General features: G+C 38.6%; 12 protein-coding genes and 3 non-coding genes across 25 annotated transcripts; 10 read left to right on the forward strand and 5 right to left on the reverse strand.

Moving 5' to 3' along the window:
* Positions 1-1,366: 1,366 nt before the first annotated feature.
* Positions 1,367-5,188, reverse strand: nudt7 (nudix (nucleoside diphosphate linked moiety X)-type motif 7). Of its 3 annotated transcripts, XM_034040279.3 has the most exons (5): positions 5,054-5,103; positions 4,863-4,912; positions 4,023-4,179; positions 3,593-3,751; positions 1,367-3,027 (listed from the first exon to the last, which is right to left on the reverse strand). In XM_034040279.3, the coding sequence occupies exons 3-5, from the start codon at positions 4,176-4,178 to the stop codon at positions 2,671-2,673; spliced, it is 672 nt and encodes a 223-aa protein (XP_033896170.3). In that variant the 5' UTR covers position 4,179; positions 4,863-4,912; positions 5,054-5,103; the 3' UTR covers positions 1,367-2,670. The 3 variants fall into 3 exon arrangements, with proteins under 3 accessions (XP_033896170.3, XP_033896168.3, XP_033896169.3); XM_034040277.3 differs by lacking the exon at positions 4,863-4,912 and having other exon boundaries at positions 5,054-5,188; XM_034040278.3 differs by having other exon boundaries at positions 4,863-5,188.
* Positions 5,189-5,295: 107 nt separating this feature from the next.
* LOC117424160 (bolA-like protein 3) lies at positions 5,296-7,305 on the reverse strand. The gene is made up of 4 exons (XM_034040281.3): positions 7,129-7,305; positions 6,672-6,798; positions 6,178-6,266; positions 5,296-6,020 (listed from the first exon to the last, which is right to left on the reverse strand). The coding sequence occupies exons 1-4, from the start codon at positions 7,186-7,188 to the stop codon at positions 5,955-5,957; spliced, it is 342 nt and encodes a 113-aa protein (XP_033896172.1). The 5' UTR covers positions 7,189-7,305; the 3' UTR covers positions 5,296-5,954.
* A 2,463-nt stretch (positions 7,306-9,768) lies between these two features.
* Positions 9,769-16,826, reverse strand: LOC117424265 (hypoxanthine-guanine phosphoribosyltransferase-like). Of its 3 annotated transcripts, XM_034040470.3 has the most exons (9): positions 16,640-16,821; positions 15,639-15,745; positions 15,008-15,191; positions 14,105-14,170; positions 13,573-13,590; positions 11,962-12,044; positions 10,843-10,889; positions 10,523-10,599; positions 9,769-10,034 (listed from the first exon to the last, which is right to left on the reverse strand). In XM_034040470.3, the coding sequence occupies exons 1-9, from the start codon at positions 16,655-16,657 to the stop codon at positions 9,987-9,989; spliced, it is 648 nt and encodes a 215-aa protein (XP_033896361.1). In that variant the 5' UTR covers positions 16,658-16,821; the 3' UTR covers positions 9,769-9,986. The 3 variants fall into 3 exon arrangements, with proteins under 3 accessions (XP_033896361.1, XP_058848643.1, XP_058848644.1); XM_058992660.1 differs by lacking the exon at positions 13,573-13,590 and having other exon boundaries at positions 16,640-16,826; XM_058992661.1 differs by lacking the exon at positions 10,523-10,599 and having other exon boundaries at positions 16,640-16,825.
* A 3,916-nt stretch (positions 16,827-20,742) lies between these two features.
* On the reverse strand, positions 20,743-28,852 carry bco1l (beta-carotene oxygenase 1, like). The gene is made up of 11 exons (XM_034040596.3): positions 28,040-28,852; positions 27,484-27,612; positions 27,035-27,164; positions 26,311-26,458; positions 25,773-25,920; positions 25,052-25,269; positions 23,256-23,522; positions 22,742-22,847; positions 22,223-22,317; positions 21,604-21,715; positions 20,743-21,260 (listed from the first exon to the last, which is right to left on the reverse strand). The coding sequence occupies exons 1-11, from the start codon at positions 28,101-28,103 to the stop codon at positions 21,070-21,072; spliced, it is 1,608 nt and encodes a 535-aa protein (XP_033896487.1). The 5' UTR covers positions 28,104-28,852; the 3' UTR covers positions 20,743-21,069.
* An 8,284-nt stretch (positions 28,853-37,136) lies between these two features.
* Positions 37,137-74,967, forward strand: LOC117974080 (polycystin-1-like protein 2). 2 transcript variants are annotated; one of them, XM_058992663.1, is made up of 40 exons: positions 37,137-37,717; positions 40,462-40,620; positions 41,045-41,233; positions 44,468-44,726; positions 45,094-45,323; positions 45,765-46,169; positions 47,164-47,298; positions 48,406-48,464; positions 51,014-51,111; positions 51,779-51,887; positions 52,315-52,429; positions 54,204-54,247; positions 54,686-54,841; positions 55,472-55,609; positions 56,268-56,426; positions 56,882-57,006; positions 57,339-57,456; positions 57,979-58,110; positions 59,624-59,849; positions 60,023-60,213; positions 62,179-62,409; positions 62,919-63,020; positions 63,437-63,615; positions 63,843-63,989; positions 65,986-66,185; positions 66,517-66,761; positions 67,062-67,278; positions 67,921-68,143; positions 68,569-68,803; positions 68,966-69,062; positions 69,395-69,535; positions 69,881-70,066; positions 70,263-70,590; positions 70,777-70,910; positions 71,360-71,487; positions 71,878-72,038; positions 72,414-72,624; positions 72,792-72,893; positions 73,243-73,374; positions 74,151-74,967. In XM_058992663.1, exons 1-40 carry the CDS (start codon positions 37,375-37,377, stop codon positions 74,259-74,261), a joined length of 6,900 nt encoding a protein of 2,299 aa, XP_058848646.1. In that variant the 5' UTR covers positions 37,137-37,374; the 3' UTR covers positions 74,262-74,967. The 2 variants fall into 2 exon arrangements, with proteins under 2 accessions (XP_058848646.1, XP_058848647.1); XM_058992664.1 differs by having other exon boundaries at positions 48,409-48,464.
* Positions 74,968-76,823: 1,856 nt separating this feature from the next.
* LOC117424475 (polycystin-1-like protein 2) lies at positions 76,824-113,674 on the forward strand. Its single transcript, XM_058992665.1, has 40 exons — positions 76,824-77,366; positions 79,386-79,544; positions 79,969-80,157; positions 80,807-81,065; positions 81,433-81,662; positions 82,092-82,496; positions 83,472-83,606; positions 84,714-84,772; positions 88,423-88,523; positions 89,227-89,335; positions 89,763-89,877; positions 92,205-92,248; positions 92,686-92,841; positions 93,469-93,606; positions 94,266-94,424; positions 94,879-95,003; positions 95,336-95,453; positions 96,087-96,218; positions 97,884-98,109; positions 98,455-98,645; positions 100,809-101,039; positions 101,327-101,428; positions 101,845-102,023; positions 102,251-102,397; positions 104,376-104,575; positions 104,907-105,151; positions 105,452-105,668; positions 106,359-106,581; positions 106,995-107,229; positions 107,392-107,488; positions 107,821-107,961; positions 108,307-108,492; positions 108,689-109,016; positions 109,203-109,336; positions 109,789-109,916; positions 110,307-110,467; positions 110,843-111,053; positions 111,221-111,322; positions 111,687-111,818; positions 112,463-113,674. Exons 1-40 carry the CDS (start codon positions 77,024-77,026, stop codon positions 112,571-112,573), a joined length of 6,903 nt encoding a protein of 2,300 aa, XP_058848648.1. The 5' UTR covers positions 76,824-77,023; the 3' UTR covers positions 112,574-113,674.
* A 3,441-nt stretch (positions 113,675-117,115) lies between these two features.
* LOC131698773 (26S proteasome non-ATPase regulatory subunit 7-like) lies at positions 117,116-126,352 on the reverse strand. Its single transcript, XM_058992666.1, has 7 exons — positions 126,125-126,352; positions 121,456-121,547; positions 120,702-120,794; positions 120,110-120,207; positions 119,709-119,789; positions 118,016-118,107; positions 117,116-117,787 (listed from the first exon to the last, which is right to left on the reverse strand). The coding sequence occupies exons 1-7, from the start codon at positions 126,196-126,198 to the stop codon at positions 117,343-117,345; spliced, it is 975 nt and encodes a 324-aa protein (XP_058848649.1). The 5' UTR covers positions 126,199-126,352; the 3' UTR covers positions 117,116-117,342.
* Positions 126,353-135,390: 9,038 nt separating this feature from the next.
* On the forward strand, positions 135,391-183,862 carry LOC117424492 (nuclear factor of activated T-cells 5). 5 transcript variants are annotated; one of them, XM_058992668.1, is made up of 14 exons: positions 135,391-135,718; positions 157,710-157,835; positions 164,814-165,408; positions 166,330-166,519; positions 166,880-167,070; positions 167,500-167,672; positions 170,501-170,635; positions 176,983-177,035; positions 177,872-178,004; positions 178,506-178,583; positions 178,905-179,029; positions 179,544-182,133; positions 182,450-182,697; positions 182,973-183,862. In XM_058992668.1, exons 1-13 carry the CDS (start codon positions 135,646-135,648, stop codon positions 182,683-182,685), a joined length of 4,698 nt encoding a protein of 1,565 aa, XP_058848651.1. In that variant the 5' UTR covers positions 135,391-135,645; the 3' UTR covers positions 182,686-182,697; positions 182,973-183,862. The 5 variants fall into 5 exon arrangements, with proteins under 5 accessions (XP_058848651.1, XP_058848650.1, XP_058848653.1 ...); XM_058992667.1 differs by having other exon boundaries at positions 182,447-182,697; positions 182,973-183,861; XM_058992670.1 differs by lacking the exon at positions 135,391-135,718 and adding an exon at positions 159,437-159,559 and having other exon boundaries at positions 157,708-157,835; positions 182,447-182,697; positions 182,973-183,861.
* A 4,344-nt stretch (positions 183,863-188,206) lies between these two features.
* Positions 188,207-196,624, forward strand: LOC117424200 (lysine--tRNA ligase-like). 2 transcript variants are annotated; one of them, XM_034040351.3, is made up of 14 exons: positions 188,207-188,325; positions 190,475-190,619; positions 191,029-191,194; positions 191,489-191,582; positions 191,685-191,871; positions 192,001-192,126; positions 192,659-192,778; positions 192,997-193,159; positions 193,664-193,837; positions 194,344-194,429; positions 194,554-194,639; positions 194,907-195,033; positions 195,243-195,386; positions 196,355-196,624. In XM_034040351.3, exons 1-14 carry the CDS (start codon positions 188,279-188,281, stop codon positions 196,427-196,429), a joined length of 1,740 nt encoding a protein of 579 aa, XP_033896242.2. In that variant the 5' UTR covers positions 188,207-188,278; the 3' UTR covers positions 196,430-196,624. The 2 variants fall into 2 exon arrangements, with proteins under 2 accessions (XP_033896242.2, XP_058848655.1); XM_058992672.1 differs by lacking the exon at positions 188,207-188,325 and adding an exon at positions 189,517-189,635.
* Positions 196,625-198,786: 2,162 nt separating this feature from the next.
* On the forward strand, positions 198,787-205,997 carry LOC117424729 (glycine cleavage system H protein, mitochondrial-like). Its single transcript, XM_034041399.3, has 5 exons — positions 198,787-199,068; positions 201,830-201,909; positions 202,534-202,597; positions 203,171-203,302; positions 205,745-205,997. Exons 1-5 carry the CDS (start codon positions 198,918-198,920, stop codon positions 205,840-205,842), a joined length of 525 nt encoding a protein of 174 aa, XP_033897290.2. The 5' UTR covers positions 198,787-198,917; the 3' UTR covers positions 205,843-205,997.
* A 3,194-nt stretch (positions 205,998-209,191) lies between these two features.
* On the forward strand, positions 209,192-213,762 carry LOC117424232 (large ribosomal subunit protein eL13). The gene is made up of 6 exons (XM_034040408.2): positions 209,192-209,336; positions 210,281-210,398; positions 210,927-211,068; positions 212,196-212,369; positions 212,640-212,696; positions 213,557-213,762. Exons 2-6 carry the CDS (start codon positions 210,295-210,297, stop codon positions 213,713-213,715), a joined length of 636 nt encoding a protein of 211 aa, XP_033896299.1. The 5' UTR covers positions 209,192-209,336; positions 210,281-210,294; the 3' UTR covers positions 213,716-213,762.
* LOC117424860 (small nucleolar RNA MBII-202) lies at positions 210,070-210,153 on the forward strand. Its single transcript, XR_004547942.1, has one exon. It is a non-coding gene; the product is annotated as a small nucleolar RNA MBII-202 (small nucleolar RNA).
* Positions 210,647-210,729, forward strand: LOC117424851 (small nucleolar RNA MBII-202). The gene has a single exon (XR_004547933.1). It is a non-coding gene; the product is annotated as a small nucleolar RNA MBII-202 (small nucleolar RNA).
* On the forward strand, positions 213,296-213,378 carry LOC117424861 (small nucleolar RNA MBII-202). The gene has a single exon (XR_004547943.1). It is a non-coding gene; the product is annotated as a small nucleolar RNA MBII-202 (small nucleolar RNA).
* A 14,170-nt stretch (positions 213,763-227,932) lies between the features above and the next one.
* LOC117424243 (copine-7-like) lies at positions 227,933-256,945 on the forward strand. The gene is made up of 16 exons (XM_034040420.2): positions 227,933-228,155; positions 231,030-231,694; positions 239,394-239,576; positions 241,676-241,750; positions 243,308-243,382; positions 245,487-245,570; positions 245,686-245,775; positions 246,197-246,295; positions 246,536-246,622; positions 246,981-247,040; positions 247,682-247,815; positions 253,602-253,656; positions 254,243-254,294; positions 254,586-254,719; positions 255,194-255,430; positions 256,312-256,945. Exons 2-16 carry the CDS (start codon positions 231,518-231,520, stop codon positions 256,447-256,449), a joined length of 1,680 nt encoding a protein of 559 aa, XP_033896311.1. The 5' UTR covers positions 227,933-228,155; positions 231,030-231,517; the 3' UTR covers positions 256,450-256,945.
* Positions 256,946-288,358: the final 31,413 nt, after the last annotated feature.

A 288,358-nucleotide genomic window follows, 5' to 3' on the forward strand; every position in this document is an offset into this window, starting at 1 on the left:
TGGTATTTTTAAAGATACAAGTACAAAAGGCTCTCCACAAGATCACCAGGGACCCTGTTTTTTCTTGGTAGCTCTATGCTACTATAAAGTTAAAGACATATGTAATATTATTTATATTTTTATTTAAAAAAATAAATGCATATAGATAAATGCATTATAGAGGTTTTTAGTTTTGTAAACAATATCTTGATGGGGTAAAATAATGTCTGAAAAACAAATAATAACAATAAAAACATCTATTTGTGCATTGTCTGCCAATTTTCTTCAGCTCAACACCAACAAATCTGAACTTCTAGTAGGAGCAAAAACTCAACTCAAGAATCTCAATATTGCTGCCTTGAACCTTGGAAACTGCCTTGTATTTAATGTATTATGCCCTGTATTTATTGCATTTGCATTGTTTTTTACTGTTTGTATTTAATGTATTATGCCCTGTATTTCACTTTATTTAATGTATTATGCATGGTTCCTCACTATCTTGTAAAGCGCTTTGTGATGGTGGTCCACTATGAAAGGCGCTATATAAAATATAAGATTGATTGATATTGATTGATATGTGCAATACTGTCTTGATTATGATTTTGCTATAAAGTGCTCAGGTCTCGGATGTACCTCTGTTCATCACTGCCAGACGTGCTGAGGCAGTTTCCATGGTAATGTCATTAACTAAATAAACAGGCCTTTGCATCACTACCTCAGGCCAATGAGCTCTGAATAGCGGTGCACACCAAAGTCCTTGTGCTAGATATGACTCAGTGCAATGACAATGCACAAAAGTCAGCAGACACTTACGTTCAAAGAAGCATGAGAAGGGATGATGAAATCACATACTCTCATTTTACAAATTAGGTATGTCAAGACCGAGTAACAATAGCTCCTTTTGCTACAGAGCAATTGATAGTATATAATTGATTTTAAAAAGGGGACTTGAACTCAACCCTGATCGTCACACAGAAATCACATTACCATGGTGATAATGTTGCCGTTCAGGTTAGCCTTGTGTTTTTGCTGTCTCGGTGGTAGCGAATACAGCTGTGATTTTTTTGCTACTCTTCAGTGTGATTCCAACAGCATAGCAAACAGAAAACATTAAATTAAAGTCGTTTTATTTACTTCTAAATAAAGGGTTTTACAGGAAAGCATGCAGGGGGAGCAATGGAAAGATCAAGGGCAGATCTTATTACCTGTCTGGCAATAGACTGCATCATAAACTGTCCTTGAGATTGGTGTTGTGCACTAGCGTAAGTATAAAATAATAACAAAGCAGAATTGGATTCTGCATTACAGCTTCAAGTCGTTACAGTATTAACCCTTACAAAAACACAGGTCCAATAAGATAGACCTTATAAATTAGGGGGGCATTCAATTATTATTATTTATTTATTAGCAGATGCCTTTATCCAGGGCGACTTACAATTGTTACAAGATTTCACATTTTTACATACAATTACATTATTTTTTACACATTATTTTTACATACAATTACCCATTTATACAGTTGGGTTTTTACTGGAGCAATCTAGGTAAAGTACCTTGCTCAAGGGTACAGCAACAGTGTCCCCCACCTGGGATTGAACCCACGACCCTCCGGTCAGGAGTCCAGAGCCCTAACCACTACTCCACACTATCAGGTTTTACTAAAACTGACAAACACATTGGCCATTGTATATTATACTGACTGAAATACGAGCTATGGAGAGTTTTAGAGAATGTTGATTGCACTGAATTGACAGTGAATATCAATTTGAATCCTTTATCGGTATTCCTTAATCAAATTCTTGTATTGTTATTGGGTCATATCTGTTTACATGTCTGATTATCAATGTACAGTACAATGGTTCATGTACAGTAAATGAACACCACAAGCACAGCAATAATCCAGTTTCACTTTAGCACTGATGGTAATGTCTTCTTGTTCATTCAAACATTCTAAATATAAATAAGGGTAATGTCATGAAAAATGTTATAGTAGAAAATAATATCATTTTTTTCTAATCATAACAATATCCCTTGGCAAGATTATAAATAATTCCCATTACTGGAATACATGTTGGTCACAATGTTGTAATAGAATTTCATAACAAATTCCCATGCACCAGTTCATCAAAATCGCACAAATAGTTGCCAAGATAATGTCTTCCTATTCAATTCAATACAATACAATTCAATATATTACCCAGAACAAAAAATAAAATTACATTCAATTATTACACAAAATGTTGATATCTTTGTAGAGGATGTTGGTAAACACACATACAGCTCTTTCAAATCAATGAATTGCATAAGTCTTATACAATGGGATCTACCTGAACAGGCTAGACAGCATAGACACTTTTTATTTTATTTTATTTTTAGTTATTTTTGAGCCACTCATTTTGAGATTAATAAAGTACACCTCCATACTAATGCATTTGTAGAAACATTTATTCTAAAAGGAATCAATAACTATCCTTAGAATTTGGAAAGAAAGCTAAATGCCCAACATCTGATTTGGGTAGCATCAGCAGTGATAGATGCAGTTGAAAGGAAGGTATCATGTTATTTAGAGGTATTGGGAAATTATTTTAACCTTCATCTTTTGTCAAGGGGTGCCATGGCTTAATCTGCTATGCAATTGGAGTCTTATCTGTCCCCATTACTGGCAGTATGTTATAAGGCGCTTATCACAGGTCATAGCTTGCCTCGGAGGTATCTCTTAGTAAGACTGCTCTCAAAGAAAGGTAGCGGATCTTCAACATCAAAGACTACATCAAACCTTGGCTTCTTCCCCAAAGCCAAAACAGCAACAAGTAAAGCCAAAGTTGCAGTAAGCCCCCATATCAGATAGGATTTGCCAGTTTTGGGCTCCTCATATGTGAAGAAATGCAAACGTCCTGGCAGCCCTGGAATGGCTTGGGCAGTGTGGCGTGCTGGGTTAATGAAATAGTGCAATGGAACCGTGAATACATCACTCACTTCATCTGGACTGGGTTGGGCTTGGAAGGTTTCCTCAATGAAAGCCATCACTGGTGTTACTAACATGCCAGCCTTGGGGAGGAAAAAAAAAAAAAAACATATTTCAATCTAGGACATTTCTAAGTCTACAAGACAAATGTTTGGAACATCACCATTAACTTGTCCCTCTGTAACACTCTGCCCCTACTGGATGTATGAATACCTCAGTCAGATGTGTCACTTAGAAAATGTAAGGTACAGTAATCCGTCACGTATCCGACTGCGTTGGGACCAGAGTAAGGGCGGATATGTAAGAAGTTGGATGAATCAATCCTGTTTTAAATCCCATTATACACAACTGTAACAATTACTACAGTTACATAATTATTGTTTTGAGACTCAGCTTTTATTAGGGAGCTCCCCTGAATCCCTTGTTTAGAAAGACACAGATCTACAATCTCTGAACTAATCTTCTCCGTTCAATAATAAACTAACGTTGCTGAAGAGCTTCAACATGGATATGTGACGGGCAGATACGCAATGGATTACTGTATTTATAATATCCAAAAGGGCAACTGCACTCTTGGGTCAGACAACTCTTAATCAAAACTTACAGCTTTTTTAAGGAGATCTATAGAAGGACAGGACACAGATTTACCTTGCTAATAACTGGAACAAGTCTGCCAATGACCTCCACCTTGTCTGGTGGAAGACCTATTTCCTCCCTGGCTTCTCTGAGTGCTGTGTCGATTTCATCGTGGTCCTTTGGCTCACACTTACCTCCAGGAAAGCACACCTGCCCCCCACTGTTTTTTAGCTAAAAACAGAATTATTAGTGGGTATAACTCAAAAACATATACTGTAAAGGTTGAATAGTCTGTAGGTCACTTTGTACTGATGTGAAAAATCATTCACTGCAGAGCAAGGAGATGTGGCAGTTGGGGATACTAAACAAAGGGCAACAGTTTTCTTTTTTTCAAACCACCTCTTCCATTTAAGTTATATAATTATGCCACGTGGGTTGAAATGCTTCTGAAGGATGTGCTGTGCGTACAGTAAAATAAGGGATAATCAGCAAAAACACTAACCTCTATTGACCTAACTGTCATCAGCACATGAAGTTCTCCATTTCTCACAAACAAAGGGATAAGGACAGATGCTTTAGGTAAAGATGACAAATGAGAAAATTTCCTTCCAATGTCATAACGTTTTAGAATAGTCTTAGCCTTTTCTTTCATGTTCATCCTAAAAGAAGAAATAAAAATGTAACGCTACATCAGATTCTGTGTTTTACACGTTTTCCCCTAGCCAGTGTGCCTCTTGGAACACAGAATGATCTCATTAAGGTGCATGGTAACACAGACACCACATTACCTTGATGAGACTGTTGGTGCTCAACTAAGCATTGTGTTGCTGTCTACGCAGTTGTGGATACCTCTGTAATTCCTGTAGACTAGGTTTTTGACCTCGTTTCAGTGTGATTCCAACAGCATGCAGTTGCATTTTGAAAACATTACCATAAAGTCGTATTATTTAACTATGAAAAAAACAGTCTTACAGCAACCCATGCAGGGGGGGGGGGGGGGGGGGGGGGGGGGCGATGGACAATTATATTACCTGTCTGGCTAAAGACTTTGCAGGTAGTTGGCAGAATTACCTACGGTGTGTTAAGAATACTCGTACAGTACGTTCTTAATTATGTGGCACATGGGTATGGGATGACATTATCAACAGTACTAACAAAGTACACTGACTTATACTCGTGCAAGTCATTTTTAATAAATTATACAAGTCGAAAAGTTAACTTTGGTATTTGAAAGGAGAATACATGAAAAATAAATACTGTCAAAAGACAGACGATGCATTTCGGTAGCACATGATGCACATACCGGTATCATAATGTTACCTGCCAACTTAAAACCACTTACCGTACGTATAAAGACAACGATCAGAGGTCAAAATGAAGAGGACTATTATTCTAAACACAAACGAAGTTCAAAATTAAGACAGGCAGTGTAAATTACCGTTTTTACCACGTTCGTTAAAATAATTGTCAGTTAAAATGGTAGAAACACAAAGCATTATTTCACGTTTTAGTATTACAATACAGTTAATTTACCTGCAGTACGCACTTCTGCAGTAAGTATGCTGCAAACCAGGAAACAAGTACAACACAGATTTGGCAAAAGAAAACTGACTCCGCATTGGCAAAATGTATAGGAACTAAAACATGTCTCCACCTGTTGGCGAGGAAGAGAAGTATGCCCATACAGCACTGCACCGGATTCTGAACACAACTTCTCCACATTAAACGAAAATAATATACAATATTTACAGGTAACAAAAACACAAAATTGTATCTTTTGTTTTTAATTTCATGTATTTTCTTTATTAAGTCACATGATGTATTTATTTATTTATTATTTTGCTCAATGTTCCATTATATTTTTAGTCTCAAGATGAACTGGGTAATCACAAGATGAGGATGACAGCTGAACTGTTTCAACCAAAGCCATTATCTATCCACATATTATCAGTATTTTGTAGCCTATGTCATACCTCAATCAATGTTGTATGACACCCAGACCAAACCCTATGCAGTAAGAGTATCGGCCACTAACAGCGTGCACTCATAATACTGTATGTGGTGTTGTTCACAAAGCTACAGTAATAACAGGAGGAGTGGACTGAATTAGCATTAAAGTAGACATTTCCCTAAAAACGGTGCACTTTGAAGTAAAGACCTTTAGCATTTTCTCCAGGATTTCTTTCAATACCAGTAAAGAAAACAAGTCTATAAACTCAGAATCCCATTTGAGTGAATAAAATATTGTATTTAACATCGTTTTGTCATTGTCATGCTACATTCTTTCTCGGTCGTCTTCCCCACCCCCCCGATGAAAGTGGATTTAAGGGGCATTTGTTTCAACTGTTATCCTGTCTTCAATTGCTTTCGACCTCCTCTGGCATATCCATTGTCCAGCCAGGACATTCTCGATCTCACAAGTCCGTATTTCATCCTATTGTTTAGGAACAGCAGTAAATATTCTGAGTCCATGCATGGCTTTAATTTCATCTTTCAATGCCTGGAGGAAGAGATTAAAAAAAAAAAAAACATAGTAAATAGAAACCCTGACAGTTTTGTGCTTTGTTAGGTTTATAATCTCATGTGTTTTATTGTTTTTTTACACTCAATACCCACAGTAACTGACTTTCCAAACAAAAATAAATGAAACACAAGACCTGGTTGACCAGTTGGTGTTGATGTACTGTTCTTTTTCCCTTAAATTCTTCAGATTCTATATGGATTTCATACATGGATCCACAGCCACCTAGAAAACAGAGATGTGCATTAAACACATTCTTTATTCTCCCGCTGTTATTTGCTGTGCAGCCAAAAAAACTGAAAACTATATTATTTTCTTGAACTTGAAACGGTAGGTCGTTTTCACATTTATGCAACATTCAATAAAGCGGTGGAAAATATCCTCATCAGGTCATAAAATATATACGGTATTATACAACAATAAAAAAAATATGCACAACACAATTGTCCATAGGGTACTTATTTCTTTCTATTACATATATTCTTTTAATTTTATGATTTAACCAAAAACAGTATTATAGGAAACACGAAGGATGTCTTAAAATTCATCCCCACTGGTTTACTGTACTTAATTATGTATTCTCAATAGGTGCAAGATTAACAAGAACGGATACTTTGAAATATGACTTGCCTGAAATATCTACTACTTTAAGAGATGTAGCCTGGGGGAACTTCTCTTTCAATAGCTGAGAGATTCTTACTTCTCCATCAGTCCCCGAAGTCAACGATCTTTGAATAAGGCTTGTAGTTAAGAGAGTCTGTGGAAGAGGAATACATTGTTTGAAACAGGTCATCAATAACAGAAACTAACGTACGGTAAAAAAAAAAAAAAAAAGTATATGCAAATCATTTTACAATATGCGTGTTATCAAACTCAAACGAGCACTCTGTATTTAAGAACAATCGTTCTACAAAGAAGAAAACAGCTGAACAGAACTTCTGTAGTCAGGGTCTGATGCCTTTCTCGTACATGAACAATATTTCCAAACCGCTAGATTGTGTTAGATAACATATACCTACCGGTACTACAACAACAAATGTAATCTTCACGGGTTTACATTTATTGTAAACTGACATTGCGTACTTACTCTAGTCTTGTGAAGGAGCCTGTTAATTGAATTCATTGTGAAAATACAGTGAAAACTCATTTGTATATTGTACTACATACACTGACTTGATAAAACAGAATAATTTATTTCAAAACAACCATGTCCCACAATGTCACGTTCTTTTAGTCGCAGAAATATAACGTCAGTAACTGTTTTTTTTTTTTCGCCCCTGTATCTGGCACCCTCTGTTGATTGAGAAGGAAATCGCACGCTCCTTATTTAAAGAAAAGCATTCGCCATAATTTTATTGTATTTCTTCTCAAAAGCACAGATACAGTATGTGCCCAAACATTTTACAAAAAATTATCCTGTCAATGAATTCAAAATGATTTCTTATTTCTGTATTTACGTCATAGGCTCATTGATGTTAATAATATAGATATGGACAGTGACCTTGACTAAGTTTTAACATAATTAAGTAGGGACAGCCATCAGGAACATTCATCATACTGTTGCAATGAGCCTTGGGGTTGTGGTGGTAGAGCCTTCTACATGTCAGTGCTGTGTGGTTTAAGTGTTTCTACAGCAGCATGTTAAAGTGACATAATGCTGTCTGTATTGTACACTGGAGAAGCTAACGAAATCTGCTCAAAACAGTAACTCTATTCAAATACTGCATATCAAAGACTGCAACGTGGTGTATTTGGAAAATATATTTAAAAAATGCCCCCTCCTAAATTCAATCCATTTACAATACCACATAGTCGTTATGTTCTTTCAATTGCAGCAGACAAGTTGGGGCATTAGTATTGAAGTTGATGGGGGGTCATATGGAAGATGCTTAAGGTGAAAAAACCAAAACATTTTCTTTTCCCTCCAATAACCAAAATATTCTTTGTTGATATTTTTGTTTCCCAGACTATATTTCCTGCCACAGTACAGTAAGTTAACTGAATTTGACCCCACCCAAGTTTTACATTCAAATTCTTCACTGCATATTCTTCTGACACTGGGACTGAAGGCTATTGAAAATGAGATTTGTTCATTTTCATCCTTAGCATACGGAGATGAAATCAAGTTCAGTTGACAGACTCTGGTAGCACTAGTTAGGAATGCAGGCTTACAGCACTCGATCTCTCCAACTACCACTAATGATGACCTAATGAGGGTCACATGCACAGAACACAACCTGACTAAGAAATCATATAGGAAAACAGGAGGGCTGTGAATAAACTATAGCATCAGGGAAATATTGGAGGTTGGTGAATTAATTTTATAAACAGCACGTACACAAACAACACCATACATACAGTTGACTTTTGTGTAACGTTGCAGATTGGACTGTAGACTGCAAATGGAACGGATGGCAGCCCTAGTTTAAATTTGGAACCAGATGAGACTGAGTTTTACAGATTGATTTCATGGTGCATGTGGAAATGTGGAATAAGTGAGGTCAGGTGGGGTCATTTTACCAGGAAGTGAATACGTATAAAATCTAAAAAATGTGCTTGCAAAACAAAATGACAGTGTTGTGGCAACATGAGGGTTTTTTTGTTTTTTAATGCTTTAGTTAAGGAAGCAATAGTATCATCATCAGCAGCATAGTGAGTTTTTTCATGCACATACTAATATGCAAATCTAAAAAGACAATGGTTTGGATTTTCACTTTGTTGAAAATGTCCCTATGATGATTCAAGTTGGGGGTCCCCGTCTGGCTGCAGTTAAAGCACTGCTGCAGGGAGTGCAGGATGAGTCACACAGCTTGGACAGCGCCAGGTTAGCGTCCAGGCTGTGCAAAGAGGCCAAACTTTGCTGGGGACGGCACGTTGGCTCTGATGCTACCAGGGGTGGGAATGGGAAACCGGCAGGGACTTATTCTCCTCATTGCGCAACAGCAAACCCTACTGGCCAGACACCGAGCATATTCAGAGTGGATAAGAAGCAGAGCTGAGCTCTGTCTTCCAGGATCGGCAGCCCGCCCACCTCTGCTCTGGATTGCTCGTGGAAAAGCGATTCTGGCTTTAGGTTTGTGAGTTTGTAGGATGCTCATATGCCCTCAGAACGTCCATGCTGTGTGTGGACTCGGTGCGATGAGGAGAAAAAACATAATTGGACATTTCAAATTGGTGGAAAAATAAATAAAAATAATAATTGATCAATCTAAATATTAAAAAAAAAAAAAAATTATTCAAGTGAAATATTCCAGTTGAATGGACATGCACTACAGTATGAAGATACATGCAAGTTAAGAGTAAAATGAAAATATGAAACAAGTGCAATTATACAAAGTGAGATTACTAAATAACAGTGTTGTCATTACAACACAATGGCAAATACAGTGGTACCCAATATCCTTGAAAAGTATTAATAAATAAATACAAATTCAGCTGCTTTGGAGTGGGGGGGGGGGCGACATATGCATTGAATTCAGTATTACAATACACTGTTTGCAAACAATTTTTTTCAGGTATGCAGAGTATTACATTTCTCATGTCAAACAGACTTAAAAATGTGTTCTAATTAATTAGTCCAATATGCATAATTTTGTTTCTTGTTCATGAGTTGTAATTTTATAAAATGTAGTTTTTCCTACTTCAGTAATTTACTAACCAGCTAAACATCTGCCCCAATGTATAAATAAAACAAATATATAAAAATAAAATCTTTGTACCAGCCTGATATGGGAAACCTTTAATCCCATATATTGTAAATATAAAATAATACATTGACACTCATTTCTTTGGGGGGCTTGTAGAAAAAAATAAAACGTTACAGAAAACAAAAACATACAACAGATGTAATTCAAGCAAAATCAAGTATTTTTTTAGGGGTAGTTCCATCAGCAGATATGTCTCGCTCTCACTCTCACTGTGGTTGACTCCTTGTGCCAGTCCCTTTTAAACCTTGTACTTCTGTTTGCCTTGTTCACTCATCACACAGATATGCTTAAGAGAAGAACAAAGGAAATCAGTTGTTGCATCAAACACATTCATGCATAACTAAGCAATCCTAAAATATACAAATATGCATACATAAAATTGGCTTATTGTGCAATAAGCAAACATTTACCCATGTGCAGTATATGAAACATAATATTTTGGGACATACTTAGATATATATACTATATTACCCACCAGCAAAGGAAGACTAATAATAAAACAATTTAATTTAAATCAAGTTTTCTAATTACTTTAAGTGTTTGCAGTCCAACTATCAGAATAGGTTTGTGTGCCAAAAAGTGATATTGAAAGGGTGTAGTTTATAAATCAGAATTATTATTTTTTTTTTTCTGTGCTGAAATTCAAGCCTACTTGTTATTGTTTGTGTAGTGGTATCAATAAAATGTTAATATCATGCTATCATTATCAATTCATTTTTTAGCTTAAGGATAACTTGCTGTCCTAACATTTCAAAACATTTTGTATGCACTTACACTTAGGTCCCTGAAATATTCATTGTAATCCAGGGCATATCCCACTACAAATTTATCAGGAATTTCAAACCCTATATCTGTAAATATAACAATGGAAATAATTGGCAAGTGTTAAACGTACAAGATCCAGTTTGTTAGCAACATATTAAATTATGAGCTTTAATTACAAGTTTATAATATATATTAGCTTCATTTGTTTAATAAAGAATTTATAAATTAGATGCTGTTGTTCTGGTGAAATTAGCGATTTTTAACTATACCTAGTAAAATTACTACTAGCGTTGTTTCAGATGTAAACAGCGTAAAAGAACAATGCTTACAGTCTGGTCTGTAGCCTGAGCTTCTTGGAGTTCTTTTGACCAGAAGGCTGTAACAACAAATACTTATTAAAATAAAGTCCAGAGTTGAGAGGCTTTAAAAGAGGTTCTATAGAAGTAGAATTTATGAACACTACATAGTCTAAGATTAGTACTAAATTGGGTTCTGTGAAACCATTTGGTAAAACTCATTTCCCTGAACTTTAACAGCTGGCACGATAGTTTTGCCTGGCACAGTGGAAGCCTCTTTATGTGATAATATTTGATTACATAAAGCAAGAGTTTTAATAAAGATGTCTTATTGCTTTATTAGCAAAGGGGCTGCAATACACATTTACAATATGCAGTTGATTCAATTTAAATATGATTCTATCAGGCTATTTTCACTGACCAGTAATTGTGCGGTTTACCATGTACTGTATATACAAAGCACAGTTACGCCCATGCATAACTGTAATTTGGTATGGTTTATCACACGGCATACAAAAAGACCTCACAGTCATGTTGTAACACACGATTTAAAACCAAAATACATCTCCTGGTTTTGGATAACCATTACGGGATAACTCATGGCCTCAAAAGTCATTATGCAAGATTAAGGGTTTAAGAGCACCCAATATAAAATAGACTTAGTGGGTAAAGACTACGATAGACATAATCAGACGTAAACCATTTAACAAGAATTATAATAAAATAAGCAAAGACGGTTTTACTTTTCTGCTGCAGCACTAATCAGATTTCTAGAGCATGAAGCTCACGTTTGCCAAACAGATTATGTGAAGTATAATACCGCTTCACAAGTTATTTACCTCATGAACATAAAACCTACATAACCTATGTATGTACCACACAATGTAAAAGCCCATGAATACATGGCACCTAAGATATAGGGCCTGGTTCTCCACTGTGGGTAAATAGTGCATTTTGTTTCTCATTAGCTCAGTAAATCAGAGGTCATTACAGTGAGCTACATTTACAGGAGATGGAATAACCTACTGTAAATAACGGACGTGCACATTTTAACCTATATTCTGATACAGTACCCTCACCTCAAGAGATGTACAGTGCAGGATCTAAAAGACATGTTGTTGATTTAAACAATGAATATAAATATAATATCACCTTACTACTTTGACCATCTTTGGGTTGTAACCATTTAAAATAGATAGTAGTGTCTGCATGGTTTTGCCAGTCTCCACAATGTCCTGAAAGAAAAAAGAAAAAGAAAAAAATCAGAGTCCAAACAAAGATATCCTTTTATCTTGCAGGTTTTGAGATCGCGGTAAAGAAGCATCACTAAGCAATTACGATGGAAGTTAGATCCAGTTACCTTACCTTACAGTATTACACTGTTGCTAAACTGTTTCATAAGCATGGCTAAACATGCACAAAGGCTTACTTCACTTTAAATGCACGCACATGAGGAGGGATCTCACAGTTGCGTAAATATTTGTAAAGATTTATACAAAATCTGCAGTTTATTGGATTATAACCAATTGCCATCTGAAAGATCTATTGGAGGCTAGGGGTCAGATTTTCCACTGTGAGCAAATTGCCCATGTATCATTTACTAGGAAGTGGGGAACTTGCATTCAGTTGAAAATATATGTCCAGAATTGAATAAGTTTTGTATTGTTGACTATATAAAGCAGGTTTCATGGTCACTATGTTGTAGGCATGTGAAAGACAGAAACACCCCCACAGTAAACTGTACATTAGCATGTTTAAGATTAGATCCACGAGGTAGGATTATAGTGTTAAAGAAACCTTGCCATATAAGGGTGAATTTTGTTAACGTCTCTAGAGCAAAAATGCTTCTCTATGTATTATGCAAGGAATAATGTACATCTAACTGTGCATAATCAGGCTGTAATTCTATCAAGGGTTTCTGATGACAGACCACAAGAGCAATAGCTCAAGTGATTTATCAGTGTCACCAGAAATCCGAGATAGAATTAAAACCTTAAACAGTGTATGTACAGTTTTGGTGTATATTACTTGTTATAATACATGGCGATGTAACAGAAATTGTATAACGAGCAGTGTTTATATTTAACAACTGAAAAATAAGTGTTAAGAATAACATTGTAAATCAGAATATAAAAAATTGTAAAACAAGTTTATCATCTGTCTACAATCCCACAGAGCGCAAGTGGCTGAAGTCATTTCTTATTCAATTTATGTTGTCATTGTTTTTCTAAGAGTATTTGCTTTATTCTACTCTTCCACAAATGTCTCCCTGTCTTATGTGGATAAAACTTAAAATCTGCAGGCCATTGTTGTTTGTTTTGGTATTGACAGTGTTTTATTGTGTTCATGTACTGGTGGTGGAGTTTGTTTTAAAAAATTCAGGATAGCAGTTTCATCATCAATCTTATTATACTCAGGTCTTGCACCACCACCATGTAGAATATGGCTGTAAAGGTTTACCAGAAAATGATCATTCACTGTGTATTACAGAAGGAATAAAAGTACAGTGTTGATAACATTTCAGCCTTATATGTAGGTTGTACTTTATTATTACTTGTAAACGATTTGATTAATTTATCTAAGTGCATAGTACATTTCTACATCGTCTGTTGAATTATCCCCCCCCCCCCAACCCCCCCCTCCCTTTTCAGTCATCAAGTAAAGTGCAAATAAAGCTGTAAAATCCTGCAGTTTTGACACGTATCAAATCTATTATATAAATTATATTGTATAATGCTTATTATATAAATATAAAACACTTACCTCAACTATTAAGACATTCTGTTGGCAAAATAAAGAAAATGAAAACAAACATGTCTGAATAAATTATATAGAAGTTTAGAACATAAGAAAGTTTACAAACGAGAGGAGGCCATTCGGCCCATTTTGCTCATTTGGTTGTTAGTAGCTTATTGATCCCAGAATCTCATCAAACAGCGTCTTGAAGGATCCCAGGGTGTCAGTTTCAACAACATTACAAATAAGAACATGCATTGAACAATTCGGTGCACAGTCCCATGCCCAAAACACAAAACCATATACATTTTTTTCCTACTGCCTATAACCACCAGCCAGCACACCACACAATCCAGGTGTGCCAATGGTACAATTTAGATATGAAACACTCTCATATACAACCTTAAAAAACGGTCAATAAAATGACTGATGGATACAGAATTACATAGCGACCATTAACCCAAATCTGTAACTTCATGTTGCAGCAAACTGATCATCTAAATATCCAGCCAAAAAAATAAATAAAATGAGTCTACACAGTTTCAATGTTCATACACACTTTACCACTCAGTGCAGACAGTTCATCTCCTCCGATAACTTTAACACTGTTTGTGCACTCATCATTCTAGAAAAAAAAAGAAAAAACATTACTTTAGTTTTATTATCAATATACTGTACACCGAGTATAAGGGCTTGCTACAGCTTTAAAATATGAGTCAGCATGCAAGAACTGCAATAGCATTCCATGCACGTACAAATGTAATCTTGCAAATGGGATTTATGAGGCTGTTGAAAGATACAAAATATATATATTTTTTATTAGGCACATGCTTGCATCAAGGCAATTACAAAAAGTCCTGTGTGCCTGATAAATGGAAGGTTGAAGTCTTGCAAATGTACAGCAATGCCTTACTAATACAGCCCTGTCCTGTATTTGAATACATTAATTTGCAATATTTGTTTAAAAACAAAAAACAGGTAAAGTTGTACTAACAAACCAAAAAAAAAAAATGCCAAGTATGCACAAGAAACTTCTGCGTATATGGGATGTTCATCCTAAAACTGTATGCAAATTGTACACATACTTTAGTCTATCCTGTTTCCAAACAAATCTGTGACTGGTTTATTAGTCTGCTGTTTGAGTGAGTTAACATTAGAAGACCTCTATGGCAGCCTGCAATTCTGAAAGGGTTAACAGGATAATACAGCTGTGGGGATACGTGGTAGACCTGGCTAATTTGCTGGCCTTTCATATCTCGGTTCAGATTAGGTGACATTAATTTGGTGGTCTCAATTTAGCTTCAAGTGCAGAACAGTCCATATCATAAAACCAGTACAGCTTTATAGAAGAAACAATAATTAAGATGTGTATGATTTGTATACTGTATATGGGAGATGAACACAAACAAACAAATTCAGTTATTGCATGCTAAAAGAAAGAAATTTAAAATTAAACACTCACGCTGTAGCTTTTTAGTCTAATGAAATCCACGGTCAATGGCACAGATTTATCGCTGTTTCGATTTAACGCCTTGATGTAATCTAGCAGGTCTGCAAAGAATTTATATCCTCCTTTCAGCACACACAGAGCCACAATATGATGTTCCCCCAAGTCACGCATGATATCTCTGGCCAAACGCTCAGTCCTGCAGAACAAAACAGATGAAAAAGATTTCACTAAAACAATGGGTGACAAAACATATTGTGCCGGTTGGTCTGTGTTCTCTGAATGTCTAAATGGATGATTTGTACCCATTGTTTCATCCAACTGAGGTGAGCGGCTTCTGATATAGCCTTCCACAACTGAGACAATCAGGTGTCAGCATAATGCAAATGTATTCAATTGAGACCCTCGTGTTAAGGAGTGCCAGTACCAAGTTTCACCACAATTGGAGAAATGTTTCTCAAGATATAGTGTGACATTCTGTATGGATAATTAAAGCAGCGTTGACTACGTACCCCCTTACCCATAGAGGTAATTTACACTGGGTAACACCTTCATTAACGATAGAATAAGCCAGCCAAAGCAACCATCCTTCTACTTTTTAAAACTGAAGTAAAACCAATGCTCTTACCACCATGTGTCTGCTTACCTGTCCATGATAAGCCCATGAGGAATAAAGACTCGTTCTAAATCATTTTCATAGTGTTTAGGTATACAGAACAGATCCAAGTCATAGCCCTTCTCATCATCAGGTATCTGTAACAGAAACATTTGTGTTTTTTTTTTCAGTAACATGGATAAAGAACACATGAAAGGCTTGCTAATTGTAATTGGGAAATATAACACATACTTTTGTATACACTCCAATTTGAACACAATGCTCTCTGATAGGCTAAATCGTATTGTTATTTTAAACAAATTCTGCATGACCTCTGTGTGGTATCTGAAGCTCTGTTAACACTGCATTTCCATGTGATGGTGTCATTAAAGGTTTTATAACACTAATCTGGAAAGATTAGTTTTAGCATAGATGTACCTCAGAAAGCCAGACTAATGCTGGATGTTAGGCACTGGGTACTGTTTTACAACATTTACTATTATTATTATTATTATTATTATTATTATTATTATTATTATTATTATTAATAGGGTTAGGTAGAGGCTTAGTTCAAAATGCAAAATCTTTTTACTATTACTTTAAGTCGCTATATGCAAGCAAGGATATTAATCCATTTTTAGAAAGTTAAAGAATGGCCATTTGCTCATCTGTGCAAAATACGTGTATTTAGACACCTGTGTCTCTATTATACGTTGCCTTAGCAACCATGAAGAGGCAAACGCCTGTTATTTTTTTTTAAGACTGTTGTAGAGGTGCTGTAAAAAAAACGTCTGTATCAAACTACAGATAATATAACATATTCAAACATTTCACAGTATATAACGTACATCCAATCACGTTATTTAATTGCATGAAATTTAATTAAATAGCAACACAAGTAAGCACTCATTTCGACAACACCGAGTCCAATAAGGATTATGATTCTGTCTACAACCTCTATACATGTGACCATGCTGCAATAGGTATACAGCTCAAGAAGAAAACACACACCCCTCAATTTAGTAGTAGAACCGCTATAAACCATAGTTTACCTCCAAACTTGAAGACATTGTTGTGTTGTTCTGTACACGTAGGCTAGGTTAACCAAATTTGTTTTCCGGATTACAATATTCAGTCAGCTGCATGCCCTTCCCGACACGAAAAGGTCACCATCTGCCGGTCTTCGTTTACAGCTTGCTGCAACCACCAGCAGGCAGCGCTAACTCGATTTAAACACTTGACGTCACAATCCTTTTGCCTAATCAGCTGATTTCTCCTCAGCCGCCTGCTTTACTCAGTGTCCATCGTGTCGGTATTTGGGGAGCGATGTAGAGGGAGGTTCAAAAACAGAAATGGACATCTCGAAAGAGGCAACTTCCCTACGTTTCAGAATGTTTAACATACAGTTTAACAGTGACGGTACTTACAGGCTTTTGATGCCATGGTAACTACACACGCACATATTTATATTTATGGTAAATCTACTAATGTGTTTGCGATGTAATTTGCTACATAGTTAATGATGTAACGATTTGCTATTTTGTTCTATTCAAAACTCCAGGCATCATGGTATTGAGCCTAGTTTATTTATCCATTTACTTTCCTGTGTTCTTCTGTATTGTACATGATCTAATTATAGGTAATGCAAAACTTTTGGACATAGCTGTAGATTCAATTGTATATTTGTTGAAAACACACACACACACACACACACACACACACACACACACACACACACATTCTTAAACGTTGGTTTAAATTTTAATTTGTTAGATGTTATTAATCATTAAAAAAAAAAAAAAAGACGATTTTTTCCCAACATTTCTGATACACTAGTATCTGTCTTGTACTGATATGGTGTATTGCACTGCAATGGATCACCTGTGTGTTATCATTGTTATGGCAATAAAAAACGTTATTGTGGTAGAATTACAATACTATCTCCCACTATTGAGCTGCTTGGTAAGAGTAAGCCTGTCTACACAGCAATGTTATGTGCAGTTGCAGAACTTAATTTCAGCTCTTTGCTGGACCATACCAACTCAAGCTCTGCTCTTTGGTTTTAATAGAAGATAGTCATGTGGGTAGTGGGGTCTCATTCTTGTGGGCACGGGGGGATGAAGTAGCCATGCATGTCAATGTGCATGTCTACGTCGACAGATGCTCGGGCAATCTCTTTGAAAGACTTGGCATCCAAGACCAGTAAAAAGGCAGTTTTGTTAGGATCCGGGCAGACAACCACTGACAAAACAACACCTGCAAGAAACAACATAATCAATTATACTAGCAGGTGCTGGTCATCTTTTTTTTTTCACAGCTTCAAATACATTATTTTAAAAAGCAATCAATACAGATACGACTGGACGGAACATTTCATTTTACTACACATGCCAGATCCCCAGAAGTTCTGCATTTATTCATCTGTCCCAGTATTGTTGGAGGGTGGTATAAGCATGGACGAGCTTTGTAAATGCACCAGTGAAGATGATCTAATTGTCGATCATCCCAAAGCTGGGGCAGCAGTGTGGAGTAGTGGTTAGGGCTTTGGACTCTTGACCGGAGGGTCGTGGGTTCAATCCCAGGTGGGGACACTGCTGCTGTACCCTTGAGCAAGGTACTTTACCTAGATTGCTCCAGTAAAAAAAAAAAAAACCTGTATAAATGGGTAATTGTATGTACAAATAATGTGATATCTTGTAACAATTGTAAGTCGCCCTGGATAAGGGTGTCTGCTAAGAAATTAATAATAGTAACGGGCTGAGGAGGGAGTGGCAGATGATGGAACACATCACCTCCAGGTTATACCTACAAGTATATTAAAACAGTAGATTGTTAGATGTAAAAATGTATGTGCGACATGTATGTACAGACAGACAGAGACAAGCTCCTCCATACTTATCCAGATTTTGATTGTCACAATAACATGTAGTATGCAATATCAAACACTGGATAAGCAGTTCTCTAGATCAAATTGTGTTGCATATACATGTGAAGACATATAGACAGGCATATCCTTACAGCCCCAGATTCGGATACACAATACATTACTCTAAAGAGTGTCCTAACCAAGTTTCATCACAATTTGCAAGTGGTTCTCGGGATATATGATCAGGTTATTGCTCCAACAAGGTACCATAGTCCATAATTACTCTAAGGGGTTGACACATGGAACTTTAGTTTTACTGTTACATGTTGAAGACACTTTATCTGACAGATTTTGCACTTAGGACATTTCAAATGTAACCATTTAATTATTTGTGAATAGTAAAACATATTACAAATGACTGGAAAATGCAAAATAATGCAATATTAGAGTCCACCGCTGTATTCATATGTTTCTTCATGCACTCTGTCTATGGCTTACCCTCTTTAAAAGTGAAGCTGTGCAGGAGGGCCATTCCGTCAAGCCAGTGGTTGTAGCTGGTCTCCCCCACAAAGAACAGACCCGGTCCACTGCGCAGGAGTGTGCCCTGTAACCATGCTGGGAGACAGCCAGAAAACACACACAAACACACAGCTTTTCCAATTTTTTTTTTTTTTTTTTAAATATGCAGCGATATTTTTTACCCATTCAGTTGCAACCCATGTTATATAAGTGGATACTATTTAAAATAACAGTTACATCCCAGACAAAGCGATTCAGTACACTTTTTTCCAAAACCTGACAAGATACATTTTAAATACTACATAGCACATTGTTAAAATGTTAAGGAGTATTGCATTCAAAACATAGAGCATTTTCACAGGAAGTCAATTTGAGATATTTCAAACTAGACAGGAAGTCAATTTGAGATATCTCATATTCCATTTGAGATCTCAAACAGGAGAGAAAGTCAATCTGAGATATCTCAAACAGGACAGAGAGTCCAACTGAATTTGAGATATCTCGAAACGAGTTTGGGATCTCTTGAAATTGAGTTAGTTTGAGATATCTGCAATTCAATTTAAGAAGGATATAGCAAGGAATGTTCTGCATTCCTTGCTATATATATATTGTGAGCGAGCTTGCAACTCACTCAAGTTCGTTGTCCCTTTAAGAACTGCGACCCAGCACACAGAAATGGATATTCAAAGCGCGGTTGCCCCATTTTTTAATAATACACAAATCAAAACACACAAAACCAAATAAACACCTAGCTCTTATCGAGCACTAACTACACACGCAGGAACCTAACTAACACAGGACGGCTAAGCCGTTTACCTGCCCCAAAACTTAATTAAACCACACAGGTTTGCGCTATACCTTTTCCCCTGACTGCTCAGAAGCAGAGCACCTATCATGCTTCCTTCTACTCAGCAGCCTTGAGCACACTGGCTTCACTCCTTAAATACCCTGCACCTGGTCCTAATTTAATAACAACCACCAGGTGCAGGGGATAATTAAACAATAAAACAATTAACCAATTTAAATTAAACAATAAACAAATACAATTAAACTAAAACCAGTGTGCATTTTCACATGTTTTCTGTGCAGGGAGGTTTTAACCCCCTCCCTGCTGTCTCATAATATATATATATATATATATATATATATATATATATATATATATATATATATATATATATATATATATATATATATATATATATATTAATTATGAGTTATGAGGCCCGGCATCAAACTGGAGTAATGTAGTAAGTAGGCTACACAGGGATTAGTATTGGGACCATTGTTATTCTTAATCCATATACAGTAAATGACCTGGATCTAATCATATATATATATATATATATATTCTGCAGTGTCACACTTCAGTATTACCACCCCATAGCCATACCTGTGGCTATTGTTGTATGTCCTATATTCCTGTTACATTTTACACTAATTGGTGACTATTTACGAAATGATTTCATACTTCCCATCAGCATAACAAGAGATCATAAATATGCTTATCCAAAAGGGACTTTGAACCTTCCTTGACCATTTATGTTTGTATAGACTTCTAGAATTTTAAATGGTAAATTCAATAAAGATGACAGCTGGACCAATTATGTGACATCAGGTGGGATTCTAGTCTCTGTAAAACAACAGCATTAGTTGTCATACCTTGATGGCATTTTTTGATCGAAATATACAATTTTACACCAATTGGCTATAATTTAATAGTGGGGAAACAGCTAACCTGTCCTTACAAAATTTAGAGACATTACTGGCCTTTTTAGTAAAGGAATTTTATTATCGTATATGTTTCTCTTTTATATCACAATAATTAAAAAAACAAAATTTTCACGTAAACAAAAAAAATGGATCGTAAAACAAACATGTAAAATACACTTTAATACTGCAGTTCACATAAGGACCCACTGATTTACTCCTTACATAAGATGGTGGCTGTTAAACATAGTCAAAAAAGATAATCTGTTGATGGTTTCTTAACATAGTCATAGCTTCTTGCAAACCTTTTTTTAATCCATTAAAACATTCTTTAGTATGAGTTAAAAATCGTAAAAAGGCCCAGATTCTTATATGTTTTAGGGCTGTCTATCTTGCAACGCTGGTGTCTTCCTGAGGAGGATGCTGTCCCTGCTGGGGGATGAAGTAGCCATGCAGGTCCAGGTGTATATCTGCATCGATCGTGGCACGAGCGACTTCTTTGAAAGTTTTGGCATCCAGGATCAGCATGAATGGAGATTTATTTGGGTTGGTGGAAACAATCGAGGACAAAATAACCCCTGGAATCAAATTGAAGAATCATTAATGCTTCTAGCTTGATGAAGTAAAGCCTTGGAGTGTGTTCATGAAAGGTGAGCTACAATAGTAGCTATTGTTAGGCACCATGAAAGCATCCACATAGTCAGTCCTAATAGTGCCCCTGAACCCTGACCTGACCATGTATCATTCAGCCCTGAGCTCTTCCCAAACAGAAATGTACCTTTCTGGGACTTCTCACCTTGTATTTTATGGGTAAATCCTTTCTACACATAATCTTTTTAAAACTAGATGAATTAAGATTTATTTGTGAAAAATAGTTAAAAATATTGGTCCCGTGTCTTATATACACCTCCTTCCACTCACCATCATCTTCTTCTACTGCATTTGGTGCCGGCACAAAGACTGGCTCGGCTGGCCAGCAGTCATCCTCCTGCCACTCCAGCATCTGCTTCGTGGTGACATCCAATTTCCCAATCTGTAGCGAGATTCAAAAAAAAAAAAAATCATTAAATTACACAATGTGAATAAGACACTTTTAAAATAAGTTCTCTTTATTAAGATGGGCAAACAGAGAGTTAATGGATGCCATCTTGGTGAAGGACAACCGGAGCTGGTTTCCAATGCTCTACTAGCTTCAGTCAGCCATCTTTGTTGAGGGCTCTTAAAGGTACAGAGATTGGTTCTCAACTGTCTGGTTTGTGGAGTAGCCTTTAGTTAGACTCTGAACAGCAGCAAGAGCACTTTGACTGCACTTTGAAGAACTGTATTGCTGATAATTTGTCCTGACTTCTTCATACAAGGTAAACACTTGAATTTTCTTCTTGCACATTGCATATATTCTGCCTTGCATCAGCTGTATTGCCCAAACTGAACCAGGGGGTTAACAAACCTGAAAATCTTCATAAAAGCTAGCAACCAAAGATGAAAGCTGTTACTGTAGATTTATTTTGCACAAGTTCAGCAATATCATTTATCAACATACCTTTGTAGGAAATGGTCTCCATTCCACCCTACATGCATAGACATATCGGTACTTTTTGCCATTGTAGTTGTAATTAATCCTTGGCAGCTCCATTCCTATTTTATTACAAACACACGTTAGTGCCATTTCTGAACTGAGTTTGTATTGTTTATGTATCTATAATTGCTTTCCTCTAAGCATGTTTAGCAATGGACAACAGTGAGAATTTTCATTACTAGAACGCGCCACCCTATATAAAGCAGTTGTTTGTACATTTCATGCAATCTAGTTTGGGTCCACTTAACTAACAGTAAACTAAAAAAAAAGAAGGAATCACCTGAATTTCCTGTATTTTCTTGCCACAGTTATGTCAGTAAAACTATTGATTTGTGGCAGAAATACCAAGTTAACATTGGATCACAAACTGTTATTAGACATTTACAAATGTAAGATCTTGTGTTAATGGAATTTACTCTTTTAATCTGTATAATTAAGTATTCAATAATAATAATAATAATAATAATAATAATGATAATCTACCTTCACAGTGTATTTCAGGCTGGCAGCACAGGCTGCCTTCTTTATTTTTCACTGCTGTAGCTGTAGTAGACTCCAGTTTTACCATGTTCTTGCCAATCTCTGCATCCTGCATTTATAGTAAATCAAGACATACATTTGTGCCAGGGCTAATTTAACAAACAAGCGCAGAAATGTAAAATCTTTTGGCAGAATGACTCAAAACTGTCCATCGCTTATCATCATGTTATGTGTATCTTATTCTACATTTTGAACCTACTGTCAATTCATGCTATGTTTTTTCAACCTATTTCTATTTGAACAAAAAGCTGTATGGTAAAAAAAAAAAAAAAAAAAAAAAAAAAAAAATAATAATAATAATAATAATAATAATAATAATACATTTCAGTCACTCTTAAAACGAAGTACAATGTACTGTACTTAATACAATCGTTAAAGGTATGTTTCCCAGCATAAGATTTCGGTTGAGAGTAGCGATTGTAAATAAAACGAAATTAACTGATTTAGTTTGTTCTACCTTTGCAGAGTGCAGTGGGAGGACATATCTCTTGCAGACAGGTGCAGAGGAGAGGCAGTTCTCTGCCTCGAAGCGCTCCGGTGACTGCTCCAGGTTAGCCAGGTAGAACATGTCGTACAGACTGCTGTCCTTGTATGCGATGATGTCAAACACAACGTGGCCATCCTCTTCATAGGCGTTGACATGGTGGTAGACCACCAGTGCATCCGTGTAGAACTTCGTGGCCACAGGCCTCTGTGTCCTTTTGTCAATCAGGTGGATTAATGTCTGAAGTGGACAAAAGTATCCGATTTAATCTGCCACATTGCCTCAATAATCCAGGTTTTTGTTGCTACTTTTTTTTTCATTGCAGTCTGTTAATGAACATGGACTCAAGAGCAATCACTGTAGCTACAGCATTTCAAGTCACAGAGGCTGTCTTTACGTTATGTGCATTGGAAAGTGATGCATGTTTAAAATCAATATTTAGTCCTTGGTTGTAACAAAAGCCTGGACCACTGGGAGTTGAAAAGAATTGGTCTGCAGGAATCTTAGTAAAGTGCCTTATCCTATTACTATTACCTGTTGTGGTGAAGTGGTCCAGAATAGGTATGTCAGTTTAAAATGAGAAGCTTTGTTTCCTGCAGTGTAATTATTCAACCACTAGATGTCACTAGTTCTCGTATGTATGCACGCATCTGGAAACCAATAGTTGCTGGTTTCCTTAATGAGTTTAAGGATAATAGTCAATTTGTTAACTGCTTGTTAAAGTTAATGACACCTCTATAAAAAGTTCTTAGCCAGTAGCTTCAGTGTTGGGTGTTGAGGAGTAAGGAAGTGGAAGTGTGTGTGCATTGTAAAATAATGTGATATCTGTATAATGTGATATAATGTATAATGTGCTATCTTGTAACAATTGTAAGTCGCCCTGGATAAGGGCGTCTGCTAAGAAATAAATAATAATAATAAAATAATAAATTGCAGAAGCCGAATTAGAGAAATCAAAACAAAGCAACAAGCAAGTAAAGATCTCTGTTTGTAATAGTACTATACTGTCTAAATAATTATCGTGGTCACTGTGTGTGCCACGATAACAGTCTCTTTGTATATCGTTCCTCTGTGGAATTTATCAACTGTTTGTTTGTTTTGTTGGGTAAATGGCTTATCTGTCCTGATGTCAGACTGGGACCAGAACAAATACTGTTTATTTAGTACTCTAACTGAGAGCTAGATTTACTTTGTTTGTTTTGGTTCATTAGCATTTGTTTCCCAAACGCAGTGTGAGAACAATAAAACAAAAACCTGTTTAAAAACTGCAATTCAAGACTCCAGCCTGATCAATTACACTTTACCCCAGCCACACTGTGTACTGCAATTATCAACATCTAAGAAAAGGGGTTATATATAGTGTCCTGCAAACGGTTTTTGACCATCCTTGCTGGTTTGTGGGAAAATTGTTGCCTGTTTTACCCGACTCAGGCCGATAACTTACCAAAAATCTTTTCCCTTTTTTTGAATAGGGGTTAACTAACTCGTTAATTTATAAACAAGGGATTTGAGTGTGGTTAACAGACAATCAATCCAAACCTCCAGCCATTTGTCATTGCTACAAAATAAATACCAATTTGGAGTACTGCTCTTGTAAGTTCGTTCAGATAAATAATCTGCATATATTGGACGGGTTATTTAGTAAGCAAGCACTCAGAATGGTGTAAAATGAGTAACCGTATGTGCTTTTTTCCAGGAGGCAGTATGTTGGATTGATCAGTGAAGCAGCTCACCATACAATAACTGGAAACCATGCGCTAGGTTCTTACATTATCATCTGCATCAAACTTCAGGCAGCTCGCCCAGTTGACCCCTCTGTAGTAAGCTGTGGCCAGTTTCAGTATGTCCAGCTTGAAGGGCTGCTCGATGAAGATGATGTAATTCTCGGTCATCCCAAAGCTGTGGTAGTAACTGGGGGCGAGGCGGGAGCGGCAGGGAATGGAACACACCACCTCCAGGTTCTTCAAGCATGGCTTCTTGGCACTGTCTGGGGAAGAACAAACAGGGCTGTGTTAAAGAACAGCAATCTGTCACAAAGAGGTGATCAAATCAAGACCCATTTTCATTTAAAAAAAAATATTGGCAATATGGAGCAATTACTGCTGTAATTCTAGAGCAAAGCCGTTCCAAAAATGAGTTACTGGTATATCATCCATCCTTAGCAGCAATGCAATCAATTTGGTGAAGTTATAAGTTTAGCAATCTTAGGAAAGAAAACGTTTTTTTGACTCCCTAAATGCAAAGCAAGTGGGATAAAATGAAATAAATAAACAAGCAATATGCCAGTGATTATTTTGATGTTATTTGTTGGTGCATTTTGGCATTGAATGTGCTTTTGAAATCTACATGTAAATTCCTCCTTTCTCTAATTTGGCTTTTCGTGTCACATATGTTTGCAAAATATCACCTCTTTCTAACTTCTCATAGGTGCCGTCAGAATGGAGTAGAGCGATCTGTTTAATTTACTGAGATAAGGCAACTCTCCCTTACCTTCTGCAGCCGACGGGACTTTGAAAATGGTGTATTTGGGTTTTCCCATTTCAATAATAGAGGTGCCCATGTTGTAAGTGTTTCCCTCTTGGTCATAATGTGGGTGGGATGTGGCAAGATTTACTGCAATGTACTTCCTGTAATCCACCTGGGTAAAGCGAATGACTTCCAATGACTTCTCTTGTTACAAAGTGCAAGTTAACATTAACAAAACCCCAACATGGAATACATCAATCAAATGGGGACTGTGAATAGGTAGGAACACAGCCTTTAAATCTATTAAACTGGACTTAAGGGGATAACACACTGCATCTCATTTCATTCAGTCCAGTTACTTAACAAAACTTGATCCACTAGGGGGCACTGCCAGATCTTATAAGAGCAATGCCTGGTTAGTTCATATTGCAGTGAAAAGTTGTAGCACTTTTTAGCATTCCAGGCTGTTTACAACAGTTTACTTTGCAAAGTGGAACTAAGTCTGCACTGTCTGAAGCTGAAGTCTAATAAGCCTAATGAAGCTGCTTATTAGTGCACTCACCTTTTGTAACGTTTCCAGAGTATTAGGATCAATTTTGTGGAAGTAGTTTGTTTCTGTTGATGTGTAATAATCCTTCCCATACTTTATAATGTTAATGAGACAGTTATCAGTAAAGTCTGGGATGGTGTGGGACATATAGGAGAACACTCTGGAATGAAAAGTAAAATCTATAATCAAGTAAAACCTCGCTTTAAATCCAATTCTGTGAAAAGACAACTTCACAATAAAAGCCACTTTTTAATAAACTCCTATTTATGCAATGTAAAGTGACCATCAATATTAACCATCTGCAGTCCTAAATGTACCAAACTTGCATAAAGAATGAAAAACATTGATGATGTTTCTCTGTACTTGTTGATTATGCTTCGGATACCACACCTTGAAAATCGAGTGATGCAAGCTATTTCACGCAATGTGTTTCCTTCATGGAAATCAAGGTTGTTATAATAGTAGAAAACACTAGTGGAGGCTTTGAGTAAATTGTTGATGCTCATAATGCATCAGAGTAGAAAAATGCAACATGTCTAAGACTTTTGCACAGCAGTATATATATATATATATATATATATATATATATATATATATATATATATATATATATATATAATATGTCTTATGATTTTGGTGTAGAAGAAACGTAAGGGGCAGTGCAAAGTTCTGACACAGTAATAATTTGTAATCCACATGTGCAGAGAAAATGGGGTGGGTGTAGAATTAATCTTACTTGGTGAAGATACTCTGGCAGGGATCAGGGTAAGCCATAGTTCCAAATTCTGACACCACTATCCTGTTGGCTCTGGTGTTCTTGTTATAGGTATCACTGCGTAGGTATTTACTCCGATAATAAACATCGCCTGCAGAACACAGTGTCGTTCATTAGCATGTTACTTGGTGAAATAAACTGAGCATTACCCCAGTAGCCGTTCACAGATAACAAGCGACAACAGAGGTTTTTGTGCAATCAGGTGATGAATGCAAAACACTAGAGCAATCACTGTAGTTACATACTGGTAAAAGGCTGTCTTTGAGTGTTGTCTAATGTGAATTGGACAACTGTATGTTAAAAGAAAACCTGGATGGTTGGGGGTATTTGAGGACCTGGGTTGAAACCACTGAGCAGTTTTACTGTTCTATACAGATTCTGTAACATAGTTCACTGAAGTGTTTTCTCACCCTCTTTAAAAGTGAAGCTGTGCAGTAGGGCCATTCCATCGAACCAGTGGTTGTAGCTGGTCTCGCCCACAGAAAACAGACCTGGTCCATTGCGCAGGAGTGTGCCCTGTAACCATGCTGGGAGAGAGCCTGCAAGCAGAGACCTCAGCCAGTCACACAATATGTGGGAAACGTCTTCTATGAAAATCTATTTTTATAAATCCCCAAATATCTTATGTTCCAATGAATCAGCATGTTTTTAATGAATCGTTGACATAGAACTTGCATTGTTCTTGCTAAAATATAATAATTTTTAATGTGCCAATAAAATGTATCCTCAATCCATTCTCATTTGGTTCAGAGAAGATTCTTACATTTTGTAAAAAAAAAAAAAAAAAAAAGAAAAAAAGAAAAGAAAATTATTATTTGTATTAGTATTATTATTATTTCAGTTTTTAGCTATGCTTTTACTACACTTTACTGCGGGAGTATTTTACTTTTTTTTAACATTAAGAAATACGGCTATCGTAATGAAAATGAAAATGTATAATATTAGAAATACATTAGTGTGCCTTACCTTTTACTCGTGCTTTAACTGGCTCCGACGTCTCTGTTATTTTTTTTTTGAACAAGGTGTGCATTTTTTTTTTCCAAGATTATTTTCCTCCTCGAATTGTTCGATATACAGTATCGCCCTCTCGGCACCGCACGTATTATATATAACCTCTGTGCCGCTCCATCCGTGATAGTAACATCGTGCAGACCTTGTACATGTAATTGCTTCCTCAACTATTTAACCAGGCAGTTCAAGTCCAAAGGTGCACAGAGTTGCATGGTGACACCCGAGGTATGACTGAATACATACATAGACCCAGCTTTAATGAGTTGCTTTGCCAAAAAAAGTAAACTAATTATACTGTACATACAAAAAAATCTAAATGTATAAAACTCATTTTTTTAAAGAAATGTTGCTTGTACGGACCACGTTTAGAAATAACACTTGTGTTTTTCCTTTCACAAAACATGTGCAAATTGCACCTTGGGATAAATACATGGACAAAGCTACACTGTAAACCCTGATAAGTCAAGCTTGGTAAAAAAAAAAATGGAGTAAACTAATTGCCTTAATATATTAAGTTTCGCTACTCATTTAGTATTTGTTACGACAACTTTCTCTGGGGCTGACTAAACACGTAACAGGTATACTCATGTAACGTAATCCATTTGAGTTAGATTTACTTTTTAATAGTCAAGTTAGTTCAAACATTTTTATTTCTTTTAAACAATAAAAAGTTACCTGAAGCAACAGAACGCACAATCAACAATCTATTTTTTTAGCTGCCAGTGGAGCACTTCCGCTTATGCGCTTATGACAGAATGTACAAGTGCTGGAACTCGCCAGATGCATAGTAATATAAACAACGGTAGAAGGGAAGGAGGTCACATCCGCAGACAGACCACTGAGCGGGGGTGGACACACACCACACAAGAAGAACACAACAAGTTGGGGCACAAGAGACAAGCAAGCACAACACACTTGTGGAACCGCACAAACACAAAACAACACCACAATAAACAATTCCAAAAATAAATTGTACAAGTCCCGCAGGTGCTGATGGGAATCTAGTCCCCTGATTCTACTTAAACCATTTACGTTTGAACAACTGAAGTAAATTTGAATGTTCAACTAACTTAAAACGGATGAGTGTTATGAATAAAATTTGAATTTTTAAGTTAATGTAACTTGATTTAATTTATTTAGAATGACTTTGGGGTTTACAGTAGCATGCTGATGGTCTTAAGCTTAACAAGGTCTTTACCAATATACAGATATATTAGTAATCTAACCGATGGTTGTGTAGTCGCAATGCAGGTAACTGTTCAAATACCAAATTACGTTCTTTTTTGCAGTTATCTTTTTAGTAAAACTGAATGTGGCTCTATTTCACAACACAGGATTATGGTCAATTAATAAAACAGTATAGGCCATTGCACTAAATCTGGCAAACATTTTATCAATATTGCTAAATCAAATAGCAAATAGAAGCAAACTTTTTGCATTCATGTGGGACTGGTTTTAAAAAAAAAACTACAAAGTTACCTACAATGTTAGTGCTGTAAATGTATAAAATAACTCATCCATAACTTGTGAATAAAATGCTCAATGGTATATAGTAATACTAAACAACTTAGTTCAAAACTAAGAAATAAATATGATGACAACGATAAAGGTGATCTTTAGAAGTAAATTAGGTCTTCATTATCCTGAGAGATGAAAAATTTTGTTTTACAAAGTCTCTATTCATATTATTCAATGATGTTGGTCATTGCATTGACTGGCAACTTTTCTTCTAGAAGCAAAACACATATTTATAGTACATAGTTGAATTTTTGTATGTTGTGTACCCATATAGTGGTAATACACTGGGCGTCCCATGTCCTTTAAAGCCTGTTCTGGGTCTCATAATTTCACATAGAGTGTGAGCAGTTTTAATATTTTGGAGTCACCCAATATAGTGACACTATTGGATACCATTAATGTTACTTCTTGCACTTCTAAATGTCAGGATAACACAGAAAACAATAGACCCTACCTAACATAGAAACAATAGAACCTACAAGAGTGTGGTTTGAAATACAGCGATTGACACAGTTATATACTTTTCAATATCTAGCATGAAATCATGCGATATTGTGATTGCTTGCCACTATGCTGTGCGACCAATTAGATAATCTGAGTGCGAGAAGAGTTTATGTTGCCCAAAGTTAAAATTCAAATTCGTGTGAAGGCTGTAACTAAGCATTCATTTAATAGTTAATTTGGTATGTATCAATACAGAAATTTTAACCAGTCTTTAACAACAGCAAAAACAATTCTCTATAAGGTGCTGAATGGCAAAGTCTGAAGTCATCTCTGAACATCTTTTATTACTTCTAACCTTTGATAAAGGGTCTATTTATAACCCTGCAGAAATTATCATGAAAACAAGACTAACAAAAGGGATCAGATCGTTGACTCAGCATCCAATTAAGATAAGAACTGAATTACCCTGATATGACTTGTTTCCTTCAAACAATCTAGTCGTTGTTTTCTGTTCATTCGCAATGAAATACAACCTTATGTATTTCCTACAAACTTCAAAATACAGGACCGTTAACTAAATCTAGTTACGCTGTAGTTAATATGTATTAATATTTGCTATATGGCTTGTGTTTTTGTATCCAAAAATGGTAACAGTAGCTAAAGTGTAATTGATTACATCCCTACAGCGAAAGCTACCTTTATAACTGATCTGTCTCCAAGGTCTAATTACTGATAAAGTATAGTGCATGCTAAACGATGCAAGACTGTTATGAAACACACACCAATATATTTTATTGTATAATTTAGAGTGATTGCAGGATAGTAACTGTAGCGTTAACAAGATAGTGCCAACCCCACTGAAGGGTGTTATTTTAAGGAGACATTGTTTGTGTGACATGTCGGTGTTTTATGATGAAAACCTTATCTTATCGCAGTTTGAAAGTACTATGTAGGCATTTATGTCGTTTAGTAATACTGCCCAAGTTGCCAACTAAAAAATCTGGGCTTATTTCCCAATTGATCATCTTTGAAAATCTAGAACAAGTTATACTGTAGATAATTAGTTTTAAAATTAAGCAATGCTTAGTACACACTTACCATAATATTAGCTCACTACATACACCCTATAGTAATTAAAATTAACCTATAATGTAAATGTAACTAACACAATAATTCTGTAAATCTAAACTGTTTTGCACATGCATTTTTAACACAGGTCTCAAATGTGGTTTTAAAAGATGTTCCAGTAAAAAGTGGTTCACTGGGTTAAAGAAATCTGTTTACAACCCATGCTTTTTAAATAGGGTTGCACTTCCTTGGTCACCCCCACACCCCACAGTATGTTACTGTATCAGGACAAACTGTGTCACTGTTCCACATCCATTGTTTTTACTTCACAAGAATCTAAATGTGTGGGATTATGGGTGTTTAATACCCAGTGAAGATAATTAATTAATGTGTGTAATGGTTTAATTCAGTTAGCACAATTAGTTACACATTTCTCCCAAACGAGTTCAAGATCGCAAGGAAGCATTTGCACAATAAAGCACACAACACTGTTATATCTTTTGTAAGTGTTATCAAAAGTTTGTGAATAAAATGCAGTACAAAAGCAGAAAAGAAGGTTAATATCAAAATATTATTAATCAGCACATTAATCTCAGTAAGCAATAACGGTTAGGCAAGATCTCAGTGTAAATGTCAATTACAAGCAAAAGCAACACATGAATTGTCTATAATGTGCCTATTCTGTAAGAAATAATTATATTATTAAGTCAGTAAATATAATAATATGAATATTGTTAAATATATATCCTTTAATTAGAAGCACGGCACAAAAGCATTTTAACACCCACTCATCTGCTCTTTAAGGAAAATAAGATTCCGCACCCCATATTCAAGTTCTTAGATCACCTTTCAATTATTCTAGCTTTTAGCTGTAATTCACTTTCATGGAAGATTAAAACTAGCCTTTCTTTTTCTTATAATAATAATAATAATAATCTTTATTTTTATATAGCGCCTTTCATAGTCGACCACCGTCACAAAGCACTTTACAAGATACATGACTAGGGTATGTGAACTATGCATCAGCTGCAGAGTCACTTACAACAACATCTCACCCAAAAGAGGGTTACAGGGACTTGGTCACTTGATCAGGGTCACACAATGAGTCAGTGGCTGAGCAAAATACAACACACACCCTTTTTACATTACACCACTGTCAACTTTTCTGCAAATATACATTTATTTAATTCCACAAGTATAGTTTCTGTACATTTTTCTATTCTTTAGTTTAATTGGGAATACTCAATTTGTTTCACAGAGTTGATGCAGTGTTGACCATGCATGACGTCTTGTAGAGCAGTGTCCCCTTTGCGTCTTTCTTTAACAAAACATACATTCTTCCAGTAAAATTGTTATTTGTATTTTAATATCCTTTAAACAATCTTTGAGTCTTCTTCAAGTTTATTAATCATTGGGTGTTTTCTAGATTTATTCAAAACTTGCAGTTTAAAATGTTGCATGCTGCTTTATTCTGACATATTGTTTATGTGGGTATTTGCTTGGTGGTATGAACAGTGTTGCAGTTCAGTTATTAAAAGCAAGCTCCTTTTTCTCTGACTTATTAGTTCATGTTTGGAGCTGTTGGTTAAAGATGTTATACAGTGGCTCTCAAAAGTATTCACCCCCCTTGGACTTTTCCACATTTTATTGTGTTACAACATGGAATCAAAATGGATTTAATTAGGAGTTTTTGCCACTGATCAACACAAAAAAAGTCCATAATGTCAAAGTGAAAAATAAAATCTACAAATTGTTCTAAATTAATTACAAATATAAAACAGAAAATAATTGATTGCATAAGTATTCACTCCCTTTGCTATTACACATCTAAATAAGCTCTGGTGCAACCAATTGTCTTTAGAAGTCACATAATTAGTTGATGGAGTCCACACCTGTGTGCAATTAAGGTGTTTCACATGATTTCAGGTTAAATACACCTGTCTCTGGGAGGTCCCACAGTTGGTTAGTACATTTCCTAACAAAAACTACATCATGAAGATGAAGGAACATTCAAAGCAAATCCAGAATAAGGGGTGGGATATAAGAACATTTCCAAGGCATTGAATATCCCCCTGAGCACAATAAAGTCCATTATTAAGAAATGGAGAGAATATGTCTAGAACAGGCCGTCCTCAAAAACAGAGTATCCGGGCGAGAAGGGCACTAGTCAGGGAGACCACCAAGAGGCCTATGGCAACTCTAAAGGAGTTACAGTCTTCCACAGCTGAGCTGGGAGACACTGTGCATGCAGCAACAATAACCTGGGTGCTTCACAAAACTGGCCTTTGTGGGTGAGTGGCAAAAAGAAAGCCATTGTTGAAAAAAACTCACATCAAATCTCAGCTAGAGTTTGCCAGAAAGCATGTGGGAGACTCTGAGACCAAGTGGAAGAAGATTCTATGGTCCGATGAGACCAAAATAAAGCTTTTTGGCCTCAACGCTAAGCGCTATGTTTGGCGCAAGCCTGACACTGCACATCATCCTGAGAACACCATCCCTACCGTGAAGCATGGTGGTGGCAGCATCATGCTATGAGGATGCTTCTCTGCATCAGGGCCTGGAAAGCTCATGAAGATAGAGGGCAAAATGGATGCAGCAAAGTACAGAGAAATCCTGGAGGAAAACCTGCTGAAGTCTGTAAGAGACCTGGGACAGGAAAAGATTCATCTTCCAGCAGGACAATGACCCCAAACATACAGCCAAAGCCACACTGGCTTAAAAACAAAAAGGTCAATGTCCTGGAGTGGCCCAGTCAAAGCCCGGACCTCAATCCAATTGAGAATATGTGGAAAGAGTTGAAAATTGCTGTTCACCAAAGGTCCCCATCCATCTTGACGGAGCTTGAGAAATTTTGCAAAGAAGAATGGGCAAAAATTGCACTGTCCAGATGTGCAAAGCTGGTAGAGACTTATCCAAATAGACTCATGGCTGTAACTGCTGCCAGAGGTGCCTCTACCAAATATTGACTCAAGGGGGTGAATACTTATGCAATCAATTATTTTCTGTTTTATATTTGGTAAAACAGAACAACTTGTAGATTTTATTTTTCACTTTGACATTATGGAATTTTTTGTGTTGATCAGTGGCAAAAACTCCTAATTAAATCCATTTTGATTCCATGTTGTAACACAATAAAATGTGGAAAAGTCCAAGGGGGGTGAATACTTTTGAGAGCCACTATATATATATATATATATATATATATATATATATATATATATATATATATATATATATATATATACTGAGTGTACAAAACATTAGGAACACCTGGTGTTTCCATGAAATAGACTGACTGAGGTGAATCCAGGTGAAAGCTATGATCCCTTATTGATGTAACCTGTTAAATGCACTTCAATCACTATAGATGAAGGGGAGACAGGTTAAAGAAGGATTTTTAAGCCTTGACACAATTGAGACATGGATTGTATACTGGTCGGTTTGAGTGTGTCAAGAACTGCAACGCTGCTGGGTTTTTCACGCTCAACAGTTTCCCGTGTGTATCAAGGATGGTCCACCACCCAAAGGACATCCAGCCAACGGCAGGCAGGCCAGTGGTCGAAAACGGCTCATTGATGAAAGAGGCCAAAGGAGGCTGACACGAATTGTGCAGAGCAACAGACGGGCTACAGTTAGTCAACCTACAGTCCAGTACAACATTGGTGCCGAAAGACCCATAAAAGAATGCACAACTCGTCGTACCTTGACACGAATGGGGTATGGCAGCCGACGACCTAACAGAGTTCCACTTCTTTCAGCAAAACACAAGAAACTGCGGTTACAGTGGGCTAAGGAACGAAAACACTGGACACTGGAGGATTGGAAAAACATTGCCTGGTCTGATGAATCCCGATTCCTGCTGTTTCACGCTAATGGGAGGACTAGGATATGGAGAAAACCACATGAGTACATGCATCCATCATGCCGCATATCAACATTGCAGGCTGGTGTTGGTGGTGTGATGGTGTGGGGTGTGTTTTCATGGCACACATTGGGCCCCGTGATAAAAGTGGAGCAACGTTTGAATACCACAGGATATCTGAACATCATTGCCAATCAGATGCATCCCTTCATGGCAGCAGTGTATCCATCTGCTAGTGGATTTTTTCAGCAGGATAATGCCCCATGCCACAAGGCTAGGATTGTCCAGGAATGGTTCCACGAACATGACAGTGAATTCAGCTTATTGCAGTGGCCTCCCCAGTCACCAGATCTCAATTCAATTGAGCATCTGTGGGATGAGATGGAATGAGCTATTCAGAGTAGAGATCCACTACCAGCCAACTTGACACAACTGTGGAAAGTATTGGAGTCAGCATGGGCCAGCAGCCCTGTGGAGCGCTTTCGAGTCCATGCCACGGCGAATTGAGGCTGTTCTGAGGGCAAAAGGGGGTGCAACTCAATATTAGGAAGGTGTTCCTAATGTTTTGTACACTCAGTGTATATATATATATATATATATATATATATATATATATATATATATATATATATATATATATATATATATATATATATATACCATAAAATTGCTACTGTGCTGCATTTAAAATTAATAAGAAACATCTGCTACAAATCAAGGATTACTGTATTTTAGGCCTGCTTTTCAGTCACAAAGGTGCCTTAAACCGCAAATTCGAAAATTCGAACAGGTTGCAGACCTAAATATGTGGCAGCCCTGGGCCAGCTCAGTAGTGTGAACAGGGTCATAGAGACTAGGCCAGCTGCCTCCAGACCTGTTATTTTCCTACATTAATCTCCTTCAAAACTGATCTGAGCCAAGCATTTGTACTAGAAAGATTTAGCTTTAATAAGACCCCATTGACTTTCACTAATAGGATTGCTAGGTATTACAGAACCAAATGAATAATGTAAGTTTATTACCACCATTCCCCCTTCATTATCCGATCTACAGAAATCCAGTGTGGCTGAATTGAATAGGGGTTCATGTCAATATGGCATAGATATTCTCTAATTAAAGATGGACTAAAGACAGACCATTTAGCTCTCCTAAACTGTTTGTAGCCAACAAAATAATGACAGATTTTCCTGTTCAGCTATTCAGCTCTAACATTTAGCACATGTTATAGAAATCATGGTTTCTATAACAAAATAATACAAATATGTTAATATACTAGATTGAAAGAAAGTTATGTTTACAAAGCTTACTTTGGTCATTTCACCTGGAGAGTGAAATTGTCCCTTACTCCTTCAACGCCTTATAACAACACCCTTACATGTTTTCACACTATCACTTCTCAATAGTTTTTTTATGTTGTTTTTTTTCCAACATTTAAAAATATTTTGTTTTCCTGTAAGAGCTTTCTTGCTAATTGGTCATGACTTGTTTATGTATTTTAACAATTATAATCCTACACAATTGAGATATAACAAAGTATTGTTACAGGATTTTCAATCAAAGGCATAGCGTGCAATTCAGCAATTCAGCAAAGCTGCGTGAGGAAATCCTTAACCCATGACTGATATTAATGTAGTTACCCAAAATCTCTGGTTTGTTGGAACTGACATTAACTGGTTTCTTCTTGTATTGACAACTGCTTTAACGTTACGTTATATTATTATCACACAGATGTACTGCATTAACCTGAACCCTAACAGAACCTTTAGCAAACCACAGCTTTTCAGTCAATAACCAAAATATTCAGCGCAATCTGTAGAGACCAGGATTTGATCCTCAGTCACTACCTTTACTAAATTAGGAAACTGACATACCTTCCCATCAGTTTTAAACAAGTTTAATTTCCTCTCCTCTAAGCAGAATAGATTGCTCTATAATTCAAATGCTCTGGAGACTTAAAAGCCAACATTTTGTTAAATGATTACATTCGGTTGTAAATGTTCTTTATTCTGTACGTGCACAGAAAAGGAAAGCATTATCTCAGCGCAACAGCATAGCGTGACTGGAAGATAACACACTGGGATCAAGCTTATCTTTCCTCCACAAGTGGCAAGGTGATACTTTAATGGCAGTCAGTTGCTAGGCTGAAAAGGCTGAAGAATATTTACACAGCGGCCCTAATGGGCTCATCTTAATGGAACTGGTCCATCATCACTGAGCCTTAGAAATTTTGTTGTGAGTTACAATGCACCCATTTCTAGCACATAATGCTGTGCAAGCTGTGACACCCATTGTGTGCAGTTTAGGTCTAATAATAAATGTGGAGGAGATGCAATGACATCACTGCCTTTTCTAGTTCAAATACAGAGGGTCCGGTGGAGTGAGCTTTAGTTTGGGTGCTATGTCAGTCTGGTTTGGGACGACAATGAGTCCCGCTTTGCTCCGGTTGTTGTCGGCTCTACTGGCCCTGATCTTCCAGGCTTGGGGACAGGGTAGCAGTGCTGCCCCTCTCTGCTCAGAATACCAGGAAGGTTTTGAGGACTCTTGTTATGAGTTTGTAGGTTTTCAACGTAGTTTTCACAGTGCCCAGGGCTGGTGTGAGAGGGGAGGGGGGCACCTGGCCTTCATCCTGAATGACGAGACCCAGCAGTTCCTGCAGAAGCATCTGCAGCCGGATAGGGACTGGTGGATTGGACTTGCACCAGCCACTGAGAACCTGACCCGGGAGTCTGCTGCTGCAGAAGGTAGGAGCTCTGAGTTTGGGTGGGGTATTTTTCTGCACTGCATAACCATGTGTAAAGATACAGAAGGAAGAGTGTGATCTTTTTCACTTATTTTTCATTTCTTGAGTTTGATTTTCTATGTAATATGAGCCCTGTACCTGTAAGTTAAAGTAGACTAAGATCATTGTTTGCTGTATTATTTTCTTTATTCACCATAAATTAACTGAAGAAGTGTCAAACAAATGTACAGTTAACATGGTGGATACACCACCAATTTTATTTTAGTATCTCAAAAAAACACAATCTTTGGACATTTCTGTAGGACAAAAAATTGTATATTTTTATTGATAAATAAGGTTATGTTTAAGTGAATTCAGGTTTAAATTGCATTTTAAATAATTGCATTTCTCTCAGCCAAGCAAAAACGTCAGATTCCAGTACATTTCATTGTGCCAGAAAAAATCAACACAGAATGTTTTTTTTTACATTTTACCCATGCTTTTACTAGACATATACAGTGCAATAAAAGTTTGATAAAATTAAATTAATATTTAGGACATGCTGACTGTATATTGTACATGTGCTGTTTAAATACCCTTCATTAATTCACTGCTCTCAATATTGCAGGATTAGGTTCATCACATTGCAAAATTATTATTATTATTATTTATTTCTTAGCAGACGCCCTTATCCAGGGCGACTTACAATTGTTACAAGATGTCACATTATACATTATTTCACATTATACAGATATCACATTATTTTTACATACAATTACCCATTTATACAGTAGGGTTTTTACTGGAGCAATCTAGGTAAAGTACCTTGCTCAAGGGTACAACAGCAGTGTCCCCCACTGGGGATTGAACCCACAACCCTCCGGTCAAGAGTCCAAAGCCCTAACCACTACTCCACACTGCTGCCCTTACCAGTAATACATTATGTAAGAAAGATACGACTAACATAAAGTGTATTGGACTATATTCACTCACTCACATATATTCACTCACATATAGCACTAAGGTGCATATTTATGTGCACAATCACTCTTTTACCATGGTATATGTGAGTGAATATAGTCCAATACACTTTATGTTAGTCGTATCTTTCTTACATAATGTATTACTGGTAAAATCCTGTAAAAATGTACTGAAACAAATGCAAGGCACAAAAGAACAAAACCAGCCTTGACAGAGTGTATAAACAAACCTGCTGTTTAAACTCTATTAAACTGAAATACGTGGGATTCTACTCGTTGAAAGTGTACTGAAGTTCAAGCTGTGTTTTTCTGTATGTTACTGCCTTAGAGAACTGTCCTGATGGCAGACTGCCGCTGTAGAGCACGTCTCTTATCACAGCTGTCATTACATTGTGAAATTGTACTAAGGTGTATATTTATGTGCACTATCATACTTGGTATGGTTTTAATATGGTATACCAAATAACTTTATATTTGTAATATTTTCATGAACTGTCTTAATGGCAGACTGCCGCTATACAGCACGTCTCTTATGACAGCTGTCAGGTGACTGTGATCAACCCAGTGCCAATCTGGAGTCTGAGATAGGAGCAATCTTTACAGGCAGAATCAGCTTTGCCTTTCTCTGGAAACCTGTTACTATAGTTATTTAAATAAACGGTCTAGCCCTGAAGATGGTTAGTGTGTCATCCTTGTGAGTGAAATAAACACAGCACTTCATCCACATTCATAGGTAACAAGTGCAATGTATGATAATAAAGGTATGTTTCAAACTAATTTAAATGACTAAATTCAAAATGGCTTTCCTTAGGTCAAGTTCCGCATCTGTTCAGCAATGCAGTGTAATTTGGAACAGTTTCACAGTGAAGGATAGATTCCAGAATGAGATCAACGCCAATTTTCAACGCTAGATGTCTCAACACTTGCTGTATAATTTTGTATATTCTTTATATGAAACGTCTATTCTTTATATAAAATATTGTCTCATCAACAGATTTTTGCAGATTTCTATAATATTTAGATTTCTGTTATATAGTTCTATAGAATTCAATTGTCTCCATGTTTATGTTTATATAATTGTTGAGAGATCTCGTGTTGAATAACGTTTTCATATTAAATGCTGCTGAGTGAATTTTTACTGGATCTCATTTTGGAATTTCTCTTGCAAAGCAATCAGAATGACCAGCGAATCACAACATTCCAGATTATGCAGCATTGCTTTAAGGAAAGTCTTTCTCAGAATTCAGCCATTTAATTTAGGTTTAAACACATTTTTGTTTCTATAAATTCTTCTTATTATATAAACAAACTACTCCATGAGTTTTCATAAAGTGTTGTGTTTTTTTCACTCATGAAACAAGTTACTCCACCCTCATTCATGGTATAGGTACAGTTTTCCATTAATGTATAACAAACAGATTTCTGTAGAATTCTATTGTCCACATATTTCAATATAGATCTATTGTGTTCTAGGTTTCTATTGTCTGTACAACATATGTTGTATACATTTCTAAGGAGTCAACATATTTCTTTAGATTTTGATAGAATCATTTTTATAGGCATTGAATTTCTACAATGAATTTGCATCTCTTTAGTTTTCTATACACAGTATAGTTGTAATAACCAAGTAACTATAAAGTTCAATATTTAATAGATATATATGGGTTCTTATCATGGTTGTGCACAAAATAATTGATTTTAGTATGGGATTATGATGTGAGCATAGTGTGTGAGTGTGTGTGTGAAATCTTGGGTGGGGCGTGTATTGAACCCTTAGCATTCACAGGACCCCTGTCCTGGCTCGATGGCTCTGATGTGAGTTATGCGAATTGGAAGACAGCCGCCCCAGCCGCTGTGCAGTGCGGCCACATCCTGAAGGATTCTGGGTACCAATGGGAAGCTACCAGCAACTGCAGCCAGGAGCTGTACTTCGTCTGTGAGTTTGGTGAGTTACATGGGAGTGTGGGAAGAGACTAATGCCATGCTTCCTTAAAACAGGCACAAAATCAATCTTTTCTCTTATTACGAATATAAAACTGGTTCCTCAATACAATCTGAAACTGGCTGTTACATGAAAGTAAAAAAATGCACCAAAAACCCTTTACATTTTATTGGCTCCTCTTAGCATGAAAACCTAAAATATTTTAATGTTGGGATTTGTTAATTCAGACATTAGGACCCAATTTCAAATTAGATTACATTTGTTTATTGTTTAGTACCAGGAAATGTAATGGCTTTACTTGGTTGCATGTGTCTACTTCTGGTTTTACTGGCTTGTATCGCTGCATTTACCGTTTTTGCAACTTTGATGACTTTATTACTATTTTTACTGGTTTTGTTGTGTCTCTATCACTCTGTTTACCCCCCAGAGTCAGGCCGGTCTCTGGCCTGTGTGGAGTACAATGCTACACTGCAGTGTGGCTCAGGTCAGGTGATCCAAATAGATGACAGCTTCTACGGCAGAAAGACACTTCACTACTGCCGGCAACCCATCTCTCCTCCCTCCCCTGCACCAGAGGAGGAGTGTAGCTGGGTGGATGTGGCTGATCTTGTGGCAGGTACGGCAAATAGACACTCAGGCTTTTTCCTACTGAGGCCCCTTTACTAGCAATGCAGAATGACGGTGTTGGACAATTGTTCTTCATTCTACCCCCAAAACATTTTTCTGCAATGGTGACTGCCATGCCAAGTACTAAATTCATTGTGATATCCTTCTTGGCAATCACCATTGCATAATCATATGTTGGAACAATGGTCTGAAACAGTCATTCTGCATTGGTAATGCATTGATAATATTTGGGGTACCATTGCACCTGTGGAATGTTTATTTATTTATTTATTTTTTAATATTTTGCATTTATTTAAAGAGGAGTTGATTAGCGAATCAGGAACACTAAGATGTTCAGTAAGTAAGGGGTCTGAGTATGATGAAATGAGGCAATAAAAGTTCCACCCTCAGTCATTCTGTTTGAAGGCTGATGACAGCATCATTTTGACCGCTAGTGTGTGCTTACCTATAAAAACAAATCCAATCAATATTTTACAGGATCCTCTTTCCTAAAGTGGTCATTTGTAGATAATACCTTGATGTACTTTTCCCGTCATCGCCAAACAATATAGTACATGCTGAACAAGGTTCAAATAAAGATGATAAATACAAAACACAAACAGCACACACAATGGAAGGCACTTTAAAAGGTACTGAAAACTGATACATAGCCCAGAACAGTAGGAAATAGAAATAAAAGGCCCATTACTGTACAAATACAAATATAAAAACAAAAGCGCTTTTATTGTACTAAAAAACCTAGACTACAATAACCAAACCAAACAATAGGCCAAATGCAAATATCAACAAATAATTATGTTGCTCTCATCACAAAAAAACAAACAGAGTATACATACGCACATTCCACCCTTTCTAGGAAGTACGCGTCTAAAAATTGTACAACTTTAAGGGTGGGTAAATCGCTTTCTCACGCAAAACAGACGTTTTTTTTTTGTCAGACTAGACTGAAAAACTGCGCTACCCCTCAGAATGACCTACCGTGATTGAAAAAGTATAGCAGAAGTTCATTCAAACTATACCGTGAGAATCTTACAGACTATAGTGTCTATAGATTTTTTTGAACAAAATATGTTTTTTTAAAGGATTGTTAATACTATAAATCAGGTGATGCTTTGCGACGCGTCTGCGAGTTAAAGACCGTGGATCAGAGAGGATGTACTATCTCATGGGGTGCACTTTTTCATGCTAAACTGGTTTTGGATAGCCCATACATTCTTTCCTATCTATAGATAATAGCAATATTGACCGCATTTGATACCTGTACAAAGTTATAAGCTAATACAGTATATTATAATAATTTACCGAACATGGTAGCTCAGATTTATGGGCGTGTATCGAAGAGGGAGAAAGTATATATATATATATATATATATATATATATATATATATATATATATATATATATATATATATATATATATATATATATATAGTAATACAAAAGTACAGATTTAGACTACATTTAAACTGTGTAGTTAGCACAATAGCTCCATTGGACACAATATTTGCACTTTGGTTTAGAATTGGACTATAGAGATTAAGTCGTGTGACTAGTGTGATATGATTTTAAAGAGCTTGGTTTTGTATTTACTTTATTATGAATTGGGATACAGTGTTGGATTACTTAACAGCATTTAATTTTTACCTGGGCTATATAACTAGTGCCATGTTTACCATTCGGTTCTTTCCTAAAAAAAATAAAAATAAAAAAATAAAAAATCAGTTAGTTGGACCACTTTAACCGTGTAACAGTATTTTGGGGGTGGGGGGGAGTAATTTTATATTTTTAAATGGAAATAGATAGTTAGCAACTGAAGATAATGTTGGCCTTTCATTTTATACATGTATCAAATATAAAATGATATATGCTACAATTTTTAATTTTAACTTTAAAAGGTAAACTGTTTAATGTTGGTAAACATCAGACACCTAAATACGTATTTGCTGTTTATTGTTTAATCTCTTTATTTGGCATGACTGCGCTATGTTCCCGTGCACCAAAAGAGCGGGTGAGCGCGACATATAGGTAGAGGCGGGAGGTAGAAACAGATGCGTCAGTAACATTTTCTAATGACAAAAGCTACCGGTATGGTAAAAAAAATTAAAACATGTATATATTGAATGTTAATTCATGGTTTCCGATGGACGGAAGGGGGCAGAGCCTGGGAGAGGAGCGTACAAGCGAAAACAAATACATAATCAAAATTATGGGAGAGCCGCATCATTAGCGGGCCTGAGAAGAGGCCTATTTGTTGGTTTTGATCCGAAACTGGGAAAGGTATCTGTGACTGTTAAGAATTAAGACTTAACCATTATCGTTTGGTTAATCTCCATATTCAAATCCACTGCTTCGTTATTTTGTTTACAGAATTGTACATTTTTTCTTCATATCTAGAGAGAGAACTCACACATTCCCGTATGAACTGTAGTGTAACGTATGCATCCAAATAAGAAGTTACTGCAAATTACTGTAATTTAATTTGTTTTAATATGTTGCATACTGGTACACATTGGCTGTCATCAGTGTTGAATATGTTATTAATTACCGTACTTAGTTATTTTGGACAGCTTGATTTTAGCAATTTAGTAAAAATTCAGATTTACAACATCCCATCTCTGACAAAAAGTTCTTACTGTGTTCTTACAAGTATCTGCTAAATGACTAATTAATACTACTACTACGACTACGACTACTACTAATAATACTGATGCAGGGCTAAGGTCGTGTGCTCTTCAAGAACGTCATGTTGCAAGTTCAAACCACTACGACTACGACTACTAATAATAACGTATATAATATGTTTATAATAAATATATATGGAGTCAAAAACGTTTCTCAAATAATACAGGGAACGCTTTCTTATGGAATGTTTTTTTTTTTTTTTTTTTGTGGCCAAATTAGTGCAGTGCTTTAACTCTTCCAAAAAAAAGTTATGGAAACCCAGTTTAAGAAACCTGTACGATATTAATCGTCGCTCAAGGTCAAATAGGAAGTCAGACAAAAACATTTAAATATACCCTCCCGTATTTTAATATGAATTAGGTATTTGCATTTGGAACGAGAATTTATCTGGCTAAAAGAAGACTAACTGGAACTCACAACCCAAAACTACTACCAAAATAGCGTGAGAAAAAGGTGAGACTTATTTTTCTTTTTCTGAGAGCAATTTGCCTAGTCCAGTGCTCAAAGCGGCTTGTTCCATAATTCTCTTTGTGTTCACAGGGCACTGCCACGGACTGCAGGTGTGCCAAGCTGTCGCTGATGTAGCCTCTTTCGGGGAGCCTTGTCCTGGGCTGGGGAGTTACCTGTCGGTTGAGTATCACTGCAAAGAGGGTCTGCAGTTGCTGGTGGGGGAGCTGGTGCCTGTCTTTGAGAACGTCACCATCACCCTTAGGTGGCTCCTCTTCCCTTTCACTGGAAACCTCACCTGCAGCCTGAGTGCTGGGGATGGCCGCATCATCGACCCCTACAGCCCAGCACAGTGAGTAACCAACCGCCTGCCATGCAACACCCTGCAGTAACACTGACCCCAAACACTGTACACCAAACACACACACCCCCTCTAGTGACCAACACAGTGAGTAATACCCAACCTTACTCACCCTACAGCCCTGGGTGCTCGCAATAACCTAAAAAGATTTATATAATTTACATTTTCCTTTTAAATTTTCTTAGGATTCTCTCTATATGTGTTTCTGCAATATGGTTCCTCTCCTCATAATAATAAGTCTTTTCAGAAGCAATTTGTGCTGGAAGTTCAATAGTGTGGCAAATAATTATCTAAACGGAAACTTGTGTCAGGTACTTGGTAGTGTTGGAGTATTACAGAGTTTTTGTCTCTTGTGCAGGTCAAACAGCAGCGTGGTTCACAGGTACACTCGTGCCGGCGTTTTCACTGTAAGCGTGGAGTGCACCACCAGTGAGTGGCACGTGGCCGCACAGAAAACCATCTCAGTCCAGGAGCCAATCAGTGAGTTTGGCACCATCAGGTGCTACAGCAAGAACCAATGGAGAGACAGCCTTAATTGCAGTGTGCTATATGGGAGCACATTGCAGATTCAGGTGGAGCTGGAAGCAGGTAATTCAGTCTGCACTGATGTATGGTCAAATATACATTTTAAATACAAAATATGTACATTTATATTTCAACTTTATTCCATGTCAAGTGTCCATATCAAGCAGCGAGCTTGGGACTGTATAAGCCGATTACAACTTCTGCCTTTTTTGTTTCCTAACAAAGGCACTTTAATATAAGAAATGTATAATCAATTTTTAAAAATATATTTCCATTTCCCCACTACACACCAACAGCGCAACTTCTAGAACAGGGTTGAAAAGAAGCTAAACCTTTTACTTTTTAGTCTAAACCTGCATTGCCATTGTAGTGCCATAACATTACCACTGAAGATTAGTAAGAAGTAATTGCAGATCTGTAATCTCCTCTGTGCCAGGTAGTATTGCTTTAGTTACTCTGTGTTTCTCCTCCTGTGTTGAACTCAGATCTTGCTGTCTCTCACAGGCACTAACGTCACCTACACAGTGCTGTCCGGCAATGCTCTACTGGCTAAATCAACTGCACTGAGAGGAATCATGCCCCACAATCTCACCATAGACACAACCACTCAGCAACAGATGGGCCCAGGCAGCCACCTACTGACCATTCTAGCCTCCAACAATGTGACAGCCCCCGATGTTACCGTGGAACTGGAGGTCCTTTTTGTGGAGCCGGTTCAGGGTCTGCAGGCCATGCTGACCTCCAGGGATGATATCGTTTTGGGAAATGACCTCCAAATCTCTGTGTCCATATCCCACGGTGCACCGGTGGAGTTGGTGTTCCAGTTTGTTGGTCTCAGCAATTACTCTAGAAAAAAAGAGTTGAAAGACAGCCAAGCCAAAGTGTTCAGTTTTAGAACAAATTTTGAAGGTAACTGTCAGCTCTGGTCTGGAAATATAAGGTGGATATCAATTCACTGGTATCAATGGTTTTGATAAACACTGAAATTGAGTCGAGAAAAGTTTCTAGACGGTAGACTCTTTAAGCTTCGACTACCTAAAACACCTTTGTGTAAAATATTATTAATGATTGAAATTGTGAAGAATATTTTGAAATACTCTGCACATACATCTGCTTTTGAAACAAACATTCTCTTATCAAAGTTGATGTCACACAACTAACACGAGAGTTAATTTAACCAGAAATCTGTTTTATAGAGATACATGTTGAAATGGTAATGTTAAAATAATTATACATTATAAAAGGGGTTTTAAAATGCTGCATGCTGATTGCTCTATCAGTGTTCCAAGCCGTTGCAATATCCAGGACACGATTAGGAACTACTGAGGAACAAAGGCAAATCACTGCACCTGTGCTAACCACGTATCACTGCACCACCAAAATCAAAGAAAACACCTGTCAAAATACCAGCTGTCATGGAAGATACTGAAGACATCAAGGTGTCTTGTCATATCTTTCAGTTTATATTAATTTGCACTACGAACCAGTTTGCTATTTTAAACAAGATGCTGTTTTGGTATTTTATTTGTAGTACATACCAGTCATTTTCTGTAACTTTTAACCTGAAACGGACTCTTCATTCATTTTTAAGTGGATATTTTAATATTTTTTTCGACAGTATTTAGATTACTCCATGCAATGTCTTAACCATCTGACTCCCACCTTTCTTCACTCTCTTCTGCGTCTTGTGCCTAACAACGTACCAAGAAGTGACAATATCCAGCACAACCCATGCCCTCTCATGCCTTATTGCTTAAGTAACACATTTTTTATAAAATGGCAGTCTCTAAAATGGAAAGAAATGTGAAACCTGTAACAGTATTTTTCCTACTGAGTGTGTTATAGTATTTCAAGGCACAGTTTTTTGATAATAAACATACCTTGTTCTGTTTTACCTCCTCAGGTACCTTTCATGTAACTGTCTCTGCTTCAAATGGCTTTTCCGAGATGAGTCTGGCGATTGGAAGCCAAACAGTCATCCCAAATCCAAGCAGTGCCTCCAATGTAACTGAAGAGCCAGTCAGTGATACTGAGAGTGGTAAATACTGTGCATCTGATTGGGTTATGGAGCAGTGAGCAGGAAAGGTTGGGGTTATGTTTATCGTTGGTGTTGGGGAAACCTGTGTCAGAGCCAGGCACTGCTGATGAGAACATACGTACACTAACTACTGCAAACTACAGCTACCGAACAGGGTTACAACAAAACATTATACATACTGTTGATTCCTCCTGTATTTCACCTACTGTTTAAATATCTTTTTTCAACCTAATCATGATTGATGGGGGTTCTGTCCGAACATATTGCAGCATCCGCTGTTTGTGTCCAAATAACAGCTCCAGGAATGCCAGTGCTGTTCACAGTACCTTGGTAGGGTGCTTTATTTGTATACAAACTGTGGATGTCATGGTCGCAAAATGTATTCAGCTATATTCTATGCTTCCATGCAAATAGAATGCTATATTGAAAAAAAGATATCCTTGTAATCCTAATGTACCTATGTAGGTAACTGCAAAAAATATATTCCTATAATAATCTTGTTCCTAAGTCATGACTCTCCATGACTTAGGAATGGCAAGAACTGTGAAACAATGAGGTTCAGACCAGAATCATTGAAGAAAGTGAAAATACAGGGGGAAATAAATACTTGCTGATATAAACCTCAAAAAGATATTGTTGTGTTCAATGGAGAAATGAGAAACAAAATAAAATAACACAATTCAAAATATCTTAGAGTTGTAATATAATCCCCCTTTTGTTTTACCATCATTAATGTCCTGTAGGATCATTTCACTCTGCGTGGTTTTGTCTGCAATATCGCACATAGTAACTCTGTGTGGTCCACGCATGGCGAGTCTGTCCAGTAACCCGTCCCTCTGCATACTAGAAGTCTGTACAATGTTGGGTCCAAACCAAATCCCTTTTGAAATTAATATTGTGGTACCCTCTACAATCCAGAACCTGTCTGTACTGGAATCCTCCATGATTTGTAAGTCTTGTCTGTCTAAAATCAGTCCAAGTCCAAGTTTCTATCAAGTTTGTCATTTATACAATTGTCTGGTCCCATAGCAATGCTGGATTAGGCAGGTTGTAATTATTTGATAGGATATTTTTTGTGCTACTTATAAAAATGTATTTTTTGCTCAGAAGAAGAAGAGGCAGAGGTGAAGCGGAGTGCTGGCCCTTCCTCTGGCATTAATTCAAAGGTAACAGTTTACAGTAAAGGGATTTTTACTATTTTAGTCACATGATTTGAATGGAATGATGAAGGCTGTACTAAAGATACTTCAGACAAACTCACAGAACCAGATAAAGGCAGCTTTACAGGAACATTGTAAAAACTCAGTGTAGGAGAAACATAACCCAGAACCGCGTAATTGCAAGCGCCATAAAATAGTATGAGAAATATAAACAAAGCAATTAAAAAACCTTGATAGATTTATTTGACATAACCTAGTTTAATAAGCACAAGGAGTCCATTAAGAATGGTTTAGATATATTCCATCTAAAATGTATTTTTATGTGAGGAATTAAAATGAGGTACTTTATTTTACCCAGAGTACCTAATAGGTTCTCAAATATATTGTGGGGACCTGTCAGGAGGTGCGTGGTGAAGTGCAGGAAGTGAATGTCCACAATCTTCAAGAAAACCCATGCTTTATTATTTTAAAAAACGATGGTCAAAATAATACAGTCACCCCTGCTACCAATGATGGTATCAGAGGGAAGAAAAAGACAACAGCCTTGAAACAAAACAACACAATAATTAATCCAGCACAGCAGTGCCACTCTGATCCCTCTGTGCACAAAACTGTGCTTTCAGTGTCAGGGTTGTGGTGCGGTGCTCTGGGTCCTCATGCAGTCAGTATAGCTGCAGCTCCCATTTCAATCCTCTGCAACGAAACAAAAACAAAACACAGAGCGCTCCGGCACGCCAGCAACGTAAGGTCAATGCTTACGCACCTGCACCCCTTTTGTGCTGCCAAACTCAACCCCTTAATCAACTCGGCGCCAAGCCTTATCTAATCACTGTGCGGCCCCCAGCTGATCACAATAAATTTGTTTAGTAGAACTGCAGCCACGTACCCGCCTCAAAATGTCGGAGACGGCGCAACACTAACCTTACCAAACATCCTTCCTAGTTGGGAGACAGACTTACAGCTCGGATTCCTTCTCTCTCCGTCACATGTCCCACCCCTAAGAGTGGAGCCGAAGGAACACTCAGCTAACCCTAACTCCCCCGATGGTCCCCCCTCCCGGGAAAAATAATCCACATTTTGATACTCTTTCCCTGCACGATGCTTCATGGTGTAAGAGAAGGGTTGCAGCACCAGATACCACTGAGTTATCCAGGCATTTGTGTCCCTCATTGTGTCTAACCACTTAAGGGGGACGAGGTAATTAGGGCTGGGGCCTGGCAAAACGTCCTCTTAATCATGTCAAAGGCTCCCTAACACCCCCCTGTCCACTTAATTAAATTTGGTGCTTTCTTCTTGGTGAGGTCAACTGTGGTAGAATACTCGGGGATAAAACGGTGGTAATAGCCGGCGAACCCCAGTAGTGACCTCATCTGAGACTTGATCTTTGGGATCATTGCCTCTACCACAGCCTGGACTTTGGAAGCGACTGCCTTTATCTGGCCATTACCCATAATGTAGCCAAGATATAATATGCGTGTACACAGAGTCAGACTGGCTGAAAGGGCCCACTATGTTCACAGCAATATGTTCAATGGGAATTCCAATTAGGGGCAGTGGGATCAATGGAGCCAGCGAACCTGCCCTGGCGCTACCTGTTGACACTCTGGACAACAGCCTTAAAACTAAAGTTAATCCTGCACAGCGGTGCCACCCTGATCACTGCTCTTTCAATATCGGGGTTGTGGTGCGTTGCTATGCAGTGCTGTGCTCTGGTTCCTCTTGCAGTCGGTATAGCTGCAGCTCCCGTTTCAGTCTTCTGCAACGAAACAAAAACAAAACACAGTGCACTTCGGAGCGTCAGCAGTCAGCAAATTAAGGTCAATGCTTACGCAGCTAGACAAACTCCACCCCGTAATCAGCCCGGCGCCACGCCTTATCCAATTGCTGTGCGGCCCCCAGCTTATCACATGGATTTGTTTAGCAGCACTGCAGCCACGTACCCTCCCCAAGATGTCCGACTTCCGGTTTTGCCACAACACAGAGTTCGAGCCATCTCGGAGACACCGCAACACTAACCTTACCAAATGTCCTTCCTGGTTGGGAGGCAGACTACAGCTCGGATTCCTTCTCTCTCCATCTCCATCACAGGACCCAATTACAGAAATTCAGGCTCTATCTTGGGAACCTCTGGCGGATGTTAATCAAGCAAAAATATGTGTTTGAACATGCATACTTTTGCTAATTTCTTAGTTATATCCTTTACAAAGGGACGTGTATGTTACTACAGGCAAGTTCTGGTTTAGTCACCACGTCACACAAACATGGTATAAGAAATTGTGTTGAGTTTACTGTTTTATTTTAGTCGCCAAGTTTTTATAGATTTTATCCCAGTAGAGATTACTATGTTCACGTCTAGTAACTATTATGTATTTATTTATTCATTATATTCCAGTGTGTGACCTACTTTACCTCTTTAGCATTTCTTATTGTTAAGCGCTTCATTACCGTCTTGACTGTGAAAAGATATATATATATATATATATATATATATATATATATATATATATATATATATATATATATATAGGTTTAATGCTGTTGTTGTTATTATTTAGAGGCACAAAGATGAGCATGACAGACTCAGACGTGGTGGTGATTACACCAGGTGCAATAGTCTCTATGGTGAAAATAAGGATGTGAAGGTTCACATAAGGTAGGAGCACTCTGTGTGGCTACTGTTAAGAACAATAAAATATCCCTCCCTAACACTCCAGTGGAGGCTTTTTTATCCTGTGTACTATACACCTGCATGGCGGTTGGGGTTACACCTTGTCTTGGAGCAGATCTTTCTCCTATTTTCTTTTGTTAATTGCAGTCCAGCTTACACATACACATAGCTTACACACCTTTAATTCTTCAAGACCCTCACCACTCCCACATGGACCCTGGCTGTGTAGAGGCATTGAAGCTGTAATGATTTTTGTCAAGCAGGTGACCATTTCTAATTTGGAATGCACGTTTAATGTGCTAAATGCCTTGAAACATTGTCAAATGCCTTGAAACAAGTCAGTAGGAATGGTAAAGAGAAGTGATGTATGTGTGTTTCTGTGTATGTCTGTCTGTCTTATCCCATATCTATAAAGGGTTGTATTCTGTAAAGAACAGACCTGTTTTGTGCTGTTTCACACCTAATCTACTCTTCAATCAAACATTAAAACAAAACAGGACAGGCCCTCTACTTGTAGTAGAAAAGGTCAAAAAAACTCACTTAAAAGTCACAAAGTGCTTTATAGAACACCATTTTTTACATGTGATTGAATGCCACAGTAGATCTTGTACAGAAGATTGAATCTGCCACTAATTGAGTCTGTTTCTTCCAGTTGTCTAAATTGTAGTTATTATAACCGGTATAAGCCGGTCAGTTTAAAGGCCTACTGTGATGGCAGCTGTAGCAAGATTGACTGGTATTACGTCGACTATGATAATGAGGTATGTGGAAGCCTTCTTCTTTCTAAGTACTGTCATATGGTTTAATCAAGGCAGTGAACTGGTGAAGACTTGAAAGAGTTGGCTTCACACGATGAGCCAGCGTCCCTGTTTTGTCAAGGCTTTGCATAGAACCAATATTAAAACCTGGTTGCTTTTCCACGCTTCAAGTATAGTGGTACTGAAAAGAGCTATAGGCAGACGTCACATTATTGTATACAGAATATGAATCTCAGCAGAAGTTAGTGCAGCTGGCCCAGGTTCCCGTTTTCATGAAATGTTCAATAGGTATTATTTAATAAGTGCCTGTGTGACTGTGTGGCTTTTGTATCTAGACTACACTTCTGTTGCCTGTACAGTTTACTGCACTTTCCCTGCTGGTAAACAATATTCACGACTACTTCTAAAACAATGTCTTTTATTTCCTCAGGGTGACTCAAATGATTGTCAAGCAAGTATGGTGGCCAGCAATGGGTCAAATTATTTCCTTGCAGGAAGAACATGTATAAAACCACATGACTGGGAATGTAAAGTGAGGGCAATCGGTGGGATACATTTTTTTTTTTATAATGATGTCTTTATTTATCTTTTTATCTAGGATTTTGCAGCATGTTTAGTTAAGTAGTCATCACTGCTAAAGGGACCATTTAAAAAGTACAACAGACTTACTAAGCAATCACAATGTTTTTCAATTCAATTTAATAACAGGTATGTTAAGTCCCTTCCCATCCCGTTTTATAATTGTGATGAAGCTTGGTTAAGATTATATATTAATGAAATGCTAATTTTAAGATCTAAACACCACAGCCCTGTAACTTCATATTATTCTGCTGGTGGTTCCCCTGGGTGATTTATTGAACCCCAATAAGTTCAATGAAAAACATTATTCTAAAACAAAATGTAGGATCAAGGTGGACACAAAGCAAAATGTAATTTAACTATTATTTAACTAGTCCTTAGATGGCTTTTGGGATCCTAATGTACAGTCATCTTGCTAATATTAGGATTACAGCTTCATGTAATTCAAGGTAAACTCACAAAAGCTTTCCTTCAGTGTTAATTCTTAATATCCCAAAATACCAATATTATTAAAAAAAAAAAAAAAACAATTGGCACATAAGCGTTGCTAGCTACCTTATGCATGCTGAAAAAGTCTATATGTATGTAAAGTAAAATATTCGGTAGCAATATAGAACCTCTATAGGCAACATATGCTTATTTTTTAAAATCTTTATCTTTTTATTGTAGTATCCTGGTATTTTGTATACATTTCTATGACTGAATTTCTGTAGAATTCTGTGCTGAACATATTTCTATAGAATTCTGTAAATATCTGTAGGAGTTTTTGACAAGAAATGGATTTCTCCAAATTACTATAAATGTACATTTATAAGGGCTGATATACAATAACATGGGAATTATACTGTATGAATATGTAACACAGTTCCCTGACCTACCAGGGAAAAAGTATGTGCTGCATAGCAATGAAACTGGGCTGGTAGCAACAGTAGATCATGGGTAAGTGGAAGGTATGGTCAACACACTGCTGTGCGTTAAGTGTTAATTTGCCATGAAGCAATTTCTGAGAATTTGCTGCATACCTCTGTAATGACAACCCAAGGATGCACGCCATTGTGTAAACAAACGGTGGTCAACTTGAACACCTGTAGACATGCCTGGACGCAGGGAGACAAACATAGCACCTCTTCCCCATGGTCTGCCATTGCTGCCTGTGAAGAGCTCTACAGCACTTATCCATAAACTGTCAGTTGACTTTTAAACCGTTCATCAGCATACCCACTATAGACAAGAGGTCCATTAGAGGCTTTCTGAGGGTTTGACCTTATTATATTGTATTGACACGCTCTTTAAATTTCAATATTATTCCCCTGAGTAGCATACAACTTATTTGGGTAAGGCTCCCCTTGTCAAACTTTGGCGGATTACTATACTTCACTATACTTACCATGATATACCAAAGTAGACTTAGAAGGTTAGCTTTCCTGGATTGAGTTGTAGAGGTCTCCATTTACTCAACAGTTCAAACTAATCTGTTGTGAACGAGTTGGAATCACCCAGTCATGTGCAGAATGATAAAAAGCTTGTACATGCTTTAACAAGTCATCTAGACCCAGTGTGGTCATACATTTTTTTTTAATAAACACACACTTTATGGGTGTCAAGTTCGAGTGGGGCATTAGAACAGTAACAGTATATTTAGACAGCTTGATAATTGATTGAAGATCTGAAACCACATGAGCCACTGTATTAAACCTTTTGCCCAGAGTGTGATGATGTCTGTTCTCCTTCTCTTCACAGGTGTGTCAGGCTTGAAATATGGATATGTGGATTACACCTTTAAGGTACAAGAGGGGAAATGTAATCTAACGGATAGCATACATTGAATTGGAGATTTATGAGAGTAAATTGTATAATGTATTCAAATAAATTGGCATACTTTAATGTATATTGTTCTCATGCTTGTTCCAATCACTTGTCATATATATTTAAATACATTGCAATACTGTATATTATGTTTATGTAAGCAAGGTCATTATTTTAATTTCATTTTTTAAATTTCTAAAGTTGAGTTTGTGGACTCGACTACTGACCTTCTTCTGTTTTAAAGTGTAATTATTTCTCCACATTACTAGAAATATTTAAAACCCACTTGATACCACTGAACTGTAGTATTGGGCCCATATTCACAAAGCTTAACTTATAAAAAATGTTTGACTCACAAAGAAAACTCATGATTTTCTGAACCACAGTTAAAGGTTTTTTTTTTTTTTTGTGGTTAGATGACACAAGCCGTCAGTTCCTATAACCAACAGAACAGCTTTGAGATCTTGCAGCAGGGAATGCAGTCAGGTCCTGCCACAGTTCACCTATACCAGAATATAACCTCCACCTTAAACCAGGATGGAGACATTGAGGGGATGACTGCCAGGGCAGAGGTACCAGGGGAGGGGACTGCATGTGTGTGTGTGTGTGTGTGTGTGTGTGTGTGTTTTTGTTATTTGTCAGGCTCTTCTAAAGTAAAAAAAAAAAAAAGCTACACATAATTGTAGCATTTTTCATTTTTCCAAAAAGATGGTGGTGCTTTTAATAGCATTGCTGCAACCAGAATTATATATTAAATAAATAAAAGGGCAAAAATCAAGTTTAATTTCAGTCAAATTGATTTTACTGCAACTTGCTGCCTTAAAGCATTTGTTGAACCACACCTATTTCAGGAGCTCCAGAGAACTATTGGGTTGAATATGCTGTAAGATGAGGCTCTGAAAATTAACAATAGGGACCATTCATAATTTCACAATGCTCAATCAGAATTCTAAAGAGGCTCTATAAGAAATAAAGTCATGCGCACAAATGTTTCAGCCAATGCCTTCCCTGATGTGCTCTGAATAAGACACTAGCCAAACTTTTTGTCTACTTACTTTCTTATAGTTTTGCCTTAGAATAATAGCCACCCTATCCAGGAGAGGCAAGAGTACAGTATGTAGCTGTTATGTTTTATGTGGTAGAGTCTGAATTCAGACATAGACTCAATGAGCGTGACCAACATGGCGTAACTGTCTGCCCAGATGCGAGAGCAGCTGCTGCTCACGATGTCAGCTACTTTCAATGAGAGCTATGTGGACACGATGCAGGCTGCAGTGCAGGCAGCCAACGTCCTGAAAAGCCTGGTCCAGAGGAGCGACGAGGTGACACCTTCCGCACAGGTACTGGGAGAGCTTGAGGGACTGGGAAAGAGTGGTGGAAAGCTGGGATGACAAGGAATCTCAACATCTTTTAACAGAAAAACAGAAATTCATCCAAAACTGAAACACGCTCAATATTTGGAAATACTGAAATAAACTGATATTTTAGAGAATATGTCTTTCCTATTATTTCTTGGAGCAGTTAAAAATCCATTTCTAATCAGACAATAAACTTTGGATACATCATTTTGTTATCATGTGTCTAATACATTTGTTAAATTCTCAAAACAAAAAGATATCCTGAAAGAATCTTATTACATTACATTCAATGACAAATGTTTAGACTAAAAGTATTTTTCTGTTTTCAATGTTGAAGAAAGTTTGTCTTGAATTTACTAAGCCTCTTTTAGTGTTTCAAAAAGACAAAAATGCACAAGAACCTTTTTACCAGCAAAATGTCATTTTGCAGCTAAATTCCTGTCAATAAACTTCAATATGCTTCCATACCTACATGTTTCAAGTGAATTGCTTTGAATAATAGGGTTAAGATTGTATTCCATGCAAAAATCTGGTTATAAAAACAACTTTAATACAGTATCAGATGTGTAGCTTTGCCTACTGGAAGCACAGGGATGTGCATGTTTAGCATTGTCACATTCTCACATTTGGTTCCTTCAAGCTGCACACTAGCTCCTTCCTGTACAATCTCACCAAATCACTGCTCTCCCTGAAACTGATGGACAGCGGAAAGGCTGGGGAGATGACTGATTTTGCCATGAGTGTTGTCACGGCAGCTGGCAGTATCCTAGAGGCGTCTGGGGAAAGTTTGGTCACTCAGGTAAGTGAAGACCAGTGTAGGAACTCACAGCTGACAAAGATGAGAGACAGGGTGAGATCTGATCCACTGAGGCACCATACCAGTTAACTATCCCAGGGAAAGATCACAGACCATAGCAAGGGAACACGTTCTAATAAAGAAGCACACTGGTAATGATATGGTGCCCTGGTACTACAATGGATTACCAGTGTGTGATAATTCATCCCATTCTGATGCCATTGGTATGTCAAAATATGAAGATATGACCACTTAGAAAACATTCTACCAGTGTCAGTTTCATTCCATTGTAGCATCACTTTTGCTACCAAGACCCCTCAGTAAAGAACCATTGCCATTGTAATTTAATATCACTAGAATTGCATTTGGACGTGGATGGAGGGGAAATAGTTTGCAATGTTGATCTTACAGTAAGGCAGTGAGCAGTGAGTCCTGATTCTGTGTCTCTTTTCTCACAGACCCAGACATCATATCTCTTGATCAGCACTCTGGGTAACGTGAAAAACGCCCTGCTGTCTAGAAAGCCACCTGACCAGGAGCCCTTCATCGTGACCTCAGAAAAGATCAGCCTTTATGCCAATAGGTAAAGATAGAGCCTCAGTACCAGTAGATGTTATAAATGGCTTTATTTAGAACATTAGCCACAAATCATATGTTCTTTTATTTGTATGTTAAGTGAACTCTTTCTTTACCTTATAAATATATATAAAAAAAATATCCTAATGCACTGTTAATTTTAATAACCCTGTCACACAAATAGCCCTATGACCAATTCATGGAAACCCTGGTTTCTCAATTTTAGATTTAATCCAAAAATTGTTTACTGCAGTTTCCCCTCTTTTGTATTAGTTCTGTCTGTTTTCTATGCACCTAATGGGGCTATAATATCCTGGGCTGTTTCTTTTTGCATTGTAGGCTGTCTCTGAGTAGTTTGAGTGGAACGACTATCACCACCAGCAATACCAGCAAAGCTAGCTTCACCTTGCCGGCAATTGCCTCCAGCTTCTCAGAAGATAAGACTGTTGACGTGCAGGTGCGTGATGAGGGGTCCAGGGTTCAAACACTATTTACACGCAGGGCTTCTGCCCTGCCATAGAGCAACATAATAATGAATAACCTGTCTAGCTATTTTAGGTGTGTCAGTATTAGCAAATGGACAGATAAAATATACATCAGAAACCTTATCAGTAACATAAGTAGAACACAGAATATAATACAATGGATTTGTAACAAATATTGCACAGTGTTCTAGTTGCAGCATACTGTATAGTAGTGGTGGGTATATAATGATACAGAATGGATTACCAGTGTATGTTGGCATAGTATGTAAAAATAAGGAAATGGTATCAATGTGTTATCATTCTACCAATGGCGGCCTCATACCCTTAACTGTCCTTGTTAATAGTGCCCTTTAGTACAGAACCCCTGCAATGCCATTGAAAAGCATTTGGTAAGTGAGCTACTAAGATTGTGAAGTTTGGAGTGAGTTATGTGTTTGTGTGTGTATTTCTAAAGAGCAGGTTACATTATTTGCTCTTCTCTGTTTGGTCCCTAGATGATAAGTTTTAGTCAAAACCCATTTTCATGGGGCAGAGGGGAGGCTGTAGTGAAGACAGTGGGGGAACTTTCACTCTCCAGAGAGAATGGATCTACCATACTGGTCAGCAACCTCACTGAGGATATTGAGGTGGGTCACTGATTACTCACTGTCATGGTCTGTGTAGGGAATAGCTATCCCCACTGCTGTATTCTATAACTGGCCAGTCTCTGTAAGGGATAGCTAACCTTATTGCAGTACCACATCCCTGGCCACTCTGTAAGGGATAGCTAACCCTGTTGCAGTACCACATTGCTGGTCACTCTGTAAGGGATAGCTAACCCTGTTGCAGTACCACATTGCTGGCCACTGTAAGGGATAGCTAACCCTGTTGCAGTACCACATCGCTGGTCAGCCTCTGTAAGGGATAGCTAACCCTATTGCAGTACCACATCGCTGGCCACTCTGTAAGGGATAGCTAATCCTGTTGCCGTACCACATAGCTGGCCACTGTAAGGGATAGCTAACCCTGTTGCAGTACCACATCGCTGGCCACTCTGTAAAGGATAGCTAACCCTGTTGCAGTACCACATCGCTGGTCAGCCTCTGTAAGGGATAGCTAACCCTGTTGCAGTACCACATCGCTGGCCACTGTAAGGGATAGCTAACCCTATTGCAGTACCACATCGCTGGCCACTCTGTAAGGAATAACTAACCCTGTTGCAGTACCACATCGCTGGTCAGCCTCTGTAAGGGATAGCTAACCCTATTGCAGTACCACATCGCTGGCCACTCTGTAAGGGATAACTAACCCTGTTGCAGTACCACATCGCTGGCCACTCTGTAAGGGATAGTGAACCCTGTTGCAGTACCACATCTCTGGCCAATCTGTAAGGGATAACTAACCCTGTTGCAGTACCACATCGCTGGCCACTGTAAGGGATAACTAACCCTGCTGCAGTACCACATCGCTGGCCACTGTAAGGGATAACTAACCCTGTTGCAGTACCACATCGCTGGCCACTCTGTAAGGGATAACTAACCCTGTTGCAGTACCACATCGCTGGCCACTCTGTAAGGGATGACTAACCCTGTTGCAGTACCACATCGCTGGTCAGCCTCTGTAAGGGATAGCTCACCCTATTGCAGTACCACATCTCTGGCCACTCTCTGTATGGATTAGCTAACCCTAGCGTAGTAAATCATCACTGCTAAGGCTTTGTTTTAAGCCTACACTGGTTCTTCACTAAAACATCATGAAACTTAAGTTGGATGTCAATCATATGGTACAACCAGCCTTAACAGCACAATTCTCCAGGATATAAAGTTGGCGGTTCATGTCTTGCTTATAGCAAATCACAAAAAAATCTTTGCTTTGCTCTGATTTGCTTTTAAATATGAGCCCCCCTTGGTCCTTTTTGGATAATTGTTTCTGATAAAGACGGTTCATAACACTACTACACTGTTACAGTGCTTCCTCCCACTGATCAGAAAGGAACAGTAGGTGTCTGCACAATTAGATTCAACTCCAAATAGATAACTCTAAAAGGTGGGTGATTTATTAAAGTATTTTTTTATAAAAAATATATACCAGAAAATTCAAACTTGGGAATAGTTAACCTCAGTACAGTTTCTTATCATGGTTTCTCTATTTTGTATTCAGATCTTCCTTCCGAGACCATACGCTGACCCAGTGAAAAGTACAGTTCTGGTTTTGGGGAATTTCAGCACTGTGATGGTGAATGTGACAGCTGGGAACCCCTCCTTAGTGCTGAAGCTTGACCTGGCTCGAGAGGTCCCACTGCAGCTCTACCTGGGCTTCCAGTACCACCCCAATGAGACCAGCTTTGATGCAGAAACACAGCTACCTGATGAACGCTACTCTGGAGGTAAGAATCTTGATCTTTGACAAATCAGTCACCACCTAGCCCCTTCTATTTCTAAAGTCGTTTTTGCAGCCATGTATAGAGAATCACCTGTGTAAACTGTGTAATAGAAAAAGGCATTGTTTGTTTTGTGTATTACACTGGAATGACGGTTCGTTCCTCTGGTGTGTGTGTAGGAGATCGGTACACCTGGGTTCTGAACCCTGACAATCTGAGCTCAGGGGTCGGTGTTTATTACATCCTGCTGAGGCCTTCCTGGAACACAGGACCTATCTCCACCAACACAACCGTGTCCGTCACCTCCTTCGCAGTCAGCTGTATGTACTGGGACGAGCTGAGCAGCAACTGGAACATGCAGGGCTGCCGGGTAAGCAGAAGGGCATCTTGTTCTTTTATCTCAAGTCTCTAAACACAAGGTCAACTTACGAATGAAGGCAAAGCGTAAGATGATGTAAATCTGAAAAACCAAATGAAAATGTCTTGTAAGATAACACATTAGTCTGCTCTTTCTTTGTGTCTTCCCTTCCTCAAAAGTTCCTATCTTTAAAATGTATGAACTGATCACTAAAATAATTGTGTCTGACAAGAGGAAATGCAGATATTTAAAGTAGTGGTAACCAAGGCTTGATGCATTTATTAAAATGTATTCTAATGTATTAAAATAAGTTAGTGCTGGGACGAACGTGGAAATTACATGTTCAGATATTTGTTCATTTTCAAGACATTATAAAGCCATTATACACTATTGAAAAATATCCCAGAAGTAAGAAAGGCCTTACTTTACCCTTGTAAATTAACTACAAAACAAATAATTTTAAATCTTATTTGTATTTCAAGTAAAACGTGGCCAAGTTTTCATTAAGTAATAACATTAGTTTTTAACTTGAATAAACACTTCAAATAAAATAAATGTGAAAAAAGGTGCGTTGTACAGTGAAAAAAAGTACTCACTGTTTTGCATCCCACTTAATAAAAACTAGGATTACATCATAAAAGAAAATTAAAATGTTGATTTAATATACGAGTCATTTCTTTTGTAAGTATGACCTGTATAATCAACAAGTACAGAGAAACATCATCTGTAATTGACAAACCCAGGACTGGAAGACCCCAAAAGCTGTCTAACAAGGATGAGCTATACTTCAAGATAATATCCTTAAGGAATAGAAAGAAGACAAGCGTTGAATTGACAGCAGAACTGGCAGAAGGCACAGGTGTCATTATCCATCCATCAACAGTCTAGCACCTTTGACCATTTTTCCATAGTCCAATTTCTGTGTTCTTGTGCATATTTTAACCTTATAGGCTTCTTCCCCTTTCTTAACAGAGGTATTCTTACTGCAACACATCCTTTAAGTCCTGATTTCAAGAGTGACCTTCGTACTGTTGATTCGATGGACAATGACATCTGTGCAAATAATTAACATACACAAAAATAGTAATAACATATATCTGATATGATATAGCTTTTAAATTTCCCGTTAACCGCTTCCGAAAGCTGTCAATAGATAATATCATCAATGACATGTTCAACTAGCAGTAACTGTATTTACTGCGCATGCGCCGCAGAACAGGACAGTGCTCGGAAAATAGCATTTTCATAATAATTACGTATTGTCATAATTTGCTAATGTTGCTGTTTTCTCCAAAAGACCTTGGGCAAATGCGAAATCTACTTCAAAAGTTTGATGCATTTTGTTACATGGCGAAAACCAGCAACATTTCTTACAACTCCATTGACTCTCCATAGAATTTTTTTTGCCAAGCTCTCTGTATATACCACAATGCTTTGCGTGCAGTGAGACAGTGAGAAGTCTCCATTGAAAATCAGTATCTTGCAATATTATTGGCTGAAGCAGTTTTGAATGAGGCTGGATTTTCATTGGTGCTCCCATTGGCTAGAAAGGTTACAGTGTCCCTCAAGACACTTTCGCAATGACAAGTCGCTTTTTTACAAAACAGTACTGTATCCGTTATGAACGAATTGCTAGCGGTGCCAAGAAGGTGTTCTTTTAAGCGAAGTTCCTGTTCCTTTAGCCGGAGCATTTACAATGGGAAAAATCTGTTTCACCACAAGGGTGTTCCCTTAGGTGAAGTGTTCCCTAAGGAGGTGTTCCTATACACGGAGACTATTGTACATCCTGCAGTGATAAAGTACACATTGTATTCTTGATTGATTTTTTGGGGAATCACACACAAACCATCCTGCCCCTTCAGTGTGAAAGGAACAAAACAATGAAGCATGTCAAAATTAGAGGCTGGTTTGTCCCAGGCAAATCCCCAAATAACCTATTATTTCCCTTAATCCCTCTTTCTCCCCTCCCCCTCTCAGGTCGGTCCCCTCACAACTTACAACGTGACGCAGTGTCTGTGCAATCACTTGACTAGTTTTGGGAGCTCGTTCTTCGTCATGCCCAATGCGGTCGATGTCTCGCGCTCCGCAGAGCTCTTTGCCAGCTTCTCCAGCAACCCTGTGGTGGTGTGCACTGTGGCCTCCCTCATTGGCGTGTACATCCTGGTCATAATCTGGGCACGAAGGAAGGACATTAAGGACGCTGACAAGGTATCATAGTCTGCATCTTGAGCTACCTCGAGTGAGTCCTTAGAAATAGAGTTATAGTTATATTAACATGTTTTTAATACATGTTTGTATCAATGTTAGTAATACATGTTTGACACTAAATATATTTGGTCATAGTCCCAACCGACACAGATAAATTGTGAGTCACCACTGAAATTATGGGACAGATTGCTCATTATGGGATTGTTCATGGAAACTACTGAGCAAGGTATGTGAGTGGGGAGAAATGGACCATAAATGTACTAGCCCCCCCCCCCCCCCCCCCCACACACACACACTTCTTACTCCCATGTGTTCTGTATTTAACCATCAGTCAATCATATTTCATGGAGATTAGTGTACATTTCTTGAGATCCTGAAGAGGACCAGGAGAGAAGCACTTGAAATAGAAATACAAACAACAGAGATACATGTATGTCTTATTTCCCTGGTGGTCTAGAGGGCTTGATTCCCAGTCTTAATCCTCTCCCTCTCTTCCTCTCTCTTCCCAGGTGAAGATCACAGTTCTGGAGGACAATGACCCGCTGGCCCAGTACCGCTACATGTTGACTGTCAGCACTGGCCAACGGCGTGGGGCTTCTACCTCCGCACAGGTCAGCACAGAGAGATGTGTCTGTAGGGAAAAAAAATAGAGAGAGACGTGGGAGTGTTGAGGGGGATGTGGTGCAGCTGTCCTTCATATCAGAGAGGATAACAGGCTTGATCCAAATGGGAACCAAATGTCAGTGGTCCTGTGTGAATCAGGATGAAAAGAAAATAACTTACACTGGGTCCCATTGTGGCTCACCTGGTAAGCCACAAATACATTGTGTGAAGGGTGAGTCATACAGTCAGTGGACTGCAAATTCCTGTCTGTGCTAAGTTGCCGATCTTCACTAGGCTCCCTCGGTAAGCGTCATATTGGCTCTGGCACTCCCGTAGGTACTGTAAGGGTGACTTCAAGTTCGATGACAACATTTAAAACTTAACTTATGGTCTGATAATGAGATGTTATCTCACCATGTTGTAGGTGACGGTGACTCTGAATGGATCAGAGGGGGAAAGTGACCCCCACCACTTGACTGACCCTGAGAAGCCGGTCTTTGAGAGAGGGGAGACAGACATGTTCCTGCTGACAACGCCCTTCTCACTGGGGGAGCTGCAGAGCCTGCGGCTGTGGCATGACAACACAGGGAGCCACCCTGCCTGGTGAGAGAGGGGAGGTGGGGCAATAGAGAGAAAAAATATCCTTGATGTCTTCAAGGGAAATACTTTAGAATGGGACCCCAATACTGTCATTTTTTACTTTTCTGTATCTGCAGAACACTTTTACTGTTATTTTAAACGCTTTATAAGGTCTGTCACTATCTAAATGCCCCCCTAGGATACATTTTATTTGGCATGCCTCAATAATAGCTTCTGTCTTGAACCTCCAGGTACGTAAACAGAGTTTTGGTGCACGACCTGGAGACAGATCAGACGTGGCAATTCCTGTGTAACTCCTGGCTCGCTATTGACGTTGGTGAATGCGTTTTGGATAAAGTGTTCCCTGTTGCCACTGAGGCGGATCTGAAGCAGTTCAGGTATGAGATTGATGGGGGTTTTTTTCCACTGCTGGGTGGTCTAGCAAACTTCTGGTCCTGTATCATGTACCAAACCACATGTCACACTTCACAGATTTCTCCATATATAAGGAAAACCACTTTTCCAGTTGTCATTAACATTATCCCCAGATCCTTATATTATCAATAACTTATACTAAATAAAGGAGGGTGTTTGTCAGGCTGTACATCTTTCCATATATATGTCACACTTACATTTATCGGGAGAACCGCTTATACAATTGTCATGAAACTTGGTATTAACATTACAGTGGAACTCTGTTTATCTGCGCGCTTAGGGGGACATAGGTCCACAGATGTGTGAAATCCGTGGATAAATGAGGTGGCATTGCATGTGACTAGAATGCATGAATAAAATACAGAAACTAGTAATGTAAACCAAATTAGCATTTACTAGAGATCTATGCAGTGCAATATATTACAAAGACAGAAGAATTTTTAAAATGAGTTTACTTTTCAAAATGTGATACACCTCCAACCCTGTTTCCCTAGCTTTTTCTGTTATACCAAAAAAAATACTAATAAAAATATTATATACTACAAAAAAATAGTACAAAGCTACAAGATAAAACATTTTATTATTGTAATAAGCTCTTCAGCTCATCAGAGCTCACAATGTCCCTGTATACTAAGTAAGGGTTCTCCCTGGGAATTCTGTACAGCCGGGCGGCAGAACATTATAGCCGGGAGCACTTTTAGTGGAAAAATAAACGTGCCTTACCATAAATATAAATAATTTGAATAATGTGTTGTCTTTCGTTGACTATATCTGGTTGCGCTTTATTATGTTCTACATTTTCTTTTTCATTTCTGTTTTTTATTATGGTAAATTACCGTGCTTATTTAGGCACTCTACGATTTGACTGGGGAAAGGTAACGTAGGTTTATTGGAATTCACAAAAAAACACAAAAAACCGGCAACCTTTGCACTTCTTTTTTTAGCTTAATTATTGAGCTTATTGCTTCATTTAAATTGTTTTCTTTGTTAAGTTTTCAGGGCATTTTGTCTATTTTTGTTTTTCACTGTTCTACATTTTTTGAATGCAACTGTTCATTTTAGCCGTTTTTTTTTTTTTTTTGCACAACAGTAATCACACATGTTTGGTAACCATCATAACTGTTGCATGAAACCAGAGTGTAATAATCCAGCACCGCTGCACTTAAGAATTTGTATGTCAGCTGACAATGTTCAGCTGATATCCCATCACAACTTTCGTCTTCTTAGAGGCGTACAGCCTCTATATATGAACCCCCAATATCTCTCTAGCACCTGGATACATATTGTTACGATATCACAACAAAAGGAATACGCTTTTTTTGTTGTTTTTTGGTGCATATGTATAGCTGTTATGTACTATATATCACCTTACAGTACAATAATACGACAAAAAATGGACTGAATGATAATACCTGAAAATAATCTTAATATTTTTTTAATAAAGTAGCCGATACAAATATAGTATTAGGCAGTGGATTGTGCCGATTGCCGGCTTATTTTGACCCCGTGCATTCATTGTTACTATTTTTGCTGTGAAAATAATTGGTTATTTTTTTTAGCTGTCATTTTTAACGTTTTTGCCTCTCAAAGTGCTTAACACAGAAAACCCGCCCCTTCAGCTCTCTGATTGGTTAAATGTTGTGTCAAGACGTAATACAGCTGTCATGTGGTTCCAAGATTTTTTTTTTCACGCCGCAACATTCTGCTAGAAGCAAAATCAACCCTTATTGTTAAAGGCACCGTAGCATCTGCAAGACGGGCAGATCGGGTTTTTTCAGCTGGGTGGCGACAGACACTTTGCCGGGCGGCCCGGCCTGGGGAATCCTGAGCGTACTGCCAAGACTTGTAAATAATTGCATAAAAACACAAATTGCATATACTCTTATATTATGTTTACAGTATTACCTAGCCTGGAAGAATAATTCTAATAATTTTTTTTTGTATTTGTAATTTTTGCAGCAATCTCTTCTTCATGAAGACAACGAAGGATTTCCGTGACGGACACCTCTGGTTCTCTGTGCTGAGCCGCCCGCCAAGCAGCAACTTCACTTGTGTGCAGCGCGTGTCCTGCTGCTTCTCACTGCTGCTCTGCACCATGCTGACCAGCATCATATTCTATGGTGTTCCCACGGACCCTTCTGAACAGAAGATGGACCTGGGTACAACAGATTGTTTCTATATATGTTTCTTAACGTAATAAAGCAATGTGGCCATCTGGACAGGGCAAAAAATTCTGGAGCTTTTAAGCTGTCGGTTACATTTCTTACTTCTATTCTCTGGTTCTGTCTGCTTTCTGGCACTTAAGCAATCCAGGTGTTGTAGTTCAGACTTGCTTTAGCTGCAATCGGCCTGTGAGAAATTATAGCCAATACAAGGGTGGCCAGTGACAATATTAATAAAGCTAATAAGACACATTGGATAAAGCGACATTCAAAATAATCAACCCAGTCTGCGTGTGTGGCTATTAAGTAACCACTCTCCCCTCCGCAGGTGGGTTCACGATCACCTGGCACCAGGTGATGATCGGGTTTGAGAGCTCCATTCTTGTGTTTCCAATCAATCTCCTCATCGTCACCATTTTCCGAAAAGTCCGTCCGCGGGAGAAGAAGGACCAGAAGAAAGAAGACAAGCAGCAGGACAAAACAGAGCATGGAAAGACTGTCAGAGTGTCTCCTTCCCAGCCACCTTCCCCACAGAGTGTCCCCAGGGAGCTGACACCGGAGTCTGTCATCAAGGTGACCTCATCGCCACAGTAATGGTTCTTGTGATGATGTTACTTTCAGCTGTAACTTCAAGGGGTGGTTTCACAGACCCTTTCTTTCTGAACCTTAGGACAAGAGTGATTTTTATAAAAAGGAGAAAAATATATATTTTTTTGGTTAATGGATTTTCAAAGATAACAGGTGAATTACAGACTGGAGTAAATACTTTTACTTGAGAATTTATGGATGAAATATGTATTTTTTTCTGACTCTTCCTAACCTTGCTTCATGTTGTTCATGGTCCCCCCCTAACCCTCTGCTGTGTACCTGCAGGATATTAAGCGACTCGCTCAGTCGCTGTCAAAGGCCATGAAGAGCCCTGTCCCGCTGCTTGACAAAGACTTTGGCAAGACAACAGATATCAACCAGCTGCTGTCGATGGTGGAGGAGATCATCCATCAGCAGAACCGTGCTGGCGAGGAGTTCTACAATGAGAGCCACAAGAAGGACAGCTCCCATGTCCTCACACTTGGGGCTGTCGACTTGCAAGGTAACCTCCAATACACCAGAGGACGCTGTCTCCTTGTGTTTATATATATATACACAGAAACACACAAACAATAAATACACACATTGAGGCAGGTGTGAAGTGGAGTGCTTTCCTGATATTTGATACATAGTGGTATTGAACGAACTTGATAATATTACCACATAGGAAATGTGGATGTATATGTACTATATATTCAGTTTGGTTACACTTTCAAACAATTCATATGCATTCAAATTAATATGTTATTCCTGTGGTTTTCCACTTCAAGTATCACAACTAGAAAAATAACCTACAAAACTGCAGTTATTCAGATGGTATGTCTTTGAAATACTGTGATATTCTATTAAAATCCAGATGAATGTGCAGTCATAATTTTAAAGTGATAAAACTATTTTCAATTTCAATCCAACTAGTGTGTAAATCATCTGAATTTGAAATTATGAAGTGAAATATTAATGTGCAGACTTATAATTTTTTTTTATAGAAAAGATTTTATGCTGTAGTTCTAAACAAAATGGAAAAGGAATATGAAAAGACATTTTTTCCTAAATGGTTTTGATAGCAATGTGAATTATATAATTTTGCATTCTTTTGTGCATCACTGTATGTATGTGTGTGTGTGTTGGTGTGGTTCTCTCTCAGAGTCCAGCCGTGCTGAGAACCAAGCGAAAACCCCAGTGGAGGCTCAGCGCCGCAATGATTACAACCAGTACTTGTACAGACAGCTGGAGCATGTGGAGAGGGAGCTGGAGCTGCTCGGACCCAAGAGGTTCTCCACCCCCCAGAGCTACAGCCAGGCAGTGCAGCAGGTGCAGGGCATGAAGGGACTGCTCAAGAGACAGCTGTCCTCCTCAGCAACCGATCGGTAGGTACCCAAGGAGCAAGGGAATGGTTGTTTGAAACCCTGTTTCCAAGTACTTTGTAGCAGTCAGCAGTCTTAATTTAAAATACATGCCTTAAAGGAGTGCCAACCATTATTTAAAAATACCTGTTGTCAGCACGAGCAACTTGATTACTGTTATAATTAGTTTTTTATGCTATAATTTGCTTTTTTTTAAATACAGGAACAGTACTGTCTCCTGTCTGCTATATATATATATATATATATATATATATATATATATATATATATATATATAGATAGATAGATATATATTTGATAAACATTTTACTGCTTTCATCAGTGCTATAGTTTAATTATAAATGAAATGGCTGCATTTCACTGGTCTGACCTTTGGCAAGTCTCTGTGAGGTCTCTTTGGTTGGTCAGTGTTTGTTCTGTACCTTCAGGCTCTCTCAGTGCCCCGGCCCCACAGACGCTGACGTGCAGAAGAAGGGTTGCCAGAAGGGGCTGCCCTGGTGGTTCGTCTTCCTTGGCTGGCTCCTGGTGCTGGCTTCAAGCAGTGTCTCTGCCTACTTCACTATGTTGTATGGGCTGCACTATGGCAAACAGGGCTCAATTAACTGGTTGATCTCCATGTCTGTGTCCTTCTTTGAGAGCCTCTTCCTCACACAGCCGCTCAAGGTAATGGGTTCCTTAGCAATGTTAGAGGGTACAGAGCTCCTAACTGAATCCTTTTTCATGATGTTTCAATGAAGAACTTGGGTCAAACTCTCTCTGTAGCCACTCCCTCTGCCCCCAAGTGCTCAAGGTTTGTGTAATCCCTTGCTCCCTCTCTCACCGCAGGTTCTAGGGTTAGCTTTGTTCTTTGCTTTGGTGCTGAAGCGAGTAGACCCAGAGGAGGAGAGTGAGGGGCCCATCGACAGGATGCTGACAAGCTCAGGTACCAGAACAAAATAACCAACCCACTGTCATAGCCTCTCAATACACCCAAGCGTTCTGAACATACAGTCTAACGTTAAACCATCTGGTATGGGTGGAAGTGATTCTGTCTATCACACCTCTTTATAACCTGCCTGCTTCTTTATTGATCCAGATAACAATCAATATTATGTGTAGAATTCCCTGAGCCATTTAAACACCACCTGTAGAGAGTAGGAATGGTTAGGCTTTGGAAATGAGTATTTCAGCCTAGATTTGAAAATTACATACCTTTTAGGTTATTTGAATATTTCAGTAATCAAATAGATGATGTCTTGACTGTGTTCATCGCAGGAGATCCAGGTATAGTGCTGAGCACTCGGAGAGACAGCAGCTGCAGCCTCTACCATCCCCCCCCTCCCACCGACATCGAGAAGATGAAGAACAACATGCTCAAGGAGCAGAAGGTGTTTGCACTGATCAGAGAGATTGTGGGTAAGAAATGCTAGCTGCTACGCAAGAGTGGCCTCAAGTGGTTCTGATAGGAATTACATTAAACTGTTATCATTTTTTTATCATTCCACACACAGAAAAACACAAAATAACAGTCTTGTCCTGCACTCAAAATGTATTCTTAAAATACTGCATGATTTAGTAATTTCTGGAATTGTTAGTCAAAATCAATGTTTTTTTTGCTTTTGGGATCTATTTCATATATATAGATAAAAGAAAGTTGCCTTGAATGAAGGCTTTTTGAATCTAACGATTCTTGACTCAGCCAATATGGGTTACCAATGGCCTCTTTCTGTCTCCCTCACACTTTCCCTCTCTCTCTATCAGCCTATATCGGTTTCCTGTGGATGTTGCTCCTGGTGGCCTATGGGCAGCGTGACCCCAACGGCTACTTCCTGACATCGCACATCAGGCAGAGCTTCACCAGTGATCTGTCTGACTCCATGAAGCACGGAGACTTCTTTAACTGGGCCAACAGCACCCTGCTGAGCAACCTGTATGGACCTTACCCAGGTACCACACTGCCAAACCTGTACAGACTCTACCAGGCAATACCACCCTGCCCAATAAGAGGTCATACCCAGGAAATACCACCCTGCCAAAGCCAACTCATAGCAGCCATATTCTCTTTACCTATATCAGTCCTAAAAAGGTAATTACAGTATGTTGTGTTAGTTGGTTTGTTATTAAGGGTGATTGCTGGTTGCAGGCTTCATCACAGACGGGAACTCCAAGCTGGTGGGCAGTGCCCGGATGCGTCAGGTCCGAGTCCAGAAAGACTCCTGTCCTGTGACCCGGTCGATGCGCAGCACAGTGCGGGACTGCCACGCTCCCTACTCGTGGGATCTGGAGGATATGGACTCATATGGACCAGGGTGGAACATCTCAGCCCCCAGAAACACCTCCCAGTTCTCCAGCGTGTGGAAATACCAGAGCCAGGGCAGCCTGAGAGCACACCCCCTCTGGGGCAATATTGCTCTCTATAGAGGAGGAGGCTACGTGGCAGTGCTGGGCACCGACATAGATAATGCTACAAGGTAACTAGTCGATGTAGTAATTTAAAAAAAGAAAAATAAATAATGAATTCTGAGGTACAACTAAAAGAAAGTAAGATTCTGTTTTCCCCAAAACATTTTAAGAAAATCATCTAAGCTGAAGTTATGAGAAAGCGCATCCTACCCTTGCCAATGTATCAGTAATGGTCTGGCTTGTTCTCTGCACAGTGTTCTTCAGTACCTGATTGACAATACCTGGCTGGATGAATACACACGGGCAATCTTTGTGGAGTTCACTGTCTACAATGCCAACCTCAATCTGTTCTGCATCGTGAATGTCATGCTGGAGACCAGCGCTGTGGGTAAGGACTCGCTTCCTCTGTCCTCAGGTCTGGGCCTGGTAAGGTACTGTACCAGTTAGCTGCACAGTCAGGGTCCTTCTAAACATGCTATGAACTTCTTGGACTAATTACAGGTGTTATCCAGTTAGCAACCACCAAAAGCTTTATGGAACACATGCCTGTGAATCATATAAGTAACACTGAACACTTTTATATTTTGTCCATGCAATACTTAACTTGAAGATGGTTACATAATTACGTTATTTACAGTGGAAGGGAAAAGAGTTTGCCAGTTTCAAAGCAGGTTTAGCATGCACCTAATTGCAAAACAGTTTAATTGACACATTTTTTTTCAATGTGGTTCTACAAAAATCCACCCTGCAAGCCCTGGTCCCATAATACCAAAGTAAAATATGGTCCTGTCCTGTCATTTCATCTTTATTCTACTTCCAATACATCTCTCTCCCCAGGAGCATTCCAGCCCCGCGCAGAACTGCACAACGTCCGTCTGTATCAAGGCACTGGCGGCCTGCAGTATTTTGTCATGGGTTCTGAGATCATCTACTTTCTCTTTATCATCTACTACATGGTTCTACAGGTAGGGCTCCCTCGCCTGCCAGGCCTGTGGTACTGCACTGGGATAGGCTTTCCTTTACAGAGACTAGACAGCTGGGTTCCTGGTACCGTATTAGTTTTTAGTTTTTTATTATTATTACTATAATGTGGCTGTCAATGTTTCATTTTAAAACCTGTTTAAAAATTGCAAAGCAATGAATAGCTTTCATTCATGTAAAATAGAAACAGGAGAATCACAATCTTTATAAAACAAAAAGAAAAACAAAAAAAGGTTATATGAGGGTATCATTGTAACAGCATACTAAAGTATAGGAAACAAAGGAGAAATTGCAAATGTAACCTGTGCTAGGGTATGGCAGTAACAGTATAGAACGCCACAGCACTACACTGACCCCCCCCTGGCTCCCCACAGGGCAGGCTGATGAAGGAGCAGAGGTGGGCGTATTTCAAAAGCAAGTGTAATCTGCTGGATCTGGCCATCATTGTCCTGAGCTGGAGCGCACTGTGTATGTTCATCAATAGAACCATACTGGGAAACCGCGACGTGGAGTACTACCAGAACCACCGAGACCAGTGAGTGGAACTCAGGGCTTCATATTTAATGAAGTAAAAGTAACAAAGTAAAAAAGCTCTTGATGAGCTGAACATACACTATGGCCTAGAAGAGATACTGTGTATTACAAATTTAATACAAAGTTGAATTAACTGTAACATCAAACACAAAATATTGTAAAATATGAATACAGCATGGTAGTTGCTCATGAGTTTTATTTATTTGGCAGAGGCCTTTATCCAAGGTTATAGCTTTGTGAATGGGGTCCCATGTGGCAACTACCAAGTTTTAGTGACTAATGCCTTTTCTCCACTGGCTGTTTAACCCCATCTCTGTCTGGGTGTATAAAGCAGCTCTGATTGGTTGATGTGATTCACTGGCTGTGTTTTCGGCAGATTCGCCAGTTTCTATGAGACGGCCACTGCAGACTCAGCCCTGGGGTACATCATCGCCTTCCTGGTTCTTCTGGCCACGGTCAAGATGTGGCATCTCATGAGGCTGAACCCCAAACTGAACATGATCACCGCCACTTTGCGGCGAGCCTGGACGGACATCTCAGGGTTCATCAATGTCATTGTCATCATGTTACTGTCCTACTCCATTGCTGTGAGTAACACCAGCACTGGCCTGCACACTCCAAAAATGAATTAGAGGTAGGGAAAGGTCAGGTACCTTTCCAGTGCCAGGGACAAAAGCTCTGTCTCCTAGTGCCACAACTGAGACATCAGCAGTATGGTGCTCTATTGTTTTCTAATTGTTTCTTTGTGTTCTAGACTAATCTGATGTTTGGCTGGAAGCTGTACTCCTACAGATCACTGCAGGAGGCGGCTCTGACCATGGTCAGCCTGCAGCTGGGATTCTTTAACTATCAGGAGGTGAGCTGACCAGGGTAGAGGCTGGGACGGGGGGGGGGGACACACACTGCTGAGTGTGTGTCCTTTTGGGTTAGTTGCTTTACTCTTAGAGGGCTATCCATAACAATTTAGTACTCATGAAAAATGAGGGACAGCCATCCCAGCTGCAGTCATGCACAGTGCTCAAGCGTCACAAGACCGTTCCCAAGTATTTTGAATTTTGTGGTGGTTTGTGAGAGCTGTTGAGAGCACCAAATGTAACACTCCAAACCCAGGAGGTGAAAGGTTTTAAAGGCCTGGTGAATTAGCCCCTGTACTCCTTGATATCTCTTTCTTGAGGACTCATGTGTGGTACCTCCACCTTCCACAGGTCCTGGACTACAACCCTGTCCTGGGAGCATTCATGATTGGCTCCTGCATCATCTTCATGTCCTTCGTGGTTCTCAACCTCTTCATCTCCGTCATCCTGGTGGCCTTCAGTGAGGAGCAGCAGCAGCACCAGGTCAGACTCGCTAGGTCTCTTAGCAACAGAACTATTCAAAAAGAACACTAAGACAAAAAGATATGTTTGAAAACATTACTGAATTTAAAACTGCACAAAGCTAGACAAACATTATTGCTAATTAAATTAGTACTTTTAGAAACCAAATTAGATGGGATTATTTTTTGGGCCTGACTGCAAATCCCTAGGAGCATTAGGCTGCCCTCATCCAGATCCTCAGGCTCTCAAACCTGGGTCCAAGGGGCAAGAAGGTGGGGGAGGGGGGAGGATGCAGCAACCTCCAAGAACAGGACAGCTAGCTGGTAAGTTTCATAAGAATTAAAAAATAAAAAATGAACTAGAAATGTGGGGGTTATGTCAAACCGGCCTTCAACAAGAAGCCTTCATTCCAGAGGAATAACACAGGTAAAAAATAAAATTAATAATATTAATTTTATTGATTTGACAGTCTAAATCACTTTTCACATTATTAGAGGTAGCCACCAAACAATTTAAAACCTATATTAAATCATAAAAAGCTGATATACTAATTTGAATAATTTATTACACTTGATTAAAATTTAAGAACAAAACGGTTCAGCCACAAAGCAGTGCAGATTCTTGGTGAGGCCGTTTATATTTAGCACCCGTAATGTATGTATAAAGAAAATCTTAGAGTTGTGGTTTGTTAATGTCATTCAGAGTCCCAAGACACCACTCCTTCTTTATTAAAATTGTAAGTGTAGTGGATTTAGGATATAGTCGGGTCTGGGCTTGTAATTGATTTCACTCTGCAGCCTTCAGAAGAGGAGGAGATTGTGGACATGATGATAGAAAAGCTCTGCAGTCTCTTCGGGATCAAGCTCAAGAAACGGGAGAGCAACACAGAGGACTCCCTTAAAAAGTAGACCTCGCACCCCAACGAGACACTTCATACTGCAGAGACATCACCTACTCTTTAGTTACATTGTACTGTAGCTACCATTTTCCAATTTTACCTAGAACGTAGAGTTTGTGCTGGGAAGAAATTGTAGAAATACTTTTATTGTGATGGGATGTTTCTGCATGTGCCCCCTCACAATATTTAGTGCTTCTCTCACTTATATTCACAAGTTGTTTTGTTTTGTTTTTAAGATGAAAGTCACACTTTCTGTAACTGCTTTGTTTCGACTGCTGCAAGAAGCAAGTCATTTGTTTCCTGGTGATATTTATAATTGGATGGAGCTAATGTACCATGTATGGCCTTGAGATATCAATGCCATTAAAGCATGTGAATGTAACCTTTGCAGATGAACAACCTCTGTAGTCCCACAAATTACTGGCAGATTTTCATTTGTACAGTAGCAGCTTACTATTTTGAAAACAAACAATTGTGACCTACCTTGGGATCATTCATGATGAATTGCTCTATATAAGTTATTTTTATTGTATTTATTTATTTATTTTAAAAGCTTTTACTGATGCAGAATAGCTTCTCTGGTAAAAAAAAAAAGAAAATCTTATTGTGATTTTGGCATTGTCTTATTCAGATTTTTGCTTTTTAATACACATATTGTAGTATTAGTTCAAATTAATTATTAAATCATAAATTATGTAGGTTTTCTTTTTGATAAGGCACAACACACATTGTTGAAATATAGAAACAAAATTTGTGGTTATAAATGACATAAGACAAAACTAGGCTCATATAGTTTTTCCACACTGCTTACCACAAAGAGAAGCAACTGAATTTCATGGTCATCTAACCAATGCAAAAACAGGAAATAAAAAAATACAGAATATTTGAATAGGAAACAAAGGAAGAATTTCAAACATCTAAAAAAAAAGTTGGCACCACTGTGCAAAAGAAAAAAAAAACAATCCTATCATCTTTATCAATTGCATGCCCCATATTTCCTTCTTGTGTTGTTTTGACTTATTGTACTAGCACATATGAATCTGTATTGTAAACATCATGCTGTTAAACTGTACCTGTGAACCTGTATGGATTGAAGTCATGTGTAATCTAATCTTCACAGCTGTACTACCAAACTAATGATTGTTTGTAAATCTCACATAAATCTTTAAATATACTTCATGGAAGCATCATATACATTCTGTTTTGTTTTAGAGCTTGAAAATTTCTTCATAACTACACCAAAATGAAGTTTAACGAGATTGTGGGGCGATACAGCTTTAATAGCATAGGGCGCTGTGGCGAAGTGGTTTGCAGTGTGTAGGTGCAGGAGTGATGCCATTTGTAAACTCGTCTTCTGGGCGGGATTTAGCCAGTTTATCATGTGGTCACACAACTTCTGTGCGACCACCCTGGGGCATGTATCCGGGGATCTCTGGCACTCCCAGAACACGATGTGTTTCCCTCGTGATGTTCAGGCGGCTCAAAATGACTTGATTTACCAGGTCGTACTGGGAGACATCTCTGTCTGTCATGGCCTGGTAGGCTGCATTAGCCTCCACAATCAGACATCCAGTCCAGGGCACACTGTTCCCTTTACATAGCACCTCACAGGTTTTCTTGTACCTGTTTTCTGTTTCCTATGCTGTATGTCAATTTCTGTCCAGTGATCGAACTGCAATCTGACCATGTGACCTAAATCTTAGTAACTGATTAGGATCACTGCATACAGTATTTAGAAAATGTAGAGTCTTATCTAAACATGCCAGTAGGTCAAAGATTGTCTTTAGTTATACAAATGTAATAATTGTCTTGTCAGCTTCTTCATCAAAGGAACATGCTTGTCTATCTGTATGCTTAATGGAACAGGTAATCCTCTAAGAGAGCTTTCTTGCTAATCATGCCTTGTTTGTGTATTTTAACAATTATAATCCTACACAATTGAGATATAACAAGGGATACTTACAGGATTTTTAATTAAAGGCATAGCAACAATTCAGCAAAGCTGGGTGAGGAAACCCTTAACCCATGACTGATATTAATGTAGTTACCCAAAATCTCTGGTTTGTTGGAAATGACATTTACTGGTTTCTTCTTGTATTGACAACTGCCTTAATGTTACGTTATATTATTATCACACAGGTGTACTGCATTAACCTGAACCCTAACAGAACCTTTAGCAAACCACAGCTTTTCAGTCAATAACCAAAATATTCTGTAGAGACCAGGATTTGATCCTCAGTCACTACCTTTACTAAATTAGGACACTGACATATCTTCCCATCAGCTTTAAACAAGTTTAATTTCCTCTCCTCTAAGCTCTGGAGACTTAAAAGCCAACATTTTGTTAAATGATTACATTCGGTTGTAAATGTTCTTTATTCTGTACATGCACAGAAAAGGAAAGCATTATCTCAGCGCAACAGCATAGCGTGACTGGAATGTAACACACTGGGATCAAGCTTATCTTTCCCCCACAAATGGCAAGGTGATACTTTAATGGCAGCCAGTTGTTAGGCTGAAAAGGCTGAAGAATATTTACACAGCGGCCCTAATGGGCTCTTCTTAATGGAACTGGTCCATCATTATTGAGCCTCAGAATGTTTGTTGCGAGTTACAATGCACCCATTTCTAGCACACAATGCTGTGGAAGCTGTGACACCCATTGTGTGCAGTGCAGGTTATTTAATAAGTGTGGAGGAGATGCAATGACATCACTGCCTTTTCTAGTTCAAATACAGAGGGTCCGGTGGAGTGAGCTTTAGTTTGGGTGCTATGTCAGTCTGGTTTGGGATGACAATGAGTCCCGCTTTGCCCCAGTTGCTATCTGCTCTAATGGCCCTGATCTTCCAGGCTTGGGGACAGGGTAGCAGTGCTGCCCCTCTCTGCTCAAAATACCAGGAGTGTTTTGAGGACTCTTGTTATGAGTTTGTAGGTTTTCAACGTAGTTTTCACAGTGCCCAGGGCTGGTGTGAGAGGGGAGGGGGGCACCTGGCCTTCATCCTGAATGACGAGACCCAGCAGTTCCTGCAGAAGCATCTGCAGCCGGATAGGGACTGGTGGATTGGACTTGCACCAGCCACTGAGAACCTGACCCGGGAGTCTGCTGCTGCAGAAGGTAGGAGATTTTCTATGTAATATGAGCCCTGTACCTGTAAGTTAAAGTAGCCCAAGATAATAGTTTGCTGTATTATTTTCTTTATTCACCATAAATGAATTGAAGAAGTGTCAAACAAATGTACAGTTAACATGGCGGATACACCACCAATTTTATTTTGGTAACTCAAAAATGGATACATAAGTTGTTTAAGTGAATGTTTAAGTTCTGTTTTAAATTGCATTTTAAATAATTGCACTAAGTCCAATACACTTTATGTTAGTCGTATCTTTCTTACATAATGTATTACTGGTATAATCCTGTAAAAATGTACTGAAACAAATGCAAGGCACAAAAGAACAAAACCAGCCTTGACAGAGTGTATAAACAAACCTGCTGTTTAAACTCTATTAAACTGAAATACGTGGGATTCTACTCGTTGAAAGTGTACTGAAGTTCAAGCTGTGTTTTTCTGTATGTTACTGCCTTAGTGAACTGTCCTGATGGCAGACTGCCGCTGTAGAGCACGTCTCTTATCACAGCTGTCATTACATTGTGAAATTGTACTAAGGTGTATATTTATGTGCACTATCAAACTTGTTATGGTTTTAATATGGTATACCAAATAACTTTATATTTGTAATATTTTCATGAACTGTGCTAATGGCAGACTGCAATCTTCTTGTCTTAAACCGCAACGTCAATCGACACCTAAATTGACACGCATGTTCATGACCAGGTCCTCTCTACCGTTTGTAAAATCCACACTTTATCGTTAGAAAACATGGCCGCAGCACGCAAATAACCGTTTCACGACAGCTCTATTTTCATACATTTGTTTATAAATCCAAGGTGCAATACACTACAGTCATGAAACTTTTTATGACCATAGAGACTAACGTGAAGTACTGGTGATATGAAAATGACACATTTTGGTCACATGGTTTGGCGGCCATATTGATAATTGTAAAAAAAACTTTTGCAACCCATAACAAGAACACCATTGCACTTATGCTCTTCAATGTCAACACAATTGCACAGACCATTGGAAAGTAATAACTGCTGAAGATTGAAACAGATTGCTCACACGGTGCGGCGGCCATATTGGAATTTACGTTGAAATTTTAACTCCTAGGGCGTGCCGACAGGGTCATAGTTATAATGGAACACGTATAGGAAGTCATATGTGCTCTATGAAAAAATGTCATCACCCGTGACCTTTGACCTCTCCTAAAGGTCAAACGTGATGCATGACATCATAAACATACGCAACTGGCTGTAAAACTGCCTATAACTTCTTATTGGCTGCACAAAAATGCACGAAATTTGACACGGATGTAGAGGACTATGGAATGTTGTGCGATGGTCAATATGGCGTCCTTTGGTCACATGGTGTGGCAGCCATCTTACATTTAATGAAAATTTTGGGCAATTTTCAAAAGTCTTCTCATATTTGTGCCAAAATTGACACAATTAGCACAGTTAAGAACATAATGTTCTGATGATTACGATTCATCTAGAATAACGAATGCGCTTAAATTTCATGATAACTGCTTGGAAGCCTTCATAGTTGCTAGCAACTCAAGTTTTTTTTTTTTTTAAATCATTAAACAATTTAAAAACAACAGTTATTCCAGCCTCATTCATGGAATATGTAGTTTTCCGTTAACGTAACAAACATGTTTCTGTAGAATTATATTGTCTACTTATTTCTATAGTTTTCTATAGTTTATAGGTTTCTATGGTCAACATATTTCAACATTTCTACATTTTCAACATTTCTAGATTCCTGTAAACATCTATAGATTTAGATTTTGTATAGGAATTGGATTTCTACAAATTACTTTGCATCTCTTTAGTTTTCTATATACAATATTGTTGTAATAATGAAGTAACTATAAAGTTAAATTATGTGGGTTCTTATCATGGTTGCGCACAAAATAATTGATTTTAGCATGGGATTATGATGTGAGCATAGTGTGTGAGTGTGTGTGTGTGAAATCTTGGGTGGGGCGTGTATTGAACCCTTAGCATTCACAGGACCCCTGTCCTGGCTCGATGGCTCTGATGTGAGTTATGCGAATTGGAAGACAGACGCCCCAGCCGCTGTGCAGTGCGGCCACATCCTGAAGGATTCTGGGTACCAATGGGAAGCTACCAGCAACTGCAGCCAGGAGCTGTATTTCGTCTGTGAGTTTGGTGAGTTACATGAGAGTGTGGGAAGAGACTAATGCCATGCTTCCTTAAAACAGGCACAAAATCAATCTTTTCTCTTATTACGAATATAAAACTGGTTCCTCAATACAATCTGAAACTGGCTGTTACATGAAAGTAAAAAAATGCACCAAAAACCCTTTACATTTTATTGGATCCTCTTAGCATGAAAACCTAAAATATTTTAATGTTGGGATTTGTTAATTCAGACATTAGGACCCAATTTCAAATTAGATTACATTTGTTTATTGTTTAGTACCAGGAAATGTAATGGCTTTACTTGGTTGCATGTGTCTACTTCTGGTTTTACTGGCTTGTATCGCTGCATTTACCGTTTTTGCAATTTTGATGACTTTATTACTATTTTTACTGGTTTTGTTGTGTCTCTATCACTCTGTTTACCCCCCAGAGTCAGGCCGGTCTCTGGCCTGTGTGGAGTACAATGCTACACTGCAGTGTGGCTCAGGTCAGGTGATCCAAATAGATGACAGCTTCTATGGCAGAAAGACACTTCACTACTGCCGGCAACCCATCTCTCCTCCCTCCCCTGGACCAGAGGAGGAGTGTAGCTGGGTGGATGTGGCTGATATTGTTGCAGGTATGGCAAATAGACACTCAGGCTTTTTCCTACTAAGGCCCCTTTACTAGCAATAAAATAAAAGTTCCACCCACAGTCATTCTATTTGAAGGCTGATCACAGCATAATTTTGACCGCTAATGTGTGCTTACCTATAAAAACAAATCCAATCAATATTTTACAGGATCCTCTTTCCTAAAGTGGTCATTTGTAGATAATCCCTTGATGTACTTTTGCCGCCATCGCCAACAATATAGTACATGCTGAACAAACAGCACACAATGTTAAGCAGTTTAAAACAGCACACACAATGTTAAGCAGTTTAAAAGCTTCTGAAAATTGATACTTAGCCCTGAACAGTAGGGATTAGAATAGAAATGAAAGACCCATTACTGTACAAATACAAATATAAAAACAAAAGCACTTTTATTGTACTAAAAAAACTTAGACTACAATAACCAAACCAAACCAAACGACAGGACAAATATCAACATATAATTCTGTTGCCTTCATCACAAAAAACAAACAGAGTATACATTACTCGGGATGTCCAAAGAAACAGAATACAGTATAATGACTTCATTCACAATGCTTACCTACAATTCTGAGAGCAATTTGCCTAGTCCAGTGCTCAAAGCGGCTTGTTCCATAATTCTCTTTGTGTTCACAGGGCACTGCCACGGACTGCAGGTGTGCCAAGCTGTCGCTGATGTAGCCTCTTTCGGGGAGCCTTGTCCTGGGCTGGGGAGTTACCTGTCGGTTGAGTATCACTGCAAAGAGGGTCTGCAGTTGCTGGTGGGGGAGCTGGTGCCTGTCTTTGAGAACGTCACCATCACCCTTAGGTGGCTCCTCTTCCCTTTCACTGGAAACCTCACCTGCAGCCTGAGTGCTGGGGATGGCCGCATCATCGACCCCTACAGCCCAGCACAGTGAGTAACCAACCGCCTGCCATGCAACACCCTGCAGTAACACTGACCCCAAACACTGTACACCAAACACACACACCCCCTCTAGTGACCAACACAGTGAGTAATACCCAACCTTACTCACCCTACAGCCCTGGGTGCTCGCAATAACCTAAAAAGATTTATATAATTTACATTTTCCTTTTAAATTTTCTTAGGATTCTCTCTATATGTGTTTCTGCAATATGGTTCCTCTCCTCATAATAATAAGTCTTTTCAGAAGCAATTTGTGCTGGAAGTTCAATAGTGTGGCAAATAATTATCTAAACGGAAACTTGTGTCAGGTACTTGGTAGTGTTGGAGTATTACAGTGTTTTTGTCTCTTGTGCAGGTCAAACAGCAGCGTGGTTCACAGGTACACTCGTGCCGGCGTTTTCACAGTAAGCGTGGAGTGCACCACCAGTGAGTGGCACGTGGCCGCACAGAAAACCATCTCAGTCCAGGAGCCAATCAGTGAGTTTGGCACCATCAGGTGCTACAGCAAGAACCAATGGAGAGACAGCCTTAATTGCAGTGTGCTATATGGGAGCACATTGCAGATTCAGGTGGAGCTGGAAGCAGGTAATTCAGTCTGCACTGATGTATGGTCAAATATACATTTTAAATACAAAATATTTCAACTTTATTCCATGTCAAGTGTCCATATCAAGCAGCGAGCTTGGGACTGTATAAGCCGTTTACAACTTCTGCCTTTTTTGTTTCCTAACAAAGGCACTTTAATATAAGAAATGTATAATCAATTTTTAAAAATATATTTCCATTTCCCCACTACACACCAACAGCGCAACTTCTAGAACAGGGTTGAAAAGAAGCTAAACCTTTTACTTTTTAGTCTAAACCTGCATTGCCATTGTAGTGCCATAACATTACCACTGAAGATTAGTAAGAAGTAATTGCAGATCTGTAATCTCCTCTGTGCCAGGTAGTATTGCTTTAGTTACTCTGTGTTTCTCCTCCTGTGTTGAACTCAGATCTTGCTGTCTCTCACAGGCACTAACGTCACCTACACAGTGCTGTCCGGCAATGCTCTACTGGCTAAATCAACTGCACTGAGAGGAATCATGCCCCACAATCTCACCATAGACACAACCACTCAGCAACAGATGGGCCCAGGCAGCCACCTACTGACCATTCTAGCCTCCAACAATGTGACAGCCCCCGATGTTACCGTGGAACTGGAGGTCCTTTTTGTGGAGCCGGTTCAGGGTCTGCAGGCCATGCTGACCTCCAGGGATGATATCGTTTTGGGAAATGACCTCCAAATCTCTGTGTCCATATCCCACGGTGCACCGGTGGAGTTGGTGTTCCAGTTTGTTGGCCTCAGCAATTACTCTAGAAAAAAAGAGTTGAAAGACAGCCAAGCCAAAGTGTTCAGTTTTAGAACAAATTTTGAAGGTAACTGTCAGCTCTGGTCTGGAAATATAAGGTGGATATCAATTCACTGGTATCAATGGTTTTGATAAACACTGAAATTGAGTCGAGAAAAGTTGCTAGACGGTAGACTCTTTAAGCTTCGACTACCTAAAACACCTTTGTGTAAAATATTATTAATGATTGAAATTGTGAAGAATATTTTGAAATACTCTGCACATACATCTGCTTTTGAAACAAACATTCTCTTATCAAAGTTGATGTCACACAACTAACACTAGAGTTAATTTAACCAGAAATCTGTTTGGTAATGTTAAAATAATTTCCATTATTAAAGGGGTTTTAAAATGCTGCATGCTGATTGGTCTATCAGTGTTCCAAGCCGTTGCAATATCCAGGATACGATTAGGAACTACTGAGGAACAAAGGCAAATCACTGCACCTGTGCTAACCACGTATCACTGCACCACCAAAATCAAAGAAAACACCTGTCAAAATACCAGCTGTCATGGAAGATACTGAAGACATCAAGGTGTCTTGTCATATCTTTCAGTTTATATTAATTTGCACTACGAACCAGTTTGCTATTTTAAACAAGATGCTGTTTTGGTATTTTATTTGTAGTACATACCAGTCATTTTCTGTAACTTTTAACCTGAAACGGACTCTTCATTCATTTTTAAGTGGATATTTTAATATTTTTTTCGACAGTATTTACATTACTCCATGCAATGTCTTAACCATCTGACTCCCACCTTTCTTCACTCTCTTCTGCGTCTTGTGCCTAACAACGTACCAAGAAGTGACAATATCCAGCACAACCCATGCCCTCTCATGCCTTATTGCTTAAGTAACACATTTTTTATAAAATGGCAGTCTCTAAAATGGAAAGAAATGTTGTGAAACCTGTAACAGTATTTTTCCTACTGAGTGTGTTATAGTATTTCAAGGCACAGTTTTTTGATAATAAACATACCTTGTTCTGTTTTACCTCCTCAGGTACCTTTCATGTAACTGTCTCTGCTTCAAATGGCTTTTCCGAGATGAGTCTGGCGATTGGAAGCCAAACAGTCATCCCAAATCCAAGCAGTGCCTCCAATGTAACTGAAGAGCCAGACAGTGATACTGAGAGTGGTAAATACTGTGCATCTGATTGGGTTATGGAGCAGTGAGCAGGAAAGGTTGGGGTTATGTTTATCGTTGGTGTTGGGGAAACCTGTGTCAGAGCCAGGCACTGCTGATGAGAACATACGTACACTAACTACTGCAAACTACAGCTACCGAACAGGGTTACAACAAAACATTATACATACTGTTGATTCCTCCTGTATTTCACCTACTGTTTAAATATCTTTTTTCAACCTAATCATGATTGATGGGGGTTCTGTCCGAACATATTGCAGCATCCGCTGTTTGTGTCCAAATAACAGCTCCAGGAATGCCAGTGCTGTTCACAGTACCTTGGTAGGGTGCTTTATTTGTATACAAACTGTGGATGTCATGGTCGCAAAATGTATTCAGCTATATTCTATGCTTCCATGCAAATAGAATGCTATATTGAAAAAAAGATATCCTTGTAATCCTAATGTACCTATGTAGGTAACTGCAAAAAATATATTCCTATAATAATCTTGTTCCTAAGTCATGACTCTCCATGACTTAGGAATGGCAAGAACTGTGAAACAATGAGGTTCAGACCAGAATCATTGAAGAAAGTGAAAATACAGGGGGAAATAAATACTTGCTGATATAAACCTCAAAAAGATATTGTTGTGTTCAATGGAGAAATGAGAAACAAAATAAAATAACACAATTCAAAATATCTTAGAGTTGTAATATAATCCCCCTTTTGTTTTACCATCATTAATGTCCTGTAGGATCATTTCACTCTGCGTGGTTTTGTCTGCAATATCGCACATAGTAACTCTGTGTGGTCCACGCATGGCGAGTCTGTCCAGTAACCCGTCCCTCTGCATACTAGAAGTCTGTACAATGTTGGGTCCAAACCAAATCCCTTTTGAAATTAATATTGTGGTACCCTCTACAATCCAGAACCTGTCTGTACTGGAATCCTCCATGATTTGTAAGTCTTGTCTGTCTAAAATCAGTCCAAGTCCAAGTTTCTATCAAGTTTGTCATTTATACAATTGTCTGGTCCCATAGCAATGCTGGATTAGGCAGGTTGTAATTATTTGATAGGATATTTTTTGTGCTACTTATAAAAATGTATTTTTTGCTCAGAAGAAGAAGAGGCAGAGGTGAAGCGGAGTGCTGGCCCTTCCTCTGGCATTAATTCAAAGGTAACAGTTTACAGTAAAGGGATTTTTACTATTTTAGTCACATGATTTGAATGGAATGATGAAGGCTGTACTAAAGATACTTCAGACAAACTCACAGAACCAGATAAAGGCAGCTTTACAGGAACATTGTAAAAACTCAGTGTAGGAGAAACATAACCCAGAACCGCGTAATTGCAAGCGCCATAAAATAGTATGAGAAATATAAACAAAGCAATTAAAAAACCTTGATAGATTTATTTGACATAACCTAGTTTAATAAGCACAAGGAGTCCATTAAGAATGGTTTAGATATATTCCATCTAAAATGTATTTTTATGTGAGGAATTAAAATGAGGTACTTTATTTTACCCAGAGTACCTAATAGGTTCTCAAATATATTGTGGGGACCTGTCAGGAGGTGCGTGGTGAAGTGCAGGAAGTGAATGTCCACAATCTTCAAGAAAACCCATGCTTTATTATTTTAAAAAACGATGGTCAAAATAATACAGTCACCCCTGCTACCAATGATGGTATCAGAGGGAAGAAAAAGACAACAGCCTTGAAACAAAACAACACAATAATTAATCCAGCACAGCAGTGCCACTCTGATCCCTCTGTGCACAAAACTGTGCTTTCAGTGTCAGGGTTGTGGTGCGGTGCTCTGGGTCCTCATGCAGTCAGTATAGCTGCAGCTCCCATTTCAATCCTCTGCAACGAAACAAAAACAAAACACAGAGCGCTCCGGCACGCCAGCAACGTAAGGTCAATGCTTACGCACCTGCACCCCTTTTGTGCTGCCAAACTCAACCCCTTAATCAACTCGGCGCCAAGCCTTATCTAATCACTGTGCGGCCCCCAGCTGATCACAATAAATTTGTTTAGTAGAACTGCAGCCACGTACCCGCCTCAAAATGTCGGAGACGGCGCAACACTAACCTTACCAAACATCCTTCCTAGTTGGGAGACAGACTTACAGCTCGGATTCCTTCTCTCTCCGTCACATGTCCCACCCCTAAGAGTGGAGCCGAAGGAACACTCAGCTAACCCTAACTCCCCCGATGGTCCCCCCTCCCGGGAAAAATAATCCACATTTTGATACTCTTTCCCTGCACGATGCTTCATGGTGTAAGAGAAGGGTTGCAGCACCAGATACCACTGAGTTATCCAGGCATTTGTGTCCCTCATTGTGTCTAACCACTTAAGGGGGACGAGGTCTGTGACAAGAGTGAAGGAATGCCCCAAGAGATAATAGCGAAGGGAGTGAGTAGCCCATTTAATGACCAAACACTCCTTCTCAATGAAGTAGTAATTTCTCTCCCTGGGAACCATTTTCTTGCTCAAATAAGTAATGGGGTGTTCTACTCTGTCACTCTCCTGGGACAGGACAGCTCCCAGATCAATGTTGGAGGCAAGTCTGGTGTAATTAGGGCTGGGGCCTGGCAAAACGTCCTCTTAATCATGTCAAAGGCTCCCTAACACCCCCCTGTCCACTTAATTAAATTTGGTGCTTTCTTCTTGGTGAGGTCAACCAGGGGGTTAACTGTGGTGGAATACTCGGGGATAAAACGGTGGTAATAGCCGGCGAACCCCAGTAGTGACCTCATCTGAGACTTGATCTTGGGATCATTGCCTCTACCACAGCCTGGACTTTGGAAGCGACTGCCTTTATCTGGCCATTACCCATAATGTAGCCAAGATATTGTGTTTTACGTTTGCCAAATGCACATTTCCCCAGATTAGCTGTCAGACCTGCTTCCCTCAGAGACTGCAGGACATCTGATAATCTAACAGTAGTTTTTCTAGGATCTCGTCCACCCGAGGCATGGGATATGTATCGAACTTGGAGATCGCATTCAACTTACGAAAATCCACACAGAAACAAGTGGAGCCATCCTTCTTGGGTACTATTACAATAGGGCTGCACCACTCACTCTGGGAACCCTACCCACGGCTCGTATCACCCTTGCCACTTAGCATACAGTTTAGACTCTGATATTGGGAGTAACAATAATACCTTATCTCCAGGTCGAATACTTATTGTATTTTTGTTCTTGGCGATGCTGAGCCTGTTTTAGATTTTCTTCTTAAGAGTACTACATATTTAACTATGTTTTTAGATTTATTTGTCTGCTCCTCCCACCCCTCTCGTACAAGGTCCAGGATGCCTCGGGGTTGTCTCCTGTACAGCAGCTCAAAGGGGGAGGACCCAGTCAAGCTCTGTGGCACCTCCCTTACTGCGAACATAAGAAAAGGGAGGAGCTTAGCCCAATGTTTCTGTTCTTGGTTGACAGACCACCTCAGCATCTGTTTTAGTGTCTGATTAAAACACTCCACCAGTCTGTCCGTCTGCGGGTGGTAAACTGAGGTCCTGATGAGCTTTATTTTCAATAATTCATATACTTCTTTTAAATAATCTGACATGAAGTTGGTTCCTTGATCAGTCAGTATCTCTTTGGGAATCCCTACTCTCATCATAATCTTTACTAGCTCTGATGCAACGGCTGCGGCACTAGTGGACCACAATGGTACTGCCTCTGGATACCTGGTCGTGTAGTCCACCACTATCAAAATATGCGTGTACACAGAGTCAGACTGGCTGAAAGGGCCCACTATGTTCACAGCAATATGTTCAATGGGAATTCCAATTAGGGGCAGTGGGATCAATGGAGCCAGCGAACCTGCCCTGGCGCTACCTGTTGACACTCTGGACAACAGCCTTAAAACTAAAGTTAATCCTGCACAGCGGTGCCACCCTGATCACTGCTCTTTCAATATCGGGGTTGTGGTGCGTTGCTATGCAGTGCTGTGCTCTGGTTCCTCTTGCAGTCGGTATAGCTGCAGCTCCCGTTTCAGTCTTCTGCAACGAAACAAAAACAAAACACAGTGCACTTCGGAGCGTCAGCAGTCAGCAAATTAAGGTCAATGCTTACGCAGCTAGACAAACTCCACCCCGTAATCAGCCCGGCGCCACGCCTTATCCAATTGCTGTGCGGCCCCCAGCTTATCACATGGATTTGTTTAGCAGCACTGCAGCCACGTACCCTCCCCAAGATGTCCGACTTCCGGTTTTGCCACAACACAGAGTTCGAGCCATCTCGGAGACACCGCAACACTAACCTTACCAAACGTCCTTTCTGGTTGGGAGGCAGACTACAGCTCGGATTCCTTCTCTCTCCATCTCCATCACAGGACCCAATTACAGAAATTCAGGCTCTATCTTGGGAACCTCTGGCGGATGTTAATCAAGCAAAAATATGTGTTTGAACATGCATACTTTTGCTAATTTCTTAGTTATATCCTTTACAAAGGGACGTGTATGTTACTACAGGCAAGTTCTGGTTTGGTCACCACGTCACACAAACATGGTATAAGAAATTGTGTTGAGTTTACTGTTTTATTTTAGTCGCCAAGTTTTTATAGATTTTATCCCAGTAGAGATTACTATGTTCACGTCTAGTAACTATTATGTATTTATTTATTCATTATATTCCAGTGTGTGACCTACGTTACCTCTTTAGCATTTCTTATTGTTTAGCGCTTTATTACCGTCTTGACTGTGAAAAGATATATAACCTATATATATATATATATATATATATATATATACATATATATATATATATATATATATATATATATATAGGTTTAATGCTGTTGTTGTTATTATTTAGAGGCGCAAAGATGAGCATGACAGACTCAGACGTGGTGGTGGTGATTACACCAGGTGCAAAAGTCTCTATGGTGAAAATAAGGATGTGAAGGTTCACATAAGGTAGGAGCACTCTGTGTGGCTACTGTTAAGAACAATAAAATATCCCTCCCTAACACTCCAGTGGAGGCTTTTTTATCCTCTGTACTATACACCTGCATGCGCGGTTGGGGTTACACCTTGTCTTGGAGCAGATCTTTCTCCTATTTTTTTTTGTTAATTGCAGTCCAGCTTACACATAGAGTTGTATGCTGGCTGTAACGGCCACTACAACAAATAATTAAGGGTTCACCTTTAATTCTTCAAGACCCTCACCACTCCCACATGGACCCTGGCTGTGTAGAGGCATTGAAGCTGTAATGATTTTTGTCAAGCAGGTGACCATTTCTAATTTGGAATGCACGTTTTATGTGCTAAATGCCTTGAAACATTGTCAAATGTCTTGAAACAAGTCAGTAGGAATGGTAAAGAGAAGTGATGTATGTGTGTTTCTGTGTATGTCTGTCTGTCTTATCCCATATCTATAAAGGGTTGTATTCTGTAAAGAACAGACCTGTTTTGTGCTGTTTCACACCTAATCTACTCTTCAATCAAACATTAAAACAAAACAGGACAGGCCCTGTACTTGTAGTAGAAAAGGTCAAAAAAACTCACTTAAAAGTCACAAAGTGCTTTATAGAACACCATTTTTTACATGTGATTGAATGCCACTGTAGAACTTGTACAGAAGATTGAATCTGCCACTAATTGAGTCTGTTTCTTCCAGTTGTCTAAATTGTAGTTCTGATAACCGGTATAAGCCGGTCAGTTTAAAGGCCACCTGTGATGGCAGCTGTAGCAAGATTGACTGGTATTACGTCGACTATGATAATGAGGTATGTGGAAGCCTTCTTCTTTCTAAGTACTGTCATATGGTTTAATCAAGGCAGTGAACTGGTGAAGACTTGAAAGAGTTGGCTTCACACGATGAGCCAGCGTCCCTGTTTTGTCAAGGCTTTGCATAGAACCAATATTAAAACCTGGTTGCTTTTCCACGCTTCAAGTATAGTGGTACTGAAAAGAGCTATAGGCAGACGTCACATTATTGTATACAGAATATGAATCTCAGCAGAAGTTAGTGCAGCTGGCCCAGGTTCCCGTTTTCATGAAATGTTCAATAGGTATTATTTAATAAGTGCCTGTGTGACTGTGTGGCTTCTGTATCTAGACTACACTTCTGTTGCCTGTACAATTTACTGCACTTTCCCTGCTGGTAAACAATGTTCACGACTACATCTAAAACAATGTCTTTTATTTCCTCAGGGTGACTCAAATGATTGTCAAGCAAGTATGGTGGCCAGCAATGGGTCAAATTATTTCCTTGCAGGAAGAACATGTATAAAACCACATGACTGGGAATGTAAAGTGAGGGCAATCGGTGGGATACATTTTTTTTTATAATGATGTCTTTATTTATCTTTTTATCTAGGATTTTGCAGCATGTTTAGTTAAGTAGTCATCACTGCTAAAGGGACCATTTAAAAAGTACAACAGACTTACTAAGCAATCACAATGTTTTTCAATTCATTTTAATAACAGGTATGTTAAGTCCCTTCCCATCCCGTTTTATAATTGTGATGAAGCTTGGTTAAGATTATATATTAATGAAATGCTAATTTTAAGGTCTAAACACCACAGTCCTGTAACTTCATATTATTCTGCTGGTGGTTCCCCTGGGTGATTTATTGAACCCCAATAAGTTCAATGAAAAACATTATTCTAAAACAAAATGTAGGATCCAGGTGGACACAAAGCAAAATGTAATTTAACTATTATTTAACTAGTCCTTAGATGGCTTTTGGGATCTGTGGCAATGTGCCCCGCCCCTGTGTGCATATTATGTGTTGTATGTTGCGTGCGTGTGTTAATGTTGGTGTATAGTCATTGGTACACGGGATATAAACGGGTCTGTGTTTCACGTGTATTTAAAAATGTAGATTTATATTTAGGCACGAGGAGGGCACAAATCACTTCACATGCTGGTTAAATGTAATATGTGAGCACGGGGTTGCACGTAATTAATTCACGTGCTGGGATTCAAGTGAATAATTAATTAGTAATTGAATCCCAACACAACAGTATATATAGATGCACATTTCATTCAGTCGGGGTTGGGTGTTCGGTGAGTGGAGAACGGGATTGGAGACGGAGGTAAAAGTGAAAGAAAGAGTAAATAATAGTTAGATCTGCTCACCGTTTTGTTCGTCTGTCTGTGCACTGTTTAGTTCGTTTTGTTTGTCTTTTAATTTTGGCGTATAGTGCCGTGTCCTGTGTTTTCTGTTTGTTCAACCCTTTTCTTTTCTGTGCTGTTTATTAAATGCTGAGCGAAACCATTCGCTCAGCTTCACCAAACCACACCTCTCTGTCGTTTGTGTTCCTGTTTCTGGTCTGACGCCACCCACTCCGGCCGTCTTTGTGACAGGATCCTAATGTACAGTCATCTTGCTAATATTAGGATTACAGCTTCATGTAATTCAAGGTAAACTCACAATAGCTTTCCTTCAGTGTTAATTCTTAATGTCCCAAAATACCAATATTACTTAAAAAAAAAAAAAAAAACAATTGGCACATAAGCGTTGCTAGCTACCTTATGCATGCTGAAAAAGTCTATATGTATGTAAAGTAAAATATATAGTATTCTGGTATTTTGTATACATTTCTATGACTGAATTTCTGTAGAATTCTGTGCTGAACATATTTCTATAGAATTCTGTAAATATCTGTAGGATTTTTTGACAAGAAATGGATTTCTCCAAATTACTATAAATGTACATTTATAAGGGCTGATATACAATAACATGGGAATTATACTGTATGAATATGTAACACAGTTCCCTGACCTACCAGGGAAAAAGTATGTGCTGCATAGCAATGAAACTGGGCTGGTAGCAACAGTAGACCATGGGTAAGTGGAAGGTATGGTCAACACACTGCTGTGCGTTAAGTGTTAATTTGCCATGAAGCAATTTCTGAGAATTTGCTGCATACCTCTGTAATGACAACCCAAGGATGCACGCCATTGTGTAAACAAACGGTGGTCAACTTGAACACCTGTAGACATGCCTGGACGCAGGTAGACAAACATAGCACCTCTTCCCCATGGTCTGCCATTGCTGCCTGTGAAGAGCTCTACAGCACTTATCCATAAACTGTCAGTTGACTTTTAAACCGTTCATCAGCATACCCACTATAGACAAGAGGTCCATTAGAGGCTTTCTGAGGGTTTGACTGTATTATATTGTATTGACACGCTCTTTAAATTTCAATATTATTCCCCTGAGTAGCATACAACTTATTTGGGTAAGGCTCCCCTTGTCAAACTTTGGCGGATTACTATACTTCACTATACTTACCAAGATATACCAAAGTAGACTGAGAAGGTTAGCTTTCCTGGATTGAGTTGTAGAGGTCTCCATTTACTCAACAATTCAAACTAATCTGTTGTGAACGGGTTGGAATCACCCAGTCATGTGTAGAATGATAAAAAGCTTGTACATGCTTTAACAAGTCATCTAGACCCAGTGTGGTCATACATTTCTTTTAATAAACACACACTTTATGGGTGTCAAGTTCGAGTGGGGCATTAGAACAGTAACAGTATATTTAGACAGCTTGATAATTGATTGAAGATCTGAAACCACATGAGCCACTGTATTAAACCTTCTGCCCAGAGTGTGACGATGTCTGCTCTCCTTCTCTTCACAGGTGTGTCAGGCTTGAAATATGGATATGTGGATTACACCTTTAAGGTACAAGAGGGGAAATGTAATCTAACGGATAGCATACATTGAATTGGAGATTTATGAGAGTAAATTGTATAATGTATTCAAATATATTGGCATACTTTAATGTATATTGTTCTCATGCTTGTTCCAATCACTTGTCATATATATTTAAATACATTGCAATACTGTATATTATGTTTATGTAAGCAAGGTCATTATTTTAATTTCATTTTTTAAATTTCTGAAGTTGAGTTTGTGGACTCGACTACTGACCTTCTTCTGTTTTAAAGTGTAATTATTTCTCCACATTACTAGAAATATTTAAAACCCACTTGATACCACTGAACTGTAGTATTGGGCCCATATTCACAAAGCTTAACTTATAAAAAATGTTTGACTCACAAAGAAAACTCATGATTTTCTGAACCACAGTTAAAGGTTTTTTTTTTTTTTGTGGTTAGATGACACAAGCCGTCAGTTCCCATAACCAACAGAACAGCTTTGAGATCTTGCAGCAGGGAATGCAGTCAGGTCCTGCCATAGTTCAACTATACCAGAATATAACCTCCACCTTAAACCAGGATGGAGACATTGAGGGGATGACTGCCAGGGCAGAGGTACCAGGGGAGGGGACTGCATGTGTGTGTGTGTGTGTGTGTGTGTGTGTGTGTTTTTGTTATTTGTCAGGCTCTTCTAAAGTAAAAAAAAAAAAAGCTACACATAATTAGCATTTTTCATTTTTCCAAAAAGATGGTGGTGCTTTTAATAGCATTGCTGCAACCAGAATTATATATTAAATAAATAAAAGGGCAAAAATCAAGTTTAATTTCAGTCAAATTGATTTTACTGCAACTTGCTGCCTTAAAGCATTTGTTGAACCACACCTATTTCAGGAGCTCCAGAGAACTATTGGGTTGAATATACTGTAAGATGAGGCTCTGAAAATTAACAATAGGGACCATTCATAATTTCACAATGCTCAATCAGAATTCTAAAGTGGCTCTATAAGAAATAAAGTCATGCGCACAAATGTTTCAGCCAATGCCTTCCCTGATGTGCTCTGAATAAGACACTAGCCAAACTTTTTGTCTACTTACTTTCTTATAGTTTTGCCTTAGAATAATATCCACCCTATCCAGGAGAGGCAAGAGTACAGTATGTAGCTGTTATGTTTTATGTGGTAGAGTCTGAATTCAGACATAGACTCAATGAGCGTGACCAACATGGCGTAACTGTCTGCCCAGATGCGAGAGCAGCTGCTGCTCACGATGTCAGCTACTTTCAATGAGAGCTATGTGGACACGATGCAGGCTGCAGTGCAGGCAGCCAACGTCCTGAAAAGCCTGGTCCAGAGGAGCGACGAGGTGACACCTTCCGCACAGGTACTGGGAGAGCTTGAGGGACTGGGAAAGAGTGGTGGAAAGCTGGGATGACAAGGAATCTCAACATCTTTTAACAGAAAAACAGAAATTCATCCAAAACTGAAACACGCTCAATATTTGGGAATACTGAAATAAACTGATATTTTAGAGAATATGTCTTTCCTATTATTTCTTGGAGCAGTTAAAAATCCATTTCTAATCAGACAATAAACTTTGGATACATCATTTTGTTATCATGTGTCTAATACATTTGTTAAATTCTCAAAACAAAAAGATATCCTGAAAGAATCTTATTACATTACATTCAATGACAAATGTTTAGACTAAAAGTATTTTTCTGTTTTCAATGTTGAAGAAAGTTTGTCTTGAATTTACTAAGCCTCTTTTAGTGTTTCAAAAAGACAAAAATGCACAAGAACCTTTTTACCAGCAAAATGTCATTTTGCAGCTAAATTCCTGTCAATAAACTTCAATATGCTTCCATACCTACATGTTTCAAGTGAATTGCTTTGAATAATAGGGTTAAGATTGTATTCCATGCAAAAAATCTGGTTATAAAAACAACTTTACTACAGTATCAGATGTGTAGCTTTGTCTACTGGAAGCACAGGGATGTGCATGTTTAGCATTGTCACATTCTCACATTTGGTTCCTTCAAGCTGCACGCTAGCTCCTTCCTGTACAATCTCACCAAATCACTGCTCTCCCTGAAACTGATGGACAGCGGAAAGGCTGGGGGGATGACTGATCTTGCCATGAGTGTTGTCACGGCAGCTGGCAGTATCCTAGAGGCGTCTGGGGAAAGTTTGGTCACTCAGGTAAGTGAAGACCAGTGTAGGAACTCACAGCTGACAAAGATGAGAGACAGGGTGAGGACTGATCCACTGAGGCACCATACCAGTTAACTATCCCAGGGAAACATCACAGACCATAGCAAGGGAACACGTTCTAATAAAGAAGCACACTGGTAATGATATGGTGCCCTGGTACTACAATGGATTACCAGTGTGTGATAATTCATCCCATTCTGATGCCATTGGTATGTCAAAATATGAAGATATGACCACTTAGAAAACATTCTACCAGTGTCAGTTTCATTCCATTGTAGCATCACTTTTGCTACCAAGACCCCTCAGTAAAGAACCATTGCCATTGTAATTTATATCACTGTAATTGCATTTGGACGTGGATGGAGGGGAAATAGTTTGCAATGTTGATCTTACAGTAAGGCAGTGAGCAGTGAGTCCTGATTCTGTGTCTCTTTTCTCACAGACCCAGACATCATATCTCTTGATCAGCACTCTGGGTAACGTGAAAAACGCCCTGCTGTCTAGAAAGCCACCTGACCAGGAGCCCTTCATCGTGACCTCAGAAAAGATCAGCCTTTATGCCAATAGGTAAAGATAGAGCCTCAGTACCAGTAGATGTTATAAATGGCTTTATTTAGAACAATAGCCACGAATCATATGTTCTTTTATTTGTATGTTAAGTGAACTCTTTCTTTACCTTATAAATATATATATAAAAAATATCCTAATGCACTGTTAATTTTAATAACCCTGTCACACAAATAGCCCTATGACCAATTCATGGAAACCCTGGTTTCTTAATTTTAGATTTAATCCAAAAATTGTTTACTGCAGTTTCCCCTCTTTTGTATTAGTTCTGTCTGTTTTCTATGCACCTGATGGGGCTATAATATCCTGGGGTGTTTCTTTTTGCATTGTAGGCTGTCTCTGAGCAGTTTGAGTGGAACGACTATCACCACCAGCAATACCAGCAAAGCTAGCTTCACCTTGCCGGCAATTGCCTCCAGCTTCTCAGACGATAAGACTGTTGACGTGCAGGTGCGTGATGAGGGGTCCAGGGTTCAGGCTGATTTTGTCTGTGTTTATTCAAACACTATTTACACGCAGGGCTTCTGCCCTGCCATAGAGCAACATAACCAAGAACCACGTGGAATACAAAAACATAAAATAGTAAGGAAATTAAAAATAATTATAACTTTAAAATGACATTCCGAAGTTATTTAATGAATAACCTGTCTAGCTATTTTAGGTGTGTCAGTATTAGCAAATGGACAGAAAAAATATACATCAGAAACCTTATCAGTAACATAAGTAGAACACAGAATATAATACAATGGATTTGTAACAAATATTGCACAGTGTTCCAGTTGCAGCATACTGTATAGTAGTGTTGGGTATATAGTGATACAGCAATGGATTACCAGTGTATGTTGGCATTGTATGTAAAAATAAGGAAATGGTATCAATGTGGTATCATTCTACCAATGGCGGCCTCATACCCTTAACTGTCCTTGTTAATAGTGCCCTTTAGTACAGAACCCCTGCAATGCCATTGAAAAGCATTTGGTAAGTGAGCTACTAAGATTGTGAAGTTTGGAGTGAGTTATGTGTTTGTGTGTGTATTTCTAAAGAGCAGGTTACATTATTTGCTCTTCTCTGTTTTGTCCCTAGATGATAAGTTTTAGTCAAAACCCATTTTCATGGGGCAGAGGGGAGGCTGTAGAGAAGACAGTGGGGGAACTTTCACTCTCCAGAGAGAATGGATCTACCATACTGGTCAGCAACCTCACTGAGGATATTGAGGTGGGTCACTGATTACTCACTGTCATGGTCTGTGTAGGGAATAGCTATCCCCACTGCTGTATTCTATAACTGGCTAGTCTCTGTAAGTGATAGCTAACCTTATTGCAGTACCACATCCCTGGCCACTCTGTAAGGGACAGCTAACCCTGTTGCAGTACCACATTGCTGGTCACTCTGTAAGGGATAGCTAACCCTGTTGCAGTACCACATCGCTGGTCAGCCTCTGTAAGGGATAGCTAACCCTATTGCAGTACCACATCCCTGGCCACTCTGTAAGGGACAGCTAACCCTGTTGCAGTACCACATTGCTGGTCACTCTGTAAGGGATAGCTAACCCTGTTGCAGTACCACATCGCTGGTCAGCCTCTGTAAGGGATAGCTAACCCTGTTGCAGTACCACATCGCTGGTCAGCCTCTGTAAGGGATAGCTAACCCTATTGCAGTACCACATCGCTGGCCACTCTGTAAGGGATAGCTAACCCTGTTGCAGTACCACATTGCTGGCCACTGTAAGGGATAGCTAACCCTGATGCAGTACCACATCGCTGGTCAGCCTCTGTAAGGGATAGCTAACCCTATTGCAGTACCACATCCCTGGCCACTCTGTAAGGGACAGCTAACCCTGTTGTAGTACCACATTGCTGGCCACTCTGTAAGGGATAGCTAACCCTGTTGCAGTACCACATTGCTGGTCACTCTGTAAGGGATAGCTAACCCTGTTGCAGTACCACATCGCTGGTCACTCTGTAAGGGATAGCTAACCCTGTTGCAGTACCACATCGCTGGTCAGCCTCTGTAAGGGATAGCTAACCCTATTGCAGTACCACATCGCTGGCCACTCTGTAAGGGATAGCTAACCCTGTTGCAGTACCACATTGCTGGCCACTGTAAGGGATAGCTAACCCTGATGCAGTACCACATCGCTGGCCACTCTGTAAGGAATAACTAACCCTGTTGCAGTACCACATCGCTGGCCACTCTGTAAGGGATAGCTAACCCTGTTGCAGTACCACATCGCTGGCCACTCTGTAAGGGATAGCTAACCATGTTGCAGTACCACATCGCTGGCCACTCTGTAAGGGATAACTAACCCTGTTGCAGTACCACATCGCTGGTCAGCCTCTGTAAGGGATAGCTAACCCTATTGCAGTACCACATCTCTGGCCACTCTCTGTATGGAATAGCTAACCCTAGCGTAGTAAATCATCACTGCTAAGGCTTTGTTTTAAGCCTACTCTGGTTCTTCACTGAAACATCATGAAACTTAAGTTGAATGTCAATCATATGGTACAACCAGCCTTAACAGCACAATTCTCCAGGATATAAAGTTGGCGGTTCATGTCTTGCTTATAGCAAATCACAAAAAAATCTTTGCTTTGCTCTGATTTGCTTTTAAATGTGAGCCCCCCTTGGTCCTTTTTGGATAATTCTTTCTGATAAAGACGGTTCATAACACTACTAAACTGTTACAGTACTTCCTCCCACTGATCAGAAAGGAACAGTAAGTGTCTGCACAATTAGATTCAACTCCAAATAGGTACCTCTAAAAGGTGGGTGATTTATTAAAGTGTTTTTTTTATAAAAAATATATACCAGAAAATTCAAACTTGGGAATAGTTAACCTCAGTACAGTTTCTTATCATGGTTTCTCTATTTTGTATTCAGATCTTCCTTCCCAGACCGTACGCTGACCCAGTGAATAGTACAGTTCTGGTTTTGGGGAATTTCAGCACTGTGATGGTGAATGTGACAGCTGGGAACCCCTCCTTAGTGCTGAAGCTTGACCTGGCTCGAGAGGTCCCACTGCAGCTCTACCTGGGCTTCCAGTACCACCCCAATGAGACCAGCTTTGATGCAGAAACACAGCTACCTGATGAACGCTACTCTGGAGGTAAGAATCTTGATCTTTGATAAGTCAGTCAAGTACATTTCTACTCAACAAAGCTTTTTGCAATATAAGATTCCACTAAAACCAATGTGCATTGTTATAATGTCTACTGGGAAAGTAAAGAAACTAATTTTATTCGTGACCTGTTCTTTTAACCAAGGACTTCCAAGGAGAATGGCATGAAACACTAGTGAACCAATGTTTCACCACCTAGCCCCTTCTATTTCTAAAGTCGTTTTTGCAGCCGTGGATAGAGAATCACCTCTGTAAACTGTGTAATAGAAAAAGGCATTGTTTGTTTTGTGTATTACACTGGAATGACGGTTCGTTCCTCTGGTGTGTGTGTAGGAGATCGGTACACCTGGGTTCTGAACCCTGACAATCTGAGCTCAGGGGTCGGTGTTTATTACATCCTGCTGAGACCTTCCAGGAACACAGGACCTATCTTCACCAACACAACTGTGTCCGTCACTTCCTTCGCAGCCAGCTGTGTGTACTGGGACGAGCTGAGCAGCAACTGGAACACGCAGGGCTGCCGGGTAAGCAGAAAGGCATCTTGTTCTTTTATCTCAAGTCTCCAAACGCAAGGTCAACTTACGAATGAAGGCAAAGCATAAGCGTGATGTAAATTTGAAAAACTAAATGAAAAGGTCTTGTAAAGATAACACATTATTTTGCTCTTTCTTTGTGTCTTCCCTTCCTTTTGCCTCAAAAGTTCCTATCTTTAAAATGTATGAACTGATCACTAAAATAATTGTCTGACAAGAGGAAATGCAGACATTTAAAGGAGTGGTAACCAAGGCTTTATGCATTTATTAAAATGTCTTCTAATCTATTAAAATAAGTTACATGTTCAGATATTTGTTCATTTTCAAAACATTATCAAAGCCATTATACGCTGTATTAAAGTTGAAAAATATCCCAGAAGTAAGAAATGCCTTACTTTACCCTTGTAAATTAACTACAAAACAAATAATTTAAAATCGTGTGTGTATTTCAAGTAAAACGTGGCCAAGTTTTCATTAACTAATAACATTAGTTTTTAACTTGAATAAACACTTCAAATAAAATAAACGTGAAAAAAGGGGCGTTGTACAGTGAAAAAAAAGTACTCACTGTTTTATTTGTCTTTTTTTGCATCCCACTTAATAAAAACTAGGATTACATCATAAAAGAAAATTAAAATGTTGATTACTATACAAGTCATTTCTTTTGTAAGTATGACCTATATCATATTGCAGACAGAAACGGATCCCAATTGACTTGCTTCTTATATATATATATATATATATATATACACTGCTGTGCAAAAGTCTTAGATATGTTGCATTTTTCTACTCTGATTCATTATGAGCATCAATAATCTACTTAAAGCCTCCACTAGTGTTTTCTGCTATTATAACAACTTTGACTTGCATAAAGAAGGAAAAACATGGAGTGAAATACCTCTCATCGCTTGATTTTCAAGGTGTGGTATTCGAAGCATAATCAACAAGTACAGAGAAACATCATCTGTAATTGACAAACCCAGGACTGGAAGACCCAAAAAGCTGTCTAACAAAGATGAGCAATACTTCAAGATAATATCCTTAAGGAATAGAAAGAAGACATGCGTTTAATTGAAAACAGAACTGGCAGAAGGCACAGGTGTTGTTCTCCATCCATCAACAGCTAGCACCTTTGACCATTGTTCCATAGTCCAATTTCTGTGTTCTTGTGCATATTTTAACCTTTTAGTCTTGTTCCCCTTTATTAACGAGGTATTCTTACTGCAACACATCCTTTAAGTCCTGATTTCAAGAGTGACCTTCGTATTGTTGAGTCGATGGACAATGACATCTGTGCAAATAATTAACATACACAAAAATAGTAAAAACATACTGTACATCTGATATGATATAGCTTTTAAATGTCCCGTTAACCGCTTCCGAAAGCTGTCAATAGATATTATCATCAATGACATGTGCGACTAGCAGTAACTGTATTTACTGCGCATGCGCCACAGAACAGGACAGTGCTCAGAAAATAGCATTTTCATAATAATTACGTATTGTCATAATTTGCTAATGTTGCTGTTTTCTTCAAAAGACCTTGGGCAAATGTGAAATCTGCTTCAAAAGTTTGATGCATTTTTTTTACAATGCGAAAACCAGCAACATTTCTTATGACTCCATTGACTCTCCATAGAATTTTTTTTGCCAGGCTCTCTGTATATACCTCAATGCTTTGCACGCAGTGAGACGGAAGTCTCCATTGAAAATCAGTATCTTGTTAGAAAGGTTGCAGTGTCCCTCAAGACACTCTCGCAATGACAAGTCACTTTTTTACAAAACAGTGCTGTATCCGTTATGAACGAATTGCTAGCGGTGCCAAGAAGTTATTTTGAGCAAAGTTCCTGTTCCTTTAGCCGGAGCATTTACAATGGGAAAAATCTGTTTCACCACAAGGGTGTTCCCTTAGGTGAAGTGTTCCCTTAAGAGGTGTTCCTATACGCGGAGACTACTGTACATCCTGCAGTGATAAAGTACACATTATATTCTTGATTGATTTTTTGGGGAATCACACACAAACCATCCTGCCCCTTCAGTGTGAAAGGAACAAAACAATGAAGCATGTCAAAATTAGAGGCTGATTTGTCCCAGGCGAATCCCCAAATAACCTATTATTTCCCTTAATCCCTCTTTCTCCCCTCACCCTCTCAGGTCGGTCCCCTCACAACTTACAACGTGACACAGTGTCTGTGCAATCACTTGACTAGTTTTGGGAGCTCGTTCTTCGTCATGCCCAATGCGGTCGATGTCTCGCGCTCCGCAGAGCTCTTTGCCAGCTTCTCCAGCAACCCTGTGGTGGTGTGCACTGTGGCCTCCCTCATTGGCGTGTACATCCTGGTCATAATCTGGGCACGAAGGAAGGACATTAAGGACGCTGACAAGGTATCACAGTCTGCAGCTTGAGCTACCTCGAGTGAATCCTTAGAAATAGAGTTATAGTTATATTAACATGTCTTTAATACATGTTTGTATCAATGTTAGTAATACATGTTTGACTGTAAATATATTTGGTCATAGTCCCAACCGACACAGATAAATTGTGAGTCACCACTGAAATTATGGGACAGATTGCTTATTATGGGATTGTTCATGGAAACTAGTGAGCAACTATTTCCCTGGTGGTCTAGAGGGCTTGATTCCCAGTTTTAATCCTCTCCCTCTCTTCCCAGGTGAAGATCACAGTTCTGGAGGACAATGACCCGCTGGCCCAGTACCGCTACATGTTGACTGTCAGCACTGGCCAACGCCGTGGGGCTTCTACCTCCGCACAGGTCAGCACAGAGAGATGTGTCTGTAGGGAAAAAAAATAGAGAGAGACGTGGGAGTGTTGAGGGGGATGTGGTGCAGCTGTCCTTCATATCAGAGAGGATAACAGGCTTGATCCAAATGGGAACCAAATGTCAGTGGTCCTGTGTGAATCAGGATGAAAAGAAAATAACTTACACTGGGTCCCATTGTGGCTCACCTGGTAAGCCACAAAAACATTGTGTGAAGGGTGAGTCATACAGTCAGTGGACTGCAAATTCCTGTCTGTGCTAAGTTGCCGATCTTCACTAGGCTCCCTCGGGAAGCGTCATATTGGCTCTGGCACTCCCGTAGGTACTGTAAGGGTGACTTCAAGTTCGATGACAACATTTAAAGTTTAACTTATGGTCTGATAATAAGATGTTATCTCACCATGTTGTAGGTGACGGTGACTCTGAATGGATCAGAGGGGGAAAGTGACCCCCACCACTTGACTGACCCTGAGAAGCCGGTCTTTGAGAGAGGGGAGACAGACATGTTCCTGCTGACAACGCCCTTCTCACTGGGGGAGCTGCAGAGCCTGCGGCTGTGGCATGACAACACAGGGAGCCACCCTGCCTGGTGAGAGAGGGGAGGTGGGGCAATAGAGAGAAAAAATATCCTTGATGTCTTCAAGGGAAATACTTTAGAATGGGACCCCAATACTGTCATTTTTTACTTTTCTGTATCTGCAGAACACTTTTACTGTTATTTTAAACGCTTTATAAGGTCTGTCACTATCTAAATGCCCCCCTAGGATACATTTTATTTGGCATGCCTCAATAATAGCTTCTGTCTTGAACCTCCAGGTACGTAAACAGAGTTTTGGTGCACGACCTGGAGACAGATCAGACGTGGCAATTCCTGTGTAACTCCTGGCTCGCTATTGACGTTGGTGAATGCGTTTTGGATAAAGTGTTCCCTGTTGCCACTGAGGTGGATCTGAAGCAGTTCAGGTATGAGATTGATGGGTTTTTTTTTCCACTGCTGGGTGGTCTAGCAAACTTCTGGTCCTGTGTCATGTACCAAACCACATGTCACACTTCACAGATTTCTCCATATATAAGGAAAACCACTTTTCCAGTTGTCATTAACATTATCCCCAGATCCTTATATTATCAATAACTTATACTAAATAAAGGAGGGTGTTTGTCAGGCTGTACATCTTTCCATATATATGTCACACTTACATTTATCGGGAGAACCGCTTATACAATTGTCATGAAACTTGGTATTAACATTACAGTGGAACTCTGTTTATCTGCGCGCTTAGGGGGACATAGGTCCACAGATGTGTGAAATCCGTGGATAAATGAGGTGGCATTGCATGTGACTAGAATGCATGAATAAAATACAGAAACTAGTAATGTAAACCAAATTAGCATTTACTAGAGATCTATGCAGTGCAATATATTACAAAGACAGAAGAATTTTTAAAATTAGTTTACTTTTCAAAATGTGATACACCTCCAACCCCGTTTCCCTAGCTTTTTCTGTTATACCAAAAAAAATAATAATAAAAATATTATATACTACAAAAAAATAGTTCAAAGCTACAAGATAAAACATTTTATTACTGTAATAAGCTCTTCAGCCCATCAGAGCTCACAATTTCCCTGTATACTAAGTAAGGGTTCTCCCTGGGAATTCTGTACAGCCGGGCGGCAGAACATTATAGCCGGGAGCACTTTTAGTGGAAAAATAAACGTGCCTTACCATAAATATAAATAATTTGAATAATGTGTTGTCTTTCGTTGACTATATCTGGTTGCGCTTTTTTATGTTCTACATTTTCTTTTTCATTTCTGTTTTTTATTCTGGTAAATTACCGTGCTTATTCAGGCACTCTACGATTTGACTGGGGAAAGGTAACGTAGGTTTATTGGAATTCACAAAAAAACACAAAAAACCGGCAACCTTTGCACTTCTTTTTTTAGCTTAATTATTGAGCTTATTGCTTCATTTAAATTGTTTTCTTTGTTAAGTTTTCAGGGCATTTTGTCTATTTTTGTTTTTCGCTGTTCTACATTTTTTTAATGCAACTGTTCATTTTAGCCGTTTTTTTTTTTTTTTGCACAACAGTAATCACACATGTTTGGTAACCATCATAACTGTTGCAAGAAACCAGAGTGTAATAATCCAGCACCGCTGCACTTAAGAATTTGTATGTCAGCTGACAATGTTCAGCTGATATCCCATCACAACTTTCTTCTTCTTAGAGGCGTACAGCCTCTATATATGAACCCCCAATATCTCTCTAGCACCTGGATACATATTGTTACGATATCACAACAAAAGGAATACGCTTTTTTTTGTTGTTTTTTGGTGCATATGTATAGCTGTTATGTACTATATATCACCTTACAGTACAATAATACGACAAAAAATGGACTGAATGATAATACCTGAAAATAATCTTAATATTTTTTTAATAAAGTAGCCGATACAAATATAGTATTAGGCAGTGGATTGTGCCGATTGCTGGCTTAGTTTGACCCCGTGCATTCATTGTTACTATTTTTGCTGTGAAAATAATTGGTTATTTTTTTTAGCTGTCATTTTTAACGTTTTAGGCTCTCAAAGTGCTTAACACAGAAAATCCGCCCCTTCAGCTCTCTGATTGGTTAAATGTTGTGTCAAGACGTAATACAGCTGTCATGTGGTTCCAAGATTTTTTTTTTCACGCCGCAACGTTCTGCTAGAAGCAAAATCAACCCTTATTGTTAAAGGCACCGTAGCATCTGCAAGACGGGCGGATCAGGTTTTTTCAGCTGGGTGGCGACAGCCACTTTGCCGGGCGGCCCGGCCTGGGGAATCCTTGTAAATAATTGCATAAAAACACAAATTGCATATACTCTTATATTATGTTTACAGTATTACCTAGCCTGGAAGAATAATTCTAATAATTTTTTTTTGTATTTGTAATTTTTGCAGCAATCTCTTCTTCATGAAGACAACGAAGGATTTCCGTGACGGACACCTCTGGTTCTCTGTGCTGAACCGCCCGCCAAGCAGCAACTTCACTTGTGTGCAGCGCGTGTCCTGCTGCTTCTCACTGCTGCTCTGCACCATGCTGACCAGCATCATATTCTATGGTGTTCCCACGGACCCTTCTGAACAGAAGATGGACCTGGGTACAACAGATTGTTTCTATATATGTTTCTTAACGTAATAAAGCAATGTGGCCATCTGGACAGGGCAAAAAATTCTGGAGCTTTTAAGCTGTCGGTTACATTTCTTACTTCTATTCTCTGGTTCTGTCTGCTTTCTGGCACTTAAGCAATCCAGGTGTTGTAGTTCAGACTTGCTTTAGCTGCAATCGGCCTGTGAGAAATTATAGCCAATACAAGGGTGGCCAGTGACAATATTAATAAAGCTAATAAGACACATTGGATAAAGCGACATTCAAAATAATCAACCCAGTCTGCGTGTGTGGCTATTAAGTAACCACTCTCCCCTCCGCAGGTGGGTTCACGATCACCTGGCACCAGGTGATGATCGGGTTTGAGAGCTCCATTCTTGTGTTTCCAATCAATCTCCTCATCGTCACCATTTTCCGAAAAGTCCGTCCGCGGGAGAAGAAGGACCAGAAGAAAGAAGACAAGCAGCAGGACAAAACAGAGCATGGAAAGACTGTCAGAGTGTCTCCTTCCCAGCCACCTTCCCCACAGAGTGTCCCCAGGGAGCTGACACCGGAGTCTGTCATCAAGGTGACCTCATCGCCACAGTAATGGTTCTTGTGATGATGTTACTTTCAGCTGTAACTTCAAGGGGTGGTTTCACAGACTCTTTCTTACTGAACCTTAGGACAAGAGTGATTTTTATAAAAAGGAGAAAAATATATATTTTTTTGGTTAATGGATTTTCAAAGATAACAGGTGAATTACAGACTGGAGTAAATACTTTTACTTGAGAATTTATGGATGAAATATGTATTTTTTTCTGACTCTTCCTAACCTTGCTTCATGTTGTTCATGGTCCCCCCCTAACCCTCTGCTGTGTACCTGCAGGATATTAAGCGACTCGCTCAGTCGCTGTCAAAGGCCATGAAGAGCCCTGTCCCGCTGCTTGACAAAGACTTTGGCAAGACAACAGATATCAACCAGCTGCTGTCGATGGTGGAGGAGATCATCCATCAGCAGAACCGTGCTGGCGAGGAGTTCTACAATGAGAGCCACAATAAGGACAGCTCCCATGTCCTCACACTTGGGGCTGTCGACTTGCAAGGTAACCTCCAATACACCAGAGGACGCTGTCTCCTTGTGTTATATATATATATATATATATATATATATATATATATATATATATATATATATATATATACACAGAAACACACAAACAATAAATACACACATTGAGGCAGGTGTGAAGTGGAGTGCTTTCCTGATATTTGATACATAGTGGTATTGAACGAACTTGATAATATTACCACATAGGAAATGTGGATGTATATGTACTATATATTCAGTTTGGTTACACTTTCAAACAATTCATATGCATTCAAATTAATATGTTATTCCTGTGGTTTTCCACTTCAAGTATCACAACTAGAAAAATAACCTACAAAACTGCAGTTATTCAGATGGTATGTCTTTGAAATACCGTGATATTCTATTAAAATCCAGATGAATGTGCAGTCATAATTTTAAAGTGATAAAACTATTTTCAATTTCAATCCAACTAGTGTGTAAATCATCTGAATTTGAAATTATGAAGTGAAATATTAATGTGCAGACTTATAATTTTTTTTTTATAGAAAAGATTTTATGCTGTAGTTCTAAACAAAATGGAAAAGGAATATGAAAAGACATTTTTTCCTAAATGGTTTTGATAGCAATGTGAATTACATAATTTTGCATCCTTTTGTGCATCACTGTATGTATGTGTATGTGTGTTGGTTTGGTTCTCTCTCAGAGTCCAGCCGTGCTGAGAACCAAGCGAAAACCCCAGTGGAGGCTCAGCGCCGCAATGATTACAACCAGTACTTGTACAGACAGCTGGAGCATGTGGAGAGGGAGCTGGAGCTGCTCGGACCCAAGAGGTTCTCCACCCCCCAGAGCTACAGCCAGGCAGTGCAGCAGGTGCAGGGCATGAAGGGACTGCTCGAGAGACAGCTGTCCTCCTCAGCAACCGATCGGTAGGTACCCAAGGAGCAAGGGAATGGTTGTTTGAAACCCTGTTTCCAAGTACTTTGTAGCAGTCAGCAGTCTTAATTTAAAATACATGCCTTAAAGGAGTGCCAACCATTATTTTAAAATACCTGTTGTCAGCACGAGCAACTTGATTACTGTTATAATTAGTTTTTTATGCTATAATTTGCTTTTTTTTAAATACAGGAACAGTACTGTCTCCTGTCTGCTATATATATATATATATATATATATATATATATATATATATATATATAGATATATATTTGATAAACATTTTACTGCCTTCATCAGTGCTATAGTTTAATTATAAATGAAATGGCTGCATTTCACTGGTCTGACCTTTGGCAAGTCTCTGTGAGGTCTCTTTGGTTGGTCAGTGTTTGTTCTGTACCTTCAGGCTCTCTCAGTGCCCCGGCCCCACAGACGCTGACGTGCAGAAGAAGGGTTGCCAGAAGGGGCTGCCCTGGTGGTTCGTCTTCCTTGGCTGGCTCCTGGTGCTGGCTTCAAGCAGTGTCTCGGCCTACTTCACTATGTTGTATGGGCTGCACTATGGCAAACAGGGCTCAATTAACTGGTTGATCTCCATGTCTGTGTCCTTCTTTGAGAGCCTCTTCCTCACACAGCCGCTCAAGGTAATGGGTTCCTTAGCAATGTTAGAGGGTACAGAGCTCCTAACTGAATCCTTTTTCATGATGTTTCAATGAAGAACTTGGGTCAAACTCTCTCTGTAGCCACTCCCTCTGCCCCCAAGTGCTCAAGGTTTGTGTAATCCCTTGCTCCCTCTCTCACCGCAGGTTCTAGGGTTAGCTTTGTTCTTTGCTTTGGTGCTGAAGCGAGTAGACCCAGAGGAGGAGAGTGAGGGGCCCATCGACAGGATGCTGACAAGCTCAGGTACCAGAACAAAATAACCAACCCACTGTCATAGCCTCTCAATACACCCAAGCGTTCTGAACATACAGTCTAACGTTAAACCATCTGGTATGGGTGGAAGTGATTCTGTCTATCACACCTCTTTATAACCTGCCTGCTTCTTTATTGATCCAGATAACAATCAATATTATGTGTAGAATTCCCTGAGCCATTTAAACACCACCTGTAGAGAGTAGGAATGGTTAGGCTTTGGAAATGAGTATTTCAGCCTAGATTTGAAAATTACATACCTTTTAGGTTATTTGAATATTTCAGTAATCAAATAGATGATGTCTTGACTGTGTTCATCGCAGGAGATCCAGGTATAGTGCTGAGCACTCGGAGAGACAGCAGCTGCAGCCTCTACCATCCCCCCCCTCCCACCGACATCGAGAAGATGAAGAACAACATGCTCAAGGAGCAGAAGGTGTTTGCACTGATCAGAGAGATTGTGGGTAAGAAATGCTAGCTGCTACGCAAGAGTGGCCTCAAGTGGTTCTGATAGGAATTACATTAAACTGTTATCATTTTTTTATCATTCCACACACAGAAAAACACAAAATAACAGTCTTGTCCTGCACTCAAAATGTATTCTTAAAATACTGCATGATTTAGTAATTTCTGGAATTGTTAGTCAAAATCAATGTTTTTTTTGCTTTTGGGATCTATTTCATATATATAGATAAAAGAAAGTTGCCTTGAATGAAGGCTTTTTGAATCTAACGATTCTTGACTCAGCCAATATGGGTTACCAATGGCCTCTTTCTGTCTCCCTCACACTTTCCCTCTCTCTCTATCAGCCTATATCGGTTTCCTGTGGATGTTGCTCCTGGTGGCCTATGGGCAGCGTGACCCCAACGGCTACTTCCTGACATCGCACATCAGGCAGAGCTTCACCAGTGATCTGTCTGACTCCATGAAGCACGGAGACTTCTTTAACTGGGCCAACAGCACCCTGCTGAGCAACCTGTATGGACCTTACCCAGGTACCACACTGCCAAACCTGTACAGACTCTACCAGGCAATACCACCCTGCCCAATAAGAGGTCATACCCAGGAAATACCACCCTGCCAAAGCCAACTCATAGCAGCCATATTCTCTTTACCTATATCAGTCCTAAAAAGGTAATTACAGTATGTTGTGTTAGTTGGTTTGTTATTAAGGGTGATTGCTGGTTGCAGGCTTCATCACAGACGGGAACTCCAAGCTGGTGGGCAGTGCCCGGATGCGTCAGGTCCGAGTCCAGAAAGACTCCTGTCCTGTGACCCGGTCGATGCGCAGCACAGTGCGGGACTGCCACGCTCCCTACTCGTGGGATCTGGAGGATATGGACTCATATGGACCAGGGTGGAACATCTCAGCCCCCAGAAACACCTCCCAGTTCTCCAGCGTGTGGAAATACCAGAGCCAGGGCAGCCTGAGAGCACACCCCCTCTGGGGCAATATTGCTCTCTATAGAGGAGGAGGCTACGTGGCAGTGCTGGGCACCGACATAGAGAATGCTACAAGGTAACTAGTCGATGTAGTAATTTAAAAAAATAAAAATAAATAATGAATTCTGAGGTACAACTAAAAGAAAGTAAGATTCTATTTTCCCCAAAACATTTTAAGAAAATCATCTAAGCTGAAGTTATGAGAAAGCGCATCCTACCCTTGCCAATGTATCAGTAATGGTCTGGCTTGTTCTCTGCACAGTGTTCTTCAGTACCTGATTGACAATACCTGGCTGGATGAATACACACGGGCAATCTTTGTGGAGTTCACTGTCTACAATGCCAACCTCAATCTGTTCTGCATCGTGAATGTCATGCTGGAGACCAGCGCTGTGGGTAAGGACTCGCTTCCTCTGTCCTCAGGTCTGGGCCTGGTAAGGTACTGTACCAGTTAGCTGCACAGTCAGGGTCCTTCTAAACATGCTATGAACTTCTTGGACTAATTACAGGTGTTATCCAGTTAGCAACCACCAAAAGCTTTATGGAACACGTGCCTGTGAATCATATAAGTAACACTGAACACTTTTATATTTTGTCCATGCAATACTTAACTTGAAGATGGTTACATAATTACGTTATTTACAGTGGAAGGGAAAAGAGTTATAAAAGAGTTTTAAAGCAGGTTTAGCATGCACCTAATTGCAAAACAGTTTAATTGACACATTTTTTTTCAATGTGGTTCTACAAAAATCCACCCTGCAAGCCCTGGTCTCATAATACTAAAGTAAAATATGGTCCTGTCCTGTCATTTCATCTTTATTCTACTTCCAATACATCTCTCTCCCCAGGAGCATTCCAGCCCCGCGCAGAACTGCACAACGTCCGTCTGTATCAAGGCACTGGCGGCCTGCAGTATTTTGTCATGGGTTCTGAGATCATCTACTTTCTCTTTATCATCTACTACATGGTTCTACAGGTAGGGCTCCCTCGCCTGCCAGGCCTGTGGTACTGCACTGGGATAGGCTTTCCTTTACAGAGACTAGACAGCTGGGTTCCTGGTACCGTATTAGTTTTTAGTTTTTTATTATTATTACTATAATGTGACTGTCAATGTTTCATTTTAAAACCTGTTTAAAAATTGCAAAGCAATGAATAGCTTTCATTCATGTAAAATAGAAACAGGAGAATCACAATCTTTATAAAACAAAAAGAAAAACAAAAAAAGGTTATATGAGGGTATCATTGTAACAGCATACTAAAGTATAGGAAACAAAGGAGAAATTGCAAATGTAACCTGTGCTAGGGTATGGCAGTAACAGTATAGAACGCCACAGCACTACACTGACCCCCCCCTGGCTCCCCACAGGGCAGGCTGATGAAGGAGCAGAGGTGGGCGTATTTCAAAAGCAAGTGTAATCTGCTGGATCTGGCCATCATTGTCCTGAGCTGGAGCGCACTGTGTATGTTCATCAATAGAACCATACTGGGAAACCGCGACGTGGAGTACTACCAGAACCACCGAGACCAGTGAGTGGAACTCAGGGCTTCATATTTAATGAAGTAAAAGTAACAAAGTAAAAAAGCTCTTGATGAGCTGAACATACACTATGGCCTAGAAGAGATACTGTGTATTACAAATTTAATACAAAGTTGAATTAACTGTAACATCAAACACAAAATATTGTAAAATATGAATACAGCATGGTAGTTGCTCATGAGTTTTATTTATTTGGCAGAGGCCTTTATCCAAGGTTATAGCTTTGTGAATGGGGTCCCATGTGGCAACTACCAAGTTTTAGTGACTAATGCCTTTTCTCCAATGGCTGTTTAGCCCCATCTCTGTCTGGGTGTATAAAGCAGCTCTGATTGGTTGATGTGATTCACTGGCTGTGTTTTCGGCAGATTCGCCAGTTTCTATGAGACGGCCACTGCAGACTCAGCCCTGGGGTACATCATCGCCTTCCTGGTTCTTCTGGCCACGGTCAAGATGTGGCATCTCATGAGGCTGAACCCCAAACTGAACATGATCACCGCCACTTTGCGGCGAGCCTGGACGGACATCTCGGGGTTCATCAATGTCATTGTCATCATGTTACTGTCCTACTCCATTGCTGTGAGTAACACCAGCACTGGCCTGTACACTCCAAAAATGAATTAGAGGTAGGGAAAGGTCAGGTACCTTTCCAGTGCCAGGGACAAAAGCTCTGTCTCCTAGTGCCACAACTGAGACATCAGCAGCATGGTGCTCTATTGTTTTCTAATTGTTTCTTTGTGTTCTAGACTAATCTGATGTTTGGCTGGAAGCTGTACTCCTACAGATCACTGCAGGAGGCGGCTCTGACCATGGTCAGCCTGCAGCTGGGATTCTTTAACTATCAGGAGGTGAGCTGACCAGGGTAGGGGCTGGGACGGGGGGGGGGGGGGGGGGGGGGGACGACACACACTGCTGAGTGTGTGTCCTTTTGGGTTAGTTGCTTTACTCTTAGAGGGCTATCCATAACAATTTAGTACTCATGAAAAATGAGGGACAGCCATCCCAGCTGCAGTCATGCACAGTGCTCAAGCGTCACAAGACCGTTCCCAAGTATTTTGAATTTTGTGGTGGTTTGTGAGAGCTGTTGAGAGCACCAAATGTAACACTCCAAACCCAGGAGGTGAAAGGTTTTAAAGGCCTGGTGAATTAGCCCCTGTACTCCTTGATATCTCTTTCTTGAGGACTCATGTGTGGTACCTCCACCTTCCACAGGTCCTGGACTACAACCCTGTCCTGGGAGCATTCATGATTGGCTCCTGCATCATCTTCATGTCCTTCGTGGTTCTCAACCTCTTCATCTCCGTCATCCTGGTGGCCTTCAGTGAGGAGCAGCAGCAGCACCAGGTCAGACTCGCTAGGTCTCTTAGCAACAGAACTATTCAAAAAGAACACTAAGACAAAAAGATATGTTTGAAAACATTACTGAATTTAAAACTGCACAAAGCTAGACAAACATTATTGCTAATTAAATTAGTACTTTTAGAAACCAAATTAGATGGGATTATTTTTTGGGCCTGACTGCAAATCCCTGGGAACATTAGGCTGCCCTCATCCAGATCCTCAGGCTCTCAAACCTAGGTCCAAGGGGCAAGAAACTACAAATTTGGGGGTTGTGTCCAACCAGCCTTTAACAAGGAGTCTTGATTCAAGAGGAATAATAGTAATAATAATGTTATTGATTTGACAGTCTAAATCCCTTTTAACATTATAGCGGTAGCCATCAAACAATTATAACTCAAAAAAACAATGTGGAATATGAATAATTTGATTTTAATTTAAGAACAAAACTCATCCTGTTTTGTTAAAATGGTTCAGCCACAAGGCAGTGCAGATTCTTGGTGAGGCAATTTAATTCAGCATCCATAATGTATGTATAAAGAAAATCTTAGAATTGTGGTTTGAGTCCGAGACATAACTTAGCAAAATTGTAAGTGTAGTGGATTTAGGATATAGTCGGGTCTGGGCTTGTAATTGATTTCACTCTGCAGCCTTCAGAAGAGGAGGAGATTGTGGACATGATGATAGAAAAGCTCTGCAGTCTCTTCGGGATCAAGCTCAAGAAACGGGAGAGCAACACAGAGGACTCCCCTAAAAAGTAGACCTCGCACCCCAACGAGACACTTCATACTGCAGAGACATCACCTACCCTTTAGTTACGTTGTACTGTAGCTACCATTTTCCAGTTTTACGTAGAACGTAGAGTTTGCGCTGGGAAGAAAATGTAGAAATACCTTTATTGCGATGGGATGTTTCTGCATGTGCCCCCTCACAATATTTAATGCTTCTCTCACTTCTATTCACAAGTTGTTTTGTTTTGTTTTGTTTTTAAGATGAAAGTCACACTTTCTGTAACTGCTTTGTTTCAGCTGCTGCAAGAAGCAAGTCATTTGTTTCCTGGTGATATTTATTATTGGATGGAGTTAATGCATCATTTACAGCCTTGAGATATCAATGATGTTAAAGCACGTGAATGTAATCTTTGCAGATGAACAACCTCTGTAGTCCCACAAATTACTGGCAGATTTTCATTTGTACAGTAGCAGCTTACTGTTTTGAAAACAAACTACTGTGACCTACCTTGGGATCATTCATAATGAATTGCGCTATATAAGTTATTTTTATTGTAATTATTTATTTTAAAAGATTTTAAATGATGCAGAATACCTTTTCTGGTAAAATGAAACAAAAAGAAATCTTTTCATTTTATTTATCTTATTTATCTTACCTTTGCATTTAAATAAAAATATTGTAATATTTGATCAAATGGTGCAAAGGTGCAACAAGCACTATTAAAATAGAGGAAACTAGGCTAATGTGGTTATAAAATGACAATAAAAAGCTGTAACGAGGTTCATATAGTTTTTCTATTGTAATAAGAAAAGCAATTTAATTTCAGGGTCATCTAACCAATGCAAGAATAACAGGAAGTAAAAGAATACTACAGAATATTTGAATAGGAAACAAAGGAAGAATTTCAAACATCTAAAAAAAACTGGCACCACTGTACAAACAATCCTATCATCTTTATCACTTGCATGCCCCATATTTCCTTCTTGTGTTGTTTTGACCTATTGTACTAGAACATATGAACCTGTATTGTAAACATCATGCTGTTAAACTGTACCTGTGAACCTGTATGGATTGAAGTCATGTGTAATCTAATCTTCACAGCTGTACTACCAAACTAATGATTGTTTGTAACTCTCACATAAAATCTTTAAAATATACTTAATGGAAGCTTTTGTTGTAGAGCTTGAAAATTATATTTATAACCTACTTTTTAAAAGTTGTAGCAAGAGCATGCTTATTTTGAACAGAGACAAGTCGTGGGGGAAGATTGTGTCTTTACAGTTCAAACTACCTTTAGGGAATGTAAACAAACTGAACATACTGGTCCACAAAGGCTTACTTTCCGTTACAGTAGAGTACACGAAAACTATAGCAAACACAGGTGCCAAGGGGGAGCGATACAGCTTTAACAGCAGAGGACACTCACGACACACATACTGCATCTCTGTAAGGTTTGATCTCTACTCACTGTATTGCTGCGAATTAACGCCTCACTCAGATATCAGCTTTTTAATACCCGTCACCCTTGAATAAACGCCGATCTCAATAAAGAAACAAAGGTATTTTTTTTCTACCCCTGCTCAAAAAATTAACGCGCAACGCTGGCTATGTAGAGTCCCAACAGACAACCCAAGATGAACTACTTACAGTACAGCAGTCCCTCACGTACCTTTCCCCCCCGGCAGAGTTAAGTGCCAACACAGCAGGGGATAAAACAAGGACTGTATGTTTACCTCATCCTCAGCTTGGAGCTTGGATGGTGAAAACTTAAACTCGGAGGAACTTAGAGCTTTGCTGGTCACTCTAAGCGCTATCCGAAAGCTGGCCGAAGATATCTTCTTGTAGGAGGTTTAGTTTTGTTTTTTATTCAATTGAAATTTTACTCCTGGCTGTATATTATAATTATAATTATAATTATATATATATATATATATATATATATATATAAAATTCCTTACTATCTATGAGAAGGTTTAGTTTCTGTTCGACAAACAAGCAGGTAAGTTACTGTGAGGAAAAAGAAAAAAAAAAAAAAAAAAGAGTAGGATATATTTGTTTTAACAGAAGTCAAACCGATATTTAGAGGTAATGTTTTTTGTTAAGAAAAACAACTGCATCACACTCAACTACCGTTCTCTCTCCTCTTCTTGTCCCGCCCCATAGCAACCAATACACACTCCTGATTCGCTGGTATAGTACTCCCCTGATCTCCCAACTCCAACCTAATAGGCTCTTGTTAACTGTCAGTAAATATACTGTACGCAGATCGGAGCCTCTCACAGCGCAGCTTCTAAAATGCCTTAAATCATGTAATAAAATATTTGTTTGTAAAAGCATAGTATTATTAATAATCGCTGCCCACCTTTAAGGGCCGCTGTCATTTTGATCAATTTAAAATAAACGCAGTGACGCCAAATTGAAGTAATAGGGTAATTTGTTTCGTTACCCTTTCAGTTTCAATGTACTGCAGCCACAGGATCTCAAAACATAAATCAGACAGCCTTATGCAATCAGATGGATCGACATAAAAAATACACCATGAACTTCACTGTATGTGGTAAAACTTAAAGTAATCATTGGAAACAGGCAGCTTCAAAAACAAAGGAAGATGTAGAGAATAAAAAACTGAACATAGAGAACTAGTTAATCAGATAATTGTAAACTGATTCTATGTTTTTATAACAGAAGGGAAAGTCTTTTTTCAGAGGTTCAAGCTTGAGGAATTACAAACCTCGATGACAAACTCCATTGTTAAGATAGAATGAAGGACACAAATTATTTATTTCTTAGCAGACGCCCTTATCAAGGGCGACTTACAATTTGTTACAAGATATCACATTATTTCACAAACCGGTGAAAGGAGAAGGAGCACGTGCAACATTGCAAGAGGTGGATCGATATACAGCCACCTTTTCCATTATTAAAACGGCCCTCTATGCAGTTAGAGATGTTGATTTCAATAGCTGTGGTAAATCGGTCAGTGTTTCCATGCAATATAAACGTCTCATAACAGCTTGGAAGTTTATCACCAGTAAAGTGAGGACTAAAGGACACATGCTACCATATGAAACTGCAAAATGCCCTACTTGATATTCTACATTACAGCGATATTCAGTCAACACCATATACATCTCAAAACCCAATTTTAATATATATTACCTCACATTCCAAGCGCGATATGTGATTCACTCATAGCACAGGTAAAGGCATTCATTGAAACATGTATCAACATGATAAAAAGGTTGACTCATGCTCAAAATGATATAAACCTATTCATATATCGGTAACATCAGAACAGAATTGTCAAAAATAAAAACAAAGCATTAGGTCCTTATAATATGCCAGATTAGGTGCTACATGACATATTACATCGAATTCCAAGTGGAGGAATGCCACAGATAACAACAGACATGAAGCCTTTTCCTACAGTGGGGTCTGATAAAAGTGACACTGGATTAGCATCATGCACAATATTAGTATTGCAACTGAAATGGGATGGCAGCCTTTAAACCACAATGTGATTAAATGTGGCATGGAAGTTGTTTTGAGAATAAAAAAAAAAGTACGAGAAGTCAGTCAACTAAATTAGAGGGGACATTTTCACCTGTTTTTGCAAGTGCTTGTTTTTGCTGACCTTGCTTTCATTTTTTGCAAACCCCCCAAACAGTCGGGTTACAGGGTCTCTTTCACAAGAAGCGCAAACAGGAGGCAACAAAAGACACAGGACTGTTTCTGAAAGAATCAGGTACTCATCCAAGCACTTGATCCAAAGCAGACTTAGGGGCATTGATGAAAACAGAGTATTAGCTGTGCCACTATTGAGGAGATGGATGAATTCTTCTTGGGCATTGTCCAGGAATTTGGATGTCAAAGAAGTTGCTGGATATCGAGAGCTTGATGGGACCTGTATAACTGTACTGTGACACGCCGGCTGGTGTTGTCAAAACTACAGATTACCCCCTGAACGTGCAAGACATTATGTACTGAAAACACAATACAAAGAGTTCACTGACAAATCAACACAGCTTTATTTTGCACTCTCTCAGATACAGACTGCTTTAACTTCTGGCAGTCTGTATCTTAGCAACCAAGCTGCCATACTGCAGCTGAAAACATAAACTTGTGTCTGCTCTCAAAAGTAAGTCAACTCAAAACAGCAAAATGTAACACAAGCCATCTCGCCTCCAGCAGTAAGCATGTAGTTCTAAACACACTTGCTTATATACGGTCAGTACAATGATCTTAGACTGCAGTGTTAGGGACAACCAACTCAACGGGAGCTGCCCTTGTTTTTATGTATTGCATCATTCATGTTTCTGATTTTTCACTATATACTGCCTAAGAGACTGCAGCCCCAATGGAAATAGCCCAGCGACCCCAAGTGGTGTCTCTACCCATAAGACATCACCTTGATAATACAAACCTCCCGCCAACATTAGTGGTAAATGGCAGTAAGTGAACATGACAGTACCAAGAGTGTTTTTAAACTGTGGGCAGTAAACAAATCCAGCTGTATAACAGATTGCTTAAAAAACAAGTGGACTGTTGAGAAAAGACAAAATAACAAGAAATCACAAAAAAAAAATCTTTATTCCTTCTCCTCCTGATCCCAGAATGTATACAGAACCCAGAGATCCTTTAACAAACAAAGAGTTAAATACATCGCACTCCTACCCCAATATATAATTCCAGGGGAGGCGTACTTTACAAAACCCTGACAAAAAAAAAAAAAAAAAAATAATAATAAATGTCCTCAGCATGCCGCCATTAGCAAAGTTCTCTCTTACTTTTTACAAGTTCATTTCTTATCCTTCTTGTCATCTTTCTTGGAGGAGCCATCCCCCTTCTCTTTATCTTTGTCCTTGTCGTCCTTCTTGTCCTTCTTGCCCTCATCCTTCTCCTGGCCCTCTTTCTTCTCAGCGTCGCGGTTGGCGATCTTGTTATTGATGAGGTTGTGCAGGGCCACCACAGAGCGGATGAGCGAGGCCAGGTACACCACCAGCATCTGGTCGTTGGTCTTGAGGTAGAAGGCCTTGATGAACTCCTGCAGGTTGACGTCGGGCAGCAGGTTGAAGACATCCTGAAGATGGTAGATGATCTGGTGGTTGATGGGCAGCTTGCCAGTAGCCACCTTCTCCAGGTAGCTCTTTATGTCCAGCAGCTTCGAGTTTAACCCTTTCAGGCCATGCACCTGGTTGGTGATGCGCTGGGACAGGGTGCCTACAGTTGTGTCCTTAATGTCTCTGTAAGAAAGCAGACCAGGATTCTTAATGTAACTACATCTTTAAATGAAAAAGATTGGCTCCAACATCAGAAACAGGTTAAGTAACAATTCTAATGATCTAGTACCTTTTGTTGCAACTGTTCAACTGCAAAATGGGTCTATACATTATTCATATTTTAAGTGTAGTGAAAGGCAATGAAGAAAAAAGTGTTCTTCATGGCTTAAAACAAAACCATGCCAATCTTACCTTAACAAGTGCTCCACACCCACCTCCTCTGCCTCTTCTGCACCAATCTCACTGGTCACATGTTCAAATGTCTTCGATGTGGGTGTGCCATCCTAAACAAGAAAACTCTTTGAATATAGGTAGACAACAGGACCGCATGGACAGATACCAGAACGTCTGGTTTGATCACACACCCTTAAAAGTTGAAATAAACTACCAGCATTCAATATCACAGCAAAGCTGAATATTACCAGTCCAGACATGCCAACCTTGACATTTTTTTTTTTCAGATCTTGAATGTTTAGCTTCATAGGTGGCTGACTTTGCTTTCCTGAGCAAAGTGTCACTAAAGATTTGCGTGTGACACACTTGCTGCTTCGCTGACATCATGACTTTGTGCGTTACCAGTGAACTTAGCATGTCTGTGCTCAGGCTGGCTCTGTGTTGGGTTTTGTTTTTGGTCACCAAGCTGAACACTCTTTCACAGTCAGCATTACTGTGGAAGATGACCAAAATGCTTAGCATGGTAACATTACAGTGCCCGATTCTTTTGTTCTAGACAGAAATATAAAAGTTTTCTTCTACAGGATTCCTGCTGATCCAGACAGGAGGGTAAAATGGATTTCAGCGATTAAAAGAGAATAAAATAAACGAAAAAGACTGGACCCATTTGTTTGTAGTGAGTGCTTCATAAAAAGTTAATATCAGTAAGCATGTATTGGTAGTTCTGAGATTACGTTGTTGTTATTATTAGTAGTAGTATTAAGTCCCACTTTAACACGCTTACTTGTATGGCCGTTTTTTTCATAAATATTTAGCTATACAGTTAAACAGGATTACACTTATGCAGGTCGGTGATTCCCAGTCCTTACATAAAAAAATATTTTACCGTTAAAATCCATGCTACATTAATGATCTTACTGAACTTCAATATAAAATCACAAACCAACCAGTTATGACTTGTTTAAAGCACAATGAAACGGCATTTATCTACAATGTAATTGTATGCTACTTGCAAAGTAAACAGAAGCCTTACGTACCTTAACCACATTAACAATGTTAATGCTGTGCTCATTTTTATAAAATCGAATTTTACTGACATCCCTGTATGGTAATAGGCATTTGTGAAAAAAGGGACAACGAGCCAAAAACAGAATATTAAAAACTTAAATATTGTACTATATTATTATAATAAATGTTTGTACTTCCTCCCTCGCCATTCTTGTAAAATCCTGATTCAGCTGTATTTTCTTTTCATGCGATGCAGTTATCTAAACTTGTTTTTTTTTAAAAACGCAAGTGGGTTTTTTTCCCCCCAGACAAAAATGAATGCATAACTAATGCATAAATTAAAAAACAAAAGGTACCGTAGCCAGCTTGAAATAAATAATTTCCTCACAAGTCACAGTACTTCACACTCCCTCCAGTGTGTCCAAAACTGGCAGTTGAAACACAAGCGAGTCAGCTCAACAAAGCCTGATAGGCTACAGCAGAATGTCAGTGATTATACAAAGAAACTGGGTGGTAGGAATTTCTGTCAGTCAACCCATGATAAAAGCATACCCGCGTATTACCAACTCAAAATGCATAGTGGATATGCAAAACGCGTAGAAGTTAGCAGGTCTGCCAGTCAAGCTCTGGGAGAGGTACACAGTATATCTTTTTTTGTTTTATAATTGGGCAACCCAATTGGAAGACAGCTGCTTCTACTCACGTCATGCACTTCCTCTACAGAGATGTAGGCTTCTGTGGGCAGGCCCAAATCCTTTGGCTTCACATCAATGATGACTAAAACCTTGGAAACAGGAAGTTAAAATTAAACCTTTAAATACATTCTCTCCACGTTACCCTGCATAACACTGTCTAGTGTTCTGTATCTCAAAAGGAATTTATCCTCTGAAGGCAGTGTGAATTTCTATTTGACCACTTGAGTTTTCAGTAACTCACACGTGTGGCGATTATGAAATTAGGGCAATTAGCATCACAACCTCAGTTCAGCTTGGAACTTCACACTGAAATCTGAATCAATCCCAAGAGATATGGTGGGGATGTGTCACACAGCAGGGCACCACTGGCAGGTTAGACTAGCAAGACGCCCTGGAGAAGAACACTTACAGAGTTGGAACAGTAGCGCTTCATCAGCTCATTGATGGCGATGTCATTCTTGTGCAGTTTGGGGCCCGTGTGATACCAGCCAACTATTCTCTCTCTGGCTGAAAAAGATTAAATACAGAAATTTCTATTTGAGCCATAAGAACAAAATAATATTGGCAGTGTAATGTTTTAGCTTGATACTCAGCTGTTAACTTCATAGCGGCAATTATTTGGCCATTCAAATCACGATGCTACATTGGAGAAGTCATTAATATCAGACTACTGCCAAGCCCAAGACTTCAGCATGTTAGGATAAAACCAGCACCACAAAATCTTAAAACTTTCAACTTGTAGGATATCAATCACTGTACATGCATATGCACTTTCAAGAAATGGATGCACTTGTCTCATAAAATACAGTAGCATAAAACAGGACTGACAACAAAGGCTTGTAAACACCAATTATAAAAGATACACAGCTGTTTAAAGCATAGATTAGGGGTAATTTGTGGTCTATGGAGCCAGTTGAAAATGTCAGATCCAACTCTTATATTAACTGCTCTAAATTCCATACCTGTGCTATATCACACCGACATCCCTAAGCCTGACTTACCATTGACTTTCTTGAACATGCCATACATGTTCTCAAGGTAATCATGGTCTAGGAACCACACTGAGTCATCTTTGTCATCCTCATCGAATGGGACTGCAGGGGAGTGCGACAGAATACAAATTGTTATTAATTGTAATTACTCAGGAAACATATTATAAAAACACAAACAAAAACACATGCAGCAATGCAAGTAAAAGAATATATTTGATGAAAACAAGACCAACCAACTACGTTGCCATTCATATTCCTCCTCTGAAGCCCCTTTCACACAGGCACTCCTACCCGGGTCCGGACCTGGATCCAGGCTACCCGGGTCACAATCCCGCGTAGTGTAAAACCACGTACCTTTCAGTGACCCACCTAAGGATGCGAGTCTACACACTTTGACCAGGGTTAAGCGAGACAAAATACTTGACGGCCGTTCATGAGCTGACACAATAACAAACAGCCACGCCTGCGTGAAGGTTTTACTTCCGCAAGGAACATTTATTTATTATTATTTTTTTATTATTTTTTTATTTCTTAGCAGACGCCCTTATCCAGGGCGACTTACAATTGTTACAAGATCTCACATGTTAAGTTATCACAAGATATCACGGGTAAGTTCTGACCCGGGTAGATCACGCCAGTGTGAAAGGGGCTTTACATTCAATTAAGATGTGCCAGCATTGGCCTTGTTTGCTTTCTCAGGCACTGGGCAGAAAACGTCTCACCCCCAACTCAGTTTAAACCTAAACTAGCAATCCAAACTCACCTGCAAAACTGTTTGAGACATCAAGAATTTTCTTATGCCAGGATCCTAGCAGCACACCGACTACTCGTTTCTGGTTACCGACCTTTCCTATTCTGAAGAACCAATAAAAAAATTAAAAAAAAACTGTTCACAAAAACATCAACTGCACAACATGGGGTAAAACAGCAGGTATGGTTTAATAAGCTTTTTGCCCCAGCACAAATGCCAACAGTTTTTTTCCCCCAAAACTGGCACCCGAATGTTAATTTAGGTTATTTTACAGTCCTATCCTACAAAACTGCAATTTGCACCATTTTGTGTGGAAGAGAAATGAAGCTATTTACTACAAAACTAGTAAACAAACAACTTAAGAACCTCTGCGAGTTATTTTATTGTTTTACACTATTATAAAAACAAAACTAAAATTGACACGAATTGTAATTAAGAAAACCCTCAATACATCTGGGCCAATTATTAGGCATATTAGCAGGGATATTATTTTGTAGCAGTTTACTGAACAGTAGTGATGCGTGAATAAATCTAAAATACGGTTAATTTACGATTATTAAACACCGAAACCGACTTCAAACGGTTAATAAACTGCACAATAGTTATCGATTATTATATTATAAAACTTCATGTCTTCTTTATGGTTACTCATCATAAAAGTTACTTCCGCATCCCAGCGGTTTGCATTAGACAACCTCTGAAGCTGCTCTCCCTCTGGGATCTGTAGTCCAAGGGAACCTCGAGGCCCGTCCTGCCGTTAAAGCTCCCATAATGCATACAAAACGGCGTCATGAACAAAAACATTCAGTGAGCGTAGCAGTGTCAGAACTGTTTGTTATAAATATTTGTCAGAGAAAGGTGAGAGAGTGTTTAAATACTGTAAGTTAATAAACTATTTATTTTCTTTACACATTTATCAATCACCTCATTAATGACATTTCCTTCCGCAAGAGAAAAGCGGGGGATATTAAATATAATTATTATTATTATTATTATTATTATTATTATTATTATTATTATTTATTTCTTAGCAGACGCCCTTATCCAGGGCGACTTACAGTCGTAAACAAATACATTTCAAGAATCACAGTACAAGTAATAATACAATTAAGAGCAAGATAAATACAATGACTTTGGTTCAAGCAAGTACAAGTGTGACAAAATACAATTCAATAATACAGCAGATAACAGTGTCAGTGATAGTTGCATCAGGATATAATTAAATACAAAATACTACAGATTAAACACTTGGCAGATTACAGTACTCTGCAGTACAGGATTAAATGCAGTAAAATAGGGGACAGATAAGAGCAAGTAAAGCGCATTAAAGAAGGGTGATAAGTGTCCCAGGGGAAAAACAGAGGAGTTCTACAGGTGCTGTCTGAAGAGGTGAGTCTTGAGGAGGCGCCGGAATGTGGTCAGAGACTGGGCAGTCCTGACAACTGTAGGAAGGTCATTCCACCACTGCGGGGCGAGGGTGGAGAAGGAGCGGGCTCTGGAGACAGGGGAGCGTAAAGGTAGAGCCAGTCTTCTAGTGCAGGTGGAGCGGAGAGGTCGATTGGGGTTGTAGGGAGAGATGAGGGTCTGGAAGTAGCTGGGTGCAGTCCGGTCAAGGCATCTGTAGGCTAGTACAAGAGTCTTGAACTGGATGCGAGCGGTGATCGGGAGCCAGTGGAGTGAGCGGAGTAGTGGAGTTGCGTGGGAGAAGCGAGGCAGAGAGAACACCAGGCGAGCAGCGGAGTTCTGGATGAGCTGGAGCGGACGGGTGGCGGAAGAAGGGAGGCCAGCCAGGAAGGAGTTGCAGTAGTCTAGGCGGGAGAGTACCAAGGTCTGGACCAGGAGCTGGGTGGTGTAGTTGGTGAGAAAGGGTCGGATTCTTCGGATGTTGCTCAGGAAGAATCGGCAAGTGCGTGCCAGAGTGGAGAGGAGGGGGAGGGGATGGTGGAGTCAGAGGTGGGGAAGGAGAGGAAAATCTGAGCATCATCAGCATAGAAATGGTATGAGAAACCATAGGATGCGATGAGGGGACCCAGGGAGCGGGTGTAGAGAGAGAACAGGAGAGAACCCAAGACTGACCCTTGGGGGACTCCTGTTGAGAAAGGGGCGAGGTGTGGAGGTTGCTCCACGCCAGGTTACCTGGTAAGTGCGGTTGGAGAGGTAGGAGGAGAACCAGGCCAGAGCAGTGCCAGAGATTCCCAGGTCAGCGCGAGAGGATAGTATAATAGAATGATCGACAGTATCAAAGGCAGCAGAGAGGTCGAGGAGAATTAGGACAGAGGAGAGAGAGGCAGCTCGGGCAGAGTTTAGTGAGTTGGTGACAGACAGGAGGGCGGTTTCAGTGGAGTGAGCAGAGCGGAAGCCAGATTGGAGAGAGTCGAGCAGAGAGTGGTTGGACAGGAAAGCAGAGAGCTGGCAGTGTACAGTCCGCTCGAGGGTTTTGGAGAGGAAGGGTAGGCGGGAGACAGGACTGTAGCTCTGGAGGGAAGTGGGATCGAGGGTAGGTTTTTTGAGGAGGGGAGTAATAGAGGCTTGTTTGAAGGCAGAGGGAAAGAGACCAGAAAGGAGAGAGGTGTTGAGAAGGGAGGAGATGAAGGGAAGTAGAGCAGGAGCAGCAGCTTGAAAGAGATGAGTGGGGAGGGGGTCCTGGGCACACGTGGTGGGTTTGTGACCCTGGAGCAGGGAGGAGAGGTCAGAGTCTGAGAGGGGCGAGAAGGTGGAGAAGGAGGGCGAGTTAGTAGGGGATGCAGTGGGTGTAGGGGTTGGAGCAGGAGGGGGTGCGGGGGAGGGAGAGGTGTTAAAGAGTTTGCGGATATCTGAGATTTTAGAAGAGAAGAAGGAAGCAAAGTCATCAGAGGAGATAGAGGAGAGAGGAGGGAGGAGGAGGTAGAGAATAGTTTACGTGGGTTGTTAGTGGAGGCTTGGATTACAGATTGGAAATAAGTACATTTAGCAGACGAGAGAGTAGAGGAGAAGGAGGAGAGGAGGGAGTGGTAGAGGTCTAATACAGGGTCAGTCCATGTCAGATCAATCACCTTCAAAACCAAAGGTTCATGGATTTTGACATAAATATGTATTATAAGTGAGCTACCCAAAGTTATTGTATTGTTTTACTGGGACTTGTAAGTGTCTGTTATTATTGACTCGGTTTCTCATTTTAGTTTAGTCAGCGAGGCAGATAAAATTACTTTTATTATTAAAAAAAACAAAAAACAAACAAAAACACAAATATTTCAAATTACTATTTCTTGTACTACGTTTAATTTAGTAATTACTGAATTTAACTTAGTACAATTAAGAATGACAACCTGAAACAAAAGATTATAAAAAATAATTATTGTAATTTATTGTATTATGTTATATTTAATGTTAATAAACTTCCAGCCATGTATTTATTATTATTATTATTATTTTTATTATTATTATTATGCAGCATTATCAACGCTAGTGAGAGTTAGTGATTCAAGAGCTTGACTCAGGAGATTTCATGCAGATGAGAGCAAGAGAGTGCTTTGTCAGATTGTGTGCTTTTCTTTATCTAAAAATAGTTTGTTAAGTGGTATTGGTTATTCTGCTTTAGTAGTAACTTCAATATAATGCATACTGTATGTTTTGTAGGTTTTAAAGTGCTGTTGAAAAAAGTTATTGAAGATTTATTGTTTTTAAATAGAAATAAATAATAATCGGGATTGTTTTCAAATATCGAATCGACTTGTAAAAGTGACAATCGCTCATCACTACTGAACAGAGAAACAAGTATTTGTCAAAAGAAATGTTGCACTAAAACACAAAAAAATAAACCACCACAAAAATAACCCCAATTTAACTGCCGTGAATCCTATTTAAAATGATTACAGATTACACTGGCAGCTAGTTACCCGTCACATATTATTATGCCGGGGCCCAAGTCAACGAGCATCCCTGCCGTGGTTAACAGGACAACAAGACAAAGTTAACAAAATATGTGTATCAATTGAAAACGAAATCAGCTCCAGAGACATGCAGTCTGATTTTCAGTTTTGACTTGGCCATCGATACCAATACCAGTTACAGCAATTAATCGTATTATCCAGAACCTTAAATGTCTTTTATAGACGCCTTTTAGTTTTTTAAAAAAGTGTTTACAACACAAATACGCATGACATCCATAGTCTTTACGTATAAAAAAACAGATTTGCAGTATGAGTCAGCAACCTGGTAGCAACTTTTCCAGGCCTATCAACCGCTCAAAATGTTTTAATAATAAATCTGTTTTCCAAAATACACTTTGTCTTTCACGTCTCTCCCATATATATATATATATATATATATATATATATATATATATATCAAACACAGTTAGCAATAGGTATCTCTCAAACTAAACACATTATCAATGCTCCACCGGCAGTGCTGGTACTAATATGAACTGCTTCTCTGGACCCTTACTACTATTTACTTCTGTGACTACAACTGGTCTACAATTTTGTATTCTATTTCAAGCAATTAAATAAATAGTTAGTATAAACTACATGCTAATTCCATTCTAGATATTATTACATGTGTTCCAATCTTGTGGTGTTTGCCGAAATTCATTTTCTTCTGTTCTATGAACGATCTGCCACCATGGGCCTGCTTCAGAAACGACAATGAGTCCACAGTTTCACCACATTTATGAATAATAAAAGTCTTATAATATACTTACCGGTTAAAGTGATCAACCACACTGAGTAACACCAAGGGGTGAACTACCACCCTTTCCACTGCAGACTCCGGCATTTTCTAGCGATCCTAAATTATACAAATTAAAAGTGAAACAGGCAGTTGTGCAGACTCCAGCGGATCGACAGTCCTCCGCAATCCCATAATCCCCTGAGTCACCGGTACGCCATGCTAGTAGAGGGCAATCCCACAATCCCATGCATCACCGGTACGGCATACTAGTAGGGGACAATCCCACAATCCTAGAGTAGCAGAAGACGCAATGTCAGTGAGTGGCAGCTGTCCTAGACACGTGGTGGGGCAGGTTTATAAGATCTTGTATTTAGGAATGCTCATACCAAATTCCTTAGTCCTGTAAGTTACGAGGGACATATATGTTCCAAAACATTTTTGGAATGAGGTGCACAAAACAGGGTTTAACATTTTCTGAAAGGTTAAATCTGGTCATTCAAATTGTCAGTTTCTTCCTTATACTTAAATCACTCACAAATGTATTAAGACGAAACTGTCTGAACAACCGCTCAATTCCTTGCGTACCTTAAGGGGTTTACAGAACAATAATTACAAATGGTGCATGTTTAAAACAGAAAATGACCTTGGTCTTCTTATCTAGAAAATTACTGTCAGTGTATAACCTGTGTCACTACTCCTTTCAATTCACTAAGACTAGTCTTATTGTCTGAGCATTTAAAGTCGTTTGTCCAAAGGAAGGATTTTGTTGTTGAGACAATATTATGATGTGATAAGGCTTGCTCTCTTTCTCACTGCTCATTAGTATAAAAACATGTCTTATCAATGTTTATTGATTGACCAAATGTTTCCTCCCACTTACTGATCTGGCTGATAAGTCAATTACCTATTTTCACCTGCCAAGCCTCTGATCATTTCACTGACCAGTAGGGGGTGCTGAAGCACTATGAGGTGAACTAAGTTCTAGAACCAATTTCTCTCCCAAATCTGCAGTTACACAAATCCCTGCCAAGCTCAGAATGGACAGGATTCAAACTAGTGATTTCATGATTGTGTCTCTCACCCTGCCTGGTACTGTATGGACCACAAAGAACCTATTCTCACAACAACTTCAATATTCTAAACCAGATATTAGTTTGGGTTAGGTTTCTCACCCAAGCGTCACAATCAAAGCATTTTATGTGGAGTCAGCTGAGCTCCTGGAAGTGATTTTGTTTGTGTGTGCGCGGAGGGCACATTCATTAAAGCTATATGAAATAGACATTCTCAAGTAATTGTTTTGGTTAAATTATCCATTTTATCCTGTAGGTTGTAACATGTAACATCTTATTGGAACAAAAGGAATGCAGCCATATATGCATTTAATAACAGTCATGTTTTAAAGATAAGCTGAAATGGTCAAATTATAAAATTGTATAATTAAATAAGTTTAACAAATCTAAAAAAAGAAAAAGAAAAAAAATAAAGTGTACAAGATCTCCAGTGTTTCTGAGTTATTTAACTGGCTTACATTCATTGCTGCTGTCTTTGATGTCCTCTTTTGTTTTCCTCTTCTGTCTTCTGCAAACCAGAGAGAGCTTTGTGGACACCCACAGTATCACTTTACCAAATATTTTAGTCTCATAAACACCTCTCATATTTAGATATGCTTATAATATCACCATCAGCTTGCTAACCTCTTGTTTCCTGTACGATGTGTTCTTTCCCTCTCAGGTTTTGTGAGTGGTGACAGAGCAGGTCCAGTTGGACTGAGATGAAGAGGAAACAATGCTGCCCTTGCTTATCTGACTGCCCACTCTCTCTGCAGCTTACTCAGGGGAGCCCAACCTCAGTCCCTTATCTTGTGTGTAATCTAATTCACATGAACAGTAAAATGAACAAGTAATATATTTTCCTGTAAAAGGACCCTTTACTAATTCACTGTTTTCAATACACGAAGGTACTAAATCGCCATGTTTTTTATGTTTAAGTCAGATAATTAAATAAAGAGGAAGCACTGTATATATTTCTTGTTTTGTGACACACTTTTTTTTATTTAAAGTAATGTAAATATAATGTTTTGTAAAAGCATAGTCTACATAGTTAAGCATTGGCAAACAGGGTAAAGCACAGACAGGTATGGTAAAGCACAATAAATGCTCAGTATAAGCATCACAAACTCCACATTAGCAACATACAACTATGTGCTCCTTCAAATCAGACAACTGAAGCTCTGACTGCAGCATTTGAGTTGTGATAGATGTTGATTTAATATTCTGTTGTGACTCTGTCCTTTAAACCCTGTCTAATCAATCACCCCCGCTCCAGTTCTACTGTTTACCTGGGGGAGTAAGACTCCCTGACCCCAAAAGATTTCAGTATTGTGAACTCACCTAGCTGGCTGGTGTCCTATCACGTACAATTGAACCCTGCCACAGGAACAAGGCTTTATTTGCTGTAGTTTGAATGACTTTACAGCACATTCACTGTAATCAAGACTAAACTCAATATCCTTAAAGTTACTGTTATCCAAACAATAGGAGGGGAGTGAGAGAGAGTAACCTTTGCTCAATCAAATCGGGCACTATAAAACTATATATAGACACAGGGTCAGACTCACAAAGGGCATTGTTTTAGCACAGTACTAAATACTTTGTCTTTTTATAGTAACTCCAGTTCATAAAATACAATATAATGTAAACATGGTCCTATCAAATGAAATACAAATTTCAACGTGTTTTGAACTTCCTATCTACTGTACTCTGTATGCTAAAGAACAGTATGCACAATATGTGAGATCTTACTTATTGATAATTATGGCTGCTTTTACAAATATAAACATAAAATCAATCTCTTATCTTTATTTCTATTTATAGTCCCCGGAAGCTATTTTTGTAAATGTGGATATTGAGCATCATGTGTGAAAGAACAGGGTGTGGAATCAGAAGCATTTCAAAATACTGCAAACTTTACATAGATCACATATCTGAGTTTTACCTTGAAATGGTGAAACAGTTTACAACTAAGGTAATAAGCGAGCGATTATTTCACATGTTTTAAAACAGGTTCGTGGCAACAACAAAAAACTGAAGACAACCTACTCTCTCTATATACGGTATATACACATTCCTTTATGTAACCTGACTAAGAAGGCACTTGTATGTGCGTCTTTTTAAATGCAACACCCAAGAATGCAAGTTTTTTTTTACAAAGTGTTGCATATAAAAATAATAAAATACACTACTAAATCAAAATTCACGCAAAAGTGTACTCCAAGTTAATGGAGCGGCATAAAATAGTGCAGCGTCATAATAATAATTAAAGCCATCAGTGAGCACATGTCATGTCAAGTTACCTTTTCTGTAGGTCGCTTAAATATACTGAAGTACTAAAAGTTTACTTTTGAAGTCAATATCTTGCAGTGAAGTTGAACTATTTCAACAGGGCAGACCTCTAAAAAGAACACGTAACTCAAAATGGACCAGTCTGCAAAACATATTCCCACTCAACATAGCAAGCCCAGTCTTGGGTATGACCCGGTACACATTTTGTTTGACTTATGTCCATATAAGACAAGTTTACAAATGCAGTTTAGTTAAGGTGGTCAAACATTCGGTGCAAAACTAGTTCATATTTGGCTTCAATTTACAGCTAAAATAGCAGTAAAACCCCTTGTAATATTTTTCTACAATTAAATAGTTGTAGTTGTCACTGCTGTGTATTAATAACATCTAGAATAGTATAAAAGTGCCCTTAATGAAGGTGAAATGTACAGGTTTTCTGTCCTATTTGTCACTACATTTGTTTGTGTTACTACACCAGGAAAAGTATTGCACACATGCAAAGCAATGATATCTTATATGTTATATCTCTTCAGTGAGGCATTGAGAACTAACCAAGCAGCTTACCAGCCTGCAGTGTTATGCATAAACGATGTAATCACTTTCAGTGGGGAAGTGGGGCTACTCTTCCCCTTTAAACATAACTGATACACCATCCAGCTGGCTTTTCACCCTGCTTAACCCTCTGTCATCAGCATTACACAAAATCTGAAATCCACTTCTTATAATATATTTTTAAAGTGTTCACCATGTGCCTCAGTTCAAGCTGTTGCTGACCAAGTCAAAATTTCTTTTTATTTTCATACCTTAAATACCCGGCACCAAATCGCTTCCAGTCCAGTTGGTTAGATTACATTTCAATTATACCAGGTCTATCCTAATTTCAGGTTTTAGAACGTGCCAAAAAATAAAATAAATCACAATAACTGTGTGATACTCGTTGCATAAGAAAATCAGAAATCTCTCACAGTTGTTTTTGTTTTTTTCTATTTACAACGTGATTATATTTTATTCTAACATGAGTATAAGTTAATCTTAGGGATAGCCTGATTGATAAATTCAGTTATATAAAAATCATTTAGAATTTACCTTGCTGTCAGATGTTGCATTTTAAATAAAGGCCTGCATTGCTTTAAACTTAAGTGGCTTGACCAAAAATATTAAACAGTGCAAATAAAGTGCCAATAAAATGTAAGAAAAAGGTTATTACTGATGTGAAGTCCCTTTACTGTAACATTCCTATGTCATGCTGTTGTCTGCGGTGGTCATTAACTGAACAGAAGTAGATGGAATGTTCAACAGGGCTGTGGTCCTCAATGCCAATGCCCTTTTAAATGCCCAAATATTGTTTTGAGAAATTCCAACAAAGGCCAGAATTGGTCTAGGTCAAAAGGGCTGGTTAGGCAGATTTAAAAGCTGAAAGAAACCAATAACTGTGTTATTGCTGGTCACTTGGGGCCCTAGATGCCACATACTGTTTAAATGGTTGTCAGTACAACACAGCCTGCAGACCAGCTAGGGAGGTATTCAAGGAATGTGAGGCATGTTATGAAGGATCTCCATTGACAACAGAACTGGCAGAAGGCACAGATGTCATTGTCGATCAAATCAACAGTACTAATGTCAGTCTTGAAATCAGGACTTAAAGGATGTGTTGCAGTAAGAATACCTCTGTTAAGAAAGGGGAACAAGCCTAAAAGGCTAAAATGTGCACAAGAACACAGAAATTGGACTATGGAACAATGGTCAAAGGTGCCTTGGACTGTTGATGGATGGACAACGACACCTGTGCCATCTGCCTGTCCTGTTGTCAAGTCAATGCTTGTCTTCTTTCTATTCCTTAAGGATATTATCTTCAAGAATTGCTCATCCTTGTTAGACAGCTTTTTGGGACTTCCAGTCCTGGGTTTGTCTATTTAAGATGATGTTTCTCTGTACTTGTTGATTATGCTTCAGATACACACCTTGAAAATCAAGTGATACAAGTTATTTCACTCAATGTTTTTCCTTCTTTATGCAAGTCAAGGTTGATATAAGAGTAGAAAACACTAGTGGAAGCTTTGAGTAAATTGTTGATGCTCATAATGCATCAGAGTAGAAAATGCAACATGTCTAAGACTTTTGCACAGCAGTGAATATATATATGAAGCAGAGTTGACTATCTAAAACTATTTGCCTATCTACACAGCTCGTATGACATAGCAAAAACATGAATCTACAAAAGTGTAGGCAGTAAATAAAAATGTTGGCAGAAAGGTTGTCTGTCAAGGATCTATACAAAAATGGAACAGAATCTAACTGGTATCATGATCTCAACATAATGGTTTGAAATGTCAGCATCCTGAGATCAATTATCTTGTGATCTTGACAGAACACATTTCTTACTATTGGTACATTGCAGACCAAACCAACTCTGCCCTAGTTTTATATTTGATAAAATTTGAACAAGTTTTTCAGGCTGATTTCAATCCATAGAATATAAGACAACAGAAGAGAACATCAGCAGAACATCCACTTTGACTTGGAAATGCATGAAAGCAGCACTAGTCCCAGAAGCAATGCTTACTGTAACCAAGACCAGGGGTGTAGTGCTGGGGGGTCAGGGGGGAGTGCCGCCGCCACTTCTTTTGGGCAGGGAGAGCACCGCTTCCATACCTCACGTGTAGAATATTGAACTGGTCTGCCCCTGTTGTTAATATATGGATATACATGTGTATAACCCATACAAATAAGCAAAGAATACAATAAACGTAAGAAACCCTTGAGAGACAAATAATGAAAAAGAGTGTTACGCATAGGGTTATTAATAATAATGACAGTGTTTTAATCATGTGTGTATTAGTGTATGAAACTGCTTATGAAAAATAAGTGTTTATTTATGTATCTTTAATATAAATAGCTGTCAATCCAGTGCCTTGCATGTAATATTGTTTTGCAATAATACCTCAATACCTGATTGTCTGAATTTGTAATGAATTGGTACACTTGATAGCCCTTTCAAATACTGTAACTACTCTAGAGTGATAAACTGCAGTTCTGTTGAGTGTTTGGGGAAACAGGGACGTTATGCGGCATGGGGGGGGGGGGGGGGTTAAGATAGTAGCGACCCCTCACTTCTACATATAGCACTACACCACTGGCCAAGACTGTTTGAAACCAAGGAATAGACTAGAGCTACACTGAGTGCTGGGTTTGTCTTGGCTAAGAAAGAAATGAAATTGGATCACCAAACTTATTCCATGGTATCTGACACTTGGACTCAAACTCACAGAGGTAACAGAGTAGGGTAAGGCATATACCCTGTTGAATTAACTACAAACTCAGCTTAGCCTATTTCTGTGCCAGGAGGTGCAATATATATTACAGGCATGACAAGGTAGGCCCCATTCATAAACATATGAAGTGTGATAGACTACTTATAAACTGCTCCAGGGCTATAAGTTACTACATGCTATTGCTGTACGGGACGGGCACCGCCACCACCCCTCCCCTCCCCCACTTTTCCTACTGGAGGGGCCAGTATATGGTTTGGCCCCCCTACTTTTAACAATAAACTGCCTACATTTTTTTTTAAATATACTCATTGTGGCAGTGTGGCACTGTTGCATGTTAGGGTTTTTTTTTTTTTTCATAAACTGCGATTAATTTAAATTAGCAAATGTTTTCAGGTGGTCAGACACAAACAAGTCTCAATGGAACCAATTGTTATGGGAAAGGGAAATGGAAGTTTGACCGTAACATATTCTTAGCAGGATTTTTAAACGAAGAGGTCAGATCGAATTTACTCTACATGACACAAACTGAACTATACACACCAACATTTATTTTATCAGGTAAATTAATATTTTTTGTAATCCTTGTTGCTCTATAATTAAAATAATTGATCTAATTGTGAGAAGCGAATATTCCTCCATTCAGATTTAAACCGCATTGTTAGGGTTTGCATGGCCACGCTTGTTTTAAACAAGAAACAAGGCTCTGGTAATCTGTTTATTCAGGGTAATAAGTGCGTGCAGTTTTGCATGAAATCTGATCTGAATGAACCTTGCACTTTTTTCAAAAGAACCTACTTTGGGAAGCTATATAAAAAGTGAATATATCTATATAACTTACATTTCCCCTTTTCTGCTTTTTTGGCTTAGCAATATTTTTGAAAATGTAACTTTTTTCATTAAATTGCGCAACTTATTTTAAAATAAACAATATTATCTGGGTGACAGAACCCAATTTGTTTTATGTAGCTAATTACAGTCCACTGTATGTGTTTTACATACAGTATGCATCCGTTCAGTGACTGCTGTATATACAGTAACACATGTAGGTATATGACATTAATGTGCTGATTTGTCATTTGTCCTGTCATACTTCAGCAGCAGTAACAATATGAGTCTCAGGGTAAAGTCAGATGTTTGACATTTACCTATTTAAAGAATGTCACTAGAAGTAACAGCTACTCTTGTTTTGCAACTTTATGCACAGATGTATTCACCCAATATTGTGGCCCTCCCACTTTTTTATCCTTGATGGCACCTCTGGCACACAACAGCACCGGAGCCAATCTAAAAGTAGGGGGCCAAGGTCCAGGGGTGAGGGTATCACAGAGACAGTATATGCAGAGTGTAACTGCAACATTGTGTGCCAGAGGTGCCATCAAGGATAAAAAAAGTACTTTATTTCAAGCAATATTTTCAAATGGTTTAATTTGTTCTTCAAATCATATTGTAATATAAAACAAGTGTTCTGAACAACTATCATTAAATGACAGGTCTGAAAGTACTGCTACTGTAAACCTGGCTGCTCCTGTTTTAAACATCACCTGTTCAATGAAAACACTACAGTATGCAGTATTCTAAATTATTTAAAGGGTTCCCTAATTAATACTATACCTTCAGCTCAGTGTATTCTTGGCAGTGCCTGGATCAAGTTTCATTAAACTGTAAATCCTATTCTGCACCATGAAGCCAGTTTTATACACAGGTCAAAGACCGCCTCCACACATAGAGTTTTGTTTCATTGTTATTTATAAATAATTTCACATCCCTTCAATATTTTGCTTCTAGCATAAGTATTTCATAGCCTCAGTTCTTCCTATATGCTTTCTTCTTCATTACAGTTTGGTAACTTGAAGGATCCAGTGTAAGCAATATATAAGGCCAGCATAAATAATGGTGGGAAAATCAACAATTAGCAATGTATAAAATATTAATTATTAACTGTAGTTTAAAATATCATGACTATGTTGGGTAAATAATAAAATGGCTAACTATTAGTTAACTGTAAGTTGTTTATGTAGCCTAATCCATTAGTTGTGTTATATCTTACGGGTTATTAAATGGTTGAGCTATTCAAATCTGACCTATTAGTTAATCATGCTTTAATAAATTAGGAAATAAACTATTTACAAAAGCTTGAATGTCCTCCAAATGGCACAGTGCCTTACAGGGCTGAATGGTCATTCCATGCAAAACATACCCAGTGGATTTTGAAAATAGGTTAAAGAAACGTACAGTTAAAACACGAATAGTTCACTGGTTACATATACACAAAGGAACAAATGGCAAGATATGTAAGGTGTTATTGGTTTACCATTGACATTAACATATCGTTTCCAATGGCGTCTGAGTGAACAACATACCACATTACGTAGTTTTAAGCATTGATTTACATGCTTTCAGGCAAACATTTTAGACCTGTATGTATATAAGCAGATCATAGATACTGAGATACCAAAAAGGTGGTGATAAGATCAAAACAAAACATGTCAAGTATTTTAAATGAGGGAACCCATCCAACAGAAATGTTGCAGTGCAACTGTAGATTATTCTTGGCTAAACAAACAAACAAAAAAACACTCTTCAGTGGTGCTCCTGCTGCATACGTTTGTAATTTTGTTTTACATTTAACCCTCTTTGCTCACGTGACTTTCGGCTGTCGCCTCCTGCTAACTCGCGACTGCGCAAAGACTCTATGTCGCGTGGGAGGAGGTGACTAAAGGAAAGACAGAAACGGACAGAAGAGGACTGGAGCTGTAGAGCTGATATACCATCGACTGACGTAAAGGGGGAAACAATAAAACACTTCACACACACACAACCAACCAACAAACTTAACCGGCTCGTTTAGTTTATTTTAAACAGTTTTTATTTGCTTATTACAGTTTGTTTGTTACTGTTTTGGGGGCGTTCGTGTTTTGCTCAGTCCCAGAGGCATTACGATGCCCTCTGATTTCATCTCTCTGCTCAGCGCTGATCTCGACATTGATTCACCTAAATCTCTCTATTCAAAAGGTAACACTTTCTTTATTTGTATCATGTGCGGCTCTCTTCCATTGTGAACTTCTGCAGTTTTTGTTGAAAGTGCGTGTTGTTTTTTGCTTGCAATGGTGCCTTGGCACTGCAGTTTGATGGTACCAAGGCCACACTTCTCTTTGCTTGGTTACAGCGGTATTTCCGAGACGTGTATTTCAGATATGTATTAAAGTCTAATTGACTAAATGGTTGTCTTCATTTGTTTTTTTAAAACAAGGTTTAATTTTTTAGTGTCGTCAGTATTTCTAGTTATACTAGCGTATATTGATAAACAAGTTGGGGGTCTCTGAACTTAGGGGGTGGGTCAGGTCATCACTTTTCTTTCACACGGTGTTCTTCTATTCTTTTTTAAACAATCTACACAGGAACACAATGACTGCGTGCACTTTTTAGAAACATTAACGTGTAATATGTCACATCATAATATTTAGGTTACAAAAAAAAAAGTTATTTAAAAAATCTAATGTTATTTTTAGTGTTCCTTGCCATTCTTCCAAAAGTGAAATGCTGGGAATTTACTTATGTATTTCATGACGTTTTTATTTCACACGTCACCATTGATTTCTGTGCTTGTGTGGCATATCAAAACTTTATGCAAAAAAAAACTATTTATCCTAATTTTAAGGTTAATTTCACAATGCTAATACGTTGTTTGACTGGGCTGTACTGGTACGTATTGAGAGGTGTTTATGTTGTAAATATACATCATGTTACCATGACTCGACTCAAGCAGCCGAACTCTGTTGCAGAGACGGGAGCGTGCAATACATTTGCTTTCATGATCAAGCTAGTAATGTACTTTATTAAAAACGCGGTACACATGGATGATATTCATTGTAACTTACCGGCTGCTGATAAGAAAACACTCAAGATACTGTTCAACTCTTAAGACACCATATCTAATATTAATTATACACTTAGTGTTTACTGTTGCATAATTTAAAAAGCCTGTTATGTTAGGTGATGTGAGAATTATTTACTAATGTTATGTTATTTTTTTAGTCTTGAATTCCCATTGTTGCATAGATACTATGTTTGTGCCGTGTTACCTCCCAAGTTTAAAATAAATCACATAGTAAGTGCAGAATACAATGTACATGAGCGATACTTATGAATAACCGGTTTTGATACCGTGAATGTGACCTCCTTAGAGGAAGGAGAAAAGTTAACAGTACAGTAAGGGGAGTGGGACTTGCCATGGCTGCTGCTGTAATACTGCCTTTGCTAACCTCACTTAAACCAGCAAGCTGTGGTTCAGGGTCCACTGGCCCTTGATTTGATAAGGCATCGAACAACACACATTTGCTGCCAGAATGTATTTGAAGTGCAAATGTTTGTTGCTGTTCTCAAAAAGGTCATGTGGGCATGGTGCAAAATACAATCCATTCATACAGTAACTACAGTATTTACACATAAATTAGAACAAATACCTTCCTTCTCTTTACAGTTTCAAAACACTTGGACCCTTTTACTCTAGCCTTGGTATGTCAGTTTACTCTTCTAAATTTAGTAGTCGCCAATTGATTTTACTCTGTTTTTCTCCCAGTTTGAAATAGCCAATTGTATTTTAGGCTCAGCTTACCGCTACCAACCCCGCGCTAACTCGGGAGTGGCAAAGACAAACTCACGCTTTCCTCCGAAACGTGTGCCATCAGCCGACCACTTCTTTTCACCATGCAGGCCCACCATGCAGCCAACCCAGAGCTACAGCGTCGGAGGACAACGCAGCTCTGGGCAGCTTACAGGCAAGCTTGCATGCCCCCGGCCTGTCTACAGGGGGCACTGGTGTACGGTGAGCCGAGGACACCCTGGCTGACCTAGGCCTTCCTCCCCCCCTGGGCAGCGCTGGGCCAATTGTGCGCCGCCCCTGGGAACTCCCATCCATGATCGGCAGTGAAATAGCCTGGACTCAAACCGGTGACCTCCAGGCTATATGGAAGAGGTGTATTAATGACCTGGCACAAAAGTGGTTGTCTGGTGTCAAGGATACGTAGGTTTTGGAGACCTATTTAGCAGATCTACAAAATACAGTATATGTGTGGCCCATTGATAGCAGGTATAGACTGATTGCTGAAACTGTATCTCAATAGCTGAGTTTATTATAATTGAAATGCATGTTAGAAATCGCCACAGTATTACAATTATGCATGTAGGGTTATAGAGTAGCACAGCTGAGAATAAAAACATACTATAGCATTTTGCACTAAAAGGATGGTTTTGCAACAAGGTTAAAACATTTTTTTGCCCACTCCTGAATTGAACAAAACTTTGCAGATGTTTACTGTCTTGTACCATGAATACAAATAATGTCCGTTACTTTACCATGTGACCTAGTCCAAGATGGCGCACAGGCCTAGCTGTGATGCTGTGGACTGATGAACCCAACCATCAGGGGGATTGTTTTAACCATTCTGATCTAGCCACTAAGTCCCACAAAGCATCAAAAACATGGTCTCTATGTATTGCAACACATGCCACAGGATACAGGCATTGTGGGCACAACATCCACCGTTCTGGCTCCAGACCTGCATGTGCAGTACCATGTTATTGGCTATATGACATTAGAGGCACCATTGTTGTATTTGTGCCAAAGGAGGTAATACTTGCCACCTGGAGCGTACACCCTTGTTTGTTTGCTTCAGTTGGTAAACACCTTGGGAAATGTCCTTCAACTTTTTATCCGACTTACTTGGTAAGACCGGCAAGCTACAGTATCATCCATTGACACCCATGGTGACAATTTTGTGAGGAGATTATCTCTTTCTTTACTAAGCTGCAGGTGATTAGATGTGTGCAACAGTGTGACAGCATGTCTATTATGAATCTGAGACATCTTTGAGCCCACACTAATGGAAGTGGAAAAAGCATGTGTAATATATGACCCCTTTGTCCATATACCCTTAAGCTCCTGGGTGCCACATTTGAACATTTGTGGGTTGTGTTTTTTGTTTTTTTTTTGCATTGCGTCTCCTACTCAATTCTTTGCTCATATCTGTCCCTTTGAATGTCTGCTCTTATGGCACGCTTTGCAGTGGAACCCCTTTGCAGATATTAAGATGGCAACATGTTGGCCCCATAGTAAATGTGATGTGCGGCATCATTTGTGTGGCAATGCCATAAATCATTGTGTTGGCGTACGTTGAAACATAACATTCTTTGTATGCCATTTTTTTGGGGGTGGGGAGGGGGGAGCTAAATCTAATACTTATTGTAAGCTGTCCTTTATAGTTGTATTGCTACTTCATTTGCAAAGCCATTTTCATGTTAATTTCAGTGCAAATGTCTGTCTCTTCAATTTGTAAAAAAAAAAAAAAAAGCGATTCATTTTTCAAAACAAGAAATGAATGATAATTTTATTGGCTTGTACTGATTTTATTTTCTTAAAACCCACAGCCTCTTTTTTCTGAATGCCTCCTGTGATTTTGTGATTGAGTGTTTAAAGTTATGGGTGAGGCCTAGTTGCACACAGCAATGCATCTAACCCTGGGCTTGCTAACTGAATAAGCTGGATTTGTGTAATTAATTCATGTTTAAACTTTTTAAAGCTAGTTTGCTGTTATTATAACTACAGTGGTTTGTTCTTCATATCAGCAGTTCAAGGCTGAATAGGTTTCTTGGACCTTTTTCATATGTCTATTTATATGTAAAAAATGTATTTATGCTTTAGGTGTGAGACTTCAAGACAAACAATGCTGCTTTGTATTTGACCTTACTCCTTTATTGATTATATGTACAAATGACTATCGCCATCACAAATTTGATGCAAAACATTAAACTTAATAACTACACATAGTTGATTAATAATTAACCCACCTTAAAGTTACTGTATTGCCTATAACAAAATTAAGAGACCCCTTCAACCAAGACCGGTGTTAAAACCGCTTTCCTGAGCCACAGTTGTTTTTTTTTTGGGAGAGACAGTAGTAGTAGTAGTAGGCAATAAAATATTACCTGTGATATGGTGCAGACTCTGCATTGTTCTCAGAAGAAATATACAGTTTTTTTTTTTCCCCCACATACAAACTGGAATTTTAACATACAGGAGTCGGTTGCTTGAAAGAATTGGAAAAAGGGTTTTATACAAAAAAAAAGTAAATAAACCAGAAATGCATTTTTAGTTTGAACCACTTTATTTTTACACACTTTACAGTGACCTGCATAATAATGTAAATAATATTGGTATGTGGAATTATGCTTGGAACTCACTATCCTTAGCTTTAGAAATAGAACTGTAATCTGTGGCTGTGTTGGAAACTAAGCTGAAAAACCACAAGAGTGGATGATTTAAACAGTGTTGAATTAGTTTGCATACAAAAACAGTAACATCTTGTGATTCTATCAGGAAATGACTCTGTGACCCTTGTAATGTGTAAAAGATGTTTCTCCTTTGCATAATTTGAATTCATGTTTAACCCTTTACAAAAGGTTCGTTTTAGATTTGTCATATGTTTCTACTTCTAGGGTATACTGTAGATAAGTAAGGAATCAGCCTAGATTATTGTTGTACCGTATATGTTCATGAAAAACTCAATTACAGTAGCTGAATATTTGGGTGCAAAAACGCTTGATTGGGTGAACTGCAAATTCAGAATGATCACTGATACATACTTTTTCATGTTGCTTTGTTCTGGATGCCAGATTCACTGAACTGTATTGCAAACCTACCCGAATTTGATAAAACTGCTGGATATGTTTTGGTGGAATTTAAGAATACATTTGCACAGTTTGTCTGTGTGTTTAAAACAAGTACAGTTCTTGACACTACGACTGGGATTGAGCTACCAAATCAGAATTTTGTGAATCAAATATTTTTTGGGACTGTTTTGAAATAAAATTTGCTGTTTAAAATCAGCAATGACAAGAAATGTAAATGTCTGTTTTCCTATTCAAATACTTTAAATTGATTGCTGAAATGTCTCAGTAACTATAAAGCGGAATCTTGGCACAATGTGGCATCCTGTAATGTGTTCGTGGTATTGAAAAGGTTACATCAGACAAGATTGTTCATTAACAAAACCATCTCCAATATCAGATTTTTAGGGCTAATGAACCTTTCTCCAAAACCTCAGTGAATGAATTAAGCTGCAGTATAACACATGACAGTATTTAAAGGTGATGCAAACAGAGGTACTTTCGAACGTTCATAATGTCTCCCAGCTGCCAGCAGAATTGACCTGTGTACCTACAGGGATAAAAGTAAACATGTTTTTTTAAGCACATGCTGCAACCATGCAAACCTAACAATCTGCATCTATTATAGTTATACATTATATGACTTCAAATGGAAAATGCATCCAACCCCTTTGTCCATACACCTCTTGTCCATGGCTGTCTCCTCTTTATTACACCCATTATTTGACAAAGTTGAGTTGCCCAGGTACTAAAAGTAGGCGTATTACAAACCTCTTTCAGAGTGGTCATACTGCTCTCGTTAAAAAAAACTAAAAACAATTAAACCTAGTCTGGATTGGCCTACTCTACTGCAGGCATTTCTGTATCCTTATTAAATATGATCCCAGTGTCTTCTTTTTTGCACTTATAGTTTAATTCTAGCATGATCTGTGTAATGTTTTGTTAGTTTCCTATACTCAAATACATTCCAACAAAACTTTTACTTGCCTACTGTATTGCTACAATTTATCCTGGCATAAAACATAAAATCCAAGGTATAATTTATTAGCAAGGATACATTTTCAGAATAGTACTACTTACAAATAAACAAACAAGCAGACAATTCCCAGACTATGCGTTTGCTTTAACATGAAGGTAAGCTTTTGAATTGATTGCGTCAGAGATTATGTCCCATTTCAGTTCACTGCCCTCAGGATTAGTGATGGTGAGCACGTCTGTTTTAGTCATCATATTTACAGGATTATTTGTGATAATAATCTCTGCATATATAATACAAGTCACGATTACTCTTATTGTACATTTACCATGTCTGCATTATTGTGATTGTTAGAAATGCAGTATTAACCCTTTGCGGTCCTATGTCCGAAATCATCAAAAAGACTTACAGGTCTCTAGTCGTTGTTTCTCCGGAAAAAGCAGAGAAAACCATTCAATGGCTGAGTGAGACCGATAGGAGCCGAGAGAAGCTGAAAAAAAATGGGCGTATCTGAGCAATACAGATAACCCCGTCACCACAGAGATAACACAGACATAAACAAACAAGACAGCTGCTTCTGCATCCAGCGCTCAAAGAATATCAGTACAGTAATAAAATAATGACTTGGATCGCATTATTGAGGAGTTTGGAGATAAAACGAGTGATCAGGAGATGATTTATTGGTATGCGCTACTATGAAGAGGTATGTGAAAAATACAGCGAACAAGGGGTGGGGCAGGGCTGGAGATGCAGTACTAAGTGACCTGTTGATATGTAGTGCCTTTTAAACCTGTTTTACTGTGAAAAAAAATACTTTTAAACAGCGCGTCTAAAATAAACTGCATGTGTGAAAATAAATTGGACCTGACGTGCCTGAGACGCACTGAATAAAGGGTTAAAGAGCATTTACATTGGCTAAAAAAGGGACGTTTTTTTTGGAGTGTCTAGTTGGTTTGTGTTGGCAAGAAACCGGCCAGTGCGGTAAATTGCTATGCAATGATCTTTCAGTGGGAGCACACCACTTCCTGCAGGGCATTGTCTGAAGTTTTTTTAGATTCAAGTGCTGTTCAAAATACTTCTTTTAAATGCCTAGGACACCCAATAATTGTACACCCAGGCCTTTGGGATGCATACAGGATCAGTTCACATGTTCAAAATGCAAGCATTGCCACAAAGGTGTCAGAAGTGTGGGAAACTTCTTCCTTTTTAAGATAAGCCAATTATTTTACCCGTGTATAGCTTGTATGTAAAGCTAGCGAACACGATATTTCAACTCGCTTATCGTTATTATATAACCCTGATTTAAATTAGGAAACAGTTTACGGTTTTAAAGACAAGCTCAATGGTCAGATCTCAGAAAGTAAATGCAGAGAAACATCAGCCCAATATGAAATGATTTATTTATTTATTTATTTATTTATTTAATTAATTAATTAATTAATTTTTTTATAAATGTCACTAAAGCTATGTTTGCTGTATAGTGTTAAAGATATGAAATAAATACTATTCGGGGCTGTACGTTTAGATTTTTAACTACTGGCCCCTTGGGCCACTGAGCTACTGTTTTTACTGGCCCTGTTGCAAATTTATCTGGCCCAAAATATTTATATATTTTTTCATGATGGTTTTTAGTTTCTAACTGTGTATGGTAACCAAAGAGAGCCCAGGTCTCAAAAGAAAGTGTCTAAATGAAGCCTTCCATATATACATTTAACATGCACACTTGTGTCTATGCATCACTGGATTTTGGTAGTCATGATTTCTTTGGTTTTCAGACTTCATGTCTGTTGTTGCAGGCAGTTTAGTTTTTGCATGCAAGTCGTGAACCAGCCAAAGTTCCAGTAACTGCCTGTGACAAGCTGGCTTTAGTGGTGACGTCAGACCAGAAAGGAGTACACAGACAGACAGTAGTGGTGAGTGAACCTGAGACGCTGTTGCGCTCAGTGTTTTAATAACACACAGAAAATAAAAAGGTTGAACAAAACAGAAAACAGGACACGGCACTTGATGCCAAAATAAACAGACAAACAAAACGAATAGACACTAACAAACAGGGTGGACGAACGCTAAACACAAAACAAGTACCGTTCTGGTTCTCCAGCACGTAGTAGCAGTTGTTTTGCTTACATTTATGTTTCCTCTTTCTCTTTCACTCCCTTTCTCCACTCTCGAACACACAACCCCGAGTGAGTGAAACGTGCATCTATATATACAATTGTGCTAGGATTCAATTACCAATTAATTATTCACTTGAATCCCAGCACGTGAACTAAATCTGTGCAACCCCGTGCTCACATATTATTAACTACTTTAAATGCACGTGAAGTGCAATCCCTGTGCCTAAATACAGTTATACATTTTAAATAACTTGTGCTACACACACCCATTTATATCCCGTGCAGCAATACACCAGCATTAACACACCACACGCAACATATAACACAGAAATGCACAGGGGCGGGGCACATTGCCACACTGCCTTACAATATTTTACAGAACACACACTAGCAACGGGAATGCACATATTCTTAATCAGTCTTATTTAAAAAAAAAAAAAAAATATATATATATATATATATATATATATATATATATATATATATATATATATATATATTGTATGTTCAGTTTTGCCCCAAGATCCTTGTTTGTGCTTCAGTGTGTGAAGATTATACTGTATTCACAGACACCATCTAGAGCGTTCTGTTTATTATGGATGTTTGCTTTTTACTGCATTCAGTAACTCCATCCACAGTAATGGTGAGTGTTTATTTCAAATGATGAAGCATTTGTGGTACGGCAATTTTTTGTTTGGCATAATTATTTACATACCACGGTTTTCTCGTCTAGTTCCTCAAAATAATTCCAAACATGGCTTTGCCTTGTTCCTTTGTTTACAGATGCAATTTTATTAAAAATAAATGCTTTTCTTACCCCGTGTGGACTGAACTATACCACGCCCACTACAGCATGATCACACAGTGCACCAGTGAAGCACCAGATCGACCGAGAATAAAACCTGCCCCAGTGTCAATATTTCTGGAGCACCAATTTGAAAAACTACTTCCTTTTTATAATATCTGCGCTTACTGTGGCACCACAGCAGCCGGATACGTGACGGATTGCTGTATATGATGATAAATTACTAAAATGAATACATTAAAAAAATATGCGTTTGGTGAAATTTGTCATGGGACTGGTTATACGTCTAACATATAATTCAACGTTTAACCACTTCTTCAGTTTACAGGTCTGAAATGCCCATCCCTAGTAATTAGGTAGGCATGTTTGGTTCATCCTTTGCTAGTTAGAAACTAACAAAAGTGTGGTGCTAGTCCCGATGTAAACAAATTCGTATGTGAAGTTCCTAATTTAGTAAACGCTCCTACAAATCGATTAGTCATCTGTTTGCACCTCGTTACTGAGCGGTTTACTGAGTGACTACTGTACTGTGTGCTGAGAAACTGATACTGACAGCACCTGACTAGATGAGAGGAAAGATTGACACCAATGACACAAGTAAAGTTTATTTTATTGTTCATTAAATGTGTTGCTATTTACAAAAATGCTGGCTGGTTTGTGGAGTTGGGGGTTACATCCTGCGAGTGATTAAATAACTATGAATTACGACCTAAATAATTTAATGTAGTCACGTACACACACGGTATTCACTAAAGTCCCAATTTAAAGGCAGTACATTTTATTTATTTATTTATTTATTTATTTATTTTTTGATTAGCAGTGGGGAAAAAACCGCTTTAGCAAGTACAGTAGAATCTGCCAGAACTGACGGACGCTGAATTGACTAGATTGGATACTAATGAGAGCATAAAAAATACAAAAAAAAAACGAACAAAACGCGGATTTGAATATGTGTTGTTTTGCAATTAAAATGGTACTACTGTTTTGGTATAAAAAAGGGTGTTTTAAAAATGTAATTTCAGCTTTCAATCACTTAAAATATGCTGAGGAGAATGAAAACAACACCAAGCTACAGACAGCGATTCCCAAACTTTAAACTTATTACTGTTTTATAGGTAACAATTCAATTTTGTTATGAATATATTGTTCTATGTTTTAACAATAACACTATGTAACACAATTTTTGTTCCTGGGTAGTAAGTGTTATTTCCTAATTGCTTATGCCTCAAAAGTATAGAAAATGGCTATTATTCCCCACAAACTTTGCTTTTGTGACCAGGACAGTGATATTTTGAAATTTACCTATTTCCAATGAGAAAACAGGCGAATTTGTGTCTTTTCGTTCACATAAAGTCAGAAAAAAACAACATATGAATCCAAATTAACATGTATTTATACTAAAGTAATACAAAAATGACTACAAAAGATTTAGAAGTGAGTAGTTTTTCGAGATTTACGATTATACTGTACATCACTTTCACGAATCAGACCCCAAATGTAGTCTCCCATCATGTTCTCGTTCTACTGTCCTTGGTAGCGGCGTTCAAAGTCCAGTATATCCTGGTGGAAGCGCTCGCCTTGCTTCTCCGAGTACGCTCCCATGTTCTCCTTGAATTTATCAAGATGAGCATCAAGGATATGGACTTTGAGGGACATCCTACAGCCCATTGTGCCGTAGTTCTTCACCAGAGTCTCAACCAGCTCCACATAGTTTTCGGCCTTGTGATTGCCCAGGAAGCCCCGAACCACTGCGACAAAGCTGTTCCAAGCCGCTTTCTCCTTACTAGTGAGCTTCTTGGGGAATTCATTGCACTCCAGGATCTTCTTTATCTGTGGTCCGACGAAGACACCGGCTTTGACCTTTGCCTCAGACAGTTTAGGGAAGAAGTCTTGAAGGTACTTGAAGGCTGCCGACTCCTTATCTAGAGCTCTGACAAATTGTTTCATAAGGCCCAATTTTATGTGCAGTGGTGGCATCAGCACCTTCCGGGGGTCCACCAGTGGCTCCCACTTGACGTTGTTCCTCCCCACAGAGAACTCGGTCCGCTGTGGCCAGTCCCGCCTGTGGTAGTGCGCCTTGGTGTCCCTGCTGTCCCAAAGGCAAAGATAGCAGGGAAACTTGGTAAAACCGCCTTGGAGACCCATCAGGAATGCCACCATTTTGAAGTCTCTTATGACCTGCCAGCCGTAGACCTCTCGCAACATTTTTCATATATGATATATTTTTTCAATAACATTGAAAATTGTAAAACATTTTAAAATTAAAAACTTTTACAATTTAAAAAATTAACAAATTTTATAACATAAAATTCCGAGCAACAATTGTCCATCTTACCTTCCAGAGGCTTTTTGCAGTGCTCGCAGGTGAAATGAGGTGCCCAGGGTTTGTCTTGATCCCCGACAGGCATGCCGAAATATGCCTTGTAGGCTTCGCACATCTTAGCAGATACTTCCACGGAGTACTTTTTTGCTCTTGTCTTGATAAATTGGCCGCAGACATAGCAAAATGCATCTGCCGGATGCTTGCAGCCTCTTGATGCCATCTTAGAAAAATGCAGATATGTATCCACTTAGGCTGCAGGAACTAAACTGAACTGGTGGGCTTAAGGCCCCTGTATTTATACTACTATTTATATTACTGGAAAGTTCTAGAAAGTTCTAAAAGTTACTCCAAGTTTACTCAGCACTGAATCTATCTGGAATGTTCTGGAAAATAGGTCAATTTCAAAATATCACTGTCCTGGTCACAAAAGCAAAGTTTGTGGGGAATAATAGCCATTTTCTATACTTTTGAAGCATAAGCAATTAGGAAATAACACTTACTACCCGGAACCAAAAAAAAATAAAATAAATGTGTTACATGGTGTAATGTTCATTATGATGATTGTTTATTTATTAGTTTTAAAAGGTTTAGTAAAATGTAGCCTACTTTTTGATTCCGTTGGTACAACCGGCCCCCTTAATCCTTAATCACATCTTCAGTCTGTCCACATTTTTGTAAAATGACTTTACATTTACTTCAAAGATGCAACGTGTTTCAGTAAAATCAAACGCCCAATAAACTTCGCAGAGGGAGAACACAAATGTAAATGTCATATTAAGTGGGTTGGCATTGCAGGGGAGGTGAAGGGTGGTTTCAGTTCTGTTCCGAGTGACTGTTTTGTGAGCAGTATGAATGCTTATTCACCACTGCTACATCCCATTAGAAAATAGACTTTTCCTGCATTTTTTTAACGCAAGACTTAACCTGACAGTATATCTGTATATTTGTTTTAAATACTCACCTAGAGGATTACTGAGACACAGACATCTAGTCCTCATCAGATTTAACCCTGCTAAGGGCAACATAACTACACCAGAGAAGGTAACTACTTATGATGAGAACTATCAACCTTTTACAGGTAGAACTGTCAAAAGCTATCCTGAAAAAACTGGTGTTTGCCCTTTTTAGTAATAGTAACTGTGCATGGTGAGCTGCAGTTTCTAGGCTGCCTGCTATGAACCAGAATGGGGATGGTTTTACTGTATGTGTTACTATAAGGCATGTCAAGCACATGATGAGCATAAGTATTTGCAACATTGCCAAGTAATTCTCTGCTGAAATATATTTCTGTGGATATGGTGTTCAAGAATGTAGTCACGTGGCTTCCTCGCATTTATATTGCCAAGATCTAAGCATCAACATTCTACATTGACTGAAATTGCAACAAGCCAGTTAAAAGTAACTACAGTACGTAGAAAGTGGCAAACCAGGCAAGCACTTCTGGGTACAACACAACTACGGTAGCCAGATTGTAGGTTTATAAAGGCAGAAATACAGAGTATTTTTGTCCCAAAAGATTGGTGGGCGGCCATGTCTGTACAAGCGTGACATACTACACATAATAATGCAGATGATATGAAAGAAGGGCATGGATGTGGTTGACATGTTACATTTTAAACATGCTACAGTACATTCACATATTTTAAAATATTAAGAGCAGCTTTAAGATTTCATTGGCTGTGACTAGTATTGTGCTCATCTGCTTTTGGCATCAAGGTTTGTAGTCGAAAAAGAGTAATGTGTGGGGGCCTATACTGCTATAATGAGAATGATAGGAGGACACTTTTTTTTTTTTTCCCTGGTCCTAGAAACTATCAGATTGATTTCATGTAGAATTAGGGAAGTTGGTATGTTACAATTGTGAATTCATCATCTTGGCTCTGTTGGGTCCCAAAAGATATGCCATCTGAAATTGCTACAGTACCCCTATGAAATATTTAGATGAGAAATCTGGGTTGTCAGTGGCTCATGTTACCTTGAGGTGTAGTGTTGGGCAGGTGTAACTTCTATAAAACATTACAAGTTCCTCATTTTTAAAATTATTGACAACTTTCTAACTGTCCAGATGGGGATTAACAGTAAAATACATACATACAAATTTGAGAACTTGGACTGTCAAAAGGAGTAAAAAATGGATGAACTATGTAGTCATATAGATATACTTTAACTTGGCAATAAGTTTTTGTTGGATCAAACTGTTTTGATATACTGTAGACTCCAATAGGAAAGCACAGAGTATTCTTCACCCTTCTGTTATTTATTTATTTATTTATTTATTTATTTATTTCTTAGCAGACGCCCTTATCCAGGGTGACTTACAATTAGTTTAGGCTATAAGTGGTGTCATGTGATGTTTAAGATAGTAGCTTCCCAGAAGCTCAAATTCCTGTATGTAAATGGAATTCCGGTTTTATAATTGCGTTGTTCCACAGTTTAAATTCTTCTGATTTCCATTGCCATGCTACTATAATTTATAATAATAATAATAATAATAATATTTGCTGAACTATCGGGTCATTCACTCTTGTAATTTCTAGTTGCCAGAATGTGTAATATGTAATTCATCATGCCTACAGTAGTAGTTTACAGTGAATGTTGTTTGGACAAATGCAGGGGAGTTAAGCTATACAGCATGGGGTCTTGGTTGTAATAAGAGCATGGGTTTAAAATACGGTTTGAATCCCTCACAAATACTTTTAAAATGCTAGATTGCTTTTAAAGAATACAAAGGTAAAACAAATTGATCAGTTTTCAGAATTAAAAAAAACAATCTTTATCGGCTTATTTCAACATTCTTATGGCCAAAGTTAACAATAACTCCAGAGCAGATATGGCAAAATCCAGAGTTATATTGAACTCATTCTTGTAAATCCAAGGGATGTGTATTCAGAAAACTATTTAATTAGGCCTATTTGAATGTAGAGCATTTACTTCTGGCTGTATATTATAAATAGATACATTTATAAGTAGCGGAGAGGAGGTTTGATAGAGGCTGTATTTCTTGCAAAACATTTGTTCACTTTTGAAAGATCACACAAGTATTGCACATAAAATAAAAGGATTCAGTCAAGATCTGTACAGTGCTACCGGTTTCCGTTTTGAACCCTCCATCATTGTGACTCATTCTATTTCAAAACATTAAATCATCTACAGTGCATTTATTTATTTATTTATTTATTTATTAATTAATTTAGTTGTTGCCAATTAGTTTTTTATTATTTTCTCCCCAATTTGAAATGCCCAATTATTTTTAGGCTCAGCTCACCGCTACCACTCCTGCGCTGACTCTGGAGGGGCGAAGATGAACACACGCTGTCCTCTGAAGCGTGTGCCGTCAGCCGCCCGCTTCTTTACACTCTGCAGACTCGCCGTGCATCCGCCTCAGAGCTACAGCGTCGAAGGATAACGCAGCTCTGGGCAGCTTACAGGCAAGCCTGCAGGCGCCCGGCCAGACTACAGGGGTCGCTGGTGCGTGGTGAGCCGAGGACAACCTGGCAGACCTAACCCTCCCTCCCCCCGGACGACGCTCGGCCAATTGCGCGCCGCCCCCTGGGAGCTCCCGTCCACGGTGGGCTGTGGAATAGCCTGAACTCGAACCGTCTACAGTGCATTTTTAACTTCTTACTTGCTTGATTTCCTGAGTTTGTGTTTGAAATAATTTTCTGTTGTTTCTGCTTAGATCATTATTTTTCATGCTTAATTCCAGCAGTAGCAGGAGGGGAGTATTTCAGTGTTGCATGTGTGCAACAATGGGATGTTTTCTTTCATAATATCAGTGCTAGATTTGGTTAATAAGCATGGCAAATATTGGTTTAGGTATTAAAAATATATATTAAAGAATTATACCGAACAAACTAAATACAGGTGACAAATGTAATATTTTGAAATTGTAGGTTATTTGGCTAGTTGGGGGGGTGGGAAATATAAGAATTAAATAAAAAATGTTAATGCCTGAGTAGCAGTATGTTGGGATGTGTCTTGATTCAAATGCTAGATTGCTTGTGGTTCAAATGCTAGGTTTCTTGTGGTTACAAATAAACAATAACACCAGAAGACGAGGGCTTGGTAATGGCCGCCTCATGCAGTTGAATGTCCTGAACTGAAAGCAAGGGTATTTATCATAATGAGAAGGGCCTTACCAGACAGCAAAGCTCTCTTATGAGGGTTCTATTACTTTTACAAAATTGCTGTGTTAAAATTAGCATTTCAAGTCTGTTTTGGGTTTTTTTCGTGATTTTTATGACGCACTAGTTTTAGTTGTTAATGACCACAAACATTTTCCTCAATATTCCATGAGTAAATGCGGTTTGCTCAGAATTCAGTGTGTGTTCTGGTAGCCTTCAGGCTTCATTATCCCAATTTAAATGGTTAATTATGAAGCCTTTACAATATTAAAAGGGAGTTACTCAGTATTTCTGCTGACAGCAAACACGTTCTTTCTTCTTTTTTTTTTTAAAGCTTTTATTTGCTGTACTAATTTTAGAGAGGCTAGTATTTGAAAGACAACATTCACAGGGTGTGTTCTAGAAAGGAGATTTTCTTTCAAGTAGAAAAAGTTAAATTACAGAAATGAATACTGTATTTACATGATTTGCAACAGAAATGAAACAGTTTGAAAGATAACCTTTAAGGTCCTTTTACCAGAGATTAAGGACCTCATATTGACCAGTTAGTTTAAAGGAAATGTTTGCTTTTCTAATAGTGATTTAATCAATATGTGGAGAATGAACCACAACTTTTAACAAGGAATGACTCAATTTAAAATTTAACTCATAAAATGTACTGAAATCTAAAATGGATGAATAAGATCTGTAACTGAACTTCAAAACAAGTAATTGTAGTTTTTAGAACAGATTACACTGAATAGAGAACACATAATGGCAGTCATAGTAAACAAGGTTACAATTAAAAGCATTTTTCAAAGTAATGAAGTATACAGCAACCCCCGCCACCCCCCTCCTTTCTCCCAATAGGCTCCAGCTTTTAAACCACTGGTATGTGCGCAGGCTGAAAATTGACTTTCCCTTACACTGGTAATGTTTGTCAGCTTGATGGCTTTCTGCCAGGCACTGCATACTCAGAATGTTAAAGGTGATCTGTAAGCTGTAGTGGCCCACTCAATTCATTACATTTAAATCAAAAACAGTGTTTACCACAAGGAATGCATGAAGGTACTATAGGCAGAAGCCCAGGTAGTTTAACTCTTCGCATGAAGAGCAAAATATGATGTTTAAGAACCACGATTTCTGTATTGTGCATTCCCCAAACAAGAACCGCTTTTTAAGAGGACTTTTAAAAATGTCTAACACTGGGGAGCTTGTATGATTTTGCAAATCCACTTCTGCACCTACAACGGCTAATATCTTTTAAACTATAAAGACGGATAAAGAATGCTTTGAGAAAATGGTTTTACATTCTGTACACAGCATTATTTTGTGATTTGTCTTGGTCAAGTTTCGTTATGGGTTCAAGAAGAATGAACCCTTCTGTGGCAGTTGCTGTGAAACAAGAACATTTTACGAGCACCAATTTCATGTTTATTAAAAATCTGGAGAATTTAATGTACTGTGAAAAGTGCAAACATTTGTTGCCACAAAAATGTACCTTGAGGGCCATTAGCGAAATTAAGTTGCCGCAAACAAATCCTGTTTTAAGGCAGTGTGGTCCAGTGGTTAAAGTCCAGGGCTTGTAACCAGAAGGTCACCTCTGCCACTGACTGACTCACTGTGTGACCCTGAGCAAGTCACTTAACCTCCTTGTGCTCCATCCTGCGGATGAGATGTTAAGTCAATGTCCTATTGTAAATGACTCGCAGCTAAAGCGCTTTGTGATGGTGGTCCTCTATATAAAAATCAAGATATTATATTATTATTATTTTGTAAAGATGCTGTCATCAAAGTGTCTAAGTCTCTGCCTTAATATGGTTCCCATAAGTTTCTGCTTTGTAGACAATAGACTTTGAGTTATTGTATTATTCTTTAGTAGACCACTAGTTCAGTTACAGGTGTTGTCCAGTAAATATTAATTATTTCACTTTAACCTCTGGCCATATCGGTGATACAGACCACGTGCTGTAACATAGTGACTTTTTATTTGTTACACAGCTTGAATTCTATAATTATCTCAAAGTTCTGTTTCAGGTGTTATCCTGTAGAAAGAACTGTTTCAACCTATACCGATTTTCAGATCTTTTTCATATCCATTTTACCTCATGTCCAAAACCATTTGGTCTGATGTGAGCAATCTTTAGGTTCACAAACTCCCATGTTCCCAGTTTCTATAAAAGACTGTTGTACGTAAAGAAAACATTTAACCCCATAACAAGGCTAGATGTCCAATGCAAAATATCAACAGCTTGCCTTTAGCTTTAATCTAGGAATTAACTTTAGTTTGTAACCACACTAGAAATGTGCACTGTATTTAGCTTTGTGTGTATTTGTGCTTTTTGTGTACATTAAATCAGTGTTTGTGTTTTATTTCTTTACTGATGTAAATTGAAGAAAACACTGTTTAGTTTACCTTGTAAAGATAAGCAGAGTCAAAAATGCCAAGCACCTACAGTATTTGGACCTGCTGTAGTAATCACAAAGTTAGAAATTCAATCGATTTCAGGTGGTAGTGAAAAACATTTTATTCACTTTGCGCATCCTTACGAATTTAACTTTGTTAGTTCAAAGATTGGCAGATATAATTTTGAAATCTAGCATTGGATAAATCCAACAGTAGTTTTACTATTGTTGGATTTATTGAACATTCTGGCTTGTGATTTTTTTTTTAACCTGGTCCTCTGAATTTTGTTAAGTCATTCAACATAACTGTAAATGTAAGGGTATTGCTAGGGATATTATTTTGGTACTGTTTAAAGTGTGCTGTCGGAATAGTGTCCACAAGTAATGAAGTAGGTTAAGCACAAGTAATTAAAAAAATAACTATTCTGCAATTTGCACATTTATTAAATCTCGACTGCTGGACACAATTTGTAATCTTGTTATTGGGATTCCAGTTATCCCATTCAGGAACATGATTAGTTTTTCAGCTATCTGGGCCTACCATGCTAACATGGAGGATAAATGACTTGTCCAAGTCCATATCCTGTCTGCCTACGGGGTTCCTACAATTTCACATTCCTGGCAGTTTTGGCAGTGATAACTGACAGTTATTGCACCGTGATGCCTGCTTTACTGTTAACTGATTTATTTTAATCAAGAAACAACCCCTTCACAATTAAATGAAATGTTTAGAAGGGGCTGTGGGTTTATGGAATATCATTTGTAATCTTGATACTCCAAATCGACCTCCCCACTAAAAGTATAGAAGTCAGCTTAAATCTGGCTCTGTCACCCTACCATCACCATTTAAATGTATTATAGAGTTATCATACATGTAGGCACAATATCTGTCCTTTGTTGATTTGAAGGTGGTCGGGACCCTTTTAAAGAGCCTGGCCTAAGGATTCTGATTTTTTTCTTCTTCTGAATTACATCAGTAAGTACAAAATGGATTTTGATAGAGAGGCAACATTCATTTTTAAATCATTATCTAGCCCAATGACCAGTATGTGCACATACCAATCTCATCTACTTCTTGAAACAAGAATGGTTGGGAGGGGAGCTTTGAAAATTGTTTGCTTTCAGTCTTTTTCTTGGATCTGCTCAGCCTTCAGAGGTTCCTTTTGATCTTTTATTATAAAATAATACAGAATTTGAAAATCCTTCTCTGGCAGTGTAATAAATACATTGCAAAGCTGAATTGCCAAAATAATGACCGGTTATGGTTCTACCTCTTATTTGGACGTTTAAAAACCATTCAGCACTTCCAACGTTTGTTTTCCAGTACTGTGTTTGTTCTTCTAAGGAGTCTGGGATTTAATTATTTTGGGTTATATTCTCATTAAAAATTCATTGAACACTGAATTGCTTGTAGTGGAATGGGATCAGATAACCTTTATGTAGTCACACAATAAAAAGACTCAGTCTTGTGTTTTTTTTATATATCTATAAAGATGTTTGTGTTGAGAGAGACTGCTGCAGGTACAATATGAGGTTTAAAACTCTGGGGAGAGTTCTGTTAAGCAATTTAATCTAACTAGCATCAGATGTTGAATTTCTTTAAAGAAGAGACTTCCTTTCTTTGGTGCTTTTGTGACAAGAATGCACTAAAGAACCTTGTTAACAAGCCATCTTACTACCTCAGATATTTGGGGTTTTGTATTAGAAATGGTGGTAACTTAAGATTGTGCAGTCTGTGTAGCAACATAGAATCATTTTAGGTCTGCTGTAACCAGCGTGCGATTTGTCAAATTTCCGGGGGGGGGGGGGGGGGGGGTAAAATAGACAAACAACAAAACATCATGGCAAGCCTTTATACATCTGTAGTATGCAATTTAAATAGTTAAGAGAATCATTGTTACTTATGTGTTATCCTGAATCAACTGCTAAAAAATATTTAGGAATCACACATTTGCCAAATCTGCCATCATGCAGGATAAGTGCGGTTATTTTTTATGGATACAGTCACACTTGCCAACATTTGGAAACTGTTCAGCTGGACTCTGATCATGTATATTATCATACAATAGACATATCCCCCAACTCAACACCACACGACCATCATGATAGTAAAAATAGACATAATGAGGTGTTCTTACCTTTGTATAAGTTAGTGATCAGCAGATGTGTCAACTGCACGAAGAACACAAGCACAGTGTGTGGCTTTCACCAACTACTGTGCAGAATAAATGCATTTTTTTCTATGAGTAAATATCGGGACGCGGGACAGTTGCAAGGACATCAGGACTGTCCCGACTATATAGGGACTGTTGGCATGTATGTACGTCAAAGGCAATAACAAAAACTACCTACGTTACAGCAACTAAAATAATGTTAAAACGCACTCATGACAAGTACTTGCATTGTTGCACATAACCACATTGATAATTGCAGTGTAACAACAATACATGGAACATAATACAACATACATATTTTAACAGCTTAATCTACAGGAGTTAATTGTTGTTAATCTTGGCCTTTTTTCCACTCTGCTCAGCGGGTGACTCGGCGGGTAAAAGTTCTAGTCTTTGGCTCTGGGGCTGTTTTTTTTTAAAACAAACAAAAAAAAAAGCTACTATGGATTTTTAGTGTCCTGTCTTCATTTCTTTTTTCATTAGTATAGTATGCTCTTCCAATGATGATAAAAAAATAAGAGTTTGAAATACAGCAACTGAATGACATTGACAGTCATTGGTCAGTTTGCCTTGCTACGGTGCATACAGCACTACTGTTGGATGACGGTGACGGGTAAGTGGAATCGGAGCCTGACCTTGTTAGGTTTTCAGTGTTCAAGTGACCAAAAACTGGATGCTGCTCAAAATAGAAAAAAAAAAATATTTAGCATAATAAGCTAATGGTATAAGAATACTTTGATCCTCCATGCATTCACTTGGATACACAATCTCATTGAAAATAGTATTTTGCTTGGTGCTCTTTGAAAGATGTTGACATATTGGCATGTTACCACATTTAACTCAAAAATAAGATAATTGCAATTGAAAGATATTCAATAGTTTTCGTATCTTGGTCTGCAGTTGCCAGTCTGCTCATTAGATGGGCCTGTGTTCACATTTACGTGCATGTGCAGATAGCAGGGGAGGGGGAGTGAGAAGGTGTCTGGAATGCAAAGTGTCGGGTTTATTATTTTGTTTTCTGTTACAGACCTGTACATTACTTACTGTATCTCAAAGTTCAATCTACAAAAGGTTTAGAAAGTGCTACCTTTTACAGTACACCAAATTATAACATAAAACACTATACAGGGTGAGGATAATTTTAAAGGAGTCTGTAAACTGGATTGGTGTCAGTATAGATTGAAGATTGACACCCAATTTTTTCCTGAAAAAGTGGATTTAAAACATGTGGATGAAGATTTAATGGATGGAGTGTGGTGTTAAGTTGTACTGTAACTGCAATATTAACTTTATAATACTATATGCTTGTTTAATGAAGACGAAATTGGCACATTACTGTACTTTGAGTATCCAAATCGAGAATTTGGATATATTGTAGGCAGTTTCTCAGTGGTAGAGAAGCCAATTCAACTTAGGATATCCTGCCTGTATGTCACACTTGCATTATTACATGGATGCTGGACGTGATTATAAACTTTTTTACTGTTGGTTCTAATTTTATATTACTGCTGTGCATTCATTTACTGCTTGTTTTGTTTTTGGGCTCTAGCCATAGTTGGTCTGTGTATATCATAAGTTGTATGACAGTTCTATGACATGCTGTACTAAACTGTACAGAAAGTGTATTTATTGTTATGGAAACTTTCCAATTGTTAGTAAGGTGGAGGGGAGATGCTTAAGGGACACCCACATTTCAAAAGAAAGCCAGTGGTTAACCAGATGCACTGGAAAGTTATTTCATTCAGTAGAAAGTGAGCAATAATTATAAACATGATGACTGTCATCTTTCATGCAGACAATTGGCACTGGACTGTTTTTTAATGTTAAAACCAAAGCTAGCATTCCAAACAATGGCATTATGGGTAAGTGGTGCACACTACACTATACACAATAACCACCTCTCTCACACTTGTAGACTCTTGTTTGTATTTGGCTTGTAAAAAAAAACAAAAAAAAACCTGCGAACCCCAGAGTAAAATCTTGACCTATCATATCCAGGAAAGGTGATTTTAGAAATGTGTTTTTTCTTTTCTGTCTGACTTGTTTTTTTTTATGTATGTGTTTTATGAAATCTTAGATTCTTATGTTCCTGTAAAATGTAGTATTAAAAGAAGTTGAATGCCTGTGATTTACTGAAATGAAAACCTGCACATTGTATAAAGAGTGAAGCTACCCTGATTGCTCTCGTGTTGACTCGTGAATATCAGCGCTCCAACTCTGTGGAGTGTTCAGCATACCAAACTTGGCTAGAGGGCATTGTGCTCTTGGTTCCCTAAAATAACTTGCTGCCATCTGGGGAGGTGGATCTTTAACAGTGATGAGTCCTTGGCACATCGGTGTGTTGTTAGATCATGGAGCATTACATGTTGAGGTTTCAGTTATTCTAGGCTCTTGTAATCTGTATTTAAACTGCATTCACTATGTTTCCTTCCAGAGTCAGTCTATGACCTTCTCCCAAAGGAGCTGCAGCTGACGTCCTCAACTGAGTGCAGTCTAGTAACAATGAGCCAGAAGAGTGGTGGAGAGGCTAGCCCGCCTCCCCTGGCTCCCCTTGCAGCAGGTATGCACTTGTTTCATTCTCTCTGGTATATGTAAGCAGTGCTTGCAATGGTCCTAGGCCTATGTACAGGACCACACCCTTCTTTAGGCTACCTGCAAGGATAGACATCAGAACTTGGCTGTACCTGACAGCAGAACCACTAGCAAAGTATTTTAAAAAAGGAATTTCAATCACAAACTGCTGATGGCAAAAAAAAGCAAGTTTACATTTCAGCTGTCATCTTCCAGCATTCTACTCTGTAAATATGAACTGGACAAAACCAGCCAATAAAAGCCTTTATTTCTACTTTGCTATCAGTTCTGTTAATTTAACAGTTTTGTATCTGGTGGTGGTGTGTGTGTTGTGTGTGTTTTTTTTATTTATTTATTTTTTTAAACAGTGAATCCTCCTTGGTAGGAACTGTGGTTTAGATGAGCAATGTGTTTGACAATGTGATTTATTATTTGGGGAACCCCCCACTATACTAGTTTGGGTAGTAAAACTATTTTAATGTGGTTCCTGCTAAGTTTGTATTAAGGAGGTTTGACTATATAAACTTTCTTTTAAGACTTATGGTATTTTAAGACAAAAACATCAAATGTACAGGGTGACTAGAAACTAAGTTTACCACATCAACGCACCATACATTGATGTGATACTTACTTTCTGATTGCCTTGTATTTTTGTTGCAGATTATACAGCACCTGTCCACATTTTTGGTCTTTTGTGTTTAATAGTTCTGTACCTAATTCCAGCCCAGAGGATGCCTCTTAATTCTTGAAAATTGGTTATTCTGCCGAATGCAGATTTGAAAACTTGTTCAGGTACCAAAGGCAGATTACATCAGTAGTTTACTATCAGTGTTCTCATCAGGGTCCCATAGCGCTGATTCCTTTTCTTTCTTTCTTTCTTTTTATTTTTTGGGGAATTGATAATGTTTTGAACTATTGGACACCCCTTTTTTGCCCCTACCTCCAGTCCCCGGTTTTTAAATAAACATTGCAATTGTCCCTCTCCATAGTCTCCTTTCATGAGGCTTACTGTAGTAGGACTTGATTGCTCCCAGCTTGTATATATCCTGGTGAGAACACTGTGCCTTGCAGTTGGAGTCTAAGGAAACCATGTACTGCTAGGTTGTATATGTTTACTGGAAGCTTGCAGGCCTGCTCTGTAGAAATGTGAAGCTCGGGAATCCTGTTTACCAACTATCCAATCATAAACAGTTTAGGTTTTTTTAATTTGAAAAGCTCACTATAGCATTAAAACAATGCTGTCAAATAGGACCTGGGGGACTGCTTAATCAGAGCACAGTCCTTGAAAATCTTTAATACAATTGGTCCAAACCTTGGTGGCACTTGGCCATACTGTTGGGAAAGTTTTAAGATGGGTCATTGCAAAACTTCATATTAATTAATCTGATGCTTTTTAATCCAGCCATTACAATATGCCTTGCAGTCATACATGTAATGTCACATTTTATTAAGTAAATTTGAACTTGATTTTAATATGTTTTGTTTTTCAAAAACACACAAACAGACTATCAAATTCACACTTGTTTCTTCTTCTATTACATTTTTTAAAAATGCAATTCACTTAGTTTTTTACTTTGCCCCGTATTAAAGTGCCCAGGTTTAGAGGGAGTTTCAGTAGAACGAGAAGTCTGTTGCCTTTGGACATCAATACCTAACTGCAGCCAATTGCATCCCTCTGAGGAGGCGGGACGTACTGGCTGCAGCAGATGGAAGGTGAAGTATTTTTAAGTTTAAATGAATTTGTCGGGACTGTAGGTATTCTACAAATTGGCCTTGCCTCTTATTGGCTGATTTCTTTCTTCTTTTATAAAAGCCCTTGAATTGGATACGTTTTCTTTGTAGTTGCTATCCCAGCTGAGTTTTTATGTTGTGAAAGTTGGTTGGCGAAATATATTCTATAAACAGGAAGCCTTATTTAATTTTAGCTGGGTCATTTTTGATAGTTTTGGATGAGGGTGGGGGGTGGTAACAATGACTAAGTTGGAACCCCTAGGGTGCACATTGCACCCGTACTTGAGTCATTACTGGTCTGAAACTTGCTGCTTCAGTTAATTGAGAATGGTATCACTTTTTCAGTTGTTGAACAAGATACCATTTAGCTTCTGGACTGTTAAGCTATTTGATTCTTATCCACTCTACTCTCAGTCTAAGACGATCTGCTTTCACATTTTTTCAGACATAAAGGCTATGCTACATGCCACACTTGCTCTCTTCTCTAGCGCTAGTATTATTAAGTCTGCCATATACTCCTACACCCTTGTTTTGTGTCTCTGTTGTGTGAATGCGTATGTGTGTATGTATGTATGCGTATATGTATGTGTGTGTGTGTGTGTGTGTGTGTATATATATATATATATATATATATAATATATATATATATATATATATATATATTATACACACACACAAACATACATACATACATACATACAGACTTATTAGAACTAGCGCTAGAAAAGAGAGCAAGTATGGCGTGTAGCATATATATTTATATATATAAATAAATAAATAGATTTCTTAACTCTTAAATCTAACACTGTCCCTGATATAAAGACAATATTCACACTCTCTCATTTATATGACCACTCCCTAACCACAAGCTGCTGCCTATTCCTGCACCAACACTATAGCCTATATCTCTGCCCAAACACCATCTCTGATATAAGGCTCCTGTATGGTCCTTGCTCTATTTAGTAATGCTTTAAAGCTTTTCTTGCTCATGCTTTTAATGTATAGCTACACTTCATTTTACTGTTCTGTGTTTACGCTTAGAGTTATTCAGCTTTAACATTTGTTTCAAATACATACTGCACATTATATCAAAGTTTTAAAGATCTCTGTTTTGAAGAATCTAAGTTAAATATTCCTCATTACATTCTTGTCACTTCATTAAACTTTCTTTGTAGTAATACTTCAGTAAAGGTATTTTGAAATGTCCAAATTCATTGTGTATGTCTTTTATACTGCGTATTGCATTGCTATTATTGCTTTTTTAAAAAGGTCTTTGTTTTGATCTTGGAGTGAATCAATATCACTTTTTAACTCTTATCTTTACCTTTTCAGTACAAATAATTAAATATATAGTATGACAGTTTCCCCAGCAGTCCAGAGTGAGACTTTATATGTGAGCTGGTATTGTTCCCAATGAAGAGGGCCAGTCCATATGGGTTTCTCATGAAGCAGCAAGTTGGACTGGTAATTTCACTGTGCAGATTGCAAGTGAGATTGCTGGTGTGCACCCCCCCCCCCCCCTCGGAGATGCAGGAGTGAGTCTGTTCATGGACTCCCTCTTGGGAACGCATGGTTTGTGAGCAGGATCGAGTTGCTGTGTGCGACGGAAGCTTCTCTTGACTGACGTGGTCGGTACGTTAGTCAGGGTGAATGCAAATCATGTCTCCCGATGCAGCCGTCTCTCCAACACTTTTTGCAGGAACGGGATTGGCTGGTTTCAGGTAGGGGTGCCTGGAGGGATCAGACTTTTAGTTCTACCAAGAAAGGTTTGTTGCATGAGTTCCAAGTGAATACCTGTCTTGAGAGGTCCAAATCTAATCATTTTTCATTGCAAATGTTATTGCACTGCTTTTTGACAACATGTATACATATTATACATTAAAAGTAATTGATTGGAATTATAAAGTACTTGATTTGTCTTTTATTTTTAAAGTGTGTTTTATATCACAATATTCTAAATTAGTTTAATTACATTTGTTTTCTTTCAATCTTGACAAATGTAACCTTGTTTTCTGCAAACAAACAAAGTAACTCAATTGTTTTATTTGCTGGAGTGCTAGTTGTTTTTTGCTATTAATACACTTAACTTGCATCCTAGCTCCACCTTTCAGTGACAGGCATCGTGGTGGGTGATGTGACACTGTCTGTATCTGTCAGTAGTGAAGACATTTAGTGGCAGAGACACTTAACCCATCAAATCTCTCCCAGGGTATAGGTCGCTCTAACTTTTAGACTTGTATTTTAAGTTTTTATTTATTGTTTTTAATATAGATTTATATCTTCCTCCTTTTTAGGTTTTAAATGATTCAGTTATTTAAAATGAGAAAGTAATGTAAGATATTGCCTCCCAGCTCTGAACCTCATCAGAAAGACATCAAAAATGAAATGAACAATATGCCTATAGTCAACCGTTTATATATTACAAAAGTGTTTTGCAGCCACTTGTAGTTTTTTCTTGTTCTCTCTCTCTCTCTCTCTCTCTCTCTCTCTCTCTCTCTCTCTTTTTTTTAGTAAAGCAGCGACATAGTTAGTCAAATAAACAAATATCATGACTGTAGTTGTCTGTTTTTAGTAAATAATGTCCATTATGCAGTTCATTTGCATTTGAAGTATAACAGTTGAATACAGTAGTCCCTCGCTAAACCAGACTTGTTGGGAGACACGCCCAGCACACCACACGGCTGTGCTTTTACCAGGTGAGCCACTTGGGGACCACCTATTAAAAGCTCTTAATTTCAGTGATTTAGTAGGCTACTTGTAGGTCTGTTTGTTCCTCTGTTTATTTTCGTTGCTGTAACCTAAAAAAAGAACAGCTGCTTTTGAAGTGTCTGCTGTGCTTTCATTCAATGATTTTCCAGCACCTAGATTTTTAAATTAACCACTTCAGTTCATGTTTAAAATAACAACAAATTAAAAATAAAATTTGGGGGGGTGAAGACAAAATCCTGTTTTAGACAATGGGCTTCTGTAGGTGGAGGAAAGTAATCAAACCAAAACAGCAAACTCAGTGTGGCTGTGGAAAGGCTGTTTGGTGCCTCTCTCTTTACTTTGACTAACTCCGACACCCCCAGCAAAACTCATATTGGAGCGACCTGAAATTACCTTTGCTTTGGATACTATTCGGCCCTTCTTCCTGGCTTTAGACTTAGTTATTCTGTATTACTGTATATTACTACTTAATCGTTCTTGTGATCATACTGGGATTTATCGCTAATATGCTTTACTTTAAACTGTTAGATTTGTTTCTCTCAAGAGCTGCAAACCACTGTGCTGCAGATTAGTGGCAATGCTTCTAAAATACAATGTTACAGTGTTGTGTGTTGATGGAATTGATTATTCTTGTTACTTGGAGAAAACCTTTTGAAAATTGTAATAGTAGCTTCAAAGACAACACTGCTTTCAGATCAAACTACAGACATTAATTTAACTACTGTGTTACAGAATTAAGACACCCTGCTAAATCCAGGATACTAACCTTTAAACTAGCATTTTATGTTACACTTGCTTCATTTTAGTTCCAACACCATAGTTTTGAAGAAAGTAGTTAATTTGTTTTAGGAAGGATTATAAGATATGTATGAAACAGGACTGTTAATAAGCACATACCAGTTAAAATAAGTAACATTTTATTGAAGGTTTCAGACTACGACTGTACTTATTACAGGTTTTACCTTTAATTAGCATAGTTACTCCAACATACTTTCATGAGTTTACCTACACAATATTTAATTATTGTTCTGAATGTTTGAATGTTAAATGTTTAGCACCTTATTTTCTCATAACGTATTCCCTAAGACTGAGGGAGCTGAAGTTTTGATGCAGACACTGCCTTGCTTGGGATGCCAACAACAAAAAATCTGCTCGCTTTCTGACAACTAACAAATTCAAATTAATAATGGAATGCTTTCGAAATATTGTAAACTTTATTTGATGCCATCAGTGTGGCACATTTAAAGAAACACATTTGTACAATTTGGGATATTGGTTCCATTTTCACATTTTAGGGTGGTTCAGAAGTCACTTGAGCTGTTGATGGATGTAATGGGTGGGATAACTTGTGCCATAGAGCAATGAAACTTTGCATTCATGTAGCATTAGTGAAGCCTATTGGGGGAAGAGGGTCATATGGTTCGCACATTGGGTGCACTGTCCTAGCATGTCTATAGGTGCTCAAAATGACCAGGGTTTCCATCATGCATCCTTACAAAGTATCCCATGCAGCAAATCCACAAGAATTGCAAGCTTAACTTCATGGATAAGGCAAGGCCCCTTATTAGCAAGGGCTGTATTTATCAAGTCTTTATTCCAAGTTTTTGGGAAGGAAAATATGGTAATGAGATTTTTTGTGTCCTTCCTGATTTAAAAAATGTACATTTTCCTTTCACAAAGAAATATGCAAAGCACACTTTCCTATAAAGACCTAGATAAGTGTCAACCATATTGTCGTCTTCAGGTTTCATTGCTCTATGGTGCCTACTCCCCCTTCTCCCTGGTGACCTTTGAACCAACCTGTAATTGATTAAAATACACTTCTCTTCAGTTTTTTTTGTTCAATTATTTTATTTTCAAAAACATGAATCTTGAATGATCAGCATTTGTTGCTCATTCGTTGTCTTGTTTTTGTTCCAGGAAATTCCCTCTGAAGCAGGGAGTGTCTGCATATAAAATGATCTGCAGTTCTCTGCTTCATAGGTCAGAAACTTGTCTATTTTGTTTATGTGGCTATGCTCAGTCCCAACAATTTTTTTTAACCAGAGAAAATCTAATTGGCAAGCATCATTTTGATTTAACAGAATTTTTTTTCCCCCCATTTGGTTGGCTCATTTAATGTAATTTTTCGTTTTTATTTTTTCGAATTTTTTTTGTTTGTTAAATACTTTACATCTCAATTTAAAAACAAAAAAATATTGCTAAATCCTATAAGATAAAATATTTGACACTATAAATCAACAGTTTTCTAATTAAATTAAAACAAAAGGCATTACATACAAAATATTATTGTTTGCTTCATTTACTTAAATCCAGCAATATTTAATGTATTTTTTATAATTAAATGAACATATTTAAAATCAAGTTTATGATGCAAAAAAAAACCTAAACAAAAACGATATTATTTTAGTTTCAAATACCAAAAACGAAAAGAAAAAAAAATGCACACATTTTGCTGCTTGAATGGGACTGCTAGCCAGTGTAAGTGGAAATGCCTTTATTTATTCTAAAATTGTGCACACTGCAGATGCCACTTCCACCTCTTCTATCTCCATGGGTGGTCCTCGCAGTTCTTTTACCGCATCTTCTAGCCCCACCATACACTCCTCTACCTCAGTCACTGATCGCACAGCTCTTCGAGTTGACAAATGCTCTCCGAGCGAGGGGGTAAGTAGCCAAGGGATGACTGAGGTCCACTGTGTAGAGACACTGACTGGTGGTGGTGGTGGTGGTGGCGGCAGTGGCGGAGGAGGAGCCCAGCAGCATCAGACGACTCCCTCCAAGAGGCGGACGGTCCTGAATATCTCCCCGCCCCCTGAGGACCTGCTGGATAACAGCCGGATGTCATGCCAGGATGATGGTTGTCCCGACTCGGAACTGAGCAACAGCATTTGGATGGAAGACTCGGCCTCCAACTTCAGCATTGTGAGCTCCAGCTCCTACAATGACAACACAGAGGTTCCACGCAAGTCTCGGAAACGTACGCCACGGCAGCGGCCCGGCCCGAAGCCCATTACAGTGAACGGGGCCAGCCTGGATGTGTTTGATGCAGACAGCGCAAAGGGACCTCACTTTGTTCTCTCACAGCTGGGATCTGACAGCAAGACTTGCTCCAAGGGAGGGTGCGTACTGCCTCCTCTTCTTTTTTTTTTTTCATTAATTTATTAATTTATTATTTTTATTTTTTTCACATACTCTTTCTTCTTATCTTCTCTGAGGCCAGCCAAACAGATGTGTGGTCATCTGGAACAAGTTGGTTAACTACCAGAGCTTTACCCCATACAAAACAGTCACTGTCCATCTAAACGGCCATGGTGTATTTATCTGTCCACATTGGTCTCTAGCAGTGACGTACTTTGTTGGCATACTGCAGGCTGAATTAACCAGATCTATAACTAGCTGTAAAACCCAAACTGCTGTGGTACCATACGTGTTAGAGATGCAGTATTAAAAGGCCATGTGTTGTACTTGTGAAAAGTCGATCCAAAACAAATGAATTACTGAAGAGAAGAGCAGAATATGAATGGAGTAACTTCATAAACATTTTAAAATGTTCTCAAAAACAAAGCACTCCTCTTTGTCAGTAGTAATGAAGTTGTTTGAAATACATTTATGCTTGACTTCCTTCCAAGTTATATTTTGGCATAGGTGGAGGGCTAGGAAGCAGGAAAAAAAAAAAAAAAACTGAATGCTTTTTATACAGTGAATAGAGATTTTTAAAGGTATATATGCATTATGTTTATTGTTAAATTGAATAATAGTTGTTGGTTTCTTTGGTTAACCTATACTTAAACCCTGATAGCTACAAAAGGATAAAAAAGCTTTACCATTTTGTTTATTTTAGAACTCCAGGGTGGATCTAAACATTAAGTGCATTGAATTATGTGCCTGCTTTGCATTAATAAATTATGATAATATAAAAAATGTCTAAGGGTTATCTATCCCGTGATCCTGTAAAAGAATGAGGGATGCTTGCATTGAGGGATGTTTTATATTGTTGTTTCCTATAAATATAAGTGCTTATTTCTGTGTTTGTTTTATAGCCCTGCAGAGGGGACACAGTCGTCAGCACAGAAGGGTCCCACCCTGTCTGGCCAGTATCCCAGTAAAAGTGAGGGCAAAGAGCTGAAGATTGTAGTGCAGCCAGAGACGCAGCACAGGGCGAGATACCTCACTGAGGGCAGTCGGGGTTCTGTCAAGGACCGAACACAGCAAGGCTTTCCCACCATTAAAGTAAGTAAGCAAGAGGAGGTTCACCTTCTGACTTGACTGCTCGTGAACAAGACCAAAACTTCAACCCTTGGGATTGAATTGCACACTTTTTTCTGTCAAGTTTCATTAAGGTTTTGTCCAGGAAAAATGAACTGTTTCACTGCCACATCATTCTAACCCATTTTACTTAATATATACTATCAGTTTGATCAGAGATGTCAGTCCCCTTACAGTATGCCCACGGGGGATGCTTTGTTTTTGTTCAGTTTTTTTTTTTTTTTTTTTTTTTTTTTTTTTTAGACAAACAGGTTTAAGTCTTGTCTTCACAACTAATTTGCTAATCATGTTGCTAATCTATTTCCTTTTTTTTCTTGTCCCCAGCTGGAAGGTGTAAGTGAGACTGTGGTGCTGCAGATTTTTGTGGGTAGCGACTCCGGCCGTATAAAGCCCCATGGCTTTTACCAGGCCTGCAGAGTGACTGGCCGCAATACAACACCTTGTAAGGAGGTAGACATTGAGGGCACAACAGTCATTGAGGTGTGCCTGGAGCCTGCTAACAACATGACTTTGGCGTAAGGAGAATTTATTTCTTTATTGCTCATTTTCCTTTTTTTGTTTAAATAATACAGAACCCAACCAGGCTGCTCATGACAGATCACTGTGATAATTCACTGTCCATAAACTACTGTACCTACTTTAAATTCACATAGGTTTCCCTGTCTTTAAAACTAGGACAATCTTCCTGGTATACTTGCACACATACTTGGAGTGTTTCCTTACCTAAAGGACCAACTGTGTATTATTTCAAATTTGCTGCTGGGTTCTGACAATTTTTCAGCAGGTCAAAGTTAGGTAGAAGTAGCTTCCATATTGTTTGTGCTTAATCTTTTAATGTGTAAAAACAAGCCTATAGCAAAGTTTTAATTTTAACTTGGGGATAAGTGATCGAAGGAGAGAAACTAGTTAAGATAAGCTAAGTGAACAGTTTTATCATTCTGCAGTGTGGATTGCGTGGGGATTTTGAAGCTCCGGAATGCTGATGTTGAGGCTCGGATTGGAGTTGCTGGTTCCAAGAAGAAAAGCACACGAGCCAGACTGGTTTTCAGAGTCAGTATTAGTCGCTCTGACGGGTCCATACTAACATTGCAGACTCCGTCGTCTCCTATTCTGTGCAGTGAGTACATTAACTTCTTGGAATTCTACTACAGTATCATTCTAGGAAATAAGCAAAACATATGGGTGGTTCATGCCACACCAGTAAAACTGAAATCAATATGGCTCACGGTTGTAGCTTCTTATGTTACTGGTATCTGGGGAAACAGTAGAACAGTCCATGCCCACAGACTGAAAAAGGATTAGAAGGTCACATTTTTCAAAGCCCTGTTTTAATTAAAAAAAAAAAAAAAAAAAAAAAAGAGCATATAGGGCTCTTTTATCACAAAAGTTTTGGTTGCAAATGACTTTTTCTGGTTGTTATGAAAACTTTCTTTTTTTTTTTTTTTTAACTTTGTGTGTTCTTCCTCCTCCAGTTCAAGGATTTGTATAAGAGCCCATTATAGAGAGTACCTCTGTGTCTGAGTTTTACTTTCAACAATCAAACTACTGTCCCGTGAAAAAGTATTTGCCCCCTGTCTGATTTTCTGCATTTTTGCACATTTTTTCACATTGTATTTGGTCAGATTTTTTTGTGGGTTGTAGTAGTATATAAAGGGAGTCTGAGAGAAAAAATGACACCAAAGTTTGGTGGTGCTTTCAATTGTTTGGTGTGCAAGGTAATCAAACATGCAATCTTCAGGTGTGAAAAAGTTATTGCCCCCCCCTAGTTAACTCAACCCAATTAAAGGGATAATTAGGGTCAGCTGTTTGAGTACTTTGGTTAACAACCAGGCCTGATTTGGGCAAGCCCTGCCCAATATAAATCTGACTAACTTTGGCCCTTACCATCACAGTGAAGTTGTCAGCACACAGGTTCTAGAGGCACATCATGCCACAAACAAAAGAAATTCCTGAAGACCTCCAGAAAAAAAGTTGTTGATGCCTATCAGTCTGGAAAGGGTTACAAAGCCATTTCTAAGGCTCTGGGGCTCCACCGAACCACAGTCAGAGCCATATTGTCCAAATGGAGAAAGTTTGGGACAGTAGTGAATCTTCCCAGGAGTGGCCGTCCTGCCAAAATCTCTCCAAGAGCAAGGCGTAAAATCGTCCAGGAAGTCACAAAGAACCCGAGAACAACATCCAGGGATCTGCAGGCCCCTCTCGTCTTGGCTAAGGTCAGTGTTCATGACTCCACCATCAGAAAGACAATGGGCAAAAATGGGATTCATGGCAGAGTAGCAAGGCGGAAACCATTGCTCACTAAGAAGAACATGAATGCTCGTCTCAAGTTTGCCAAAAAGCACCTGGATGATCCTCAAGAGTTCTGGAACAATGTTCTATGGACAGATGAGTCAAAAGTGGAACTTTTTGGCCGACATGGGCCCGGTTATGTCTGGCAAAAACCAAACACTGCATTCCACAGTAAGAACCTCATACCAACGGTCAAGCATGGTGGTGGTAGTGTCATGGTTTGGGGATGCTTTGCTGCATCAGGACCTGGACGCCTTGCCATCATTGACGGAACCATGAATCCTGATCTGTATCAGAGAATTCTACAGGAGAATGTCAGGCCATCCGTCCGTGAGCTGAAGCTGAAGCGCAGCTGGGTCATGCAGCAAGACAATGATCCAAAACACACAAGCAAGTCTACATCAGAATGGTTGAACAAGAAATTTAAAGTTTTGGAATGGCCTAGTCAAAGTCCAGACCTAAACCTCACTGAGATGTTGTGGCAGGACCTGAAACAAGCAGTTCATGCTCGAAAAACCCACAAATGTCACTGAGTTGAAGCAGTTCTGCATGGAGGAGTGGGCCAAAATTCCTCCATGGCGCTGTGAAAGACTAATCAATAACTACAGGAAGCGTTTGGTTGCAGTTATTGCTGCTAAAGGTGGCGTAACCAGTTATTGAGTCTACGGGGGCGATTACTTTTTCACATGGGGGCATTGGGTGTTGCATTTATTTATGCTTTCTTTAATGAATAAATGAAATATGTGTCAATTTTTGTGTTATTTGTTCACTCAGGGTTCCTTTTATCTAATAATAGGTTTTGGTTGAAGATCTGATAACATTCAGTGTCAAAAATATGCAAAAATGCAGAAAATCAGACAGGGGGCAAATACTTTTTCACAGCACTGTAGCTGTGATTGACAATTTTTATTATGTGGCTGTATCCCAGCCCTATGCTCTCAGCCTAAGCAATCTCCAAAGATAGCCCACCATGCTTAAATAGAAGAAAGTTCTGATTTTGTTTATCTTTTGCAGGACAGTATAACTAGAACAATGCAGACAACTAAATGATTATTATTTTTCCCTGTTGGACCCCGTCTGAATCATGTAATTAATGTCGCACACTGACTATTTTATAATACAGTTATTTCCATTACTGGGTGCTACCTCCTGGATCAATTTCCCCAAGTGTCCCAACATTGATATTGTTTCAAAATAAGTCATAAAGAATGGAAATTCTATCTACAGTCCAGTGTTATGATGTTCAACCTATTTTTATTGATTGTGTTAGACCCTAACAGTGTCTGTGTGTAAAAGTAATATTTCAGTACATACTTCTGAGTGTTTGCTTTTCTTTAATTGGAATGCTTTAATGTCATGAGTTAACTGTTAAAAGGTTTTAATTAAGGCTGTGTGTGTGTGTGTGTGTTTTTAATTCCTGGATAATATGTTTAGGGGAATGTAGAACTGGTTTCATGCTTGTTTTTTGGGGGAGTTGTCTGTGTCTGGGGAACCATAAATTTAAGCCAACAGTTGTTGGCTGTGAGCAACTAAATAAGGCAACTGTGGGCTATTTATGGTTTTGTTTCTGTGTGTGCCTCCGGTCACTGCGTTACAGAATGTATAGTGTATGTTGGTCTGTGAGTAAGTTTGCTGCTGTTCTTTTTTTCACTGCAGCTCAGCCCGCTGGCGTGCCTGAAATTCTGAAGAAAAGTCTTCACAGCTGCTCAGTGATGGGGGGAGAAGAGGTGTTTCTAATCGGAAAGAACTTTCTTAAAGGAACAAAAGTCATTTTCCAAGAAAATGTATCAGGTGTGTGAATTAGATGGCACTTTTTTGTCCTGTTTTCAAACTGGACTGCTGGCACGGGGGAAAAAAAGCTTTCTTTTCAAAGCTGAAACTCATCCCCTTCCACCAGAAACAAAAATTGCAGACCTATGGCAGCCTGGATAAATCATACGATGTGCTGGCAGTTACAGGCTTAATTTAACAAGGTCAATACCCACATGCCAACATTTATATTATTATTATAATAATAATAATAATAATAATAATAATAATAATAATAGTATTATTATTATTATTATTATTATTATTATTATTATTATTATTAACTAATAAAACTACCACCCCTGGAATGCATCGACGGTAGATGTCAAGTTGGTTATATGCTTGCTTTACTTAAAAAAAGCCCCATTGGTGCAAATCAGGGTTTGTAAACGAGCTATGTGTGTTTTAAGAACATATTTAAGAAAAAAAAATTCAATGGCAATCACTCCACAGTTGTAAGACTTGTAGCAGAGTAACCCTAGAGCAGTGCTTCCCAACCTTTTTCAATGTAGGGACCACCTTGGTGGTTGGATTTTCCCACGGACCAGCATTTTTTAACAACAGTATTTTGAAACAAATTTGTATGTATAGAAGTACATTATTTAAAGTATTTATATAACATACCTAACATAATGAGATTCCTGGGCTTGAATCTTCACTACCAGGTCAGCAAGTAATGTTGTCATTTTGCGCATTGAAAGTTGCTGATGGCAAAGTTCCTGTTTCTTTTGTTTAAAATTGCTTATTTTTGAATGCTTTGCAGATAAATGGTGTCTCAGTTTTATAGGTTTAAGAGTTTTGTTTGACAAAACCTCCTGACAAATAATGCACTGGGGCTTGGGTCATCCTTGGATCCAGTAAATGTAAATACGTGCTAGTCCCCCCAACCGTTACCTCGTGTAGCAAATTAATCAATCCATTTCTAACGTAATTTATTGCACCCACTGATCGCCAACTTCGCTCAATGTACATATAAAAAACACCGGAATACGAAGAAGAGGTATGTGGGAAGCAATTTGAAAAATAAAAAAAATGTTTGGAGAGTATACAGGATGTTACTTGCCACTTCTGGTAGGCTGAAACGGGATTGGTGGCGCAGAGTCAATAGGATTTATAGCATTTTGGTTAAATATGACAGTGTCAAGAATAGACTGCACCCATTATTTCCAGAAGTAGTGTTAATAGAATTTCATTTTGGCATATAGTCTTGTGAGATATTAAACTTGGCTGAATAAACCTATATAATAACATGGAGCTGAAATCGATCATTCACACTGAGGTACAGTTCAAGTCAAGCTACAAATATATAAAGCTACCAACTTTATGAAGCCTAAACCCGGGACACATCTGGGGGTGGGGGGGGTTAGATAAGCGGCTGGCTGCAGCAGAAAAACTTTATTATTTTTATTAACCCTGTAAAACTGTGTATCTGTACCACACATATAGATAGATGAATAATATAAAATAAGCTTTTTTCTAATTACTATAATTTGCAAACAATTTTTTGGGGTGTTGTTACAATTACAGTGCCATGAAAAAGTATTTGCCCCCTGTCTGATTTTCTGCATTTTTGCATATTTTTGATACTGAATGTTATCAGATCTTCAACCAAAACCTATTATTAGATAAAAGGGACCCTGAGTGAACAAATAACACAAAAATTGATACATATTTCATTTATTCATTAAAGAAAGCATAAATAAATGCAACACCCAATGCCCCCATGTGAAAAAGTAATCGTCCCCGTAGACTCAATAACTGGTTACGCCACCTTTAGCAGCAATAACTGCAACCAAACGCTTCCTGTAGTTATTGATTAGTCTTTCACAGCGCCGTGGAGGAATTTTGGCCCTCTCCTCCATGCAGAACTGCTTCAACTCAGTGACATTTGTGGGTTTTTCGAGCATGAACTGCTTGTTTCAGGTCCTGCCACAACATCTCAGTGAGGTTTAGGTCTGGACTTTGACTAGGCCATTCCAAAACTTTAAATTTCTTGTTCTACAACAATTCTGATGTAGACTTGCTTGTGTGTTTTGGATCATTGTCTTGCTGCATGACCCAGCTGCGCTTCAGCTTCAGCTCACGGACGGATGGCCTGACATTCTCCTGTAGAATTCTCTGATACAGATCAGAATTCATGGTTCCGTCAACGATGGCAAGGCGTCCAGGTCCTGATGCAGCAAAGCATCCCCAAACCATGACACTACCACCACCATGCTTGACCGTTGGTATGAGGCTCTTACTGTGGAATGCAGTGTTTGGTTTTTGCCAGACATAACCGGGCCCATGTCGGCCAAAAAGTTCCACTTTTGACTCATCTGTCCATAGAACATTGTTCCAGAACTCTTGAGGATCATCCAGGTGCTTTTTGGCAAACTTGAGACGAGCATTCATGTTCTTCTTAGTGAGCAATGGTTTCCGCCTTGCTACTCTGCCATGAATCCCATTTTTGCCCATTGTCTTTCTGATGGTGGAGTCATGAACACTGACCTTAGCCAAGGCGAGAGAGGCCTGCAGATCCCTGGATGTTGTTCTAGGGTTCTTTGTGACTTCCTGGACGATTTTACGCCTTGCTCTTGGAGAGATTTTGGCAGGACGGCCACTCCTGGGAAGATTAACTACTGTCCCAAACTTTCTCCATTTGGACAATATGGCTCTGACTGTGGTTCGGTGGAGCCCCGGAGCCTTAGAAATTGCTTTGTAACCCTTTCCAGACTGATAGGCATCAACAACTTTTTTTCCAGAGGTCTTAAGGAATTTCTTTTGTTTGTGGCATGATGTGCTTCTAGAACCTGTGTGCTGACAACTTCACTCTGATGGTAAGGGCCAAAGTTTATATAGATTTATATTGGGCAGGGCTTGCCCAAATCATGCCTGGTTGTTAACCAAAGTACTCAATTAGCTGACCCTAATTATCCCTTTAATTGGGTTGAGTTAACTAGGGGGGGGGGGGGGGGGCAATAACTTTTTCACACCTGAAGATTGCATGTTTGATTACTTTGCACACCAAACACATGAAAGAAGCACCAAACTTTGGTGTCATTTTTTTCTCTCAGACTCCCTCTATATACTACTACAACCCACAAAAAAAATCTGACCAAATACAATGTGCAAAAATGCAGAAAAATCAGACGGGGCAAATACTTTTTCACGACACTGTATATATCACGTGGTTAAAGCTATTTGTTTTTGCCAGAACTGCGTAACCGAATTTTGGGAGTTGTTTGCAGAACACCTGGAGTTTACTCACAGATCACAGGTTGGGAACCACTGTCTTAGAGTAATAACAGCACAGTTTCAGTCTCCTCATCTTCAACTGCTGGTTAAGAACAGCAACACCTGTTCCTCACCACTGGCGGAATAACACTTTAGGGTCCACCTAATGTTAAAATTCCCGCTGGTGACCTGGCCCTTTTTAAATCTTTTTACTCAGGCACTGTATTAGACAGACCTGCTAGCACCGTTCAAAAGCAGTCAGAGCTTCAAAACCAGGTCCTATTCGTGTATTTCCGGCATTGGACCTTGTTAGGAGAGAGCCATGAATATATATATATATATATATATATATATATATATATATATATATATATATATATATATATATATATATATAATATAATATAATATATATATATATATATATATATATATATATATATATATATATATATATATATATATATATATATATATATACACATACATACACAGTACTGTGTAAAAGTTTTAGGCAGGTGTGAAAAAATGCTGTAAAGTAAGAATGCTTTCAAAAATAGACATGTTAATAGTTTATATTTATCAATTAACAAAATGCAAAGTGAGTGAACAGAAGAAAAATCTACATCAAATCAATATTTGGTGTGACCACCCTTTGCCTTCAAAACAGCATCAATTCTTCTAGGTACACTTGCACACAGTTTTTGAAGGAACTCGGCAAGTAGGTTGGCCCAAACATCTTGGAGAGCTAACCACAGTTCTTCTGTGGATTTAGGCAGCCTCAGTTGCTTCTCTGTCTTCATGTAATCCCAGACAGACTCGATGATGTTGAGATCAGGGCTCTGTGGGGGCCATACCATCACTTCCAGGACTCCTTGTTCTTCTTTATGCTGAAAATAGTTCTTAATGACTTTCGCTGTATGTTTGGGGTCGTTGTCATGCTGCAGAATAAATTTGGGGCCAATCAGATGCCTCCCTGATGGTATTGCATGATGGATAAGTATCTGCCTGTACTTCTCAGCATTGAGGAGACCATTAATTCTGACCAAATCCCCAACTCCATTTGCAGAAATGCAGCCCCAAACTTGCAAGGAACCTCCACCATGCTTCACTGTTGCCTGCAGACACTCGCTCGTGTACCGCTCTCCAGCCCTTCGGCGAACAAACTGCTTTCTGCTACAGCCAAATATTTCAAATTTTGACTCATCAGTCCAGAGCACCTGCTGCCATTTTTCTGCACCCCAGTTCCTGTGTTTTCGTGCATAGTTGAGTCGCTTGGCCTTGTTTCAAGGTCGGAGGTATGGCTTTTTGGCCGCAAGTCTTCCATGAAGGCCACTTCTGACCAGACTTCTCCGGACAGTAGATGGATGTACCAGGGTCCCACTGTTTTCTGCCAATTCTGAGCTGATGGCACTGCTGGACATCTTCCGATTGCGAAGGGAAGTAAGCATGATGTGTCTTTCATCTGCTGCAGTAAGTTTCCTTGGCCGACCACTGCGTCTACGGTCCTCAACGTTGCCCGTTTCTTTGTGCTTCTTCAAAAGAGCTTGGACAGCACATCTGGAAACCCCTGTCTGCCTTGAAATTTCTGCCTGGGAGAGACCTTGCTGATGCAGTATAACTACCTTGTGTCTTGTTGCTGTGCTCAGTCTTGCCATGTATGACTTTTGACAGTAAACTGTCTTCAGCAACCTCACCTTGTTAGCTGAGTTTGGCTGTTCCTCACCCAGTTTTATTCCTCCTACACAGCTGTTTCTGTTTCAGTTAATGATTGTGTTTCAACCTACATATTGAATTGATGATCATTAGCACCTGTTTGGTATAATTGTTTAATCATACACCTGACTATATGCCTACAAAATCCCTGACTTTGTGCAAGTGTACCTAGAAGAATTGATGCTGTTCTGAAGGCAAAGGGTGGTCACACCAAATATGGATTTGATTTAGATTTTTCTTGTGTTCACTCACTTTGCATTTAGTTAATTGATAAATATAATATATTCACATGTCTATTTTTGAAAGCATTCTTACTTTACAGCATTTTTTCACACCTGCCTAAAACTTTTGCACAGTACTGTATATAATTAGGTTGCCACCTTGCCGGGCTTTGATCCGCAGTAAATAGCTTCATGCATCACATGATCAGGGTCCCTGGGACAAATAATTTGAATGTTCGTTTTTTTTTTTTTTTTTGTTAGTTTTTTTTTTACACATTTTTCAATTTGTTTGTTTGTTTGTTTTTTTGGTTGATTTTGTTCCCTTTTGTATATATGGCCATAAAAATGTTTTTCCATGTTCCCTACATGTTGATGTTTCATTGTTCAGTGTCAGATTTGAGCTGGTCATGCTAAAATACATTGTATGAACTAATTTTGTTTTCTTCCTAAAAAGTGTCTCCTTTTTGTGTTTTATTATATGTACTAAACAGGGTGTCTCAGACTATTTAACTTTTTTGGTTTTATGGAAGCCTAGTGTGTGCACATTCATGGCATGTATGCATGTACCTGTAATCTTTTATAGTTATGAGTTATAGGCACAAATCTAGCAACAGTAAAAAACAGACGAAAATAGCTCGGACCCTACACTAATACAGTGTGCATCTAATTGGGTGAAGCAGGTAAACAGTGTGGCATTTTAGAGGTATTATGTGACACCTACTGAATAAAAAAAAAAAGATGTTTGCTGTTGGCCCAGGAACACACTGTGATCAGATATTTCCTGTGAAGAGACCCATTTACTGATGAGTTCGCTTTTTTGCTTCAATAGCCTACAGGATGGAAATAGTTTAGAGAAGATAGGGTGAGCGACCCATGTGCTGTGGAGGCTGATGAATGGGGTGGTGGAAGTTATTCATGGGTCCCTAACTGGATTTGAATAGGTTCTGCTGGTTTTTAGACTCCAATATTAGTTCAGACGTTTTAATTAAGGAGTAGAGGTACAGTTTAGTTCAGTACAGTGTTTTTTATTTTTTGTTCTTGTATTATAAAGATCTCGTGTTGCTGTTGAACACTATATATAATACAAAGTGCTGTGGAAATTTATAGTTTCCATGGAATTTAAAAATGTATGTTCAGTCTACTATAAGATTTTGTGTTTGTTTTTTTCATTTAAAGATGAAAATCCTTGGAAAGGGGAAGCAGAAATTGATATGGAGCTGTTTCATCAGGTAAATAACCAAAAACATACATGTATGTGTTTTAAGTCATCAATTATGCATATTCTCCATTTCACACAAGAAAATCAGTACAAAATATCTAAAATCAGGGAGCTGGTGTTAGAGCTGGTATTGATATATAGTGATTTTACGTGAAGAAATGTAAGGCTGTAAAAAAAGTCATAAAATATCCATGCAACAGCATGGCCATCTCAGGATATTGTGGAACATTCATGTTGATCTTATTTAAGACCAAAACTTAAAAATATATCATGATGGTACTGGGGATCCTTTCAATTAATTAAAATATGGCTTTAGCTGTTTAAATCTAAAATAGCTTCCTGAATCCAAACAAAAACATTTGTGAAAACGAATTATACAAAGCTTTTAGTCTTTTGCTGAGCAGACTTTTTAAAGACAGTTCAGAACCTGTATTATGTGATTGTTGAAAATGTAATGTTCATTTATTTGTGAAATTACTGTAGTTATAGCTTAGTGGCATGCAACATGGAACATATGCAATCCTAGAAACAAAATAGCATCCACAACCAGATTGATTAAGAAAAATGGATGTGTGTAAAATCTGGATTTATTCATGTCAGTTGTACCTGCATCTCCTTTTAAACAAAGCTAGAGTGGAGTTGATAGATGCCCAAAACTGACACGTTAAAATTACATATTGTGCTTAAACAATGTTGAAGAAATGAAAGGGTAATAGAAAGTGTTACTGATGGGAATGATGCAGTGAGTATTTTTTTTGTTTATAAGACCCTAAGTCAGGCATAGAACAAAGCAATGGACATAATTATACTGCCATACAAATATGCATTTATGTTTTTCTCTTTCAGAATCATTTAATTGTTAAAGTTCCTCCATACCATAATCCAAAAATAAGTTCACCAGTTTGTGTTGGGATATATGTAGTAACAAATGCCGGGAGATCGCATGAAGTACAGCCTTTCACATACACTCCAGAACCAGGTTAGTGCATGTTTTCTAAACTAAACTGGAGAGCTATTGTCAGGGATTCAAATAAGTGGACAGTAAATTAACTGGATAACTTTAGTTTCTTTCTTTGTGTTCATTTTCAGTTATATACCTAGTGACATGCTACTGTTCAACTAATATTTTTACAGTGAGAAACTATCGCCTGATTTAAAATTATTACGTGTCTCAAATTATTCAAACACATTAGCAATGGAGCAGTATGGTACTTTTGAATTAAATTGGTGTTTACTTGGTTACCTTTTGTCATCAAGTTTTTGGTTTATGTATGATATATCAAAACCATCTTTTAAAACATGTTTTAGTATATTTTATTAAATCAGATTAATAAAGGCATTCTGAATGACACAAGGTTTTCCAGTGCCTGTTGTAATACTGATTTCAATGTGGACCACATCCATTTTATAGTCCTGTCATACAAACTGCCTAATAATTTGTTTTATTTAAAGTCATTGTCCAGGTGAATTTGTTTTACAGCTAACATTGTGGAGGTCAGTGTGAAAAAAGAGGTGCCATCCCCAGCCCAGTCCTGCTCCTTCGAAGAATCAACTAAAGGTATTGTTTTTTTTTTTTTTAAGACCAACACCTGTCAATACTACTTTTACAACATGATGTGTTGTGTTTTTTTGAAAGACACTCTTGTAAATAGATGTTTTGAGTCACAGTGACACAGAGCTAAGAAAATTATGCTTTAACAAGCTTGGCATATAAACTGCTTCAGAACACGAAACACTAAACATTTAAAGGTAGCCAGGCTTTGAAATTAACTGTTTTATGATTTGATCTTGGCTGTTCTTTACTTGAATCAGCCTCAGCACACACATTCCACATTACATCTAGTGACATGTAGTGTCTGTTTTCCCCTGGCATCTGCAGGTATGAAAACCCAAAGCTGTACAATGGACAAGGCCAGCCTGCTTCCCAGTGCCTTGATGACCAAAAATGAAGAGGTCACCCCCATGGAGGTGTCATCCAACCAGACTGCAACAAACGTCTTCAAGGTAGGGATCACATAGATCTATATGACAATCTGCAACAGGAGCTCCGGAAAGCTTGTTCATCACAGAGCATAACCCGTATCTTAGAAATGCATACTATTTGTGAGTTGATTTATAAGGTTGGATTATTTTGTTGCTGCTGTGGGCTTTGCAGGTGTAGGAACCATCATATACAAGATTCTACAACTACGACCACCTGTCTTAGGGTGATGTAGCTTACTGTGTTAAATATTGTTGTATTAATAGCTTGGGTCACCATTTGTTACTTGTGCACTAAACCTCATACTAGATGATTTACACAGCAGCAGTGCAAAGTGTACAACTGACCTATAATCCCCCTGTTTTCCATTGCATAGTATATAAAATACTTAACCAGCTTGCATTGACTGGCAGTATAGATATTGTGAAACTGAACATATTAGAAAGATCAAATAAGATTTCAAAGCCATATTTAAAACATTTTGTGGTTAAACTATATAATCCTTTTTCTAATATATATTTTTGTAATACTGAACAGACTTCTGATGTTATTGGATCAGCACAGCAAACTTTGGACATGAGTTTGAACATATCCTTGAGCAGCATCCCTTTTTCCAACTCTGTGTCTCACCAGTTGGGGGAGCCAGAGCAGCACCAGCAGATCCAGTCCACAAGCTTTTCCAACATTGAGCCTCTGAGCACTATCCAGAAACAAGACATTGCGCCAACCAGCCCCCTGCTCCAGCAGGTCACCCAGCAATATCAGAGACCTGATCTCCTGCTGGATCACAGAGATGCTTTGTCCCAGGAGAGGGTGCCAGACGGAGAGAGCGTGATGGAAATGCAGCAGCTTGGCAAGACATCTCAACAACAACAGCAATCCATAGAGCAGCAACAGCCCATACAGCAACAAACCATGCAGCAGCAACAACCCATACAGCAACAAATCATGCAGCAGCAACAACCCATACAGCAACAAACCATGCAGCAGCAACAATCCATACAGCAACAAACCATGCAGCAGCAGCAGCAGCAACAATCCATGCAGCAGCAGCAACAATCCATGCAGCAGCAGCAACAATCCATGCAGCAGCAGCAACAATCCATGCAGCAGCAGCATCAATCCATACAGCAGCAGCAACAAACCATACAGCAACAAACCATGCAGCAGCAGCAGCAACAAACCATGCAGCAGCAACAAACCATGCAGCAGCAGCAGCAACAAACCATGCAGCAGCAGCAGCAACAATCCATACAGCAGCAGCAGCAGCAACAAACTATGCAGCAGCAACAAACCATGCAGCAGCAGCAGCAGCAGCAACAATCCATTCAGCAGCAAACCATGCAGCAGCAGCAATCTATACAGCAACACCAGCAGCAATCCCTGCAACTCTCGTCTGACCTCTTTCCAGCAGATGGGGTGGAGCAGCTGGAAAGAGCTGTGCGTCAGCTTCAGGCTAGTTTTTCTCGGGGTAGTGAAGCCAGTCTTGTACAGCAGGTCCTGGAGGTGGCCGTCCAGCAACAGCAGCAACAACAGCAGCTGAACTCTGTTCTGTTCAGTCCCAGCTCCGTACCAGGGAGCATGCAACAACAACAACAAGTGCAAGAGAACATGAACAACATCTTCCAGCAGGTTAATTCTTCCATGTTCCCATCTCCTGACTCCACCAAGAATCTGGAGAACACTGGGATGCAGACTTCTGAAGGGTCACTAGCTAGCCAGCAGCAGCAACAGGCTCTGGAAAACTTAAGCCTCCAGCACCAGCTGCAGTCGGATCTTTTTCCCTCCCAGGTCCAGGGAGCTATGACTGGCCAGATACCCATGCAGTGTGGGTTGTTCCAGGGAGGCTCAGTGAATGAAAATCCGCAACAGCAGCTCACTCCACAGGGTTTGTTCCAGCCCCAAAGCGCAGGGGCTCCTAGTGAAGATGATGGGTCTCAGCCCAAGCAAATGCAGACCAGTGTATTTCAGAACATGGTGCAAACCCAGGGGCAGGTTGGGACCCTTTTTCAGACACCTGAGAGCATGATTCACAGTGGCTCCCAGCAGCAAGGGTCATTGTTCCAGCAAGCAGAGGAGATGCTTTCCATCCAGGTCCCTGGCTTTCTCCAACAGCCTCCCTCACACCCTTCTCCTCCTCAGCTGTTTCACTCCCAGAGCCCCATGAGCGATGCCCAAGACCCTCCGACAACCTTGTTTCAAAATCAGAAACACTCCCCAACTCAGGAGCAGGTTCAAGCTGCCATGTTTCAGAGCTCACTGACAGTGTTGACCAACTCCCCCCTACAACCAGACCAGCAACAGCATGGCTCGGGCCGCTTCCTGTCACAGAATAATGTGACCACACTGCAGTCTGGCCAGATCGCCCAAGACAGCAAGCAGCAGCAGCAGCAACAACAACTTGCTTTCTTGACCTCTCTCCAGAGTTCAGGCTCAACTGAGCAGCAGTCTGTATCTGTTTTCCAGCCCCAGGATAAGAGCTCCCTCCTGCAAGAGAGCACCCCCATGGATCAGCAGCCACAGCAAGATGCAGTGTTCCAAACCATGTCATCTTCAGCAAATGGGCTGTCGCCAAGCCAGCAGGGGGCATTCTTTCAGTCCCAGCATTCTATGGGCTCCTCTCAGGAGCAGCAGCAACAGGCAGGGCTTCTTCTCTTCAGCGGACAAAATCAGATGCAGCAGTTAAACAGCAGTCTCCCTCCCCAGGAGCCTCAGAACCAGGCCATGTTCTTGACCCAGTCCAACTTGGTGTCTGTCAGTCCACAGGAGCAGCCACAGCCGATGTCTTTCGAAAACCAGAGCTCGGTGGCAGGAGGGACGCCACAGAATGAGCAGCCTCAACAGGCCCTCTTCCACAACCCGCAGCAAATGCAGTTAGTGCAGGGTTCCAGCAGTGCCTCTGAGTCTCATGTAACCATCTTCATGCCTCAGGCCTCCCTACCTTCCCTTCAGGGTAGCGTGAGCCAACAGGAGCTGCCCCAAGCAACCATCTTCAGCTCGCAGACGAGCATCCCCTCCCCAGTTCAGCCACAGGGTGTGCTGTTTCACACAGCTGCAACCAGAACAATAAACCAGCCTGGCCAACCTCAGCAGACATCAGGTCTGTTCCTCTTTGGTATTCAGAATGGTAAGAGCTTTTGTTTGTAGCCTTCTATATCAGGAGAGTGTTCAATGTCCAAATCTTAAATGTATCCTTCTAATCCCGTAATTAAATTTAAGTAAAAACAAAATACTCCAGCTGTAGGTGTGCAAACGCCAGTACAGTGCTAGTTTTTTCCTCCATCTAAGAAAGTAGTTATAAGGAAGGTACTTTAGTGTAGTTCTTGATTTTTTCATTGTTTTTACTGCAAGTTACAACCAACCTAAATGCATATAACCTTCCCTTTTGTATATTGTAGGACTATTCATACTGTAAGAAACACTGTTTATTCTTTTTCCAGCAGATTGCGGCCAGTTAATCACCTCAGGAGGTTCCACTTTGTCAGATCAATTAATTGCCATCAGTCAGTCGGGTCAGAATCAACGTGAGAAAGAGGCCAGCATCCAGTCTCTGTTAACACAGACAATATCAGAGCCAGGAACCATCCCCAATGCCATGACTGCCTCTCAGAACATGGAGAAGATTGATGACCTGCTGGTGAGCTTGCAGGACCAGAGCAACATGACCCGTTCCTTCTAGAGTCTGATGCAGGTGAGGCACTCACAAGCATACACCTATGTGCATACACACACGTAAAAATATATTTAAATCAATAATTGGCATTTTAATCAATACATGGTTTAAAAAATGTTTGCAGTTGACTCTACTGTAAGTGAGATACAAACTTGATTTCTATAATCTTCAATGGCAGCAGGATTTTACTGACTACATGCAGTACCTTATTGAAAAGTAGATCTATAACCCCAAGTGCAGCACCTGTTTTCTTACAGACCATCCTCATGAACACCATCTCTGCTTGCCTCTAGGACCTGTGAGAAACCCAGCTTGGAGACAGATGGGAAGATTTATTTGTTTTTACTCAGCACTGTAAAGAAGCTGAAAGTGGGATATGCTTACCAAGAGGGTCCCCATGAAGGAATACTTGGCATCAAGATCTCAGAAGTGCATTGTTTTTGCATCCATTTTTTAAATGTGATTTTATATCTCACCATCTATGAGTAGAGCTATTTTTTGGGGGGTATTAGGCAAACTTGTGACCGTGTACAAAAATATAATTTCTGAACGATTACCCACAGTTGTCAGGATTATTCCAGCGTAGCTTTGCTATTCAGCTGTCGCTATAGAGAAAGCATATCATGTAGCTGATCTCAAGTTTGTTAAACTTCTGAAATATCTCAACACATAAATATGTGTACATAGTGCAAAGTATACAAATGTTCTGATTTTGTAAAGTATTTCCACTTTTGGGAGTGAATCTAAATTATTCATAAGCTCTGCAGAATTGTGCAGATTTTCATCAGTTCTGAGAGCTACATTATTTTTCTCCGTTTCAGCTGACCTTTTATTTTTCCTAACTACAAATGAATAAATGTGCAGTAAAACTGTTTGTATAGCATTACTTTATTTTCTTTTTTTTTTTTAAGAAGATACTTAAAAACAGAAAACAGTTTGTAAAATACTTTTGACATATCTTCTGCACTTTATAATGCTTTACTTTGTGACCCTGTATCTACCTATTAACCTTTCCATAAATTTGTTAGTCAGCTATTTATGGTAATATTTTTAGAAATTATTCCAGTCTTTTTAATTGTAATATGGATATCCCTCCCCTTGTTTACTGTATATATATATTTATCATATTTTCATACTTTCACGTTGTTTGAACCAATACCAGATACTTTTTTCTTATATATATATATATATATATATATATATATATATATATATATATATGAATGAAATTAGAGTATTGTACTGATTTGAGTAGAGTGACATTATATATGTGTAAATTTCTGAATATCAACTTTAACTTTTTGTTTCTCTTTTAATCACATGTTTGGTTGATTGTGTAACCTGTTTTTCAGTTCCTTGCAGATTTATGGCAGGGGTTTAGTGTATTAAAGATCATTATAAGGAAAACCAGCCTCTGGCTTTTGTGAACACATTCTGACAGCAGTCATTTTATACCTTGTTTTCTCCTGATGCTGTGTGATTGTATGTTTGTAGAGTGGCTCTACCCCCTCTCTGAAAGGGCAGTGCTGTTGCTCTTCTCACAAAGCGCCAATCTGTGTGTTTTTAGCAGTTAAGACTTTTTTACCCCTCAACCTTTTAAATTCCATCCCACCACACAGCCAGTTTTGTGGCTGATGGGGATGTTTGCTTCTAAATTGTGGTCATCTGAGCGTTGGCTTGTTACGACCAAAAACAGAGATATCACTTTCAGGGTTGGGCAACAAACTATACAGGTAGGTGGGTGTTGAAAGTGACAGCAGCCCCTACAACTTTTCTTTTTAAAAAGGTCATTGACTTGTAATTTGTACTTGTCAGACTTTTTTCAAAAGCTCCCCAACCAGATTCTTCGAGTAGCTATCTAGCGTACACCCCTTTCTGCACCAGGCCAAGCTGGATCTAGTGAAGGCTGCAAATGAACACCAGAGCTGGTTCTGAGTTTCTCTATATGATAAAAGCGGAAGTTCAGTGGGTAAATTGTATAACTTACTTTTTTTTTTATATACATTTTAAACATACGAGTAATGTTATTTTGAAGTTTTGTTTAAGGTTATTGTTGAGGGCCATACAGTCTGAATGCAACTGTACTTCTCAGTGTTATACACTCGAAGATCTATTTAAAAAGGGACCTAGATGGCAAAGCTGCAGTGTGCACTGCAATGAAGAGTTGTCTGTTAAATATTTTATAATTAGCTGAATTTTCAGCTGATATCTCTTTCTAAACGCTATATCTTGTACTGTGCATTAATATTCTCTGTCTTGTCTTGTTTGGGCAAATCCGGTTTTATTTACAAGAATGTATTGGAGGGCTTATATTCTATTTATTTGTATTGCCTGTGGGTCCCCATGGAGACAAGCAGGTGTTATTTGAAGTGAGGTACGGTTTGTGAAATCCAGTTCCCTCTATTTGCAACAGTTAGAATGTTCACCTTACTGGTGTTTGTATGTGAAGTCCAAATTAGAAAGAAAAAAAAAAATGGAAAAACACCTCATGAATATGAACTTGCACAAAGGGTCTTTTAATTGTTTGTTACCACACATTAAATGTTGACAAAACTTCCTAAAACTGAACTTAGATTCTGCTGTTATATTTCCGGGGCCAACAGAATTGACGAAACAAAATTGGGCACAAAATCTCATGAAAAAATTTGACCTCCATTTTGTTTATTTGTTTTTTTCTCTCCCAAAGAAGTTTAACTTGTTTTTTTTTTATACCAACACAGTAAACACATAGAGTATAATTTCAGCTGTTTGTGTGTTTTTGGTGGTGGTTTTTTGTAGGTTATGGTAGGTCAGACCAAAAAAGTAAAGTGTAATCCTTACTTTAGTTTAACTTCAGTGCAGCTTGGTTAAATCTATCCCCAATGTGTTTTTATAATTAATAAATAACTTTGTTATTTTTGTGTTGTGATGTGCCTGGAAGGGCTGCTACTTTTTTTTTCTTTTTTTTAAATTTTTTTTTTGTATTTGTTCTGCTGTTCTGCATGATAAAGAAAAAAAATGTATATTGGGCTCTTTTCATCTTTCTTCAGAAGTAATTTAATGTAATTTGAGAATTATATATATATATATATATATATATATATATATATATATATATATATATATATATATATATATATATATATATTCACTCAATTTAAATCTTCACTGAGTTTCCCTTTTTATCTGTCCTGTTTCGATGTGAAGTGAGTGCTGGGTTTTGTAATCTGTATATGGTTTCAGTAGTTGACATATAGCACTGACTTAGGGGAGTGCAGTTTGCGTACATGTTTTTAGCTACCATGTGAACAACTTTTAAATATGAAATGAAAAAAAATTATTTTGCTTTTGTCAGGGCGTTTGTATACTCTTGCAATTATATTTCTGTAAACTTGCTGCTATCTATCAATAAAATAGTTTTCAAGTTTTACTTTACTTTTACTCGAGTTTTCATACTTTTGTCTGTCTGACTTTTTGTTTGTTAACTGACTTTACTTTGTACCACGTTTGTTCTTATTGGAAAAAGTCAAGACCTTTTTTTAAAATGATTTCAAGGTTACACCAAAGCTGCTTCTGTTCATTTGGCCAGCCTCATTGCTTACTGTGCATCTGTACACAAGTCATTGGAAGACATCAGCTAATCAAGGCTGCTGCCTATTTCGTAAAATTAAGCATGTCAAATTTTAACATTTACTTTAAGTGCATAATTCCAACACTGCCCACAATACTACACATACTATTATAGCATTGTCTGTTTATACATATAAATAACTTCTTACTTGCAAGTAGACTGTCCAACACTGAAACTGAACACACTACCACAGACATTGTTAAAGCATTTAGTAAGAAGAAAATAAATGGTATAATTAATTTTAGAATTTGCGGAGTATATTGTATTGCCTGCACATACTCAAACAGATTAAATAGCTAAATGTATCCTCCTGCTATTTCCCTTTATATATTGTTTGACTCGTTTGATGTTCCTCCAAGTGCTACCAGTAAAAATTATGATCCGGATTCTGATTAAAAAAAAAAAAAATCAATCCTGTTTGTTTCTATTGGCAGCAATGAAATGGAACTGGAATTCTCATCCCCAACTAGAACTCTTTGATGGAATATGCCACCCAGTGAGTGTCCAATCCGAGGGGCTACATATCAAAGTACATGGCGTATTATTATTATTATTATTATTATTTATTTCTTAGCAGACACCCTTATCCAGGGCGACTTACAATCGTAAGCAAATACATTTCAAGTGTTACAATACAAGTAATACAATAAGAGCAAGGCGTATACAGGGAGCCACAACTGAAGACTGTTTGTTATATACTAGCGTGTAATTATTGGTGGTATAAATGGGGGAATTCTACAAAATGTGATGCATACAGTACAGGCAGGATTGGATGGCAGACTGCAGATGCTATTGGATCAATATGAAATCGGGTCTCGGTGCAAATAGAAACATTGCATTGGTGTGCCATTCACATTACAATTTGCCCTTCATTGTGGATTCATATGGTAAAATAAAGATACATCTTGGGTGCTCACTTGTTTGTATTGCTGCCCATTACTCTTTGTGCTTTACACATACAAATCTAATTGCATAGTTAACATTGGAAGCATTAGCACTTTGACAGGATTTCCTTAAGGAATGTAATCTTGGTGAAGAATGTTCTCCCCACTGCAAAATCCCACGTGCATTTAATAAAAATGTGCAATGTCAATATTTTAAAATGCATTACTTGTTGTTTGTCCAGCTTGAAATAGAAAAGTATGCTGCAAAGATGAATAAATAATAATATTTCACTGTATAGTTATTATTAAATAGTTGGCTGTTGAGATTTGGGGAAGTGCAAAAACTGTCAACAATTGTTTAACTTCAGATTAGGAAGTGTCATTAATATTTCAGTATATGTCTTAACAATAACACCCAATTTCATTACATTTCTCCTTCTACCCAGAGAAGAGACTGATGATGTTTTCAAAGCTAGTAATGTAATTAAGAGCATCACATCTTCAAGTCTTTTATCACTATTACCTTGCAGACACACCAAATTAAAATATCTCGCTGTGGTTCCGAAGCCATTTTGCACCGAGAGTTCGCATTGTATTGTGACTGCCTCCCTCTAGTGGTTAAAGTGGAATAATGTATAATTTTACCAATCATATTTACTCAAACGGCTGCAGTTAACATTATTATTCCCTAAAGCATTATAATGCGGTTGTTTTTATTTAACTTTATTATTATTATTATTATTATTATTATTATTATTATTATTATTATTATTATTATTATTATTATTATTATTTTGTATCCAATTGCTTAAAGTATGGAAGCTTTTGTCCCTACAATGTATTCTACGTTTTTAGGGAATGCAAACAGGTCTATGTTTAACTGAACATAACCAATAACTAAAGAACGAGATAACAAAGAAATATCGAGATTGTGCTGTGGAACAAATCAGAGAAGCATCAAAAAAGAACAGGTTAGTCCAGTTTTTCAGTCTGCTCCCATGTCGAGAACAAAGTCGTGCCGTTTCAGAGGGACTAGCCCCGCCTTGTTAACGTCACTTTCAAATCTACCCGGAAACCAGACTTTACGCCTTACCCCGTACAGAAGATGGCGGATGCGGCTGTGGTCGACGGAGAAAACAAACTCAGCAAAAAGTAAACGTGGCGATTCTCTCTTTTCTATTATATACGATACATGTTTCTATTACCATTTGGAAAGCAGATACGGGTTGGTTTTCCAGTCTGTGTAACATTTGAATGAATTGCATGTTATGAAGTTGCCGAAATGTTACATCAGGAACGCGCTGTGAATGTTGGGATATGCTGTTCTTCATCTTCACAGTTCCTATCGCGAAGTGCATATGTCCCTGATCGGTCGGTGATAGGAGTAGTTAGTTTTGTTCAGATATGTACGTGAATAAAATAAGTCATAAGATGAAACAAAACTACAATAACCTATCGACACTGCGATACACTAATCAAAATAGTAACTAGTTTTAAATGGGAAAGAAAGACCACAGATCGCAGGCGGCTTAGTAGTGGAAGCACGCTTAGTTCTGGATGGGGCTGAATGAGGGACTATGCCGGCTCGCGGTGGTATTGAATTTGAACACAGGTATTCTGTCGAAACTTATTAAAATATTTGATACAGGAATTAGGCTTCCGTTTTCACACTATAGTTTTGACAATACACGTTGTTCCACCCTGGCGGCGGATGCCTGAACACTGAATGGTGTCATCTTCCTGTGGCTAATTTTAGAGCACACAGCTGCAAGATGGACAACAGACCAGAATGACAATAATCTGGAACTATTGTGTAACAAGAAATAGCAGTCACGTGACATTTTGACATTATTGTCTAGTGGTAGCTACATAGATGTTTTCCACTTCACTTTTGTTTTTCACTTTGGCAGCACAGAAAATAAACTCCTAGATGTTTGAATTCAAAAGAATATTGTTGTACTGTAATGCAGCCAAACCCCAAAGTCACAGCCAGGCCTGCATTCCATACGCAAATCAAGCTTTCTGCCAAATGTAAAAAATGGTGTAATAGGATATCCAGGCGCCAGAGTGAACAAACCAACCCAGTAATTTTGAAGAAAGTCCATATGAAGTGTAAATTCAGGTCTGTTCTATTAGATTTGATTATGGGCTCAATGAGCAAGGTGCTCAACAAGAAAGTGTCTGAGCACAGTGGAAGAGAAGAATACGTCTAATTCCTCCAGTTACAGTATCATGCCACATAACACCGTTTTCATGAGGCTCTGTCTCCCACCTCCCTGCAGGGGGCGCTGTGCTGACTGTGTGTCTCTATCTCTCCAGGTCCAACCTGTAAAGGGAGTAAGCACTCTTGTGTTCAGCATGCTCTCTGTGGTTGGAGCTGCCAGGCAGCAGTTTATCCAAATGTTTGGGGTCAGGGGTCAAAGGGCGCAGTATGTGGGGAATCGCTGGCGAGGTGACAAAAGGTTGGTGTCCTCTCCTTTATTTCTGAGAAAACAACCAACCTTTTCTCATCCTCGGCAGTCAAACTGACTGCATTCACTGTAACTTTGAGATCTGTTCAGCAGTCTGCCAACATACAACTCTTTCCCCTTAAAAAAGCAAGCCACTTTTTTATGTAAAATAACCCACAGAATCCCTATTGTAAACAGTTGACGTTTTACAGGCTTAATCTGCTTACCATGAATAAAGAATTTTATACCATCCTTCTATATGTGTACATATATTTTAAAGTTGTTTAACCAACAAGAAATAAAAAATGTCTGGTAATGAACCTATACTGGCGTTTTGAGGGTGCATTTTGGAGTCACAGCACAAGCTTCGCTGAACAAAGTCCCCACCGTTTCTTGACTGACCCAGATTGAGATTTGTCGCATATATTTTAAGTGTCGTAAATTTCTGAAAATATTCTAGGATAGTGTGCATGTTACAAGATGAGCTGTGTATCTCATGCCTCCGACATGGTGAGAATGTGTCTGGAAGTGATGACCCCTTTATCGTGACCTAGATGTTCTAGTTACATGACAATTATTTTAAAGCTTGTTAAAATGCCTTACTGAAGTATGTCATTGACCTAAAGGGTCGAGAAACAACTTGGTTGCAAGTAACGACAAATGCAATGTTGTCCCTTTCTAGTTTTTAAACAGTCAAATTGTTTAATTAATTTAATAGTGGATACTTAAAAATGTAGTCTACAGGGCTACAGTTCAATTCTCAGTGTTAAAGTGAACCAGTAAGTATGTCATCTTTTCCTAACCTCCCCCCCCCCCCCCCCCCTCTCTGTCTCTCACTCTCTCTCCTCCAGTGAGCTGAAGCGGCAGATGAAGGCTGAGAAGAAGGCTGCAGAGAAGGAGGCTCGAGTCAAAGAACTCATTGAGCAAAATAAGAAAACAGGAGAGACGGGAGATCAGAATCTATACGGAGCAGAGGATGAGACGCTGGACCCCAATGTGAGTGGAGGGGTTTTGTCTGTCTGGATAGATGGGCAGTCCAGAGCTTTGAGTTTGGAGGAACAGCAGAGCAATACAGCTTGACAGGTGGAAGCACCAAATGATGGGCAACATGATTTTAATACTACCACTACTAAGGACCCTCTGGTCTTGAGTTATAGTATAAAATGAAGTTTTCATTTGTAAGTTTAGCAGCTAAAAGTTCTGTCTGCTCTGAGCACTGGTGTAGCTGTCTTGACTTGCACAGCGATGGCTTATACGCTGTCTCTGCAAGTAGATGTAGAGCTGGTAAGGCAAGCTTTGGATCAGCACAGTGCTGTTGGGAGTGATTTCCAGAATAGGTTTCAGGCAGTGGAAATGCATAAGATATAAGATGGGTGTCTGGTCTAATGTCATTGTCTCTCTGCAGCAATACTTTAAGATTCGTACCCAGGCAATCCAGGACCTCAAGGGCACCTCAGAGGATCCATATCCTCACAAGTACCATGTGGACTTGTCTCTGAGCGAGTTCATTGAAAAATACAGTCACCTGCAACCGGGAGACCACCTGACAGATGTCATTCTAAATGTGTCCGGTAAGGTAGAATGAGGCACTTTAAATGTATGCTTTGGTTAGAGTGAGGCTGCCAGTGGCTGAGAGAAAGATATAGAAGCACCGATAATGTGCTACAGTTTGAAAAGGAGGCAGTGAGTGCAGGCCTGACTGTTTCATCAACTATAAATCACGTGTTCATCATTCTGTGTGAAGTAGCTGTGTGGTGCAGGCCTGACTGTTTCATCAGCTATAAATCACATGTATTCATCGTTCAGTGTAAAGTAGCTGCTTGGTGCTCTCGACAGGACTCTTGACTTTGTCCTCTGATCTCCAGGCCGTGTCCACGCTAAGCGTGCCTCGGGAGCGAAGCTGCTGTTCTATGACCTGCGAGGTGAAGGGGTCAAGCTGCAGGTCATGGCCAACTCCAGGTACGACTGAAAACAGAATTACAGAAGCTGGTACGCACCATCTGGCAGGATACACATTCTACCTGTGGAGTGGAGCTACATGTGACTGTTCTTATATTGCAGGAACTACAAGTCGGAGGAGGAGTTTGTTCGCATCAACTCAAAGCTGCGGCGAGGTGACATCATCGGGGTGCACGGGAACCCAGGGAAAACAAAGAAGGGCGAGCTGAGCATCATCCCCAAGGAGATGACCCTGCTGTCACCCTGTCTGCACATGCTGCCTCACCTGCACTTCGGACTCAAGGACAAGGTGAGAGAGAATGATGTGCTGGTTGAAACGAACCGTCCTCCCGTTTCATCCAGTGATCGGGCAACCCGAACTACCTGTTTCCCTCCAATCCCGCTCCTCTTAACCTTCCCCTGTCCTCTCCACTCACAGGAAACCCGTTTCCGGCAGCGCTATCTGGACCTGATCCTTAATGATCACGTGAGGCAGAAATTCATCATTCGGGCCAAGATCATCACCTACCTGCGCAGCTTCCTGGACCACCAAGGCTTCCTGGAGGTGAGACCGGTTCCAACAGGGGTTGCTGTTTTTCAGGTTTTACCGTGCTAAGTTGATTAATGGAAAACCAGTGGGAAGTACAGGGTTTAATTGAGGCTTATAGGATGTTTTTCTCACTGATTGATTCAAATCTCTTCATGTAGATATGTTACTGTCTTCGTGTTTATTCCCAAACATGTTACTGAATCTAAACAGTAGTATACATAAACATGGAACATCGCCATATCTATTTCCATTATGTAAAGTGGAGTGGTTAAGTAATGCTCCTTCAGATTAAAAAGTTCCAGAACTGAGATAAGGACACTAAGGAAAAGAGAAAAGGTCATTGAATGCATTTCTTGCAAACTTAACACTTTAGGGACTGGTAGAAAAAGCGTCTTTGGTAGTGCTCTTTATGATTTCTACTTGAAATATCCACTGTATACAGTATCCTGTGATTAAGTTGTGTAAGCTGTGGATGAGGCAGGCTGATGTAAGACAGGTAAAGGTGTGTACCCTGCAGTAAGGGTTCTCCTGTTTTTGTTCCTGACAGATTGAGACCCCCATGATGAACCTGATCCCTGGGGGCGCTGTGGCCCGACCTTTCGTCACCTATCACAACGACCTGGACATGAACCTGTACATGAGGATCGCACCAGAGCTGTACCACAAGGTAGGACCAGAAGTCACAGGCTGTGGAGCCAGGAGCAAGCAAAAAGAAATATTTCACGTCACTCCCCGAAACAACTGAGACGCAGCTTTAAGACCTAGAAAACTATTGCTAGGGCTATTCCATTCAGCTTCTGGTAATGAAGTCTTGGTGTGGCTACTAGTGGAGTGTGTTTTTAGACCGTTGCCCTCTAACCCCTGCCCTGCTCTGCATGTCCTCAGATGCTGGTGGTTGGAGGGATTGACCGTGTGTATGAGGTCGGGCGGCAGTTCAGAAACGAGGGCATCGACCTTACCCACAATCCTGAGTTCACAACCTGCGAGTTCTACATGGCGTACGCTGATTACCACGACCTCATGGAGATCACAGAGAAGCTGCTGTCAGGTCAGTGCCAACTGAATGGGATGCAATCCTCTCTACTTTCCTCTGCAGGGATGAAGCAGTGTTTGTTGCACTGTCCCTATTGGTTTTGTGAATGATTTTGTATAGATGAGAAGTATCGTAATACTATAGTTATGTATTGTGATAACGCAGCTGCTTGTTGTTTTCAAAATGTTTTATATTTTAATTCTGGGGCTTGGTAATTAGGAGCAGGAAAATAGTGTCAGACGCCACTGTCTACAACGAATTGTGTCACCACTGTCTACAGCAAATTGTGTGATGGAGTTGTGATGTGGTTAATGTCCTTTGTGGTCTAAATTCAATTAAGTGTTTTTGAACTTGGGCCTACAAGAGGTGAAAGCCACATAGTTATCTCAGTTAATGTGTACTTCAGTACGGTGTATCAGTTACTAATGATTGTGTTGTCTTATATAAACAGTCTGGCAGGCCCATCACATTCTTCCTGAGGTATCTGAACAGCGCGTAAGGCTTTTCTCTCTCCTGCAGGCATGGTGAAGCACATCACTGGTGGGTACAAGGTTCAGTATCACCCTGAGGGACCAGAGGGGCCAGCCTTTGAGATCGACTTCACCCCTCCCTTCAGACGGGTCAGCATGGTGTACGACCTGGAGAAAGAGCTGGGGGTCAAATTCCCCCCACCCGACACTTACAACTCCAACGGTGAGCTGTCGACCTAAGCCCTCCCTACCCGGGCTGCGCTCAGCCAATTGTGCGCCGCCCCCTAGGACTCCCAGTCACGGTCGGCTGTGACCGTGTGATCTCCAGGCTATAGGGCACATCCTGCACTCCGCGCGGAGCGCCTTTACTGGATGCGCCATTCGGGAGCCCCAACTATTCCGTGTTTTACTGGGAGTTTAACAGTCCTAACAGGCTAGGCTCACAGTAAAACTGGAATTGCTCAAACTACTTGGCAGTGATCTCTGCACTACTTTGGTAGGATAATATGAATTGTATTATTATGAGCATCACGTTGTATAAGCTGGTTGCTGGCTCCTACAGCTATGCCTCACTGCACATACAAGTAGGCAGTTTAGACCTATCACCAATACTTGGCACAGGCTCATTGGTAATCAGGGTTTGTTAAAAATGGTGATTATAGAACCGGACCACATGCGTTTTATATCGGGTTTATTTAATGTGTGACTGACCTCTCCTTGACCCCACAGAGACCCGTAAGTTCTTTGATGAACTCTGTGCTCAGAAAGGAGTGGAGTGTCCACCTCCCAGAACCACAGCCCGTCTGCTCGACAAGGTACAGGCAGCAACAAAGTTTTACCTGTATTTTACTGTCACGCGTCTGTGTTTGCTGCGTACTGCATCCCCAGAGCCAGACCGCAGGATTATTTAACAGTCCTGTTTTCTGTTCTTTTTTCCAGCTGGTTGGCGATTTCCTGGAGGTGACCTGCATCAACCCCACCTTCATCTGCGATCACCCCCAAATCATGAGCCCTCTGGCCAAATGGTGAGCAGCACTCCATGTCTTCTTGAAATTTAAGTGCCATATTATTAGTTATGTAAAAAAAAAAAACCCCAAAAAACACACTGTCACACTACAACAGGACTAATCTTAATCATTAAGTCCCCTTCTGTCCAGCTAATAACTAAAGCTTTGTGAATTAGCTAATTTTTACGTCAAGGTCAAAGTAAGTTAATGCCGTCATTAGATTTTTTATGTCACTTCTTACCAGAAAACTACATGCAAACAAATTGTGTTGCTCTCTTCACGCAGGCACAGATCCCAGAAGGGTCTGACAGAACGATTCGAGCTCTTTGTAATGAAGAAGGAAATCTGCAACGCCTACACTGAGCTGAACGACCCCATCAAGCAGAGGGAGCTCTTTGAGCAGCAGGCCAAGGTGGGTGCTGACCCCTGCTGGAGGGGAGGAGTTACTGTCCACAAAAAATATTATTTTTAAACTTACATGGTGTTTATCTTTTTGATTCAAGCAGAAAAAAAGGAGAAACTTGTGTATGTCTGTACTAAAGAAGTAAAGAAGCTTTACTGGTTTGAGTATGTTGGCTTTGTATCCTCTTGCTAGCACTCAGTCCTGTGTTTGTGTTCCAGGCGAAGGCAGAGGGTGATGTTGAGGCCATGTTCATTGACGAGACATTCTGCACTGCCCTTGAATATGGGCTCCCCCCCACCGCGGGCTGGGGCATGGGCATCGACCGGCTCACCATGTTCCTCACCGACTCCAACAACATCAAGGTAGGAACACTGTGTAACCCCACTCTGTGACTCCCAACGACATCCTTTTCCTGTGTGTTAGTCCTTCTTGCAGCCATTTTAAAGTTGTGCTTTGTCTCTTAATTTTATATCTCTTTATGAGGATGACAATCCATCTGACTAGTTCTGGGATCCATATTTTAGGTTTTATGAATTTTGTCCCAATATAGGGATGTAAAAAATACATTAACCCTTTGCAGTCCATTTATTAAGTGCGCGTCAGGCGCGTCAGGTCCAATTTATTTTCACACGCGCAGTTAATTTTAGACGCGCTGTTTAAAAGTATTTTTTTTTCACAGTCAAACGGGTTTAAAAGGCCCTGCATATCAACAAAGCACTCACTAGGCATCTCCAGCCCCGCCCCACCCTTTCGTTCGTTATAGCTTTCACGTATGCTAATAAATAAATAATAATAATAATAGTCGTACATACCGATCAATCATCTCCTGATCACTCGTTTTATCACCAAACTCCTCAATAATGCAATCCAAGTCATTATTTTATTACTATAACATCTCAAAAAAGCTCTGGAAATGTCCGTGATAGTCTCTGTGCTCTGATGCAGTAGCAGACAGCTTGTTTCCTTATGACCGCCCATATGGGATGCCAGGGGCAGGTATGACTATTCATGAGATACGCCCTTTTTTTTCTCTTTTTTTTCGGCTTGTCTCGGCTTCTGTCGCTCCCACTCGGCCATTGAATGGTTTTCTTAGCTTTTTCTGGAGAAAAAACGACTAGAAACCCGTTTTTTGCGGTTTTTTGATGATTTCGGACAGGGTCCGACAATGGACCGCAAAGGGTTAAAAACAGTAGCCTTCAGTTTCATAATAAAATATGAGAAATCCATTTGCTACACCCCAACATCTTTTTATATAATTTGATATAACCACGAGACTTTTGAAAGCATTCATCTTCCCTCTAATGGCCTGGTTATTGTACGTGTTTCACAGGAGGTACTGCTCTTCCCAGCCATGAAGCCTGATGACAACAAGGCAGCGACCCCTGCTGACGGAACGTCAGTATAACAGGGCTACCTGACCTCTTCCTGGAGAGGGATCGCTGTAGGGACTGGCTGTAGGCTTGGGGCTGGTCTATTTCATTGTGTCGACACAAATCATCTGGTGTTCAGAGGGTGGTGGGAGGTTTTTGGAGTTTAAAGGAAGGGCTACTTTTTACATTGTTTTTGAAACCTTGAATGAATAAAAGATGCAATAATCAGGTGTTCTGAGGTTGGTTGTTTTTTGTTCCATATGGTGGTCTTTGATTAACTCTGCTCAGAAAGGAACAGAGTGTCCATAATTTATAATATGTGTAATAACATTTATGGAAACACTGTTGACAAAGCTGAGCCATACCTACTGTAAAGTCTCTATTCTACACATGTTGTCTTTCATTTTCTCTCTAAAGCATTGCTGTAGTTTTATGTTTTTTTTTTATATAATGCAGAAATCTACACATGATTCAAAGTGGATCAAATACAGCTGGCACTGAACAGGCACAGTAGTGGAAGACTAAATAAACAAGCTGCTGTGTGTATTTATCTCCACCAGGGGGTGCAGTTGACTAAGATGGGGATAACATTTTTTCAGCATTGATGAAAAGCTAAGCAGGATCAAAGTTGGCATTATTTATTTATTTGTTAGATTACCCTGCACCTATCTGTCTATCTATCTATCTATCTATCTATCTATCTATCTATCTATATATATATATATATATATATATATATATATATATATATATATATATATATATATATGAATGGCCTTGGTCAAGCTAAAGTGGACAGTGAGGAGTCTAGTATTCAAATTTAGTTTTTTATTGCTTATCTTTTTAAAATTCGATATTGCTTATAGATAAACTGTTTATACAAAGAAATATAAAGTTTAGAGGTGTTTGTGTGTGTAATTTCCTCTGTCCTACAAGTTCAGTTAGTTTATGTTTTATAAACATTCTCTTAGATTAAAAGGTGCTCTGAAAAGTGAAAATGAACTTACAACTCAGTGTCAAACAATTCAGAAAAAGTTTCATGAACTGGAAATTATTTAATTAATCAAAATGTGATGTGAAAAAAAGTCCTGAACAAAACATTCCTTCAAACAGTCCTTAACATGTTTAAGTTCTTCAAACTGCCCCATGAATCTGCTTTTAATTGCAACAAACTTGATCGCTGTTAACAGTCACAAAGGGGTTTTAAAATGTAAAATTGAACATGACTAAATTAATTGAAAGGAAATAAAACAAAAAGGCCAGGAGGCTCTACTTTCGGTAAGTCGGGAAAAGTGGCTTTGAAAAAAGAAAACAGGTTCACTTCGACATGTATTCGTCCAGTTATCTGGAAAACGTTACGAATTTAACACGCAATTTCTGCTTATGTCCCATTTCATGTGTTTGAATAGCAAGGGCATAAAGAGAATTGGCTATAAAGTAGTGTGACAGCTAATCTGTTTCTGCGACTTAATTTAATTTTCACAGGAGAAGACATTTAGTTTTCCTATCATAACCCTGTAAGATGAGAAACAAGCGGCTGCAGCATCAAACTTGCATGAAAAGTGAAGGATCATGATACATGTTACTGTCAGGACCTCCACTCACAGTTCAGCAAGAACACCTAAATCCTGATCTGAACATTCCCAGATATTGAATTCATACCCCAGCCTTGCTCAAATGTGCTCTAAAATGCAACCAATAAAAAAGTCATTTACCCAATACAGTCACAGAGTCACACAATAGAGCTTCCTGATAATGATGCAGTAAAACAAAGATATCAACTTTTTTGTTGAACATGTGTTTGTCAAACTTGGTTGGACAGGTAAAGGAAACAAGAGTTCAATATTTTTTATTTAAAGGGGGAAAAAGCTTTGGGAAACCTGTATGAGAGGGCAGCTTAATATGATGGCAGTTACCAAAATCTCCCATTAGCTACATAGGTCTCAAATGTGCGGTTTTGAAATAAACATGTTATAGTAAACATGTACTACTTTCATTTCAAATCTGCTACTACATTAGGTTAAAGGAAGTTATTTTTCCATGCCTCACTTCCAGATTTCACATCAGCAGTGTCTTCTGGGACAAAGCATGTTACTAGCTAAAAAGCACTTCAGACATTAGGAGAAGAAGCTTTTCAAAGGTTTGGGACAATTTTACTCCAAAAAAAACTACCAAGGAAACAACGCTATCTGAAAGCATGTTTTGCAACTTTGAGAACCACACAGACAGATTCACTTGACAACAAATTTAGTTTGGCAGTAGTGTTGTGTGCGGGATGCCATTTTGCAGCACAATAACACATGACATGTTCGTTTGGTCCAATATCTGCACGGCACGTCTAGGTTGTTGGACAGCACCCCATTTTTGCGGATGTTGGACCATATTTGAGCACCCTGTCTTACGTTATTGCTTTCGTCCGCGGTGCGCGTACCCAAACCGGCTCTTCTGCTAGTAGGGGGCGCGCACTCGAGGTTGGTGAGCGGCTCCACACCACATAACGTCACAGACAGAGACTCTGCGAAGATGGCGATGAGAACTGCGCTTCGGTGCGTGTATGCAAACTTTACTAAAACACTGTATATGATGCCCCGAGCTGTGCAGATACCTGCTTACAGGCTGGCATGGAAGCCTTGTTTTCCACGGACCATCGCCACCGCCTCCAGACTATCCTCAGGTACGAATGTCCAGCATGTTTCCATACTGACGGTGCAATTTCTCCTGAGTGACTGTACCGTTGCAAAAAAAAATAAAAATAACACTATGACCTTAATGCAAGTGCACAGACTTCTTGCTACAAAACAGGGTAGCAAAATGGTTTTTTTTTCTTTTTTTTCATTGCTGTTAATTTTGAAGTCAATGGTATTTTTAGAGTTAGATCTTTTAAAAGGCAAACAAGAAAAACGTCCCCAGTTCCCCAGGGCGCAGTAGCACACCTGCGCTCCACATCTGAAAAGTGTTTTATACTTGATACAACGTGTTTCAATGCAGAGGTTCGTTTTTATGTAGCATTTTATTGTACGACATATCTCACTTCATATTAACCAGAATTGTGAGTTTTCATTTTTCACAGTCGCGACAAAGATTACATTACTAATCTGCTTTTTGGCACTATACTTTCCTCAACTTTTTATCCACAAACTGTTTCAAATTGGCTATTGTTATTTTAACTACGGTGCTTGTGGTGATATTGCTATTTTAACTACAGTACTTGTGGTGTGTAGTGTAAAGGTTTAAACTGGTTTCACACAGACCAGCAAATACATGTTTTACATTGAGTCATTTTCCTATGAATGCACATGAGAAAGTTAATTGGTACGCATGGGAGTACATTAAGTTTAATTAGATTTGTTCCTTTTGTAGAGGCTTAGATTTCTATTTTTATGTTTAGGGGGTTAGACCAAAAAATGTAAATGCCGGCAATATTTTATAACACCGCTTTGAATAAATGGACTGTCTCTACCGTTTTTCTGCAAGAGTCCCTGTCATGTACAGTATTATGGGATATATACAATGTAATATAAAAAGATGAAAATGCATGACCTTCAAGTAAATTCCAGACATGAAGAGCAGGACAGCAGATCTGATGGCTGTAGAGATTCCTGAAGTTTCACTGGGAGCAATCTGAAGATCTCCACCCCCAAATTCACTGAAAGAATTTTAATTGTATTTATTAATTTTCTAATTTTTTAATATTATTTTTAAAAGTCATGCCAGGATAAACTCTCTTTGTTCAAAGAACATCTCATCATCAAAAATCTTGCAGAGACAACTGGCTGCACAATCAGTTGATTTAAAACAGTAATCCTCATACACATACAAACAGAAGAAACATATCTCAAGACAACAACGGGGACTGGAGTCAGTAACAATGACATGGCTGGTCATGTGTGTATCTCTCCTTGCAGACTGGTTGCATGTAGTCAGTGTCGTCCTGGCTGTCCATTGTGCCCTGCACCAACACAATTGTAAAAAAAATACATTTAAGAATACAAAAATGGACACGGTAACTATGAGCCATACTGTCCCTCCATGAGCAGAGGTCTGCAGAATTTGTGTCCAATAGGATCAAACCATGAAGCAGTGGCAATTTGCTTACAAATGTTTGCCAAGAAATAAATGAGTTTCCAACCTCATACTAATAATATGAGTGATATCCAGACAGACCAGAAGTTTTTGTCTACTCTATCAAAAAGTGTGCCCTTTCAAGCAAGATAATGATTAAGATTCCAGAATGAAAAAATAGCTGTCTGTGGGACAGTGTTGTCTATTTTAACCTACATTTCGTTTCCTCTAGCACTGCTGGTAAAGAATGTGTTGGAAGAACTAATTTGGTGTATCATTTAATGTTAATGCTGAATAAGCAGCCCACAACCTGACACACATGCACACTCTCTTCCAGACTGTCTCTAGCCTTCAGAAAGCACAGTTCAAGATCTGGTTCAAACCTGTATTTTTCTGCATGGTCTAATGCTAGCATTGGAAATTGTTGATGCATTTTAATTGCCCCTCGGGGTATGATAACATAAGAGATAATCGAGACCATGTTGGGATTTGGGGATGGGGGTATTCCATAAAGCCATATCGTGGTAACTGGGTTATTTCTACATAATTATCTTTTAATTAAGAGAATTATAAATAAAAATACAGACTTTCTTGCATTTGCTAAAAGTGTATGGAGGGATGCTTCTCCTTCTGTCTGCTCCCCAGTATGATAAGTAGAGGGATTGTACCTTTAAAGAAAGCCCACTCCATCTGTAAATCTGGAACACAGGTTCCAATAAAATATGAACTGCAAAAAAGAACACAGATTCCTATGAGCAAATCCCAGCAGTCGTTCTAGTATCCCTATCTACTATAATGTAATGTATTCATACCGGTATAGTTTGTTATATAAATACATGTATCCTCCCTCTCCTCTCAGCCTATCTAAAGTTGGCAGTATTCCCACGCAGATCACACCTCCCTATCCTCACATTCTTCAGGGGGTAGATGCTTGCAACTCCTCTCACGTGGAAATTCCACTACTGTACAATCTACTGTTGCTGTAAACTCTTTCTGGCATTGGACAACTCCCACCTGGATTTGATTAGAAAGAATGTGGAACACATTGTAGCCTCTATCCTGAACATTCATGTTCTACACTTTTAGTACCCAAATCCAGCGCTGTATATAAGAGTGCAGCGTTGTACGTGTGTCTACATGTCTGTTGCTTGGGAGGTACTATTTCTCAACTTGCTGCACCTCACCTATTAATTAGTCTATTGTAACAGCAGTCAAGATTAACATGTGTTCCAGATCTTTAGCCACTGATGATGTAAAGACACCTATAAACCTGCAGGATTGGGGCTCTGTTTTAGTGCATCTTAATACTGATGATAGATAATTAATAGACCCCAATATGTGCGATTTACTAATGCTTTATTTTTTTTCTGCAGTTCTTAAATTCACAGACAAGCACGAATGGGTGCGAGTGGAGGGAGGGACCGGTATAGTTGGCATCAGCAATTTTGCACAGGTATGCAGTCCTTTCCAGTAAGGCTTGCTCGATCACAGTTCAACTCTGTGCTCTCTTCCTTCGTGGCCTTTGCTCACATCTGATATTTATTACCCTCCCTTATTTCTTTTTTTCCAGGTAATCAAGATAGCCCTTTGGCCAATCCTGAGAAACGCAAACTGTTCAAACTGTTTGTGTTTTATGGCATGATTTTTATTGTTTTGATTAAACAGTTGTTTATCAAATCATCTATATTGCTCTTAGGATATAAATGACCTCCCCACAATACTTTCTTAATAAGGTGTGGAATTGAGGGACAGGCTCACATGCTGACAAGCTGGTTTTTTGTTATATCTGTAGCTGTATCTGAACTGGATTATCTTGTTTAGGTGTATTACAGCACTTATTGAAATTGCTCAAAGTTAAAGTCCCACATACAGAAGACAGTGTGCATTTATGTATTTACAAAGTATGCATTCAAATAATGAATCCGATTAGTGTTTTTAGTCTGTACTGTGGGAGGCTACCTCAAAGCTACAGGTGATTTTATATCTGTATATGATTTTATATCTACATATGCATCCAGCATTTTTATACAAGTAGTCTTTTAATAAAGGCTAACTATTCCATTTTTTTTTGACGCAGGAAGCATTAGGGGATGTAGTATACTGTGGTCTTCCAGAAGTTGGCACAAAACTAAAGAAAATGGGTGAGTTTTGTCTCTCCTTAATAAATATCAAACTTTTGATAGATGCATTTAACCCCAAACTTCCCAGTGTTTGGAACAAGAATGCTGTGTTGCTCTGCAATATCTCTCAAGTGGCAATGAGATTAAATAATCTTACACAACAAAATAGATGGTAGCTAGCGGAACATTGCCAGCTGGTTTCACAAGTCACGATGAGCAGTAATCTGGGACTACCTAATGGAATAGTGCTAACCGTGGGTCTGTGAACCAGTCCTACAAACTGTATATCAATGTGCTCTATAACAAATGTTACAACTCTTCAGATGATATATCATTTCTTACAGTTCTGGTGAGTTCAGTTAAAATGAGTCTAAATTATATCATGTTGGCCATAAATAAATAAATACAGTATAATTTAAGGGCATAGAAAAGTGTAGATCACTGGTTCTCAAGGGCAAGCAGTCCTGGACATTGTTATTTTGTTATATATTTTTTTAAATGTGCATTCTAGCCACTTCGTAGTCTTCTCAGTCTTGTATCACAGAAGACAGGGCCAACTGTAAATGTTAACTTCCTGTGACCTCTGTGTTTCAGACGAGTTTGGCGCTTTGGAAAGTGTGAAAGCTGCCAGTGAACTATACTCCCCACTGACTGGAGAGGTGACTGAAGTAAACACAGCGCTGGCAGACAACCCTGGACTCGTCAACAAATCCTGCTACAAAGACGGTGAGTTCAGCACTGTACCACTGTAGAGAATTTCACAATACCTGACTGTGTTTAGCAGTAATTCGACACATGGCCAAATTAAAATGTAGTAACTGTCAAAAATTCTATAATGAAACAAAAAGTGGAGTACAAATTACTATGCTCCTCAAAGACCATTATGTGGTCAGCCTGTTTCAGTTTGGAGATATCTATCTATCCTTGTTTTTTTTTTTTTTTGTTTCTTTTAGTAGTCGCCAGTTGATTTTTTACCCAGTTTTTCTCCCAATTTGAAACAGCCAATTTATTTTAGTCTCAGCTCACTGCTACCACCCCCGCGCTGACTTGGGAGCGGCGACGACGAACACACGCTGTCCTCCGAGCGTGTGCTGTCAGCCGACTGCTTCTTTTCACTCTGCAGGCCCACCATGCAGCCACCTCAGAGCTACAGTGATGGGCAGCTTACAGGCAAGCCCGCAGACACCTGGCCAGTCCACAGGGGTCGCTGGCCGACTTAAGCCCTCCCGACCCGGGCGACGCTTGGCCAAGTGTGCGCTGCCCCTTGGGAGCTCTCGTCCACGGTCGGCAGTGGAATAGCCTGGACTCGAACCGGCGACCTCCAGGCTATAGGGCGCATCCTGTTCTCCACGCGGAGTGCCTTTACCGGATGCGCCACTTGGGAGCCCCAGGAGATATCTTTCTTTTAAGACCACTTCTTTTACTCCTTCCCAGAAATTCATGTTCTCCAGGAACACGAATTTAAAAGATAAAAATAAAAACATCTGCCATGACTTGCTTACAATGTAAAAATAAACTTACAAATATAAACTGTATACTGTGTATATACAGGTAGTGAACCAAAAAAATGGAAACACCTGGGTAAATGAGGGACACCAAGTATATTGAAAGCAAGGGCTTCCACACAGGTGTGGCTCATGCGTTAATTAAGCAAATAACATCCCAGCATGCTTAGGTTCATGTATAAAAATGCTGGACAGACCTGGTTGCCTATAATTATGGCTAGCATGACTACAAGAGGAGACCTCAGTGACTTTGAAAGAAGGGTGATTGTTGGGGCACGTTTGGCAGGAGCTTCAGTGACCAAGACAGCTCAACTTGCTGATGTTTCACCAGCAACGGTGTCTAAGGTGATGCCGGCATGGAACTCCGAGGGAAAGACATCATCAGCAAAGGGCAAGAGTGGGCAGAAGTGCATACTCCAGGATAGTGATATCCGTGCATTAATTCGAAGTACAAGGCAAAACAGGCAAGCAACTGCAGATCAATTGAGTGCAAATTTCAACCTGGGGCGTGAGCAGCCAGTTTCAAAAACGGTCCACCGAGAACTCCACAGAGTGGGATACCATAGTGGCCCAACGCCCTATTAAGTGACTTTACATTGGTGTTTCCATTTTTTTGTTCACTACCTGTATATATACAGTTGTAGTCAAAAGTTTACATAAACAAATAATTATAGGAAAAATCTTCTGTAGCAAAAGTTTTGCTTTAGTGGATGAGGAAAAAAAGTTACAAGAAATAGATGTCTACAATTATTTATTTCAGCAATTTTTTTGCAAAACTCCAAAAATGCTAATTAAAAAATATTCATACCCTGACAAGGAAAATGAAATTAATATCTAGTGAAGGCACCTTGGTAATAAACAATAGTTGAATTTGGGATACTCAAATGCTTGGAAATCTTCTTGTATCCTTCTCCAGCTTTATGACAATAAATCATTTTCTGCCTAAGGTCTTCAGATAGCTTTACTTTTCCCATATCGACTTATTGGTAATGACAACAATCCTATGCCTAACCCTTTTATACTCTCTAAGAATGTTCACCTACAATCCAGCTTTTTCTAGAATTAGGTTCTGCATTATCATATTGAAATTTCTAGCACCTTGTAGACAATACTATCATAGCATCAAAGGGTATGAACACTTTTGAATTAGCATTTTTTGGAGTTTTGCTACAAAAGATTTTTCCTAAAATTTATTTTTTTGAGAAATTCCTAGAAATTATAAATTTCCATTGGGGTATGTAAACTTTTGACTACAACTGTGTGTGTGTGTGTGTGTGTGTGTGTGTAATTATATATAATTACACACAGTATACAGTTTATATTTGGAAGTTTAGATTTACATTGTTTACATTGTAAATCAGAAAGTCATGGCAGATGTTGCTTTTATTTTTATCTTTTCAATTCTCGTGTTCCTGGAGAACGTGAATTTCACAGAATCCTGTGCGACCGTTATATTCATCCCCACAATCAGCCTTGAGGCGTTTTTATTCTGAAGCATTAATGATCTAAGCAGAACCCACATTTTGAGGATCATATGGAACATATAATAGGATCAATGTGTAAGAAATTAAACTTTAGGACAGTTCTTTTAATAAACGTACCTCCCTTCTCCCCTACGTAATTTTATTTAGTGATATAAAATACTTCCTTGTCTTGCTTCTAGGTTGGCTTATAAAGATGACGCTTGATAACCCCAGTGAGTTGGAGGAGCTGCTGGAGGAAGATGCTTATGAAAAATATATAAAATCCATTGAGGACTGAGAGGACAGTTCAAGAGGCAGTAATCCAGATTCATTAATGACAATTCTAACTCTTCCACACAACACCTCCCCCCACCCTGAACAACTGCAGCTGCAAACCAGTTTTAGAGTCAATGGAAAACTGCAAATAAAACACAATGTTTTCTAAATAGACAACCTTGGATTCTGTAGAGTCTGGCTTGTTTTTCCTTTACCCTTTAATTCCAGGGCTGTGACTGGGGTATTTCCCCCATCAATAGGGCTGGTGTTCAGATCCCAGAGCTGGGAAAGTGATGACACATGTGGCTTGACTGCTCTTTTACCTTTCCCAGGATGTGTCCCAATGTTTTGTGTGACACCAGCCAATTCAGGCTATAAACCTTACTATAGCTTTAATGTGCGTGTACCACAAGTGTTTTTGGATTCCCTCTTATACCCTTCAAATAAGAACTTGCTTGCTATCTTACATACTTTTTGATAATCTTTTGTTATTATTATTATTTATTTCTTAGCAGACGCCCTTATCCAGGGCGACTTACAGTCGTAAACAAAAATACATTTCAAGAATCACAGTACAAGTATTAATACAATTAAGAGCAAGATAAAATACAATGACTTTGGTTCTAGCAAGTACAAGTTTATAACAAGTACATTTTTTTTTGTCCCAATCACAATGTGGCTTGCCTTGTCTATCATAGTTTAGGTGACACTGCCCTCTACTGGTGTATATAAATACTTTCCAAAAGCAGAGGAATTGATTTATCCCTTCATTTTTTATTTATCAGAATATTCCATACAGTTACAAACAGTTTTTTTTTTTTTTTTTTTGGTAATTTGTCACAGTATCAGGACTCAATATTAGAGATGAGGTGGTCCTTTAGAAGATTATTGAGGTTCATTAACTACTACTTGTGTTGAAGGTGAGCACCAGTCCTACCCAGACTATAGCCATTGATTGCCAGTTCCTTAAGTTTAATGAGTTTTGAATTCATAAAAAGGAATATAGATGATAAATCTCCTCCCCTTTAATTTAAATGTAATGCTATTGGCCAAAGGTTTTAACTGCTGTTTTCTTTGACTGGGGTATTTTGCATTGAACTTATTACACCTGGTGGCTGACTGGAGTCTCTTTTTGCAGAGCTATGTCAAATCTGAATGCTCTGTACACCGCTTACAAAAAGTGGAAAAACAAAAGTAGGTATTCTCCTGTGTCAACTGTTGAAGTGAGGTGAGTCCGGCTGAACGGGTCCTGTCTGGAGGTCCTCCTCTTCCCCTTGCTTCTCTGGGGTGAGGCAGCCCCTCCAGGGCGTGCTGGTCCCTCTCCTGTCTCTCCAGCCTGTGGGTGCTGTCACTCAGCACGCTGGCCATGAAGTCTCGTTCATGAATGCCACAGTCTCGTCCCGCTTGAGGCTGACGTAGCCCTTCAGCACTGAGTTGAAGGGGTTGATCTTGGAGCCCGGGTCCAGATTCTGGTACTGGAACTCTTTACAGGTGATGACAGGCAGGAGGAAGCGGCCCCCTGCCTGTCATCAGCACCAGTTTGCCCTCTCCCAGAGCCTGCCCCACCAGCCGCTCAGGGACTGGCACCAGATCACAGCCTGACTGCCTGTCAACATACTCCAGAGCAAACTGCTGCCACACTAGAGCAACGTCCTGCAGAGACTGGGCCCGCAGGTCGGTCATGATCTGTGCTGGGTAATTCTGACCCAGGTCCACATCTGTGGGACAACAGAGAGAGAGAAGGTCATTGTTGCATCTGTCTTCTTTTCAGGATTCTTTCCAAAAAAAAAAGCATAACATAAAAGCAGATCTCACATTGAGTTTGTACGTAGCATTTTTAACACACTGATAGTCAAGCTAAGTCATTAATTATTAGTCAAAGTGAATACTGCATGACCCTAAGGTACCTCAAAAGGTGCATTCTTGTACCTGTAGTCAGGCAGGTAAAAGGTACGGAACTTGCATTAGGGTAGGGATGTGAGTTTAAAAACAAGACACTGTCCTAGAGCTGTTGAGTTTACTGCCTGGTGGAGCCAATAGCGACAAACCCCGCCCATCGCCACAATAACAATAGTTTAAATCCAGCTTCACTCTATCCTTAATTATGTAAGACGTGCTCTCTCTTTTTCTCCCTCAGCCAATCTTTTTGCTCTTTCTCACATACCAGCCATTTCCTTCTCTTTCAGTCTCCCCTCACTGAACTGAGCTAATTACATTCACATGTCTCTAACATAGAACAACTGAATTTCATTTGTTTTTATCCATGTAAATCCCTGTGATTTCTTGTATTTATCAGTGCATGACTGTGTCTGGATCTCTTTGCTCGGTCTGGTCAGGTTGTATTATACAAACTGACTGAGCGATTGTTACACAAGCCACCAGGGCAGCCTGTTTTATAAGCCTAGTGTTGACATCTGATCTTGCCAGCTGGAGACTCACACATGCTCAGTGTGAAATGGCGAGTCAGAGTGCTATGTTGTTGTTTAACTTGAAAAGTTGCAGTTTATCAATGACTTTTATTCTTCATTAAGTATTTCTAGTGACTGATGAGTATTATTATTATTATTTATTTCTTAGCAGACGCCCTTATCCAGGGCGACTTACAATTGTTACAAGATATCACATTATTTTTACATACAGTTACACATTTATACAGTTGGGTTTTTTTTACTGGAGCAATCTAGGTAAAGTACCTTGCTCAAGGGTACAGCAGCAGTGTCCCCTACCAGGGATTGAACCCACGACCCTCCGGTCAAGTCCAGAGCCATAGCCACTACTCCACACTCCACACTGCTGAGTATGCTGTTGGATCCTGGATTCTCCTGAAATATAGTCTTGCCTTTCAGTAGCGTAACAACATTAATGTGTGTTTTATTATTGTGAAAATAAAGTATTGAAAAAAAAGATCAACCACATTGTTTTGCTTTTGATATTTTTGTGTAAGACTTCATTTCCACAAGGAACTTAAGAACAGTTTAGAATGTAAAAATGTTGTTAATAAAAAAATCACCTGCCACTCGTTATCAGCCCTTGATAAAGAAAAAGGCAAATCTACAGGAAGAGGCAGCTTTTATGTATTACAGAATGGCCTACATGTGAGTTTGCATGACCATTTTAAATATATGTGTGAGGGGCATATATATAAAACAAATGTCATACTGTATTTAAAGAAGTGACTGCTGATATTTTATAGTTTTAAAAATTATGTCGTCCTTTTAAATGAGATGCTATTCCAATTTTAGACTGGTAAAATAAATAACAGAAAAAGTCTATATGCGGCGGTACGTTGGAAAACAATTCAACACACAACAATGAAACGCCCCCAAAATATCAGACACCTTTGATAAGGGCACAAGCTTTAGTTTTTAACCTGCACTGATGCCATATTGTTCCATCACCAGATCGCTTCCGTTTCGTCACAACGTCAAAGGCTTCCCATTGGCTGGAGGTGCAGATATCCCAACATTCGCCGTGTTTCAACTTCCTTTTTCGTTTCGGCCATTTTCTCCTTAGACGGTACGTGAGAATGGGATTGTTAAACTGAGAATGAAATCTAAATGAATCCTTCATTTTGTTGCAAGTGTACCGCTTTAAACTGGTGGACCAAATACTGTAACATGTTAACATTTGAAATATGTGACTATTGTGGCAGTTATGACTTTAAGTGCTTAATTAAAGCGTCTGGAGTGGGATTGTACCACATCGGTGTTTATGCAAGTGTAATATTACATGTGTCTCTGTGAGACTGCAGTACATGTGGCATTATTAACGTGTTCCCTATAAAGCCATTTTTCGTGTACATTGTGAATGTTTATAGTTGAGCTATGTTGTTGTCTTGAACTGTAGGCATGTTTTTCTTAGTCTTCACTGACGGTAGGGTTACATGAGACATAAGGCTGGCCACCATTTATTGCTGTACTGTTGCCACCATACGGTACTGTTTTAAACCCAGTGACAATATTATACACAGACGTAGCTGTGTGTGTCTTACTATTAATGTAAGTATTATGCCTTTTTAAAAAAAATGTTTATATGCAAGTACCGTCTCTACCTAAAGTAGTTGTCTGCGAAACTGTAAGCAATGCCAATTAAGTACCGGTAACCCTTGACCAGGATTTTTTTAAATGTTATTTTTGTAGTGCATGTTTTAATGGAAATATCGACGTTGAGGGTATATATTAGGGTTCACTCAGAAAGGGTAATACATAATACTTTTTCTCCTCCTAAGAGCATTTGTGTCCCAGTCAGGTGATGAAAATTCTCCGGAATCTCTGTAATTGCATTGATGATTCCCCTGAACCCTTTTTATTCTGATGACTGACCAGAAATGTGCTTTACAGAGTTATGAAGGAGTGTGTGACACCAAAAGCTCTGGTTTAAGTAAAGTATGAATATATGTGTTAAGGTAAAACAAAATGTATAATGTGATTTAATATAAAACTAATTTCTTTTTCTATCAGGGAAATAAGTAACCATGGCCCCCAGTCGGAATGGCATGCTCTTGAACCCACATTTCCATAAAGACTGGCAGAGAAGAGTCCGCACCTGGTTTAACCAGCCAGCCAGGAAGATCCGCAGGTAGAAACCTGTCCTTGTATAAATTACAACACTTAGCTGCTGACTACCACAATCAAGTTCAGTTTGATTCCTTAAGTTAACTTTGTGCTCTCTGCTTCATCAGTACCCTGAATTTGTTGGTTTACCAGATTTTTATACGTTGATTGGTTCCAGAAATGGGTACTTTGATGTACCATAGACTTCATACATGCAAAAGCTACATATTTTTCAATGATCTCATTCTCCTAAGGATTCATGTCCCAGTCAGATGATGAAAATTCTCCGGAATCTCTGTAATTGCATTGATGATTACCCTGAACCCTTTTATTCTGATGACTGTAGACCTCATGTCTGTTTGCTTTACAAACTAACAAGGTGAACAACCGTTTTTAATGTATCTAAAACTAGTCTAAAGTGTCATGTGTTACTGAACTACTTTTAAGGTTACATTAATACAAAGTTGACGGGATGGCTATGCCCAGAACTTCTGGCATGCTTAAAGTTTTAGTTTCTTAAATGCATTATTTCTCAATCATATTTTCTTTACAGACGAAAGGCACGCCAGGCTAAAGCCCGCCGAATTGCCCCCCGTCCCATTGCAGGCCCTCTCAGACCATCAGTGCGGTGTCCCACGGTGAGGTACCACACCAGAGTGCGTTCCGGACGTGGTTTCACCCTTGAGGAGCTGAAGGTATGTTAAGTTTCAGGCCTTTTATCTGTCTATTAACCCTTTGCTGTCCTATGTCGGACCAGATTACAATTTTCCCTTTCCGGTCATCAAAAAGATGTCAAGCACAGGTCTCTAGTCTTTTTTTCTCCAGAAAAAGCAGAGAAAACCTTTCAATGGCCGAATGAGACAGATAGGAGCCGAGGGAAGCCGAGAAAAAAGGGGCGAATCTGAGCAGTACACATAGTCCCTGCACCACAGACATAACACGGACATAAACAAGATAGTTGCTTCCGCATCCAGCACTCAAAGAATATCAGACATTTGCCAAGCTTCTTGAGATGTTATAGTAATAAAATAATTACTTGGATCGCATTATTGTGGAGTTTGGTGATAAAAAGAGTGATCAGGAGATGATTCATCAGTATGCACGACTATGAAGAGGTACGTGAAAAATACAACAAATAAGGGGAAGGCGGGGCTGGGCTGGAGATGCAGTACTGAGTGTCCTGTTGATATGCAGTGCCTTTTAAACCTGTTTTACTTTGAATAAAATTACTTTTAAACAGCGCGTGTGAAAAAAATTGGACCTGGTGTGCCTGACAGACGATTAATAAATGCACCGCAAAGGGTTAATACACACTTTGCCAATAGTCAGACTACTGAAGGATTTTTGGTGTGGTTAACAGTTAATAAATATTTCTAGTAAGGTATCCTTTGTACTTGTTTCACAAACTGCACTACCAGTCAGAAGGTTTTAGGCACCACCCATCGGTCATGGCACTTTATCCAGAATCTCTACATCGTTGACATCCGTTGAACCTTTTCCAGCTAATGACTGTGTGGTGATAGTTTATTTCATAAGTTTGGAAAGAGAAACTAAACCGTTTTATGGCTTGGCATTCAAGTTTATTTAAACTTAATTACTTAAATGGTGTGATCAGTGGAAACTGAAGTTTTCATGCTTTCATGGTCAGACACCCTTGGTGAATGCAGGGCCCCTTTCCTGCTACCAATACCATTAATTAGCCAAAGTTTGTTTTGGTTGGCGCTTCTCAGATGTAGATAGTTTTGCTCAGCCTATACATGAAGTTGCTATGTAAGTCTCCAATGCGCGTATGTTTGACATGAAGTGCTATGTGTTTCTCCAGGCTGCTGGTATCCATAAGAAGGTGGCCCGCACCATCGGTATCGCAGTGGATGCTCGCCGCCGCAACAGATCCACAGAGTCCCTGCAGGCCAACGTGCAGCGGCTGAAGGAGTACCGCTCCAAACTCATCCTCTTCCCTAGGAAGGCATCCGCGCCCAAGAAGGGAGACAGCTCTGTGAGTATCTGTCAGAGAGGAGGGGAGGAGATGATGTCTGGACAGATTAAGGGTTCTTGCTAATAGTGACAGTAAGGGTGAGAGGAATGTGGCGCTAGGTCTGACCAAATAAACATAATAATGTTGGGTGAGGTCATGACAGCTCTTGGGGGAGGGGGGGGGGGGTGATTTTTCCTGCTTTTAAAGTAACCTGTAAAATAGTGACATTTTATTTTAAGAGTATTTTTGTAGCCTTCACTCCAATTCTAACTGTTCTGTTTATTTACACAGGCTGAAGAGGTCAAGATGGCCACACAACTTGTTGGGCCAGTCATGCCAATTAAGAATGTAAGTAATCTTCACTGCTGTGTTTCAGATCTTTAAGTAGGCCATTTCCGTTTGCTTGGAGTAAGACTCGTTTTTTATGTAAATATACCTCATCCCTGCTGACTGCCTTAAACATTTTGTTTAAGGTACAATACAGGTGTTTTTTGTCTCCTATTTAAATACTAACTCAACAGGAAATACTGTCATCTGTTAAAAGTAATGCCTGCAGAATTAAGACATGTATTTTGACACTTGCAGATCTATGCAATTTAAAGATAAACCTGAAGGCACTGCATTGAAATAAGTGAACAGTGTTTTTTTCTTTCTCCATAAATTATCAAATTACTTGGTTTAGCCAGCCAGAAGGATCCGCAGGTAGAAACCTATCCGTGTAAAATGTGCAACACTGCAGAGTACCACGATCAAGTAAAATTTGAGTCTTTCAAGTTAACTTTTTGTGCTTTCTGCTTCATCAGTACCCTGAATTTGTTGTCTTACTAAATTTTTTACGTTGATAGGTTCCAGCAATGGGTATTTTCTTGTACCATAGACTTTATACATGCAAAAGCTACACATTCTTCAATTCTCATTCTCTTGTAAGGATTCTTGTCCCAGTCAGATGATGATAATTCTCCGGAATCTCTGTAATTGCATTGATGATTCCCCTGAACCCTTTTATTCTGATGACTGTAGACCTCATGTCTGTTTTGCTTTACAAAAACTGCCTGTTTTTTAATGTAGCTAACCCTAAAGTGCCACTTTGTCAGTTGGAGATCTAGATCTTTTAAAGATTTAACCTTGAAAGCACTGCATTGAAATAAGTGAAGAGTGTTTCTTTTTCTCATAAGTTATCAAAGCGATGTGTTTTATTCCGTGTGCAGATATACAAGAAGGAGAAGGCCCGGGTGATCTCGGAGGAAGAGAAAAACTTCAAGGCCTTCGCCAGCCTGCGTATGGCCCGCTCCAACGCCCGTCTCTTTGGCATCCGTGCCAAGAGAGCAAAGGAAGCTGCCGACCAGGACGTGGAGAAGAAGAAATAAACTCTTTAGTTTCTATGGAACTTTCAATAAAAATCTGCGACATGAAAGCCCTGTGTGACTTGACTTGCTTTCTGTACCACTCTGGGAGGGTAGGGATGTCTAATTTCATCCGATACGGATGTTTTCAAGCAGATAACGCTACTCCCATTGGTCAAACAAAGATTTTATTGAGTCATGCATTAAAGACTTAATTTAATTATTAGGTATGTTATAAGAAACTAAGTCAAGCAGTGTAAAGGTTTGGTTACTGGCTTCATCAGTCCTAATGCATTGTAAAGGGTTTAGCTATGTACTTAACTAAAGAAAGTACTAGAAGGCAATACAATTGCATACATTTCTACTAGGTGTTTAAACCAATTTTGTATTCCTTGTATGCATTGATGAAGGCACTACCTGAAATGTTAGTCTACTGAACAAACCTTTTACCTTGCCTTCCTTGCTATCGGCAAATGTATTGCAGGGTGATATACACATAACTATCAGGTTGGGGGGTATTGAATTGGATGTCACAAGGGCTCTCGTACAGCAAACATTACATTTGCCGCTGTAAAATTGGAGTAAGTAATGTGTTCAGCGAAGCAGACTCCTGGTAAATAATCTGAAGTGAAACATAAATGTGATGCATGTCTAAAATGAATGGGGTTCAGATAGTGCAGGAAAATTGGAAATCCTGTTTAACACAGTGTGACAATGTAGTATGGCAAAATAAATATAGGGAAAAAGAATGTTCTGCATAGTCTTATTCCTATTTCCACAATAGCCTTGTTACACCCTATATACATGTCCATATATATATATATATATAAGGACTTGAGGTGAACCGAAGTTACTACAGGCACTTTTACACAGAATAATACAGACAAGCAATGGAGATATTTTCTTTCTAATTGCACACAAAAACTTCAACATTTTCATGATCAGAGGTTGAGCCAGCTCTTACTTTTAAGTTCATCATGGGGGTCATTTTTTATTTTTTTTTATTGTATTGGTGCAGTATAAATAACCAAGTTTGTTGCAATATTGCCTACATGAGTATTTTCGTTTTACTTCTGTACATAGGCTGTTTACTTGTACCTTTTTATTTGTACCTTTTATTTCACCACTGGGTGGCAGCAGCACTTTGCAGCTTCCAGTTGGAGTTGGTCCTTATCAGTGTTTTTGGAGATGATTGCTTATGACTCTGAGGTTCATGCTGTGCAAGGCTCTAGCTGCTTCAATGCACTTGGATAGCTGTGGCAGGAAATACATTTTACTTTGTCAGCTATTAGAACAAGTATGATAAATCTGTTTGGAGAAAACTGAAAGATCTCACAAGTTTGTGAATTAACTTTTTGCCGCCTTCATCTTTATACAGTATTTCCTGAGCAAAACAATGAATGCAACGTTTATCTGTAATAAATAAGGAATGTGCGACAAAAACGGGTTTATTTTTTTTTAGATTCTCAGAATTTAGCGTTCATGAAAGGACAGGGACCATGTTTCCTCAGTTCTGTTAGCACTCCTCAGTCCTGACTTGAAAACACACTGCCATTCAGTGCTGGGTGCATAGTGGTGTATACTTATGGTGGGTTTATGATATTGACTAGGTAGAGACAACCCAACTTGATGTAGATTATCTACTCAAGCAGACTAACACCATCCTATTCCTTTTAAAAATGTACCCTAATTCACTGATTTCTTAGGATAGTATTGTTGTTTTTGTCTGTCCTTTACTACACTTAGCTATGATTTTACCATGGATACCACATCATTATACAGGATAGAAAATTAGTTTTTAAAGCATTGCTGTAATCCTTTCTCAAAGTAAAAGGCATGATTGGAATCTGGACATAAAAAAAAAAACACGAGCAGTGTTTATTTAGAAAACTAAGCGTGACACAGATTTGAATTACCCGTTATTGCACAAGCTGCCGACAGTGGCAGCTTTGACATTCTCCAATCACCACAGAAGCTCAAGGGTGCTCAACACTGATGAGTAAAAACAAATGTCAGGATAATGCAGGGTACTTTAGGAGCCAAACTAATTAATGTTGAAATAATTTCTGGGAATTTTCAACAATAGCATGATTTGCATCAGAGGCTCAGGGTCAGGGCTGAAATAAAGAACACAGGCAGTGGGCAGAACAAGTGCTAATCTGACTGGTACATACAGCTTCAAACAGCATCCACTCACACACATGCGTTCACAACTTATTAATACGGTTCTGGTTGTTAAAGCCATAGAAACACACACAAAAGAGTTTTCCTTACTGATTGAGCAATACACAAGAGAAAACATCAACATTAAAAATTATCTGAATTAAAGCTAGCTTAAATGTGGAAAGTTCCAAACAAGCTTAACCTAAAAACATGTTTAAGTTGAATGCTATAAATACAACAAATAATAAAATACAATGACTGAGAGAAACTAAGAATTCTTTTAACGAAAAATATTCAGATAGTTCACATGGCATAACTAGTGATTATTGAGTCTCATTTGAATAACCTATATAGCTATTATAAGATCTTTCAATTTTTATCCTAAACAAACTCACATGCCCCCTATTATTTTCATGTTGCCCAGAAAGTATGGTAAAGCATAAAAAATGTTTAAAAAATTGGCAAACCATGGGAAAAGCATAAGAAAATGGCCAAGGTAAACTTTTATAAGGGTTATTCTGACCCAATGCTATACATATCATGGAAGTACTCTACCCTTCACTTCCTGTGTAATGGTTGTAATTCAGGAAGTAGGAATATTGGGCTTCACCAAATGGCTGAATGGCTTTATAACAACTTGTTTTAAAATGTGAATGTTATGATTACAATTCACTTATCTTTCACTATTTATTAATAAGATCTTATCAAGGAGCCTCGCTTCTTCTGGCCAGATATTGTACAGAATTGTAAAATGTATTTTTACTGACAGTTTGGCATTAGTTAAAATAATTGTATTGGGCCAGTCAAAACGTAGAAGCTAAGCATTGACTTCCTCTTTCAGAAGACTGCAACCATGTGATTCCACTCTGCTGCATCCGCTTGGAGTCTCCCTGGACAGTACTAGTTCATCTCCTGGTCAGCTACTTAAATACATCACAGCCTCCAATCCAGGCAGTAATTCATTGCATTTCAAAGCCTTTGTCTGAATGTGTCACTAACTCACAAGAACATATGCATGTCTACGTGTGCATTCAAGGTTCTGTGGGTGACTTCATCAGCGGCTTCCGACAGTCACGTTGGACTGATTTGCAGTCACTTGGGTAGCCTGCGTCTCTCAAGGTGAAAGGTTGGGTTGTGAAGGAAATCGAATGCACTGTTGCATATTTCAAAGCCTCAGTGCTTCACTGGTATCGACAAGTAAATTAAGTCTTTATAATGTGACAGAGCATGAATAGTCCAATGTGAAAGGTAGCAAGGAAATTAAGGGTGACTAAATGTTTTTCTTTCTTTTTTTTAAGTCACTACATCCTTTTTTTTAATTGATTTTCTTTTGCAGAACTAAAAATTACAAATACTCTCAGCTCCAGAAATCCACCCATGGAACAATTCCATTCCGAGGAATGTGTATTTCTTCCAGTGCTGAGACATTTAAAAAGTACCAGTAGGATACAATTATATCAGTGCATTAGTGGAAGCAGCTGGTTGCTTAATGACAAGACAGAAGGAGCTAAACAGAAGTGTACAAGAGCCCAGGAAGTACAAGACTACCTGAAAGAAAGACATGCAAAGGGATATATAACCTACTACAGAATATTTCACAATGCAATACAATTGGATTGTAACTCCTAGTATCCTGCTCGGCTAATCAAAATGTTTGATTTGCTGACATTTCTGCACACTATGTTAATATAACCCTTGAGTTTTTAATCTCTTAAGCACTCCAAATCATCTATTATTATACCATATTATTTATTAAATATAACATATCCACCTTCCTGTGTTGTACTATATAATTTTTTTAAGTGTTAATTTATATTCAACCGTTGTTTTATAGTTATGGATGAAATAAAACAAAAATGGTCAGGCCCCTAGCTTAACCTTGTGTCTATGCATCATCGTTCTTTCTTTGTCAGTGAACTACTAAGTTCTTTGCTTTGTAATTATACCCGAGTCAGTGGCACAGAACTTACCCATAAAGATGACTCTACAGTCTTGTTTACTTACAAATTAGTCAAATAAAAAAGCATTACTCCCAGAGGAGCAAAACTGTAACTTGCAGGCTATTTAGAAATGAGTTTTATTAAATTGTAATTGTAGATCCATTTGTTGCACTAATTGCATTATGTAATGTTGAGACTTTTATTACCCAGGTAAAGAGTTGAACATTCATCCCCTGTCAGATTAAATGGTCTGTGATATCAGGTACGTACTGTCCTTCAGAAAGCTGCATTTATCTTCTTAATTTTTGTGTTACAAAATCATTGTGTTGCCATTGCAGGTAATGCTGCTGTTTACTACTGGTTCTGCTAGGATTTCTGCATAGCATTTTAATGGCATACCAATGTGTTTTCTAAACCAAGGGTATATTCAGGATAATATGTGGCTTGGAGACACTTAACAGAGAACATAAACCACAAGATAAAAAGGCTGGATTATTCTCTTTCCTAAGTCATTAATTATCCTGTCCATGACCTCTGATTTTCTATTTTATCTACTTTGTTTAATTCCCTTACAATGTTAAAACAGAATATATAATGTTACTAATCAAGAATATATTTTCCTTACTTGCCTCAAAGATCTTATTTGTTCTGTAATAAAGTAGGCATATCATCAGGAAATGTTCTGCTGATACGACCTAGAGTAGGCAGTTGGATTTTGATAGAGGCATGATCATGACTATCTAATGAGGCTACCTGCGTTTTGGAGCGAGTAGTGACTGCACTGTGGAAGACTGGTAAATGGTATTTTTGTTATCCCCAATGCCATCAATGTAATGGTTCTGTTCAAAAGGTAGCACAAAGGAGCTGCTGCATTTCTAAGAAGCTTCCATTGGTAAAATAGTATCAGCACAGTAACATGTTCATATTTTGAGATACCAATCATCAGTATGAACAGTGGTAATCCATTCTTCCATGTGAGGTAACACACAAGTATATCTGTGCTCTGAAAATGGCTCTGGCTATGTAATGGTGTGCGAGTGTTTCTTCAGGGTAATGCAGTGTTATTAGAATGGCATCCCAATGGTGTGTTCCTGGTATTTTACCTGCAAAGCATCATATATTAGTCTGACCCCAAATATGTTTTAGTTGCTACTGAACAACTTAGATTGCTTTGCTTTGTGTTAAAATATAATATTTGTAGCTGTAGAATATATTTATATCAAAAATAAAATATTTTTGATACTGTTCACAGATTTGGATATTGTTTTAAGCTTATATAATTTTGAATATAAGTGGGTATTACTACTACAAGCTTAAATTTGCAGAACCAAACAAAATTATTTGAAAAACACACACATCTATAATAGACTCACAAGTCCTTCCAGCTGCCTATCAAAGCCATTCCTTGGAACTGTTGAGCTGACATCATTACCTCACAATGAGATCCCTAATATTCTCATTGTCCCATTCCCAGGTATATTAATCAACTCCACAATGTGTCATCCATTCTTTAAGATACAGGCTTATGTACTCTGCTGTGAGAAATGGACTCATCTGCTGAAAATACTTTTTAATTTAGGAGAAAAATCACCCATCCATCTTGACAAAAATAGTGACAGAATGGCTACCTAGACATGAACAGTGACACCCAATATGAACCCTCAGTCTAGACAGTTTCTTATTTTAGTCTGCAGACTGCTGCAAGTTCTTGTTTTGTGTTAACTTGGAATCACTTTTCACATGATCTTCAATGGTAATTCATCAGCAATGCGATGGATCTTCAGTAACACGGGTATCTGCAATAATAAAAAGCTGATTCTTTATCAGTAACAGACAGAATGCTACTGTATCAGGACCGCTGCGCAATATTTATTCCAAATCCATTGTGAGTAATACTGTGGTTTTACTAGGATTTTTTCAGGGTAGTATCATGATATTCCAATGGTAATTTTCAAACGGTTAATATAAGCATGGTTCACCCTGTATTGTTTCCAAACGGGGCAAAATCAAACCTGCTTGTATAACGTGTGTAAAACCTGACAATTTGAGATTTAAAGATTCTGTAAGCATTGTGGACAAGAATGTGACTTTTGGGCTTCTTGCTCTTCAAACAGCAATTTGTTGTCATATTGAAACTCTACAAGACTAGTGGGAATAACCCCTGTGTCTCCTTGAAAAGTTTGCTTTTTTACAGCACATTCTTTATATAAAACACCAATTAAGACATCAATCACATCTTTTGTTATTTTCCTCTGTTATGGGAGCAATTTAAAAGATAAATGGCATTTCCCCAATCCACCTGGCCCTCTGATAAAGAGGTGCTGTTAATTTGGCTGCACTGGGAGGATGTTTTTAGACCAATAGCCATGGAACACCTTGAGATTGATAAATTGTCTCCAATTGTACGCTTTTGTCTTTCTCCTCCGGCAGTGACAGATAGCTTGGAGGCTTCCTAAAGAAGGGAAGGGTGTTGGTTTTGATATCCTGGAGCAAGGACAGGATCCTCTCCTTTTCCTGCAATAATTAGTCTCTGTGCAGACTTGGCTTGTTATTTGTCCTCCCTAATTGCACCAGTACCCTTGTCTTATTAACAGGGAATCCTTGGGGAACACAGCAAAGCGATCAATCACCAAAGTACACGACACTCTCCTTTCTTCTTCTTTCTGTGTTATTTTTCTGCAGCTCATTCTGTTTTTCAGGTTTTGGGGAGCATTATCCAGTCTGAGCTTCAGGTGTGGTCCTCAAACTGTTGCACAGTCAAGGTGAAAATAAAGACTGGACAACTAAACAACAAACAGAACATGAGAAGAGACTAGCAAGAAGCATGTTCTGTTAACAGGAAGGAAGAAAATGCTTAAAAAAATATCTAAAGCTACCCAAATATTTATTTTTAAGCAGACTCAATAAAACATGTATAGTGCTGATATCAGAATTGTGTCCATGTTCATTCAGTCCCGTGGTCTGAGCTGGAAGCTCCTCTTCATGCTGGGAAGATATTTATAGCAGGTTGATGTAACTGCAGGCACGCTGATTCGTCATATTGTGATGGGGCTTCTGGTCAAGGCGCATTTAACATGGGGCCAAGTTAAAATGTACCCTGTTCACAGATTTTTTTTTCAGTTGAGTTTTTTGAAGAGAGTTTATAAACATTCCCTCATGGTGAATAGAGCTTTGGAACTGTGTGTTAACTTACCAGCTTCTGTAAAGCAAAAAAAAAAAAAAAAAAAAAGGTTTCATAAACGGCAAATCTGATTTAAATATCGAAATGTGCTTTAAAAAAAACATTCCTTAAAACAACCATTCTAAGTTTTGTGAATAGGGCTCAATACTGCTAATGGTAAAATACAGCATTCTTATTCTTAAATCGGAAACTGAATCATAAGATATACATTAACATGGTACTAAAAGGGAAATGTTAGTCTTCATGATGAAAGCCAGTGAATGGGACACAACTGAATAGACCTCAGCCAGCAGGCCAACTGGTCTCCAGATATCAACAACAGTCTTTTGTTAAGATTTCTTTATTTTCACTCTAGGGAACATAATGTATCCTGCCACCGCATTATACATTTACTTCCTGTGGGCTGCAGGTTAAATTGTTCTACACATTGATTGAGTAAATAAAGCAATGATAAAAAAACACCAAAAAACAATGCTATTCCATGCCAGCATTGAGTGGATAAGATGTCTATAAAGTGAATAATTAAAGGCCTGACTTGGAAGCTAGAGGTCTTAACTCAAGCACTGTTTCAATAAGCAGACTTGTTGTTGCCCACTTATTTCCTCTGCTCCAGTCTGATAGGGCTTGTCTTCAGGAAAGCGAGCGTGCATTACAAGGATTCTTGACCCATGACTGATACCTCACCAAGAGAGAGTGCCCTCTCCTTGATCTTCTGTTTACCAGCTAGAATTACCCATTAGGCTGGAATCGAATTTACAAAAACAGCTCTTGCTTTGAAATAAAGGGGCCACTTCTGAAGAAAAGTTTCAGTTTGAAGTCAAAAGTCTCCTTAGATCTGAAGGTTTTAAATGACATGTTGATCTTGTATCACCCCACTCAGTATTACACAATTCCAGGAAAACATTAAATAATGTTTTCAATCGTTGCTAATTGATCCAAGTTTTTTTTTGCTGGGAAGCATAACAGTGACTAACTTAATAAAACAAGATAAATGGGGTTCTCGCCCAGCAACCTTGATCATATTTGAAAGATAAAGGGATAAACAAAGTAGCAGTATTCCTGACCATCTGTTGCACTTTTCACCAATAACATCTTTAACCGTTTACTTTATTGTATTCACTGTTGTCTTTACCTTTCTCTTCTTTTCCAGCTGTACTGAATTCTGTTGTTCACAATGGTCACAATGTGCAGACCAGCATTAATAGCATTTGCAAACCTCATTATAGCATTGAGGACATTGAATACATTTTTATAAAGAATTTGATAAAGACTAGTTTCTTTTAGTTTTTTTTTTTACATATTTAAAAACTAGACTGGGAACCAAAATACAAGTTGTTATTTTTTCAGGGTGCTCATTCAAATCTTGTTTGTCTCTCACTCTCTACTTGTGAACGATAACTGCCTTGACTTAGTATCTTCAACAAACTTTTATCATTTACTCCTAACCTTACTAGAAACATTACACTATGCAACACAATTTTTGTTCCTGGGTAGTAAGTGTTATTTCCTAATTGCTTATGCTTATCCTATGACCTTGATGAAGATATGTATCCACTTAGGCAGCTGGAACTAAACTGAACTGGTGGGTTTAAGCCCCCTGTATTTATACTACTATTTATATTACTGGAAAGTTCTAGAAGTTACTCCAAGTTTACTCAGCACTGAATCTATCTGGAATGTTTTGGAAAATAGGTACATTTCAAAATATCACTGTCCTGGTCACAAAAGCAAAGTTTGTGGGGAATAATAGCCATTTTCTATACTTTTGAGGCATAAGCAATTAGGAAATAACACTTACTACCCAGGAACCAAAAAAAAAAAAAAAAATTTGTTACACGGTGTTATCGATTGCATTTGGCTATAATATGAGAAACTCGATTTTATACAAATCTTTTAACCTTTCAGATACAATTATAATACAAAACAACAATTATATGATAGAATTATATTACAAACATGTGCAGAATTTTTTTTAACCCAATGCAACATGTAGAGCAACCAAAGCAAAAAAATATAAGAAAATAATAGACATACTGAACAACACAAATAATTCCTTAATGCTAAAGCTACATATTTTACCCAGCAAAAAAGAGCCATTTAATTGATAATTTAAAAGTAATTAAAGAAAATAAAAGCGCTCTGTCATTCTCTATGGGATGTAACAAGACGTGGTATTGACCCCAGGGTTAGGTTTAAGCAGATATGCAAAGAGTTTAATTTTTGTCGTGTTCACTCATCAGTGTTCACTCTTAACTGACCCACTTTCTCTTGTTGCAATGATATTAGCCCTTGGCCAAAACAACCTGGAACTAATGGTTCCAAGACTGTTCTGCCTGTCTTGATTCATTTTACTCTCTTCATCTTCATTGAAAAAAAAGAAGTTGTAGGACACTGAACCCTTTCAGATAAGTGGTGATAAATGTAATACTGACTGATTAACAGCTGGTAGCACTAGTCTTGGACTACATAACGTTATAAGGTAGATGAAGATCACGGCTAATCAAGGTTTATTTAACCAGTTGTTGTACTGACATTAATTACAAGATAAGATATTACACACACACACACACACACACACACACACACACACAATACAGAATGTGGCTATATATCTGTTTTAGGGATGTTGCTGTTTTTTTGTTGATTGTTATAAATTATTTCAGGGGAGACCACTTGACCTTTTAAAGTGGATCCTGAATGCAGCAGACACAAAAGCAAGGCACGCAAAAGACAGGGAAATGCAGGCACTGTACTAAGAAGAAGGACCCAGCTTACCAGTTCAAAGGCAAAGAGGCAAACTGCTCTGCTGCTTCAGACACCAGTCTGTTCTCTGTAATTATGCTACAGTAATATTAAAATACAAATACATTTAGATCACTCTTAATGGGGTAATAACCATATATACTAGGTTTTGTTATAAACTAGACAGTTGCAATATGCTACTAAATATTAAATAGGATAAATGCAGAATAGTACTGATGTATTTATTATTTTTAAACTGGCAATTGCAAATTCATATGAATTTCAATGGAAACGCTGTTATTATGGTAACACATTTGTATTTGAGGCATCATTTATAAAATTATGATGGGCTTTTAGTCATACTTATAGAAGTGTTTCCATATTTTTCTGCCAGTACTGTATGAAGGCACTTCTAGTTAATACACTATAGACACTATAAGGATTTTTTCTTTTAGCTTTATTTAACACCTTCAAATAAAATTGTGAGGAATATGCAAATTAGGAAAAGCGACTGCTGGTGTTTTAAAATTGATTAAAAAGAGTCAAGATGAATGCCCTTTGTGTGCCCCTCAGAGTTTGTACCCATTCGACATAGTCAGCTCTGGATATACCAGCAAGAAGCAGTGAATAATTTAGGCTGAAATTCCCAGTGGCGTCATCTTTTATAACCGGCACAGAATGGCGGTGTTAAATTATGAAAAGTAATTATTAAAATAAAATCACCAACTGAATCTTTTTACAGTTCATCTAATGTAATGCGATTTCCCTTTCTGAAGATAGTAGGTATGTACCTCCTTGGTTATAATTACTTTTATATTGTAAAATCTTCTAAAGTATACGGTAAACAAAAGTAGCAGCGAGTCTCAGTGTTTCCAAAGGACCGCCTTCTTTACTTCCATGACCTCTAGGGCCTTTAATTAAGATATTAACCTGGGGGACGAGTACCCCTTACTAAGCCACCAAAGTCACCTTTGTACCACAGCATCTGATTTCCTTAGGGTATCTCCCATCAAAGTCCCGCTCTTGGGTCCGATTATGCAGGTTAACAATTCTGTAGCCTCTGATGCCATTGCCCCCAGGAGGCTTTGCTTCCAGTAGGTCAAGAGTGAAATGTGTCTGGTGGTCTCTGAATTGAGCGATGAGGGAAGCTGCCAGCACTGTGCCTGACTGCATGAAGTGCCATGCCCCCATCTTTCAGTGAGCAATGATGCAGTAACACCACATCCATCGGCTAAGTAGCTTCAGACCCATGGTGGTATCATAGAATCTAGTCGCACATCATTTGCTGCCTCAGCGTGCAGTAAAAAAACCAAAACAACTACCAACCTGTGCTACTTTTCAAGCATCCTGTACATTGACGTGACCTGGCCTAAATCTATTAATATTATTGAAATTAGGGGGCTGATGTAAGGATCGGTATAGTGCAACTAATTGCGGCTGCAAAATCCAAATTGCATTGCGGTCAGGCAATTGTTTTGCACTGCGGCCTATGTAAGCTTACGAGCAATTCAAATTACTCAACACGGCCGCACTTACACCCCAGAGGTGAGATGATTTGAGTTCGGGGTACAGAGAGCAGTAGGCGAGGTGTAAGATTTGAGGAGCACAAAAAGGGTAGCAAAGTCCAAAAGAAAATAAACGTTTTCTGAGGAGGAGCTGAGAGTCCTTACGACTGAGATCACGCAGCATGAAATTAAGTTATTTGGAAAAGCCTCATAGAACATCAGTTATGCTACCAAAGAGGCCATATAGTCCTCTATAGTGCAGAAAGTCAATGCTGTCGGTGTTACCAGGAGGACAATCAACCTGGTGATGAAATGGTGAAATTCAGATATTAGGTCTAAGATGACCTGCAGAGTGAGACAATAATGCCATACCACCGCATCCTCCGGCACCCCAAACAAAGTGACCCTGGGTTTGAATATGTGGGGTCTTGTCCGTCTTGCCTTTGTCCTCTGAAGGTTTTCCGGCCTTCAAGATCCAAGCGTCGCCGCATCAGGAAATCTAGCACAGCAGCCAACACGTCACTGAAGGTGTGCAGTTTTATACAGCTCTTAATTACTCAACTGGTTTGCACCTTGTAAGTGGAGGTGTAACGTTTTTGGAGGGTCAGCAATTATTATTATTATTTTTTTAGCAGAAGCTTTTATCCAAGGCGACTTACAGAGAGTAGGGTGTGTGAACCACTGGACCACATAGCCTCCTATTTGCCCAAGTGCAAGGCAAAATCCTTACATATCATTATAATGTTTGCGCCTGTGCTTATATTCCAGATCCCCGACCAATTCCATGCTCTTTTCTTCATCTGAATACATTTCAGTATCATTTCAATAGATGAATGATTTACTGCCGCTAAACACGTGCAAAACGCCTTGCAGCTGCAAATCTATAGCCTAATACTAGACACGCAAATAGAGTTTAGTAAGGGTTTAAGAAAGTAATTAAAAAATAAATGTGCTGCTTTTAATTAAAACCATAAGCTGGGTATTAAACACAAATCAATTAAAGGCAAACATAGCTGATCGTTTAATTCGGTTATAGTTTAAACCCATTCCCAAGCCCGTCAGATGGATAGGGTAACTAGGCTATATTAAATTGCCTACATAAGGAGGCGCTATTTTGTTTAAGAGGTTGGTTAGCGGTAAAACATTCTAACCAGTAAACAGGAGAAGTGTTATTATTTATTAAACAATTCAACAACCACACTGGTTTTACACTAGGCAGAAAATCGAACGAAAGCGATGGTTGAATGGTGTTCAGAACTATGAAATGTGGACAGCGCCTCATTTGAATGTGATTGCAGCAGATAACAAAATTAACCATCATTTACGAAACACTTTGTGTTTAAACTAGTACAATATGTGATATTGTTTATCCATTTCAATATCTATTAGCGCGGCCACTATCGAGATCAGTGAAACCATAACATATATAGGCTATATTAACTTTACCAACATTATAATCAAATTAGGAAAGGACAACTGGAATAGGTGACTTTTTTGTTCTGTGAAATACTTTTCATCATGGGGAATAATAATAGTGTTAGGCAAAAATATAAAGATTAAAAAAAGCATTTCTCTAAAACGCAATGAGCGGAATGACACATTACAGCATGCCTGTGTTTTGTGTTAACGGGATTATTGTAAAAGGCTTGATTGTGTTACAGCACGGCGGGTGCATAAAGTACCATTTGTTCCCCAGGGTGGTAATGGTATTGAGCAACCACTCGTGGCTTTGAAGATTGTACTATAAGTAAAAATCGTTTCAAGAAAACGGAGCGGATTTGGACTGGAGTAAATTAGTTGCCTGTGTTTGTACAGTATTGACTCCGTTTCATAAGATTGACATCTTCAGATTAACAACTTTGAAAGTGTATAGGATATTTGAAGTATATACAATAATAACAGAATGCTGCAGTGTACATTATAGAACGTATATGCTACCGTAGTATCATTCTAAATGCACAGGATGCCTTTAATCGCGCTCTGCTCGGTCTGTAGTGATTTAATAAAGCCGTATTGCACTTTGTAAACATTTTTGTGAATAGTGCCAGTCATATTGTTTAATTTTAAAATTTGAAACAGATTATAAACACATTGATGCATTTCTTTAATAGGTTATATGCACAAAACACTAAAATAAACAAAAAAGTATCAATACGAAAATGCGTTTATAATCTGTTTTATAACACTTAATTCCCCAAAATGTGGGGAGCAGTGTGGAGTAGTGGTTAGGGCTCTGGACTCTTGACTGGAGGGTCATGGGTTCAATCCCCAGTGGGGGACACTGCTGTTGTACCCTTGAGCAAGGTACTTTACCTAGATTGCTCCAGTAAAAACCCAACTGTATAAATGGGTAATTGTATGTAAAAATAATATGATATCTGTATAATGTGAAATCATGTATAATGTGATATCTTGTAACAATTGTAAGTCGCCCTGGATAAGGGCGTCTGCTAAGAAATAAATAATAATAATAATAATAATGTCATTCGCATTGAAGGAGAGTATTGAGCCCGCATGCAACATCTTGGCCCTGATTTATTGGGTGCGATTTTTCCATTTGAAAACATCGTGCTACTGACGGTTTGAAGTGAAAACTTCAAGTTGCCTCATCGCGCCACCCCGTAGCAAACTCTGGTGGTATTTGCCAGTTCTGTTTGCATTGTAGTACAGCAGTACTTTCTGTTTGCCGATATCCCAACTTGTCCAGCAACTGTGTGGTCAGTGCATGTATCTGCATTAGTGCTTCCCTCTAGTGGTTACTGTTGGAACAGAAGCTTTGGAAGACACTGAGCAGAGCTTTCCTCCTCGCCTCTCTCTCTCTCCCTCTCTCATACATATACTCGCGTTCTTCCTCTCACTTTGTAACTGAGTTTGGGAAAACTAGGAGCTGGTGGATGAAGGGTTTGAACAAACAATTCGAGAGATTATATCAGGTGAGCATTACATTTCAAAATAATGAAAAAGAAAATTATGAATATTGCTTGGATAAAAAAATGTGCTTGAGTGAATTGGTGGTACCAGTATCTAATCTATTTTCCCTCGAATGTTGAACACACTTTTAATTAAATCGTGTGTAATAATAATAAACGATACTGTTTCATTATTGGTTTTGACTTTCTTGTACTGAAGTATGTTATTTTAACAAAATCTGGCACTAATGTTTTATAGTTTTGGGTAATTGCCAGTTGCGCTGTCTTGCCTTGTATAGTTTCTGTCCTTTTTTAATTCTATTTAGTCTTTATTAGATTTGACTATAACTTAGGCTATAGATCTAGATGTGGACTTGCTTATACTGTAGTTCGTGTTCGATTTATTCTCACCGTGGCTGCCAGCGCTGGAAATGACTTTTTAATTAATTGGAAGAACTGTGGTAATTTCACATCCAATACTCACTGGGTACCGTGCCGTGCGTCCAGGTACAGTAAGCGGCGTTATTATCAAGGAAAATTGACAATGGCAGTTAAGTTGTGGAATCTGTCAGTTTTAATGTCAATTTCAATTGCTGAAACCCAAAGACGAATGCAGAAAACACATATTATGTTGGTATTTTATGTCAGTTTCTGTCTTTATTAGGCTGTCCTTCATAAACGTCAATAATAATGTACTATTTAGGAGACAACTCTTCCCAACACGTTAGAGTCTATTCCGCCGTCTGCTTCTGCAGTTTTGTTGTACAGTGAATTGAAAGAGATGGATTTTGGTAGTAGAGAAACTCCGGGGAGGTTGGTATTATAAAACGAAAACAGTATTTTATACTGTTGTCATCTGAAACGATTTGTGTGTGATTCGTTTTCTCTGTTATTATTCGTCGTGCACTATCTATTCACAACGTTATTGTGCTACAAATCAGAACTTTAGCGAGTATTGTTTTGATTGTATTATAATTGATTTGTGATGTTATGCTTTTTTGATTTATTTACCAGGACATCATGCCTTGGCTACATGCAAGTGCCACAGTAATCTCCGGGCATAATTAGAAAAAAAGCTTAAGAGAAGACATACAAATTTGCATCATTACGATTGTTTTAAATGGTTTATTTATGGACCAGATACTATATAATGCAATTGAATATCTTGTCGAGTTGGGTGTTTAAATTAACATTAAAGCGTATTTGGAATTCAAGTTTAAAACTTTAATTAAGTGTTTATATTATTCATCATTCTTTTTAAATATTGTGTTTTGAAAAGTCTCTGTGGAATTCAACAGGGAAGGACAGAAAGTCTTAGCTAAGGGAGTACAAACACATCTAATGTGTTCATAGACTGTTGCTATTTTGAGCGCGACTGGGGGCAAGGTATTAGAGAAAGTGACTCAAACCTTTTTACCAAAGCGACATGTTTTTTAAAAATGCAGCTGTGTGTTCAATTAGCATTTTGATTCCCCTTTAATGTGTTATGACTTGAACCCAAACAGCTCCTGTAATTCATCTTCATTTTTTTTTTCAACAGCAATGTAATACATGCGCAATTAACAGAAGCCAAGATTAATTGTGTACGCTCTACTTGGTTTCAAAATCACGCTTTACTATTTTACTGTCATTTATGTAACGCTTTATGACTTCTCCAATCCTTTATAGAATTTCCTGTCAATGGAAATTTGTAATGTCAATTTAAAACGCAGATTGGGTGCGATGATCTTTAATATGTGTTCCGCACAGACAGGAATGGTTAAGAGTGATCGATCAGTACACTGGAGAACACACTAACCCAACATGGGGTAATTTATGCTGTCGAATTGTGAACGCTTTCACTGAAAACTGGTGCGTCATCAGTTGTTAGAAATCTTTTAGAACAGTGGATTGGGAGCTGTCCGCTAGGTTGGGTGCTGAAAGTCAGTTCTGAACCAGATGAAGGTTCGCGCTGGGATTGACACATCATCACCCGTCTAGTCTTGCCTAAATTAAACTAATTACTTTAATAACACATACAGTAGTTTCTCAATTAGCTGTCAAGATAAACGCCCCCCTATGCATTTAGTTGCCAAGTTCCTTGGTGAATTCGTATGGCTGGCTACGACCCTCGGAGAATGAATGCTTATACAACCCTTCCCCGTGCTATAATTAGTAGCACAGATGGATACAGCAATACGTTTTGTTGCATGAGAGACAAATACATCACCCTATTGTGGTCATATCTGGGTAATTGCCAGGACTGGTAGAGATGGTAATCTGAATGGGACTGGATAACAAAGGCATTGCTGTATTACTATCAAGTTGCATTTGGTTTAGTATCGATCGAGAACTGTCCTTTATGGAATTTTCGGTCTCCATATACTGTATACTCACTCACACAAATGCACGCAGTTCAGCGTAAATGCGAATCACTAGTCGACGCATTTAGTTTTAACGGTGGGTGGTGGGCCTACCGTTTTGTTTTCGCCATTTTATAGGTGTGCTAAGTTGTACAATGATTTTTATTGACTTGTTTTTCATTGTTCCTGAAAAAAAACAGTGGAATAAATTGAAAGCTTTCGCTGTACACCGTTGGGATTTTTAAAATGTAAATTGAATGATTACATACAGCACAGAAAAAGATTCATTTCCAAGAATAAATATTGAATGATATTTATATATGGTAACTGATCCCGCTATTGACTGTGTTAGATTCATGTAAAATGAGAATTTCTACACAATGGTTAAAAACATGGTTGTGATTTTCCTAGTAGTGTTTTGTAGAGTAACAATCTTTTTAATGATGTTGTTGAATTGAACTGTACAGTTCACTTTTAATCGTTCAGGGTATCCTCTTTGTGGGAAGTCAGCTGGAAACAATTCTTAAGTCTTTCTTTTTGTTCTTTCTTAATTTAGATCTTCTTCGTGGGACAGGTTTTCATCCATGGTGCTTCTAACCAGACAGTCGTCAGTGAATCTCGCAGACGGAACTCGTTTTTAACAGACTTGCCTTTTCTTTTGCCATTGCATTTAAAGTTTTGGGACCTATAAAACTTATTTTTTATAACCATTTTAGAACTTGGATACTCCCGTTTGCTACCTATTTTGCTTCCAACAGGGAAGGTAATGAATTTGGAAAGACTTATCGACGACACAGACACATCATTTCTTTCCTTTGGGAAAAGCTAACATCTTGTATGCCTACTACACCTTTTTCAAAGTGTTTGGCTTGAAGTTAAAGATTACATGTCATAGTGTACCATTCCCAGTATAATATTATCCTCCTTTTTTGTGGATGATTCCAACTATAGAGAGGTACTTTCTTGCTTTCTGAATCTGGACCCTAAAATATAGGACCTCCCCCAAATCGGAGCTAGCCCAAGCTAATCACATCAAATACCAAGATGAATGAAATCCAGGACCTAGCGTCTCCAGCGGCTGCCCTTTCCATGGTCCCCACAGCCTGTGACTCCAAAGTAGAGCTCCGGGTGTCTTGCAAAGCTCTGTTGGATCGGGACCCGTTAAACAAATCCGACCCCAGTGTGATCCTTTTGGTGCAGGCACAGGGACAGTGGACAGAGGTAAGTCTTTCCACAGAAACAACCTAAGAGTTCTTTTTACACATCACAACATATCACACTCATGACTGATTCATTTCACTAAGCAAATGGTATCCCTAACCTGTATTGTGTAATATATGAAAGATCAATCTCCTTGTTGCCAGATCCAGTCACAATGGACAGATATGAGATCTGACTGACATTGATAGAGGAGAGGGATAATATTAGGCTCTCGGTTTCCATATGAAGGATTGTCTCAAAAGAGTTCCATATTCCTTTTAACCACTGCCACTCAGAGGCTGAATATTTCTACATGGGATATGATTTGATTTGTATGGTATAGCATCACTCATGATCTGATGATATATGGTGAGATATACGCCAGGGAAAACAGATGAATTCATGAATTTCTGAAGGTGATAAATGCATAGGTCTTTATGGGGAAAAAAGTGATAAGTGTCAAGGGATTAAATTGAAGCAGACACAATCTAACCATAACTGCTCTGAGCACAGCACAGTAGGGAAGGATAAGGGGATGTAAATGTTATTTTTTAGTGGGGAAAACAATTGGCTCAGGAAAAGCTGAAATATTCACATTAATTGATGTTTAATTGTATGCCATTTACTGAAATTAAAAACAACAAGAAGATTACATTTTTACACTGCCTTTAATGGCAAACCATCCCAGAGACTTCTATATGATATGTGCATTTTCAATGGAACTGATTCCCGTGCTATCTTGTGACATTGAATGACCTACGAAACCTGCTTCTTCTTCTAAATATTACTTACATAATGGAACCACCTGAACTTAATCTCTATGAAATTAAACTTTATATTTTTGAAAAGGAAGTTTTTTTTATGGGTCAGGATAGAGGTCATAAACTTTATTTTGGACTTACTGAACATTGAGAGTTCAACTGTTCTGTGGTTCTGTTTTAAGTGTTAGAGGGAGTTTTAAGTAGAGTATGATTGAATAGCATTATAGAACAGGGGATGGATGCATGACAGAAAGCATTATCTTTTTTCACTCCCATATCAACCAGTAAAATGGTATACCTAATTGTAGCTCATTTTTATCAATGGGAAACTGACCCTGACTATCATTAAAATAGACACTTAGGAGCTCATTTTCTTTCAGATCATTATGACAGCAGTGTAACTGAACCAATTCAGAACTAGATAGAAAACAAAAAACTGACTTCTTAAGAAGAAGAATCATTTATATTTGGAAGCCGACGGCTGGAACATTGTAACAGGGTTCCAGCTGTAGTTCCAGCTGTAGTTCCAACTGTAAGCAGCTGCTGCGAAGTGCTCACAAGGTCAGAGAACTGTGGAGTGCGGTCACCCTTTCTTTCAGCACCACTACCTGTCAGTCCAGCCTCATTTTCAGTCCCAAAGCAGATTTTACACAAATCAAAGTGAAAGCCCAGGAGATTCCTCATGCATTAACCAGCCAAGGCTAAATATTCCATTGAAATCACAGCGCTGTAAGATACTGTGCTGATGTCTCTATACTGTATTGAATGTGGTGGCTCTTGGATTCCCATTACTGAGTTCTCTATACTATTCTGTATAGAATTTACTGCAGCACTGCAGTGAGTCTCAACCTGGCTGGCTGACCACCCTGTAGTGTATTATTATTATTATTATTATTATTTATTTCTTAGCAGACGCCCTTATCCAGGGCGACTTACAATTGTTACAAGATATCACATTATTTGTACATACAATTACCCATTTATACAGTTGGGTTTTTACTGGAGCAATCTAGGTAAAGTACCTTGCTCAAGGGTACAGCAGCAGTGTCCCCCACCTGGGATTGAACCCACGACCCTCCGATCAAGAGTCCAGAACCCTAACCACTACTCCACACTGCTGCCCATGTATGTGTATGAACCATCCTTAAGAGTGCAGAAAATATAAACCGTGTTCACAGCGTTGTATTGGTGCATAACCTTAGAACTGTATAAAAACAATATAGGCTATGTAATAACCACAGACAGGTGGACACACTGGTGACGTTTCTCACATTTTTATATGGCAGCTCCATAATCAGTAGAATATATATATATATATATATATATTCCCTCCTTTTTTATAAAAATGCAATTCTCAAGTCTGCAAAACATAAAAAGTGCCTAATTTTGGTTTGGAACTGGAAAATGAATGGTTACCATGCACATACATGGTGGAAAATACTGACTATTTGTCACCTTTTTTTTTACATTTTTTGTGCAAACTCCATAGCCAAACATGTATTTAAGAAAAAATAAAACCATGCTCAATTCTTCTCAGTGCTGTGATAGAGCAGGCTGGTAATGTCCACTCTGCACTCCACTCCAGCAACTACCCCGCTCTGCTCCATATACAACTGGCTCGCTCCACTCTGCTCACATTCTGTCAGAACGCCAGGACAGATTAACCAATATGCCAATAACACCATTCACTATACTATGCATAGGGCCCCCAATATGGGTTAGCGTAGGGCCCCCACATCCTTTAATCCTTTAATATGGAGTTTGCTGTCTCTTAGATTTCCATGCTCTCTACACTATACTGTATTGAAATTCGGCAGTATAAATCGTACCTGGAGGAAAGAGCTGTAATGAACAGATACAAGGTAATTGTGTCTTATGAATTCCAGCCTGATAGCATTGAATTTACTGGTGCAACTCTGTGTAGCTATAACGTGCACAGTACCTCACTCAGACTCTCCTACTGCACATGCATAATATCAGCGTCTTTGTCAAACTGAATCTCAGCATGACCTGCAACGGAAAAAAACCCAGAAAACACAATTGATTTGTAACAAATATTGCACAGTGTTCCTCATGCAATAGTGCTCGCATTCTAATATGTGATCTTAAGTACTGCAATCAAAACACAATATGAAAATACCTCCATTATTGTATGATTCTACCAATGGCTGATACCAGTGTAGCTGCCCTTGTGCTACTGTCCCCCCATTTCACCGAATTTACAGAGTAATTACATTGCCATTGTTGTGCCACTGCATTGACTATCGTTTGACTGTTACTGAAGGTTTCTTATAAAGGTGTAATAAGTCCCTGCTGTTCGGTGATTGATTTCAAAGAGCACTCCCTCATGAAGCCCTGCAGGGTTGGGGCTGTCTCTTCTCAGGGAGGTGCAGCCATAGTGTTGCTGGCTGTCACAAGTGATTGAAAGGAATACTAACTACGGGTTTGACATGCTGTCAATAGGACTGGGCTAATGGGCTCTAACATGTCAAGAACAATAAGATGCAAGGGCTACTGATAGCTCTTGAAAGGTTGGTCATTTGGCAGCTTTTCATTTCTTTTTGAATTACACAGCCTTTTATGATGTGTTTGCACTTTTAAGAAACTTTCGCTTCACCTCGAGGGTTGTATAAGTAGTAAAACCAATAGAACATTCAATGACAGACTTTTTCTTTTTTTATATAAAGACATTAATCTTTAAGTTCGCTGATGGCACAAAACATGTCCATTCTGTGAATTATGAATGATTTATATGCAATTTATAATAGTGTCAACATGCAAATTAAAAATGTAAATAAAGATTCAGGCACATTCTGAAGTATTTAAAATTCGTAACAGATGTTAACTGTGCCATAAACTGTATACATTTGCATTATTAAATTACATTTTTGATCCACATACACAAACCAATTAAAAAGTATTATTGCATTTAATATTATCATTGGGAAATGGTGTCTTTACAAACAAACTGTAGGTGTTCAATTCTTTTTCCCATACAGTAAAGTGTGTCCCACATGGTTTTCTGAGCTTTGTTTCCTAGGATATACTGGTACCAGCTGTGGCTAGGAAAATATGAACAGCTCTATAAAAAATATAGCAGTGTAAAATAAAGGCAAGAGTGCAAAACACGATACAAAGTTACATGGATGGCACAGTCAGTTCTCTGATCAGTGTTAAGAGATGGTGTTAAGAGATGGAGTCTAATCCAGGGTTATTACATTTTCTTATAATGCTGCATCAGTGTGTTTTTTGAGAGCGGAATTTTTTTTTTCTTATTAGAAACATTATTTAATGTATGCTAGTCTGCCCTTAGCACTCCTCTATATGTTTTTTGTAAAATTTCATATCAGTTTAGTGGTATGTTTTCCTTTTAATGTGTTACTTTCTTCACCTGCAATTGTGACACCATGTCTAACACCATATATATATATATATATATATATATATATATATATATATATATATATATATATATATATATATATATAATGGTGAAATCAATGACATTTCCTCTTGCAATCGGTGTGCTGGTATTAATTCAGACAGCACTGTGTTTCCAAGTTCAAAAAGGGTTTCACCCGTGCCCCTACAGCTATCCTTACTGATTTTGCAGCAGAAGAGGAATCCTAGTCCTTTTCATCGCGTTCAGTCAGAACAAGACAACTCCTACAAGAGAGCAATGGAGATGAGTGTTCTCTGCTTGATCTCTTCTCCCCAGCAAATTCTTTTTTTTTCTGGAACTGTTGGTTCCCCTGAAAAAAGAATAATCATTTAAATAAATAATAGCAATGTGCTGTAACTGACACTGGTTTGCAGGTTCTGAAACTGTCATGTTTGTGAAAACATTTACTAATTTAGGGATGGATTTAATGCATATTATTTCTTAGCCAAATGTAGTACCAGATATGTTTTAAAATACACATCTCTTTGCTCCTACTAATATCAAGCCTTCAGAGGATGCTAAATTCAGTCATATCGTACATGAGATCCTGCAGCTGGTAGACCTGCAAGACGCAATTACCTCCTTGCTTCTTTTGTTCAGCTAAAATGAACCACCTTGTCTGATGTACTCTGTGGTGGAACTGTGTGTTCAGGATTATCTGTGCATCTGTACTGAAAGTGGTCAGTTAGCTGTCAAGATCATTATCAAAAAGCAGCTGCTCCTCAGTACTTGAAATAGGTTGGTTTGTGTACTTTTTGTGAGTGAATGCAAAATCACGCCATTGGAGGTATTGGCATTCTGTCACCAGACACTGGGAGTTTGACAAATTTAAACAACAATTAGAAACGTAAACTCCACCTTCCTTGCCAAACAGCTGTCAGTTTTCCTTTTTGAAATCTTCAGGACACGTTTTGTTGATGGTGTGATATTTGAAAAGCCTGCATTTGATGTTCTAGTTAAGTTGGGAGACTGACAGCTGGAAATAACACAAGCAGGAGTTCTCAGCTGTGAAAACACCTACACTGATAGCGGGAGCCTGGACTCGGATTGTGAGTGTGTCTGTCATGCAGTCATTTCATGTGGCCTCTGTAGCAGCATGCAGTTGACAATATTTAAAAATGGGAAGACAGAAAATGTTTTATAGCAATGTCAAGATATCAGGGTTTCTTGTCACTTACCAGGTGGATTTAAACATGTCTTAAAATAACCCTTGATATGCATGTTCAAAATGGGTTTAAATGTTAATATCTCTTAGCTTTAAAGAGTTCTCTGAAGTCAAATTATTTACTGAAAAGCACCTATTTTCCCCTTTTACATTTGAGAGCAGCATTTTCTTTTCTTATTGGAAACAGTATTTAATTTATGCTAGTTTGCCCTTAGCACTCCTCTTTTCATAATGTTCAATATTGTCATTTTCATTATGAACATCACTTTAACATGCTGCAGAAAAACAATTTTGACAACTTTCATATTACAATAAATCCTCTATTATCCAAACTATCAGGGCCAGGGGGTGGATGTGAAATCACAAATTATCAAATTATTCCAGACACTTTGAGTGGTTCTCTGCGTTTTATTCATTTTTGTAAGGTGCATTCAAGACGGGATGTTCAGTATTTTCATCTCAGTCGTTTGTTTTTGCCTAATAGACATATAAACATACAGCACTGTACAAGAATAAGATCAATCAAAGGATCAAATGGATTAGCACTGAATTAAATGGAGAAGCAGGGGCTGGATTCGAGCCAAGAGCTTCATGGCTCAGAGATGGACGTCTTAGCATACAACTAGCGATCTATCTCTGCAGTGAAGTGGTTAAGTATGTGAATGCTGATGTCAGTACTACTAGAGAGAACCCATTACAGAAACAGCTACTGTGTATTAATAACAATAAGAAACAATTACTATAGAAAACTTGAATCAAAGTAATTGGCTGTGGCCACTTTCATAATCCTTTGACTGGTTATAATGGGACCTGCTGCATTCACAAACTCATTAAATTAAGAGTTAAGAAGTTGTATTCATGAGAAACTGTTAAAACCCACCTATTTAACAAGAGTCTAGAAAAGTTTGGGGAATATCAAACTTTATTAATTAAAATGGACTGTCTTCAATATCTTTGAATAATTCATGAGCTGTCCGTTCTTGAAGAATAAGGACGTGAAAGCAAAACTCAATACACTTTAAAATACAGTAACTTCAAAAAATGCATACAACTCTATAAAACACTGGGTCTTACAAATATTAAAGATAAGGGCATTGTAAAAAAAAATGATGTATTTAGAAGCTATTTAATGTTTAGCATTGATTCACTGACTGACTAGTAATTGTTTTGTTATTATTTAAAGGAGCTACATGTTCTCTATGTCCAGTAATTGCTGCACCTCTATTCAGAAGTCTTCTGCTTTGTTTTTGAACAGATAAATTTTGAGGCTGAGTAATGGAATTGAGGTGGTCTTAACAGCGGTAGGCAGTGAGAATCGCACAGCTTCGCACTGCCTGAGGCAGTCTGAGAGCCTGCTGTGTTGAGTTTTCTACACTCCAGTGCGTGTCACACATGCTGTTGTGAATATCTGAAGTAACTCCTGATTTATCCCTACTGTTCCCCATAGAGAACAAAAAAAACTACTGTAAAACTGCATTGTATTGCCATTTGGTCACGTGCTTTAGTTGAACGCCAGTGGCATTTTGTTTCTTGTTATGTAACATAATGTTTGACAAAGCAGTATAGTTGTACTATTATAATATACCCTGACAATTTTATTACTTTGCACAGCTTCTTTTAAATCCAGCAGTATATAAAAAAAGGAGTTTTTAATAGCAGACAGGAGAAAACAATGGCACAAAAAACAGGTACAATAAAAAGTTCTCAAAAATGGCCCTTAGAATCATGTTGCACTGTTTCTCGTAAACATCAGTAATTTGTGCTCCTTTTAACCAAACGCTTTCTATCAGCTCCATTGTAAAGTCTATCTCATCTGCTGTTTCCCCCATCCTGATACATATGGCTGTTATCAGGTTTATTTTTTTTGGTTGTATCCATACATGTTGTGTCTTATCTAACGCAGAGTCCTGAATTATGATACTGACACAAGTCATAAGGAACACATTGATGCATTAAACACACTGCTCTTGAGCAGCTGAAAAGCGGTTTGTTTTGAGGCCTCAACTAATTTATTCTGCCTCCTATCACTCTGCAACGTTAATGATTTATGTGATATGGGCTTCAGCAGTGCCTCCTATGGTCTTTGTTTTAATTGTGTGATTGTGTTCCTTGTGGCTGGTTCTGTGCCAGTATGAATATTCAGGACTGTGTTAGTTGGATAAGCCACAGCAAATGTGGATATACCACTTAACCCTGTCAGGAATAACTATTTGCATAACATATAAATCAGTCATGTTAGGAGTAGCCCATTTACACAAAAAGTGTGTGCTACACACTGCAGGTGTTTTTTTAAACTACCTGCATTGGAGACCATTCTGAGAGCACTTTCCTTGCCTCGTCTCCTTGTTCCAGATCGACAGGACTGAAGTTATCAAGAGTAACCTGCACCCTGTGTTTTCCAAAGTCTTCACGCTGGACTATTACTTTGAGGAGGTCCAGAAGCTGCGGTTCGAAGTCTATGACATCCACGGGCAGTGCGCCATCGGGACCCGCGATGATGACTTCCTGGGAGGCATGGAGTGTACTGTCGGGCAGGTGAGATCGCGCCAGTCTCTGCTGTAATTCTCTGCTGTCATTCAGATTTTTACCTCTATCCCTCAAGTAATTTGATGCTGTTTTATCATTCAATTCATTGATTCAAATTACAGGCAACTTTGTACGAAAGATTCAAATTAATTGAATACCCACATGCTGAAGTGAACAAAATAACCCAGGCTTATGAGATGAGGATGTTTTCTTTTGCTCATGGGTATTAATATTTGTTTTCAATTCAGGGCTTCCTGTTTTACCATTATTTAAATTAGTTTCATTAAAATGGAACAGTGTTTTCACAGAACAGCTCAATGTACTGGTATTTCTTGTATTTTTCAATGTAAGCCTGCATTCAATAATAATGTATGATAAGTTCTCCCCTAGTCTTCTAGCTGTAACTATATTTTGCCCCCCTCAAAAACAGTTCCTTTCTCCACCACTGGTTTTCCTGTATGCGTTGACAAAGAGTTGTCAGCGCGTAGCATGCACCAGGAAGACACAAGGGCCAAAGCCACGGTGGGCGAGTTGAAGGCAGACAGCAAAACACAGTAGAAACAGATGGGGAGAACACTCTGTTGTTTGTTTACAAGGCCCGACACCAAGGTGGGCGGCCTACACAGCCGACGAGGTCTACTCTACAGCGGGATGAAGCAACAGAGCCCAGTGGAGGACTACATGGCTGGATGGCTGTAGTAACAACCACGCTGCAGCTAATCCACAGCACAACCTTGAAAACAGGGCAGTGCGGTCTATCAAGAGACAGGGGATGTGCAGCAGCAGCCAAACAACAAGGCCCATACCAGCTGCCAGATGGCTGGGGGAATCACCCGACAGCGGGGATGTGGCAAGGCCTAGCCCCGTGGAGGAACTGTATTCTCCCAAGTAAGAAATAGACAATCAATCATGGGGTGACTGCACAGCCAGTCACTCACACACAACAGACAGTAAAAAGCAGAGCAGCCTACAACGCAAGCGAGGAGGCTGCAGAAAGACAGAATAAGAAAAGACTCAAATAAGAGAGTCTGTGATTCCAGGAAAGCGACAAGCCGGCTTTCAGTATGAATGAAAGGGAATTACAACATTACTCAGAAGCTCTTTTCTATCAACACGCTCAGCTAGACATAGAGGTCTTACCGTACTGTCTTGAGAATGAAAAAGAGAAATGGCTTCCTCAGGATGACGGCTTTAATCTCTCGGTGGGCTACATCCCATGAAGGAGCCTATCGGGAGCTCTGGTATAGAGAGCTTAGCAATACCTACCTAATGGGCAGGCATAACCCATACATAATGTCGTTGGCGGTCATCTTTGAATTGAAAGGGAACTGGTATTTTATTATTTCAGGTAAAAGGTTGATACAAAGTGCAAAGGGCATTCTGTGGCCAACATAGATTCACCATTTGCTTCAGTACCTAGTCTTTCTGCATTCAGGGTACCACTGTACTGTGGGATGGTGGGACAGGGCATAGGCCCTGCACAAGCAACATGTGTGTTTTGTGGCTGCCTTTGCACAGCCACATGTTAATTAAAGTGGAATGTGGCCAGGTGGTGATTGATTTAATGTTTTCCCACTCACCCTGGCAATGCTCTATATAAAAGGAAATTAAATGTTTTTGTGTGGAGATAGCAGGGCTGAGAGCAGGGTTGAAAGCAGAAGGTTTAAACCTTTTATTTGTTTGTGTTCAATAATAGTGTGCCAAGGTGCTTTAAACTGTAGTTTCTGAGTCTGGTGATTTCTGCAGCTGACCAGTCTTGACCGCCCACCACTATGCCACAGATGGTTTGTTAATTACAAACTTGGATCTCATCTGAAGTAAAACACTGATGATTGTACTTTGCAGCTAGATGTTCAATGGTTGGTGTTGATGCTGCCAACACTGAAGAATCTGCTGTCTCCAGAATCTGATAGCCACTTGGAAATGAAATATGAGCCCATCATTTTCAAACAGATGAGAACTTGCGCTGCCTTGTTTATGTCACTTCTGTCATCAGATTATATTCCATTATTTCTTCAATGATAGTCAAGGAAGTTCTAAACCAGGCTTTTAAAAACACGGTACAGCAGTACCATCATGACAATGACTTGTGATTTGTTTCCCCGCAGATAGTGGCCCAGAAGAGAATGACAAAGCCCCTCTTTCTGAAATATGGGAAATACGCTGGGAAATCCACTATAACGGTAGGCATAATGTTGTTCACATAGATGCAATAAAATTGCAATTCCGCACGTCTAGCCAAATTCTAAAAGTATTCTGTAGTACTGGATAAAAATATATTGGTATATACTGTAATTTTCATAGTCTAAAGAATGTCTGCTATAGAATATATGGGCTGCACCCTGTATCTGTATTTTATTATTTATTTCTTAACAGACGCCCTTATCCAGGGTGACTTACAATTGTTACAAGATATTACATTATTTTTTTTTTTACATACAATTACCCATTTATACAGTTGGATTTTTACTGGAGCAATCTAGGTAAAGTACCTTGCTCAAGGGTACAGCAGCAGTGTCCCCAACCGGGGATTAAACCCACAACCCTCCAGTCAAGAGTCCAGAGCCCTGACCAGTACTCCACACTGCTGTATTTGTATATTATGGTGTTTTTGCTTGGATTGTAGACCAGAGGCATATTGAAAGGCATGAACCTTTAACATGGCAGCACACTTTCATATGGTTTTCAACCCTCCAGCCAAGATTCAACTAGGAGATAGGGTCAGTGGGTTCCTGACTCTCTGTTATATTGGATCATTTATACTGTATATACATACAGTATATATATATATATATAGTCCAAGGCATTTCTGATTCAAAAGCAAACATTGGCAGGTATTTCATTCTGAGGGAACCGCAATAAAGTGCAAGGACTCTTGCTCTCTGTACTCCTTATCACATGTGTCATTATGAGAATGAAATGGGACAATGCAATCGGTGGGAGGACTGTAAAGCAGCGCATGTGAGGTTCTCCACATGATAAGCAGAGGCAGGAGCTTTAACAGCAATGCTGAGAGTCAAGTGTAAGCTCAAATCTGCTCTTTGATGATAAGATGACAGTTAGCTGGGCCAGGACGTGGACCTGGAATATTTCTCAAAAATTCTTAAAGCATTACGCTCATAAAAAGATCTAGCAGTCTCAGTTTAATCCAGTCGCTCTAAATACTGCCTATGTTTCTGGATAGTGAAAATAGCTCCCTGCAACAGTGTCTTTTAAAAGAATATCCAGGACTTTAAACCCTCCAGAAATAAAGTTTCAAGCTAAAAAGGCATTCGCTGAAATGTTTGTCAGAACAATAGATTGATCACTTTCCCTGTAAATTGCCTGCTTTCCTCAAGTCTTCTGTTATTGTGAAAGTTTCTTAGATTGAATGATTGAGTGTTTGAAGTCCGGAATGAAGGAAAGAAAGATTTAATCATGGAGATTGCGAGGGGCTGGAACTGATTTCTGGTTGGTGGTGGGGTTTCAGTAAGAATTTACAGCTTGTTTCATTAAGGTCTGAAGAGTATGCAAAGTGTATTGGCTAGAATCCCCACAGCATTCACTGTTAATTCATTCTAGGGGATCTGTAATAACCTCCTTCCTCTTTCAAATCTTATTTATTATTATTATTATTATTATTATTATTATTATTATTATTATTATTATTATTATTATTATTATTGTAATATTACAATAGCACCGATTCTGAATGCGGCTGTGTTGGACAGCTGTTATGAGGCTTTTGTGTTTATCTCTAGATTATTGCAGAAGAAATTTCTGGAAACAATGGTTACGCTGAGCTTTCCTTCTGTGCAAAGAAGCTGGATGATAAGGTATGTTTTCTAGTAATCTGGGTTAAGAGGCTAGCTGAGTTAGCAAACTTATTCCTTTTAATGCAAAACTCTCCCTTTCTAGGTTTGTGCATTACTTTCTTGTCACAGTGAGGTATGAGAGTTAAACTAAAAGCCTAATGTAGGAACAAACACACACATACACGTGTTTGTATGGCTCTTTGTGGGGGTGGGGTGGTGACGACACTACACATTACACAATTGACTCCAAAGATCTTCAGCACACTAAAAAGATCTCAGATGATGATGATGATGATGATGATGATGATGATGATGATGATGATGATGATGATGATGATGATAGTGGTAAGAAGAGATTTAGAAATACTAAAATAAATTTAAGTTTAACCACAAAAAATGAAACTTTCCTCAGTCTTGCACCCAGCCGTGAGTTTGAGAACATCCCTTGTTTAGGTATATTATTGAAATGAGCATGTGTCAGGAGTTGGAACAGCTGGGGGCCCTGCTAAATCTGCTCTAAACTGATTGCACTTATCACAGCATGAGTAAGTCTCACATGAGTCTGTAGGTTTACTAAAATGAGTTATTCATGCTGCTATAAAAGTGAAGCCTTTTTTTTTGTTTTTAACAATGGTCTGAGAGCTCTAACTTCTGGCTCCTGATAATTAAAATATTATGCTTGGGATTTAAATCCCAGTACTGGGTTGAGGTCTTGTATAAGTTTGAAACATCATCACATATACACTGTATATGTAGATCCATGCACGCCCACATTGCACACAGCGAAGAAAGTGAAACTGTACATGGCTGCCCTGAAGCTTTGTTTCTATGCACTCTGTTCACCTTCACATCAACACATATACACACTGTATCCAAACACACACACACACACACACACACACTTTTGCACGCTCCCACGCACACGATGAAGCCCATGAACTGCATGGCTGCCCTGAGCTCTGCATCTGTTTGCTTACACCCTACAGTCTCCACTTAGAGGGTTTGCCAAGGCAGCAATTACGCAATTGATGAGGAACTGTTAGTTTGCTAACATGAATCATTTAAAACACAGCACTTTCAACAGAACCACTGGAATTGTACTTCTCAAAGCGTGGCACACATTAATCATTAAAAAGGTGGCATCACAATAATATTTTATTATTTATGACATTTGAATATTTTTTAAATAACAGATGCCTTGTCATATTTCATTAGGAGAATAATTAAAGGTGTCAGATGTACCTCTTTTTAAAGAACTCGCAGCATGTCATTTTAAAATAAAATACACATTTACATCATTCATTAATGATTATTTACAGGAGCAATCAAGTGATACGGTAGAAAAATAGCCTCTATAAACTCCTCAAAGTACTAGTACTGTATGCAAGACTGTATTGTACAGGCAGCACATGTATAAATTAAGCACTTCATTAAAATAAAAATATATTCCTATGGTTCTAGGCCAGGGATCTGGTGTTAACAATCACACTTCTAAATCGGGCAGCTGTGATGTCATTGGCAAGTAGTTGCCGTGACAACAGGACGGGGGCTACCTGCGTTTCCATCTGTCATGCCCCTGTGGAGACACATCACACTAAAAAACTTTAAGATGGAGCCTTTTAAAAGGGCTTTTATTAAAACTATAGTTCTGACACTCAGAAGCACTTGTGTCGCCCTTATATATCATTTGGGATTAAGCTTCAGTTTGGCATCACAAATTAAGTGCTGCACTTGGGAGATAGAAGCACAAAAGTGTATATTGATAATGCATGGTAAAATGAAAATGTAGTAATTTCATCTTTGAATACTTCTTCTCTTTTATTGAGCTACTGAGGTTTCATTTCCCAGTCTGTTTATCCTACCAAAACTCTGTAAATGTAAGGGTAAGGGTAACCTCAGTCTTTGGTGCTGGATTAAAAGTGAGGCTCAACGGGAGATTAATACTTGCTCCCTGGGAAGTGAACAGGGGCAGAAAACAATCATACTAATACTAGTGTTATGGCAGCACAAAGTGTCAAAGTGAAATCATTGGAACTGCAGAGTGCTCAGTGAGGTGGTGCTGGGTGTGTCTGGATGATTCCAGAATGCTCAGTGATCTGTGAATGTGTCTTTGTGTGTATTGCAGGATCTCTTCAGTAAGTCGGATCCCTTCCTAGAGATTTACCGGATCAATGAAGATGAGAGCGAGCAGCTTGTCCACAGAACTGAGGTGAGCTACCCATCTACACTAATGAACTGATGCAGGTCTCGTAAACTGCAGTCAGTAACATGAAGCATCCCCAAAAGTGCTGGCTCATTTCTCTGTTGCCATGTTCTGTTTGCAGGTTATCAAGAATAACCTGAACCCTGTCTGGGACTCCTTTAAAGTCTCGCTGAGCTCACTGTGCAGCTGCGACGAGAACAAGAAATTGAAGGTAAGCCTTCTGAAGCTGTCCCTGGACTTAATGGCTAGTGAATCATCTCCACATTCCACATACAGCCTCAGTTTAAATAGGGAATTGCTTCCTCACTGCCACACACACATGCTTCCATGTTATACTACTGTGGTCACTTCATCTGCTCTGCCAAATTCTTAATTATGTAAAGCCTTGTCAGATGTTTAAGTGCCTGAAAAGCACTGCTGGAAACTGGTAAATGAAAGTCTTTTTGATGCCCACAGTAAAGCATTAAACATCTGGAATTGCTTCAAAATTTGTGACAGTTATGCAGGGAGCTACAATAAGAATGTTGGCTTTGACAAGGCCATATCTGACAAATAGACATTATTCTTATTAGTATGGATATTGTAATGCTTAGTTGACCTGCCTGTGTGTTTCTGTCGCACTTCTCCCACAGTGTTTGGTGTGGGATTATGACTCCAGGGGAAAGCATGACTTCATCGGGGAGTTTTACACCACTTTCGGGGAAATGCAGAAAATTGTGGGTGGCGACACGGTTAGTAAGAGTGTTATTTAATGCATGCACAGTCATTTGGGTTTCTGTGAGGTGTGAAAAGGCAATCCTGGTAAAGTGAAAGGGTAGGGAACTTCTCCTTAAAGCTCTGCTAGTGCATTCCAATCCTAACCTGAACACCTCCTGCCTGCCTTTCTCAAACTGATCCTACCAATTGTGCAGAATTCCTGACTTTTGGATGGAAAATTTGAAATACATGTTTCTTTCTTTTCATATACAAAGGTCAGCTGGGACTGTGTAAACCCCAAGTACAAAATCAAGAAGAAGAATTACAAGAACTCTGGAGTGGTAATTCTGAGCGAACTCAAAGTAAGAGGGAGAGTCATGCCAATAAATCCTAGCAGTGTCTACTAACAAGGCCAATATGGAAATGTCATTCTAATGGCCTTTATAATTATTAGGTGATTACAAAGTAGGTTAGCAAACCAGTATTAAACATACATGGCAAGACTACACCAGGAGACGCAAATACAGCTCTTTGTTATCTGAGAGTTCACACTGTGGTGCTTTTTTCAGAAGCGTTTAGTGTCAATTACATGTGCATTGTAAAAGAAAATGTAAGATCAATAAACTATTTAAATCCTTATTTTCAGGCTGAAAAACAATTGCTGGCATTTTTTTAAATGAATGTGTTTTTAAGCATGCTTCCTTGACTGTTTTCCTGCAGCTTCACAGAGTGCACTCTTTCTTGGATTTCATCATGGGGGGATGCCAGATACACTTCACAGTAAGTTAGAATATGTTTTTGGTAATGTAAACAAACTGGAATGTCAATGAGTATAGAGGGAGTACAGTACAGAGAAGGATATACTATGGACTTATTTTTTTTTCTTTTTCCGTGTGGATTTTATTACACTTCATAATTCTACTTGCAGCACATGTAGATTTAGAATGATCAAATATTACTAGTTCTACCAAGCTATACTTCTGTGTGCATTTGAGATACAAACACAGTTGCATTTAATCAAAATTCAGTGTAATGTGGAACTGTTTTACGGTAAACTTATTACACTTATGAAGGTATTAATATTTGTCTTGATATTGTGGATGAGTTTGTTGCTTTACCATGCTTGCCTACGCTCTACTGTGCATTTGCTGTTTTTGTTACAATTATATGCTATGCAGTAAACTTTTAGAAGGCTAAAAACATAAATAGACAAGGCAGCAGCACAATTTGGAATACATATTGCTTAGTGGTCCTGGTATAGAATACGGTACTGCAATAGATTACCAGTGTGTTTGTTCATTCATTTGTGAAATCATGTGGTCATAGGAACATGTCTATGAAACCGTGGGGATTCCAGTTGCCAGGTTACTTCATATAGAAGCATCAGAATGGTACAGTAAATGTATTTTTGTGTGTTTCAGGTAGCTATTGATTTCACTGCCTCCAATGGAGATCCTCGTAACAGCTGCTCACTCCATTACATCAACCCCTACCAGCCCAATGAGTATCTGAAAGCCTTGGTTGCAGTAGGAGAGATCTGCCAGGACTATGACAGGTATCTATTATTCATCAAATAGGCTTGTTAATCTGTGTCGTGTATGTAAGTGCCTTGGGAGCACACACTGCTGTACCAGTATGTGCAAGTGTGCGGCGTTCCCATTTCCTGCCTCTTTTATTATCTTATCTATAATCAACACCTTTTATCGTAGTTGATCTACAAGCGAGTGTTACAGTTTAGCATTAAAGCAACTCGGCACTGTTGCAGCATCCTTGTCCTCCATGTTACTAGTGTACCTTTTTCATTCAGTTTCAGTAAAGCAAGGCACTGCATGTGTTAAGTACAGTAGGGACTCTCTCTGTTCTTCCTGTTTAAGCTAGTAACCACTAACACACCATCAGTCAGATCGTTTTCAATGTTTTGTCCAGTGTTAATAAACAGCACAGTTCTGCTCAGATTAGATGAAGAGCAGTAGCTGTTTTTCTTTCTGCCCCAGTTGCAGTGCCTCTTTAGAGCCAGAGATAATCGGCTCTGGTTCTTCGGTCCTCGGCAGTGCTTTGTGAGATCCTGTCTCAGCTCTGGGCATGGAAACACCACATATGCTGTCAAGCTGATTGCTTTGTCATTAGCAGGGGTTCACTACCAAGTGCCAGTACAGGGAAGAGGAAAAAGCAGCTCTGTATCCTTTATAATGTGCATTGTACTCCTTTTTATCATTGTTTTATTTGGGTCTCAATTATCAATAGTTCAAACAAACATGCAGTCATAAACATTACGGTTAAACTATAAGAAAAAGTAAGTGACTCCATCAGTGTACTTACACTGAACTACTCCAATTAAAAACCTTTTAAAGCGCTGTTTAGTATTGACTTTTTTTGTAGTACATTGTAATCACTCATTTATTGTAATCAATATACTCTATAATGAAAGCACTAAATACAGGCAGTGAGCAAGCCGTGTCTGCAGGAACAATGTGCGTTGGGGTTTGAAACCCATCTCTTCCTCTTAAAGAGCACCCACTCAGTAAAATGGGCATTACCATCATTTTGACATTAAAAAAAAAATGGTAAATGAAGGACTTGTTATGTGGTCAAAACTACTGACCGATAAATGACAGTTGAATTCTGCAGTATTGTACATAGAGTAATGCATAGTAAAATGACTGCCAATTAACTTCCAGTTACTTTTCTAAATGGTTACTGAGGGTATGGCCACAGAGATTTCTAATAAAGTGGCCAAATTCACAAGAGATATTGATAGGTATTGTTTTGAAGTTATATATATAAAAAATGTATGGCTTTAACTTTTCAGTTTTTATTTTCCAAATCTCTAACTGCCTTTTTAAATGTTAATTTGTGGTAAGAAGTCTCTGCATCATAATAAAGAGAAAACTACTAACTGGGTTTAAGATTATTTTTCTTTGCTACAAATCAAGGAGATTCTAAATAATGGACGTGCTATCAGCATACACTCCGTACTGAGTATTTTATGCTGAAAAGAAAATCTGTCAGGAAAATTTTGTTAAACGAGTGAAAATAACACAAGCACAACGATGTAAGAATGAATTGCAATTTAGAATCAGCGATGAGCAATTAACATAAGTCTGTTTAAAATAAAAAATAAGCAAAACAGAATCCGGCTGTCAAGATATGAAGGTAAAAACAAGTGACATTGTTTTGTAATTAACAGCTTTTTCTGAGTTTAATTAGGAAACAGCATCAGTTAAAAATAAGTTTAAAGGGACGGCATGTAATCAAAAATAAAACCCCAAAACATCAAGCCCTATATATAATATATATATTGCATACATATACACTACAGACGTTTTCAGTATCTGTGATTGCAGTAGTTTTGTTCACTAAAGAGGAATGCAGTCCAGTTTGGCAAAGCCTGGTCTGTCCCACTGCTGCCTGTTAGGCAGCCCTGCTGTAACAGGACCAATCGGGGAATACCAAGCTCCTTTCCTACCTGAGGGAATGACCTGGGGGGTGTGTTGGGCGGATATGGTGTGCTGCTTATAGAGAACTAGACGTCTGTTCACATAGTCACAGGAAATGAAAACAAGCTGTCTCCCTCCCTGGCTGAGTGCGTTTTATTGACTGCATCTTCAGTAACGACTCACAGGATACTCCAGTAACACTGGGGAGTGCCAGTGCCGAATGGCAGGGGTGTTCGGGTCTGAATGTAGATACACTTGTGGTGCCTGCCAGCTCCACACCTGACTGCAGCTAATGCCTTGTCCCCTTGTTCACAGAATGTTAGTTAATGTTAATGTTATGATTTTTTCCCCCTTCTGTTTAAAGAAATATTATACTGTGTAATAAGTCATAATTCATCGATTCCATGTCACAATAGATGATTTATGATAGTCTTTAAATTCCACATGCATTTATTAGACTGAAAACCTTAGGTACCCCATGTCAATCACTGCCTGGCAGCTGCCAATCACATCAAAAACAAACACTAATTACAGTTTTTGAAACCTCAGCCTCCTAGGGTCCTGGTACATGTAAGTAAGGAAGCCACGTACTTGTACAAATCATAGTGTTGTATATATATTTCAAAATATATACATACACATGGATTAGACCTTTATAAACAGAAATGAAAGCGGGTTATTGAAGGGATTATTCATAGGGTTAAGGCCTTAACAGGGAAGATACAGTATGTAAAACACACTCTAATACGAAATGTACAAAAATATTATCACTATGACTTTTTGTATAATGGAACAAACATTAGTAAATTAATATTAATAATACTTCAAAAGGGACCGAGCATAAGTCTGTAGAGTTTACTTTTTCCCCAAGAGAATAAAAACAAAAGAGCTAAATGGACCAGAGTCAAAGAAAAAAAAAAAAAAAGCCTACCCATAATGGGCTTGTGAGAATGTTGTTATACTACTGAGAGATAAGACATGTTTTTACAGCCTTGGTTATGAAAGGAACTGTTTAAAGAGGCTATAACGTGAGGTATTTAACCTGAAGGCAGGCTAATAAAGAACTGAGCATCAGCAAGCTAACAGGGCTTTATTTCAATTATATATGTCTTGCTTTTGGTATCACAGCCATGAGATTATTCTAAAAGGATAGAATATTGAGACTGTCTGTGATAATGGAACTTGAATTGCAAAGAAACATAAGGCAACTACACTTTACTGTGCAATTTCAGGTCCGTTATTTAAAGGTTTTAAAGAATATAATACTGTATATACCTTTGATATATACTTTTTTAAATGTATGCACTAATTTATGTATGGTGCAAACGATTGTCAGCAGAAAGCAAGCTGTATAAATCCATACAGAAAATCAAAAGCACTGATGTAATGCGTTCAGTCCAGATAATAAAAATAAAAGTTGAGAAGAATCTTGACCCAGCACCACCACATCTACCCTTAGGAGCCATAACTCACCTGCATTTCAGAAATGATCCAAATAAATTCCTTTGAGGAAAAGCTCAGTGAGACGATTTATTTATTTATAAATTTATTTATTAGTCTCTGCATAGCCAGGAATGTGCTTGTGAATGCACTGCATTGTGGCCAATATCACAAAAGCCCACCTATGGCTTGCATAAGGCTGTTCCCAGCCTTTATGAAGGTAGGACTGCCATTGCTCTTAGGAACAGGTTCGTATTGCTTCAGTCTAGGGTGGCACAGTTTGCTGTGTTTACTTCAGGGATAGTTGAAAGAACAGGTAGACAAGGACTACTTCACAATAATATACATATATAGTTTACAGTACATCCAAAAGTTGTAATTTTATTGATGTTCTGGGTCATTCATGTCACCAGAACCTAGAGGTGAAAGCCGATACCAAGGTCATTTTATAGTTCAAAATGATTAAGCTAACATCATTTTATCTTTGTATTTACGCAAAATACCTCAGGTCCCGTTCACGTGACTTAGGATGACAGAGCGTGTGATCGCCATGGTAACCGTCACAAGTTAAATCGGTGACATTTAGCTATTCGGTGCAGGAAGAAGCATACCTGGAAAAAAAAATGAAAAAAAAACAAAAACAACAACAACAAAAAAAACCCTATTCCTCACAGTGGAAACTCTTGCAGCGTTTGTAAACTGAACTCTTAGTGGCCTGAATTGAGTGAATACCTACATAAGAGAAAGGCATACAACTATTCCACATTATTAATTGGTAGAATGATAGACTGTGATACGATGCTCCTTCTAATTGCTTTTAAAAAGGAAAATATAAACAGAAAAACAGCCTTGAGTTGCTTCGTAATCAAAACAAACTATACAAGGTAACAGCACTTGGAAGTAAACATTCCGCCTGTAGTTTGGTTCATATTCTGAGGAAACAAGTTGAGCAAAAACAACCTTCATTTTTTGATACAGTAAAATTGTGAAATTGTCGCTGTTTTGCGATTGCATCGACTTTTTAAAAGTACAAAACTGCATTGGTGTGCTCAGCAAGATAACAGCAGAGTAATTGTTTAAGTTGTGTTAGTGCCATTCAAAAATAATTGGGGCGGGGGGTGGCGGAGGGCAGGACTGAACAATAATACAGTACCGGTAAGAAGTTAAACTTACTTTCACCTCTGACCCCAAAGATTTGTTTTGTATGCGTTTCTTTTTTTCTGCTGCAATTTTCTGACCTTGTTCTACAGAGAAAATTTGAAATCTAGAGGCTGCTGTTTATTTAGTTGCCGTCTTCGAAGACCACAGTCTTTAGGCAACGTGCTGTCAGTATTAATGCTTGTTTCGATCCTCTCATCTCCAGGCTATTAAGGCTGATTTAGCTCCTATGTGAACTGCAGAATCTTCCTCTGGTATTGACTATTCAGTGCATCTGTTTTAGTTTTTTTCTATCGTTTCTTTTAATCCTGTGCATTGATGCCTTCAGTGAGCCTAGCATGAGCCCGTCATCTCTTTGATCCATCCCCTTATTTCCCTGTCTATTTTCCTCTCTTGCTGTCCTCTCTCTCTCTCTTCTTCCAATCTTCACAGCAAAAATACCATTGTGATACATTACAATACCAATGTATTGCTCTGAAGAATCCCAAGTAGAAGCAGACACAGACAACAACTGTTTCCTCTTTAGCTAAAAACTTAATTGATTCAAGCCCTATGCCTTTTTATTAACTTATACTCCTGAACCCTGTTAAAAACCAATAAAACAAAATAATTTTCTAAATAAAAAAAGGGCTGATAATATATAAATTTCTGCCCAGTTGGGAGAAATGAATTGACATTTTATGGCCGACATTAAGTGCTCTGGGGGAAAATAAAGTGAATCTTTTAATTAGAGTCATCATTGTAAAAAAAAAAATAAATTAAATAGCTTGATATTGCCCAATTATGCAAATAATCCACTCACTTTAATTGAAGCTTCAGCTCTTCAGAAACACCGCAGCAGAGTGAATGACTATCTCAGACGATAAATGCAAAGATGTTCTTTCATTTTTATCTCTCCTTTGCCAGTGTATTGATGCATGTGTACTTTCAATACGTTGTGTGTCAAATTTTAGTTTAAGTGTGACTGTAGTATGCAAGTCACGATGGACAAGGATCTGAGAGACTTTGATAGTGATAGTTGGTGTGTCCTTGGCCCATGTGTTTTTCTTACCCAAGACTATAATGGCTGCTGTTTCACAAGATGTTTTCTCAAACGTGATGACTGTACAAGTATTCAAAACATATTATACATTATAAGTAAAAACAAATTATAGGGAGGTGGGCTGTGGAAATGGTGCTGAAGTTAACTGAGGATAGAAAACACACTTTATAAACCTCAGTTACCACACGTTAACAGATACCTATTTTAAAGTGTGAAATAATGATTGTCCTTACTCATTTGTGTTTATTTTATTTACTCTCCTAGTGACAAGAAGTTTTCTGCTTTGGGCTTTGGCGCTAGAATCCCTCCAAATTATGAGGTAAGCAAAAAAAAAAAAAAAAAAAAAAAAAAGCAAACCTGTTTCTCTCTGAAAACGTCTAGCGATGTTGCCACCGATGTCTTTCATGGACTGGGATTAGGAAATCTTGACTACCTTGAAGAGGTTTCTATCAAGATGTTTTCTAATCACTTTCAATTGTTCATGAAGAACAACCATTTGAATGATCTTTGGAGATTAGTTTCTTATTGTAATGGAGATTAGATTCTCATTTGAATGATCTTTGGAGATTAGTTTCTTATTTGAATGATCTTTGGAGATTAGTTTCTTATTTGAATGATCTTTGGAGATTAGTTTCTTATTTGAATGATTTTTGGAGATTAGTTTCTTATTTGAATCATCTTTGGAGAGTAGTTTCTTATTCTTTCAGGGGAGTTAGGAATACAGCAGTCTGTTCATTACCTGTTAATGATTAATGGGTTCAAGTCTCCGCTGTAGTCGCTGTGTGAGTGTGAGCAGTAAGAGAGCTAGTGGCTTGTGGGGTTCTACTAAATGCTGGGTTAAATACATCTGGATGGGTATACATCACAAAGCTCTTTGTAATTGTGTTTTATTTCTTCTTGTTTAGGTTTCTCATGACTTTGCAATTAATTTCAACCCAGACGATGATGAATGTGAAGGTAAGATAGCAGAATAAGTTCTAAGGGGGTTGTGCTGCAATTAGTAATGGCACTGATGCTTCATATCCAAGTTTACTGCCACGGTGATGTGATGGTGAATGGTGGTTTCCATTGCCACAGTCTTTGTAAACAACAGTAGTAAGCAGTGGGAATGTTGTAAAGTCCACTGTTTTGTAATATTTTGCACACTTGAGTCCTGTTTCCATCTGACCCTGGAGAAACGCTGCCATGAGTTTTATCTGTAGTTTTTCCATCCCTGGGTCCTTACAGTTTTTGTTTCATTTTCAATAGAAATCCAGGGGGTTGTGGAGGCCTACCAGAGCTGCCTGCCCAAAATCCAGCTGTATGGCCCAACCAACGTGGCCCCCATCATCAACAAGGTGGCAAAACTGGCAGCTGAGGAAGAGAAGAGCAAGGATGCATCTGTGAGTACCTGCCTCCTTCAATTCACCAAGAGACATCTAAATACCCCTTTCAAATCAAACCATTTAAATTGGATCTTATCTGGTGTATTAGTATGTTTTCACACTGAAGATGTTTTTCACTTTTACTTACAGGATAGCGAGGGCTGTTAAAAAAAATAAGTAAATAAATAAATAAATTGATGAATCTTCAATATTAAATGTGATGTTCTGCCATTATTCTATAGAATATTCTACAGTGAAATCAAGTTCAGTTATTATCATTTTTTTAATACAGTATCTTTTAGTTACTGTCAGTGTGTAAATACAACAGACTCACATGCACTGTTAGAGATGTTGGTATACAGATGTCTCTATGAAGTAATCTAAACAGCTGCGGTATTAAGATCAATTAAATTGACCCCTACACATTTAGTGAGACGAGTATCGAAGTGTTAGCCACTTGTGCTGGAGTGTTTTTAACTGGTGTGTTTCCAGCAATACCACATCCTGCTGATCCTGACGGACGGCGTTGTCACTGACATGGCGGACACACGGGAAGCCATCGTGCGGGCCTCCTACCAGCCCATGTCAATCATCATCGTGGGCGTGGGCAATGCAGACTTCACAGACATGCAGATCCTGGACGGCGATGACGGGGTCCTGCGTGCCCCCAAGGGAGAGCCTGTCCTCAGAGACATTGTCCAGTTTGTCCCCTTCAGAGAATTCAAGACGGTGGGTTTATGCAAACAGGTCAATTTGAATTGGCTGTTTTGCGTAACTGCGCAAATACTTGTTTATACATAGATTTCTGTGGTTTAATAAATTGACCTACTTCAGAGTAGAAGTGCATCACAGTGGATATAAGCATGCTTTGGCTGGGATGAGTACAAAGCAAGATGTTACTAAAATATTTATACATTTGTAGTACTATACAACAGAGTGGCAGGTGAACATTTAAAAACTGAAAGTAAAATTGATATAATATAATTCTGAAGATTTTCAATTGAACTAAAATAAACCACCATAGAAACATATGCACATGTGTACACCACTTTGAGGGTTAACTGGTATGCAGTACTTATTAGAACAGGTTTAGTAGTCTTTTCAATACAACATAAATGCAAATACAGATTATAATCTACACTTTAATGTTATTTTACAGTCTGTGCTACCCTATGAGAGAGTAAAAGGTGTAATCATTGTCTCCTGGTTCACTGTTCTCTAGTGCACAGGCACATTTAAAAAGCTATGTGTATCCTTGGTTGTAGTGCAGAGACATAATTTACAATCTCACACATCAAAGCGACTGAGTTCAAAAGGCATTTTTGTTTCATAATTATAATATTCACATTCATTACCTTCAGCAATGCGACCTTGTGTGAAAATAATATTTACAGCTGAGATGGGTTATTTGACAGTCATGGAGTTGTTCACTGATAGCTACAATTTTCCTTCAACCAGCTGTGAGATTTGGATTAAATGCAGTTTCAAAACGTTGTTAAACATTCCTTGGAAATATTAAATATGCATGATCTTTCCAAATTAATGTCATCGGTAATGCTGTCAGTGGTTCTGCAGAGTAAACCTCTATTGTCCTCTATTGTGTCTTGCAGGCCTCCCCAGCAGCCCTGGCAAAGTGTGTGCTGGCAGAGGTGCCCAAACAGGTAGTGGAATATTACAGCCACAAGGCCTTCTCCCCTAAATGCCCAATGATGGATTCGCCAATTTTGCCTGCCAACACCCCCGAATAACTGGTGGGAATACACACCAAAAAACCTAATGTGATTATTGGAAAACAGTTTGGAAGGGTTGGGAGAGGGATGGAGGGGATTAGAGATGGACAGAACTTCATAAAACTGTTTACAACCTAACAGGAAACAACTGTCTACATTCATTCTCCATGACGCCACATTCCGGTGCACAAATTACCTTTGTGTGTGTGTAAATATAATATAACACACAGTCTTATTGGTTATCCTAACTGGTTGTGCCTGCATAGCATGAAGACTTCTAAAGTATTGGTCTTAAATCACTCCCACTTGGTAATGCATGTGGAAAAGCAGGTTCTGTTTTCTCTGTTCCTGAAATACCTCATTGCCTTACAAGTGGACTGTGTTCTTAAAGCAGATACCAATTTTTCTAAGATACTGCAAAACAAAATATTTTCGTCTCTGTTCTTTCTTTTGCTAATCGAAGACCAAGTTTCTGATGGAGCAATTAACCAGGGCAAGGAGTGCAAGCTATGGCTTGGGGGGGCGGGGGGGCGTGGGGGCAGGGGGGGGGGGGGGGGGTTGGAGCCAGAGAGCTTGTTCAGAGTTATTTTCAAGCTGACATTCTCCTACAAAGGAGTGAGGCACGGTATGTACTGAATTCAACTCTGAAGGTCAGATCTGGCAGAAGAAGAATACACAGACAGAATCATTTGAGATTAACCTCTTCAACTCCTGAAGAGTTTGTTTCTGACCTACAGGACAGCTGTCTATAACCTTTACAAAACTTGGTGTGGAAGGTACATGCATGAGTATTTTAGTAGGCTGATGTTCTTTCATTAATGTCTGTGTCAAAAATGGTTAGAGGTTATTGGAGTTCTCTTATTGGCTATATTGGTGGTATATTCTGATATGTTTAAATTTCATTCTATATAATCTCCAATTAAATGTGGTATACACACCATATTGACCCCATCTTTGTAAATCTCAGAACTTGAACTTTGAGCCACACGACTCCTCAAGACCATCACTTTCAATTCAAACACAAAATGTCTCGTTTTCAATCACTCGACAACACCCACAGTAGAGAAATATGCATTAATGATCAACAAAATGAGAATACGTTAAAAAAAAAAAAATGATGTAAAGCTGGTACATTCGTATCTCAGAGAAAATGGATAGGAACAGGAAATTAAAACAAGGTAAAGGCAATCATCCAAATAAAGCTGAAGCACTAACGGATAATGACATAGAACGTCTGTACAGCACTGAAGTTTACAAAATAAATCATGGGCCTCTTCAGTGAGTTACGGGAAAACAATTCCATCTCGGGTTGCTGTGACAGTTTATAAATTACTCGACCTTTGGTCTCGTAATTTATGACGTCACAGAAACCCTAGATGGAATTATTTTCCTGCAACTCACTGAATATATATATATACACACACACACACACATTACATTAGACCAATGCGAGAAATTAATAGTAAGTTTATTTGGGGACGAGCTTTGTGAACTGGGGACCGTTCTGGGGACATTATTTGCCCGGGGACACAATACCTTATCCGTGGACTGTCCTCGGAAAACGGGGACATATGGTCACCGTATCTTATAACTTTGTACAGGTATCAAATACGGTCAATATTGCTATTAACTATAGATAGGAAAGCATGTATGGGCTATCCAAAACCAGTGTAGCATGAAAAAGTGCACCCCATGAGATAGTACATCATCTCTGATCCACTGTCTTTAACTCTCAGACGCGTCGCAAAGCATCACCTGATTTATAGTATTAAAAGTCCTTTAAAAAAGCATATTTTGCTCAAAAAAATGTATAGATGAACTTCTGCTAAACTCTTTCAACCTGGGTAGGTCATTCTGAGAGGTAGAGGTTTTTCAGACTAGTCTGACAATCTGTGCTACCAGGTAGCTCATCCTGAGCTTGTAGCTCAGATTGTCAGAACACCTGGTCTGCTGGCAAATATTGTAAACAAACGCTGTGTCTCTATTAAACGCCGGGTCTCTTGTCATTCCCATTTGAAGCTAAGGAAGATGAGGAGGAGCTTGAGCTTAATGAGCAGCTAATAAGTGACAGCGATGAAAGTGACTCTCAAGAATAATAATAATAATAATAATAATAATAATAATAATAATAATAATAGATAATGTTTTTTTTTAAAGTAGGCCTACATGTAATGCATATTTGTTTAATGCAGTTATTACGCTATTAAAAGTTTTGATCATTTTAAGCGTGCATAAAGTAGGCCAGATACAAACCTCTTGGTGTATTTTAACGTGTGTTGTTGTATTAACAATGTACTTTGAGATTAAACAATAAATTATTTTTGATAATGATACTTATTGCTTTTATTATTCATTTTTAAAAACATTTTAGAAGTTTGTATTATTATTATTATTATTATTATTATTATTATTATTATTATTATTATTATTATTCTGCAGTAAACGTAGCCTACATGCCTGTGTTCTGATAGCTACAGGGCTGTCTTTTAGTGGATTTAACTATTATTATTATTATTATTAACTATTGTAGATCTAATTCCGTTTTTAAATACAAATTCGTACTTCAGCTTTTTCATTTTCCAACGTTTTGCATACCGTATCCTTGTTAACCGGTGCATATAAAAAGACTGTAATAATACTTTCGTTTTATAGTTGAGGGTGTACAATACAATGTCATTTTGTTATAAAACAAAACTGTTACTTAGTTCCCACTGACACACAACATTTTAACAAAGTTGCTGGAGTGTTTAAATTGAGTTACAATGTTGCTACAAGGGTGCGTGTTAGCGGCTTCTCAAAGACCGCATGAAGCATGTGAAGCTAGAGATCTAACAGTCTCCAATAGGCGCCGGGGCTGCTGACAAATATTGTAAATAAACGCAAGTATTTAATTCAAGTTCTACGTATATATATATATATATATATATATATATATATATATATATATATATATATATATATATATATATATAGGGCACTTGATTATCAGCATTACAGCCATTTACATAATGTACCTGAGTCCTTTAGCATGACGATTTGCAAACATCCTAAAATATATATACACGTATATATTGCCTTTTAAAACTCTAGTTGTGATTTACAATATTTCACTTTAACGATAGAATTAATTATAACTTTGAGAACACAAGAATGATATCATAACTCTAAGCAGAACTGTGTTGCAACTGACACCATTTCTAACACCATTTCCTATCGTGTTTGTGGCACTACAGTGGTTTATCATATGGAGGGCTTCATTCATTAGAAGAGCCAGGGCTGGATTTTTTAAAATTTATTTTTATGCATAATTCAGAGACTGTACTGGTATTGCATACTGTTAAATGAGTACAAGCAGGTGATTTTAATGTGCAATTACACTGCTAAAGTCTCTGTACATATCTGCTCTGTATCACATCAAATAACATGCTGAGTAAACAAATTCAACAGCAAAGTAATTCAATGTGATGTTGGCAAAGAATACAATTCGTTAGAATGTCAAGGACGTTGCACATTTTTTTCTTTTAAAACGCACAAGAAGCCCTTCAGCAGTGTGGTACATAAGCACTTTGCTGTTGAACACCAGGTTTTAGTATGAAACAAAATGAAATTTCTGTGCTTATGTGCAGCTTTTTTACCTCTGCAGTGCGGAGGTGGCAGTAATTGCTTTATCAGTTCCTGCTTGCGGACGCCAATGCTTTTAAAGTGCGGTGCTTGTGTGTGGCTTTCCAGCTGAACTCTTCGAGGTGCTAATGTAGCAGTGGGCTTTGAATCACGCAGCACCTCAAATTCCCTGTGCCCACTCCAGCCAGTCATGAGCAGACCCACCACTTGACCACTGTGGTGAGTACAGTTGCAATTACAGTTCCCTTCAGGCGTGATTCTTTACAAATGTGAAATCAGCTTTGGAGGCACTACACACACAAATGGTCCCTCCATGTGTTTGTTTTTGTGTAGGTGTTCGGGTTCTGTTCCAGACAAAATGTGATAGTCACAGCAATTCCAGTTACGTGTTTGCCTAAAGGTGATTCATTATACCACTTCAAGGTAGTGCATGGTTTGTACTTGGATGGGCACTTCCAACAGGAAGGCCAATCCTGCAGTGAAACTGTGGTTTTGGTGGCTCATTAAAAGGCAGTTTTCCTCTAATCTAAAGCGCAATCAGTGCCCCAGCGTGTTTGTATTTATTAGAGGAAAGGGGACATCTTTTGGCTGAGACCTTAAAGCATGGTCCTGTCTAGTATGTGGACCTTCAAGATTCCATAGCACTCGTCTGAAGTGGAGCTGCTCATTAAAATTCTTCACCTGTCCCATGTAACCTCTGTAAATACAAATATATTGGTTCCAACTGGGCAAAAAAGATTGATTAGTGTTCTTCCATCACTGCACTGCTTCTCTTTCTAACTCCTCCAATTAACTAAAACCTTCTTATCTATGTAGGATTCTTAAGGGGGTCACCCTCTCCTCTGTGCTGTAGAGAGAAGGTTATATTTCCAATGAACATGTTTAATTAGACTTTAGTTAAACAGAAGTTACATGCTGTTAAACTCATCTTCATTCTAGGTTACGTTTTTAATTTAACAAACCAATGTTATACACTAAACAAGATGTCCAACTTTGCCAAAAGGTACTGAACTGTGTAGTGGTTTTGTGATATATGGGGCATTGTTCACCAAGAACTAGGAGCCAAACTTCTTTAATGCATCCAAGGATGAAAGGTCAGCAGATCCTTCTTATACACTGTATCAGACTAAAATTCCAGAATGAAATTTAAACACATTTCAGAAACACATCTGTATGCCAGCAAAAGTGAAGGGGTTTAAAAAGCTTACCGCTGTATGGTACAGATATAACTATTTTATTGCATGCCAACTTACCTGTGATTGATATGTGTTGTCCATTCTTTTCAACATTATATGCTGAGGATATGAACCTTGCATGCACATTCTTCTATTATAATAACTATTGTTATTGTAACATGTTAACTACTTGGCATTTTAGTGAACCATGTTTAAAAAAAAAAAGATGGTGTTGTATTTGTGTATGGAAATAAAAGCTAATGTAAATTTTATGTTTAACAACAAAACCTCATTAAATATTTAGTATTTATTGCCATTTTGTTTGTTTCTCACATTGTATCCACGATGGACCTCTTGATACACCATTCATCCCTTTCACACACACACACACACACACACACACGCACACGCACACGCACACGCACACACACACACACACACACACAGAGTGTTTGGTAGTGCACAGTGTTTCAAGTTTTGTGCCTCCAAATGACAATTGACAAATGACAATGAATATTATGCTCTTTGCACAGAGAAACAAAAATAATTGCAAATAAAATGCAGTATACTATATTTGCACTGAAATAACGGCATTGCCATAAAAACATTCACTGTTAGTATGCGAAAAACATGACGCTGATTAGATATTAAAAAGCTTTTAGGAAACAACATTAACTTCCAGCTATAGTATCACTTTCAAAAGTATTACTTACTGATTGGATAGTATATGGCACAAAAGACATCAACAGCCTGTCATTGTATGCATCGACAAGAATAGAAAAAACCATTTGTACTGTACAGGGGTTATCTAAATCCCTTTTGTGATGGTGGCTTGGGTTGCTGTGCAGCCAAAGTAGTAAACAACAGTTTGATAATTGTTTTTAATTAGTTACGGTTACGTTAACTTTATTAAACGGTACAAAAGTAGTATGATTCTTATGTATTTTCACAGTACATACATAAAAACAATAGTCATACATGATCAACCTACTCTACAGTATAGGTTTCATAGGGATTCATTTAATAATGTATGAGTAAGTGGCTTAAAATGACATTTTAACAGATTTTTCTTTAGTAGTTCTCAGTATTGTTGTTGGATTGTTTATTTTCTGCTTGTTTCTAAGGCCTGGGAAAGTGTGTTGATGATACTTTCACTCAGAAAGGTTACTTCCTCTTTAAGATACCACTGAGAATCATAAACCAGTAACAATAGGAGTAATCCACTGCTTGACAATCCCAATTAGTCCAGAAACAGCTGGAAAACAGTAACACCAAGGCCTTGTTCCATTTTACTAATCACAATATTCACACACTTAACTCACAGCTGCCCAGACTGTATAATCCTTTTGCTGGACCATTGTATCTGCTTCTTTGTACCAGAAACAAAGCATATATGAATGTGTATATGGGATCTTTGTGCACTGTTGAACCAGAGATACTTAACCAGAGAGCAAGTGGAGCTCACATTATATTTCTGTAAAGAAACCAAATACAAACACACACACACGCACGCACGCACGCACGCACACACAAAGGATTCTCCAAGCAACCATAAAAACATTTACATAGAAAATACATTTTAGGAACAGACAATTAAAAAAAACCTGATTCTAACAGCTAATATCCACAATTAAGGAGAAAAATGGATGGGACTCAAAGTGGGGAATTCAAATAATCCAGTTTCTTGTGCCTGACAACACTTGAAAACAATGGATTATTTTCACAGATTTGCCACTTTGTCGGTTATCCCACTTAAAACATTTATAATTAAATAGATATTTATTAAAAATTCCACCTTTTCTTAGCAATTGAACCATGTCCTGTATGTATTAACAATTTAACTGATATTCAGAGAAACTGATACAATTTTTAAATTGGAGCTGTGAGTTGTACTGCAAGCACTTCACCAGTCTGTGCCAAGGGTTCCTATCCCAGCTTGTTTGACCTCAGAGGGTTCTCTCAGTTGCTCTTCCAGAAACAGAAGCTGTTGGACCATGAGGCAGTGCTGAAGCTCTTGAACCCAGGTCTGCAGCTGCTCAGGGACCCCATTGTCTTTGCAGTCTGAGGGGCCACCTTGTTGCTGGGGGGCGCTGTTTAAAAACGAGTAGACCTGCTGGAAGACATCATCCCCAAGCTGCTCCACACACATCCTGAGAGAGAGGGTCAGTTAAAGTAAGAACAGGTTTAAAATCCCTTGCCTAAGTTTTTTATAGCTTCAGTACGTACCCTTATCTTTACCAGCTGTGCAGTGCTCTTATACATTTACTCTGAAGGTTCAACACTAAAGAGTACAATTAAACCCTAAACTTGTGGCCCTATGCTGGTTCACAAGTGCTTTAGTGCCCAATTCTCACTGTCCCTTTCAGAAGAAATATTCACCAATAAAGCGTTCTAATTGGTTTTGGGGAATTTTGAAGTGATCTAATGATGATATTATACAAACCAAAATTAAAATATCAATCATAGTTTGTTTGTATTTACTGTTGGGTGCAGAAAATAAAACAATTTTCCTGTTTTCAATGCATTTTAACTGTTCTGTTTTTTTAAAAGCAATTAGCATTTTAATTATCCACCCTTGGCTGAACACGCTTTGTCTGGCTTCTATACCAGGTCTCTCCATTTCTAAATCGATCTGGGCTGAACTAGAAGAAAGAGTTGGGGGGAGCTACAGTCTTACTACACTGTCACAGAATGTAGCTGCTAAGTAACTGTACTTTAACAGTGCAGTGCCCTGCAACACTATGCTTCTTTATAAAACCATGTTGAAAATACAGTAGGACCTGGTCAGGATTTCCAAATTGTAATACTGACTAGAAATCTGATTAACCAGTCACCAACATTTTATGTGTACTCTAAGCATTTACTAAAATTAAGCCTGTGTCTAATTGAAGAATATCTAAACATAGGAAGTGGAGTGGAAACACAAACCAAGTACCGGTGCCTATTTATAAAAAAATGTATGAAAGCTAACTTTTTTGTTTTAAAACCGTATTTAGCAATGCTGTCAGTATGCTCAGAATTCACAGTAGCAACATGTTGCTGATAAAGAACCCTGCACACACGGTTTGCAGCACTGTTGTACAGTATAGCTATCGCTTCCAGCTATTATGCTGAAGCCTATAAATCAAAATTATAAACTACATACGTATTCAGACTTAACCCTTTAAGAAGCTTTTTTCCCCTCTATCATTAGCAACCTTCTTAGGTGCAACCAGCATAGGCTACAATCACAGTGCAAAGTATATTTATATATTTGTATTTCATATATGAAGACCTAGACAATTAAAAGTCCAGTTTAGAGCTTTTCATAGCCTCTCCCCCTTTTTTAAGTCTGTGTTTAGGCTGCCAGGGGATAGATAGCGAGGCATAATTGTATTGAGATGCACTAAAATAGCAGCATTCATCATTTACATTTGCATTCATAAATCCATTGTGGAGCTGCTAATTAGGACAGAACAGTTGATCCAAACAAGCCTAAGAGAGCTTAAACATACTGTGTACACTTTAATTACAACCCTGCTGTTTAGGGTTTTAGGATGGGTTAATACCCAGTGCTCTAAACAATAGTTACACAGTAAAACGATCCTAGACCATCACTACAACCTGATGTACAAAAAATACAAGGGACTAGAAGTACAATGATCCAACGAGAGAAAGAAATAAAGGGAGGTTATTATGTTAAAACATGACGATAAAAGACTGACCTCTTAAGAGTATTGTATATTTTATTTACTTATACAGGTAGTGGACAAAAAAATGGAAACATCAATGTAAAGTCACTTAATAGGGCATTGGGCCACAATGGTATCCCGCTCTGTGGAGTTCTCAGCAGACCGTTTTTGATGAAACTGGCTGCTCGCGCCCCAGGTTGAAATTTGCAGTCAATTGATCTGCAGTTGCTCGCCTGTTTTGCCTTGCACTTCGAATTAATGCATGGATATCACGATCCTGGAGTATGCGCTTCCGCCCACTGTTGCCCTTTGCTGATGATGTCTTTCCCTCTGAGTTCCATGCTGACATCACCTTAGACACCGTTGCTGGTGAAACATCAGCAAGTTGAGCTGTCTTGGTCACTGAAGCTCCTGCCAGACACGCCCAAACAAAGTCACTGAGGTCTCCTCTTGCAGCCATGCTAGCCAAAATTATATGCAACCAGGCCAGTCCAGCATTTTTATACTTGACCCTAAGCATGCTGGGGTGTTATTTGCTTAATTAACACATGAGCCACACCTGTGTGGAAGCCCTTGCTTTCAATATACTTGGTATCAATATTATTATTTATTTATTAGCAGACACCCTTATCCAAGGTGACTTGCAATTGTTACAAGATATCACATTATTTTTACATACAATTACATTATTTTTTACACATTATTTTTACATACAATTACCCATTTATACAGTTGGGTTTTTACTGGAACAATCTAGGTAAAGTACCTTGCTCAAGGGTACAGCAGCAGTGTCCCCCACCTGGGATTGAACCCACGACCCTCCGGTCAAGAGTCCAGAGCCCTAACCGCTACTCCACACTGCTGCCTGATTTACTTTTTTTCCCGCTACCTGTATATATATATATATATATATATATATATATATATATATATATATATATATATATATATATATATATATATATATATATATATATATATATATATATATATATATATATATATATATATATATATATATATATATATAACAGTAACTTGTAATCTGTTGTGCTGTACCAGACTATTTTGAATAATACATAATACATACAAAGAACAAATAGGTCTTCAGAACTATAACTAGACCTGTGTTCATGTTCAGGTAGTTGGAGCTAAAGAGAGACAATAAACATGGTTATCAAGCCTTCTTGAAACTACAGTCCTAGAACATCTGCACTGCACCGTAACATCTCCGGTGGTGTATACAGCACTGTTTGCCATCATGGGAGAATCAGCATTTCATGGTGAAATCCAATGGAATCCGCTTTTTCTAAAGCAGTGGGTTTTCCAAGTTGTTTTTCAAACCCTCAAGATATAACCCATGAAATAAAAGCACCCTCCTGTGAGGAATCCTTTATTATTTCCTGCATCATTTTCCCACACAGTTTGATGGATGTTCAGAAAGGCACAAATGTTGTACTTCCTAGCAGTACCCTCCAGTAAGCCTGTCCTGACAAGCAGGGCCACTTGTACTTTCTGTGAGTTCTTCCCATTTGCAGCCATTGATCTCCCCGATCTAATAAAGCATATTTCCATGGAAACCCTGGCATCGTGAGCATTACTGTGAAAATTAGTTGAAAACAATAACAAATAAAAAATAAAAAAAACATCTGCATGGAGTAAAAGTGATTATAGGGAAACAAACAGCGTAAATACTTCATTGAGTCTTATACCAAGCAGAATTTGGCCCATTGGAGCACGTTAGTCGCCCCTATGCTGGCAAAATATGATGAATAAAGTATATTAATTAAATGAATAACTAAGTTGCACTCAAGGCCACCTTCCTCCTAGAAGAGGCATGGTGCAAGGGACCTAACAAAAAAAACAAGGGGGTGTAGATAAAAGGGGGCTATATATTGGGTTTGGTGATGACAGATTTTTGTATAATGGGCAGATTCTCCTTTCAGAAGTATGGCAATGGCAACCTTTAATGTTTAATTTAAAAACATCTTCATTTTAGTAATATTCATGAAACTATCTGCACAGGGATCGGTGCACCCAGTGATAATGTTGCTAGTGCTTATATGAGGTACTAAGACGGATTTCAAATTGTTGGTTATTACTCAGTTGAATAAATCACTTGAATAATTTCAAAAAGAAATTGGGAGCTGAGTAAACGGCTCTCGTTCATAGACAGGCACATTTCATAATGGCTTTGCGTAGCCACAAATGATTGCTTCCATCTCGTTTCTAATTCAAAAGCTCTCTTTTTTGTTTCTCTGTTTGAGAGAACATTACATTTCAATTCAGCACCAAGATTAGTCAAGGCCAGTGTATTCTGGAAGGGGGGTCTATTTCATTACAACATTACTTATCTTTTTCCCTGTCAGTGTGAATCAATGGGAAGAAAAACAAGAAGAAAGCAGATTGAAGAGAGAGCATCCTTACTCCAGACATGCTCTGATACACAAAAGACTGTTATATATTATACAAGGCTTCTTTCTCAGATTCCTCCCCAAGATGCTATTCACTGATCAGATTCTGCATCAGTGAATAGCATCTACGGATGTACAGAATTTTTTATAGTAATGGTTGGAAATGATTGCCTGAAAGTGTTTCTTTATTGTTGCTTTTGCCCTTGGCGCTATGCTTTTAAGGTACATGCTTATTGAATTACAGTACAGTGCTTCAACAAGTGCAGGTATGGTTATTCCGAAATGATCTGGTCAGCTTTTATAATTTTTTAATGTCAAATAGTAAGTATCAAACAAAATTATATACAATACACAATGCTGATGTCCGGCTAGGGTTTCTGCAGGGCAATATACTTGTGTTATAATGATATCCCAATCGTACCAGTATCGTTTATTTACTTACACTAAAAGCATTTCAAAATGTATTTTCATATTCTTGCACAGGGAAGAAGTTTAACAGCTTAATAAAGCATAACCAAGCTTGATCAAGCATGCCAAGCAGTATATATCAGAGGGTAGGAAATAAAGCATAGCCGAGCGTGATAAAGCACAAGGAAGCATAGCAAACGTGTGCATAATTGCCTTGGTAAACATGTCTTTAAGTGGCATTGATTTGAAAAGTATTTTGACCTCTTCCATTACTTTAGTTATTGATGTACAATTAGAATCTTATTCATATTTGCCAATCAGAATTAGTGATATAAATATTTATGTGTCGGTCTGGCTCTGGGATGACATAATCATTTTTTTTTTCTATAGAATTCAAATTAAGTCATCAGCCACCAGTTTAATAAAACATTTTGTGACAGGCTGTGATTGCAATTCAAGTGAACAGGTTGTTGTTTTCACTTGGTACCATAAATACAGCTCTTTCTACTTTGATACACTTAGGTGGGGTTCCTTCCGGGGTGGCCTTTTGTTTTCCCTACAGGCACAGGCTGGGGTCTAGGGGTGTGGCTGGAACTCTGGGACACCGCAGGCCAATCAGCTCACCTGTGGTGCAGGTCTGTAGAATGCTCAGCAGACAGTTCTGATAGGCATGAAGAGTACAGCTCTGGGATCACAAGAAAACAGAGAGGGACTCATTTTCACATGGGCTTTAACATTTAAATCACTTTTCTTTTTCCTGCATCAATGGCACAAAAACAGTTTCACCTATCAAGTCTTTTCATTTTCGTATAATCCAGTTACCTGATTAGCAGGTCCAGGTTACCAATGAGAAATATCGCAAAGGCTCAGTTTGTATGATGGAGATAAGATAAGTCTTACTTATAGGGAGGTGTGAGGTATTGGTAGCTGTAGCCTTGAAATGTTAAAAGAAAATGACTAGGCCCAACTTATAGCACAGTTTCAGCTATTAAGGTTTTTGATGGGGTGTGACTTTGTGTAAAGTCAGTGGTGTTGGGGAACTTTTCAGTTGTCAATGACTTAACTACACTCAATGACAGTCTGAGACAGAGATGCCCAGAGGATTGACAGTGACAACTGATTTGCATAAAACAGGTGAATACAGTCCTTTCAGCTTATGCCTGTTGACCTAGTTTCTTCCTAGATTTCTTAATGTTACAAACCTTGTTCCAAAAATAAGTACACCGATATATGAGATGTTTCAGGACCTTACCATGACCTTTACGGAACAAGTAGGCTAGGAGTTATGACTATTAAGGCATATACTCATTTTTTCTTTTGTTATTTAGATTATTATCATGTTATGATGTTACGCATTGTGGTGGTCTTCTGTTGTATATGAAAAATGATTTGTCAAAATGTTTTCAAATTTTAAATGTAAACAAAGTAAACTGTCAACAAGGCCTGCTTTTTGATAAAGTAGTGCACAGAAGAATAAACTATGGAGAAATTGAATTCCATAGTGTAGCGCTGCACATTAAAACAGGAAATATAGCAAATAATAATAATTTTAAAAAAAAATATTACCAAGATAAATATCTTGCCTCCAGGCTCCAGTGGCAAAAAATATTAGTTGAAAAAAGCTGACCAGATCATTTCTGAATAACCGTCTTGTTTTGCATAGAAAAAGCTTACATTGAAAAAGAAATAGATATTATCTAGGCTTTTTTTTTTTTTTTGCTTTATTAAAACGTATATTTCTACTGTCTGTTTCCCCATTCATATATCATTGTGTAAATGTAAATTTTGAACTATTCTGTCAACCTCTTATTTAAAAAAAAAAAAAAAAAAAACTTCATTTCTGCAGGCCTATTGTTTTTGAAATAAAGATTTTCATGAGCTCCGCAGAATGTAAAACCTATTGGATTTTTTTTTTATAGAGATAATGTCATCTGATTATCTCTCTTCGACTTGGTCCCTCTGATATTTCTGTTGATTTAAAAAATTCTAATACAAATCTCATAGCTATACTTTTCAAGAACGTTTCTGACAGATTGGTGGAGGGCTGACGAAGTCCCTCTAGCAGTACACTTCTGACCTGTTCCACTGAGAGTGCCAACATCGAACCAATCACAATCCCTTCCATCTCGTCAAAATCGGAGTCTCCCTCCGGATCCCAGTCCTCACCTGTGGAGCAAACAAGCAACAACAGCACCTAGAATGAGCCTTGCACTGCAGCCTCACTTTACAGGTGCATCCCACCCTAAACCATGTGCCGTTATACTGTCAATAGGGTGCAGATCCACTGTAAAGTAGGTGGCTAGATCACCCCTTATTCAACATGCTTCAGTGTTTAAAAGGGACACCTGACCAAATTCCTAAATGATCACAACATCGACCCAGATCCATATTTTAACTGTCACATGACACATTTGATCTTTAGTAACCAAGAGACATTTCAAGAGGAATGACCAGCACTGGATGTCTGCAATCAATGTTGAGTAGCAAAGGGCTTTGTGATTCGAAGGTCACTGGTTCCAAGCTCCATTTAACCTTTATTATTCTGTTCACTTAGAGAGTGTGCAATCAGAGTAAAAGAAGTGCAGGTAATACAGACTAATTATCCAGACACTCAACTGTACATGTGTAACACCTGCTTTGGGAGGTCCAGCACAACCACTACACCTTTATTGAATGTCTGTTAAACATCTTCATAAATAAATAAATAAATAAATAAATAAATAATAATAATAATAATAATAATAATAATAATAATAATAATAATAATAATAAAACCAAAAACAATACCTTTCAGAATTTCTCCATATAATTGGCAGTTTTCCTGATTTCTCCCCAGACATAATGTTATATTTACTAAAACTTATTGTGTAGAATTGTAAATTAGTATAGAGCTCTTTGCCCTATACAGAACTCACTGCTGTGGATTTGAGAACCAGCAAATGCAATAAATTACAGAGAATGAACAGTACAGAGGGTTTTACCATTTAGTTGTCTGTGGTATTTATTCTGTTTTTATGATTTAACAAAAAAAACCCCCAAAAAAACAGCTTTACAATTACTTTAACATTACCTTCCAGTTGGGCATTCACAAGTGCCAGAGGTCTTCATTAAATGTAATCAAATACTGTGCTTCATATTAACTGGGTACCAAGATACCGAATTAACATATTGGCTGCATCACAGTGCCAATTCTACAAGCCTCAAAAGGCAAATAACTATTGGCAGGCTTTTCAGTTCGGAATAGTAATTTAAAACATTGATGAACTCTAGCCTGCCATGTAGTAACCTATACTGGTGACAAAACATTTCATGTGTCGATTAGATATTGAGGTTTGTCTCTTTAATGAACCCCAGAGACTCACAGATGGAGAAGTCAAGATTGTATGGCAGCCTGGAAAGTTAGCATATCTCTCTGTTCTGGGACTTAAGAAAGCACAGCCCATTTTACTAATTACTGTATAATTGCATATAGTAGTCAGCCAAAACTGACTGTCTAGTTTTATTGCAAGTTATTCTAGAGCTTTCTAAATCTTAGTAAGAACTCTTCCTTGTTCATATATTACTATACGGTATAATCTTTACAACCTCATTCTAACTTCTCATGAGAATTGATGCGGATTGGAGGAACGGATGTGCTTGTTGACCAAGGAGTCATGGGTGACGTTATAAAAAAGGGATGTAGTGAAGTGATCTGTTCCTTTGTGAATGGTTACGTTAAATGACCAGAAGGAGAACCTGTGCTGTGAAACGTGAGTGTTTTGTTTGTCGTTAATAATACTGTTTGTAATTATTTGGACAGCTAACATGATCCGGAGCTGTCGCCAAAGGCCAGCACTAAACCCGGATCAACAACATTGCACTTTTGTTGTCACTAAAGAACTGTATTCACCACAAGCACTAGAGCACGCACTGTGGACTGGTGTTTGTGTTTGTGTATGTGTTACGTGTGGGTGAACTGAAACGGGACTGTTATTATTTCTTGGCAAACCCGCGGATTATAAATAAGCAATACATGCCACTGTACTGCTTCATTAACATTGTTATTGTTTACTGCTGTTAGCCATCAGGTATTGGATTATACAATTAAACCTTCATTGCACCTGGATTATCGCTGTTTGTCTGATTATTGATCACCTGCACCTGCACACTGTTAACCACTTTGCCACTATATATATATCTTACTCCCCAAGTTAACATTGTTTTCATCCTAGTTTTGTCCTATGGCTGTTCTTAATTGTAGCAGCCAAACTGACAACGTTGTAAATTCCCGTTGTCAATTTTCCGGTTCTGCTGGTAAAGCTGGTCCACAGCTTTTCCGTGAGGAAGACAAATATGAACAAGGACTTAGAGCGAATCTGTCGCTCCCTTAAGAATCCCCAGCGAAGACCAGTGACTTTGCACAGCCAGGATGCAAACCTGCACTCCCCTGACTGTATGACTCAACCTGCACACCACATGGCCATGCTTTTACCAGGTGAGCCACTCAGGGGCCCCAAATATCACATTTTCTGGATGCGATTTAAGGGGTAGGCGGGGCATGCAATTCTTTCCAATAGATTTTGATGCCTACAACAACCAGAGTATGACATCACCATGTACCCCCAGGCACTATTGAAATGAGCCAAATTTAAACCTGGGCTTCTATAGACAAAAAAACATGTTAACAATCCCACTGCAGCACAGGATCCCATCACTGCAGAGAGCTCCTGCAGTGGCAGAATCAGATGTGAGCCGCAGTCTAGAGATGTGAGACAAACACAACAAAGCACCGTGCTCTCCTACTGGACATGCAGAGTCTCACAATGAATCACACAGCTGTCCTGGCACGCATTGCTTTCATTTATCACCATGGGAAATGAACGTTCATTTAACCCCTTCATCCCTAGAATGCCTTCAGTGAGCCCCATATGCACACAGGTTCCTTTAAAGGCTACAAAAAACACTTTCCAACCTCATCAGCATTCTCACACAGTCCACTGTTGTTGGATCATATTACCTGTCACACAGCACCTGATCTTCTACTAAATTTGTGTTGGTGTCCATTTATTACTTCTATAGTTTAGCCTACTGTTAATTCAAATTTTGCTTCTAAAGCCTGCTCCTGCTATTTCACACTCATAGCAAATTGTTATAAATTACATCTTCAATAGTTTTGTATTAGTAAAAAAAAAACATCCAGTTTTTTCATATGATGTTTTTGTTTTATTGATAGCATTTTGATATCCAATCAACCCAGTGTTAGTTACCCAATGTTAACTAACATATCTCCTATCACTACTGATCTAACAGAGTTTAATATAGCCCAGCATGTTTCATAGCATCCAATAAACTATATTAAACTATGAGGGTTAATGCACTTGCATTTTACCTCTGAAGGCCTGGGTATATTTTAGCTCAAAGAGCCAGCTGCCCTATTATATATATATATACATACAGGAAATACAAAGTTCATGTGAGTTTCTTTGTAAGTACTTTGCCGGCAGCACTGCACTTTGCTCCTCTCTGCATGCTGGTCCTGTTGCAGTCTCCTCCTCTCAAGCCATCATCACAATTCAAAATGTAGTTGCAAGGGGCTATTGTTGGTTTTGGACAGAAACTATCTGAAGAAAACTGTGGTTACAGGAATTGACATTATAATATCCTTCATGTACTAAAGCATGATAATCTAGGCTTTAAAGTGCATTTCCTTATTTCATGCATCGGAGATATGTTGGTCCTTTGTATTAAAGTAAAACCAGATATTTTTCAAATGCATCACTCAGAGATTAAAAGACAGCAGGAATCAGACAATGTGATCTACAGCACGAGAAGTGAATAGGTACCAATAAGCGTCAGTTAATCAAAAATGTTGAAGTAAAAAAACAAACATGAAAGGGATCCGTAATAATGAAACTATTGCAAGAGGGAAATACACTCAGATATTTAAAAACACTCCATAGCAACCCCTGCTGGGAGTATCTAGTTGAGCAGCAGGCTACATGTCAACCAGTGACTGCTAATATCTGCACCTTGTTAGGGGACCAGTATTTCAGGGGTAATTACAACAGTGAAAACTACAGTCTGGTCACTGCATTGAATCACTCTATTGAGCCAGTGTATAATCCATCTTGTCCACCAGCACCCCCCCATTCTCATTAAGTTATTTTTAAAAACCATTCCCACTTCATTCCCAGTGGAGGTGGCAGAGTGAGGCTTTCTGTTGCCAGGTAAATGGGTTATGTGAGTCGCTGTGGTTCTCACCAAGTAGGAAATCAGTGCTAGCCAGATCCTCTTTAGAGTGACAGAATGGGAAAGCTCATTCTCATCAATAACCCCCAGCCCTTTATTTGACACTAAGATCATTGATTTATGTATTTAAACAAAAATGTTAGCCTGCAGACAAACAGCACACATACTACAACAAAGTCAAATTTTTTTTTTACTAATACTTCACAGTCGCACTGGACCCAGTGAAACCCTGGTTAAGACTTTAGAAAAATAGAACGCTTGTGACCAAGATCTATTCACAAATGGTGTGTTTATTAAAAACCCCAAATATACCTGCTGCAAAATTAGAATAATTACTTAGTTATATGCAAACATGCAGTAGTGTGTGTATCTATGTGCAAAGCCTGGACAAAACACAATTCAGTATTTAGATTCAGTCATGACGAACATGACAAGCAGACAGACTGAAAATAAACAAACAGTTGGCAGGTGCTTCCCTATGCAAGGATGAATAATTACTGATGGTTCATGAGAAATGGTCTCCGAAGTGATGTCTTTACAGGCCATGAAGACCAGATTTCACTGCACCAATAAGAAACATAAGGTGGTGATCACAGATTACAAACAATGCATAGCACCCTGAAGTTGTAAGCAGATTCCTAACAGAGGTGAGTTATATTATTATTATTTATTTCTTAGCAGACACCCTTATCCAGGGTGACTTACAATTGTTACAAGATATCACATTATTTTTTTACACATTATTTTTTACATACAATTACCCATTTATACAGTTGGGTTTTTACTGGAGCAATTTTAGGTAAAGTACCTTGCTCAAGGGTACAACAGCAGAGTCTCCCACTGGGGATTGAACCCATGACCTGCCGGTCTGGAGTCCAGAGCCCTAACCACTACTCCACACTGCTGAGTTATAATGACCTGCCAGTTAAAAATAATGAGGCACTGGATCAATACTTGTGTACTGTTCCTTTGGAGAGTCTCAAGATTCAGTGGGAAAAACTGGTAATAATTCAGACCCCTCAGGCAGACTAGATGCTCTCTCACCCATTAAAAACTGGACCACTGACCACTGCCTCTGAACTCTTGCCCAAAAAAGCTGCTTTTCATTCAGAACCAGCCCACTCACACTTTTATCTAATCCACACATGTATACATGGATTTGATACTGCAACCAGAATATGAAATTTATTTGAGATGTGGTTTTATAAAGGAGCAGATGCATGTGTGATGCTGCTTAGTATAGCTGTATTTTCCAGTTCTGAAGTGATATACAGTCAAATCTGTATTATAAACCACCTGTCTATTACCATGTATATTTATATTTTCCATGGTTAATCATCTGTATATCAAGACAACTTGTCTCAACAGACCACTTTTAGTTGGTCATTATAAGTAGGACCACGGAAAATTCACGGTACTTTTTCAAGAAATTCACGAATGACAATTTAAAAAAAATAATAATAAATACATTTCACGGAAGTGCCATTTCATTAAAATTAATAGCGCATCATAGAAAATCACCGAGGTTGAAACATTTTAACATTTAATGGTAGCTACTGAGTCAACATTTACATTGTAACGTTTAAAACAATCTTTTAAAATGTAACAAACAAGGGTCGTTTAAATGTGTTGGCTGAAAAAAGTAACAAGCAGACAAAATGATTAAAACAAAACAAGTTTGAATGACAAATTTGGCAATATTGTCGAGTTTTTTAATTAAACGGACTGTGTTGCATAGCGTTATGCTGACTGAAAAACAAAATGTTAAAAAAAGTGTTAAGTGGAAATGACAAAACCAAAACTTTGTGTTTTTCTTTACACACACTAAATTATATATGATGTTTTAAAACCACATGACATCATGCTACTTGCGCGAATGAACCTATACAAAATAATCTGAAGAACAAGAACAGGAAAAACAAGAAGAAATCGTATGTGACTTTTTATCCATCTAGCGTGTTGTGCACACACACACACACATGCACACGCACACACACACACACACACACACATACAAAATAATTACATGGACCGTGAGCAGAAAACTAGTTATTTGTTGAAGGCCAGCATCGTGCATCTTCTTGCAGTTTCAACTCATGGTTTGTCTTTGTGGTGTAAGAACCTGTCCATATGCGGAAATTGCTCGCTCTGCATCCACGGTGTTTGGTGGAATTGACAAAAAGCAGCTGCAATTTTTGCCATGTTTGGGAATCTGATTTCAGACATCACCCAGAAATCAACAATATTGACATTTTTGTCACTTTCAGCGGCATGGTGCTTGTAAGATTCAATTTCATCTCTACAGCTTGTGAAATCAGGGATTACATCTAGTGGCAAAGATGTGACATCCAAGACTGACACCATGATAAATATAAGATCTATTATTAGTCGTAGTTTTATTATTGTTGCAGACATTTCTATGTAGTTGTCTATGGTTTCTACATGGTAAAAGCTGGTGAAGAGTAATGTAAAAAAAAAAAAAAGTAAAAAAAAACAGGCTCAGTACCAGAGAAATGCCCACCTTGGTCCTGACTTGATTCCACCATTTATTCCTGGGCCGACTTCATTTCAACCCGATATAGCCAATGTGAACCCGATATAGCCAATTTAGCTACTAGCCTCCTACCACCTCCCTCAGTCCTTTCCTTTACACTAAATCTAAGGTTTTGTTCAGGTGAACTCACAGGGCTGCAGCAATCTGGACCGATTCCTCTGAAACACAGGACTCCCCGAGATCTCTGACAAGAAGATCTTCCAGCTGGAATGCCAGGCTCTGTGGCAATGAAAGTAACATGGACTTACAATGCTTTTATGATCTAGAAAATATGCTGTGGACAGTCAGGGCCATTGGATCCGGTGTGTCTACTGACAGAATGCAGCTTGCACTAATAATATTTATATTTATAATGCTAATCCCTGCTGTGACAGAAGGCCTGATGCATTTGTGCAATGACAGTAGACATGTTTTTGTACCTTGGAAGCCAATACCAACTTCATTTTTTGAAACAGTGGAACTATTAAAATGGAATCTGAGATCAAGCAGAAGATGATGTCCTGTGTCAAATACAGGAGCTATCCAGGAAAAAGGGTTCAAATGATAGCAATTTCAAACTGCAATTACAATGTAGTTTACAGTGCAGGTATATTCTCGTTTGAAGAGCTGTCAGAAAGGGATTAATGGTTATCTTTTTCTAAGGGGCTATTCTGAGCTATCTTTATACAGCCATGCGACAACAGTGTTTCATGTCTATTCTCTAATCACTATCTCCATTAGTGACTGTCTGAGCCCAAGACTGCTAAAACACCGAGAATCTCTGGAGCCATCAAGTCAGATATTTAAAAAGCAATTTGGGGACTTATGGGTATGTTAATGCTAAGTGTTTGTCGTACTTTTCAGGAAATGCTTTGTTATGCAGTTCTGATTTAGGAAAAAAAAATCTGCCTTACCAATGCAGATTACTCAATTCATAGTCCTTTAGGGGAGGTGATATTTAAATGTCGTGTCTGTTTAATAAGCAGGAAAAGAACAACTCTGAATATTGTGAGGAGAGCTTCATGCGTCGCCATGAAGATAAAAACATTTAACAAGAGAAATCAATTGACGTGATGTCACGCACATTCTGAATTATGCCGCACATTAGCTACTTGTTTGTCTGGTTACCTTTACAACACACACACACACACACACACACACACACACACACACATGCAATTATATAAAATATAATTTCTACTAAGTACAGGTTTTACTACTTAGAATTTATATTTGTGTCTGTGTGTGTGTGTGTATTTGTGGAACATCTAAAAGTTAAATTTCATTAACACTAGAACCGCCTTTAAAATACATGTTTTTATTTTCAATTACAATATTCTATTATATATATATATATATATATATATATATATATATATATATATATATATATATATATATATATACACACACACACACACACACACACAAGCCTGTTGTTATCTCAACTTGACCTGGCAGCCATCAATTCCTTCATTTTGTTCAAGAAATGCACCAGGGAAAATATCAGATTTAATCTTGAAGCTAGCCACAGTGCTTTCGAGGGGGGGGGGTATGTTTCGTACGGCCTTTCTGCTGGGGATTAAGTCAGAAGACCCTGCCCTTAAAGTCACCCTGACAAAAGGACTTCCTTTTGCTGTTTCACGATGTTTTCACATGACAACGTCATACAGTCATGACTAGAGTCGATTTTCACGTGCATGTAAACCCAGCCATTGTTGGCACTTATTGGTGCCATTTATATTGTAACATACTGTACCACAGATTCTGAAATAGTTGTGGTATATTTGCTTTTCCAATGAAAAATAGTTCCTCTCATTTCTGTTTATTTATTTATTTATTTATTTATTTATTTATTTTTTTAGAAAATGTTCATAACCGGAAGTATGATATTTTGACAATAAGAAAGTTTAGACATTGAATTCAAGAAAAGTGTTAATCTGGTAGACAAATGTTTTGTCACGCAAACTGCATTGTTAATGGAAGATAACATTTGCTTATTAGTTCTTGTTAGATCTAATGTTGAGAGTTTGAATTCAAGAATCTCTATCCCAATAATTTAGTCTTGTTGGACCAACCAGGTCTAAGAACATTGTTTAAGAAACAGTTTCATGTAAAGCAAATACGCCCTAACTGTCGCTATTACTCTAAGTCATCATGCATTAAGGAATACCTTCCATCACAGAGACTTGATCCTGTTGACATCCATCTTATTCATGCAGAACAGGCTGCTCACAATGTAAACACAACCAGAATGTCAGTGTACACATATCCAGATTAAAGCGTAAAGGTTAATCAATTGGAAGCAAAGCCTGAAATTGAAAGTTTTTTTTAAAGGTCAGTTTATAACGATATCCTATTATACTGCCTCATGATGTAATTGTTTGGAGCAGATTCCATCTGCTAATAGCTCATTTCCATCCACTGCAGTATTTGATGATGTTTTGCCCTTTGCAGTCATGTTGGGGCAGTCTGTACCCTCTGAGTAATCTAGATGCAGTAGCCACTGAAAAGGTGATCTACATCTTTGTGATTGTTATGGCATTGTAGCTGTCCTTGTGATAACGCCAACCTTTAGTACAAAACTGTTTCATTGCTATTGTGGTGCCCACTGTATTGTCATTGCCATCCATAAATGAATGTATTGTGGTACATGACGTTAAATCTCCTTCATAACAGGCAAAAACTTGTGGACAGCAAACCAATGAAGTCATTGAGAAACACATTTGCTTGTTGACTTGACTGTATAAAATAAAACACATTCTACTGTATGGAGCTTTTATAATAAAACAAATAAAACAGGACAAAAGTAAGACATTTCACTGTTCTGTTTAAAAACACAATATTTGACTTCATATACTTCTCTTTTTATTTATTTTTTACCAATATATTATGCTTAGAAATGTAATATATATATATATTGAAAATATTTGAAAATATCTTATTTTTTAAGTCACCATTAATGTGTTACTTGGAAGCAGCACAGTGTTGCTCAATATATTAGTTCAGACTCAGACTCCAAGTTAGCCTTTCTCTGTGAGTTGACATGAAAAGTATCTGCTTCTTTAACTTATCAAGTTGAATTATATTTTGGGGAAGTGGTTACATCTCACTGGAAAGATTAATCTTGAAGGCATAGTAACTGCCATGACTGAGAATCAGCCCCATGTAGTGAAAGTTCAATATGTCCATGTCTTTTTTTTCTTTTTAACAAGCCTGTGGATAGAGCCTGAGTTGAACATCACCAATCACCTGCAGCAGGAAGGTGTGGGCTATGAAACATCCTCCGTTAATGTTTTTAATAAGAAAAAAAAAGACTGAGTACAAGATGCCAATTAAAAATCCAGCAGAACCAATGGTGTGCTCACTGGCTTTGAATCCCAATCAAACCATTATTAAAAACCCGAGAGGATACATGGAGCGCCTTTTAACCTCATTGCCTCTCTAGAGTCAGCTATTTCTGATATATCCTTTCTGATCCCTCTGCATCAAGAATTGTCTGGTTCTAATACTGCCAGCTGCTGAAGCTTGGTGTGGGAGGTAGATTTAGGAGACTTTGCTGGTATTTTATTGTTGTGTCTGCACCACCAAACTGCTATAGTAGGGTGTATTAAGACCTGCCTCTTATTAACTAGCATTGTAAAGCTTTGAGCTATAACTCAAAGCTTTACAATGCTTATCTATGCATTTTCACTATGCTTTATTACACTGCTATGCTTTTAACATAGGAAATGAGATGCAGCGTCACACTTTGAGCTACCAAGAATATCTATTGTAGATGAAAGTTCCTGCATTGTTATTATGTTCTAAATACATTTCTCAGCAGTAAGGGCAAGCAGTGACAGTTCAAGCTATTGCCAATTGAATGGACAAAATGTCCCAAATATTGTGTTAAAGAAGTCATTTTCATCATTGAGTGCAGAAGCACCCTACAGTATTTAACCCAGTCGAGCTAAATAATAACCCAGTTTAGTGGCGCACCAAAATGGGCCTACAGTAACTACTTGAATGGACCTGAAAATGAACAGTTCCTAGGTCTCTTGGTCAGGTCTTTGTCGAGCATCCTGTCGAGAAAGGAAGACACACATTGAAGTCATCAGTGCAAGTACTTGATAAATCCAACTTCATTGAAACTGAGAAAAATGAAACAAATCTTCTGACCAATTGTGATTGTTATTAGGAGTTATAGGTTTTTTTTTTTTTTGTTTTTTGTCGACTTCTGCCTTTTATGTGAAAATAATTAAGCTAATGCAGGTGTGAAAAATAGGGAAGTTGAAGTTTTGTGACTAGCTCACATTGTCATTCAATTTATATTCACTAAGCATACAAATGTGCAACAGATTCACATTCTGCTCTGAAGAACATGACCGATACCTAGGCTTACGATCTTTACCATTTATCTAACAATAATTAATGCACCTTTTCCATTATAATGAAAGTGTATCTATTTTTGATTGATACAGATACATTTTTGGCCCATAATGACCCAGAAAACATGTAGCGCAAAGCTAATGATACCTTAATTCTGCAATTAATCTCTCTCTCTCTCAGTAATTTATAGCAGCACAGCATTTACAATGAGAAGGGAAATGCTGTTTTCATCAGTATGAGTTACAGGCAGCTTACCATTCACCATTCACTCATGGCCCTGCAATGTGTCTTTGCAACACATTAATAGGATCGCTTTATTAAACAGCTTGCTTTAATCTCTTTCTGCCTTCTTACTTTACTTTCAGTTATGCTTGGTCACAAGAGAAATAGGTTAGTTGGTCTTAAACTCAGTGGACAAAAGTCCTGTTCGTACAACACCATTAGCACTGTAATCTTGGTATTTGCAACTGTAAGAGCTCACTGTCTTTATTCTCATTAGGTTCATTGGATAATTTCACAATGTCCAGCTATATGCTAACTTAAGCAGGTAATTAAGCCCTGTTAATTATGCAATTCAAATATTGTACTGTTTGTCCTTCATAAATTGAATGTATGAAGTCAGCCACCAGAATCTCCCCCCCCCTCCATTGTTCCATAACCTCCTCTGTTATTTAAATAATTGTTTCAGTTAGTGACCGTACAAAATCCAAAGGCTAGGTGGCAACCCTAAAAATAAAGGGATTTACTGTATAAGGCAACAGTTAGGTATTATTCAAAACCATGTATCCCTCGGGGATAATTTGCAGTGCTAAATCGAAACCATATCATATTTATAATAAGACATGAACAGAGAACTTCACAGAGACACAATTAGAGATTGTATTGGCTTCATCCATGACCTTTGGAAAACACCTGCTACAGTAATGACTGCCCTTCACCACAAACTGCACTCATTATACAGTATGTACTGTGGAAATGAATGCAGTTCATAAAACTCTGCTCTGTAAAGGACCTCATTACTGTTTAATTGAGTTGATGACCTGTACAATCGTTTTTTGTTTGTAAAATGTTTTGATCTGTTGTTTTCTACTGAAGCATGTTTCCCCAAATTAGTATATTAGGATTTGACAACGGTGTTCTGAAAATGACAGCATTCAATCATAAACCCCACAGTCACTACCTATTTCTGATTTAACTTGTAAAAAATGCTGTATCAAAGACGTAAATAGAAACATTGAAATTGTAATTTTACTGTGGCACAGCATGAACACAAACATTCTTTTTGCGTGGCAGTCAAAAGTTAAAAAGGGAAGAGAGACTTTTGTTTCAGTAATGCAGCGGTCTACAGAGGTCCACGGTTCTCATATATGGTATTCTGCAACTGTAATTTACATTCACCCAGTATGAAGCTGGAATATCTCATAACTTTCTGGTGGATGCTGATGACAGCCATGCTGAGTTATTGCTGTTGGAAGGATTATGATTACTTTGGGTAGGTATTTTAATATATGATTGTTTCTACAGCACCTTGTCGATAAAGTCAGAAATGACAGGGGGGTACAGCGTATACAGATGAATGATGTCATTTCCAATACATTCACAGAAATGACAGGGGGGTACAGCGTATACAGATGAATGATGTCATTTTCAATACATTCACAGAAAAATAGGTCAGATTTTGCATAGCTCATGCATACAGACATCTGCTCCAGAAATCACAGCTGAAGAAATAAATCATCAGCTACATATTTTAAAAACCTGCAGGTGGAATACTGAAATACACAAGGCAGCAGGATTGTCCCTTTTATAGTTGGGTTTTAGCAAAACAAATACATTTATACAAAAGTCCATACTGTATCTTTAAACCCTCTATGATAGGACATTCAGTAATGCTTAAGATAAGGAGAGAAAGATAAGGAAGACAAATGTTTTAACAAGGTGTTTTGTCTTTAGTAGTATTGAGAGCCATATGTTAAATGGTGTTCAGACCTCCCCCTTGCTGAACTGATTTGGTAGGTTAAAGTACTGACAATGTTGCGAGTTGCTTCAAATTGCAGCTGGACCAGCTGAAGACAAGACTTGGTCTGAAATTGGAGGTCATGATAAGATGCTTAGAAATTGATTGCTCTGTTCCTCCTATAGAACTGGGTGTAAACAATACAATACCATACAATTACAGTGCAATGTAAACGTATGGAGCAACATATCAGGCATCCCAAGGAGGTTAGTCAGCAGAGCAAATGTAATACTAAGCAAGAGAAAAGTGTTAATTTAATCATGAAAACGATAAAACCATCCTTTATATCCTTTTGCATTCCATAGGAAAGATGCAGGGTGGCTGAAGGAACTGTGACTTACTGTAGAGTAGAACTCCTACCTTCCAAGGTTAATGTGCCATCAGCTGATGAACTCAGGCATTCAGCTTTATTTTCATATATTCATATAAGAGATCAGGGTTTGCCAGTGCTGTTTCCACCACTGATGCAACAATATTAATACACATTTCTATACCAATTGTTATTTTCAATATGCCAGGAGACACACTGCAGTTGATTTACAGTTTCAAGGAATGGTGAGAAAATAAGTCCTTTTGCCTATCCTGATGTACTTTTTTGAGTTTCTGTGTCTCCTGAGGAAACCTCAGCAGGATGTGCCAAATACATTATCAGTGTGTATTTATTTTTACTAAATTATATTAGTTTGCCTGAACGCCTTATAATGTAACACCCTAATGGAATTGATTGAGACGCAGAGAAGCAAGCTTGCCAGAAGCACAATCAATCAGCCCCGGCTGGGAATGCTTCCCTCTCGCTTCATAATGTTGGAATGATTTTAGAAAACAGATTGAATTTCGCTGCACATTGCAAATCACTCCCCTTAAAATGGAAGAGGAAATCTCACACCATCAGGGAAATCTGCAGCTAAATAGTTTTTATAGTGGACTGATTTCCATGTGTTCTCAGGGCAGGTCTTCTTCACTGATAGATAGATTCTTCAGCACAGTCTCCAACTGCGAGTACAATTGCCACCTTCTGAATCTAATTGGACAACCGGTCTCCTGATACTGTCCTAGGATTTGGTAGACAGTAAATACTTTAATACGGTTTCACTGCTGTATCTTGCTCAACCAAATCCCAGTTTTGGTATTTTTTCAAATATAACCTGGAGGAATGAAGCCAAACACATCTCCCAACACAACTTTGGTTCAGCAGAGAAAACCTTTTTGGCATAGGATCATGCATTCAGGTTTTTGTTTCTGCAGAAGCTGTTGACTTTATCAGGAGTTCTCAAACTAAGCATCTGTGACAACTGCTAATACTATAAACACAAAGGACTGTTACAAGAAGAAGCGTGTTTCATTAACTATGTTTAAAGCTCCATATTTGCTATAGCTGTACCATTGTTTTACAGTGCATTAATACTGTTTCTTTCAATTTTTTGTACTGCACATGCATGTACTATTTATTAAACAAACAAAACAAACACAATTAGTGTTCTGTATACTGTATTGTTCTTCTAAAAATGTTCACTTTAAATTTGGAACACCTATTTACTTACTTACTGAGTAACAGTAAACGAAGTGATATCACAAGGAGATTTTCCATTCACTTCTATTATATTGAGTTTAATGGCAATACGATGAGGGCGCCATTAAGAGAAAGGATTTTAAATGAGTTTGATGAGATAGGTTGGATACATACAAATGGATGATGTTGTTCCAAAGAAACTGTTCAGTGCTATCCTCTAAGCATATGTGACTAAGGGATTTATAGTTTTACAGTCCTACCTCTGTAAAATAGCATTCAGTTCAGAAAAGAAGCAGTTAGGTAATGTAGGGGAGGGTCCCTGAACAATGTGGTGTACCAGCTTCACCCAGCTCTGGTTATCAAAGGCCCGAGTGAGAGCTCCCATCTCATAGAGGACACAGCCCAGGGAAGTGTGTGGGAAAGACAACCATTTATATAAGCTATATAAGCTTGGATTATGGAGATGTTGTTTATCAATTTGCTACTGCAAATGCTTTGCAAAAACAGAACACTCTTTTTAGCAGGCTTTGCAGATGTGAAGTGTGATTCCATGGCACATTATTGTGTTATGTATGAGAAACTGTATTTGCTTAGTCTAAATTCACGTAGAAACTTTCACTGGCACCAAATATTTTTAAGTGTGTACAGAATCAAATGCAGCCTATCTGACCAGTCTGTTACAATGTTGTTCAAATAATTATTCAATGCGTTCAACAACTAGCCTTAACTTCTACATTCAATCTCTTAGGAAGTCCTTTAACACATGTATAATTTTGCCACCAGTTTGCTCACAGTGGAAAGTATAGCCCAGATGCAAAGCAAAGGCACATTTTCTGGAAGGAATAAAACATGTTAATGGTACCAACAGTAGCAAGAAACAACTTAGGTGCCAGAAGCAGCCATGCATTTAATATGCTGATTAGTTTTTTTTTTTGCTAGTTTAATACTGTACTAGCAAAATAAAATATATAAATTAATTAATAAATAGAGGTACATTATTTTATAATATATATTTTTAAGTGGGTTTGGCTTATATAGAAGTGCGACTTTTACACAGAACTGTACAGTACATAGGGAATGGCAATGGACCACTGGTAGGATTTATTAAATTATTTCAATGCTGTACAGGCTGTAAGGTAAACCTGCAGTTTGAAATGGGTGAAGTGCTGGTGCCAGCTGACATCCCTGCTGTTGCCTTTTTTCCTTCCCTGTGGGGAGCAGCAGACGGAGAGGGAAAGAGCAGCTTTTCATTTAGCGAGCTGCAGCCTAACCACACAGGTGCTTTTCACAATCCACCGTGTGCAAATCAATCTGTATGCCACAGTCAAGACATTTTGAAAAAGAAGCTGCCCACTCGACAGACACACACACACACACACACACACAGACACGGTTAGTAAATAGTTAGTAGCCTAGAGACATGTTTCTCAATGCTTTACTTCTGTCAATTACGACTTTTTAGAAACTTTGAGAGAATCATTATTCTGAAACAATATACTCTCTGTCTAAATCTCTCAATTAATATCAATTAATGCTTCTCTGAAACAAGTATTGAACAGTCACAACAAATAACAACATAATCTTGTAAATCAGTATCTAATAGATATATTTCATTGAGCTACTCAATGTGGCATGTTTCAATGTATTACAAAATACATTGACCAAAATACCTAAATTAACACTGTGGCATATTTTGGCTGTACCATTTCATTTTTGGTCAGAGGCTTTATGCATCCGTATGATTTATATATGAATGTGCCATTTAAGGGCACACTACCCCATACCGTACAGTTTTATTTGGACATAACGTTACATTTGTATGAAGCTTGTTATTTTAGAGGCCATGAACCACAGCTGTTCCTCACAATGTTACCAGTATAACATAATCACAAAATTTGTTTAATTCACATTATTAAGCAATAGTGGAGCATGCTCCTGATGCTACAGGTAAAAGCAGGATATGCCTTTTCATTCAGTGGCTAAAGCAGGGAGAATACATTGAATCTTGAAAGCCAACCAACTCTACCAGAGAAGGGTAAATGCAGTTAAAAGTCATTTTCCAAGCAAGTGTAACATTTTGACAAGAGAAGTGATAAACTTGAAATTTGTCAAGCTCCCCATAAAAACATATCCCCCTGTGCTGTAACTGGCTACTGTTCAAAGACTACATTCATTCCACTCCTCCATCTGTGTATCTGGCAGAGTTTTCTCTGGCTTTGTACAGCCTAAAGCAGCAAGCACCTCCGGGAGCCCAGCTACAGAGATTTCTCCACACGGCAGCCATGCAAACTCCCTTCTTAGAATGCTCCTTTACTCCTTTGCCAGCAAGGTACGAACAAGAGAGGCAGCATACTTTTGGCAAAGGACCAAGATACCACACAAGGTAGACACTATCCTGCCCTTTTTCACTTGAACACTTCTGTTTATTTCCTAAAACTGCCTCTGCTCTCTATAATGTGTCTGCTGTCTGTGTCTGTTCTTTATATACTGCATCACATGTGCTGTACCTCTAATCCCTGGCAGTATTGAATTCTCTATGCTGTGATATAATAACACTGCTGGCTCTCAGATACACAGAACTGAGCTATCTATACTATATTTCATTTGCTGGCTTTCAGATCCTCAGTACTGAGTAATTATATTATTATGATGGCAGCAAATGGCCCTCAGATTCACAGAACTGAGTTTTCCATACTATTCTGGCGCTCAGAATTTAAGTACTGAGTTCTCTATGATGTGACATGTGACTCTTCCGGTGAAACAACAATGCAGTGTACCTAAATCTGATTAAAACTCAACAAAGTAATTTCAATCACAAGATATATATATTTTTTTATCATCTACACTTTCATTACAGTATTTTAAATATACTATCATGTATGTTTTTTCCTCCTCTATTGTTTTTTTTCTGCTTAGATCATTAATTAAGGGTCCTTTCCAGTAAAATGTCCCTTTTCAACCAATTTTAAAAGCGGAATTTTTGAAATGTGGTGTTTGTGCTGCTATCATTTCTGCCTCCTATGCAATTGTGGCAACTGTGAGTAAATGCTAAATCTCCATACAAAATCACAGTTTTCGAGACAGTGGCAGATCTTAATATTATACTGGATTAGTTATAAACTGTAGTAACAACATTTACAACACTTTATAAACATTTGAAAGATACATGTTTTATTATGGGGTTACAGTTGACCAAATGTACTGCATAGTTCAATATTCTATTGTAAAGTCTGGACACTCCCAAGCCAACACAAAAAAAGTAATTAATTTAATTGTTGTAGGTGAGGTAAGTAATGAACAAACTTGTATTAAACCTGTCTGATAACAACTGCAGTGAATGGCAGCACATGGTAAAGTGTAGTGTAACTAAACATGTCATGCTGTTGTACCATAGTTGGCTGGTGAATAATAATAATAGAGGGGGTTGCAATGTGCTCCAATTAGCCGATGCTCTGAACTGAATTGACAAACTGCCAGTTTCAGTTCCTGCCTTGGGGCAGACAGTAAAGGCTGAGTGAGACCCAGAGGGAGTCTTAATTTCTGTGCTCTGGAAAAGCATTTTCAACTTGTGGGGAGCTAATAAGCAATCGTATAGGAGAGTTTATGAGAAACATTCCACATTCATAATGAAGATCTTTAGTTCTGACTCAGGTATAAAACACTGGAGATTACAGCCCCAAGGTGGGCTTGAACAATACGTTACCTAACATGGGTTCAGTTTCTTGTTGTCCACTGATTCAAGCATTCAAAATTCTAAAAGGTATTGATAATGTCGACACAGGGGACTTTTTCGACCTGAAAAAAGAAACAAGGACCAGGGGTCACAAATGGAGATTAGATAAAGGGGCATTCTGAACAGAAAATAGGAGGCACTTTTTTTACACAGAGAATTGTGAGGGTCTGGAACCAACTCCCCATTAATGTTGTTGAAGCTGACACCCTGGGATCCTTCATGAAGCTGCTTGACGAGATTCTTGGA

This window comes from Acipenser ruthenus, chromosome 19 (genome assembly GCF_902713425.1).
Source record: "Acipenser ruthenus chromosome 19, fAciRut3.2 maternal haplotype, whole genome shotgun sequence".
Taxonomy (NCBI): domain Eukaryota; kingdom Metazoa; phylum Chordata; class Actinopteri; order Acipenseriformes; family Acipenseridae; genus Acipenser; species Acipenser ruthenus.

Coding starts and splice junctions, on each gene's coding strand:
- LOC117424492 (XM_058992667.1), top strand. CDS start 135,646: ATGCCCTCTGATTTCATCTCTCTGCTCAGCGCTGATCTCGACATTGAT. Junction 157,836..164,813: donor CCTGGCTCCCCTTGCAGCAG/GTATGCACTTGT, acceptor TGCACACTGCAG/ATGCCACTTCCACCTCTTCT. Junction 178,005..178,505: donor CACATACACTCCAGAACCAG/GTTAGTGCATGT, acceptor TTTGTTTTACAG/CTAACATTGTGGAGGTCAGT.
- LOC131698773 (XM_058992666.1), bottom strand. CDS start 126,198: ATGCCGGAGTCTGCAGTGGAAAGGGTGGTAGTTCACCCCTTGGTGTTA. Junction 120,208..120,701: donor CATGTTCAAGAAAGTCAATG/GTAAGTCAGGCT, acceptor AATCTTTTTCAG/CCAGAGAGAGAATAGTTGGC. Junction 119,790..120,109: donor AGCGCTACTGTTCCAACTCT/GTAAGTGTTCTT, acceptor CCTGTTTCCAAG/GTTTTAGTCATCATTGATGT.
- LOC117424200 (XM_058992672.1), top strand. CDS start 189,532: ATGCTCTCTGTGGTTGGAGCTGCCAGGCAGCAGTTTATCCAAATGTTT. Junction 194,640..194,906: donor ATGAGCCCTCTGGCCAAATG/GTGAGCAGCACT, acceptor CTCTTCACGCAG/GCACAGATCCCAGAAGGGTC. Junction 195,034..195,242: donor TCTTTGAGCAGCAGGCCAAG/GTGGGTGCTGAC, acceptor TTTGTGTTCCAG/GCGAAGGCAGAGGGTGATGT.
- LOC117424729 (XM_034041399.3), top strand. CDS start 198,918: ATGGCGATGAGAACTGCGCTTCGGTGCGTGTATGCAAACTTTACTAAA. Junction 202,598..203,170: donor CACAAAACTAAAGAAAATGG/GTGAGTTTTGTC, acceptor TCTGTGTTTCAG/ACGAGTTTGGCGCTTTGGAA. Junction 203,303..205,744: donor CAAATCCTGCTACAAAGACG/GTGAGTTCAGCA, acceptor TCTTGCTTCTAG/GTTGGCTTATAAAGATGACG.
- LOC117974080 (XM_058992663.1), top strand. CDS start 37,375: ATGTCAGTCTGGTTTGGGACGACAATGAGTCCCGCTTTGCTCCGGTTG. Junction 37,718..40,461: donor GGAGTCTGCTGCTGCAGAAG/GTAGGAGCTCTG, acceptor TAGCATTCACAG/GACCCCTGTCCTGGCTCGAT. Junction 55,610..56,267: donor AGGTGACACCTTCCGCACAG/GTACTGGGAGAG, acceptor GGTTCCTTCAAG/CTGCACACTAGCTCCTTCCT.
- LOC117424475 (XM_058992665.1), top strand. CDS start 77,024: ATGTCAGTCTGGTTTGGGATGACAATGAGTCCCGCTTTGCCCCAGTTG. Junction 81,066..81,432: donor GACCCCTACAGCCCAGCACA/GTGAGTAACCAA, acceptor TCTCTTGTGCAG/GTCAAACAGCAGCGTGGTTC. Junction 104,576..104,906: donor TGAACAGAAGATGGACCTGG/GTACAACAGATT, acceptor TCCCCTCCGCAG/GTGGGTTCACGATCACCTGG.
- LOC117424265 (XM_034040470.3), bottom strand. Junction 15,192..15,638: donor CATGGGCTTATCATGGACAG/GTAAGCAGACAC, acceptor TTTGTTCTGCAG/GACTGAGCGTTTGGCCAGAG. Junction 10,035..10,522: donor AATATTTCAGGGACCTAAGT/GTAAGTGCATAC, acceptor TCTTCTCTTAAG/CATATCTGTGTGATGAGTGA.
- LOC117424243 (XM_034040420.2), top strand. CDS start 231,518: ATGAATGAAATCCAGGACCTAGCGTCTCCAGCGGCTGCCCTTTCCATG. Junction 243,383..245,486: donor CAAAGAAGCTGGATGATAAG/GTATGTTTTCTA, acceptor TGTGTATTGCAG/GATCTCTTCAGTAAGTCGGA. Junction 255,431..256,311: donor CCTTCAGAGAATTCAAGACG/GTGGGTTTATGC, acceptor TGTGTCTTGCAG/GCCTCCCCAGCAGCCCTGGC.
- LOC117424232 (XM_034040408.2), top strand. CDS start 210,295: ATGGCCCCCAGTCGGAATGGCATGCTCTTGAACCCACATTTCCATAAA. Junction 212,370..212,639: donor CCAAGAAGGGAGACAGCTCT/GTGAGTATCTGT, acceptor TTATTTACACAG/GCTGAAGAGGTCAAGATGGC. Junction 212,697..213,556: donor CAGTCATGCCAATTAAGAAT/GTAAGTAATCTT, acceptor TTCCGTGTGCAG/ATATACAAGAAGGAGAAGGC.
- bco1l (XM_034040596.3), bottom strand. CDS start 28,103: ATGCACACCTTGTTCAAAAAAAAAATAACAGAGACGTCGGAGCCAGTT. Junction 27,613..28,039: donor AGTTAAAGCACGAGTAAAAG/GTAAGGCACACT, acceptor CTCTGCTTGCAG/GCTCTCTCCCAGCATGGTTA. Junction 25,921..26,310: donor CTCTGGAAACGTTACAAAAG/GTGAGTGCACTA, acceptor CGCTTTACCCAG/GTGGATTACAGGAAGTACAT.
- LOC117424160 (XM_034040281.3), bottom strand. CDS start 7,188: ATGAGTTTTCACTGTATTTTCACAATGAATTCAATTAACAGGCTCCTT. Junction 6,267..6,671: donor TAAAGTAGTAGATATTTCAG/GCAAGTCATATT, acceptor TCTGTTTTCTAG/GTGGCTGTGGATCCATGTAT. Junction 6,021..6,177: donor AACACCAACTGGTCAACCAG/GTCTTGTGTTTC, acceptor CTCTTCCTCCAG/GCATTGAAAGATGAAATTAA.
- nudt7 (XM_034040277.3), bottom strand. CDS start 5,139: ATGCGGAGTCAGTTTTCTTTTGCCAAATCTGTGTTGTACTTGTTTCCT. Junction 4,180..5,053: donor TGCAGAAGTGCGTACTGCAG/GTAAATTAACTG, acceptor TTCTTCTTTTAG/GATGAACATGAAAGAAAAGG. Junction 3,028..3,592: donor TTGTTCCAGTTATTAGCAAG/GTAAATCTGTGT, acceptor TTCCTCCCCAAG/GCTGGCATGTTAGTAACACC.